Here is a 264754-nt window from a genome sequence, read left to right on the forward strand (position 1 = left end):
GGCTGCCCATCTGAGAACTTTGATAATTAGTTTTAGAATTCCATTAGTTCCCTTTATTTTTTCTAAAATTTGTAGATGATACAGATAGTGGAGTTTCTAAGTAAATGGTAAAGGTTTACATAATTATTTGGTAATGGTGTCACTGAAATGTGTGTACCTGTTACTGGAGAGGTACACTGGGATTTTTTTCAAGTCAGGAATACAAAATCAAGCAATTTTTTTCTATCATTACATCCATAGTTCTCCAGCAAGGAAAAGCCTCAATCTGTCATAAGAAGAGTTATATTTGATTATACTCACAGTCCATTTAGGGGTGTTCATAAGGGCCCTGAGGGTTGGGCTCCAGTCTAAGTTCTATCTTTATAGTTTTGCCAGCACTGGGTCATTGGCAGATAGGACGTGCATCATTGGCAATACCCCTAAAAATTATCCCACCAATGTTGTTTTGATATCATTGCCTCTTTGCTTCTGTGGCTAGATATCATGAAGAATTTTTGCTGGACTCTAACTATGGCTATATCCTTAGGTAATAGCAGAGCATCCCAAGGTTCTTTAATTTGCTATTCATTTTACAGGAGTTCCTGAAATAGTCAGGAAATCTGTTTGTAAAGCACTTCAAAATCATTGACTAACCTAAAAATATATGTGCTATCAGTACAAATACTTGCCCTTTATTAGCTGGGCCAGGGCAATTCACTGGATTTGCAAAACACTTGGGATGGCACTGACTCAGCCAGCCAATTACTAGGTAAGAGACTTTGGGCAAGTTAGTTACTTTTTCTGAGCATTAGATTCTTCAAATATGAAATGGCAATAATACTCATCTCACAGAACTGTGAGCATTTAATGAGTTACTGCACAATGGTCGATGAATAATACCTACCACTAAGTCCTTCAGGTTGGTTATCTGCTTTCATTATCACAACCATCCTATGTGATGGTCTCTTATTTTATAGAGGCTCAGTCACACAGCCGTAAGTGGCGATGTCAGGATTCAAACTTCCATTTTTCTGATACCAGCGTCCAGTTCTAATCCCTCTACAGGCTCCAGACACTTTTTCACTGATAGGTTCAAGTGCCCAACATACACCCTGTCGTAAAGCAGGCACTCAACCTTCAAAAGTTTAGTTTGCAAGTTTGATGATCGCGGGTTTGTCCTCTCGGTGCAAGGGTTCAAAATTCAGTTTTGTCCTGGCCCAGCCGGGGGCTAAATTCTCCCGTCCCTAGAGAGGAACCCAGTCCGGGTTTATTGTGAGCTTTCAGCACTGTGAGCGCAAGATCCCAGCGGGTGACGAGGGCGCCGCCACTCCCTCCGCAGCCCGCGCCACGCCCCGGGCCTCCCCCGCCCGCCCCCGCGGGGCGTCCCTAGCAACGCGCGCTCTCACTCCTTGCCCCGCCCCTTCCGCGCGGCGCGGCGCGGCGCGCGGCGGCGGAGGCGGTCTTTGCGCCTGCGCGCGGCCGCAACCGCCAGCCCGCTCTCCTCCCTTCCCCTCCCCCCTTTCCCTTCTCCTCCTCCTCCTCTGCCTCCTAGAGCGAGACAGCAATATGGAGCCTGAAGACCTGCCGTGGCCCGGGGAGCTCGAGGAGGAGGAGGAGGAGGAGGAGGCGGAGGAAGAGGCGGAGGAGCCGGAGGAGCCGGAGGAGCCGGAGGAGCCGGCGAACCTGGGCTCAGAAGAGGTGGTGATGGTGGAGGAGGTGGAGGAAGAGCAGAGGCGGGAGCTGGACCCGGACTTTAACTACGAGAGCCCTCCTCGGGAGAGTACGGACGAGGAGGACGACGAAGAGGCCGAGGCCTGGCTGCAGGCGCACCCCGCTGGGCCTCTGCCTCCGTCCCCGCTCTCGCGGCACCGCTTCTCGCAGAACCAGCAGACCGGCCGCGAGCAGGTGAGGGGGGGCTGCGGTCGGGCGGCGTGAGGCGGGCGTCTCTGGGCGCCGCGCCCTGGCCCGCTGCCCGCTGCCCGCTGCCCGCTGCGGTCGCCGTGCGGGACAGGTACTGAACACGCCTTCCAAGGCTTGTAGCGGCCGTCTCGCCTCGTGGGCCCCCAACGCTTGCCCGGGTTCTGGCGGACTGCCTCAAGTCTCCCATTCTCTCTTGTTTCCCGCTCTCGCCGGGTCCCGGGCCTTTTGAATTAGACCAGATGTTCGGAGAGTCCGTATTCCCAGCGGGTGTAGTTAACAGTGCTTTGGGGAGGAGGTGGGGCTCCTGGTGCCCGTTTGTAGGAGTGGAGAGAGTGATTCTCCTGGGACTGCCTTGTTTGGGGAGACGGTTAGGAGATTAGTATGCCTGAAGGGCAGGCCTCTCCTCGAGGGAGTAGTGTGGATTAGGACGCTACGTGATTAGTCTCCCGAGGCTCCTCGCCTGTTTTGCTTCTCCAGACCCTCCTTTGTAGCAATAAGGGGGTCCCTCGTGAATAGCAGAAGGCTTTTGCTGCAGCTCCAGTTTGGAAAACTAGAAAGCACAAGGTAATGCACAATGGAGAAAAGAGCTGATTTTAGGCTCGGCCCCTGAAGGCCATTTTGACAAGGACTACATTTAATTCATGAACTTTTCAGGGAGAAAAAAAGGTTTGCTATTCAGTTTGGATATCAAATCATCACATGTTTGTTCAGTTTCTGTTGTGTGCAGGACGGGTCGTGGGGACCAAAAGAAGCCTAGGATTTATTGCCTAGGACTGCTCCATAGACGAGGTACAAACTGCAGAGTGAACTAAGTACAGCAAAGTACAAGTGAAGAGACAGAAGAGACATATATAGATCTGTGCTGTTCAACAGTCATCACTAGCCATAGGTGGCTCTTTGTATCTTATTTATTTAAAATGAAATATTTAAAATCCAGTGCGTCTCTTGTACTAGCCACTTTTTAAGTGCTCAATAGCCACAACTTGACTAGTGGCTGCTGTGCAGATAGAGAATAGTTCCATCATCACAGAAAGTTCTGTAGGACTTTGATGCTGTAGACTGTTTTGATCGTCAAAAAGTAGTAGTTATTGTTTTGCCTGGTAAATATTCCAGTGGGCACTTAATTCATTGAGCTTTCACCATGGGCATTCAGGTGTCCTGCAGGATGCCGAGGAACCTTGGAGAACCCAAACATTTAAAAACATTTTTTTTTAAAACATTTTTAAGTTAATTTTTAAAAATTTAAATTCAGCTCATTAACGTGTATTATTAGTTTCAAAGGTCAAGGTCAGTGATTCATCAGTCTTTTTTTTTTTTTTTTTTTTAAGATTTTATTTATTTATTCCTGAGAGAGAGAGAGACAGGGAGAGAGGCAGAGACACAGGCAGAGGGAGAAGCAGGCTCCTTGCGGGGAGCCCTATGCGGGACTTGATCCCAGGACCCTAGGATCATGCCCTTAGCCAAAGGCAGATGCTCAACCACTTAGCCCCCCGGGTGTCCCTCATCAGTCTTATATAATACCCTGTCCTCATTACCTCACCCAGTTATCCATTCCCCTAACCCCCTCCCCTCCAGCAACCCTCAGTTTGTTTCTATGATTAAGAGTCTGTATGGATTGTTTCCTTTTCAGATTTCATCTTGTTTTATATTTTTCCCCTCTCCTCCCCATGATCCTGTTTTGTTTTTCTTTTCTCTTTCTCTCTCTTTTTTTTTTTTTTTTTTAAGATTTTATTTATTCATGAGAGACAGAGAAAGAGGGACAGAGACATAGGCAGAGGGAGAACCAGGCTCCCTGCAGGAAGCCCAATGTGTGGGACTCAATCCTGGGACTCCAGGATGGCGCCCTGAGCCAAAGGCTCAACTGCTGAGCCACCCAGGTGTCCCTGTTTTGTTTCTTAAATACCATATATGAGTGAGATCATACAGTTGTCTTTCTCTGATTGACTTATTTCGCCTAGCATAATACCCTCTGGTACCATCCACATGGTTGCAAATGGCAATATTTATTTTATTTTATTTTATTTTATTTTATTTTATTTTATTTTATTTTATTTTATTTTTTTATTTTATTTTATTTTATATTTTATTTTATTTTATTTTATTTTATTTTATTTTATTTTATTTTATTTTATTTTATTTTATTTTTTGTGACTGAGTAGTATTCCCTTGTGTGTGTGTGTGTATGTGTATATATGTGTGTGTATATATATATATATATATATATATACCACCTCTTCTTTATCCATTTATCTGTTGATAGACATCTGGGCTCTTTCCATAGTTTGGCTATTGTGGACATTGCTGCTACAGACATTGGGGTGTAGGTGCCCCTTCAGATCACTACATTTGTGTCTTTGGGGTCGATACCTAGTAGTGCCACCATTGGGGTGGTAAGGTAGCTCTATTTTTAACTTCTTGAGGAACCTCCATACTGCTTTCCAGAGTGGCTGCACCAGTTTGCATTCCCACCAACATTGTGAGAGGATTCCTTTTTCTCTGCATCCTCGCCAACATCTGTGTTTCCTGACTTGTTAATTTTAGCCATTTCTGACCAGTGTGAGGTGGTATCTCATTGTAGTTTTGATTTGTATTTCCTTGGTGCCAAGTGACATGGAGCATTTTTTTATGTGTCTTTTGGCCATTTGTATATCTTCTTTGGAGAAATGTCTGTTCATGTCTTCTGCCCAATTCTTGATTGGATTATTTGTTCTTTGGGGGTGGACTTTTTTTTTTTTTAAAGATTTTATTTATTTATTCATGAGAGACACAGAGAGAGAGGTGGAGACATAGGCAGAGGGAGAAGCAGGCTCCATGCAGGGAGCCTGATGTGGTGCTCAGTCCGGGGACTCCAGGATCATGCCCTGGGCTGAAGGCAGGTGCTAAACCGCTGAGCCACCCATGCGTGCCTGAGTGTGGAATTTGATAAATTCTTTATAGGTTTTGGATACTAGCCCTTTATCTGATAAGACATTTGTAAATATCTTCTCCCATTCTGTTGGTTGATTGTCTTTTGGTTCTGTCAACTGTTTCTTTGCTGGGCAAAAGCTTTTTATCTTGATGAAGTCCCAGTAGTTCATTTTTGCTTTTCTTTCTCTTGCCTTTGGAGATGTGTCTAGCAAGAAATTGCTGTGACCAGGGTCATAGCAGTTGCTGCCTGTGTTGTTCTCCTCTAGGATTTTGATGGATTCCTGCCTCACATTTAGGTCTTTCATCCATTTTGAGTTTATTTTTGTGTATGGTGTGAGGAACTGGTCCAGTTTCATTCTTCTTCATGTGGCTATTCAGTTTTCTCAACACCATTTTTTGAAGAGACTCTTTTTTCCATTGGATATTTTATCCTGCTTTGTCCCAGATTAGTTGACTATAGAGTTCAGGGTCCATTTCTAGGTTCTCTGTTCAGTTCCATTAATCTGTGTGTCTGTTTTTGTGCCAGTACCACACTCTCTTGATGATTACAGCTTTGAAATGGAGCACGAAGTCCAGAATTGTGATGCCACTAGTTTTGGTTTTCTTTTTCAACATTCCTTTGGCTCTTCCAGGTCTTTTCTCATTCTGTACAAATTTTAGGATTTGTTCCAGCTCTGTGAAAAAAGTTGATAGTATTTTGATAGAGGTTACATTGACTATATAGATTGCTCTAGGTAGCATAGACATTTTAACAATATTTGTTCTTTCAATCCATGAGCATGAATGTTTTTCCATTTTGTTGTGTCTTCCTCAATTTGTTTCTTAAGTGGTCTATAGTTTTCTGTACTCAGAAAACAACCTTACAACCAAGTCTTTTCCTGTACTCAGAAAACTATAGACTACTTTGCATCTTTTGTTACGGTTATTCCTAGGTATCCTATGGTTTGGGGTTCAGTTGTAAATGGGATTGACTCCTTAGTTTCTCTTTCATTGTTGGTATATAGAAATGCCGCCGATTTCTGTGCATTGATTTCTGTTGCAGAATTCCTGTATGAGTTCTAGCAATTTTGGGGTGAAGTCTTTTGGGTTTTTAACATAGAGTATCATGACATTTGTGAAGAGTGAGAGTTTGACTACTTTGCTGATTCGGGTACCTTTTATTTCTTTTTGTTGTCTGATAGGTGAGACTGGAACTTCCAGTTGAACAACGGTGGTGAGAATGGGCATCTCGGTCATATTTCTGACCTTAGGGGAAAAGCTCTCGAATTTTTCCCCATTGAGAATGATATTTGCTATGGCTTTTTATATGTGGCTTTTGTGATATTGAGGTATGTTGCCTCTCTCTCTACACTGTGAAGAGTTTTAATCAAGAAGGGATGCTGTACTTTGTTAAATGCTTTTTCTGCATCTATTGAGAGGATCATATGGTTCTTGTCCTTTCTTTTGTTAACATAGTGTATCCCATTGATTGATTTGTGAATGTTGAACCATCCTTGCAGCGCAGGAATAAATCCCACTTGGTCATGGCGACTAATCCTTTTAACATACTGTTGGATTCTACTGGCTAATATCTTGGTGAGAATTTTTGCATTCATGTTCATCAGGAATATTGGTCTGTAATTCTCCTTTTTTTTTTTTTTAATTCTCCTTTTTTTTTTTTTAATTTTTTTTTTTTATTTATGATAGTCACAGAGAGAGAGAGAGAGAGAGAGGCAGAGACACAGGCAGAGGGAGAAGCAGGCTCCATGCACCGGGAGCCCGATGTGGGATTCGATCCCTGGTCTCCAGGATCGCGCCCTGGGCCGAAGGCAGGCGCCAAACCGCTGTGCCACCCAGGGATCCCCTAATTCTCCTTTTTGATGGGTTCTTTGGTTTTGGGATCAAGATCAAGGTAATGCTGGCTTCATAGAGTTTGGAAGTTTTCCTTACATTTCTGTTTTTTGAAACTGCTTCAGAAGAAGAGTAGGTATTGATTCTTCTTTAAATGTTTGGTAGAATTCCCGTGGGAAACCATCAAGCCCTGGACTCTTGTTGGGAGATTTTTGATTGCTTGCTTCAATTTCGTTGCTGGTTATCCCAAATTTTTTTTTTTTTTTTTTTAAATCTCTGCCTTTCTAGTGTTCATGTAAGGAGGCAGACAAAATTCATGTGGTCACATAAATAAAAGTAAAACTTTATGTACTAACATGCTTTTTTTTTTTAAATAAAAATTTTATTTATTGTGCTAACAGTGCTTTGAAAGCATACGATAAGGAAATCTGACATTGTTAATTGAAGCTGGAGAAAGCTTCCTTGGGGAAGTTCTGATAGAGCTAAAATCTGAAGACAAATTAAGGTTAACTAGGCAAAGGGAAGAGAAAACCTCCCAGTTGAGGGAAAGGCACATGGAAAGTTGCTGTTGGAGAGAGCATGGCATTTCCAGGGAACCAAAGGCAAATATGGATGCAGGCTTTATCTCTGGAGCTTTGGAAAGTCATTGAAAATGTTTAAGGCATTTTCAGTGACAAGATTTGTGTTTCAGAAAGATCACTTTGTAGCAGAATGGGGAACAGCTTTGACAGCAGGATGGAGTAGGAAGTGGCAATAAGTCAGGGATGCTAATTAATTAGTAAGCCATTGCATCATTGCCAGGCAAAAGATGATAATACTTTGGGACAAGAAAGTATGGATGGATATAGAAAAAAGTAGACTGATTTAAGAAGTATTTAAGAGGTAAAATCATCACATTTATCACTTAATTTTACATTACTACTATACTAATAATACTAATAATATACTAATAATAGATTAGATGTGGAACATGAAGGCAAGAAGATGTCTGGGTGTTAGAATATTGAATGAATAATTGTCAAATATTGAGATATGGCCAGGTTAATGATGAGAGTGTTGGAGGGGAGGGATTGGTTGAGGTGAGCATTAAGATTATAAGATTGGTTTTGGAGATAAGGGGAGAAGTTTGTGTTGAAGATTTCAAGTTATAAGTTACCTACATACAACCATAATTAAAGCCTATCTTGTTCATGAGGTCTTCTAACTTTTATTTTGTTCTATGACTTCTTGTTTGAATAACTATTAGTATTTAAATTTGTATCTCTAAGCCTAGAAGAAGAACTTGTTAAACTACTTTAACTCTTATTAGAGCCAGTGTGAAAAATTTTATCTTAGCCTCCCCCCCCCCCCCTTGGTTAAATGATTTTATTTAAAAGACACTGTGGGAGGGCAGCCCCAGTGGCACAGAGGTTTAGCGCCGCCTGCAGCCCGGGGTGTGATCCTGGAGACCCGGGATCGAGTCCCACATCGGGCTCGCCGCATGGAGCCTGCTTCTCCCTCTGCCTGTGTCTCTGCCTTTCTCTCTCTCTCTCTCTCTGTCTCTATGAATGAATAAAATAAAATCTTTTAAAAAAAAAAAAGACACTGTGGGAAAACAGCACCATAATTTTGCCTAATTGATCTTTGGCCCTAAAATACAGCAATATAAGAGAAGGAACAATTCAATTCAAGACAAATGATCAAATAAAATTAGTTTATTATTTTTTAAAAAATTTATTTAAGTTAAATTAACATATAGTGTATTAGTTTCAGGGGTAGAATTTAGTGATTCATCAGTCTTATATAACACCCAGTACTCATTACATCATGTACCCTCCTTAATGTCCATCACCCAGTTAAGTTACTCTATCCTCCTACCCCCTTCCCTTCCAGCAACTCTGTTTCCTATGATTAAGAGTCTCTCATGGTTTGTCTCTGTATTATTCTGTTTAACAGTGATGTATGTGTAATAAAAACCTTGCTTCTTAGAGCTCATTTTTTTTCCCGCAGAAGTGTGTGGTTCGTTCGCTTTTTCTTTTCTTTTCTTTTCTTTTCTTTTCTTTTCTTTTCTTTTCTTTTCTTTTCATTTCATTTCATTTCATTTCATTTCATTTCATTTCTTTCTTTTTAGAGAAATCCGATGTTTTGATATTTTCCTGTTTACCTTGGAGAATATATGAAAGTCTAGATGATGTTTTGTATTAAAGGTAGGGTTTTTTTTTTTAAGGTAGTTTTAAGATGATATAAAGAGTATTAAGATTTTTTTCCTTTTGCTCACTGACTTTAAAATTTATTGGCATAAATTGGAAAATATTTGAAGGGGAAACTTTAACATGTGACTTGCTAGACATTTATGAACTATAAAATCTTATTTTTAAAAAGATTTATCTATTCATTAGAGAGAGAGAGTGCGCATGTGCAATTAGAGAGGAAGGGCAGAAGGAGAAGGGAGAGTTTTAAGCAGTTTCCATGCTGACTTTGGAGCCTGACTTTGGAGCCTGACTTTGGATGTTCAGACTCTCCCATCAGGATATCATTTCATGGGAGAAAAGAACAAGGCCTGAGCCCCTTCTTCACCTTTCTGCTCCCATCTCCAAATTTGTCTACAGTGTATAATTTATGTTTTTGATACATATTTTATTCTTAATGTTAATCCTTGTTTTCCTAGGATAAAAAACTATGTTACAGTTTTTCTCTTAAGGAATTGCTGGATTTTATTTGCAGATATTTTATAAATGATTATAGTTTTAAGGTTGAATTATTTTTTTAACCTGTCTTTATCAAATGTAGCATTAATATTATATCATTTTCGTACAAAGCACTGGAAAGATTTTTCTTTTTCTTTCCTGAATCAGTTGAAGTAATAAAATAATTTTTCTTGCATGTTTGAAAAATAATCACTAGTGAAACTACTTTGCCTTTAGATTCCTTTTAGGGTTTTGGTTTATACAGACTCACTTTTCTTGTTTAATTTTGGTAACTTATGATTTCTTAGAAAATTATTTAGCAAGAATTTCTTGTTGATTATAATGAAGTGCTACACAATATTCTTTTTCCTTTGCATCTGTAGTTATTTCCTTTTTTTTTCTTTTTTACAAGATTTTATTTATTTATTCATGAGAGACACAGAGAAAAAGAGAGAGAGAAGAGAGAGGCAGAGACACAGGCAGAAGGAGAAGCAGGCTCCCTGCTGGGAGCCCAAAGGGGGACTTGATTAGGGGACCCCAGGATCATGACCTGAGCCAAAGGCAGACACTCAACCGCTGAGCCACCAAGGCGCCCAGTTTTCATCTTTTACTATTTCCCTAGATTTATTTTTATTTTACTTGAATGCTTTAAATGCTTAATTGGCTTTTTAAAAAACATTTCCAACAGATTTATTGAGATTAATACATATATCATCCTTAAAGTATATAATTCAGTGATTTTCGGTATATTAATAGATATGTTCAACCAACGTTACCGTCAACTTTACAACATTTTTGTCATCTCAAAATTCCCCCCAAACCCTGTACATTTTAGTTTTATCACCCCCTTGCCCTCCAATCTTCCATTCCTCTAATCAGCTTTGAATCTACTTTTTTCTATCTTTAGATTTGCATGTTCTGGGCATTGAATATAAAAGGAATAATAGAACATGTCTTTTGTGACTAGCTTCTTTTACTTAGCACAGTGTTTTCAGGAAACATCCATGTATATAGCATGCATCAATACTTCATTCCTTTTTGTGGCTGAATAAGATTCCTTTGTATGGATATATTGTATTTATTCATTCATCAGTTGATGAATATTTGTTTTTTTTTCTACCTTTTGGCTATTATGAATAATGTTACTGTAAACATTTGTGTACAAGTTCTTGTTTGGACATGTTTTCATTTCTATTGGGTATATGTCTAGAAGTAGAATTGCTGGACATGTAGTAACTCCATGTTTAACCTTTGAGGAACTGCCAGACTGTTTCCCAAAACAGCTGCACTATTTTACATTCCTACAACCAGTGTATGAAAGTTCCAGTCTCTCTATATCTTTGTGAGCACTTATTATTATCTGAATTTTTTTTTAAGGTTTTATTTATTTGAGAGAGAGCACGAGCAGAGTGCAGGTAGGTGTGGGAAGGGCAGAGGGAGAGGGAGAATCAGACTCCCTACTGAGCAGGAATCCTGAAGTGGGGCCAATCCCAAGATCTAAAGGTCATGACCTGAGCTGAAGGCACACACTTAACCTACTGTGCCATCTAGGTACCCCATTATTAGCTGACTTTTTGATTGTAGCCATCCTGGTGGATGTGACATGATAAATATATCATTGTGGTTTTGATTTGCATTTCCCTGATGGCTTATGATATTGTGCGTCTTTTCTTGTGTTTATTGGCCATTTGCATATCTTGGGCAAAATATCCATTCAGACTCTTTGCTCATTTTTATTTTAGTCATTTGTCTATTTACTGTTGAGTAAGAATTCTTTATACAGTCTTCATATTTTCCACAATGTGAATTTAAAATTCCCGTATAAGGATCCCTGGGTGGCGCAGCGGTTTGGCGCCTGCCTTTGGCCCAGGGCACGGTCCTGGAGACCCGGGATCGAATCCCACATCGGGCTCCCGGTGCATGGAGCCTGCTTCTCCCTCTGCCTGTGCCTCTGCCTCTCTCTCTCTCTCTCTCTCTGTGACTATCATTTAAAAAAATAAATAAATAAATAAAATAAAATAAAATTCCCGTATAAGATGTCTGATTTGCAATATTTTCTCACAGTTTGTGGATTCTTTCACATTCTTTTTAAAAAATATTTTATTTATTTATTCATGAGAGACACACAGAGAGAGACAGAGGCACAGGCAGAGGGAGAAGCAGGCTCCCTGCAGGGAGCCTGATGTGGGACTCAATCCCTTGGCTCCAGGATCATGCCTTGGGCCAAAGGCTGACGCTAGTCCCCTGAGCCACCCAGGGATCCTTCTTTTCACATTCTTGATAGTGTTTTTTTAAGCACAAAAAGTTTTATTTTTGATGAAGTCTAATTTATCTTTTTGTTGTTGTTGCTTGTGGTTTTGGTATCCTATCTTAGAAACTGTTGCTGAATGTGAAGTCCTAAAGATTTGACCCCAGTGTTTTCTCTAAGAGTTTTTTAGTTTTTGCTCTTACATTTAGGGCTCTGATCAATTTTGAGTTTTTTTTTTTTAAGATTTTATTTATTCATGAGAGACACACACGGGGAGAGAGAGAGAGAGAGAGAGAGAGAGAGAGAGAGAGAGAGAAAGAGAGAGAAGCAGAGACATAGGCAGAGGGAGAAGCAGGCTCCATGCAGGGAGCCGGATGCGGGACTCGATCCCGGGTCTCCAGGATCATGCTCTGGGCTGAAGGCAGCACTAAACCACTGAGCCACCCGGGCTGCCCAATTTTGAGTTATTTTTTCATGTGGTGTTCAACCTCATTCTTTTGTATGTGGCTACTCAGTTGTCCCAGCAACATTTGTTGAGAAGGCTATTCTTTTCAATTGAATGGTCTTAGCACTCTTGTTGAAAATCAGTTGACCATTGATATATGGGTTTATTTCTGGACTCTCAGTTCTATTCTATTATTCCGTATGTCCAAATTTATACCATCCTACACTTTTTTGATTACCATTGCTTAGTAGGAAGCTTTGAAATGAGGATGTGTGAGTCTTCCAACTTTGCTCTTCTTTTTCAAGATTTTTTTGGCTATTCTAGATCCCTTGCAATTCTATATGAATTTTAGGATCAGCTTGTCCATTTCAACAAAGAAGCCAGCTGGTGTTTTGATAGAAATTACATTGAATCTGTAGATCAGTTTGAGAATATTGCCATCTTAGCAATGCTAGAGCTTCTGATCCATGAACATAGGATATCTTTCCATTTTTTAGATCTTTTGCAAATATGTTCAATACTGTTTTGTACTTTTCAGGGTATAAGTTTGATACTTTTTTTCTTAAATTATTCTAAATTTTTTTTGGTGCTGTTGTAAGTAGTTTTTTTGAATTTCATTTTGGGATTGTTCATTACAAGTGTATAAAAAGACAATTGATTTTTTTTTTTGACAATTTATTTTTGTATGTTCATCTTGTCACCTGCAATTTTGCTGAACTCGTTTATTCTAATAGATTGTTAGTGGATTTTGTAGGATTTTCTACATAAAAGACCATGTCAAATGTGGTCAAATATGGTTTCATTCTTTCCAAAGCTGAATGCTTTTTATTTATTTTTCTTGTCTAACTTCCTTGGATAGAATTTCCAGTATAGTGTTGAATAAAATTGGTGAAAATGGATATCCTTGTCTTATTCCTGATCTTAGGGGAAAGCATCCAGTTTTTTAACTGAAAGTAGGATATTACTTGTAGGTTTTTCATAGGTGCCTTTATCAGATTGATGAAATTCCTTCTATTCCCAGTTTGTGGAGTATTGTTTATCATGAAAAGGTATTAGATTTTGTTAAATTATTCTATTATTTGGTGTATTGATATTAGGATGTTAAGCCAAGCGTGCATTCTGGAGATAATTTACTTCATCATGGTGTATAAATATTTTATATGTTGTAGGACATAGGAACATATATATGTGTGTATATATATATATATATATATGCACACATATATATACACACACACAAATTTGCCTAATATTTTTTATTAGTGTGTGTGTATATATATATATACTAATTAATATTTTTAAAAAGAATATTTGCATTTATAGTCTCAAGATAATGGTCTATAGTTTTTGTGATGTTTTTTGTCTGGCTTAGTATCCAGGTAATACCGACTTCATAAAACGAGTTGAAACTGTTCCTTCTGACCTGTGGCGTAAACAGCTGCTGTGTGGACGCTTGTAGTTGGCGTCCAAGGGTGTAGGTCACCATGAGCCGGCTCCAGGATGAGTATGACCCCTATGCTGTGGAAGAGCCTAGCGACGAGGAACCCGCTTTGAGCAGTTCTGAAGATGAAGTGGATGTGCTTTTACATGGAACTCCTGACCAAAAAAGAAAACTCATCAGAGAATGTCTTACTGGAGAAAGTAAATCATCTAGTGAAGATGAATTTGAAAAAGAAATGGAAGCTGAATTAAATTCCACCCTAAAAACAATGGAGGACAAGTTATCCTCTCTGGAAACAGGGTCTTCCTCAGGAACTGGAAAAGTTGGAACAGCTCTGACAAAGTACTATGATGATATATATTTTGATTCTGATTCTGAAGATGAAGACAAAACAGCACAGGTAACCAAGAAGAAAAAGAAAAAACGACACAGGATTCCAACAAACGATGAGTTATTATATGATCCTGAAAAAGATAACAGAGATCAGGCCTGGGTTGATGCACAAAGAAGAGGCTACCATGGTTTTGGAATACAGAGACCATATTAATAACAGCAGCCTGTTCCAAATAGTGGTGCTGTCTTGAATTGCCCTGCCTGCATGACCACACTATGTCTTGATTGCCAAAGGCATGAATCATACAAAACTCAGTGTAGAGCAATGTTTGTGATGAATTGTTCTGTCAAAAAAGAGGAGGTTCTAAGATACAATATCCCAGAGAACAGGAAGAAGAGGCGAGGCCATAAAAAGATGAGGTCTAACTACGAAGACGCTGCAGAGCAGACAGAGGCACAAGCAGAAGAAATCTATCACCCGGTTATGTGCACTGAATGTTCCATGGAAGTGGCCGTCTATGACAAGGATGAAGTCTTTCATTTTTTCAATGTTTCAGCAAGTCATTCTTGAATAGTTCAGTTGGCATTTAATTGCCCAATACAGTATATAAGGCAAACATGGACAGTTATTACCCTCTTGACTATTCATATCAAGTAACATTCTGAGTGGTTATCTGAGGATGCAGTGTTTATCTTTTTGAAAGAGAATGGTTGTCAGCCTTCATCCCTCCACCCCCTTTAAAAAATTTTTCCCCAGCTCTGATGGGCCTGATAATTCATTCCCTCTTTGAGGGGCATTTGGAAACTATGGGGCTTTTCGTGTATTAAAGCTCTTTAGAGGGGATCCCGGGGTGGCGCAGGGGGATCCCAGGGTGGCGCAGCGGTTTAGCGCCTGCCTTTGGCCCAGGGCGCGATCCTGGAGACCTGGGATCGAGTCCCACGTTGGGCTCCTGGTGCATGGAGCCTGCTTCTGTCTCTGCCTCTCTCTCTCTCTCTCTGTGACTATCATAAATAAATAAAAAATACCTTTAAAAAAAAAAAAGCTCTTTAGAATTAAAATGTTCTGCAGTTATAAGTAAAACAAAACAAAACAAAACAAAAAACTGTTCCTTCTGTTTATGAAGGATTGGCATTAAGAATTTTTTGACTCTTTGGTAGACTATACCATATAAGTCTGGGCTTTTCTTTTGGGAAAATACTTTATTTTTTTTTGGGGGGGGGGATATTTTAGTTACTAATTGATTCTCTTTCCTTGCTATATGTCTTTTCTGATGGTCTATTTCTTCTATTTTTTTTTAATTTTTATTATTTTTTTAACTAAAACAGTTGACAATTTTATTTTCACATTTCGCAATACAAATGAAAATTGCCTTTTTTGTTGTTGTTTGTTTGTCCCACTACTCCCCTGCAAAAACTATTCTTTGATAGGAAGGGGAAGCAAGTCTTCCTTACGCTGTTAGAAAACACCCAGAGTCACAGCACCATGATCTTCTGGTGAAGTAGAACAAGTAATATAAAATGAATATAAAGAGCTTCCTGTCTCTACTTATCTGTCTGGTCGAGTCATTCTTGGCCAAGTGGGCACCATCATAGGATGAGCAGGAGGTCTCATCATTGGGGGCCCAGGCATCATTGGCATGTGGCCTCCCATAGGTGGCCTCATTCCAGGAGCAGGTCCCACTGGCATCATCCCAAGAGGAGGAGGGCCCATCATTGGCATCATGGGAGGGGGGAGCTGGCATCATACCAGGGCGAGGAGGACCTGGGAGACTGGGGGGAGGTGGGATCATTGCCCCTGCAGGAGGAGGAGCAGAGAATGGAGTAGGAGATAATCTTTCCTTGATGAAATGCAGCGGTTGTTTTGTCTATCAGGCTCTGAGCCTACTCTTCCATCCATTTCTGATAGTAGTCTTTCACATTCTCTTTGTGTTTCCTACCACTGCAGTGTGTCTTTCTCACAGATGGAGAGTCATGGGTGAGGTATGTGTCACAGTAGTCACAGTAAAACTTAGGCATGTTGCTCTGCAGGCCGTTGGCCACTCTGTCCTTCTTTTTTAAAATATTTTTTATTTATTTTATTTAAGAGAGAGAGTCAAAGAATGAGAGCATGAGTGGGGGCAGGGGGCAGAGGGAAAGGGAAAAGCCGTACAGGATTGATCTCAGGACCCTGGGAACATGATCTAAGCCGAAGGCAGATGCTTAACTAACAGAGCCACCCCAGATGCCCCTTTCTGTTTCTTCTTGAGTTTTCAGTAATTTGTGTTTTCATTTCTTCCAGGTTATCAACTTTAACATATGGTTTTTCACAGTATTTCCTTATAGCTATTCGTATTTTTCTTTTTTTTTTTTTTTAAGTTGCTATTCGTATTTCTATAAGATTGGTAATGAAGTTCCCTCTTTAATTTCTGATTTAAAGTAAAATGAGTACTGTCATTTTTTCTTGGCAAGTCTGGCTAAAGGATTTTTTTTTTTTAATTTTTTTTTTAAAATTTTTATTTATTTATGATAGTCACAGAGAGATAGAGAGAGAGGCAGAGACACAGGCAGAGGGAGAAGCAGGCTCCATGCACCGGGAGCCTGACGTGGGATTCGATCCTGGGTCTCCAAGATCGCGCCCTGGGCCAAAGGCAGGCGCCAAACCACTGCGCCACCCAGGGATCCCTGGCTAAAGGATTTTTAATTTTGGTGATATTTTCAAAGATCTAATCTTTAGTTTCGTTGATTTTTCACTGTTCTCTATTTCATTTATTTCTGTTTTAGTCTTATTTTCTTCCTTTTGTTTTCTTTGGGTTTAGTTTCCTTTTTTTTTAGTTTATGTTGCATGGGTAGACTTTTACTTGAGATCTTTGTTATATTTGTAATGTACACATTTGTAGCTATAAATTTCCCTGTAAGCACTGCGTTGGCTTCAATCCATAGTTTTAGTATGTAGTATTTTTGTTACCATCTCAAAATATTTGAAAATTCTTGTTGTGATTTCTTTTTTTGACCCGTCGGTTATTTAAGAGTTTGTTGCTTAATTTCCTCCCATTTGTGAATTTACCCAATTTCCTTCTGTTACTGATTTCTGCCTTTATTTTATTTGGAGAATAAACTTTTTGTATTTTGAATTATTTAAAAATTTCAAGGCTTGTTTTATGGCCTAACATATAGTCTATCCTGGAGAATGTTCCATGGATGCTAGAGAGGAATGCATATTCTGGGCTCTGGGCGGGAAATGTTCTATTTTATTTGTAGATCTAGTTTGTTTATGGGAGCATTCACATCTTATAGTTGCTTGTTAGTCTATTGGCAAGATGGCTATCCTTTTTTTAAAGTAGACTATTTGGGAGCAGTTTTGTTACAGAAAAATTAAGCAGAAAGTACAGAATTCCTATACATTACCCCTCTCCATTTTTTCTATTATTAACATCTTGCACTATTGTGGGTTTGTGACAATTAGTAAGCCAGTACTGATACATTATTAGTATTTAACATTTTATTTATTCATGAGAAACGCAGAGAGAGAGGCAGAGATACAGGCAGAAGCAGGCCCATGCAGGGAGCCCGACGTGGGACCCGATCCGGGTCTCCAGGATCACACCTTGGGCTAAAGGCGGTGCTAAACCGCTGAGCCACCCGGGCTGCCCCTGATACATTATTTTTAATTAAAGTCCATAGTTTATGTTAAGGTTCACTCTTGATACATCCTATGGATTTTGACAATGTATAATGTCATATATCCATTATTACAGTATTGTACACGTAGTTAGAATCAAACAGTATGTAGCCTTTTCAGAATGACTTCTTTCACTTATGCATTTAAGTTTCCTCCATGTCTTTTTACAGTTTGATAGCTCATTTCTCCTTTTCTCCTTGACTTTTTTTATTTATTGTGGTAAAATATACATAACATAAAATTTACCATTTTAACCATTCTTAAGTGGTATTACACATTTGTTGTGTAACCATTGCCATCATCCATCTCCAGAACTGTTTTATCCTCCCAAACTGAAATTTCAACATCTCTGCCATATCCGAGTCAAGTTCTGATGCCTGCTCTGTCCCATCAAACTGTTTTTGTCTTTTAATATGTCTTTTAATTTTTTTTCAAAGTCACATATTTACTAAGTGAATACGATATCTGAATACGAACTGAAATATCTAAGCCTGTAGTGTGAAGTTTTATATTTGCCTGGCTAGAGTGGGGTTGTGTTTACTTTTTGGTGTAGCTTTACGTGTCCTGGGCTAAAATTTCCTTTGGTGACCTTGTTTTTGTCTCCTCTGTCATCTTTGGGTTTCTCTAAGGATTTATTCTTTTTTTTTTTTTTTTTTTTTTTAGGTTTTATTTATTTATTTGAGATGGAGAGAGAGTACAAGTGGGGAAGAGTGTCAGAGGGAGAGAGAGCAGTAGACTCTCTGCTAAGCAGGGAGCCTGATGTGGGGCTCAATGCTAGGACCCTGAGATCATGACCTGAGCCACCCAGGCATCCTAGAATTTATTCTTAAATAAGGCCTGAGATGTACTTTCAGTTATATTCCCCTATTATTATTAGGAGCCCTATTGATGCAGGAAAATGTGTGTGAGGTGGGGAAGGAAGTGTTCTGTAGGCCTATTATTAGGTTTCAGGGTCCCCCCCGGCCCCCGCCCTGGACTGTGATTTTTACTGAGGTTTTCATTGTCTTTCTCTGAAGTGAGACAGGAAAGCTAAAAGGGGGCTGGAGTTGGGTATTTCTTTATGCCCTTGTTGAAGGCTAGAAGAAGCTGAAATTAATTACTTTCCTTCCCCTAGGTCTCCTAGTCTCTGGCAAAACCCAAGTGGGGTAGGCTCTGGTAAAATAGTTTTTTTGAGGGCAGGTCTTATTAAGAACAGAATGCTCTGAGTACATTTCAGAATGGGTACTTATCCCCTGCCCCTGTCAGAAGCAGGAGATTTTTCTTTGATTTTTAACTATGGGAACCTGGTACAGATCCTGGAGTAAAACTCATGGGTTTTGAATCTCAGGTTGTTCACCCTGAACCTCTAGCAAGTTGTCAGTAACAATTTAGGTTTTTCTACACTAGTACTGTTTGCCATGTGGGGGTATCTACTCCTTGGATTTGGCTCCAATAAATTGTAATTCTCCATATCGGCTTCTCTGTTTCTCCCATATTTAGGACTGTGGTTTGCCCTTCATTTCAGTTCCCTAATGGCAGTAAGAGTTGTTGGTTTTCAATTTGTTGAGCCTTGTCACTGTTGTCCTTGTTTGTTACGGAAGTGATGACTTTCTAACCCTTTGCATGCTGGGCCAGAACTCTTGTTTTTGTTATTTTTATAACAGACTTCATTGTTTAGATTCACAGAAAATTTGAGCAGAAAAATTGAGCACAGTGTAGGCATACTTTGGAGATATTGTGGATTCGGTTCCAGACCATTATAATAAAATGAATATTGCAGCAAAGCAAGTGAAAGGAACTTTTTGTTTGCTCAGTGCACATAAAAATTATGTTTACATTATACTGTAGTCTGTTATGTGTGCATTGTCTAAAACAACAATGTACATACCTTAATTACATAATTGCTAAATGCAAACCATCATCTGAGCTTTTAGCAAGTTGTAATCTTTGCTGGTAGAGAGTTTTGCCATGATGTTGATGATTGTTGACTGATCAGGGTTGTGTTTGCTGAAGGCTGATGTGGCTGTGGCAATTTCTTAAAAATGACAAAAATGAAGTTTGCCACATTAACTCTTGGTTTCATGAACAATTTCTCTGTAACATGTGACGCTATTTCATAGCATTTTACCCACAGTAGAACTTTTTTTTCTTTAGAGATTTATTTCTTTAGAGATTATTTAGAAGGGGGGGGGAATAGAGAGAAGGGGGGAGGAGCAGAGGGAAAGTGGGAGACAGAACCTCAGGTAGACTCCCTGCTGAACATGGAACCTGATGGCAGGGTTTGATCTCACGACCCTGAAATCATGACCTGGGCCAAAATCAAGAGGTGGATGCTTAGCCAACTGAGCTGCCCAGGTGCTCTTCCACAGTAGAATTTCTTTCAAAACCGAGGTCAGGGCAACCCGGGTGGCTGGCTCAGCGGTTTAGCGCCGCCTTCAGCACAGGGCGTGATCATGGAGACCTGGGATCGAGTCCCATGTCAGGCTCCCTGCATGGAGCCTGCTTCTCCCTCTACCTAAGTCTCTGCTTCTCTCTCTCTCTCTCTCTCTCTCTCTGTCTCTCATGAATAAATAAATAAAATCTTAAAAAAAAAAAAAATCCCGAGGTCAGTTCTCTCAAACCTTGCCACTGCCTCTCACACCCTTGCCATTACAAGATTATATAATATTTTTATTTTATTTTATTTTTAGGTTATGTAATATTTTAAATCCTATATTGTCATTCCAATAGTCATCACAGCATCTTCACAAAGAGTAGTTTCCATCTCAAGAAACCATTTTCTTGGGACACCTGGTAGTTTCCATCTCAAGAAACCATTTTCTTGGGACACCTGGGTGGCTGCCTTTGGCTCAGGGTGTGATCCAGGGTCCCAGGGTTGAATCCTGCATTGGGCTCCCTGTGAGGAGCCTGCTTCTCTCTCTACCTATGTATCTGCCTCTCTGTCTCTCTGTGTGTGTGTGTGTCTTTCATAAATAAATAAATAAAATCATTAAAAAAAACCCAACCATTTTCTTTGCTTGTTCATGGGAATCAACTCTTCATTAAAGTTTATCATGAGATTCTAGCAATTTGGTCATATCTTTCTTTAGGCTCTACTTCTAATTTTAGTCCTCTTACTATTTATGTCACATTTGCAGTTACTTCTTCCACTGGTATTGAACCCTGAGAATCATGCATGAGAGTTGGAATCTATTTCTTTCAAACCTTTTAATGTTGATAATTTACCTCTTCCTGTGAATCATGCCTATTCTTAATATTTAGAATGATGAATCTTTGCCAGAAGGTTTTCAATTTAATTTTCCCGGATTCATCAGAGGAATCTCTATCTATGGCAGCTATAGCTTTATGAAATGTGTTTCTTCAATAACAAGACTTGACAGTCCAAATGACTCATTGATCCATGGGCTGCAGAATGGACGTTGTATTAGTAGGCATGAAAACAACATTAATCTTGTACATCTTCATTAAAGGTCTTGGTGAGTAGGTGCAATGTCAATGAGTGGTAATATTTTGAAAGAATTTTTTTTTCCTTAGCAGTAGGTGTCAACAGTGGGCTTAAAATATTTATTAAACCCTATTGTAAAAGATACTGTTGTCCAGGCTTTTCAGTTCTACTTATAGAGTCCAAGCAGTGTAGATTTAGCATAATTCTTAAAGGCCCTAAGATTTTCAAAATGATAAATGAACATTGGTTTCAATTTAAAGTCACCGGCTGCATTAGCCCCTAACAAGAGTCAACCTGTCCTTTGAAGCTTTTTTTTTTTTTTTTTTAAAGGTTTTATTTATTCATGAGAGACAAAGAGGCAGAGACATAGGCAGAGGGAGGAGATGCAGGCTCCATGCAAGAGCCTGATGCGGGACTCCAGGATCACATCCTGAGCCAAAGGCAGCGACTCAACCGCTGAGCCACCCAGGCGTCCCTGTCCTTTGAAGCTTTGACGCCAAGTGTTGACTTCTTTCTAGCAATGAAAGTCCTAGATGCCATCTTTTTCTAACATAAGGCTGTTTTGTCTACATTGGAAATCTGTTGTTTAATGTAGCTCCCTTCCTTAATTATCTTAGCTAGGTCTTCTGGTTAACTTGCTGCAGCTTCTACATCAGAACTTGCTGCTTCACCTTACACTTTTGTTATAGGGACAACTTTTTTCCTTAATCTCATGAACCAACCTCTGCTAGTCTCAGACTTTTCTGCAGTATCCTCACCTCTCTCAACCTTCATACAATTGAACAGAGTTTGAAGGCCTTGTTCTGGATTAGGCTTTTCCTTAATTAAGGGAATGCTAGATTGTATGCTAAGAGTATGTTTAATTTTGTAAGAAACTGCCAAATTTTTCTAAAGTGACTGTACCATTTTGCATTCCCATCATCATTTAGTAATGAATAAGAGTTTCTGTTACTCAGAGTACTTCTGTACTCTGAGCAGCATTTGGTGGTGTCAGTATTTTGGATTTTGGCCATTCTACTAGGTGTGTAGTAATGATCTCATTATTTTAATTTGCAGGTCCCTAATGATAATATGATGTTGAGCATCTTCTCATGTTCTGTTTTCCAGATGTGTATTTCTTTTGGTGAAGTATCTGTAGAGATCTGTTGACCATTTTCTAATTGGGTTGTTTGTTTTTTGTTTTCAAAACAAATCACTGAGTTTTAAGGGTTGTGTATTTTGGTTAATAATCCTTTATCAGATATGTCTTTTACAGATATTTTCTTCCAGTCTGTGGCTTATCTTTTTATTCTTTTGACATTGTCTTTCACAGAACAGAGTTTTTAATTTTTTTTTTTTTAAAGATTTATTTATTTATTCATGATAGTCACAGAGAGAGGAGAGAGAGGCAGAGACACTGGCAGAGGGGGAAGCAGGCTCCATGCACGGAGCCCGACGTGGGACTCGATCCCGTGACTCTGGGATCACGCCCTGGGCCAAAGGCAGGCGCTAAACCGCTGAGCCACCCAGGGATCCTGAGTTTTTAATTTTGATGAATCCAATTTATCAATTACTTCTTTCAAGGATTTTGCCTTTGGTGTTGTACCTAAAAATTGTTCATCATACTCAAGGTCATCTAGGTTTTCTCCTGTATTATTTTCTAGGAGTTTTATAGTTTTTATAATTTCACATTTGCACTTACATCTGTGATCAATTTTGAGTTAAATTTTGTGAAGCATGTAAAATTAGTGTCTAAATTCAATTTTTTGCTTGTGGATGTTTAGTTCTAGCGTCATTTGTTAAAAAGACTGTCTTTGCTCCATTATATTGCCTTTTGTTCCTCCATCAAAGATTAGTTGACTCTATGTGGAACATTTCTGGGCTTTGTTCTGTTACAGTGATCTATTTGTTCTTTTGCCAATACTACACTGTCTTGATTGCTGTAGCTTTATAGTAATTTATGAAGTGAGGTAGTATCAGCCCTCCCACTTTGTCTTCTTTAATTTTGTGTTGGCTGTTCTGGGTCTTTTGCCTTTCCTTATAAACCTTAAATCAGTTTGTCAATACCCACAACATAATTTGCTTAGAATCTCTTGAAAGTAAATGATATATCTTTTTAAAACACAACAGAAAATTATTTTATAAACAAACACCATATTCTCTTATACTTTTAGAAGCTGCTTAAGCATTTATAGACTTTGCAAGACATATAATAACAGGACATATAATAATATATGTAATAATTATATTATTACTTGATTGTGATTGCAATTTTGTTGAATCTATACATCATGTTGGGAGGAATTGACATGTTGGCATTATTGAGTCTTCCAAACCATGAGCATGGTAATTAATACCTTTTTGATTTATTTCATCAGAGTTTTATAATTTCCATCATATAGATTTTATACCTATTTGGTTAAATGTATACATGAGTATTTTAATTTGGAGGGTGCTAATGTAAATTTCAGATTCCAGGTGTTCATTACTGGTATATAGGAAGGTGATTGATTTTTTCCTGTTTTTTAATGTTCGAGAATCATTCACAGAATATCCATCTACTTTTTTGAAATTGGAGTATTAGAGTCTATTTATTTATTTTTTTTATTTTTATTTTTTTAGAGTCTATTTATTATTGAATTGTCTATTTCTCCCTTCATTACTTTCAGTTTTTACTGGGGGCTCTGATGTTAGGTGCATAGGGAGTTTTGTATTCTGACTTTTGTCATTATGAAATGTTCCTGTTTATCTTGAGTAATTTTTTTTGTTGTTTTAATGTTTTTTAAAAAAATATTTTTCAGTTTCAATTCCACTATACTAACATTACATTAGTTCAGGTGCACAATATAGTGATTTAACAATTCTGTACATGACTAAGTGCTCATGATTAATATACTCTTAATCTCCTTCACTTATTTCACCCATTCCTTCCCACCTCCCCTCTGGTAACCATCATTTAGTTCTCTGTAGTTAAGAGTCTGTTTCTTGGTTTCTTTTTAAATTCCACATATGAGCAAATTCATATGGTTAATTGTCTTTGACTGACTTATTTCACTTAGCATTATATTCTCTAGATCCATTCATGTTACTGCATGTGGCAAGATTTCCTCCTCTTTTATGGCTGAGTAATATTCTCTTGTGTGTGTATGTGTATAAATACACTACATTTTCTTTATCCATTCATCTACCCATGGACACTTGGGCTGTTTCCATAATTTGGCTATTGTAACTAATGCTGCAATAAACATAGGGGTGCATATTATCATTTTGAATTAATGTTCTCATATTCTTTGGGTAAATACCCAGTAGTGGAATTACTGGATCATATAGTAGCTCTATTTAAAAAAATTTTTTTTAAGAGATTTTATTTATTTATTCATGAGAGACACAGAGAGAGAGAGAGAGAGGCAGATACACAGGCAGAGGGAGAAGCAGGCTTCACGCAGGGAGCCTGATGCGGGACTCGATCCCGGGTCTCCAGGATCACACCCTGGGCTGAAGGTGGCACTAAACCGCTGAGCCACCCAGGCTGCCCTCAATTTTTAATTTTTTGAGAAGGCTGCATACTGTTTTCCACAGAGACAGCACCAGTCTGCATTCCCAGTAGCAGTGCATGAGGACTTCTTTTTCTCCCACACCTTCGCCAGCATTTGTTTCTGTTTTTGATTTTAGCCATTTGACAGGTAGGAGGTGATATCTAACTGTAGGCTTTTTTGTTTTGTTTTGATTTGAGAGAGAGAGGGTGGGGAGAGCAGGAAAGACTTGTGTGTGTGCTCTCAGTGGGTGAAGGAACAGGGACAGAGGGAGAGAGAATCTTAAGCAATGCGGGCTGATCTCATGACCCTGAGATCATGACTTGAGGCAAAATCAAGAGACTCCTAATTTACTGAGCCACCCAGGTGCTCCTCATTGTAGTTTTGATTTGCATTTTTCTGATGATGAGTGATGTTGAGGAACTTTTCTTGTATCTGTTGACCATGTGATGTCTTTTTTTGGAGAAATGTCTGTTCATGTCTTCTGCTCATTTTTTAATTGGGTTATTTGGTTGTTTTTGGTGTTGTGTACTATTTGTGTGTGTGTGTGTGTGTACTCTTTTTTTAAAAATATATATTGTGTACTAACTTTTCCCATTCAGTGGGTTGTCATTTAGTTTTGTTGTTTCCTTTGCTGTGCAGAAGCTTTTTATTTTGATGTAGTGCTAAATAGTTTGTAGTTAATAGTTTGTCTTCCTTGCCTCAAGTGATATATCTAGAAGGATGTCGTTATGGCTGATGTCAGAGAAATTACTATGTGTGCTCTCTTGTAGGATTTTTATGGATTTTTGGATTTGGGTCATTAATCCATATTGAGTTTATTTTTGTATTTGGGGTAAGAAAGTGGTCCAGTTTCATTCTTTTGCATAACTCTCCAGTTTTTCCAACACTGTTTCCGTTTGTTAAAGAGACTGTCATCTTCTCATTACATATTCTTACCTCTTTTGTCAAACATTAATTGATCATATAATCAATTTATGTTATTTTAAAAAAAAAAGATTTATTTATTTATTTATTTATTTATTTATTTATTTATTTATTTATGATAGAGAGAGAGAGAGAGAGAGAGAGGCAGAAACACAGGAGGAGGGAGAAGCAGGCTCCATGCCGGGAGCCTGATGTGGGACTAGATCCCGGTAAAGATCAGGCGCCAAACCACTGAGCCACCCAGGGATCCCCTCAATTTATATTATTAATATTATTTCTGGGCGTTCTCTTTTTTTCCCTTGATCTATGTGTATTTTTTGGTGCCAGTACCATACTGTTTTGATTATTGTAGCTTTGCCAGTATATCTTGAAGTCTGGGATTCTGATACCTCCAGGTTTTCTTTTTTTCAAGTTACTTTGGTTATTAGGGGTCTTTTGTGGTTCCATACAAATTTTAGGATTATTTATTTCAGGGGATCCCTGGGTGGCTCAGCTTGATGTTTAGTGTCTGCCATTGGCCCGGGTTGTGATCCTGGAGTCCTGGGATCGAGTCCCACATCAGGCTCCCTGCATGGAGCCTGCTTCTCTCTCTGCTTGTGTCTCTGCCTCTCTCTCTCTCCATCTCTCTCTCTCTCTCTGTCTCTCATAAATAAATAAATAAAATCTTAAAAAAAAGATTATTTATTTTAGTTCTGTGAAAAATGTTGCTGGTATTTTGATAGGGATTGGATTAAATCCGTAGATTGCTTTAGGGATTATGGACATTTTAACAATATTGGTTCTTAGAATCCATGAACATGGAATATCTTTCCACTTATGTTGTCTTCAATTTATCTTTTCTTTTCTTTTCTTTTCTTTTCTTTTCTTTTCTTTTCTTTTCTTTCCTTTCCTTTCCTTTCCTTTCCTTTCCTCTTTTTCTTTTCGTTTCTTTTTTCTTTTTCTTTTTCTTCTTTTTCTTTTTCTTTCTTTCTCTCTCTTTCTCTTTCTTTCTTTTTCTTTTTCTTTCTTTTTTTTCTTTCCTTTCTTTCCTTCCTTTCCTTCCTTCCTTCCTTCCTTCCTTCCTTCCTTCCTTCCTTCCTTCCTTCCTTTCTTCCTTCCTTCCTTTCTCTCTCTCTCTCTCTCCTTCCTTCTCTTCTCTTTCTCTTTCTCTTTCTCTTTCTCTTTCTCTTTCTCTTTCTCTTTCTCTTTCTCTTTCTCTTTCTTCTTTTCGATTTTGTTTATTTGTCAGAGACACAGGCAGAGGACCAAGCAGGTTCCATGCAGGGAGCCCGATGTGGAACTCAATCCCAAAACCCCAGGATCATGCCCTGGGCCAAAGGCAAGACACTCAACTGCTGAGCCACCTAGGCGTCCCTCTTGTCTTCAATTTCTTTCATCAGTGTTTTATAATTTTCAGAGTACCAAGTCTTTTACCTTCTTGGTTAGATTTATTCTTAGGTATTTTATTATTATGTTTTAATATGTTTCATATTGATATTACTGTAGCCACTCTACCTCTTTTAGGATTGTTTGCATAGTAAATCTTTTTTATCTGTCCTTTAATTTTTTTTAAAAGATTATTTATTTATTTATTCATGAGGGACAGAGAGAGAGGCAGACACAGGGAGGGAGTCCGACCCAGGACTCAGTTCCAAGTCTCCAGGATCATGCCCTGGGCTGAAGGCGGCGCTAAACCGCTGAGCCACCCGGGCTGCCCTGTCCTTTAATTTTCAACCTGTTTGTCTTTTTGGGCCTAAAGTGTGTCCCCTATAAAGAGCATACAGTTGAATCTTTTTTTTTTTTTTTTAAGATTTTATTTATTTGTTCATGAGAGACACAGAAAGAGAGAAGCAGAGACACAGGCAGAGGGAGAAGCAGGCACCATGCTGGGAGCCTGACATGGGACTGGATCCCAGGTCTCCAGGGTCACGCCCTGGGCCGAAGGCGGCGCCAAACCACTGAGCCACCAGGGCCGCCCAAAATCTTTTTTTTTTCATGCAGTCTAGCACAACATATGCCTTTGATTGGATTATTTAGTTCATTCATAGTTAGTGTTATTGATATGTTTGGATTCATTTCCATTTAACACTTTATTTTCTATATGTCTCATGTCTCTTTTATGCCTTTAGTGCTTACATTGCCACCTTTTGTATTAAGTAGATTATTTTCTCATACCATTTTATTCTGATTTATAAAATTATAATTCTTGTTATTATTAGGGCTTAGAATACACATATTAACTTATCAGAATCTGCTTCAGATTTATTAGGAGTTAGTGCAGTGTCATATAGAGAAACTTTATGCCCATATAAATCCATCCCCTCTCCCCTTTTTAATGCTATTAATGTTAGGCACAGGTCAATATATGTTACATACTCAACAATGCATTGTTTTAGTTAAAACTTTATAAAATCTTAGGTTTTTTTGAAGAATCTGGCAGAATGGAGAATAACAATTATATATTTGTAGAGATTGTTTTATTGACCTTTTTATTTTCCCTATCTTATACTTTTCATTTCTTCCCTTTTTTTGAGGTAGTATGTGGTGTAATTTTCTTACTCCATTGTGACTCTTATTATCTCCTCTGTGCTGTCATTATCAAATATATTTCTGTTATAGACCCAACGATACAATTACATATATATTGTTTCATACAGTTGCTTTTTAAATCAATGAAAGGAAAAAAAAGAGAAGAAATATGCAGTTATATTGTCTTTTGCAATTACCTGCAAAATTGCTTTAATTGGCTTTTTGATGTTTTCCATAAATTTGAATTACTCATGGTGTCACTTGCTTTTATCCTGAAGAACTTCCTTTAGTATTTCCTAAACTGGTTTGTGATCAACAAATCTTCTGTTTAATTTATCTGGGGCTTAATTTTTTTAAGTTAATTGTAACAAAACACATATATAAAATTTACTATCTTAACCATTTTTTTAGGTTAAGTATTTGAGAGAGAGCGGGCATGAGCAGGGGGGAAGAGCAAAGGAGAAGGAGAAGCAGACTCCCTGCTGAGCAGGGAGCCCAATGGGGCTCAATCCCAGGACTCTGAGATCATGACCTGAGCTAAAAGGCAGATGCTTAACTGACTGAGCCATCCAGATGCCCTTCATCTTACCCATTTTTTTTTAAGATTTTATTTATTTATTCATGTGAGAGAGAGAGACAGACAGACAGACAGAGGCATAGGCAGAGGGAGAGGGAGAAACAGGCTTCATGCAGGACGCCCGATGCAGGATCAGTCCTGGGACTCTGGGATCACACCCTGAGCCAAAGGCAAACGCTCAACTGCTGAGCCACCCAGGCATCCCAATCTTAACTATTTTTAAGTGTGGGATTCAATAATGTTAAAACTGTGTTAACGTTGTTGTACAACCAATTTTCAGAGTTCTTTTTATCTTGCAAAACTGAAACTTTGTGCCTGTTAAACACAACTTCCCATTCTTCCTCATCCCAGCCTATGGCATCCACCATTCTGTTTCATGTTTCTTTGAATTTGATTACTTTAGGTACCTCATTTAAGTGGACTCTCACAGTGTGAGTCATTTTGTGACTGGCTTATTTCACTTAGCATTTTTTTAAAAGATTTTTATTTATTGTGAATATGCTGCTGTGAACATGGGTGTACGAATATTTCTTTAGGACCCTGCTGTTAGTTCTTTTGGGTATATACCCAGAAGTGGAATTGCTGGATCCTATGGTAATTTTTTTTTTTTTTTAATTTTTTGAGGAACTACCATGCTGTTTTCCACAGTGGCTTTACCTTTTGTATTCCATCAGCAGTGCTTAAGAATTTGAATGTCGGGGATCCCTGGGTGGCCCAGCGGTTTGGCGCCTGCCTTTGGCCCAGGGCGCGATCCTGGAGATCCGGGATCGAATCCCACATCGGGCTCCCGGTGCATGGAGCCTGCTTCTCCCTCTGCCTGTGTCTCTGCCTCTCTCTCTCTCTCTCTGTGACTATCATAAATAAATTAAAATAAAAAATAAAATTCTTTAAAAAAAGAAAGTTTAAAAAAAAAAGAATTTGAATGTCACCACATCCTTAACAGTGATTGTTTTGTTTTGTTTTAAGATTTTATTTATTTATTCACGAGAGACACAGAGAGAGAGAGTGGCAGAAACACAGGCAGAGGGAGAAGCAGGCTCCACGCAGGGAGCCTGACATGGGACTCAAACCTGGGTCTCCAGGATCATGCCCTGGGCTGAAGGTGGCACTAAACTGCTGGGCCACTGGGGCTGCCCTTGGATTTTTTTTTTTAATTTATTTATTTTTTTTTTATTTTATAGTGGCTACCCTAACGGGTGTGAGATGTTATCTCATTGTAGTTTTGATTTGCACTTCCCTAATGTTTAGTGATGTTGAGCATCTTTTCATGTGATTATTGGCTATTTGTACATTTTCTTTGGTAAAGTGTATTCAGATCCTTTGCCCATTTTTTTTTTTTTTAATTTATGATAGTCACACACACAGAGAGAGAGAGAGAGAGAGAGAGAGAGAGAGAGAGAAAGAGAGAGGCAGAGACACAGGCAGAGGGAGAAGCAGACTCCATGCACCGGGAGCCTGACGTGGGATTCGATCCCGGGTCTCCAGGATCGCGCCCTGGGCCAAAGGCAGGCGCCAAACCGCTGCACCACCCAGGGATCCCCTTTGCCCATTTTTTAATTGGGTTATTTTACTTTTTATTATTGAGTTGTAATAGTTATCATATATTCTGGCTATGACTCTTTTATCAGATATATACCTTGCAATTTTTTTCTCCCATTCTGTGGGTTGTCTTTTTACTGTGTACTATGATAGTGTCTTTTGATGCACAATTATTTTTTTTAAATTTTCACGAAGTCCAGTTTGTTTTTCTTCTGTTAACATGTACCATTGGTGTTATACCAGAAAATAACACCAATTTGGATTGCCAATCAGTGTCATGAAGCTTTTTTTCCATGTTGTCTTGTAAGAGTTATATTGTTTTAGGTCTTTCATTTAGGGTTTTGATCCATTTTTGGTTACTTTTTGTATGTGGTTTTGGGTAAACTAGTTTTCATTGTGTAAGTTTTTCACCTTTTTGGTTCCTTCCTAAATATTTGATTCTTTTTGATGCTATTTTAAGTGGAATTGTTTTTGTAATTTCTTTTCACATTGTTTACTGTGTATAGAAATGCAATTGGTATTTGTGTGTTGACTTTGTATCTAGTCTGCTACTTTGCTGAATTCACTTATTCTAACAGTTTGTGTGCGCACATATGTGTGTATAATCTTTGGAGCTTTTTTTTTCTTAAGATTTATTTAATCATGAGAGACACAGAGAGGAAGAGAGGCAGAGACATAGGCAGAGGGAGAAGCAGGCTTCCTGAGGGGAGCCTGATGTGGGACTCCATCCCAGGAACCTTGGGATCACAACCTGAGCAAAAAGGCAGACCCTCAACTACTGAGCCACCCAGGCACCGTAGTCTTTGGAGGTTTTTTTTTTTTCTTTTTAAGATTTTTTATTTATTCATGAGAGAGAGAGAGAGAGAGAGAGAGAGAGAGAGGCAGAGGCACAGGCAAAGGAAGAAGCAGGCTGCATGCAGGGAGCCCAATGTGGGACTCCATCCGGGGACTCCAGAATCACGCCCTGGGCCGAAGGCAGGCACTTAACTGCTTAGCCACCCAGGCATCCCTTTTCTTCTTTTCTTTTCTTTTCTTTTCTTTTCTTTTCTTTTCTTTTCTTTTCTCTTCTCTTCTCTTCTCTTCTCTTCTCTTCTCTTCTCTTCTCTTTTTTTCTTCTCTTTTCTTTCTTCTTTCTTCTTTTTACGATTTTTTAGTTCTTTGGAGTTTTTTAAATCTTTTTTTTTTTTTAATTTTTTATTTATTTATTTATGATAGTCACACACAGAGAGAGAGAGAGAGGCAAAGACACAGGCAGAGGGAGAAGCAGGCCCCATGCACCGGGAGCCCGACGTGGGACTCGATCCCGGGTCTCCAGGATCGGGCCCTGGACCAAAGGCAGGCGCCGAACCACTGCGCCACCCAGGGATCCCTCTTTGGAGTTTTTTTATATTGAAGATCGTATCATCTGCAACTGAGATATTTTGCAGTTTTCTTTCCAGTTTGGTTGCCTTGTATTTCCTTTTCTTGCAAAATGTTCTAGTTTGAATCTCTAGCATTATTTTGTTCCTGATCTTAGAGGAAACACTTCCAATCTTTCACTATTGAATATGCTGTTTACTGTGGCTTTTGCATATATGGTTCTTATTATGTTGAGGTAGTTTTCTTCTTTTCCTAGTTTGTTGAATGTTTTTACTATGAAAGGGTGATGACCATTGTCAAATGCTTTTTCTGTATCACTTGAGATAATCATCTTGGTTTATCCTTAATTCTGTTACTAGGAGGTATTACACTGATTTTTTATATGTCGAACCATCCTTGTGTTCTAGGTTTAAAATCTGCTTGATTATGGCATATAATTTTTTAACGTGCTGTGCATTCTGTGTGCTAGTATTAATTTTGTTGAAGATTTTTGCTTCTGTGTTCATTGAAAATATTGGTGTTAGTTTTCTGGTTTCCAGTGTCTTTGTCGTTGTCTCATATCATGGCAATGCTAGCCTCAAAATGAGTCAAGAAGTGTTCCTCTTCAGTTTTTTGGAAATGTTTTAGGAAGTTTGGTGTTCATTCTTTTTAAAATGTTTGATAAACAAATGGCAGTGAAGCCATCTGGTCTTTGGCTTTTCCCTGTTGGGAGGTTTGTGATTACTGATTTAATCTCCTTGTTTCAGGTTTGTTCAGATTTTCTCTTCTTTCATGATTCAGTATGTGTTTCCAGGAATTTATGTATTTCTTTTTTGTTTGTCCAGTTTATTTGTGTACAGTTTTTTTGTACTGTTCTCTTATAATCCTTATTTCTGGGCCATTGTTTATAATTTTTCCTTTTTTGTGTCTAGTTTTATTATTTTGAGTCTTTTTTTTTTCTTAGTCCAGCTAAGAGTTTGCTAATTTTTTTGATCTTTAAAAAAACCTTAACTTTTAGTTTCATTAATTATTTTTTTCCTCTGTTCAGTATTTTATGTGTGCTTCAGTGTTTATTATTTCTTTCCTTCTGCTTGTTTTAGGTTTAGTTTGTTGTTCCTCTAGTTCCTTGAGGTTTAAGTTAGGTTGTTGATTTGAGATCATCCTTTTGTTTAAATGTATGCCTTACAGCTGTAAATTTACAGTTGTAAATTTCCTTTAGCATTGCTTTGTTGCATCCTATAAGTTCTGGCATTTTGTGTCTTCATATTTATTTATGTCAAAGTTTTTTTTAATTTTCCCTTGTAACTTCTTGTTTGACCTATTGGTTTTTAAAAGAGTGTAGTGTTTAATTTATATATATTTGTGGAAATTTCCAGTTTTTTTTCTGTGCCGTTGATTTCTAGTTTCATTCCACTGTGGTTGAGAAAGACACTGTGTATTTCAGTCTTTTTGAGCTTGTTAAGACTCATTTTGTAGCTAACATGTTCTATTCTAAAGAATGGTCCATATATACTTGAAAAAAATGTATATTATGCTGTTTTTAGGTGGAGTGTTAATGTACATAGATATGTGTTAGGTCCAGTTGGTCTGTATTGTTGTTCAGTTCCTCTATTTCCTTATTGTTCTTTGGTATGGTGGTTTTATCCATTATTGAAAGTGAGGTATTGAAGTCTTTTAATATACTATGTTGCTCTGTGTTTCTCCTCCAAAGTCTTTAAAAATTTGCCTCATTGATTTGGGAGCTCTGAGGTTGGGTGCATAAATACTTGTAATTGTTATGTCTTCTTGGTGATTTGACCCTTTTAAGATTTTATCGTGTCCTTTGTCTCATAACAATTTTTGATTTAAAATCTGTTTTGTCTGAACTTGGTACAGCTATTCCTGTGCTCTTTTATTAGCATGGAATATCCTTTTCCATCCTTTTACTTTCAGCCTATGTGTGTCCGTAGATCTAAAGTGTTTCTCTCATGGACAGTACATATTTGGAAGACTACTAACTTTTAATATTACAAAATTAGGGAAAGACTCTTTCAAACTTTTACTTTATACCAAAGACATTTAATCTCATATGAAGAGTTCATGACACTTGCATAGTTTTGAAGCATTCATCTTAAAACTTCTTCAAGAGGGGTGCCTCCATGCTCAGTCATTTAAGGGCTTGGCTCAGATCAAGCCCTTCACTGGGCTCCCTGCACAGCGGGGAGCCTGGTTCTCCTTCTGCCTTCTATTCCCCCTTTGTGTGTTTGTTCTCTCCCTCTCCCTCTTTCCGAAACTCTGTGTCAAATAAATAAAATCTTAAAGAATCCTTCAAATACTGGGTTATATTCAGAGGCAATAGTGGGAAAGTTGATCAAATTTATGAGGATGTAATAGAAATTAGTTTTCTCAATGATGTCTAAACAGATGGGTGATAAAAATAGGAAGTTTTGGGGTGCCTGGTGACTCAGTGGTTGAGTGTCTGTCTTTTGCTCAAGTCATGATCCTGGGGTCCTGGGATCGAATTCTGCATTGGGCTTCTTGTGGGGAGCCTGCTTCTCCCTTTGCCTATATCTCTGCCTCTCTCTCTCTCTCTCTCTCTCTGTCCCTCATGAATAAATAAATAAAACCTTAAAAAAAAGGAAGTCCTGGGGAATGGATTTTTTTAATAAGAACTTTTAACATTTAGTTTTAATTTTAGGTTTTCTTTAAACTGATAAAAGTGAGAGGAGAGTTCATTTTCTCACACATTGGGTTAGTTCTCAATGTGCTAGTTTCTCAACGTATCATTAGTTTCCTACAAATATCCTAATGAATTGAACTCTCTTTTTATAAGCTGTTCTGGAACAGAACAGCTCTTTAAGGCAAGACCCCCATGCTCCACAACCTGCATTATTTCGCTGCAGTGAATAGCCATTTTGAACATTCATGTTGGCATTCTTCTTTCCTGGAGGGCACAAAGATTAACTGTGCCAGAACATTGGCTGTATTGTTACAGATTTAGGAATTTCAAATGGCCAGAACGCATTTGCAAAAACAGTTTTATTTTTTATTCTTTGTCCCTTAAAAATCGCCACTGAAGCAAGATGGGTGTGCACCATGGTACTCTACCTATAGAGAAATCCTTTTGGAAGAGTTGATATCTTAGAAATCTCTATAGTTATTGAGTAGATTTTAAATAAGCTGGTCTTAACAAAAACACATTGTTGTAAGCATTCTGTAAAAAATTTTTTTTGTATTGTTAGTGTAGTATCTGTTTTAATTCTGGAAAAAATCTGATGACCTTGAGTTTCCTTCAGAGGCTCATTCACATTTGTGGTTATTAATATTTTGTTAGCATTCATCTTCCTTGACATTCATAACTGCCTATTTTACTTTATAACTTCTTCCCTTTTTATGGACATTGTGTATTTATTTCTTTGAGGATCTGAGGTACTCATTGTAAAGTTTTTAAAAAATATAGTTTGTAATCATTTGTAGCAGGAGTGTTTTTTTGTTTTGTCTTATGGTGCACCCTTCTCTATCTGGTGTTTTTGTGGTTGTCTTTACCTTGCCCCTAGTGGCTGCTTTTTAAAAAAGAGTTCTTATATTGAAACTGTTTTTTTTTTTGTCCAGGGATATTGGAGGAAATCTCAGGAACCAGTCCCTGAACCAGTGGGTTACTTGACATAGGTCATTTTTGTTTGATTGCCTTGGATCTTTTCTATTTGCAATGTTTCAGCCTTGAGCTGCAGTCACAGCTTTTATTGCCTCCTTTCACAGGTTAAGGGAGCCCTGCTCTGATTTCACAAAAAGCCTGATGTTTGTACCCACTGCCTCCACTGGGTTGATTTTAGTCCCTATTTTTAAGGCTAATTTCTTAGATGTCTCAAAAAATAAGATTTTAAAATAACTTGCTTGTTTCTGCTTGCTTCTTTTACTGGTAGGGATATAGGAGGTTAAGGATCTGCCATGGTTTATTGGAAAATATGTTGAGTTCTAACCTTAAGACTCTAGAGTAACCTTAAGACTATTTTTTTATTTTTATTTTTTTTAAAGATTCATTGTTTCTTTTGGAGAGAACGGGAGTGGGCGCTTGCACACATGAGAGCAAGGAGGAGAGCAGGGACAATGAGAGGGAGAGAGAGAGAGAGAGAGAGAAAGAATCCTATATAGACTCCATGCAGAGCACAGAGCCTGACACTGGACTCGATCTCAAAACCCTGAGGTCATGACCTGAGCTGAAATGAAGAATCAGGTGCTTAACCTACTGAGCCACCCAGGCACCCGTTTTTTTTTTTTTTTTAAGTGAAGGTAGTAATTTGGATAGTGGTTGTGGAGTTGAAATGTTTTATATACATATATATGTATGTAGGAAAGTGCTTTATAAACAGAGAAATATAAGTTAAAGTTTAGATTTTACTTATTGTTTAGTAGCAGCGATTGTGTTACTATTGTATTTAAATCTGCTTTACAGGGCACCTCCATGGCTCAGTGGTTGAGCATCTGCCTCTGGCTCAGGAAGGGTTAAACCAAAGTCCACACTCCCCTGACCCTCCCTCCCAGATCTAACCCACTGGCTTCAACAAATCATCTTAAAAAGTCAAGCGAGGGTACCTGGGTGGCTCAGTGGTTGAGTGTCTGCCTTTGGCTCAGGTCATGGTCCCAGGGTCTCGGGATTGAGTCCCATATCAGTCTCCCTGCAGGGAGTCTGCTTCTCCTTCTGCCTGTGTCTCAGCTTCTCATGAATAAATAAATCTTAAAAAAAAAATCTGCTTTTGATTTTCAGGTTGTCCCATTGACACATCATGTATGGCAAGAGTCATCATATCAAGGCAATAGTGGAACACAGATTTCTGATACTAATGTGGTCTTTGTGGAAAAAACAGCTTGGTGGGGGTCTAGGAATGATCAGGTATGTCTTGTGTAACTGGCAAACTATTTTTCTTTTCATAAATAGCATGAGAAATTCTGATTTAGCTGTGAAGAATGGTAAGAGGTGAATTTTCCATTTTTCTATTAGATCTTTGATAGTTTTAATTATATAGAATAGCATTTCAATTTCTTTTTTGTCTCAGGACTCCTTTACATTCTTCAAAACTATTTTAAGCATCTTTTGTTTGTATGAATTATTTCTATTGATATTTAGTTTACTATAAATTAAAACATTTAAAGATATTTTTAAAATAACATATCCGGGACGCCTGGGTGGCTCAGTGGTTGCCGTGTTCCTTTAGCTCAGGGTGTGATCCTGGAGTTCTGAGATCGAGTCCCGAGTCAGGCTCCCTGCATGGAGCCTGCTTCTTCCTCTGCCTATGTCTCTGCCTCTTTCTTTCTTTCTCTCTCTCTTTCTCTTTCTCTCTGTGTTTCTCATGAATAAATGAATAAAATCTTTTTTTTAAATTTATTTTTATTTTTTTAAATTTTATGATAGTCACACAGAGAGAGAGAGAGGCAGAGACACAGGCAGAGGGAGAAGCAGGCTCCATGCACCGGGAGCCCGACGTGGATCCCAGGTCTCCAGGATCGCGCCCTGGGCCAAAGGCAGGTGCCAAACCGCTGCGCCACCCAGAGATCCCAAATGAATAAAATCTTAAAAAAAAACCCCAACAAACATGTTATATAGTAGCATAAGTAATATATTTAAAAATGAAAAATATTTTCCAAGACAGAAAAGTTAGTTGAAAAGTGGCATTGTTCTACATTTTTTCATATCTCTTTAATGTCAGGTGTAATAAAGACAACGTATTAGGGTTCTCCAGAAAAACAGAACCAGTAGGAGATTTATACATACATATACACACACACACACACACACACACACACATACAACACACACACAAAATAAGAAATTTGCTCTTGTGATAGCTGAGATTTCTAAGATCTGCAACCTGGAGACCCAGGAGAGCTGATGGTATAGTTGTAGTCTGAATCCAAAGGCCTGAAAACCAGGAGAACTGATGGTTTAAGTTCTACTCTGAATCCAAGCCTAAAGGCAGGAGAAGACCTGGATGCCAGCTTTAAGACCATCAGGCAGAGAGAGTAAATTCTGTTTTGCTCAGCCTTTTGTTCCATTCATTTGGATGAGGCTTAATCCACAGTGGAAAGGGCAATCTCCTTTACTTAGTCTGTGGATCGAATGTTAATCAAATGTTAATCTAGACACACAGACACATGGAACAATATTTTCCCAAATATGTGGCCACCTGGTGGCTCAGCCAAGTTGACACATAAAATTAACCATCACAATTAGATTCTCCTATCTGCTTCTGCATTTAGTCTTTTGGGATACATCACAATATGTGAAGAAAATCTGGACTTACATAGAAAAGGGAGCCCCATATAGATTTCCTGAAAGAGTGTCTGTGACTGCCAAGGATCTTTGGTCCACTCTTTGAGAACCATTGATCTAGAGTATACTCATAAATTTAGAAGAAATGGAAAAATTATGAGCAGATAGGAAAGAGGCTTATATGTTTGTTGGAGGAAAAATGTAGCCTCATTTATAATGGTTAAATATTTAAGGTTGATTATCTAAGATCTTGGGTATCAGTTTCTTCTGGTACCTTCAATTTCCCCTAAATTGCAGTGATTATTCATTTGATGCAAGATATGGAGAAAGGAAGTTTGCTGTCATGAAGGGAAAGGAATGAAAAGAAGCCTTGACTAGAAAATTCATAGCACTCTGGGACTCTTAAGTGAAAGGGGGATTGCAATGGACTGAATTGTGTGGCATAAGATGTGTTGAAGTCGTATTTCCCAGTACTTTAGAATATGTCCTTATTTGAAAAAGGGTGATTGCAGATATAACTTAGGTGAGATCATACTGGAGTACAGTAGGCCCTTAATCCAATATGACTGCTGTCGTTAGAGGAAAATAGGATGCGTAGAGAGAGACACACACAGGAAGAAGTCAGCCTTATCAAGACAGAGGCAGCCAAGGAATGTCTGGGGCTACCAGAGGGTGGAAGAGGTAAGGAAAGGATTCTCTTTAGAGTCTTTCGATGGTACATGGCCCCGCCAACACTTTGATCTCAGACTTCTAGCCTCCAGGACTGTGAGAAAATAAATTTCTGTTGTTTGGAACCCCCTAGTTTGTGTAACTTTGTTATGGCAGTCCTAGGAAATGATTATAGGGATATATCCCTAAATAGTTTGGTAGTCTCTGAGGATATATTTATGGTAGAGCATGGTCCAAACGTAGTTGTCTTCCTTTTTGTCCCTATCTTGTGAAATATACGCCGTGAAAAAAAAATATGCCTTGGATAGATCCTGTAGCTCTTCTTTTGCTGCCTTCATGCCTGGGTTCCTCAGCATAGCTGGAACATTATGCCACTTTCTCATTTCCCCCCTTTTTCTCCTTGTTTTTTTTTTTGGTTTTTAAAAATTATTTGTTTATTCATGAGAGACAGAGAGGCAGAGACATAGGCAGAGGGAGAAGCTGGCTCCCTGCAGGGAGCCTGATAGCAGAACTCGATCCCAAGACCCCAGGATCATGACATGAGCCAAAGGCAGATGCTCAACCACCAAGCCACCCAGGCGCCCCTTTCTTCTTGTTATTCTGTTCATTCATCTTTGTTGCTGTTTTCTGAGTTACCTCTCTTAATTCACTGAAAATATAGCTCTTGCTACACTGTTCTCAGTTTCTTTCACTTCAGCTTACATTACCCATGTAGTGCCTAAAACTCCCGGATCTTTGATCTAACCTACAGAGATCTTTTCCTCCACTTCTCCTCCTAAACTTTTACCCCTACTAGGGGTACCCATCCTGTAGTCACAGTCTAGACCATGTCACCTCCAGCAACTTGAGTACGAATGTCTCATCCCCAGCTGTTTGGTTTAATACTCTGCTCCCTGTTCATTAAATGAAATTTTTAAGAATGTTCTTCATTTCCTGCTGTTAACCTCATTGATGTATAATTTTATCACAGCAAACTTCGCTTTTCTAGGTATACAGTTTGATGAGCTTTGAGAGATATATGCAGTCATAACCAGTACCACATTTGAGATACACAAGGTTGCTGTCACTCCCCAAAAGTTCTCTTGTACCTCACTGTAATCAGTCGTCTCCCCCATCCTTAGTCCCTGGCAACTACTGATCTGATTTCTGTCCCTATAGTTTTGTCTTCAAAATTAAAATATATAAAAAACAAAAAAACAAAAAAACAAAATTAAAATATACAGGCTTTCGAATCTGGCTGCTTTTACTTAACACATGCTTTTGAGATTTATCCATATTATTATGTGACTCAGAAGTTTGTTCTTTTTAATTTTTTTATTGCTGAGTAATATTCCATACAGGTGCAAATTTTTGTAGACAAATGGCTTCATTCTCTTGGTAAATACTTAGGAATGAGATTACTGGCTGATACAGTAATTGTATAATTGTATGTTTAATGTTGTAAGAAAGTAATAAACTGTTTTCCAAAGTGGCCATGCCATTTTGTCTTCCCCCACAATATATGAGAATTCTAGTTGATTTGCATCCTTGCTGGTTCTTAGTATTGTTAGTTTTTTTGTTTTAAAAGTTTTAGCCATTCTAGGTATATTATGGGGTCTCACTGTGGTTTTAATATGCATTTTCCTAATGACTAATGATATTGTACATCTTTTTTTTTTTAAGATTTTATTTATTTATTCATGAGAGATACAGAGAGAGAGAGAGAGAGAGAGAGAGAGAGGGGCAGAGACACAGGCGGAGGGAGAAGCAGGCTCCATGCAGGGAGCCCGACGTGGGACTCGATCCCGGGTCTCCAGAATCACACCCTGTGCTGAAGGCAGCACTAAACCGCTGAGCCACCCGGGCTGCCCTGTACATCTTTTTGTGTGCTTATTTGCCACCCATGTTTCTTCTTTAATGTAGGGTCTTTTAAAATCTCTTCCCCATTTTTTTTTTTTAATTTTATTTATTCATGAGAGACACAGAGAGGCAGAAGCATGGGCAGAGGGAGAAGCAGGCCCCATGTAGGGAGCCCAATGTGGGACTTGATCCTGGAACTCCAGGATCACGCCCTGGGCCGAAGGCAGGTGCTCAACCACTGAGCCACCCAGGTGTCCCTCTTCCTCATTTTTATTTTTTATTTTTTATTTTTATTTTTTTTAAAGATTTTATTTATTTATTCATGAGAGACGGGGGAGGGGGCAGAGACACAGGCAGAGGGAGAAGCAGGCTCCATGCAGGGAGCCCGACGTGGGACTTGATCCCGGGTCTCCAGGGTCACAACCTGGGTCGAAGGCGGCGCCAAACTGCTGAGCCACCCGGGCTGCCCCACTTCCCCATTTTTAAAGGCTGATTTGTTCCATTTGTTGATTTTGGGAGTTCTTTATAAATTCTAGGTGCAAGTCCTTTACTAAATGTGTGTTTTGCAAATATTTTTTTTCCCTACTCTATAGTTTTTCTTTGAATTCTTTGTCTTTTAAAGAGCAAAAGCTTTAATTTTGATGAAATTGGTGTATAGCTTTTGTTTTTCGATGTTTTGTATTGTGTTCTGAGAAATTTTGTCCTAATCCTATGTCACAAAGATTTTTTCCTAGAAAATCTGGAAGGTTTCTCAACCTTGGCAGTTTTGACATTTTGGGTCACTTAGTTCCTCATTGTATGGGGCTGTCTTGTATGTTGTAAGGTGTTTAGCAGCATCCTTGACCTTTTCCCACTAGATTCAGTAGCACACTCTCATGTTGTAACTATGAAACATGTCTCTAAACATTGCTAAATGTCCCATGGTTGAGGGAAGAGAGGTTGTCAAAATTTAACCCAGTTTCGAACCAGTTTTTGAAGTTTTCTAGTTCTAGGTTTTACATTTCTATGATCTATTTTGAATTGGTTTTGTGTATGATATAAAGTAAGTGTCCATCTTGATTTCTTTACATTTGAATATTTGTCATTCCAACACCATTAGCTGAAGAATACTGTCTTTTTGTCTAGTGCTTCCTTGGCATCTTTATCAAAAACAGATTATATATGTGTTGGTCTATTTCTGGACTTTATTCCATTGATTTGTATGGCTTGTCATACCAATTCTGCACTCTTAATTTTTGTACTCTCTTAAAATCAGGAGTTCTCCCACTTTGCTCCTTGTTTGAAAAATGGTTTTGTTTTTGCTAGATTCTTTTAATTTCTATATAAATTTTATTTTATTGTTTTTAAAAAAATTTTATTTATTTATTCATGAGGGACACAGAGAGAGAGACACAGGCAGAGGGAGAAGCAGGCTCCATGCAGGGAGCCCAATGCGGAACTTGATCCTGGGACTCCAGGATCACGCCCTAGGCCGAAGGCAGGTGCTAAACTGCTGAGCCACCCAGGGATCCCCCAAATTTCTATATAAATTTTAGAATCAGCATGTCTATTAAAAAAGCCTGTTGGAATTTTGATTAAGATTGCCTTGAGTCTATACATCAGTTTGGAGAGAATTTACACCTTAATATTTGAGTTGTATAATCCACCAACACAACAGTTCTTGCAGTTTCATTTAAGTGTTTAGTTTTTTCATCAGTATTTTGTTGTCTTCGATTTACCAAACTTAACATGTTGTGTTACCTTTTTTTAAAAACATTGCTTTTAGGGACGCCTGGGTGGCTTGGTGGTTGGGCGCCTGCCTTTGGCTCAGGTCGTGATCGCAGGTTCCGGGATTGAGTCCCACACCGGGCTCCCTGTGAGGAGCCTGCTTCTCCCTCTGTTTTTGTCTCTGCCTCTCTTTCTCAGTCTGTCTCTCTCATGAATAAATAAATAAATCTTTAAAAAATAAATAAACATTGCTTTTATTAAGGTGTAATTAATCATACTGATGTTTTTAAAAATTTTAATTTCCTATTCACAAATATATAGAAATATAAATGATTTCTTATATTGACCTTGTAAGTCACATTTACTGATTTTGGTAATAGGTCTTTTGTAGATTTTTTTTTTTTTTTTTTTTTTGAGAGAGAGAGAGAGAGAAAGAGAGAATCCCAAGCAGGCTCCATGCCATCACAGAGCCTACAGGGCTCATTCTCACTACCCTGAGATCATGACCTGAGCTGAAATCAAGAGTTGTACACTTTACTGGCTGAGCGACCCAGATGCCCTAGGACTTTCTAAATAGACAGTTGTATCAACTATATGTTTTTTTCCTTCTTAATATATGTATTTTATATCACTGGTTAGGATCTACTTACTATTTTACTTAATCTACTTTATGTTCTGACCAAAGCAAGTTTTGCCAACATTTGTATAACTGAATACAATGAGAACTTTTCTGTCCTTATTTTAGGTGCAATATAGCATTTGACACTGTTAACCATTGCATAACTTCTTAAAATCATTTCCTTTCATGGCTTCTATTTTTTTTTTTCTACCTTTTCCTTTCCTGCTTTATCTTCCCCTGTTCAACCTCAAAATTGAAGGTTGCAAGATATGGACCTGAATAATGGCCAGATGTGGTTTTCAGAAAAAAAAAAATGGGGCATGGTATTTTAAAATTTTTGAAATGGACACACTTTAAAGTGTGTATGCAGTGCATATTTGGCCACAGGTCCCATCACTCTCTAATTCCAGGCGGTTTTACTCATTTCTGTTACTTCCCTGGCCCTGTACACATTTGAGCTTTTGATTTCTTGAAATCAAACACTTTCAAATCAACACTTTCTTGAAGTGTTGGGATGTTTTGGTTCTCATCTAGATTCAGGGGTTTAAATATATCTGTATACTTAAAAATCCCAAATTTATATCTCTAATCTTTATTTCTCCAACAGAATATATTTATATCAAAAACATTAGGGATTTGAAGGCCTTTTTTTTTTCTTTTTAAAGATTTTATTTATTTATTCATGAGAGATGCAGAGAGAGAGAGAGAGAGAGAGAGGCAGAGACAGAGGCAGAGGGAGAAGCAAGCTCCATGCAGGAAGCCCGATGTGGGACTTGATCCTGGGACTCCAGGATCATGCCCTGAGCCAAAGGCAGATGCTCAACCGCTGAGCCACCCAGGCATTCCTTGAGGGCCTTTTTATATTGATTAAAAAGGTATAACAAGTAATCGTTGTGTACTAGAAACATAGCAACAAAATCTACAGAATCTTGTGACCAGCACCAGGTGTTGTTCGTGTGTTGAATCACTTAATTGTACACCTGAAACTAATATTACACTGTGTTAAGTAACTGGGACTTAAATAAAAACTTAAAAAAAAGGAAAAAACCAAAATAAGCAGGAAGAAAAGGAATTTTTTTAAAAAGAGCTTATTTATTTATTCATGAGAGACACAGAGAGAGAGAGAGAGAGAGAGAGAGGCAGAGACACAGGAAGAGGGAAAATAGGTTCCCTGCAAGGAGCCTGACGGGGACTGGATCCCAGACCCCAGGATCATGCCCTGAGCCGAAGACAGATGCTCAACCACTGAGCCACCCAGGTGTCTCTGAAAAGGAATGTTGAATTAAGGGCGTTTTAAAATTTTATTTCATGGTGGGAAATTATAAATATGTTTACTTGGGGAGAGGAATGATGAAAGCAGGAGAATCAAATAGGGAGGCAGTCATTGAAAAGAATGGAATGAGATGGGAAGGCCTCTGATAGGTAGAGACTATTTTTAAGTTACAAGATGAGTATAGGGTTGTAGATCTGTTGACAGGAAGATAAGAAAATTCCATTGCCTGCTATTCACTTAATTGAAGTAGATGAGGTCATCAGTTGGAAACGAGGAAGGAGAATTCAGTAGTTCTGAGGAGAGAAAGTGTAGTCATTTTAGCAAGTCAATTCACCAGGAAAATATAATAGGATTTCTATGCAATGCTGAGTGTCCTTGAGGTTTAATGCCATCAATTTAAAGAAAACGACATTTGGGTTTGTGTTTTTTTACTCTGCAATGTGCAGCTGCTTGGATTTGGATAAGGAGAATGTTTAACTAGAGAACTGAGCTTTTACCAGGCAAATATGGTAGTGGGAGAAAAGGGGAGGAAAGTTAAAGATATTTGCAAGGCAGTGGTTATGAGTATGACAATGAACTCTCAGAGTGGTAAAGAGGGAAATACAGGTAAGAAAGGAATGATGACTAGTGTAAATGTAATAGGATAATTGTCCTAGTGAGGTTAAGGAATTACTGAAGTTTAGCTAGAGTAGAGTGATCTGAGGAGGCCAGAGGATGGGCAGGCAGGAGAGCCAACAGACAGCTGTCTCTGTGGAGTGAGTAATAAACTATGGGACCAGGCTCAAACCATGCTTAAGGAGTCTGAGAGATGAGTTGGGGACTAGAGGTTTTGTTATAGTGAGAGTCACACAATGACTGCAATTACCTTTGCTTTTTAAAATTTTATTTATTTATTATTATTTTTAAAACTGACCCTTTCCCTTTATCTTTTATATTTTTATTTTATTATTTATTTATTTTTAAAATTTTTTTAAAGATTTAATTTATTCATGAGAGACACAGAGAGGCAGAGACACAGGTATTGCAATAAATTTATGTTTTATATTTTGGGCTTATGTGTCTATTAAATTTAATTTTCTAGTTTTTTTAGTTTTTTATTTTATTTTTATTGACTTATAACTTACTAATTTTAATTAGTATTTTATTTTATTTTATTTTTTTTAAAGATTTTATTTATTTATGAGAGAGAGAGAGAGAGAGAGAGGCAGAGACACAGGCAGAGGGAGAAGCAGGCTCCATGCACCGGGAGCCCGACATGGGATTCGATCCCGGGTCTCCAGGATCGCGCCCTGGGCCAAAGGCAGGCGCCAAACCGCTGCGCCACCCAGGGATCCCTTAATTAGTATTTTAATAAAATGTTAAATTTGGAAGTAGGAAAAAATCGTTCCTTCCCATAGATACTTTGAGAAGCATTGCTCCGAATCTTGCCACTAATCTAAGAGTAAACACTTGAAAGAGACCATTGGATTATGTGATAATGTTACACAATGAGAAGAGCCACGAGTCCATTAGAAAGCAGTATAGCTAATTAAGAATTCAGTAGAGTGGTCATGTGTAGAGCATTTTACAACTTTAGGTTTGGAAAATGTTTTTCAGTATTATAATTCTAAAGTTTCATCAAATAAAACCAAATGTAAAAAAAAAATGTATTGCTACAGTGAAGAGAACTATTCAAGAATAACAGAAACACTAGTGATATAACACATTAAAAGATGGATAATGATGGGAAGAGGTCTAAAATGTGATTAATATTGTGAAAAACATACAGAAAGAGTAGTTTTACTTTCTCTAAACACTCATATAGGAAACTATATGCTACATGAGTGGGTGGATAGTTAAATCTAAATACTAATGTATATGGTAACTCAGTTAATGACTTAGCATATTTTCCTTCAAAATTATTGTTTTAGAGAACAGAATCTTGGCATTATCCTCCGCAAGAAATGGACTCTTCCCACACTTTGGATACAACCCAGACCAGGTTTAATATGAGAGAGGAAGGGACCGAAGTGACAGACTTCCCCTCTGTGGAGGAAGGTATACTGACCCAACCAGAAAATCAAGTAAAGAAATCCAAGAGAGATCTCTTATGTTCGCCACTGCTAGGTAATACCTCTTTATTTTTAACCAGTAGTAATAACTCATACTTGTAAAATACTTTTGGGGGACTTCAGGTCCTGCATTCTGTCTTTTTTTTTTTTTTAAGATTATTTATTTATTTGAGAGAGAAGTGTGTGTATTCATGTGTGTGAATGCTTGTGGGTGAGCAAGAATACGGAGAAGTAGAGGGAGAGGGAGAGAGAATCTGAAGCAGTGAATATGGAGCCGGATAGGAGGCTCAGTCTCTCTACTGTGACACTTAACTGACTGAACAACCCCGGTGCCCCTAAATCCTTTCTTGAGTTGAGGAGCTCTGTAGAACCATTGTCAAAGGTCTTAGCTTATTTCTGATTTTCCACACTGGCTAACTGGTCTAGTTATGTTAAATGTTCACTTGCCCCTCATTATGTCCTATTCCTCACAGAAGATAGAAAGATGATAACTTCCTCTCTAGTGGGCATACCTCCTCAGCCCTGAATTTGTGGATTTTTTTCTTGGGGTAGACTATATATTATCCTTTGACAACTTCTCTTAGCAGTGGAGACTCCATGATCCTAAAAAAAAAAACCCAAATGTTTATGCTTACTTTATTAGATTCTTAGAATTAGATAAGGCATATGTTATTCTCAGTTTTCAGACCCCAAAAGTAAGATAAAGAGGTTAAATGACTTGTTTGAGGTAGATCTTACTGGTTTCCTCTGTTCAGTATTGAACTGATTTATTAGCTCTTTACAAAAGCTAAACTTTAAGTGCCTTTCAGATTATCAAGGTAGGAGATAGAATTGTACTATTACAACTTTGGATCATATGGATGTGGAAGAATGCTTAACCAGTGTGGTAATATCAATTTTTTCATGCCTAAATGATAATTAATACTATTTTGTTCTTTGTTTTATTCAGTTTTGTTTTTTTTTTTTAATTGAAAGAAAATGAAACAACCATATATATTAGAATTAACCTTTGACAGGGGAATGAGATTTAACCATGATGTTAGCTTGTCAGAGTTTTGTAGAGGAGTATCAATAGGTGTTAATTCACAAGATTTTTTCAAACATAAGCCAAGGCTATCCAAATCAAAATACTGATGCCGATGTATTTTATGATGTGGATCATCAAAGTCCATTTTAGTTTCACATTTTAAGAAAGATGTAGACAGTGGGGCACCTGGATGGCTCAGGCCGTTGAGCTTCTGACTTTTGATTTTGGCTCCAGTTGGGGTCTCCTCAGATGTAGGATACTCAGCGGGGACACTGCTTCGGATTTTCTGCTTTGCCCTCTGCCCCTCTCCATGCTCGCATGCTCTCTCTTTAAAATAAATGAATGAATAAAACAAACAAACAAAAAAAAAACTAAAAAAAAAAAAAGTTGCCAGCACAGGATTTCGTTTGTGAGGAAATGAGTAGACAGTAGATGAAAGAGAAGACTTTGCTATGATGAGTTGTTTAAGGGGCTGTCAAGCTAAAGAGGAAGGAGCTTAACTTTCATTCATTCATTCATTCATTCATTTGTTTAACAAATATCTTAAGTGCCTATGGTATGTTTGTTGCTAGGGATATTTAGATGATGAAAGCTACTTCCACTTTTGGGAAACAGCCTAGTAAACAGGAAAATAACTGTACCTTGGGATGAGTATTATAATGGTCTAGAGCAAGGATCTGATTTTGTACTGACCATGACCTAAGAATAGTTTTTGCATTTTTAAAGGATTGTAAAAACAAAGAAGTATATGTGATGGAGACTATATGTGATCAACAAAGTGTAAAATATTTATTAATTAACCTTTTATTAAAAATGTTTGCTTATTCTTAGTCTAAAGGTTAAAATGAGAATACATAGCTTATAGGGAGGCCATTTTCAATTTGATATAAGAACGAGCTTTCTAGGGCAGCCCCGGTGGCCCAGCGGTTTAGGGCTGCTTTCAGCCCAGGGTGTGATCCTGGAGACCTGGGATCGAGTCCCACTTGGGGCTCCTTGCATGGAGCCTGCTTCTCCCTCTGCCTGTGTCTCTGCCTTTCTTTCTCTCTGTGTGTCTCTCATGAATAAATAATCTTAAAAAAAAAAGCTTTCTAATAGAATCATTCAGTAGTGGAAAGACTATATTACAAAATAGTGAGCTTTACAACACTGCAAAATGTCAAGCAAAATTCTCTAATAGAATTTCAACGTTGGGTAGGAGATTGTGTGATGTGGCTTCTAAAATGTTTTCTAGGTAAAGTTTTATAACTCCAGCTTCCCATTTACTGTAGATAAACATTTTTAATTATTAGAGGAGATCCCTGATCTGATAGCTAGAGCACATTTCATGATTGTTGTTTTGTTATGCATGAATACAGTCATTGAGGGATAAATTGGTTTCTTTGCTAGGCACTGTGGATACAGCTGTGAATAAAGTGGATGTGGAGTTGACAATCTAAGCATACAGACTAAAAATTAAAACAAGAGTATGACAGTTACTATAGGGAAGGTGTGCAGTGCAGTATTACAGATATTCTGAAATCCAGAAAGTATATTGTAGGAACGGTGTTAGATTCATAGTGAAAGAACAGTTTAGTTTTAGTAAAACATCACCTATTCAATTGAATTAATATTAGATAGAATGCTGTTGGTTTTATAGTTTATTTCTATTAAGATTTTTTGTTTTATAGTTATATAAATGGTATAAATAATGAGTTTATACCTAGTTTGTCCACATTTAGGCACATATAATAAGAATTATTTAAGTTAATGTGTAGGAATCCACAAGAATTATTTTTCCTTTAAATCAGCATTCTCAAACTCTTTGGTCACAGTACTCCTTTACATACTTTAAATGTACTAAGGACTTCAAAGAGCTTTTGTTTATGTGGGTTAATACTATTTCCCATATTAGAAATTTACAAAATATTTATTAACTCATTAAAAAATAACAACTACATGGTATGTTAATATAAGTTACATATATATAATATGTATATTTTAAAGATTTATTTATTCATGAGAGATACAGAGAGAGGGGCAGAGACACAGATAACAACTCCATGGTATGTTAACATAAGTTACATATATATAATATGTAAATTTTAAAGATTTATTTATTCATGAGAGATACAGAGAGAGAGGCAGAGACACAGGCAGAGGGAGAAGCAGGCTCCCTGAAGGGAGCCTGATGTTTGAGACTTGATCCCAGGTTCCAAGATCATGCCCTGAGCTGAAGGCAGGTGCTCAACCACTGAGCCACCAAGATTTAATTTGGCATCCCAAATTAAATATTTTAAAAAGAAAAATAGCTATTTTCCAAAACAAAAATATTTAGAAGAGTAGCATTATTTTACTTAAAAAAAAAATCTCTATAATGTTTGACCTAATAGAATACAGGTAGATTCTGATACCTGCTTCTGCATTCAATATTTTGCTATTTCATAGATGATGTAGCTTCTGGAAAATTCTACGTAAACCTTGTGAGAGAATGAGAATGAATAAGGCAAATGGCATCTTAATGTTATTTTTTTTTTTTAAGATTTTATTTATTTATTCATGAGAGACACAGAGAGGGAGAGGGGGGTCGGGCAGAGACACAGGCAGAGGGAGAAGCAGGCTGTATGCAGGGAGCCCAACGTGGAACTCGATCCCGGGACCTCAGGATCACGCCCTGGGCCGAAGGCAGGCGCTAAACCACTGAGCCACCCAGGAGGGATCCCCTTAATGTTGTTTTGAATATAATCTTGACTCTAGGCACTTCCTAAGCATGTTTTAGGGATGCCCAGGAACCTGTGGACTACATTTTGGACATTATAGTTAAGAGCATTTGCTAAGAAATTAGAGTATTTAGGTTCATTTCTCACTCTGACGTTTAAGCTATTTGAATGTGGGCAAATTAATATTTCTTAAATTTTATAATCATGTTTCCTCCCTCATCTGTAAGATGGTATAATAATACCTATCCTTCAGGGTTATCATTGAAATATTGTATGTTAAGTGCCTGAAATTTTTCAGGCTGTGAATAAATAAATGGTAGTTGCTGCTGCTGCTCCTGTTATGTTATCATTCTGATGCTTCTAGAAACTTTCAGATGGCAGCGTTATTTAGGTTCTATAAAGTATTACATAATTAAGCTAAGCAGTTAACTTTCAGCATTCCTAACATTTTTATACTTGAAACTTTGCAGTCATACAAGACAACTTTGCTTCTCCTGATTTGCCTTTGCTGACATGCTTGACACAAGATCAAGAGTTTGAGTCTGATTCCTTATTTCAACCCAGTGAACTAGAATTTGTACCTCTGAGGTAGGACAATTTATTTTTATATTTGCATGTAACCTTTCTACTCTTTTCTTATTCTAAGTTGTTTCTAATATTAATGGCTTCAGGCTAAGGTGAGGGTTTGGAGTCTCAGCACACACTCAGACGGTAACAAGGCCCTAAGTTAAGACATGATGCATATTAATATGGCATAGTAACGTATATGTAAAAATGAGGTAGGTAACTAGTTAATTTAAAAATAATTTTTAATGTATTTTAGTATTTCAGGCATAGTTTATTTTTAAATTTTTATTATTGAAGAATAGTTGACATATAATGTTATGTTAGTTTCAGGTGCACAGCATAGTGATTTGACAATTCTATTAATTTGCAGTGCTCACCATGACAAGTATGGTATGATATGCTTGAATCTAATGTGATAATGTATGTCAACCACACTCAAATAAAAACATTAAAAAAAAGCAATAGAGGTTTACAGAATAAAAACCTTTGCCTTTCTGCTATGTATTACCTTAAAATTACCTTTATGAAAAAATGTTCTGTATATAATAGACAACCAATAGATTACTGTTGTGTTTTAGGAGTAGATCATTTTTTTTAAGATTTTATTTATTTATTCACAAGAGACACAGAGAGAGAGCAAGAGAGGCAGAGACACAGGCAGAGGGAGAAGCAGCCTCCATGCAGGGAGCCTGATGTGGGACTCGATCCCGGGACTCCAGGATCATGCCCCAGGCCGAAGGCAGGTGCTAAACCCACTGAGCCACTCAGGGATCCCCTGAGTAGTAGATCATTTCTTAAGGGGTTTTCAAGAGCACAATAAATGACTAGTGAAAGAATTAGTGAAAGTTAAGTAAGTATTAAATTATGGTAGGTGGTAAACATTTTAAATAGTAAAGTCTGAATTTTTATTTAATCTTTTTTTGGGAGCAGTATGAAAATATTCCTATTTTTTGGTAATATTTTAGGAGAAGGCTGAGAAAATATCAGGGTCATAGGATGGGAGTCTTCTGTTCATCTTCTGTTCAGAAAAAATTTGCCTTGTTCAGTCACTAACCACTTTAAGGGAATTTGAAATTAGAACTTTGCTTTTTCAGCATACTTCTCAAATAATGTTGATTTCAGTGACATATCAGTTTTGTATTTTTCATGTTAGTATTTAAAAAAATGTCTTAAACATTTTATTTATTTATTTTTAACTGTATATTTTCAGGGGAATTCCTGGTAAGTCTGAAGATACTGAATGGTTTTCTCGGCCATCGGAAGTTAGTGAAGCTTTATTCCAGGCAGCCTCAGAAGTAGCTTCAGACTTAGGTAACAGTTGTATTACTGTATCTCAGCACTCACTTATAGCTAGTACAGCTGTTGAGTCTCAGCACTCTTTTTTACCTCTTGAACAAGGGACTAAAGAAGAGACCATTTCGTCTGATACAGTCGATGAACTGAAAACCCCCAAAGACTTTGATAGTTATGATGCTCTTTGTTCCTATATGACATGGAAGACACAAGAAGTTCAGGAGCCAGAAACCAGTTTAACTGATAAAGGTCAAGCTTCTGTTTCAACCTCATCTTATACAAGTGATGAATACATGACTCCTGAAGGAAGTGACAGTTTTGATGCTTCTTGTTCGTATGTGCAGTATTGGAAACAGAAAGCTTTACAGCAGTCAGAAAAATATTTAACCAGTAAGGATCATCATTCTTATTCAGATTCTTTCGACACAGTTGATAAAAATACAATTCCTAAGGGGAGTGACAATTTTAGTGCTCCTTTTGCATATATGCCGTGGAGCAAACACCAAGCTTCCCACCATCCAGAAACATGTGTGATCAGTAAGAGCCATGTTTCCTTTCCGCATGAAGTTGCTCCTCATTTTAATAACAAAATGTCACATTCTTTCTTGCATTGTCTCTTGGAAAGAAGAGGAGAGGGCATTCCCTTGACAGCTCACGGTCATTATTTTGAAAGTGTTTATGTAAGGGCTCCAGCTGAGAATGAGGTGAAAGAAGTGATGAATTCTTTGGAGGGGTATGAAAGAAATGAAGAAGGTCTGGGGAAAGAATTATCGCAAGGTTTTGAACTAAAGGAGAATAGAAGTGCTTTAGTATTTTCAGAGGTGCATCCCAGATCTTCAGAAATACAGTATTGTGAGAATATTGTAGTTCCTGGTAATTCTGTAAAAGTTTCAGAAATACATATACACTCTAGTGGACATGGTACCTCTCAGATGGAGGTTTCTGGTGTTCCTCTTCAGACTATTAAATCCACCTTGGATCAGGTATCAGAACGACTGTATTTTCAAGAGGAAGGAAACCAAAGGGCCACTTGTGTTTTTGGTGGAAAAAGTGTCGATGCTTCTGAAAATGTAGCCTTTGAGGTAGTTATTGCCTCTATTGAGCCTTCCAAGAAAGAGAATACAGTAAATGAAATCCAAACTGACATCAGTAAGTTTTTAGTAAATGACAGCCAAGAAAGGGAACCAAAAAATCCACATCTTTCCCTATTAAATTATAACAATGAAAACTCTTTCTTTGATGAGCTTAGTCATCCATGTTATCAATCTCCTCCTGGGGTGTTTGAATTAGAGGCTTCAAAATCATTGTTGCATAAAAAAGTTAATGGTGATAGCTCCCTGTATTGGCATCTTAATTTAAAATCACTCCCCAGTGCTCCTCAGGAAATGTTCATTAAGCCACTTTCTCTTATTCCAGAGTTTAAGTCATCTGCTTCTTTAAGTGAAAAATCTCACAGCCAGGCTGTTAGTCTTGGCAAAGCACAGTCAGCTTTATTTCAGTGTGATCTAGACAATGAACCATTTCTTCCCATTGGGAAGATAAAGTCTGTTCCTGCTCTTGACCTTGCAGAGAAGGTAGGATCTTCAAACATTTTTTATCCAATGAAAGTATCGACTTCAGATTCTTTGGTTTTACAAGATTTAAGAAGATTTGAAGAAGTTGCCGATTCCTCAAACTATATTTTGGGTAAGAATGTAAACTCTAGTAACATGTTGGAAGGTCCATCTGCAGTTGTGGGAAGCAGCTTTTCAGCAAACTTGGTGACATATGATGCAAAGTCACAAGGTACTTTACCAGTGACCAGTAATGCATCTTTAATTACAGTCAGTCAGGGGACTTTGCTGAAAGCTGATGCAGGCCAAGGTAAAATTCCTTGGCCTATGGGAGACAAGTCCAGTTTTACCACACATACAATTATGCAAAATGACTCCTATTTTATAGAGGGCCTGCAGGGGAAGCCTGAATCTGGCACCTATACTCTGGATGATGATACTGAATGCTGTAACCTAGATGAGAATGCTGTTGTATGCAGTACAAGAGTTGATGATCTACAAAGAGAGGTGAGACACAATGAAATGATAGTTGGGGAATGTGGTCTTTTCCAGTACTATTTCAGGAAAATGTGTTATTAACTTGTTTTTATTTTACTTTCTACTATTGCCCAGATATGTGAACAAGATGACTTGACTAGTGAATGCATTGAGCTAGCAAGTTTAAAAAATGTGCTTGATGATCTAGAGGTTTGTGACAGCTCCCTGGACTGGGAATCTGACTTACAACTGCCATCTAAGGAAGAGAGTGATTTTGAAGAGCCCGTAAGTTTTTCTGTTTGACATTTCTTGTGGGGTGGGGAAAGAATATTTTAGTTGAAAAATGGGGACGAAAGTAAAGGGCCTATTTCTATCCTCTAATACCAACATGCAACTTACAACTTAGTTTCAACTGATATCCAAGAATATACTCCATTAATTTGTTAGGGGTTTCCATAAGAGAAATATTTGTGTTTCAGAGACCATAAGAGTTAGTGAGTTCTGTGGTGTCTTGGAAAAGGCCATCCTTTGGAGCTCCCAGGCCTTTTTTTATCTGGAGACATGCTAACTCTTCCTGGTTGTGCCAGCAAGAACCTTTGGACAATGTTAAGATTAGGCTCACTGGTAGACATAGTCAATTGTACATTTTTTTTTTTACTCTGTCTTCAATTTATAAGCATTGGAATAGACCCTGGAATATTTAAATATTTTTTTTAGAAGCTCCTGAAAGATTTGACTTTTTTTTTTTAAATGTATATTTTTAAAGATTTTATTTATTTATTCATAGAAACAGAGAGAGAGGCAGAGACACAGGCAGAGGGAGAAGCAGGCACCATACAGAGAGCCTGATGTGGGACTCGATCCCAGGTCTCCAGGATCACGCCCTGGGCTGCAGGCGGTGCTAAACCGCTGTGCCACCGGGGCTGCCCGACTTTTTTTTTTTTTTTTTTTAAAGATTTTATTTATTTATTCATGAGACAGAGAAAGAGAGAGGCAGAGGGAGGAGAAACAGGCTCCATGCCAGGAGCCCGATGTGGGACTGGATCCGATGTGGGACTCCATCCAGGGACTCTGGGGTCACGCCCTGAACCAAAGGCAGACGCTCAACCGCTGAGCCACCCAGGTGTCCTGAAAGAGTTGACTTTGAAGGAATTTTGAAAATTTCAGAACCAATGTTTGCCCAGGAAGGATACTGAGAGTCTTAATATCCACACTAGTTAGTGTCCTCAAAGATAACTAACTTCCTCTCTCCCAAATGAGTGACATATCTATGTATATACACATTCCTTCCATTTATATCATTATTCTGTGTGTGTACTAGAAAACTGAGGTGTTATAAAAATTCTGTGTTAGCCTTTCTTTTATACAAGACTTCATTTTTTTGGATCCTTGGATATCTGGGCTTTAATGTTCCTTTGGTTCCATTGCTCATCCTCTTTTGTCTGATATGGTCAGCTTCTTTATAATATATCCTTATATCTTTATATTATATTAGTCATTTTATACAGCTATACAATAGATGTTGTATACTTAATGTTACTTTCCTTTTCCTGTTTCCCCATGTGTAAGTTTACTTTGTTATTGGAAAGCTGCTAGTTTCGGTTGCAGTCATTTTTAAACATTTAGGTTCAGGCAGGTGATTAGAGAAAATGAACAAAGATTTTTTTTTTTAATTTTTATTTATTTATGATAGTCACAGAGAGAGAGAGAGAGAGAGAGAGAGAGGCAGAGACACAGGCAGAGGGAGAAGCAGGCTCCATGCACCGGGAGCCCGACGTGGGATTCGATCCCGGGTCTCCAGGATCGCGCCCTGGGCCAAAGGCAGGCGCCAAACCGCTGCGCCAACCAGGGATCCCCTGAACAAAGATATTGAGATAAACTTTTCCTTTTATTTATAAAAGGAAATAAATTATTTATAATTATTTAATCATTTATAATTAAAATTATTTATAATTATTGAACATATTAAAAATCGAAATACAGAGAACTGTGAGGTTAGTTTTATTTTCTTTAATGTTCTAAAGTTGGCATTGTTTAATTCTAATTTTCATTCTCTTAACAATGGGGATGAAAATGATAGCTAACACTGTGTGCTCAAATACTATGCTAAGAGATTTATTTATATACATCAATTCATTTAGTCCTTTGGTCAATCCTATGAGATAGGATTATTGGGGGTTATTATCATCCTGATTTTACAATTGATATTTAGAGGGTTAAGGAACTTGCTTATTATTATTGAGGAAGTAGGGGAGCTAGTACTTGAAACTAACCTTATCCATGTATTTAACCATACTATACAATAAACTGCCTTCCTGTTTAACTATTCTTCAGTGAAAGCAAAGCCAGGATTTTGCATTATTTTGGCAAGAGTGAAAATTTTGAAGGGGATTGGTCAAAGTGAATTTCAATAAGAATGAGAAACAAATATGATCAATTTTAAACTTAGAGTTTCTCATTTTTTTGATAGATCACTTATGTAACTTACAACAGCTTTTTATACACATATATTTAAAGAAATGTAGATACATATTCAGTTAATAGTGATGTGCTAAGATTAACTCTGACCAGTATTCCAGGTTTTATTTGCCCCTAGCTATAGCCCTAAGTATATTTTTTCAGTGTAGGGAGGATGTTCCATGTATTATCTTTCACTCTTACCTCCATTCTGTGGTCTGCAAGTTGTAATGCCAGTATTAGGGAAACAACGAGCCAGCTATGGTAGTAATCTTCCTACACGGCTCAGCTTGCTCTTGGAGGGCTTGTTTGTTCCTTGGTTTCTTTCTTATTCTCATCTGTGTCTCAGAAGACTCATTTATACTTGTTTGCCTTACTTTGGTACCTAATCATCATTTCTCTAAATGATTATTTTGGCAGCTACTTATGTATGATGTAGCTTGGGGTTATGAAAAGAGTGTAGAGATTTGGAGTCAAAACCTTGTTCAATTATTTTTTAGCCTCATGCATTTGGCAGGTGACTTTGGAGGATTATTATACTCATCTGCATAAAGAAATAAGAATAGTAACAATCAGCCTCATGCATTGTTATATTGAGTGGGGTAGGGTATATAGTACTGCCTGGCTATTAGTTCTCTTCACTTTACTGAAACTAGACTCCTAGGCCCTCACCAGGAGTTTTCTCCTATTATTATTACTCCTGTTTTTCTCTTTCCTTTTTCCTGGTAGCAGCATATTACATTCTTTTAGCTTTTGTGTTAAAATACTGTTTTAGTACTCCTTATTTTGGCCATGTAACTAAATATTATTTAAGATTTACTTTTTCGATTTCTTTTTGTTTTGTTGGTTCTACCTCTTCCACCAAGTACCTATTTTCCTTTCAGGTTTTTTTTTTTTTAAGGTTTTATTTACTTATTAATGAAAGACACATAGAGGCAGACACATAGGCAGGGGGAGAAGCAGGCTCCATACTGGGAGCCCGATGTAGGACTCATCCAAGGACCCCAGGATCATGACCTGGGCTGAAGGCAGACACTCAACCAGAGCCATCCAGGTACCCCTCTTCTCAAGGTTTAAATGCTTTTTTCCGTGTGATGGTTATCCCATCCGTTTTTAAATCCTAATATTTCTATTGAGGTAGACCTAGACCTGAATGCTATCTTGCATAAAATTTTCCATCACCTTAGATGCAACTTGCCTATATCGAAAGAACTCAAACTTTTTTTTATGAAATCAGACTTGTAGATTTTCTTAATTCTTATAGAGAAGTTAACATTTCTTGGTGTCTTCATCATCTTTGATTCATTATTGATTAAAAACTGGGAGATAAACCAATTTTCATTTTTTCCTCCTGATTTCTCCTGTTTTCAATTAGTAATGAAGATCTGGTGATCTCTTAAATTCTTCTCATCTTTTTCACTGTATGTTTTCATTTCTTTTTTTTAAAGATTTCATTTCTTTATTAGAGAGAGCATAAGCGGTGGGGTGGAGAGGGAGAGAGAGGGAGTAGGCTCCCTTCTGAGCAGGGAGCCTGATGTGGGATTTGATCCCAGGACCCTGAGATCATGACCTGAGCCAAAGGCAGACACTTAACTGACTGAGCCACCCAGGCACCCTACATTTTCTTTTGTATTACTTGCTCTAGTATCTGTTATGTTTCAATGCTTTGATATAATGAAATTTTGTTTATTTCTATATTTTAATTCTAGTATAGTTAACAGTGTTATATTAGTTTCAGGTGTACAATATTGTCCATTTGCAATTCTATAGATTAGTCACTGCTGATGGTGGTAAGTGTACTCTTAATTCCCTTCACCTATTTTACCCAGCCCTCTGCCAACCATCAGTTTGTTCTCTGTAATTAAGAGTCTGGTTTTGTCTCTTTTTTTTCTTTGTTCATTTGTTTTGTTTCTTAAATACCACATAAGTGAAATCATATATTTGTTTCTCTTTGACTTATTTCACTTAGCATTATACCTTCCAAATCTATCCATGTTGTTGCAAGTGGCCAGATTTCATTCTTTTTTATGGCTGAGTAATATTAATGAAATTTTATTGAAGTCAAGATTGGAATAGAAACTTTTTTATTCCTACATTTGGAAGCTCTAGAGCAAAACTGATATTAAATGCACATATGTGCCTGGGGGGAGACACACACACACACACACACACACAAATACATAAGTTAATGAGCTGTACTTCAAAAAAGTCTCCTTTAGGAATGGGATAATTGAAAACTAAGAACTTTGTGCTATGTTTAGAGCAGGATTTCTCTTACTGTTATCTTTTGGGATATGATAATTCTTTGTTGTGGGGGGCTTGTTTGTGCATTTTAGGGTGCTGACCAACATCCCTGGCTTCTCACTAGATGCCAGTGGCTACCCTCCCTCTACCCCGTGCTCCAAGTTATGACAGTGAAAAATGTCTCCAGGCATTGCCAGATATTTCTTGGTCAGGGAGAGATGGATGGGGGCAAAATCTTCCACACCTGAGAACCACTGGTGTAGAGAAACCTAGACCAGGGCAGTAGAAGTAGAATATTTATTTTAATACCATCCCAACTTCTAAGACTGTTCATTACTACACAGTGAAAAAACCTTGATAAAAGAGAATGGAACCAAATTCATCCTTAGGTACATTTTTTTCTCCCCTGAGAAGTATCAAAAAGAGGGAATAATATTTTTAGGAAAATAATGAAACCTAAAAGTAGTATATTGTTTTATATGAGAGTATGATGTGAACCTGGTGAAAAGTTCTATATATTTATGAACTGACATCACCAATGATGGTTTCTAATTTCTTTTCTAATAAGTACTTGCTGGGATCTGATGAATCTTTGAGAACTTCTTTTTCAGCATTTAACCTTTACTTCACTGTCAGTTTATATTTCCCACTACTTTTGTTTAAAGAAGTTTGAGGACATAGTATTTTGGTAATTGATCATAGATCCAGTTCTTTGATGCTTTAATTTTTTTTCTAAACATTTGTGGATTTCTTGAAAATTATTCCTGTTCTCTCTTCCCTCCTTTCATCTTTACTTTTGACAACATACCTCTCCTTTAAAAAAAAAAAAAATTCTTGCACTTGTCAAGAGTAATACCAAAGTTCAAAATCTTCAATGATCATACTTTTATATGGAACAAACTTCTAGGCTTCCTATCTGTAATATTCTAATATTTTATATAGGCAGACTTCCAGACCCTAAGAATAATTTGTAGAGCCTTCCTAGAATTGACCAAGCAAGATATGACTTGTATATGAATTTAGGATGGTTGAGAAGATGATCTTAAGAAATTGGTATAACTGCTTAGTATTTTCATGAATGTGAAGGTGAAGTCTAAAATTAATCCTATTTTCTTGATTTTTTTAAATCTTTTATAGGTAGGTCATTCTAATACGGACATTAATCAGCCTTTTTCATCTATATTGCCTCCATTTATTCCTCATGTGCCAGCCAGAGAGTTGGAGTATCACTCTTCAGATCTCAGAATGTTGAGAGTATCTCCTGACACTGTGCAAAAGACTCTCAAACATTCAGCAGGTATGTAGAAAAGGAGATATTAGGTGTTCTTATGGCTAGCTTGTTAAAAATACCTTGCTAAGGCTAATTTTTTATTTTTAAACTCCTGTAATAATGTTAACTTTGGATTAAATGTATTTATAAATCCCCAGATATTTTATTAGATGAATCATTTGGTTTTTCATTGTCTTCTCTATGGCAATGTTATAACTGAATTACATGAGGAGTCTGATATTAGAGTCAGTTTATTATTTCTGTATTCCATTCTGTTACTTGAAGGGAAAAAAGAAATTAATGGAACAGAAAAGGAGAAGAGTAGATCCAAATAAGTTTGTAGAGAGGAAACTGAGAGATCAGTTCTGAGGTAGAAAACAAGATTATCTGCTGATGGAGATGTAGTGAGTGGTAAAGGAGGGTTAGGGGGTTTGAGGAGAGTAGCTTGGTGCAGGCTCAGAATTTAGGTTACTAAGTAGGAGTTGCAGCTGACCAAGAACTAGCAAAAGAATTGGCAGGTAGTTCTGAGAAGTCAGCTGAGATTGGAGATAATTTTGTAATGTTACCAGCCTTAATGGAATCTCTGGTTTTTCTCTATTAAAACTCAGGACTACAGAAAATGAGTTATAGGATTGGTCCTTGGTTGAGGGATTTGTTGAGTGGCCACATGGATATGGTGGATGGAAAGCAGTGGAAGGGAATCAGTAAGAGTTGATCACCTGTTGGTTTTAGCCTGCATAGAGAAAGAAGAGAAACCACAAGAATTATTAGTTGGAGAAAATAGAAGGGACAGAGGTTTATTTATGAAGTTGAATAGATCATGTGGATATAACTTATGGAGAGAGCTAGAGTAATGGGTAATTTTGGTCAGATTGAAGTGGTACATTTAAATGGGGATTTGTTTTAAATTTAAATTTAGATCAGTTTGAAGGGTGATTAGATCCATTGTATGGCCTTGGGATTGGATAGTAGAAATTGAATAAAGATCAATAGGGTAGAAAACAAATTGTGATTTTGAAGCTATCTTATTGGCTTAGTTAACTATGTTTAATTATCTTCTTGTTAATATGGGATTTGAGGTTAAGGGAAATCTGTGAACCCAGTCCTTGAAGTCTTCACAAAACAGGAGGAACTGGGAGTTGCAAGGAGAAAGTGATAGTGGGGGATGGTAGAGAAGCTTGTGTGTGGCCTAAACCTCAAAAAGGAGGTTTCATTTATTTTTATTTGAGAAATACGGAAAATAATGGTAAATCATTGTGAGAAGTAGTTAAATGTCACTTCCATCTCTCCTTGTTTCTAGAGAATATGTGGAAGAGGGCAGTATGTGAGACAGATTATTAAATAGCACAAAGGTTTCAAAGAGCACAGGAGAAAGGTTGAGAGGGGAGGAGTAAATCTTGGGAAGAACCAAGGTAAGAAGACAGAGCAGTAATAGAATGTGGGGGCAGGAGATTATTTGCTTTTGTCTGGACCAGGGATTTTAGTGATGAGCATAGTTGAAATCACTGTATCTAATTGTTTAAATGTATCAGAAAGAATTTTGATGTCAGAATTATTTGAGAGTCTCAGATCATGTCTGGCCTGGTCTCAGAGGTGAGAGGAGGACTACCGTAGGATTTGAGAAGGGCACCGTGTCTAAAAATGTCTTCTTGGGGGCTCTCTCTTTTAATGATTATAGCATGGCTTGATAAAGAATTCTCAAGTTGTAATCTGTATCACCCTGCTTTTGCCTTTACATCCTTTGAAATTGTCCTAAAATTCTGGATATATTCTGTTCTGGGTTTTTTTTTGTTTTTTTCTCTTTTTTCCCCACTTTACATTTCAGTTTGGCAAGTTTCTGTTGACCTACCTTAAAATTCCCTGATTCATTCTTTGGTATATCCAGCCTATTGATGAGCCCATCAAAAGCATCCTTCATTTCTGTTACACTGTTTTTTGACTTCTGTCAATTTCTTTTTGATTCTTTGAGTTTCCTTCCCTCTGCTTATATTACTTAGTCTCTTCAGACTGTTTTTTTTTGCCTTATAACATGCTTTGTAATTTTTTGTTAAACACTGGGCATGATGGGGGCACATGGGTGGCTCTGTGGTTGAGAGCCTTTGGCTCTGGATGTGATCGAGGGATCCTAGGATGAGTCCCAGCGTTGGGCTCCCTGCAGGGAGCCTGCTTCCCCCTCTGCCTGTGTCTCTGCCTCTCTCTGTGTGTCTCATGAATAAATAAATAAAACTCCTTTTTAAAAAGAACAAAACCACTGGGCATGATGTATTAGGTAAAAAGAAGTGAGGTAAATAGGCCTTTGTTGTGAGGTTTTGAGTTTACTGGCTAGAAATTAGGCTGTTTAATTGTTTGCTGTAATTGTTGTCAGACACTAAAATTTCCTTTGATGTCCTTGTTTTTTCTCTCCTGTTGTCTTTTGGTTTCTGTTGACACTCCGTTTTATTTTTTAATATTTATTATTTTTTTTATTTTAAAGATTTTATTTATTCATGAGAGTCACAGAGAGAGAGAGTCAGAGACACAGGCAGAGGGAGAAGCAGGCTCCTGCAGAAACAGGCCTGACATGGGACTTGATCCTGGGTCTCTGGGATCATGCCCTGAGCCAAAGGCAGACACTCAACCACTGAGCCACCCAGGCATCCTGACCTTCCTTTTTAAATAGGGTCTGGACCTTGCTTACATTCCATCATCTGTAATATTCTGTTATTATAGAGAAGCCTTATTGATGTAGTGATAAGGTGTGGAGGGGAGAGGTTGCATTATAATAATCTTATGATTAGGAGTCAGTCTTTAGTGAGCCTGTGTCCCTGAGCTATTGCTTTTACAAGCACTTCTTAGCATTTTTCTTTTGCCTAGGTGAAGTAGGAAGCCTGGGAGGTGGGGTTAGAGTTGTGTGTTTCCCTTCTCCCAGGTTGGTTAGATTTTGGTAAAACCCAGTTGGTTAGACTCTGGTAATAGAGTTTCCCTGAGGCCAGTCTATCTGGTCTTCTTCTAAAATGATTATCTTTCCCTGTGCCAAGAGTATGAGAGTATTTTTGTCTCATGTTCATCTTAATAGCTTTGTGGGGTCCCCAGAAGTAAAGCTCATGAAAATGTAGAGTTCTTTCTAAAGCTCGGCCTTACAAGGGCTTTTTTGTTTTTGTTTTTGTTTTTTGGCCTTAAGAGTTCTCTCTAAAGTAAGTTCATGCTTAGCCTCTAGCAGTTGGTTAATTAAAGTTTAATTTTTCCTAGGCATTCGTGATTCCAGTGTCTTCTCCGTGCAATATGTGATTCTTTATCTTCATCTCTCTCTGGTTTTCAGGATAGTTGTGAACTCACAACTTTGTGAACTCACTTCTCTGATGGATCCAGGAGTTGTTGATTTTCAGTTTGTTCAGTTCTTTTCTTCGGTAGATATGCGTGACTTCTAAGCTCTTTACATTGGACAAGAAAATTTTCTTTTTAAAAAATTGTCAAAATATCTAAGAGCAACTAAGCTAGAGCTTTGGAAGGAGAAATGTATTTAGAATGGAAATGAAGCCATCTGTCATTAGTTTTTTTAAAAAACAGTTCTATTGAAATGTAATTTTCATGTAATACATTTCACCCATTTACAGTTCACCAAGTTGTACAAACATCACTATATTCTTAATTGTATTTTTATTTGTTTTTTGAGTTGTTATTTAAAAGCTAGTTTGTTAACATACAGTGTAATATTAGTTTCAGGTGTACAGTATAGTGATTCGACATTTCCATAAAACACTTGGTGCTCATCACAGCAGGTGCCCTTCTTAATCCCCATCATCTATTTATCTTGTTCCCCCACCACTTCCCATCTGGTAACCATCCTCACTACACTCTAATTTTTGTTTTTGTTTGTTTTTAAGATTTATTTATTTATTTTAGAGAGAGAGCAGGCACAAACAGGGGGAATGGCAGAGGGAAAAAGAGAGAGAAGCACAGAGTTTGCTTGAGGATTCTCTCTCTCCCTCTGAAAAGACAGAAAATAACAAGTGTTGAGATGTGGAGAAATTAGAACCCTCATCATGCTGATGGGAATGTAATATGTTACACACTTTGGAAAACAGTTTAACAGTCCTTCAAAAATGTTAAATGCTGTTTCCATAAACCAGCAACCCACTCCTTGATATATATCAAAGAGAAATGAAAAATATACACAAAAACATGCACATGTTCATAGCAGTATTATTCATAACAGCCAAAAACTGGAAAAAATCCAAATGTCCATCAACTGATGAATGGGTAAAAAAATGTGACATATCTATACTTGGTAATAAAAAGGAATGAGTACTGATACTTGCTATAATACAGACAAATTTTGAAATCAATGACAGAAGCCACTCACAAAAGATCACATGCATGATACATACATACAAATCAACCACATGATTTGATTTATATGATAATGTCCAAAATAGGCAAATTTATAGACACCGTGGATTAGTGGTTGCCTAGATTGCCTAGGGGTGAGGGAGGTGTGGAATGAGGACTGAGTACAAACAGGTACAGGGTATGTAGGTATAAGAATGTTTTAAAATTAGAGTGTATTGGGCTCCCTGGGTGGCTCAGTCAGTAAAGTGTCCAACTCTTGATTTTGGCTCATGTCATGATCTCAGGTCCTGGGATTGAGCCCTACATCAAGCTTTTTGCTTGATTTTTTAAAATCTCCTTTTTTTGTTATTTTCTGTCTTTTCAGTTAGAGCCATTCTGGTGGGTATGGAATGGTATCTTTTGATTTTGATTTACATTTACCAATTGCTAATGATGTTGAGCATTTTTTCTTGTTTATTGGCCATTTGTATATCCTTAGATATTTACTTTTTAACTAGGTTACTGATTTTTTAAATATTGAGTTGTTAGAGTTCTTTTTATACTTTGGATGTAGGTTGTTTATCAGATATATTATTTGCAAAAATTTTCTCCCGCTCTGTGGGTTGTCTGTTCACTTACTTGATGGTATTGATTGCAGCACATAGTTTTGAATTTTGATGAAGTCCACTTTATTGGTTTTTCTTTAAGATTTTTATTTATTTGAGAAAGAGAGAGAGAGAGATCAGAAGCAGGGGGGAAGGGCAAAAGGAGAAGCAGACTCCCCGCTGAGCAGGAAGCCCCAAGCCAGACTTGATCCTAGGACTTTGGGATTATGACCTGAGCTGAAGGCAAACATTTACCCGACTGAGCCCCCCAGGTGCCTGGTTTTTCTTTTTTTTTTTTTTAAATTATATATATTCATGAAAGACATATAGAATGGGGCAGAGACACAGGTAGAGGGAGAAGCAGTCTCCTTTCGGAGACCCTGATGTGGGACTCGATCCCAGGACCCTGGGATCATGCCCTGAGCCAAAGGCAGAGGCTCAACTGCTGAGCCACCCAGGCATCCCAAAAATTAATATTTTAAGTAGTGGTAAAATATACATGACATAAAATTTACCATCTTAAACATTTTTAAAAACATAGTTCAGTGCCAAAAATACATTCACATTGTACAACTATCACTGCCATCCATCCACAAAACTTGTAAAACAATCTCTGTAACTATTAAACACTAATTCCACATACCTCCTGTTAGTTAACTCTCATTTTACTTTTTATCTCTCAATTTGACTACTTTAGGTACCTAATATAAGTGGAATTGTACAGTATTTGTCTTTTCACGACTGGCTTATTTCACTTAGAACAATCTTTTCAAGATTCATCCATATTGTAGTATGTGTCAGATTGTGCTGAATGTGTAGATATGTTTTGGGAATATTGCTATCATAATAAATATTTAGATCTGTGAAATTGGGTTGTCTTTCCTTTGAGAGAATGTCATCTTATATACTTTGATCTATAAATATGGGATGTCTTTCCATTATTTAGGTTTTCTTTATTTCTTTCAACAAGATTTTGTAGTTTTCAGTGTACAAGTCTTGCACTTCTTTGTTAAATTAATTGAGTCATTTAATCCTTTTGTTGAAAAAGAGATTGTTTTCTTTCTTTTTTTTTTTTTTAAAGATTTTATTTATTTATTCATGACAGACACACAGAGAGGGAGAGAGAGAGACAGAGACACAGGCAGAGGGAGAAGCAGGCTCCATGCAGGGAGCCCGATGTTGGACTTGATCCTGGGTCTCCAGGATCTGGCCCTGGGCTGAAGGCAGCGCTAAACTGCTGAGCCACCCGGGCTGCCCGAGATTGTTTTCTTAATTTCACTTTTGCAATGTTCATTGCTAGTGTATGGAAATATAGTTGAATTTTGTATGTTAGTTTTATAGCTGCAATCTTGCTGTACTATTTGTTTATTATCTCTAATATTTTTTTTGTGTGGATTGCTTAAAACTTTTTTATACAAGACCATGTCATCTGCAAATAGAATTTTCTGTCTTTCCAACATGGATGCCTTTTATGTACTTCAATTCCCCAACTGCCCTGACTAGAACCTTCAGTACGATGTTGCATAGAAGTGGCAAGGTTGGACATTCTTGTCTTCTTGCCCTGGTCTTTGTAGAAATGTATAAAGTCTTTTATCATTAAGCATGATGTTAGCTGTGGGATTTTTGTAAATGCTGTTTATCAGGTTGAGGAAGTTCCATTTGTAGTTTTTAGAGCATGTTTATCAAGTTATCCTGTAAGGGTGTTAGATTTTGTTAAATATTTTTTCTGCTTCTTTTATGATGATCATATGGTTTTTGTCTTATATTCTAATAATATATATAGGATTATTAATTAATTTTCTTTGTTGAACCAACCTTGCATTCTTGGGTACATATGCCGTTTGGTTATGGGCATACAATCCTTTTGTATGTTGTTGGATTTGTTTTGTCGGTAATTTCTTGAGGTCTTTTGTGTTTATATTCATAGTAGGTATTGGTGCGTGGATTTGTTGTGATTTTTGCTATTATTAGGTTTTGGTACAAGGATAATGCTAATGTCATAAGTTGAGATGAGAAGCATTGTCTCTTCTAGTTTTTAAGAGTTTGAAAAGGATTAGTTTTTATTGAATGAAACTCACTGTAAAGCTGCCTAGCATAGTCTTTGTAGAAGTTTTAAAATTACTAATTTCATGTCTCTACTTGCTGGAAGTCTATTTAGATTTTATATTTTTTTCATGAATCAGTTTTCGTAATTTTTTGTCCTTTGTGGAATTTATCCATTCCAGCGAGGTTATCTAATTTGTTGGCATATAGTTGTTCATGGTATTCCCATGTAATCCTTTTTATTTTGGAAGATTGTTAGTAATATCCCTTCTTTCATCCTGATTTTGACAATTTGAGTTTTTCTATTTCTCTTTTTCTTGGTGAGTCTAGCTAAATTTTGTCAATTATGTTCATATTTTCAAAGAAATAAATTTTGGTTTTTCTACTTTTTCTGATCTTTTCCCCAACTTTTTAGATCTCTGTTTCAGGGGATCCCTGGGTGGCTCAGCAGTTTAGCACCTCCCTTCGGCCCAGGGCGTGATCCTGGAATCCCAGGATTGAGTCCTGCGTCGGGCTCCCAGCATGGAGCCTGCTTCTCCCTCTGCCTGTGTCTCTGCCTCTCTTCCTCTCTCTTTCTCTCTCTCTCTCTCTCTCTCTCTATCATAAATAAATTTAAAAAAAATCTTTAAAAAAATAAATAAATCTCTGTTTCATTTCCAGTTTAGTCTTTATTTTTTTCCTTTCACATTTCAGCTTTAGTTTGTGATTTTTATGGTTTCTTACTGTGAAAGAATAGGTTATTGATTTGAGACTTTTTAAAAAAGATCTTTCATCTATTTATTTGAGAAAGAGAGAGTGCACATGCACATGAGCAGCGGGGAAGGGCAGAGGGAGAGAGAGAAGCAGACTTCCTGCTGAGTGAGTTGCCTGATTCAGGGCTGGATCCCATGACCTGGAGACCACAACCTGAGCTGAAAGCAGATGCTTAACTGACTGAGCACCTGGACGCCCTAAGACTTTGTTTTTGACATAGTGCTTAGAAATTTATGTTAGTGACATGCTCATAGTTTTGGTTTATTGTGTTTTTTACTTAATTCACCTAAAACACTTTAATTTCCATTGCAATTTGTTTTCATTGGCCCCTTGGTTATTTGGGAGTGTCTTGTTTAATTTCCACATATTTGTGAATTTCTTTTTGTTATTAATAGCTCATTTGATTCCATTTTTGTTGGACAGCACATACTTTGTATGATTTTAGGTTATCTAAATTTTATTGAGGCTCACTCTCATGTCTTAGTGTATAGTTTATTCTGTAGAATGTATGGTTTACTCTAGAGAAGAATGCACATTCTGCTATTGTTAGGTGTGTGTTCTATACATGTCTCTTAGTTCTAATGGGTTTATAGGGTTCAAGTCTTCTGATAGGGTTCAAGTCCTGTATCCTTGTTGATCTTCTGCCTAGTTTTCTGTTTTTGAAAGTAAGCTATTGAAATCTCCAGCAGTTATTGTTTAATTGTCTGTTTTATCATTTTTTGGGTCATATTTGCTTCCTATATCTTGAGACCATGATATTAAGTGCATTTATATTTATAATTGTTATATATTCCTGATGAATTGACTTTGTTGTTATAAATAGTCTCTCTTTAATTCTAGTAACAGTTTTTTTTGTTTGTTTGTTTTAAGGTCATTTTCTCTTCAGAATAGTCATTTCAGTTATGCTTGCTGCTTTATGGCATGTTTTTCATCTTTTTACTTTCAACCTATTTGTATTTCTGAACCTAAAGTGTATCTCTTGTACACACCTTATAATTGGATCTTACTGATCTTTTTTTTTTTTTATGATAGTCACAGAGAGAGAGAGAGAGAGAGAGAGAGAGAGAGAGGCAGAGACACAGGCAGAGGGAGAAGCAGGCTCCATGCACTGGGAGCCCGACGTGGGATTCGATCCCGGGTCTCCAGGATCACGCCCTGGGCCAAAGGCAGGCGCTAAACCACTGCGCCACCCAGGGATCCCTGATCTTTTTTTTTAAATCCAGACTGACAATCTTTGCCTTTTGATTTAATTGTTTAATCAGTTCATGTTCAATGCCATTATTGATTAAGATTGGATATATATTTGCTGGGTTTCTTTTTGTTTTCCATGTTTCATGTCTTTTTATTATGTTCCTATCTTACTGCTTTTTATTGGACTTCGTGAATATTTCTAGTGTCACATTTTATTTGTTATTTTTAAAGATTTTATTTATTTGAGGGAGAGAGAGAACAAGCGCATACACACAGAGGGAGAGGGAGAAGCAGACTCCTTGTTGAGCAGGGAGCCTGATGTGGGGCTCCATCTCAGGACTCTAGGATCATGATCTGAGCCAAAGGCAGATGCTTAATTGATTGAATCACCCAGGTGCCCCAAGTATCACATTTTAATTTCTTTAATGATTTTCTAGCTAGTTTTTTTAGGATATATTCTAGTGGTTGGTTTAGGGCTTACAAAATTTATCTTTTAGAATATATACCTTATTTATACTAACTTAATTGTAGTATGATACAGAGACGTTACTCCTATATAGCTCTATTCTCTATTTTTTGTGTGTGCTGTTATTGCTATACATATTACACCTATATGTGTTACAAACACACAAGAATACATTGTTACATTATTATACTTATTTATATAATTTTATGTATGTTTAAGGAACTGAGAAGAGAGGTAGTATTTATAGAACTTATATTAATCCTTCTAATTTATCATTTTTAATTCTCTTCATTTGTTCCTGAATTTGTTACCATCCAGTGTCTTTTCCTTACTTCACGCCAGCTTTGCTTCTACCTGCCTCTTTTTGATGTCATTGTCAAATATGTTACATTTCTATGTTATAGCCCCCTTAACATAGTTATATACATATCACTTTGTGTAAAATTGCTTTTAAAATCAGTTAAGAAAGGAAAAGAAATATGGAAATATGCTTTTTGTAATTACCTATATAATTATCTTTACTAGCACTGTCTTGTTTTGTAAATTCAAATTACTCTCTGGTATCACTTGCTTTCAGCCTGAAGAATTCCTTTAATATTTCTTGTATATGATGATTCTGCTACCAACAGATTCTCTCAGAATATTTTTATTTCATCCTTTTGAAAGATAGTTTTGTTGGGTTTAGAATTCTTGGTTGATAATATTTTTGTTTGAGCCTCTGAGTATGTCTTCCCACAGTCTTCTGGCCTTTATTGTTTCTGATGAGAAGTCAGCTGTTACTCTTATTACAATTCCCTTCTATGTGATTGGTTTTCTCTTGCTGCTTTCAAGATATTCAGTCTTTCAACATTTTGATTATGATGTATTGGTGTGGATCTCTGTATTTATGCTGCACAGAGTTCATTGAGCTTCTCAGATGTGTAGATTATTTTTCCATTTATTTGAGTCTTTTCCCACTTCTTTCGTCAGTGTCTTATAGTTTGCAGTGTACAGATCTTTCACACCCTTGTTTAAATTTATTCCTAGGGTTTTTTTTTTCTTTTAAATATAATTGTAAATGGGATTGCATTCTTAACTTCTCTAATAGTTCTTTATTAGTGTATAAAAGCATATAACTGATTTTTGTATGTTAATTTTGTATCCTGCAACTTTACTGCATTTGTTTACTAGTTCTAACAGTTTTTTGGTAGAGTCTTTAGGGGTTTCCATATGTAATATCATGTTATGTGTAAATAGAGATAGTTTTACTTCTTCCTTTACTATTTGGATGCCCCTCCCCCCTTTTCTTGCCTAATTGTTCTGGCTAGGATTCCCAATACTATGTTGAATAAAAGTGGTGAGAGTGGGATATTGTTCTTGATCTTAGAGGAAAAACTTTCAGCTTTTCACTGTTGTTAGCTGTGGGGCCTTATATATGGCCTTTGTAATGTTGAGGCATGTTCCCTCTACACCCCCTATATTGAGAGTTTTTATCATGAATGGATGTTGAATTTTGTCAGTTGCTTTTTCTGCATCCATTAAGCTGATCACATGATTTTTATCCTTCATTTTGTTAATATTGGTGTATCATATTGATTGGTGATTTGCAGATATTGAGCCATCCTTGCATTCCTGGAATAACACCCATTTAATCATGGTAGAATCATGATTCTTTTAATGTATTGTTGAATTTGGTCTGCTAGTATTTTGTTGAGGATTTTTCATCTATGTTTATTGGAGTAATGGCCTGTAATTTTACTTTTTTGTAATTCTCTTGTCTGGTTTTGGTATCAGAGTAATGCTGGCTTTGTAAAATGAGTTTGGAAGTGTTTCTTTTTATTTTTTGGAAGAATTTGAGAAATTTTGGTATTGATTATTTGACACTTCCATGGAACTCACCAGAGAAGCCATCTGGTTCTGGAGTTTTTCTGTTGGGACACTTTCGATTATGGATTCTAATTTTAGTATTTGTACTGCTGAAGCAAGCACTTGATTATGGATTCAAACTCCTTACTAGTAATTGGTCTACTGAGGTTTCCTGCTTTTTCATGATTCAGTCTTGGTAGACAATATGTTTCTTCTAGGCTGTAAAATTTTTTGCTGTAAAATTATTTGTAGAAAGTCTTTCATGATCTTTTGTATTTCTGTGATATCAGTTGTAATATTTCCTTTTTCATTTTCGTATTTTATTATTTGAGTCCTCTGTTTTTTGTTTTTTTTTTGGGGGGGGGGGACAGAGGTGGTAGTGATTTTAGTTAAAGGTCTGTCAGTTTGGGGATCCTTGGGTGACTCAGTGGTTTAGCACCTGCCTTTGGCCCAGGGCATGATCCTGGAGTCCTGGGATCAAGTCCCATGTCAGGCTCCCTGCATGGAGCCTGCTTCTCCCTCTGCCTGTGTCTCTGCCTCTCTCTCTCTGTGTCTCTCATGAATAAATAAATAAAATCTTTAAAAAAAATAAAAAAGGTCTGTCATTTCTTTATCTTTTAGAAGAACCAGACCTTTGTTTTATTGATGAATATTTTTTCTATTGTCCTTTTAGTCTACTTCATCTATTATCTGCTCTGGTCTTTGTTTCCTTCCTTCCACTGGCTCTGGGCTTTGTTCTTTTTCTGGTTCCTTAAGATGTAAAGATTGGCTATTTATTGAGATTTTCTTATTTCTTGATATAGGCATTTGTCCTATGAACTTCCTTCTTAGAACTGCCATAACTGCACTCCATAAGTTTTGGTATATTATATTTATATTCTCATTTGTTTCAAAATTTTTTTATTTCTCTTTTTGCTTTATTTCTTCAGTCTTTTTTTTCTCAGAAAACTTTCTATAACTTCTATTCCCTTACAAGTTACTTTGCAGATTACATTCATCCCTTCTCTTTTATTTTCCTTAAAGAGTTAATACTTGGTTCTGTACTTCCTTATCTGATAATTCACTCAATCCATTTAATTCTGTATTTAGTTGCTTTATTGAAGTTCACCATTGGGTTTAGAACAGCAGTCACTAATAATTTAGTAAAAAGAGTTCAGAATTTGGAGTTAGAATTAAAAGGTTAAAGTATGTGTGTTTGTCACTTACTGTAGAACTCTGGAGAAGTTATATATCTTTTCCACTCAAAATGTGGTCTGTGGGCTAAAAATATGAGACATCACTTAGGAGTTTGTTAGAAATGCAAATTTCTTATCCAACCCTAGACATATTAAATCAGAATCTGTAAGTTAACAAGATCTCCATATTGAGAAGCAACATTATATCTTCAACTTTGAAACTTAATTTCTTTATATGTAAAGTGCAGACAGTCCCCCATTTAGGATGCTTTGACTTAGGATTTTTATCTTTATGATATGCATTCAGTAGAAACCATACTCCAAATTGCGCATTTTGATATTTTCTTAGGCTAGCCATATGTGGTATGATATTCTTTTGTGATGTTGGGCAGCAGCAGAGCCACAGCTCCCAGTCAGTCACATGATTATAAGGGTAAAACCCTAATAGGCTTACAACCATCCTGTACCCATATAACCATGCTGTTTTTCACTTTTCATACAGTATTCAATATACAAGATATTCAACATTATATTATAAAATAGGTTTTGTGTTGGGTAATTTTGCCCAAATTAGGCCAATGTAAATGTTCTGAGCATGTGTAAGTTAGACTCGGCTAAGCTGTGATGTTTGGTATGTTAGATTATTGTATGTATTTTTGACTTAATATGTTTTCATCTTATGATGGCTTTATTGGGATGTAACCCTATTTTAAGTTGAGGAATATCTGTATAGATAAAATTTGTATATATCAACCATCTTGCCATCATCTGACATACCATGTGTTTTACCAATTTATTTTTTATCTACTTCCTGCTATTAGAATGTAAGCTTTGTCTGTTTATTGCCTTATTTCTATATCTAGAACTGTGACTGGCACATAGTAAACATTAATTTTTTTAAATGAACAAATGGAAAAATGCATATTTTGTCAAATCTTGTCATTTTAATTTTAGTCTTTTACTTTCAACTGCCATTTAGAACTAGAAGTACTATTTTAGACAATACAGAAATTTCTGTTGTACAGAAAGTTCTAATAGTGTTACTTACGGTATTGCATTCCATTTGCACACGTCTTCAGTTCTACAGTTCTGATGTAATCAATTAGCAGCTCCCTGTGCCATTTAGAATTTAGTTCAAAATCCTTGATGTAATCTTTAGACCTTTTATAGTTTCATATAGTTAAAAAATATATATATCTTTCTCAGGGTACATTCCTTAGAAGAATCATTTAAACCCACTGCATATATAGCATCCATCTGGGCCATATTGCATTGCCCTCGTAGGACTTGAGGAAAAGCGGAACCCATGAAAATAAGTTGATGATTATTTGCTATGCCATGGAATAAAGTATTTTGTATCTGATTCAGGAATTGTATGTCTTTTACTAACATACATGACACAATAACAAGTTAATTTGTTAGACTATAACTAGGGTGAAATTGAAGCCCAGTCTGGATAGCATTTTCCCATTATGTTAAAAATTCTTTAAAAATCCAAATTTAAGATCAATATAATATCATATCAAATGGATATGCTATTTTTAAACATTACTCTATTGTTGAGTATTGAAATTATGTCTGCATTAGTTTGCTGTTGTAAATGGCTTTGTAATTAATATCTTTGTAAATATTTGTCTCCTTTGATGACTCTTTTCTTAGGATTCCTTACTAGAAGTATAAAGGTCAAAGAAAAGAAAGCTTGTTATATTTTTTTATGCATAAGATAAGTATTTCTTAATTAAACATATATTAGTACTAATAAATTTCTTTTTTTAGGAGATACTTCTAAAGGAGGCATAGCTGAAATTACTCAATCCAGCTTGAAACCAGGTATCACTACTACTCCTAGAGAATCAGATACTGGATCTCTATTATCCTTGTTCCCTGAGGACTTTCCTCCATTGGCTTTAAGATCCCCTCAAGAGATTACTATTGGTCAACATTCTGATACACTCCACCAACAGGAATTGGTAGGAAGTCATAAAACTGAAGAGACTCCAAAAGTTTCAACTGTTCCTAAACTAGATGACCAGAACACTGGAATATCAACAGTACCTTCTAGTTCCTACTCACAAAGAGGGAAGCCCAGTATTTTACACCAACAGTCCTTGCCAGACAGTTATCTAGCTGAAGAGGCTCTTAAAGTTGCAGCTGTTCCGGAACCTACTGACCATAAGACTAGCATACCTATAGTCCTTCCAGGTTCCTACTCACTTGGAGAGAAGAAGCATTGTATTTCCTACCCTCAGACCTTTCCAGAGAGTCATCTAACTGAAGAGGCTGTAAGAGTTTCGGCTTTTTCTGGTCTTACTGACCAGAAGACTGACATACCTACAGTCCTTCCAAGTTCCTATTCTCTCAGAGAAAAGCACAATATCTTTTATCAACAGGCCTTGCCAGACAGTCATCTAACTGAAGAGGCTGTTAGAGTTTCAGCTGTTCCTGGTCCTGCTGACCAGAAGACTCGCATACCTATAGTCCTTCCAGGTTCCTACTCATTTGGAGAGAAGCCCAGTTTCTTTTACCAACAGGCCTTGCCAGTCAGTCATCTAACTGAAGAGGCTTTAAGAGTTTCAGTTGTTCCTGGTCCTGCTGATCAGAAGACTCGCATACCTATAGTCCTTCCAGGTTCCTACTCACTTGGAGAGAAGCACAAAATCTTCTGCCAACAGGCCTTGCCAAACAGCCATCTAACTAAAGAGACTCTAAAAGTTTCAGCTGTTCCTGGTCCTGTTGAACAGAAGAGTGTAATACCTATAGTCCTTCCAGGTTCCTACTTACTTGGAGAGAAACATAATATTTTCCACCCTCCGACATTGCCAGAGAGTCATCTAACTGAAGAGGCTGTAAGAGTTTCGGCAGCTGTTCCTGGTTCTGTTGACCAAAAGACTGGCATACCTACAGTCCTTCCAGGTTCCTTTTCACTTGGAGAGAAGGCCAGTATCTTTCACCAACAGGCCTTGCCAGAGAATCATCTAACTAAAGAGGCTCTAAGAGTTTCAGCTGTTCCTGGTCCTATTGACCAGAAGACTGGCATACCTACTGTCCTTCCAGGTTCCTACTCACTTGGAGAGAACCGTAATATATTCCAACCTCAGACTTTGCCAGACGGTCATCTAACTGGAGAGGCTGTAAAAGTTTCAACTGTTCCTGGTCCTGTTGATCAGAAGACTGGCATACCTGCAGTCCTTCCAGGTTCCTACTCACTTGGAGAGAAACGTAATATTTTCCACCCTCAGACTTTGCCAGGCATTCATCTAACTGAAGAGGCTCAAAGAGTTTTGACAGTTCCTGGTCCTGCTGACGAGAAGACTGGCATACCTACAGGCCTTGCAGGTTCCTACTCACTTGGAGAGAAGCATCATATTTTCCACTCTAAGAATTTGCCAGACAGTCCTCTAACAGAAGAGGCTATAAGAGTTTCTGCTTTTCCTGGTCCTGTTGACCAGAAGACTGACATACCTACAGGCTTTCCAGGTTCTTACTCACTTGAAGAGAAGCGTAACATTGTCCACCCTGAGACTTTGTCAGACAGTCATTTAACTGAAGGGATTCAAAGAGTTTTGGCTGTTCCTGGTCCTGTTGATCAGAAGACTGGCAGACCTACAATCCTTCCAGGTTCCTACTCACTTGGAGAGAGGCGTAGTATTTTCCACCCTGAGAATTTGCGAGACAGTCATTTAACTGAAGAGGCTCTAAGAGTTTCAGGTGTTCCTAGTCCTGCTGACCAGAAGACTGACATACCTGCAGGCCTTCCACGTTCCTACTCACTTGGAGAGAAGCATAATATTTTCTACCCTCAGACCTTGTCACAGAGTCATCTAATTGAAGAGGCTATAAGAGTTTCTGCTTTTCCTGGTCCTGCTGATGAGAAGACTGGCATACCTACAGGCCTTGCAGGTTCCTCCTCACTTGGAGAGAAGTATAATATTGTCCACCCTGAGACTTTGCCAGACAGTCATTTAACTGAAGGGACTCAAAGAGTTTTGGCTGTTCCTGGTCCTGTTGACCAGAAGACTGGCATACCTACTGTCCTTCCAGGTTCCTACTCACTTGGAGAGAAGCGTAATATTTTCCACCCTGAGAATTTGCCAGACAGTCATTTAACTGAAGAGGCTCTAAGAGTTTCGGCTGTTCCTAGTCCTGCTGACCAGAAGACTGACATACCTACAGTCCTTCCAGGTTCCTACTCACTTGGAGAGAAACGTAATATTTTCCACCCTGAGAATTTGCCAGACAGTCATTTAACTGAAGAGGCTCTAAGAGTTTCGGCTGTTCCTAGTCCTGCTGACCAGAAGACTGACATACCTACAGTCCTTCCAGGTTCCTACTCACTTGGAGAGAAGCGTAATATTTTCCACCCTGAGAATTTGCCAGAGAGTCATCTAACTGAAGAGGCTCTAAAAGTTTTGGCTGTTCCTGGTCTTGCTGACCAGAAGACTGGCATACCTACTGTCCTTCCAGGTTCCTACTCACTTGGAGAGAAGCATCATATTTTCCACTCTAAGAATTTGCCAGACAGTCCTCTAACAGAAGAGGCTATAAGAGTTTCTGCTTTTCCTGGTCCTGTTGACCAGAAGACTGACATACCTACAGGCTTTCCAGGTTCTTACTCACTTGAAGAGAAGCGTAATATTGTCTACCCTGAGATTTTGCTGGACAGTCTTCTGACTGAAGAGGCTGTTAGAGTTTTGGCTGTTCCTGGTCCTGACGACCAGAAGACTGACGTACCTACAGGCCTTCCAGGTTCCTACTCACTTGGAGAGAAGTATAATATTGTCCACCCTGAGACTTTGCCAGACAATCATCTAATAGAAGAGGCTGTAAGAGTTTCAGCTGTTCCTGGTCCTGTTGACCAGAAGACTGGCATACCTACAGGCCTTCCAGGTTCCTACTCACTTGGAGAGAAGCATAGCATTTTCCACCCTGAGATTTTGCCAGATAATCATCTAACTGAAGAGGCTGTTAGAGTTTTGACAGTTCCTGGTCCTCCTGACCAGAAGACTGACAGACCTACAGGCCATCCAGGTTCCTACTCACCTAGAGAGAAGCATAATATTTTCTACCCTCAGACCTTGCCAGAGAGTCCTCGAACAGAAGAGGCTCTAAGAGTTTCAGCTGTTCCTGGTCCTGTTGACCAGAAGACTGGCAGACCTACAGTCCTTCCAGGTTCCTACTCACCTGGAGAGAAGCATCATATTTTGCACCCTGAGATTTTGCCAGACAGTCATCTAACAGAAGAGTCTCTGAAAATTTCAACTGTTCCTGTACCTACTGACCAGAGGACTGAGAAAATAATAGTACCCTCTGCTTCCCTTTCACAAAGAGAGAAGCATGTTATTTTCTCTCAACAACAGTTGTCAGACGGTGATCTAACTGCACAGGTTCTGAAAGCTTCAGTTGCTTCTGGACCAGCGGATCAAAACATTGGACTACCTACATTATCTTCAAGTTCCTACTCACTTGGAGAAAAGCACTGTTACCAACAGGCCTTGCTAGATAGTCATTTAATTGAACAGGCTCAGAAAGTTGCAGCTGTTCCTAGACCAGCTGATCAGAAGACTAGGATACCTTTGGCATCCTCTACTTCTTACTTACAGGGAGAGAGACCCCATATTTTCTGTCAACAGACATTGCCAGAAAGTGATCTAACTGAACAGGCCCTGAAATATTCTGCTCCTGGATCTGCTGAGCAGAAGACTGGAATACCAACGTTAACCTCTACTTCTTATTCACATAGAGAGAAGTCCAGTATATCCCACCAACAGAAGTTGCCAGATAGTCCTCTAGCTGATCAGGCTCAGAAAGTTCCAGCTGTTCCTGGACCAGCTGAAAAAAAGAGTGGGTCACTATCAGAAGCTTCTAATTTCTCCTCACGTAGAGAGAAGCACAGTATTTTCTACCAACAGGAGTTTCTAGGCAGTTCTCTAATTGAACCGGCTCAGAAAGTTTCACCTGTTCCTGGTCCTACTGACCAAAAGCCTGAGATATCAACAGTAACCTCTACTTACTCCCATGTAGAAAAGCCCTTTATTTTCTACCCACAGGGCTTACCAGACAGTCCTCTTCCTGAGGAAGCTCTAAAAGTTACAGCTGTTTCTGAACCAGCTGACCAGCAGACTGGCACACCAGTAGTTCCCTCTTCTTCCTACTCACTTGGAGAGAAACCCAGTATTTTCTACCCACAGGGCTTGACAGACGTTTATCTCACTAAAGAGGCTCTGAAAGTTTCAGCCATATCTGGATCAGCTGACTGGAAGATTGGAATACCAACAGTATCCTCTGCTTCCTACTCAAATAGAGAGAAGCCCGTTATTTTCTACCCACAGGGCTTGACAGATAGTCAGCTACCTCAGGAGGCTCTGAACGTTTCAGCCATTCCTGGACCAGCTGACCAGAAGACTGGGTTACCGTCAGAACCTTCTAGTTCCTACTCACTTAGAGAGAAGCCCATCATTTTCTACCCACAGGACTTGACAAATAGTCAGGTACCTCAGGCAGCTCTGAAAGTTTCAGCCATTCCTGGACCAGCTGACCAAAAAACTGGGTTACCATTAGAAGATTCTAGTTCCTACTCACCTAGAGAGAAGCCCATTATTTTCTACCCACAGGGCTTGACAGACAGTCAGCTACCTCAGGCAGCTCTGAAACTTTCAGCTATTCCTGGACCAGCTGACCAGAAGACTAGGTTACCATCGGAACCTTCTAGTTCCTACTCATTTAGAGAGAAGCCCATTATTTTCTACCCACAGGGCTTGACAGATAATCAGTTACCTCAGGAGGCTCTGAAAGTTTCAGCCATTCCTGAACCAGCTGACCAGAAGACTGAGTTCCCATCAGAACCTTCTACTTCCTACTCACCTAGAGAGAAGCCCAGTATTTTCTACCCACAGGACTTGACAGACAGTCATCTACCTCAGAAGGCTCTGAAAGTTTCAGCCATTCCTGGACCAGCTGACCAGAAGACTGAGTTACCATCAGAACTTTCTAGTTCCTACTCACCTGGAGAGAAGCCCATAATTTTCTACCCACAGGGCTTGACAGACAGTCATCTACCTCAGGAGGCTCTGAAAGTTTCAGCCATTCCTGGACCAGCTGACCAGAAGACTGAGTTACCATCAGAACCTTCTACTTCCTACTCACCTAGAGAGAAGCCCAGTATTTTCTACCCACAGGGCTTGACAGATAGTCAGCTACCTCAGGAGCCTCTGAACATTTCAGCTGTTCCTGGACCAGCTGACCAGAAGACTGAGTTACCATCAGAATCTTCTAGTTCCTACTCACCTGGAGAGAAGCCCATTATTTTCTACTCACAGGGCTTGATAGATGGCCACGTACCTCAGGTGGCTCTGAAAGTTTCAGCTACTCCTGGACTAGCTGACCAGAAGACTGGGTTGCCATCAGAACCTTCTAATTCCTATTCACCTAGAGAGAAGCCCATTATTTTCTACCCACAGGGCTTGACAGACAGTCAGCTACCTCAGGAGCCTCTGAACATTTCAGCTCTTCCTGGACCAGCTGATCAGAAGACTGGGTTACCATCAGAATCTTCTAGTTCCTACTCACCTGGAGAGAAGCCCATTATTTTCTACTCACAGGGCTTGATAGATGGCCACGTACCTCAGGTGGCTCTGAAAGTTTCAGCTACTCCTGGACTAGCTGACCAGAAGACTGGGTTGCCATCAGAACCTTCTAATTCCTATTCACCTAGAGAGAAGCCCATTATTTTCTACCCACAGGGCTTGACAGAGAGTCAGCTACCTCAGGAGGCTCTGAAAGTTTCAGCTATTCTTGGACCAGGTGATCAGAAAACTGGGTTACCATCAGAACCTTCTAGTTCCTACTCACACAGAGAGAAGTCTAATATTTTGTACGCACAGGAGTTCCCAGGCAGTCATCTAACTGAAGAGGCTCTGAAAGTTTCAGCTTTTTCTGGAATAGGTGATCAGAAGACTGGGATACCCACGGTACTTTCAAGTTCCTACTCTCTTGGAGGGAAGCCCATTATTTTCTACCAGCAGGCCTTATCAGATAGACATCTCACTGATGAGGCTCTGAATGTTTCAGCTTCTTCTGGACCAGCTGACCAGGAGACTGGGATACCAACAGTATCTTCTGTTTCTTACTCTCATAGAGAGAGGCCCAGTATTTTGTACCAACAGCCCTTCTCAGACAATCAGTTGGCTATACCAGCTCTGAAAGTTTCAGCTGTTTCTGGGTCAGATGATCAGAAGACCAGAAAACCAACAATTACTTCTGCTTCTTACTCAGAGAGAGAGAAGCCAATCATTTATCATCAAGAGTTGCCAGATCTTACTCAAGAGTCTTTAAATGTTTTCAGGATTCCTGGACTAGGTGACCAGAGGACTGGAATAACAGCAGTAACCTCTACTACTTATTCACATAGAGAGAAGCCTGTCATTTCTTATCAGCAGGAGTTGCCAGCTCCTAACAAAGGTGCTTTAAAAGTTTTAGGGGCTCCTGGGTCAGCTGACCAGCAGTCTGGGATACGATTTAAACCCTCTACTTCCTATTCACATAGAGAGAGCCCCATCTTTTCTTACCTGGAGTCTCCAGATATTACTGAAGAAACTCTGAAAGTTTCAGCTGTTTCTGGACCAGGTGACCAGAAGACTGGGATACATATAATTCCCTCTAGTTCCTACTCATATAGAGAGAAGGACAGTATTTTTTACCAGGAGGAGCTGCCAGATGTTACTGAAGCAGCTTTAAAAGTTTTTGCTCTTCCTGAACCTGCTGACCAGAAGACTGAGATACCAACAGGACCTTCTAGCTCTTACTCACATGAAGAGAAACTGAAGATTTCACCTGTGATTTTACCAGATGACCAGGAGACTGAATTACTAACAGCTCCCCTTAGTTTCTACTCACAAAGAGAAAAGCCCAAAATTTCAACTGTGATTGGATCAGATAACCAGAAGACTCCATTACTGACAGTTCTTCATAATTCCTATTCTCAGAAAGTAAAGCCCGGTATTTTCTTTCAACATCAGCTGTCCGATAAACATCAAAGTGAGAATATTTTGAAGATTTCAGCTGTCTCTGAACCAATTGATGTGAATTCTGGGATACCAATATCTCTTTTTAGTTCCTATTCCCACAGAGAGAAATCTAATAATTTCTACCCACAGGAATTGCCAGACAAACATCTAGGGGAAGGTGCACTGAAGGTTTCAACAATTCCTCTACCAGCCGACCAGAAAAGTCTGTTACCAACTCCTCCTAGTTCCTTTTCACACAGAGAGCAACCAGATATTTTCTGTCAACAGGATTTTCCAGATAGACACCTAACACAGGATGCTCTGATGTTCTCGAGTGGTGTTGGGCAAGTTGATCAGATTACTGGGTTATCCACAGTTACCCCTGGTACTTATTCATATAGTGAGAAGCAGAAGCTAGTTTCAGACCATGTTCAAATGCTAATAGATAATTTACATTCTTCTAACTCCAGTGTTACTTCAAACAGTATGCCTTTAAATTCCCAGGCTGATGGTAGAGTAATAATAAGTAAGCCAGAATCTTCAAGTTTTGAAGATGTTAGGTCTGAGGAAATTCAAGATAGAAGCAGTGGTTCCAAAACTCTTAAAGAGATTCGGACCCTTTTAATGGAGGCAGAAAATATAGCACTGAAACGATGTAATTTTCCTGCTCCCCTTGTCCCCTTCAGAGATGTTAGTGATATTTCATTTATACAATCTAAGAAGGTGGTTTGCTTCAAAGAACCTCTCACAGCTGATGAGTATAATGGTGATTTGCCTCAGAGACAGCCATTTATAGAGGAAAGCCCAAGCAACAAGTGCATACAGAAGGATATTAGCACACAGACAAATCTAAAATGCCAGAGAGGCATTGAGAATTGGGAGTTTATTAGTTCAACTACAGTTAGAAGTCCTCTACAGGAAGCAGAAAGCAAAGCCAGAGTGACCGTAGATGAAACCCTTCGGCAATATAGAGCAGCCAAATCTGTAATGAGATCTGAACCTGAAGGGTATAGTGGAACCATTGGGAATAAAATTGTTATACCTATGATGACTATCATTAAAAGTGATTCAAGTAGTGATGCCAGTTCCTGCTCATGGGACAGTAATTCACTGGAGTCAGTTTCTGATGTTCTTCTAAACTTCTTCCCATATTCTTCACCCAAGACAAGCCTAACAGATAGTAGAGAAGAGGGTGTGTCAGAGAGTGATGATGGTGGTGGTAGCAGTGTAGATTCACTGGCTGCACATGTCAGAAACCTTCTGAAATGTGAATCCTCATTGAATCATGCTAAACAAATACTCAGAAATGCAGAGGAAGAGGAATGTCGAGTACGAGCACGAGGTAGGAGCTGGTATTTTGTTATAAAGGTCAAGCTTATAAACATTATAGTTTAATAATCTGTTTAAAGTTAAGTGGAGTCTAAATTTATTTTCTTGTAGGACTATTAGAATGATTACATTTTCGACCATAATCCAGAATAAGTCCATTTAACCAATAATATAACTAAGTCACAGTATTAATAGTACTAATCTGAGTTTAGGTCTTTAGGTAGATTCTGAAGCCTGAAGGAGAATAAGGAGATAGCTTGGTTTTCCAGATTCCTAAAGTTTCTCGTGTTTCCTTAATCCTCCTATTATATATAGTATTCTTTTTTTCTTTTTTTAAGATTTTATTTATTCATGAGAGACACACAGAGAGAGGCAGAGACATAGGCAGAGGGAGAAGCAGGCTCTCTGTGAGTAGCCTGATGCAGGACTCCATCCTAGGACCCCAGGATCACACCCTGAGCCAAAGGCAGATACTCAACCATTGAGCCACTCAGGTGTCCTAGTGCTCTATTTTGGAGGCAGAAAAAAAAATGAAAATAATTTGCTCTGCTCTAAATCACACTGTATCATAAAACTATATATATGTCTCCCTTTTAATTTTTAAATTGTTTTCCCTTCTTAAAAAAATATTATTTATTTATTTATTTATTTATTTATTTATTTATTTATTTATTCATGAGAGACACACACAGAGAGGCAGAGGCACAGGCAGATGGAGAAGCAGGCCCCATGCCAGAAGCCTGACGCAGGACTCGATCCCGGGTCTCCAGAATCACACCCCGGGCCGAAGGCGGCGCTAAACTGCTGAGCCACCCAGGCTGCCCTGTCTCCCGTTTTCTGATAAAATTCTTAGAGCATATTTCATTAGAAAAAACAAGTAAACTTGAGTTAGAGCTTTGAAAGAGGACATTTACTAATCCCACTAATCTCTAATACTAGAATACCATTAAAAAAGAAAAAAAGATTTAGGGTAAAATGGGGAATGTATTTTAGAGAGCAACTTATAAACAGTTCAGGCCTACCTGATTTGTTAATAAGTTTTTCCTTGAGATTAACTACCTATGCCATTCCTTTTATTACTTGCATATTCTGATTCCAGAAAATTCCAAGTTTTATTGATTATGGTTAAGTATCAGCTCCCATGGAAGTGACAGCAACTGTAGTAGACACTAATAGGGGAGGAAAAGGGACCATCCTGATTGGAAGGAAGATAAAAATAATTGAAAATCATAATTAAAGTGGCCTTCTTGGAGAAATATCTGTAAAACCTGGTTTTTAAAAATCACATGTTTCAGTGAAGTGATTGCTCTTAAGAACTTATAATAGTTATATAATTGAGAGCACATACTATTTGCTAAGTGTTGTGGTAGGCATTTAGCTGGCTATACTGATGGTTTTCTGTGCTCTTATAATCACTGAAAATTATTTTTACAGTGCATTATCTTAAGTGTTTTATGTTTTCTTTTCAGCCTGGAATCTGAAATTTAATCTGGCTCATGAGTGTGGGTACTCCATTTCAGAATTAAATGAAGATGACAGGAGAAAAGTAGAAGAGATCAAAGCAAAATTGTTCAGTCATGAGAGAACAACTGACTTGTCCAAGGTATCAAAGAAAGCTAGAAATGAAGAGAAAAAATGTGGAAGAAAAGGCACTGGAGTTTGTTTCTCTTACTTGGGCATTGTTGATACCAGCTGAGTCATTGTTATAACGTCTTTGGATAGAGTGTTAAGAGTCTAATTTCTTAAAAGTTAATGTTTAAGGGCTAGATTCAGTAGGTTTTAATAAATTCCAAACTCATCTATTGAAAAGAATTTATCTCCTTAGGAAAATAAGAATAGATTTGCTTTGTATTAGTATTTTCTCTTCATGGTGATAACTTGAGGTACAGATGAAGTCCAGCCTTTTTCAGATTATCTACTTAAGAGCACAAAGTTTTGATAGCTTGTTTATTTATTTATTTTTTAAAAATTTTTATTTATGATAGTCATATATAGATAGAGAGAGAGAGAGAGGCAGAGACACAGGTAGAGGGAGAAGCAGGCTCCATGCACCGGGAGCCCGACGTAGGACTCGATCCCGGGTCTCCAGGATTGCACCCTGGGCCAAAGGCAGGCGCTAAACCGCTGCGCCACCCAGGGATTCCGATAGCTTGTGTTTAAATGATTTTAATAGTACTTACTTTCCTTCAGTTGTGACCTATTTCATGCATAGTAAAGAATGTATATGAAACATACATAAAGAATAAGGAAAATAAAAATACTTCCTGCATATTGGCCAACTAGCTTGATAAATGGGATGTTCCCAGGTACCGTAGAAGTCCTGTGTGTCCTCTCGCCAGACATTTTTTTCTTGACTTCTTGTTCTGACATGTATTGATTTTCTCTTGTTGTTCAGTATAGTTTGGAATTCTTTAATAGATGGAATCAACATGGTATATATTCTGAGAATTGCATTTTTTACAGACACTTGGGTTTTTGAGATTTTTCTGTGTAGATGTATGTAGTTTTGGTTTATTCATTTTAGTGTTGAAAGTATTCTAGTGTAAGAATATATCATGGTTTGTCCATTCTCTTGTGGATAGGGCATTTGGTCTGTTTTATGAATAGTAATAGGGTACAGTAATACTCTATCTTACAAGGTTTTGGTATGTGTTTTATGAGATAGTGCTTAGTGGAATGTGTGATATCTAGTTCTCAATTTTCAGCTATTATTCCTCTCAACACTATAAAATTTAATAATGCATAGACTTTATGGCCTAATTGGCAGTTTTTCAGAAAAATTTTTGTCAGTGATACAGCATAAATATTGGTTTATCTTTTTTGGAAAAGTTTTTTAAAAGTATGAATTAATTTATGTGTATGTTTGAGACCATCACCACCATCCCATTTCCAGAAATTCTTTTCATCTTGCAAGACTGAAGCTTTGTACTTATTAAATAATTTCTCTTCCTTCCACCCTTTCCCTAGCCCCTGGCAACCACCATTCTTTCTGTCTTTGTGATTTTAATTAATTCCTCATATAGGTGGAATCATACAGTATTATGACATTTGATGTAAATGACATTATGTCATTTAGCCTGATGAACTTCAAGGTTCCTCTATGTTGTACCTTATGTCAGAATTTCCTTAAAGTGAATCTCTTAGAGATAAGTATATAGTTGGATAATGGTTTTTTAGCCATTCTGTCAATCTCTGATGTATTGTTTGAGTTTGGTCCATTTATATTTAAAGTGATTACTGATAGGTGAGACCCACTTCTGTCATTTTACTATTTGTTTTCTATGTCAGGGAACTGATTTTTATGTTCAGGTACAACTCCAAACCATAAGATTATTTACCTTACTCCCCTTTGGCCCACAGAAGTGCAGAGGACAACAAATTACATTTTGTAGGCTCCTAACAACACCCTCTTACCCTCTTGTTGGCATAAAACTACTCAGATCATTTTGATTCCTCCCAGCCTATGATAACAAAATCCACTTTGCACGTACAGATTGATATGCTTACCAGGATACTATCTTCTCTCTTTTCCCTTTTTTGTTCAGTAACTTCTGAATTCAGGAAAAGTTTGAAGTCAGTAATTTATATTATTGTGGTATATGAACCAATATCTCTGACATTTATAAAGAAAACCATAAAACAAACTTTTTTTTTAAAAAAGATTTTATTTATTTATTCATAGAGACATAGAGAGAGAGGCAGAGGGAGAAGCAGGCTCCATGCAGGGAACCTGATGTGGGACTCAATCCCGGGTCTCCAGGATCGCACCCTGGGCTGCAGGCGGCGCCAAACCACTGCACCACTGGGGCTGCCCCCATAAAACAAACTTAAGAGTAAAAATAAAACAATCTAAACTAAAAAAGTAGTAAGAAAGAAATTATAAACTCAAATGTATCAATTAATATACTAGAAAACAGGAAAATAATAGAATTGAACATTAACACTTGGAGTTGAATCTTGGAAAAATTCCAAGTCAATAGGCAGTCTCTAGATTACAAGAAAATAATTCAGTGTTCTAAATGAAAACAAGTATGCTAAGCATACCATTGAGAAATTTTGAAATCATAAGAGTATATAACGTATACCTCTTTTTTATTAGGTGTAAAATTTTCATGAATTGGCTGATTTTCTAGGAAAATGTCAATAAATCTTAAATAGATTAGATATCAAGATAGAATATCCTTGTCTCTCACAGATTTATCTTCCAAGAAAAGTAGCTGACCTGTTACGTGATGTTATAGAGTATTTCCTAGGTATAATGTTGGTAGTGTGGTTATATGACAGGTGAGTGTCCCTGTTCTTAGGGGATGCAGTGGTGAACTATTTAGAATTGAAGTGTCATATACCAATGTTTGTAGAGAGGCATAAAACTGATAGGGAGAACGTTCAATTGTTGAATCGTGGCAGAAGGAATTCCAGTGTTTATTTTAACATTGTACCAACTTTTTAAAAAGAGACTATTTTTTAGAGTTGTTTAAAATTCACAGCAAAATTGAGAGGAAGATACAGAGATTTCCCATAGACCTCCTCCCCCCAAAACATGCACTTCCATTGCCATTATCAACATCCCCCACCAGAGTAGTACATCTGTTAAAATTGATGAACCTGCATTGACATATCATAATAACCCAAAGTCCATAGTTACATTAGGGATCACCCCAGGAGTTATATATTTTATGGATTTGGACAAATAATGTAATCACATGTATCCATTGCTGTATCATATAGAATATTTTCACCACCCTAATGTTCCTCTGTACTCTGATCTGTTCAATTCTGCCACCTTCTCATTTCCACTGGAACCACTGATCTTTCTGCTGTCTCTACACATGTTGTGTAGTTGGACTAAAACAGTATTTAGCCTTTTCACATTGGCTTCTCTGGATTGTTAATATGTGTTTAGGTTTCATCCATGGATTTCCGTAACTTGATAGCTCATTTCTTTTTAACACTGAATAATATTCCATTGTCTTGATGTGCCACACAGTTTATTTCACCTACTAAGGAACATCTTGGTTGCTTCCAAGTTTTGGCAATTATGAATAAAGCTATTTCCTTACGCAATTTTTTTTGTGTGGAAATCAGACTTTACAGGTTTTTTTGGTTATCAGGGAGTGCAAATGTTAGATTATATGGTAAGAGTATATTTAATTTTGTCAGAAACCATCAAGCTGTTTATAACTTTGTGTGTGGAGCTCTACTTCAATTTAAAAAAAAAAATCACAGACACACACATTTACATAGGGAGAAAAAAAAAAGAAACCACCAAAATTGTCTCAGAAAGTGGCTGTACCATTTTTTTATTTCTCCCAACAGTGAATAAGAGTTCTCGTTGCTCCACATCTTTGTCAGCATTTGGTATTGTCAGTATTCTGGATTTTGGCCATTGTCATAGGTGTGGAGTAGAGTCTTGTTTTATTATTTTTTATTTATAGATTTTATTCATTTGAGAGAGAGAATGCATGAGTAGGGGGAGGGATAAAAGGAAAGGGAGAGGGACAAAGAGACTCTTGCTGAGTAGGACACACAACTGACTGAGCCACCCGGGTGCCCAGAAGTTTTGTTTTAATTTGCATTTCCCTGATGACATTTGATGTAAAACATCCTTTCATTTGCTTATTTTCCAACTGTGTGTTTTCTTTGGTGAATTGTCTTAATATCTTTGGCCCATTTTTAAATTGGGTTGATTTCTTATTTATTCTTTAGAATTCTTTGTATATTTTAGATAATAGTCCTTTATCAGATGTGTCTTCTGCAAACATTCTCTTCCAGTCTGTGGCTTGTCTTTTCATTCTTGACATTGTTTTTCATAGGACAAAAGTTTTATTAATTACAATGAATTCAGCTTTTTTAAAAAAAATAAATTAATTTTTATTGGTGTTCAATTTACCAACATACAGAAAAACACCCAGTGCTCATCCCATCAAGTGTCCCCCTCAGTGCCCGTCACCGATTCCCCCCCCACCCTCCGCCCGAATTCAGCTTATTAATTATTCTTTCAAGGATTGTACCTTTGATGTTATATCTAAAAAGTCATCACTGTATCCGTGGTCATCAAGGTTTCTTCTTTGTTATGTTCTAGGTTTTGTGTTTACCTTTAGGTCTATGCTCCAGTTTGAGTTAATTTTTGTGAGAAGTTTTTAATTGGTGTCTAGATTCATATTTTTTTTTTTTTTTTTTTTGCATGTGGATACTCGGTTCCAACACCATTTGTAGAAAGGACTGTCTTTGCTCCATGCCTTTGTCCTCTTGTCAAAGATCAGTTGACTGTATTTATATGATCTGTTTCTGGGCTTTTTTCTGTTCTTTGGTATATTTGTCTATTCTTTGACCAGTACGACACTGTCTTAATTACTGTAGCTTTATTTTCAGTCTTGATGTTGGATAGTGTCAGTCCTCTAACTTTGTCCTTCTTCTTTAGTATAGCGTTGGGTATTTTGAATCTCTTGTTTTTCCAGATAAACTTTAGAAATAGTATATCAATATCTATAAAATAACTTTCTGGGATTATGATTAGGATTGCAATGAATCTATAGGTCAAGTTAAGGGGAACAATGTCAGCTTGGTAGGTCTTGACAATATTGAGTCTTTTTATCCATAAACATGGAATATCTCTCCATTTATTTAATACTTTGACTTCTTTCATCAGGATTTTACAGTTTTCTTCATAGAGAGCTTGTAGATATTTTGCTAGGTTTATATGTAAGCATTTCATTTTTTGGGCTGCTAATGTAAATGGTATTGAATTTTTTTTTTTATTTCAATCTCCACTTGTTCATTGTTGGTATATAGGAAAACAATTGACTTTTGTATATTAACCTGTATCCTGCCATTTGCAATCATTGCTTATTAGTTCCAGGACTTTGTTGATTCTTACAGATTTTCTACATGGATGATCATGTCATCAAGAAATAAAGACAGTTTTATTTCTTCCTTCCCAATCTGTATACCTTTTATTTTCTTTACGTGTTTTATGGCATTAACTAGGAATTCCATTTTGATGTTGAAAGTGTTGAGATGGGATATCATTAACTTGTTCTGGTCTTTGTGGGAAGCTTCTAGTTTCTTACCATGAAGTATGAAGTAAGCTGAAGGTTTTCTGCCAATATTCTTTATTACGTTGAAGAAGTTTCCTTCTATTCCTAGTTTACTGATGAATAAGTGTTGGATTTTGTCATATTCTTTTTCTGCATCTATTGATATAATGGTCATTTTTCTTTTTTTTAGCTTGTTGATGTGATCATGTTTTTTTAAAAAAAGATTTTATTTATTTAATCATTAGAGACACACAGAAAGAGAGAGACATAGGCGGAGGGAGGAGCAGACTCCTGGCAGGGAGCCTGTCGTGGTACTTGATGCTGGGTCTCCAGGAACAAGCCCTGAGCCAAAGGCAGATGCTTAATCACTGAGCCACCCAGGCATCCCTGATGTGATCATATTAATTGATTTTTGAATGATAAATCCACTTGGTCATGATATACAATTGTTTTTATACTTTGTTGTATTTGATATGATAATATTTTATTGAGGATTTTTGCATCTATATTCATGAGAGATGCTGGTCTGGGTTTTGTTTTTGTTTCTTGTAATATCTTTGTCTGGTTGTGGTATTAGGGTAATGCTGGCCTCAGAATGAATTAGGAAGTGTTTCTTCTGCTTCTGTCTCTGAAAGAGATTATAAGGAGTTAGTGTAATTTTTTCTTTAAATGTTTGGTAGAATTCATCACTGAACCCAGCTGGGCCTAGGATTTTCTCTTTTGAAAGATTACTATTCAGTTTCTTTAATAAATAGATGTCTATTCAGAATGTCTTTTTCTTTTTGTGTGTTTTGGCATATTGTATCTTTCAAGAAATTGGTCCATTCTATCTAGGTTATCAGATTTGTGGGAATATGGTTGTTCATAGTATTTCTTTATTATCCGTTTAATGTCCATAGGATTTGTAGTGATGTTACCTGTTTCCTTTTTGATACTAGTAATTCGTATCTTCTCTCTTTTTTTCTTTCTAGGAAGAGGCTTGATGATTTTTATTAGTCTTTTTTTGTTCATTTTTCAGTTGATTTTTCTGTTTACAATTTAATTGATTTCTGTGTTATATCTTACTCTTTTTCAGTTTGTTTTGGACCTAACTTGCTCTTCTTTTTCTAGTTACCTAATATAGAAACTTGGGTTACTGATTTTAGATATTTCTTCTTTTCTATTATATACATTTAATGCTAAAAATTTTATTTTATGCCATGTTTTCCCTGCATTCCACAAGTTTTTGCAAGTTGTGTTTTCATGGGATGCCTGGGTGGCTCAGTGGTTGAATGGCTGCCTTCAGCTCAGGGCGTGATCCCGGGTCCTGGTATTGAGTCCTGCTTTGGGCTGCCCACAAGGAACCTGTTTCTCCCTCTGCCTATGTCTCTGCCTCTCTCTCTATGTCTCTTATGAATAAGTAAATAAAATCTTTAAAAAAATTATGTTTTCATTTTAGGTTAATATGTTTTAAAACTTTTCTTGAGATTTATTTATTCTTTGATTCATGCTTTATTTAGAAGTATGTTGTTTAATCTCCACATATTTAGGGATTTCCCTGTTACCGTTCTTGCTTTGATTTCTGGTTTAATTCCATTGTGGTCTAAGAGCAGACATTATGTGATTTTTATTCTTTTAAATTTGTTAAGGTATGTTTGATGATTAAGAAATGTGACCTGTCTTGGTGAGTGTTCCATGTGAGCCTAAGAATTGAGTATTTTGTTGTTTTTGGTTGAAGTAGTCTATAGACATCTATTATATCCAGTTGATTCATGGTGTTGTTAAACTGTGTTTACTAATTTACTGCATGATGTATCTGTTTATTTCTGATAGAGGATATTGACGTCTCCACCTATAATAATGGATCAATCTATTTCTCTTTTTAGTTATGTCAGTTTTTGCCTCATGTAGTTTAGTACTGTTATTAGGCATATATTCATTATGAATTGTTATGTCTTATCATGTCCTTCTTTATCCCTGATAACTTTCTTTGCTTTGAAGTCTGTTCTGTTTGAAATTAATACAGTATTCCTACTTTGATTAATTTTATAATGGTATATTTCTCTCCATCCGTTTACATTTAATCTGTGTCTTTACATTTAAAGTGGCTTTCTTGGGGTGCCTGGGTGGCTAAGTCAGCTAAGTGTCTGACTCTTAATATCAGTTCAGGTCATGATATTAGAGTTGTGAGATTGAGCTTCATGTGGGTGTGGAGCCTGTTTAAGATCCTCTCTCCCTGTCTCCCTCTGACCCTCTCCCCATCTTTCCTTTCCTCTCTTAAAAATTTAAATAAAGTGTCTTACTTGTAGACAATATCTAGCTAGATCTTGCTTTTTGATACACTCTCACAGTCTTGACAGTCTTTGTCTTTTAATTAGTGTGTTTAGATCATTGATTTTCAAAGTGATTATTGATATATTTGGGAGTAATATCTACTATATTCACTACTGTTTTTTATTTGTTGCTCTTGTTCTTTATTTCAGTTTTTGTCACCGAGTCTTTTTCTGCCTTTTGTGGATTATTTACTGTTTTCTTTTTTGGTTTTTTTTTTATTTACACATTTGTTAGAGACAGAGCACAAACAGGGGGAGAAGTAGAGGGAGAGGGAGAAGCAGACTCCCTGCTGAGCAGGCTGCCCAGTGTGGGGCTAGATCCCAGCACCTGGAGATTATGACCTAAGCTGAAGGCAGATGCTCAACCATCTGAGCCTCCCAGGTGCCCTTGCCTTTTGTGTTTTAATTAAGTATTTTATATCATTATATTTGCTCTCATTTCTTAGCATATCAGTTAGACTTTAAAAAAATTTTTTTAAACTATTTTTTAGTGGTTGCCCTAGAATTTGTAGAACATTTAGAACTAATCCAAATTTATTTTCAAATAACACTATACCACTTCAGGTAATGTGAGTACCTTCTAATATCCTTGAACAGTACAGCAGTGAGGGGAACCAGCTCCCCACACAGTTGAAATTCTGCATGTAACTTTTGATTCCCTCAAGGCTACTAATAGCCTACTGGTGGTCAGAAGCCTTAATAATAACATAGTCAGTTAACACGTTTTGTACATTATGTGTATTATATACTATATTTTTATTTAAAAAACTCCTCTGGAGAAAAGAAATGTTACCACCATAAGGAAGGGAAAATACATTTACAGTACTGTATTTATCCAAAAAATCACGTATAAGTGGATCCATGCTGTTCATACCTCTGTTGTTCAAGGGTCAACTGTAATCCTGATTTCTTCCTCCCATCTCTTGTATCATTGCTGTCATTCATACACATAAACCCACGCGTACACAAGCAATAGTTTGAACAATCTGTTAGATTAAGAATAAGAAAAAAGTGTTTTTTGTGTTTTTTTCTTTTAATTGTCACTTATTCCTTCTTACCTTTGTGTAGATCTGAGTTTCTGGCCACATTTTTCTTTTCTGTAAAATACTTCTGTTAACATCTGATGTGTGGCAGGTCTTACTGGCAACAAATTCCCTTGATTTTTGTTTGGGAAAGCCTTCATTTCTCCTTCTGTTACAAAGATAATTTCGTAGGGTATAGAATTCCAAGTTTGTCCTTTTTTTCCCCTCAATACTTAAAAAATTTCATTCTGTTCTCTTTTTATTTGCATAGTTTCTGAGGAGAAGGGTGTAATTCATTGTTCCTCTGTAGATAAGGCAGTTTTACCCTGTAGCTTTTTCCCACTCTGGAAAGTGAAAACCCCAGGGTCATTTTGATTGAAGATGCAGTTTCAGTACATCACACAAAGCAAGTTAGGTCACAATATTTATTACTTATAGATCCCAGAAGCGGTGGTGGTGAGTGGGTGGGTCTGGGTTGGGGCAAGGGGCAAGGGGCAAGGCAGTCCTCTCTCCAAGGTCATGAGCAAGTAGGAGATAGAGAACAGGGTAGCAAACACCTATTAAGGTGGTTGAGGCAGAGATCACTAACTTTTCATAGGCTTAACTCTAAGTAGTTGTTTTAAAAGATGCTTGAAGGTAATAACAAAGTGCAGACTTCTGGTGGAGAATCCTAAACTCAGGTCCTTATCTAACTGTCCAGACTCTGGGTGTGAGCAGGGTTATCATACTGTAAAATGCCTAGGCAGCAACTCAAAATAGCTTTTTCCTCATCACAATTGAACCTGTGATGCCTAAGCATTAATCTTTAGGGAAAACCATGGGCACTGTCTAGATGGCAGAGATGTTAAAAGCCACTGGCAGGGTTTTGGTCACCTAGCTCATGAAACATTTGAGCAAAGCAAAAATGCCAGTCGATAGTATAATTAGACAAATGGTAGTTTAAAATCCTGTCTGTAACCATCCCTCCCTTTGTCGGGGTCCAGCCAAGAAAATAAATCAAAGCCATGGATAAGGTTAAGGTAAGTATTTGATTAAAAACTTGGGTAAGGGGATCCCTGGGTGGCGCAGCGGTTTGGCGCCGGCCTTTGGCCCAGGGCGCAATCCTGGAGACCCCGGATCGAATCCCACATCAGGCTCCCGGTGCATGGAGCCTGCCTTCTCCCTCTGCCTGTGTCTCTGCCCCTCTCTCTCTCTCTCTCTCTGTGACTATCATAAATAAATAAAAATTAAAAAAAAAAAAAAAGTAAAAAAAAAAAAAAAAACTTGGGTAAGATTATGAAATACTTGTACCTATTAAGCCATCTTTTGTAAATTTGTCTAAATTTGTTCAGAATTATTTATATATACAGCAGGTGATGTACTTTACAGTGTATATATACCTCCTTCCTCGCCCAATAAGGAATCTAAAGCTAAATGCTTATCCCAAACATTTTGCACTAAAGCATCATGTTGTATTAAGTCTAGGCTTTGGAGTAGCAGCCCTGTATACTTGCCAGGGTGGCTGACAGGTTAGTGTTTGCCTTAATAATTTGTTGTTGTGTGCTTATGTGGTAGTGTTCCCATGAGGGATAGTAGCAGACCAGTTTTTGACATAATGAAGATGAATTTTGAATGCTTTTGATGTGAGAGGACAAAGAGATGGATTGAGGATCCTGTTATGAGGGTTGTCCTAGGGGGACTAAAGTACCATGATAGGAACAGACAGAACTCCCCGGGGACCAACAAGGAGGCAAATGTGTTTGAGGGAAGAAGTGCACATATGGAGAGCCGTGGATGTGTGATGGTCCCAGGGCACTAAACTCAGAGTGAACACTGTTTTATTGTGGAAGCCAGGGTAAATTGGGAGTTACTACTGGGTGACTAGGCTGCAACGCCTGAGACTGGGGGGTTTGTGTTCTTGGTGTGACACATATGTTATATTCATTCTTGTGGTGTTGGTGCCTGTGCAGACATAGGGAATTACAAAGAGTGCGTGGAATCTCCTGCCAGGTGCCTTGTACTGTACTGCAAAGTGTCCTGCGTGGGACCAGTTGAGCACCATAGAAAGGGGTCAGGCAAACTGCAGAGATGTGTGGGATGCCTTTTGTTGGTCTAATGAGGGCAAAGGTCAATAAATTAGCCATCTAGGCTACTAGGGAAAAAACCTTTGTTGAGTTCAGTAACGTGCCTAGCAATTATAGTGGCTCAAAAAATGAGCCCTGGTTTCTGCCCGTGGGATAGTCACTTTTGGAGGGCTTGAGTGGAAGGATTGTGGAAACCTGAGTGGTGGCAGTGGGAAAGGGTTTCCTTAGGGTGGTACAGGGAGATGACTCTACAGCTGTGGTCCTGTGAGAGTGTTTCAGGGGAGGTGCTCTGGTGGTAGCATCCACAGCCAGAGAGGGGTTCTTCCAGCCGAAATTAAATTTACTAGGCCCTAGTAAGCAGCATAGTATGGACCAATTTAATGAGTGTGGTAAGGAAAGCAACTAAGTAAAGTGCTTAAAGGAACCTCCATAAGTGTATGAGACTTGACAGATACCTTGGCCTTTCAAAGCTCAAAAGTGCAATGGAAACCAGCATGGCAGTCATAGAATTGCCTCACACTCAAGCAGCAAGTATTGTAGTAAGCAAAGGGGGCCTTGAGGTGAACACATATTTTCAGTTGTCATCTCTACTATTGTGGAAGGTTGTAGAGGTAGCAATTGGGATGAAGTTTTGTCCCTTGCCATCATGTGCTGGGGTTGTCATCTCCAGTGTTATTGCAATAGAGAGAGCCATCCCAGAGGAGGGTAGTTCTTCCAGGTAACCACCCAGGAGAGGAACAGAGGAGCCCCAGAGTCTAACAGGGTCAAATTGATTTGAAATACTCTGATTAAGATTTGCTTGCATCATTGTAAGCATCTATTGGTATCACAATTCTTAGTAAACTTGGGAGGTTCTTGGGGAAATGTACCTCACAAATGACTGGGTAGGGCTCTCCTCTGAGGCATAGGAGGTCTCTGTTCATAAACAGTAAAGGTTGGAGGCACATGTGTAGCCTTGGTATAGAGAAAATTTAGTTATATATATGCTTCTAACAGTTTAATATTTGGCCCTGTATTACTAGAGATGGGTCTGAAATGCATAAGCCTATCATCCCAGTTAGGGTTGAAATTAGGGCAGTGTTACAGCTGGTGGCCTGTAAGCATTTGTGCCGTTGGTTCCATTTAAGATAGTAGACTTGAATCATCTAGCTAGTTTCCACACCTTAGTGGCATTTCAGATGCAGCCACTCTAGGGCCAACTTTAGCTCACCTTCTTATCATCCTGGGTACAGTTGCGAGCAAGTGCTGTTCACTTCTAGCAACTTTCTAGTGTTGGGTCTCTGGGGTCAAGGAGAAGCCTTGTGACCCACATGGCACAAGAGGCAGAGAGTAAAGCCAATAGTATGAAACATCTACATTTTATAGTTTTGTCCTTCTGATTGCCTCATAAGAAGATTTATTATGGGGCCATTGTGTAATAGCAGCTCATTGGTGGCCTTCTCCAAAGTGGAGTAGGGGCAAGTGTTATGATCATATCACCATGATGTCATCCAGTATTGCTGTTGTCAACCACCCAGAATGCCTCTTCCCTACTTTTGAGTGGGTCCAGGCACAATTACTTCCACTTCCTGTGGGGTAGGTATGGTTAGGAGAAATGATCTATCCACTGAAATCACTATTTCAATTGGAATTTACATTATCAAATGGGTAAGTGTGGCCTAGCAGCAGAATAGAACACATAGTCCGTGTTCTTCTAATGGGCCAGGACTAGACAGTGACCAGGGGAGATAACTTCTGTCCTCAGGTCACAAGGCAATACTGGAAGATAAGATGATTGACATTTTAAATCTGTAATGTTGGGGAAAATGTAAATAGTATTGTTCTGTAAGTAAAAGCATCAGATTGCCTCATGATAATAACTATAAGCAGCATGGCCAGATAAGCCTAGTTGGTATGAGAAGAGTGGTGTCCCTATGTCCTAGAGTTTAAAATGTTTTAAAGTGCCCCTAGTAGCAAAGAAGCCCATTTGTTGCCTTGTAACTTCAGGAGCAAGAACTTTAAATAGACCTTTGTGGTGTTGAATAATCTAGAGGTCTGTAACTGGTCAAGCGTATCTGCCTTGGAGTTAGACTCTAGTGTGGTAGAGTTTGTGCTGAAACATGGGTAACCTTATTTGTGACTGGTGCCAGGGCATTGCCTCTCCAAATTTTGGGCATCCCAAATGGGATATTCTTAAATGTGAAAATCACCCTGTTGCCATTGGTCTGACGAAACTGATGGCCTGGTAGCAACTGCCCATTAGTCAGTGAAAATATGAACAAGAGGCTTGTCTGGGTAGCTGCACTCTCTACAGCCATTTGTGCTCCCACAAGCTCAGCAAACCAGCCAACCTTCACTTGACATCTTTGATAAGCATGGCACTGTCAAGGTGATAAATTACCACTCTCCCAATACGCTCCACTGCATGAGTGATGGCGCTGCCACCCATGAAGAATACAGAATCCCTTTCTCATTCTCTCAGCTCTTCCCAGGTCACCAGAGGTTTAGGCAGTGTGAGCACTGTCAACAGTTCCTCGAGGTCCATTGACAATGGGTTGAGGATCCAGGAAGCCACATCCTCCAGTAATGTGGAAAGATCTGCCGTGTCAGTTTAGCCCATTCTAGAAGCTACCATGTCCATTTTATCAAAGGGCATTGTGGTCATGCTGAGCCATTATTGGGTGCCATCCCTTATGCATGGTGTAATAGGAATGTGGGTACACAGGAGAACAGAGATTGTTCCTGTTGAGTTGCCTCTGTAACAAAACCCAATAAGCAGTCAGAATTTGATGTTCTAAGGGTTGTGACAGACAGCTATGAAGGGCAGCCATCTGGTCTAGAAGCCAAGAGGCAATTAGGAAGAGTATTTATAGTCTATAGACTCCAGGATGCATAGTACACGGTGGCCAGTGCTTCAACCTGGAGGGAAGAGCCAGAGGAAGCCATGGGTAGGGCTTGATGAGTTGACTTTTGTGTAAGGCTTCTCTCTGTTAAAATGTAGAGAATTTGTGTGTAACTGCATAAACGGTGCTAAGTATGGAATAAGTGTAGTATGTGTACCCCTAAAATGTGAAGAGAGCTAAGAAATGTTAGGCTTGCCATAGTATGGTAGGGGGCTGAATAGTCAACAATTGATGTTTAACCAAGCAAGTGGAATTTTGGCCTTCAGAGGACCAATTAATGTCAAGAAATTTAACAGTTGTAGCTGTACCTTGAATTTTATGTGGTGCAATAGACCAACCACTGATGTAGGTAGGTTACCAGCTGTGTTAGGGCCTTGTGCACCATATTCTCTGAGGAATCTAGGATTGGATTGTCATCAATAAAGTGCCAGACAGTGTAAGGGGACTCTGTAAGGGCATTCGTGTCTTGCTGGCAAAGATTATATATAATGGCTGGGCTGTTAAGATAGCTCATAGGCAATGGGTAAAGGTGTAAGTTCCCTGTGGCTGGGATTTCTCAGTGATTGATGCTAAATAAGACATATTAGCTAGATGCTTCTATTATGAGTTAGGGCTGGCCCTCTAAGCTCAATACTCTAATCACTGACACAGGCTCCTAGAACCTGATAGCCTATACCTCCAGTCCCTGTTTGGGGAAAAGAGGCAGAACCCTTCCTTCCTGGTTAGCTCACCTTGGCTCAATGCTAGAAATTTGCATATGATTATAGTGAATCACATCCAGACCTGACACCCAGTGGAGTCTATTTAGAGACTAATGGGAAACTTACCACCTCAGACTAGGGCCTCCTGGTCAGTCTCAGCACGAAAGTCTGACTTTTTATAGCACCGACAGTTGTTGTTTTTTTTTAAAGATTTTATTTATTCATGAGAGACAACAGAGAGAGAGAGGCACAGACACAGGCAGAGGGATAAGCAGGCTCCATTCCATGCAGGGAGCCTGACGTGGGACTTGATCCTGGGTCTCCAGGACCACACCCTAAGCTGAAGGCGGCGCTAAACCGCTGAGCCCCTGGGCTGCCCAGGGTTTAGTTATTTATATATGTCTGTTATGACCATTTGGTCTGTAATATTGTTCAGATACACTGTTTACTGAATTTTCTGTCTGGATATTCTATCCATTAATGAAAGTAGAGTATTAAAATTTGTTACTTTTTTTATTGCTGTGTGTTTCTCCCTTTGGTTCTTATATTTTTGGGTGCTCTGATGTTGGATATATATACATAATTTTTATTTCTTCTGGATGTATTGACTCATTAGCTAGCATTATTTAATGACCTTCTTTGTCTCTTATGACCATTTTTTTTTTAATTTTAAAGATTTTATTTATTTATTCATGACAGAGAGAGAGAGCGAAAGAGAGACAGGCAGAGGGAGAAGCAGGCTCTGTGCAGAGAGCCTGACGTGGGACTCAATCCCAAGTCTCCAGGATCACAGCCTGGGCTGAATGAAGGTGGCGCTAAACCACTGGGCCACCGGGGCTGCCCTCTCTTATGACAATTTTTACAATTTTTTACTTAAACTCTATTTTGTCTGATATCAGTTTTGCCACTTTTGTGCTCTTTTGGTTACCATTTGCATAGAGTATCTTTCTGTATCCTTTCACTTTCAGCCTAGATGTGTTCTTAAAATTAAAGTAAATCTGTTGTAGACAGCATGTACTTGGATCTACTTTTTTATCCATTCAGCCATCCTGTGTCTTTTGATTGGGGAGTTTAATCTAGTTACATTTTAAGTAATTATTAATAGAGAAGGACTTAGTCTTGTCATTTTGTTAATTGTTTTCTGTCTTATAGTTCTTTTGTCCTTTTTTTCTTCTCTGGTTGTCATCCTTTATGATTTGTAAATTTTTTACAGGGATGGGCTTCAGTTGCTTTATTTCTTTTTTTTTTTCCCCGTTATCTTCTATAGGTTATTTCTTTGTGGTTACCATGACGTTTACACATAACATCTGTAGTTACAGCATAGACAACAAAAACAGAAAGAGATGACTGTGACTATATCAGATTAAAAGCTTCTGCACAGCAAAATACCCCAATAGGGTGAAAAGGCAAACTATGGAATGGGCGAAAATATTTACAAACCTCATATCTGATGAGGGGGTTAATAATCAAAATACTTAAGGAACTCCTACTCTATAATAGCAAAACTAAACAACCTGATTTTTAAAAAATGGACAAAGGCCTTGAATAGACAATTCACCAAAGAAGATAGACAGCTGTCCACAAGTACATGAAAACTTGTTCAGCATCACTAATCATCAGGGAAATGCAGATGAGAACCACAATGAAATATTACCTTACGCATCAGGTTGGCTACTATCAAAAAAAATCTAAAGATAACAATCTTTATTTTTTTGGAGGATGTGAAGAAATTGGAATACTTGTACTTTGTTGGAGAGGATGTAAAATGGTGCAGCCACTATAGAAAACAGAATGGAGGTTCCTCAGAAATTTAAAAGTAGAATTATTATATGATCGAGCAAACCTGTGTCTGTGTATATATCCAAAAGAGTTGAAATCAGGATCTTGAAGAGGTGTCTACACTCTTATATTCATTGTAGCATTAGTCACAATAGTTAAGGAAACAACCTCTATGTTTATTGATGGATGAGTGGATGAAGGAAATATGGTATATACATACAATGGGATATTTTTCAGTCTTAAGAAAGAAATCTTGCCATGTGCAACAATATGGTTGAATGTGGAGGACATCATGGAAGTGAAATAAACTAGTCACAGAAGGACTTACATAAGATTTCTAAAATAGTTAAACCAATGGAAAGAGTAGAATGGTAATTGCCAGGGTGGAGGAATGGAGAATTGCTGTTCAACTGGTATATCATTTCAGTTATGCAAAATGAGCAAGTTCTAGAGATCTAGTTCACAACATGGTACCTATAGTTAACAATACTCTATTGCACGCTTAAAAGGGGGATGTACTTTTGTCAGGAGGGCAGATCTCATATTAACCGTTCTTACCACAATAAAAAATATATATATTTTTTGAAAATCTTGTGTGAGAAATATAGATGCAAAATGTTTAAAATAAATATTAATATAGTATTATCATTTTTTAAAATAACATATAATGAGCAAATAAGACTTGATTTAGCAAAGCAGTTTTAAGTAACTTATAAATATATTTTTTACATTAGTAGGAAAACCACAGCTATTTTAGTAAGGCTCCAAATGGGTACTTGGGAATAAAAATTAAAAACGAAAATCTGTTCCCAATTTAAAATACTTACTTAAATTAGAATAAAGAAGAACAATGCCTCAATATGACAACAAATATGTATTTGAAATTAGCACTCAGTATAATCAATGGTCAAATACATTTTTATGCATATAAAACATTTGTGAGTGATGTTAGCAAAAATGGCGGACTGAGGAACTCTAGGGCTCCATTCCCACGTAAAAAAGTCTAATAGGCTACCAAAATCTGGCAGAATCACTTTTGCAAAACTCTGGAATGTAGTCAAAACTTCAGAAGTAAACCAGGAATGATTACTGAAGTAAAAGAGGTATTTCACTTCACGAGGAGAGTGCTGTGACATTTTAAACTGCCCACCTACCGGCAGTTTATGGTAGATGGTAGCTTTGAAGGTGACAGACCACACTCCTGGTGTAGGTTAGTATTTATAAAAGACGAGTACAAACCTTTTTCTTAACAAATTACTGCAGAGTGTTTTAACCTATCTAGCAGCTCCCAGAAGGACCTAAGAGCTTTCCCAGGGCTGAGGCAGCTTCCCTGCCAGTGTTTATTGAAGACATTTAGTGGCCCAAGTATCAGCTATAGCAGCCTAGGCCTAGGGATAATCAGGATAAATAGAACACTGAAAAGCTTGGGAAGAAAGCAGTTGAGAAAGGGGACAACTTGGGGGTAAAAGGACTTTCAAAGGCTCTTTCTTATGTTGGGAAGTTGAGAAGATGATGTGTGTGCTCAGGGCTGGACTCATGCTCAGAAAGGCCTGAGAAGACTCTGAACTTGCGCTTTTGGCTAACCTTTCAGGCATTCTGTTGCACAAGTGAAAAGTGCAGTGTGAAGCAGTATTGTAAATAACCTGGCTAAGTATTGAAGAAGTACCCTAACTTGGAAAAAATCAGAAAAACTAGTAGAGGTTTTTTTCTCCTCCCTCCTTTCCTTCCTTTTTTACCTTTTTCTCCTTTTCCCTTTCCTTTCCGACTCCAACTGTTAAGGAAACTCAAAACAGTAGCTGATTATTAAGCTAAGAACACATAGACTTCAGTGCCACACACAGAAAAGAATACAAACCTTTTACAAGAGTATCCCAACACACAACAATCTACAACAAGCAACAATAGTCATGTCTATTTTTAACCATATATGAAGTACTTAAAGTTGCATTCTCAGGGAGAAAAGTAATTAATAAAAACTGTGCCAGAGGAAGCCCAGGAATTATACTTAATTAGAAAAAGATTTTAAATCAACCATCTTGAATATGCTCAAGAAGCTAAAGAAAGCCAGGAATGAAGAACTAAAGAAAACCCAAAAAGATGTTTCATCAAATAGAGACATCAAAAAGGGGGATAGAGGGATCCCTGGGTGGCGCAGCGGTTTGGCGCCTGCCTTTGGCCCAGGGCGCGATCCTGGAGACCCGGGATCGAATCCCACATCGGGCTCCCGGTGCATGGAGCCTGCTTCTCCCTCTGCCTGTGTCTCTGCCTCTCTCTCTATCTCTCTGTGACTATCATAAATAAATAAAAAATTAAAAAAAAAGGGGGGGGGGGATAGAAAGCCACTTGAAGGTTTCAGTAGCAGATTTGAGTAGGCAGACCAAAGAATCCGTAAACTTGAAGATCAGTCGAGATTATAAAGTCTGAGGCCAAAAAAGAGAAAAAAAATGAAGAATAATTAATAAAGCTGTGAGATACCATCAAGCATACCAACATATGTAATAATGAAAATACCAGGAGGAGAGAGAAAAGAGAAAGGGGCAGAGGTAATACTTGATGAAGAAGCTGTTGAAAACTCCCCAGATTTGATGGAAATCCTATATCTATACATCTAAAAAGTTTAGTGAACTCCAAGCAGGATCAAATGAAATACTTCTTCACAAAGATTCATTATAGTCAAATTGTCAAAAAACAAAGACAAGACCTTTTAAGCAGCAGTAGAGAAGTATATCATCACTTCTAAGGGATCTTCAATAAGATTAATAATTAACTTCTCTTTAGAATCTATGGAGGCCTATAGGGAGTGGAGTGATATATTAAAAAAAAAACAAAAACAGGGATCCCTGGGTGGCGCAGCGGTTTGGCGCCTGCCTTTGGCCCAGGGCACGATCCTGGAGACCCGGGATCGAATCCCGCGTCAGGCTCCCTGCGAGGAGCCTGCTTCTCCCTCTGCCTGTGTCTCTGCCTCTTTCTCTCTCTCTGTGTGACTATCATGAATAAATAAATAAAATCTTTAAAAAACAAAAACAAAAAACCAAAACTGCCAACCAAGAATTCTGCATCTGGCTAAACTATCTTTCAAAATGGGCAAGGCTTTAAGACTAGATAAACATTCACTTAGGGAATTTGTCATGTAAGAAATGCTCCAGGAAGTCATTCAGGTGAGATGAAAGGATACTGGATAGCAACTAAAAGCCATATGAAGAAATAAGGATAGTGATACCACTACAAACCTACTTGGGTAGCTATATTTTAAGAAAATGGAAAATAAGTCTTGGCAAGGATATGGAAAAATTGGAACCCTTGTACATTGCTGAAGGGAACGAAAAATAGTGCAGCCCCTTGAAAAACAGCTTTGTGGTTCCTCAAATAAACAGGATAGCTGATAATAATAATAATAATAATAATAAGTTTCAGTAATTCTACTACTGGGTATGTACCCAAAATAATTGGAAACATGTTCATGCAAAAATATTCTTATAAAAAATATTTTAAAATTCTGTTTTACACATACATGCACAGTATTGTTGCATAGGCTTACTATTGTATATTTAGGTTGTTTTGAATGTAAATGCAGTTATCTCAGTAGGTGTAATAAGGTTGATTTTATTTTATTTTTTTATAAGATTGATTTTATTTTATTTTTATTTTTTTTTATAAGATTGATTTTAAATGTGTAACAAGATCGTCAAGTTTTCCAGAAAATATTTAAAAATAACATTTAGTATATGTGTTGTTTTGAATACAAGTAGAAATTTTTAAGTATTTTTAAAAAATTTTTGTTTTTGTGGTCTTAAAACATAAAACTATGAACAACTTATAAAATTACTCCTCTTAAATAATTCTGTTGTAATTTATGAATTTTTCTAAAATTTTATACTCAACCTTTTAGTAACCCTTATGTATTTTTTAAAACATTTCTTTCTGTAAGTTTGATTTTCAAAGAAGTTTTGCATGAAGTAATAATCCATGTTTCATTTCTTTGTATGGAGTAGATTTTTGCTTTTAGTGCTAGGTGACTTTGTGTCTGCATGCATGCATATCTGTGTATCTATTTTGTGTGACAGGGAAGAAATTTATTTTCTGGTTTGTGACATTGAGGTCTGTGACTTCTGATATTAAGCTGAGCAATGAGAATAATATAAGCTGATAAGCTCAAACAGATCTTATAAGTAAAAATTTTAATTAAGAAATTATTTCTGAAAATTAATAAAGGGCATGTATCAGCTGAACAGTACTTTTTTTCAGTACTTTTATATAAGTAAACTATAAATGGTATAAGTAAAGTAAATTATAAATAGTATAAGTAAACTATAAATGGTATAAGTAAACTATAAAAGTATCAGTAAATACTTTTATATAAGTGAACTATAAGGTTCACCCATTTTTATAATTCAGTGTTTTATACTTCATTTACAGAAATATATAATAACCTGAATTTAGAACATTTTTATCATCCTCTCACCTCCCCTTAGTTCTCCTAACCTCAGGCATAAACTAATCTGTCTCTATTGCCTTGCCTATTCTGGATATCTGATATAAATGGAATCATATGTGAACTTTTATGAGTGCCTTTTTTGTATTCAGTATAATGTTTTTAAGACTCATCCATGTTGTGTAGTAGCATGAATGAGTAGTTATTACTTTTTATTGCCAAATAATATTCTTTATATAGATATATATTATTTATCCATTCACCAGTTGATAGACCTTTGCTTCTTTCCACTTTTTTGCTTTTATGAATAATGCTGCCACCAACATAAGTGTACAAGTTTTCGAGTGGTCATGTTTTTATATCTCTTGGGTACATGCCTAAGTGTGGAACTTCTGGGACAATGTTTAGCATTTTAAGGCGCCACTGAACAGTTTTCCAATGTAACTACACCATTTTATAATCCCATTAGCAGTGTATGAGGGTTCCAATTTCTCCACATTCTTTCCAAGTTGTGTTTTCTTTTTGATTATAGTAGTTCTGTTGGATGTAAAGTAGCATTGTGGTTTTTATTTTCTAATGATTAATAATGTTGAACATCTCTTTATGTGCTTGTCATTTGTTTATCTTTGTAAAAATGTTTCTATCCCAATCCTTTGCCCATTTTGTTTTAATTAATTTATTTTTTATTTGTTTTATTTTATTACTTAAATTCCAGTTAGTTAGCATACAGTATTAATACCAGTTTCAGCATACAATATAGTGATTCAGCACTTTCATACCAACAGCCAGTACTCCTCACAAGTGCACTTTTTTCCCCTTCCTTTGCCCATTTTAAAATTGTCTTTTTAAAGAGGTTAAGAGTTCTTTATTAATTCTGAATATTAGTCTTTTTAACAGATACAGTGTTTGCAAATATTTTCTTCCATTCAGTGTGCTGTCCTTTCACTTTCTTGATGGTGACCTTTGAAGCACAAGTTTTTTATTTTGATAAAATCCGATATACACTTTTTCTTTATTGCTTATGCTTTTGGTTATCATAGTAAGAAATTGTGGCATAACTCAGAAATACAAAGATTTCTCTTTTTGAAGTTAGTTTTAGTTCTTATATGTAGGTTTGTGATCCCTTTTGAGGCAAAATAAAATTTATCTTTGAAAATTCTGGTAAAATATACATAAAATATACTAAATTATTTTTAAGTATGCAATTCAATTGTGTTAACAATATTCACACTGTTGTATGACTAACCTCTGGAACTTTTCTTATAAAACTGAAACTACATCCATTAAACCATAACTTATTTTCCATTTCTCTCCAACCCTTGGCAACCACAATGCTAATTTCTTTCTCCATGAATCTGACTCCTTCAGGTATCTCATAAAAGTGTGATTAAACAATATTTGTTTCTGATTGACTTATTTCACTTAGCATTATTGTCCTCAAGATGCATCCATGTAGCATGTGTCAATTTCTTTCTCTTTTAAGGCTAAATAATATTCTTTGTATGTATGTACCACATTTTGTTTATCCATTCATCCATCAATGGACCCTTGAGTTGCTTCCTCTTTTTGATTGGTTATAAATAGTGCTGCTGTGAACATAAGTATACAAATATCTCGAGACCCTGCTTTTTAATTTTTTGGGCTATAGACCCAGAAGTGGAATTACTAGATCATATGGTCATTCTCTTTTTAAATTTTTGTACAGTGGCCATACCATTTTTCCACAGCAGCTACACAATTTTACATTCCCTCCAACAGTGCACAAGGATTCTAATTTTGCCGCACATCCTCTCCAACCCGTTATTTTCTGGTGTGTGTGTGTGTGTTTTTTTTTTTAGTAATAGTCATCTTACAGATGTAAAGTGGTATCTCATTGTGCTTTTGACTTGGATCTCCCTGATGATTAGTGATGTTAAGCATCTTTTCATGTACTTGTTGGCCATTTGTACATCTTTGGAGCAATGTCTGTTTAAGATGTTTGCCCATTTTTGAATTCTTTAGGGATTTTGTTTTGTTTTGTTTTGAGTTGTAAGAGTTCTTTATATATTCCAGATATTAACTCCTTATCAGATATATGATTTGCAAATATTTTATACCATTCTGTAGGTTGTCATTTTACTCTGTTGATTGTATACTTTGATGGACAGAAGTTTTAAATTTAGTATGTATTTGTGTGTTTTATGTAATTTACGTATTACATATAATGATACATTTTTATCTTTATGTATTTATTATATATATATAATTGTATATGTACACAATTGTATATATTATACAATTTTATATACTAGTGCTGCCTAGAGATAATTTTTATGTATAGAATGCAAATTCATTCTTTTTACACATGGAAAAATCAGTTGTCCTAGCACTGTTTATTGAAAAGACTATTCTTTTCCTACAGATTTTGTCTCCTTTGTTGAAGATCAAATCACCATAAATGTTATTTATATGAACTATCAGTTCCCTTGATCTACATGTTTATCCTGTGCCAGTACTACCCTGTTTTAATTACTCTAGCTGTTGTATGTTTTGACATCAGAAAGTGAATCCTCCAACTTTGTTCATCCTTTTCAGTGTTGGTTTGGCTACTATGGATCCCTTGAATTTCTACATGAATTTTAGGATATGTTTGTCAAATTTTCGCCAAAAAAAAAAGGCAGCTGGGATTTTGATAGGAATTATTTTGAACCGATAGATAAATATGAGAAATACTGCCATTTCAACAGTATTGTCTTCAATCCATTGAGTTAGTTTTCCATTTGTTTTGATTGTCCATAATGTTTTTTCAACAATGTTTTCTAGTGTGCTAGTTTTGTATTTATTTTGGTAAATATACTCTATGTATTTTATTTTTTGTGCTATTATAAATAGAATTGTTTTCTTGAGTTTCATTTTTGGATTGTTCACTTTATGTTGAAATACAGTTGATTTTTGTATATTGAGCTGCGTCCTTCAACTTTTCCAAGCTTGTTTCTAAGTCCTAGGTGGTTTTGTGTGGTTTCCTTGGAATTTTCTGTATAAAAATCATGTCATCTACAAAGAGAGACAATTTTACTTCTTCCTTTCCAATTTGGGTTTCTTTAATTTCTTTCCTGATTGCCCTGGCTAGGGCCTCCAGTATGATGTTGAATACAGTAAGAAGAATGGACATACTGTCTTGTTCTTGTCCTAGGGGAAAAGCATCTAGTCTTTCACTATTTAGTATCATCTAACGATATTAATTCTTCCAATCCATGAATATGGAATATCTTTTCATTGTATGTCATCTTCAATTTCTTTCAGTGTTTGTTATAGTTTTCAGAGCTAGGTCTTAAACCTCTGTGGTTAATTTTAGTCCTAGGAATTTTATTATTTTTGGTGCAATTGTAAATAGGATTATTTTCTTAATATATTTTTCTGCTACCTCATTTATTAGCATATAAAAATGCAACCGATTTCCATATATTAATCTTGTGTCCATTTACTTAACTGAATTCATTTGTCAGTTCTGGTAGTTTTTTGGTGGAGTCTTTAGTATTTTCGATATATACTATTAGGTCATCTGCAAGTAGTGCAGGTTTTACTTTTTCCTTATCAATTGGATGCCTTTTATTTCTTTTTCTTGTCTGATTTCTATAGCTAGGACTTCTGTACTATGTTGAATTAAACTGGTGAGAGTGGATATCCTTACCTTGTTCCTGACCTAGGGGAAAAACTCTCAGTTTTTCACCATTAAGTATGATGTTAGCTCTGGGATTTTTATATATAGTCTTGATTATTTTGAGGTATTTTGCCCTAGAGCTACTTTGTTGAGAGTTTTTATCATGAATGGACGTTGTACTTTATCATATGCTTTTTGTGCATTTATTGAGAGATCATATTGGTTTTATTCTTTTTCTTGTTAATGTGATACTACAAACAATGAATGGGTCAACCAAGAAATCAAAGAATAAATCAGAGAATACAGGAAGACAAATGAAAACACAATCTTTGGGATACAGCAAAAACAGTTCTCAGAGGGAAGATTATAGCAATACAGGCCTACTTCAAAAAGCAAGAAAAATCTCAAATAAATAACCTAACCTTATGCCTAAAGGATCTGGAAAAAGAACAAAGTCTGGAGCCAGTGGAATGAAAGAAATAACAATTCGAGCAGAAGTAAATGAAATAAAAACTAAAAAAACAATAGACCTGATCAATGAAACCAGGATCTGGTTCTTTGAAAAGATTGATAAAATTTATAAACCTTTAATGAGACTTATCAAAAAAAGAAGACTCAAGTAAATAAAATCAGAAACGGAGGAGAAATAACTGATACCACAGAAATATAAAGGATTATAAGAATATTATTAAAGACTATATGCCAATAAATTGGACAACCTATAGAAGTGGATAAATTCCTTAGAAACATACCACCTTCCAAAACTGAATCAGAAAAAATACCCAGAAACCTTGAACAGACCAATTAGTAGCAATGAAATTGAATCAGTCATAAACTCCCAACAAACAGAAGTCCAGGACCAGATGACTTCACAGGTAAATGCTACCAAGCATTTAAGGAAGAGTTAATACCTATTCTCAAACTATTCCAAAAAATAGAAGAGGAAGGAAACTTCCAGATTCATTTTGTGATGCCAGCATCACACCCTGATACCAAAATCGTATAAAGACATTACAGAAAAGAATACAGTAAGCCAGTATCTCTGATGAACATAGATGCGGAAATCTTCAACAAGATATTCGAATTCAATCTAACAATGCATTTTAAAAAGTCATTCACATGATCAAGTGGGATTTATTCCTAGAATGGGAGGGTGGTTCAGTATTTGCAAATAAATTGACATGATACATCACATTAAAATGCAAAAGGATAAAAACCATGTGATCATCTCAGTAGATGCAGAAGAATCATTGTAGTTTAATTTGCATTTCCTTAATGTTAATCGTGTTGAACGTGTTATTATGCCCCCTATGTCCCATCTCTGTTCTATTCAGTGAAATGTTGGATTTTTGCTCATTTTTCTAATTGGGTTGTCTTTTTTTTTTTTTTAAGCTGTTAAGGTTTGTGACATCTTTATGTATGTTAGATACAAATCTTTTATTGGATATGAGATTTGCAAAGTTTTCTTCCAGCTTAGAGCTGGGACAGAGAGGGGCATGTCATTGCTGCTGAATGGCAAAGCCCAGTCTCTGTGTGGTCTCCGCTGATACCACAGAAAGGGATATAGCTCATTACCATCCATCTAGGGTAAAAATAGGTCCTGGGGTCCTGTTGGCTATCTCTGATACCTTGGCTTGGATGTTGGGGTGTCTTGTAATCATTTAGCAAGGGTAGAGGTTTAGGCTCCACATTTGGCCTTTGCTGATATGAAAAAAGCTGGGTTTTTTTTCTGTGTTGTTTGGCTGTAATAGAGCAGTTTTGGTCTAAAAGTTTTCTGTCTTGCTAGACTTCACTTTTACTATTTTTTTTAGCTAATGAGTGTGAGTTTTTGTTAGAGCCTTTGCCTATGCCCTTTTTTCCTGTATTACTGGCTTCTTTAGCTCCTAAATCTGGAATATATGAGATAAAAAGAAAACCCAGGATTTCACTACCATGTCATTCCTCAGGTCCCAAAATCCATAGCCAGCCTGCCTTCTCTGCATCTTTCAGATGATTCTTAAATTTGTTTTATATATAATATCTAGGACTTTTAATTATACTTACAAGATGAATAGGAGGAAGTACAACTACTACTCCATTATGTCAAAAGTGACAGCATAATTTTAGTTTTTTTTTTATTTGAAATCAAATGTGGCTGTTATCAAATAGGATGCCAAGTATTAACTTTATAGGTAAAACACAGAAATCTCAAAGAGATTTTATATTTATGGTAGCTTTAGGTTCTGATCCAACACTCCAGGAAGAAGTACTCATTCTTTTTCCTATTCTTAGGAATATTCCTTTCCTTATTCTTACTGGTAAAACATTAGGTGATAGGCCAAGCTTCTATAACAAAGAGACCTCAAAATACAATGGCTCAAATAAGATAGAATTTTCTTTTTCTTTTTTTTTTTTTTTTTTAAGATTTTATTTATTAATGAGAGAGAGAGAGGCAGAGACACAGGCAGAGGGAGAAGCAGGCTCCATGCAGGGAGCCCGACGCGGGATTCGATCCCGGGACTCCAGGATCATGCCCTGGGCCGAAGGCAGACGCTAAACCTCTGAGCCACCCAGGGATCCCTTATTTTTCTTTTATATGATAGTCTAGGATAGGAAAAGGAGCTCTGTTCCTTGAAGTTATCCAAAGACCCAAGCAGGCTTGGCAGCTAAGCCATTTTTCCACATGGCTTCTGAGATTGTTCTAGATATTACCATTTTCAGCTGGCAAAAGTAATGGCGATGGTAATGATGGTGGTAATAGGGGAACATGGAGGTCAAGAATTTGATTTTCTAAGGACAGGAAGCAGAAGTTACACTTACTGCTTTTGCTTATATCTCATTGGCCCAAACCTAGTCATACTTATACTTAGGTACAAAGGAATCTGGAAAGCTCTCCAGCTTTGTGGCCATGTGAGCAGCAAAGGTTAGGGTAAGGGACCTCTGTTACTAAAAGAAAAAAGGTAAGAATACTAAGGGCAATAGTGGTCTTTATTTTTGTTACTTTAGTGAAACAGTTTTAGAAGAAATTAACTATATGGTCTTAGTTATCATGAGCCATTTTATCCTATAGTTAACTGTCTTTTTTTTTTTTTTTTTTTAACTGTCTTTTTTTGTTGTTGTGTTCTTACCTGTTTTATTGTAAAAAATGAACAGGACCTTTGTGGTTAAATCTTAGCCTGGATTATATAACTGGTTTTTATATAACTATTTGGACTACTTCAAGTAAGAATTTGTTTATATCTTCTAGGGTTTACAGAGTCCACGGGGAATAGGATGCAAGCCAGAAGCTGTATGTAGTCACATTATTATTGAGAGCCATGAAAAAGGATGTTTCAGGACTCTAACTGCCGAACAACCACAATTGGATAGTCACCCTTGTGCTTTCAGATCTGCTGACCCCTCAGACATGATCAGAGGACAACGGAGTCCATCATCATGGAGAACCAGACACATCGACCTTTCCAAATCACTAGACCAGTGTAACCCCCATTTCAAAATTTGGAATTCCTTGCAGTTACGAAGTCATTCCCCATTTCAAAACTTTGCAGCTGATGACTTCAGAATTAGCCAGGGTCTTCGAATGCCATTCCATGAAAAGATAGACCCTTGGCTGTCAGAATTAGTAGAACCTGCTTCTGTGCCACTTGAAGAAATGGATTGTCATTCTTCACAAATGCTGCCCCCTGAACCCATGAAAAAGTTTACTACTTCCATCACTTTTTCATCTCACCGACATTCTAAATGCTTTTCAGATTCCTCTGTTCTTAAGGTTGGTGTTACTGAAGGTAGCCAGTGTACTGGAGCATCTGTGGGGGTATTTAATTCTCATTTCACTGAAGAGCAAAATCCTCCCAGAGATCTAGAACAGAGAACCTCTTCCCCTTCGTCATTTAAAATTGTTAGTCATTCACCAGATAAAGCTGTGACTATTTTAGCAGAAAGTAGCAGGCAAAGCCAAAAGTTATCTGTTGAACATTCTCAGCAAGAAGAAAAATTCTTAGAAAGATCAGATTTTAAAAGCAGTGACTCTGAGCCCAGTACCAGTACAAAGTGTAGCAATGTCAAGGAAGTTCATTTTTCTGATAACCATACCTTCATTAGCATGAGCAGACCAAGTTCCACACTAGGAGTAAAAGAGAAGAATGTAACTATAACTCCAGATCTTTCTTCGCACATTATTCTTGAACAACGACAGCTTTTTGAACAAAGCAAAGCCCCACATGCAGATCACCATGTGAGAAAACACCATTCTCCCCCTCCTCAACATCAGGATTACGTAGCTCCAAACCTTCCTTGTCGCATTTTTCTTGAAAAACAAGAACTCTTTGAACAAAGCAAAGCCCCACATTTAGATCATCAGATGAGAGAAAACCACTCTCCCTTTCAAGGTCAGGATTATATAGCTTCAGACCTTCCTTCTTCCATTTTTCTTGAACAACGTCAGCTCTTTGAACAGAGCAAAGCCCCAGATGTAGATCACATGGGAAAATACCATTCCCCTATTCCTCAAGTTCAGGATTATGTAGTAGAAAAGAATAATCAACATAAATTTAAATCATACATTTCTAATATGATAAATGTTGAAGCCAAGTTTGATAATGTGATCTCCCAATCAGCCCCAAGTCAGTGTACATTAGTAACCTCTACATCTGCATCTACTCCACCCTCAAATAGAAAAGCACTTTCTTGTTTTCGTATAACTCTTTATCCCAAGACTCCTTCCAAGTTGGATAGTGGAACCTTAGATAAAAGATTTCACACATTGGATCCGGCTTCTAAAACAAGGATGAATAGTGAGTTTAACTCTGACCTACAAACTATATCTTCAAGATCATTGGAACCAACCTCCAAATTATTGGCCAGTAAACCTATAGCACAGAATCAAGAATCTTTAGGTTTTGTAGGACCTAAATCTTCACCGGACTTCCAAGTTGTACAGTCTCCTCTTCCAGATAGTAATGATATTTCTCAGGACTTGAAAAGCATACTTTTTCAGAATAGCCAGATAGTAACCTCAAGGCAAACACAAGTGAACATTTCAGATTTGGAAGGATATTCCAGTCCAGAAGGGACTCCGGTATCTGCAGATCGGTGAGTCTCATTGTGATGACAAGCAAGCTGATGGAATTTGTGATAAAGGGTTTTAAATACTTAAGCAAATGTAAGTTCTTGGGAAAGGTAGTATGATTTTTCTTAGGGGAGGTTGTATCTGACTAGTCTTCTAGAAGTCTTTTAAGGCATAAATTCCTAAATAAGAGAGAACATCTGAAAGTAATATATCTTTTTTTTAATATTTCATTTTATTTATTTTTTAAAGATTTATTTATTTATGATAGAGAGAGAGAGAGGCAGAGACACAGGCAGAGGGAGAAGCAGACTCCATGCCAGGAGCCCGACGTGGGACTCGATCCCGGGACTCCAGGATCGCGCCCTGGGCCAAAGGCAGGCGCAAAACCACTGAGCCACCCAGGGATCCCCTTATTTATCATTTTAAAAGGCTTTTGACAAGACTTGGCATTAATTATTTCAGAACATCAAATTACTTTGGGAAGAGTCTTTGATCATCCCATGGTACAATTTACTGATTATTTATTGTATTGGAAATATGCTGAAGACCAGGCTTTGGGATGTGTGCATATATGCTCACTCTCTTGCTTATTTGTGCATGCTTCCTCTCTCCCGTCTCTTTCAGTTTCCATTTCATGATTCAAATATTTAGTATTTACAATGAAAGAAAGGTAACTTTCCAACAGAGCATCTTGGCAGATATCACTTTAGCCAAGTTATCAAGGCTAATATCATTGGTAATGCTATCAATATAATGCGCTGTCTGATGTGATGCCCCACTTTGCATGTGTTCTAAGAAAGGAAACCTAGGTCGGAACTAAATACATTAGAGCTATATTATTCAACCTAATTTTAAGACTGTCATAAATTCAGCTTTACATTTTGAATCCTTTAAAATACAGATAAACAGAATTACCCTCTCTGTTTCATGTTCCACCTTCTACTTGAGAAGGCATCATATCATAGTGAAGAGCCCTGGGCTTGGAAAGAGGGAAGGGAAAAATGTTTATTCAGTATCCACATGTGGTAGTCATGGCAATGAGGGACTTATACATGTTATCTCATTTAATGCTCATGATAACCCTATGAGGTAGGTCGTGGTATTCCTGTCTACCTCTGGGAAACTGAGACACTGATACTGCTTCTTTTGCCAGCAGACAGTATTGCCTCATATGATGCTGTGCTGTGTTTGTTTTGTTTTGTTTTTTTAAGATTTATTTATTTATCTTATTAAAGGTAGGGAGGGGCAGAGGGAGAGGGGGAGAGAGAGAATCTTAAGCAGATTCCCTGCTGAGCATGGAGCCTGATGGGGGCTCAGTCTCACAACCCTGAGATCACAACCTGAGCTAAAACAAGAGTCATATGCTCAACCACCTGAGCCAGTCAGGTGTCCCACACATAATACTGTTTGTAAGCAACAGAATGGGCAGTCTAGTTCAGTCTGTTTAAAGCAAGAACTTGTTCACCACATGGTAACGTCTCCCCGAATCTTGAACCCTGCTTTCAGCTCCTCTGTCAGCTCTCCTCTTGGACAGGTCATTTAATATCTTTGGTGCCTGTATGCAGGTGATGATGGAAGGAAAAGGCTTAAAAACTGAAAGGCCCTTATAGTTCTTAAAGTTAGTGATTTAGAATATGGGCCTAAAAAACAGGGTCAGTCTCTACTTTCACCATTATAATACTGAATTAGAGTTGAATTCCCTGAATTAGAAGAAAATAATAGATGACTATAAATATGAACTAATAATAATGCCGTTTGTCTAGAATGTACTAAATGCCATCTGTTATAGTAGATGCAGATATCATTTTATACTTAATATAATCACTATTTTAAAATCCTAATCCTAATATTTTAAAATTAGATGTTTTGCCCAACATTGCATGCCTATTATTAAATGTTAGAGGTGGCATTTGAATCTAGGTTTGTCCAACTCCAGAGTCCATAGTAATTCAGATGGTGCCTGGGCGGCACAGTCGGTTAAGCATCTGCCTTTGGCTCAGGTCATGATCCTGGAGTCCTAGGATCGAGCTCCACATTGGGTTCCCCCCTTAGTGGGGAGTCTGCTTCTCCCTTTGATCCTCCCCCACTGATGCTTTCTCTCATTGTCTCTCAAATTAATAAAATCTTTTTTTTAATAAATAAAATCTTTAAAAATATATAGTAGTTCAAACTATACAATATACATATATACACTAATCTGTATACATGTGTTTATGTATATATGTGAATAAAATATGTAAATATGTATTAAGTATTTTTAAACTTTTGTTTTGAAATTATATTTACAGAGGTGCTACAAAAATAGTAGGAAGACTTCTTGTATTAACTATTTATTGCTGTGTAACATATTACTCTGAAATGTAGTAGCTTAATAAATATTTTTTTTTGTTTTATTTTATTTTTTTATTTTTATTTATTTATGATAGTCACAGAGAGAGAGAGAGAGAGAGGCAGAGACATAGGCAGAGGGAGAAGCAGGCTCCATGCACCGGGAACCTGATGTGGGATTCGATCCTGGGTCTCCAGGATCGCGCCCTGGGCCAAAGACAAGCGCCAAACCGCTGCGCCACCCAGGGATCCCAGCTTAATAAATATTATCCCAATGTTAATATGGGTTTTGTGAGTCAGAAATCTAGGTGAGGCTTAGCCAGGTGCTTTCATTTCAGCTCAGGATCTCTTTCAAGGTTGCAAACAAGGTTATTGCCTGTAGCTGTAGTCCCATCTCAAGGCTTGATTGAAAGGATGTGCTTCCAAGCTTGTTCACATGGCTATTGGCCAGAGACATCATTCCCTTCCTTCCATAAGGCAGCTTAAATATGCAACCAAATGCCCCTCTAAGTGAGCATGAGAGAAGAAGGAAGGATGCCCAAGAGAAATGTCATAGTCTTTGTAACGTCACTTTCTAAGTGAACCTCACTACTTCTGCACCTTTGTCTTCGATGGAAATGAATCACTATTTCCAGCCCACACTTAAGGGTTAGGGGATAATACAGGGGTGTGAATACCAGGAATCAGAGATCATTGGGAAAAATATCTTAGAGATTGCCAATATGTCCTTTACCAAAGCTTCCTCTATGTTAATTAACATCTTAACTGTAAAACATTTACCGAAAACTAAGAAATTATCCTTAATATAAAATTATAACTAAAATATAGACTGATTTGGATTTCACCTGATTCTTTCCAGAAATGAACCTTTTTTACTTCAGATCCAACCCAAGATACCACCTTGCGTTTTAATCGTCACGTCTACTTTATTTCCTTCGATCTGTGGCCATCCTTGTTTTTTATGACCTTGACACTTTGAAAAGTTACTTTGGAGAAAGTTTTTATTTAGTTTTGCCTGATGTCTCAGGAGTATATTGAGGTTATGCATTTTCAGTGCATTTCATTAGGGAGCACATTAAGTTGATATGCATTACTGGTGATGTTAACCTTGGTTACTTGACTGCAGTGGTGTCTACTAAGATATTGCACTGTACAGTTATTGTTTTTCCTATGTAAATACTAGATATTCGAGAGAGAAACTGGTAGACTAAGTAAACATCCTGTTTCTGCTTAAACTTTCATCATTAATTTTATCATTCATCACTGGATCTTGCCTGTAGCAATTATTACTCTGGTATTCTAATGGAGTTTTTATATTTCTTTCATGTCTATTATAAAGTGGAATTTTTCTGTAAGCAAGAGCTATTTATTACTCCTCCCCCATTTAATTATTCCTTTAGTTATTCATGTACATCAGTATGGATTCAGGAAAATTTATTTCATTCTTTGGATTATAATCTAATACTACTCAAATGATTCGAGTTTTAGCTATTGAAAGCACTTTCCATGTTGGCTTCTGTACCCTGCCCCAGGCCCCACTCCCAATCAACCATTTCTCCCAAGAACCCTTGTTTCCTGTTTGCCTCCCTCCCTTCCTTCCTTTATCTTTCCTTTCTCTTTTCTTTCTTGAAAAAAAGGATTTTTTCTAGCTTTTTTGAGATATAATTGACATAAAACATTGTGTAAGTTGTTTTGCAGCATGTTGATTTGATACACTTATATATTGCAAAGTCATTACTACCATAACATTAGCTAATACCTCTGCCCTGTCACATAATTACCTTTACTTTTTGTGGTGAAAACTTTTTGTAGTTTAAGATCTTTTTAAACAACTCTCAAGTGTATGGTGTATATTATTGTTAGCTATCATTACAATGTTGTACTTAGATCCCCAGAACATGTTCATCTTCTAGTTGGGAGTTTGCACCCTTTGACCACAATCTCCCCATTTCTCTCACCCTCCAATTCCTGATAACTACCCTTCTATTCTGTTTCCATGAGTTTGGCTGTTTTAGATTCCACATATATATCATACAGTTTTTGTCTTTCTCTCTCTTTTTTCACTTAGCATAGTGCCCTTAAGATACATCTGTGTTGTTGCAAATGACAGGATTTCCTTCTTTGTAATGGCTGAATAATATAATAGAAGGACACTTAAGTTGTTTCCATATCTTGGCTGTTGTGTATAATAACATGGGAGTGTAAATCTCTCTTCAATGTCCTGTTTTCATTTCCTTTGAATATATACCCACAAATGAGATTTCTGGCTCATATGGTAGTTCTATTTTTAAGTTGGTTTTTTTTTTTTTTTACATTAAAAAAAATTTAAATTCCATTTGCCAACATAAAGTATAACACCCAGTGCTCATCCCACAAGTGCCCTCCACAGTGCCTGTCACCAGTCCCGTCCCCCCCCCCCCCCCCAACCCTTTAAGTTTTTGAAGAATCTTACTGTTTGCCATAGTGGCTATATCAGTTTACATTCCCACCAGCCAGTAGTGCACAAGGGTTACCTTACCTCTGTATACTCACTAACATTTATCTCTTGTCTTTTGATAATGACCATTCTAACAAGTGTCAGGTGATAGCTCATGGTTTTCATAGAGCTAGAGGTTTGCATGCCCGTTGTTTAATTGGATTATTCATTTTGGGGGTGTTAACTTGTTTGTTTCTTTGTTACTGAATTGTATGCGTTCTTTATATATTTTGGATTTTAATCCCTTATCAGATAAATGGTTTGAAAATATTTTCTCCCATTCTGTAGTTTCCCTTTTTACTTTGTTGTCTATTTTGATATACAGAGCTAGAGGTTTACACCTTTTCATGTACCTGTTGGCCATTTGTATGCCTTCTTTGGAAAAATACCTGTTCAGTTCCTCTGCCCAATTTTATTTTTTAACCTTTTATGTGAATTCCAGTTAATGTACAGTATCAGTTTCAGGTGTACAAAATAGTAATTCAGCACCTCCGTGCAATACCCAGTGCTCATCACAACAAGTGCACTCCCCAATCCCCCTAACCCACCCAACCTGTTACCTCCACCCACCTTTGCTTTGGCAACCATCAGTTCTCTATAGTTAAGAATCTGTTTCTTGGTTTGCCTCTCTCTCATTTTTTCCCCTTTGCTCTTTTGTTTTTTTCTTAAATTCCACATGAGTGAGATCATATGTTGTCTTTCTCTAATTTATGTATAATACTGTCTAGCCATCTCTAACCATCCATGTTATTGCACATGTCAAAATTTCATTCTTTTTTATAGCTGAGTAATATTATATATACCACATTTTCTTTATCCATTCATCAATTGATGGACCCTTGAGCTATTTCCATAATTTGGCTATTGTAGATAATGGTGTTGTAAGCATCAGGGTGCATGTATCCCTTTAATTAGTGTTTTTATATTTTGGGGGTAAATGCCCCAGTAGCACAATCGCTGAATGGTAGGGTGGTTTTATTTTTCACTTTTTAAGGAACTTTCATATGGTTTTCCACAGAGGCTGCACCAGTTTGCATGCTCACCAACGGTGCAAGAGGGTTCTCCTTTCTCCACATGGTCGACAACAGATGTTGTCTCTTGTGTTGTTGACTTTAGCCATTTTGATGGATGTGAGGTGATCTCTCATTTAGTTTTGACTTGCATTTCCCTGATCTGTGATGTTGAGCATCTTGTCATATGTCTGTTGGCCACCGATATGTCTTCTTTGGGAAAATGTCTGTTCATATCTTCAGCCCATTGTTTAATTGGATTATTCATTTTGGGGATGTTAACTTGTTTGTTTCTTTGTTATTGAATTGTATGCATTCTTTATATATTTTGGATTTTAATCCCTTATCAGATAAATGGTTTGAAAATATTTTCTCCCATTCTGTAGTTTCCCTTTTTACTTTGTTGTCTATTTTGATATACAGAAGATTTTTGGTTGACGTTGTCCCTCATACTGAGTTTTCCTTTTGTTTTTTGTGCATTCGGTGTCACATTAAAAGTCATTACCAGTACTCCTGAGTAGCTCGGTTAAGCGTCTGCCTTCGACTCGGTCATGGGTCCTGGGATTGAGCCCCTCAGCAGGCTCCCTGCTTAGCAGAGAGCCTGCTTCTCCCTCTCCCCTAGCTTGTGCTCAGACTACCCCCACTCTGTCAAATAAATCAATAGAATCTTGAAAAAAAAAAAGTCATTGCCAAGATCAGTGTCAAAGAGTTTTTCCCATATATTTTTCTCTATGAATTTTCAGGTTTTATGCTTAACTCTTTAATCTCTTTCAAGTTAATTTTTGTGAGTGGTATAAGATAGGAGTCCAGTTTCATTTTTCTACACATGGTTATTCAGTTTTTCCGGGACCATTTATTGAAGAGACTATCTTTTCCCTCGTTGAGTATTCTTGGATCCTTTGTCAATTATTAGTTTGACTATATGTGCAGGTATTTATTTCCCTGCTCTCTGTTCTGTTCATTTGTCTGTGTTTCTGATTTAATGCTACTATCATACTGTTTTTGATTACTACAACTTTGTAGTGTAGTTTAAAATCAGGAAGTGTGATGCTTCCAGTTTTGTTCTTTCCTAGAATTGCTTTGGCTCTTTGAGGTCTTTTATGACTCCATACAAATTTTAGGATTTTTTTCCTCTTTGTGTGAAAAATGCCAGTGAGTGTTGATAGGGATTGCACTGACTCTATAGATGGCTTTGGGCAGTGGACATTTTAACAGTATTAATTCCTCTGGTGCATGAACATAGTCATCATTAAATTTATACCTAGGTATTTATTTTTGATACTAGTTTAAATTTATATTCTCCCTTTTTTTTTCAGATATATTGTTGATAGAAACACTAATCATTGGTGGAGTATTTAAGATTTTCCATCTATAAGATTATATCACTTTTAAACAGTGTTACTTCTCTGATTTGGATGCCTTTTACAATTTTTTTTTTCTTTCCTGATTGTTCTGGCTGAGACTTCTAGTACTATGTTAAGTAAGAATAGTAAGAGTGGGCACTTTTATCTTATTCTTGATATTAAAGGGAAAGCTTTTAACCAGTCACCCTTGAGGATGATATAAGCTGAGGATTTGTTATATATGACATTTATTTTATTGAGTTATGTTTCTTCTCTACCCAATTTGTTGATAGTTTTTATCATGAATGGATGTTGTGTTTTGTCAAATGCTTTTTGTTGATTTTTATCTTTCATTCTGTTAATGTGGCATATAATATTTTTTGATTTCCATATGTCGAACTGTCCTTGTCTCCCAGGGATAAATACTGATTGGTCATAGTGTAGGATTCTTTAAATGTGCTATTGAATTTGATTTGCTAATATTTTGTTGAGAATTGTTGTGTCTGTATTCAGGGAAGATGGTCTGTAGTTTTCTATCAAAGTCTTTATCTGGTTTTGGATCAGGGTAATGCTTATCTTGTAAAATGAATTTGAAAGTGTTCCTTCCTCTTCAATTTTTGGTTGAGTTTCAGAATTTGTGTTATTTCTTCTTTAAATGTTTGATAGAGGGACGCCTGGGTGGCTCAGCAGTTGAGCATATGCCTTTGGCTCAGGGCATGATCCTGGAGTTCCAGGTTCGAGTCTCACATCATGCTCCCTGCATGGAGACTGCTTCTCCCTCTGCCTGTGTCTCTGCCTCTCTCACTCTCTCTCTCTCACTGTGTGTCATGAATAAATAAATAAAATCTTAAAAAAAAATAAATGTTTGGTAGAATTCACCAGTAAAACCTTCTGGTCCTGGACTTTTTTTTGTTTGGAGGTTTTTGATTACTAATTCAGTCTCCTCTTATTATTGGTCTGTTCATATTTTCTGTTTCTTCATGATTCAGTCTTGGTAAGTTGTATATTCTAGGAATTTATATTTTTTTCCCTAGGTTCTCCAGTTTGTTGGCATATAATTGTTCATAATAGCCTCATGATCCTGTGTGTTTCTATGGTATCAGCTGTAATGTTTTCTACTTTCATTTTTTATTTTATTCATTTTTGTCTTTTTTTTTTTTTTCTTTTTTAGTGTGGCTAAAGACTTCTCAATTTTGCTTATCTTTTAAAAACACAGCTCTTAGGGGTGCCTAGGTGGCTCAGTCAGTGAAGTGACTGCTTTTGGCTCAGGTCATGAGCCAAAATCCTGAGATCAGGATTCTTGGGTCAAGCCCCACATCAGGCTCCCTGCTCAGCAATGAGTCTGCTTCTCCCTCTTCCTCTCCCTGTATGATTTCTCTCACCCTTTCTCTCTCTCAAATAAGTAAATAAAATCTTAAAACAAACAAACCCAGCTCTTAGTTTCATTGATATTTTCTGTTGTTTTTCTAAACTCTATTTCATAGATTTCTTCTCCTGTCTTTGTTACTACCTTCCTTCTGCAAAGTATGGGCTAGTTTTTCCCATGAGTTATATTTATTTGAGATCTTTCTTTTTTCTTTTCTTTTTCTTCTTTTTTTTTAAGATTTATTTATTCATTCATTCATTCATTCATTCATTCATTCATTCATGAGAGACACAGAGTGAGAGAGAGGCAGAGACACAGGCAGAGGGAGAAGCAGGCTCCATGCAGGGAGCCTGACATGGGACTTGATGCCAGGTCTCCAGGAACAGGCTCTGGGCTGAAGGTGGCACTAAACCGCTGAGCCAACTGGGCTGCTCTTCTCTTCTCTTCTCTTCTCTTCTCTTCTCTTCTCTTCTCTTCTCTTCTCTTCTCCTCTCCTCTCCTCTCCTCTCCTCTCCTCTCCTCTCCCCTCCCTTCCTCCCTTCCTCCCTTCCTCCCTTCCTCCCTTCCTCCCTTCCTTTCCCTTCCTTTCCCTTCCTTTCCCTTCCTTTCCCTTTCCCTTTCTTTCTTTCTAGCATGCATGAGCAGGAGGGAGGGGCAGAGGGAGAGGGGGAGAGAGAATTTTAAGCCTGACATAGAGCTTGATCTCACAACCCTGAGATCATGACCTGAGCTGAAATCAAGAGTCAGACATTTAACTGACTGAGTCACCCAGAGGCCCCAAGACCTTTCTTTTTTCTTAATATAGGCATTCATCACCATAAACCTCCCTTTTGAACTGCGTTTCTTCATCCCTTTGAGTTTTGTGTGTTGTGTTTCCATTTTCATTTGTTTCAAGATTTTTTGGGTTTCTCTTCTGATTTTTTTTTTTTTTTTTTGTGACATACTGGTTGTTCAGGATTTTATTGTTGAGTTTCCACATATTTGTAAAATTTCTTGCTTTCCTCCTGATACTGATTTCTAGTTCCATATTATTTTGGTAGGAAAAGGTACTTAGTATGATTTCAGTCTTCCTAAATTTGCTAAGACTTGTTTTGTGGCCTAGCATATGACCTATCCTGGAAAATGTTCTGTGTATGCTTGATAAGAATGTGTGTTCAGGAGCTGTTGGAAGGAATATTCTATAAAGGTCTGTTAAGTCCATTTGGTCTAAATTATAATTCAAGTCCAACATTTATTTCCTTGTTGATTTTCCTATCTAGATGATCTAGTCATTGTTGAATTGGGGCATTTAAAAACATAAAAATGTAGAGAGTAAAATGGTAATGTTTTTGTATGTGATCAAGGTTGTTATTATATAAAATAGATTGTTATATCTATAAGAAGTTTTATGTAAGCCTTATGGTAACCACAGGGCAAAAACATATAGTAGACTCATGAAAGATAGAAGGGAATTAGAACATAATCTTAGGAAAATCAATACTTCACAAAAGAAGGCAGCAAGAGAAGAAGAAAGGAACAAGGAAAGTACAAAAATAGCCAGAAAAAAAACAATGAGATGGCATTATTAACTTCTTACCTATCAATAATTACTCTAAATGTAAATGGATTGAATTTTCCAATGAAAAAAGATAGAGTTACTGGATGAGTAAAAAACCTGACCCAACTATGTGCTACCTACAAGAGAGACTCATTATCTTAAAGACACACAGGTTCAAAGTGAAGAAATGGAAAAAGATACTCCATGCAGGTGGTGACCAAAAGAGAGCAGGAGTAGCTATACTTTTATCAGACAAAATAGACATTAAACCAAAAGCAGTAACAAGAGATAAGGAAGGCCATTATATAATAATAATGGGGATGGTTCATCAAAATGATACAACAGTTATAAATATATACACACCCTTAAGCACCTAAGTGTATTAAGCATTACTAAACATATCTGAAAGAAGAAATAGATAACAATACAATAATAGCAAGAGACTTCAGTATGCTACTTTGACCAATGGAGAATAGTATGTAGGAACAAAGGTATAAAACACCAGATTAGCTTATTGTTACTAGGGTGTCACTGCTTCTAGCAGTTAATCAAGCTAAGAATTAATATGTATGTATATTAATTCATGCATATACCTACTATCAATGTGTGTGTATGTGTTTGTACATAGCTAGATGTGGTTTAAAAAATACTTACACAAGTCAATATTGATACCTTCAACTAATCTAGAACCATAAGGTTGATTCAAGCCTCTTACCCTTATTTTTTTTAACTTCTTTCTTCAGTGGTGATAAACCACAATATATTTACCCTAGTATATAAATTAGTTTCAGAGTTCCTAACCTGTATCCAGGTGAAAAACAAATCCTCCCAACTTGCGTACTGTGTTTATGTATACTTTCCTTTTGAATTTAGCATTATAGTATCCAATCAAAACACTGCTGACATTTATTACTTAGATCATGTTCTTTTCTTCTATACCCTTCAGTGTGAGTATGTGATTCATTTATAATACAGTTTCATTTGTGCTATCCTGCATTCCACCTTTTCCCTTACATAGTGGTTAATTTTTAAAAGTTTACATAGTGTAAAACTTGCTTTTTGTGATGTACAATTCTATCATTTATGATAAACCCACCATCACAGTTCCATAAAAAGTATTTCCGTCAATCCCAAAATTTCTGCCTGTCATCTATTTATGGACAAACCCCTTCCTTGACACCTGGTAATTCCTGGTTTGTTCTTTTCCTCTAGTTTTGCCTTTCCTGAGTGTCATATAAATGTAATAATGTGTAATAGCCTTTGGGTTTAGTTTCTTTTACTTTGTAAAGCACATTTAAGCTTCATCCATCTTTTTCATGAAGCAGATTTAAAAAAATTTTTTTTTAATTTTTATTTATTTATGATAGTCACACAGAGAGAGAGAGAGAGAGGCAGAGACATAGGCAGAGGGAGAAGCAGGCTCCATGCACCGGGAGCCCGACGTGGGATTCGATCCCGGGTCTCCAGGATCGCACCCTGGACCAAAGGCAGGCGCCAAACCGCTGCGCCACCCAGGGATCCCCATGAAGCAGATTTTTAACTTTTTATTGCTTTATTAAAAGAATGATATTTTATTATTCTTTTATATTACATTTCTGTAGTACAGATTACCATTGTTTATCCATTCATTCATTCTTTTGGTGATTACAGTTAGAGCTATAAACATTTGTGTGCCAGTTTTTGTTTCTATAGAATAAATACTCAGAGGAGTGGGATTGCTGAGTCATATGCTGTATGTGTGTGCTTAATCTTGTGAGAACTGTTTATCTGCATTCTCACCATCAATGATATATGTTCCAGTTACTCTGCATCTTTGACAGCATATGATATTGTCCATATATTTAGGCATTTTTATAGGTGTACAGTAATATTTCAGCATGACCGACCTTCCTTCCTTCCTTCCTTCCTTCCTTCCTTCCTTCCTTCCTTCCTTTTTTAAGATTTCATTTATGACAGCGAGAGAGCACAAGCAAGGGGAGTCGCAGAGGGAGAAGGAGCCCAATGTGGGGCTGAGTCCTGGGACCCTGGGATCATGACCTGAGCCCAAGACAGATGCTCAACCAGCTGAGCCATCCAGGCTTCCCATGGTTTTCATTTGTATTTCCCTAATGGCTTTTCTTCATTCATGTGGTTATTTACCATCCTCTTTGGTTAAATGATTTTTTAATATTTTCTTATTATTGAGTTCTGAGAGTTCTTAATGTTTTAGATATAAGTGCTTTGCTGGATATGTTAGTGGCAAATATCTTTTTGTAGTATGTCACTTATCTTTTTCATCAACTCTGTGGATCTTTCAGAGAACAAAGGTCTTTAATTTCAATGAAGCCCAGTTTACTGATTTTTTTTTTTATGGCTCATGCAGTAGGGTTGACGGTCCTTTTCTTTCAGTATTTTAAAAATATTCTGCTTCCTTCTAAATTCCATGGTTTCTGACAAGAAATCTATAGTTTTGGAGTCATTATTCCCCTGTAAGTTAGAAGAAGTGTGTCATTTTTTTCATATTGCTTTAATTTTTCTTTTGTTTTGCTGTGAATCAATTGGTTATGATGTTTCTAGGCATGGATTTCTTTGGTATATTGTGTTTGGAGTTTGCTGAGCCTTCTAAGAGTTTATATCTTTATATCATATTTAGGGAGTTTTAGTCCCTATTTCTTCCAAATATTTTTTCTGTATCTCATTCTTTCTCTTCTCCCTCTATATCTCTGATGACAGAAATGTTAGACCTTTTGGTATTATAAGTCCCTGAAGCTCTTAATTTTTTTTCAATCTGTTTTTCCCCTCTGTTGTTCAGATTAAATAATTTCTATTGATCTGTCTTGGAGTTCACGAAGTCTTTCCTCTGACATTTCCATTCTGCTATTGAGCTTATCCAATGAGTATTTATTTCAGTTACATCATTTTTAGTTTTAAAATCTCTGCCTTTTCTCCTCTATATCTTCTGGCTTTTTTGCTAAGACTTTGTCTTTCTATTTGCTTCAAGGGTATCCATTCTTACTGTAGGATTTTGTAATAGCTTCCTTAAAGGTTTTTGTCAGATAATTCTAACATTTCTTTCATCTCAGCATTGGTGTCTGTTGATTTTCTTTTCCCATATGAGTTTAGATTATTCTGGTTCTTCATATGTGGAGTAATTTGGGGTTGTATTTCGTAATATTATGAGGTAACTAGTCTCATTTAAATCCTATAGAAATTTTTGATATTTTTGTTTTAGCAAGTAATCAACTCATTCACATTCAGGTCACAAATTCTAACCAGCCTTCTGTGGATTATAGTTCCATGTGAGTTCAGTTTTCAAAGCTTTTTTTTTTTTTTTTTAAATTTTTTTCTTATTTTATTTATTTATGATAGGCACACAGTGAGAGAGAGAGAGAGAGGCAGAGACACAGGCAGAGGGAGAAGCAGGCTCCATGAACCGGGAGCCCGACGTGGGATTCAATCCCGGGTCTCCAGGATCGCGCCCTGGGCCAAAGGCAGGCGCTAAACCACTGCGCCACCCAGGGATCCCTTCAAAGCTTTTGCACTGCTATTCAGATCTGACCTGCATGTGTGTGTACCTAGTAGACAGTCTGAGACTTGGGTAGTCTCAGACTGTCTATCTCATATTTCTATCAGTCATCTATCAGTCATCTGATAGTCATCTATCAGTCAGTCTATCTCATATTTCTGTGTTCAAAGTGTAAGTATGCTATTTAGGTTCAGATCCACACACACAAATGGCTCAGGGATAGGCCCAGGAGTTTACAAACATATGTTAAGGAATTGCTTTTCTCTCTACAATTTTTCCTTGAGCTCCCCTTTCCTGAGTGAGGACAGAAAGCAGGAGCTTAATTTACTTTTCTGTGTACTTCCTATGACTACTTTCTGTCAGTTGCAGGTGGCTTGGTACAGAGGGGACCAAATCTCCTCTGTCGGAAGAGGAAAGTTTTCCTCCCTCAGAATTTGAAGCTCTTCCTATGGTCCCTGTAACTGCTGAACTATTGTCACCATGAGATTACTTGAGTGCTTGAGATTCCTAGATGAGAGCCCAGGAAAAAGATTTTTGTACTATTTCTACCCTCCCTCTTCAGGCCTGAATAGAGGGCTTTGGAGGTTTTTCTGTCTGTACTAATGCCTGCCTCCATGTTTCAAGCTATTTTGAGTTCAAACCAGTGGATGACAAAGGAAACAATGATAAATTCATCACCATTTTAATAGTGGTGATGTTGATCATCTTCACCAATTTGCCTACTCCCGTTATTTTTCAGTCCTCTGATAGCTGCTCTGTGTAGACTGTCTAGATTTTATGTATTCAGATGGGAGAGACTGGGTCAGTTAAGATTATCCAGCAGTAGAATCAAATGTACCACTTTTTATTCCCATCAAAGTTTTTTTTTTCCCCATCAAAGTTTATACAGTTTCAAATTATTCCACATCTTTGCCAACACTGATGTTTCCAGTTGTTTTTAATTTTAGCCATTCTAAATGTGGATGTGAAATGGTATGTTACTGGGTTTTAACTTGTATTTCCCTGATGACTCATGATGCTGACCATCTTTTCTGTGCTGCTTAGATATTTGAATGTCTTTATGAAACGTCTGTTCCCTTTTGTTTATTGTTTGTCTTATTATAAAAGTTTTTTACGTATTTCAGATACACATTATCTGTGTCTTGCACATACTTTCTCACAGTCTGTGGTTTGATTTTTGTTTTCTTACTGGTACCCTTTGAAGAAGACAAAGTGTTACTTTTTACAAAAATTGTTAGTTTTTCATTTAAGGTTAGTACTTTTCATGTCTTGCCTAAGAAAATGTTGCCTAACCTAATGTGGTGAACATTTTCTCTTATATTTTCATCTAGAAATATAGTTTTAACTTTGTTTTAATTCTGTAATTTATGCATTTGAGAATCATTTTCTTAGATAGTCAAGCACCATTTTTGAGATTTTGATTATTTCCTTACTGAATTTAATTGGTAAGTTTGTCAAAACTCAGTTGGCCTCTAACATGTGGGTTTATTTGTTCCTTTAATCTGTTTATCCATTTTCATACAAATACCATGATGTCTTATTTTTTTTATAGCCATGATGTCTTCATTATTATAGCTTGATAGTAAGTCTTGAAATCAGGTTATGTCCTCCAACCTTGTTTTTATTTTCAACATTGTTTTGCTATTTTAAGCCCTTTGAATTTCAGTATAAATTTTAGAATAAGCTTCCTGTTTTCTTTGTTAAATCTTCTTGGGATTTTGTTTGGATTACGTTGAATCTATAGATGATTTTGCAAATGATTGATATCTTAATAATACTGAGTTTTCATATACATGAACATTTTTTCCACTTATAGTACACTTTCAGTAATAAGTAACTATCAAAGTATAGGTCTTGCACATGTTTTGTTAAATTTATTCCTAAATATTTTGTGGTTTTGATACTGTTGTATTTCAAAATTTTTGTGTTCTAGTTATTTGTTGCTTGTATATGGAAATATTGTTGTCAAGCCAATTGAGAAATGTCAACAAGTTAATTTTCATTTTAATTTCTTACTTATTGGGTCAAAGCTTCCTATGGGTAAGAGTAAATGGATTGGGCTTATAGTGGCTAGGAAGTAAAACTAGGAAAAGGATTTTGTGTGTGGGAGGTTTAAACTTTCTGTTGGTGCCAAAAAAAGGTACTCACATTAAGACTTTCTTACCTGTCCAGATGTAGGGCCAAAGGCAATGCTTAAAAAGAAGTCATTAGTGAAACATCAAAAATGGAGTCAGACTTTATTACAGTACATGTTGTAGAGATTACCCTAGTCATCCTTAATTTATATATTGTCCTTTGTTGCTAGATACAGTTTACCTTATATTTTATGTAGGATTTTTACATCTGTTTCATGGGGGATATTCACTTATACAACTTTCTTTTCTTGTAATATCTTTGTCTGATTTTGGTATGAGCATTGGGCTGACCTCAGAAATATATTGGAGTTTGTGTAAGGTTGATTTCCTTTTTTAGATATTTGGCAGAATTTACCAGTGAAGCCATTGTGGCCTGGAGTTCTTAGTACAGATTCAGTTTCTTTAATAGGTATGACTATGCAGATTTTCTTTTTCTTTGGTGTCAGCTTTGAAAGTGTTTTTCAGTAAATTTTTTTTAACTTGTCAGAATTTGTTGACATGAGTTATTTTCATAATATACTCTTATCCTTTCAGTTTCTGAATCTCTATTGATAATAGCTCTTTTATGTCTCGTATTAGTAATTTTTTAATTTTACTTGATTGCTTTTTCTAGGGATTAAACAATTCGGGTTTTGTTGATCCTCTAGAGTGTATTTCCTGTTTTAAGGTTTCTGCTTATGTTTACTTTTTTCCCTTTTGTTTTGAGTTTTAACTTTATGGTCTTTTTCTACATTTCTGACAATAAATACTTAATTTTCTCAATTTCATTATTATTTAGCCTTTTCTGACATACACAGATTTTTATGTAGTTTCTTATTATTACTTTTGTTCTAAATATTTTCTCCTTTCTGTTACCATTTGTTTTTCCTTGGGCTATGTAGAAATGATTCTATCTAGATAATCCTATTGTGGTCATTGAGATTATATTCTAAATGATTTCAGTATATTTAAATTTCTTGAAATTGCATCATGTTATGGTAGATTTTTATTTTGATCAATGTACAGTTGATAGTAGTACATATTCTGCAGTTCCTGAATGTGACATTCTGTATATGTCAATTTGGTCCAACTGATTGACTGGTATGTTGAAATCTTCATTTTTACTGAATTTTTGTGTGCCTGTTTAATCAGTATCTGAAAGTATTATGTTAATATCTCTTATTTTCCTTAACCATTTGGGAGTAAGTTGCTGATATGCTGCCCCATCACTGTATCATTTCCTATAAAAAGTTTTCCTATATAATTCCAATAAAGCCATGAAAATTAGGAAATTAATATCAGTGCTGCATTACAGACACTATTTAGAATTTTTGGTTGTGCCATTTAAGATTTTTATAAGAGGAGGCAGTTCAAAAATCTCATGTTGCATTTGATTGTCATGATGCTTAATTTCCTTTGGTCTGGAACATTTCTTCACTCTTTCCTTGACTTTCTTGACTTTTTGAAGATTACAGATCATTTACTTTGTAGAATGTTTTTCAATTTGGGTTTCTTGCTTGTCTCTCCTGATTAGGTTTCGGTTAGGAATATCATCGAGGTGACCTTGAATTCTCATTATATCTTAGCAGATGTTGCACAATTTTCATTTGTCCCACTACTGACAATTATCACATTAAGTATTTCATAAAGTTATGACTACTAGGTTCCTTCAGTAGAAATTTACTCTTTTTCTTCTTATAATTATGTATTTCGTGGGAAGAAGTACTTTGAAATTATGTATCTCATTCCTTTGCAGATTTTTAGTTTGTTTATTATATCCATACAGAATCTTGCTTTCTTATTTCATTTAATGGGTCTATTACTTTTTTTCACTTTTTTATTTAAAAATACTCCCAACAGATTACCAAAAATAGTTTGTAGAGTGCCATGTACCCATCACTTGTCTTCTCCAATGGTAATATCTTACGTAACTTTAGTACATTATCAAAACGAGGAAACTGTCATTTATACAATATGAATAACTAGACTACAGGCCTTCATTAGATTTCACCAGTTTTTGCATGCAGTTCAGTTTTTTTTGAATGTATTGGTCTATAATTCTATGAAATTTAATAATAACACAGATTCACATTCCTACCATAATCGAGATACAGAGGCATTCTGTCATCACAAAGGAATTCCTTGTATCTGTTCCTTTTTACTCACACTCCTGCTCCTTGCCTTCTTTAACCCCTAGAAACCAGTGATCTGTTTCTCTACTGTATGATTTTATCATTTTGAGAATGTTCTATAAATGGAATCATGTAGCATGTAACCTTTGGGATTAACTCTTTTTACTCAGCCTAATGACCTGAAGATACATTGGAGTTCTTGTATGTATCCATAGTTCTTTCTTTTTATTGCTAAGTAGTATTCCAGTGTTTGAATATATCACAGTTATCCTGTAGAAGGACATTTGGGTTGTTGCTAATTTTTGCTATTACTAATATAGCTGCTGATAACATTCATTTACTTATTTTTACATTCACATAAGTTTTATTTTTCTAGGACAATGATTTTCAAACGATTGATTTTGTTTTGTTTTGTTTTTTTCTTTTTAAAGATTTTATTTGTTTATTCATGAGACAGAGAGAGAGAGAGGCAGAGACACAGGCAGAGGGAGAAACAGGCTCGATGCAGGGAGCCCAACATGGGACTGGATCCCAGGTCTCCAGGATCAGGCCCTGGGCCGAAGGTGGTGCTAAACCGCTGAGCCACCCAGGCTGCCCAAACGGGTGATTTTGGCCCCAGGATGACATTTGGCTATAACAGATGATAGACATTTTTGGTTGTCACAACTAGCAAAGAATTTTCTATTGGCATCAGAACTGCTGATGAATATCCTGGAATACACAGTACTACACACAAAGAAGTATTTGGTTCAAAATGTCAGTAGTGCCAAGGTTGAGAATCTCTACTCTAGGATAATTGCCCTGATTGTTGGGTTGTATAGTAAATATGTGTATATTTTATAAGAAACTGCCAAACTTTTTCACAGTGGTTGTATCATTTTACATTTCTACTAGCAAAGTATGAGGGGTCCAGTTTCTCTACATCCTTATCAACATATGATATTCTAAATATTTTTTATTTTAGCTGTTTAAGTATAAAGGGGTGTTCTTTATCATTCTAATTTGCATTTCCCTAAATAGCTAATAATGATGAATACTTTTTCATGTGCTGTATATTTTCTTTGATAAAGTATGTGTTCAAGTTGGTTTTCCAGTTTTTTGGAAGATTTTATTTATTTGAGAGCGAAAGAGCAAGAGAGCAAGTGTGTGTGTGTGCATGCACATGAGCAGATGAAGGGGCAAAGGAAGAGGGAGAAGCAGACTCTGCTGAGCAGGGAAGCCCAACCAAGGCTCCATCCCAGGACCCCAGGATCACAACCTGAGTCAAAGATAGAAACCTAAGTGACAGAGCCACCCAGGCGCCCCTCAAGTTGTTTTGCCATTTTCTAATTGCACTGTTTATTTTAACTGTTGAATATAGAGTTTTTATCTCTTCTGGATGCATGTTTTTTTGTTGGATATGAGTGTAAATATTTTACATCTTAAAAAATCATTTTCTTATTGTGTTCAGTGTTACTATTGTAATTTGTTTTCATTCTGAAAATGCCACTGATTTGATGGCCAGTGACAGCCCTTTCAAGCTGTCTTCTGCATCCATTTTACATGTCTCAATTATTTTTTGAATGTGTCTTTGCTTTCTGGCATAAGAAGATATTTCAGACCCTTGTAGTTTTCCATCCTCTGGAATTGGCCGTTTCTCCAAGGAGCTTGATTTCTTCAAGGAGATATTTTGAAGCCAAGATTTGAACAGGATGTATACACATTGCTTTTGGGTTGCTCCCAGGCATTTTAGTGGCAGTGTGTAGACACACAAACATACACACACACACAAATACATTTACATTTATTTCTTCGGTATATATTAAAAAGCACAAGCTCACACCAATATTTGCAGTTCTCATTGTATTTCATTTTACTTTTTTCCTCTTTCTGTTTTTGTAATTCCTATATCCAATAGTGAGAACCCTTACTTCCAATATGTTTTATGTATTTATTTATTTATTTGATCAATCTCCCATTGTATAACTAATATCCATCTCTCTTGCCATCCTCTCCCCAGCCAGGATTCTGACTTACCACTTAGATTCTGACTCTCCATTCAGGCTACCTTTCTGTGTGGGTGTGCTTCTCCCCTAGCTTGGGCTTTGACACTCCACGCTAGACTACCCCTCAACATGGATGACCTCCTTGCAACTTGTTCTCTGACTTACCGCCTCCAACACCTATCAGAATGCTTATCCGATTCATATAGGCTCGCTCTTACCTACTTGAGGCTCTTACTTTTCTGGACTGCCTTTCAAATGGGCATCTTCCTCATCCTACTTAGGCTTTTAATTTTTTACAATGGTCCTCTGTGCTTGGATGCCTTTATCCTGTTCAGGATCTGACTCAAGATGATAGGCTACCCTATGTAGATACACCCTCCTTTCCCTGGCTCTGCCATTTCAAGTCAGCCTGCCTTCCCTTACCCTGCTTGATCTCTGACTCACCAAATTGGGCCACCTTTAGTCCTTGGATGCCACCCTCCTCAGGAGAATCTGACTTCCCAGTCCAGGCTGCCTCTCTATGGAGGGGCATACCTCCATATGTTTTCTACACTCTAGTCCAGATCTTCCACTCTTTGTCAGGCTGCCCCACTCTAGAGACACCTTCCTCATTCTGCTTGGTATCAATCCACATGCCAAGCTGGACCTTCCTTTCCATTGAAACCTTCCTTATCCTGATCAAGCTCTGGTATTTTATATATGGCCACACCTCCACAGATTCTCTCCTTGCCCTGATTGGATTATGATATCCTGTGTTAGGCTACTCTTTCTTGGGCACTCTCCTCACTCATGAGACTCTTACCTTACTCTGGGGTACTGTTACCTTACCCTGTATAGGTGCCTACCTTATTCTCTCCATCCAAGGCAAAAATAAAAAGACAGGAGGAGGGAAAGGAGAAATGATGCTTTTTTTAAAATTAGCATTTCCTTGGTATATCTTTTTCAATCCTTTTACTTTCAGTGTATCACCTTATGCTAGAGTGTATCTCTTTTGAATAGCATATGATTTGGTTTTATTTATTTTTATCCTGTTAATATTTGCATTTTAATTCAGATATTTAGATCATTGATATTTAGTATAATTATTGAGATGATTGTTTTAAGGTTTTCCATTTTGCATTTATTTCTATTTGTTTTCCCTGTCCTTTATTATTTTAATTGATTATTTTTATTTCATACTATTTCCTTTGTTGGATTTTTTTATTATACATACTTGTATTATTCTTTTAATGATTATCCCAGAGGTTATACTTCCTTGACTTACAATTCATTTTAAATTGATATTCTTTCTACTTTATGAGCAATGAAGACTTATTTATTTATTATTTTTTATGTAGGGAGAGAGAATGTGCCTGAACCCAGGTGGAGAAGATAGAGGGAGAGGGAGAGAGAGAATCTTAAGCAGGCTCCTTTGCTCAGCATGGACCCCAATTCAGGGCTTGATCTCACAACCCTAAGATCATGACCTAAGCTGAAATCAAGAGTTGGCCACTCAACTGACTGAGCCACAGGTGTCCCAAACAATGAAGACTCTTAGAATAGTTTAGCTCCGGGATCCCTGGGTGGCGCAGCGGTTTGGCGCCTGCCTTTGGCCCAGGGCACGATCCTGAAGACCCAGGATCGAATCCCACGTCGGGCTCCCAGTGCATGGAGCCTGCTTCTCTCCCTCTGCCTATGTCTCTGCCTCTCTCTCTCTCTCTCTGTGACTATCATAAATAAATAAAAATTAAAAAAATAAATAAATAAAATTAGAATAGTTTAGCTCCATTTGCCTGCTCCTGCTTTTGTGAATGTATTTATTTTCTACCTTTTTATAAATCGCCACAAGACATTGTTGTTGCCTATTTATTTCATTTCATATAAAATATAGAATATACAAGTATATATAAAAAGGTGTTTGTGTATGTGTGTATATGTATGTGTGTATATTATACACACTCCTTGAATGTATATTATACTCCTTGAATGTATATTATACACACATACATATACACACAGACACAGATTTTAGGTGCCTTCATTCTTTCCTATAGTTCTGTACTATGTTAGATTGTTTTATTTGAGCCTAAAAAAATTATTAGTATTTCCTGAGGTCTGCTGGGATTTGTTCTTTTTTTTTTTCCTGCATTGATTGCAAAAAGTAGATTCTCATTTTTATTGAAATACCCTTTGTTTTTATCTGTTATCTCCCATATTTTGATCTCTTAATATATTCACAATCATTTTCAAGTCCTTTCTGCACTAATTCCAATATCTGAATCCTCTGTAAAACAATTTTCTTGTCTGTTTTTTCTCTCAACTTTTACTTTTTTCTGCTTGACAAATTTTGTAATTTTTGATTATGTACCGGATATTGTAAATTTAAAAAAATCATAGGAACTGAGGATGGTGTTATTTTCCAACCAGAGGATTTGCCCTTTCCTCAGTTAATCATATGAAGTAGCTGATCACTTCAGTCATGTCAGGAATAGTAGGTCAGCAATAGAGTGGAGCTGTAGTGAACTAATTAAACTTCTGATTTTTTCTGACTTGTGGCCTCCGTGGATTTTTGCTTTAAGCTTGACAGATCTTGGATTCTTCAATAAATAAATACAGTAAGATATTCAGTTTAGTCTTTCAGATATTTGAGTTCAGCTCTTTCAGCTCTCAGCTCTTGCAGCTTTAGAATAATTTAAAATTTTTTTAAAAAGGGGAAAAAAGTATCAGAAAAAAAAAGTATGGCAAATGTTAGAGGAGCCCAAGTATGTATTCACTATAGTTATACTTTCTTTTTTTTTTTTTTTTTTTTTAATTTTTTATTTATTTATGATAGTCACAGAGAGAGAGAGAGAGAGGCAGAGACACAGGCGGAGGGAGAAGCAGGCTCCATGCGCCGGGAGCCTGATGTGGGATTCGATCCCGGGTCTCCAGGATCGCGCCCTGGGCCAAAGGCAGGCGCCAAACCGCTGCGCCACCCAGGGATCCCCTAGTTATACTTTCTTAATGGAAATTTGTTGCATAAGGACTCAAATATTACAAGTGATTTCACTTTTCCTGGCTCAGCCCGCTTCTTGGGGATGGCACTACTGGGTTTTTTTTATTGTGAGTCTGGAGTGTATCCTCTGCTTTAAAAGTTTTCTCCCTCAGGCAGTAGTTATTTAGCTTCCTGCCTTTTTTTTTCTTTTTTTTCTTTTTTTTGCTTTCTCCCTTATTGAGATTCAAAATTTGGTAAATGTCTTGAGGAGGAGACCTGAGGTTTGTTATGGGCCCTCTGTCTAATGGGACTTGATTTGTTATCAGTGCCATGAATTGTGAAGGAGATTTCACTCTGCTTTTCTGACTCAGTTCTTCATTCTCCCATACTGTCCTGATACTAAGAAAATGTCCTGTGGGGAGAATTGGCTTGGCATTCTGCTAGATTTCACTCCATCAGGTCAGCCCATGAGTTCATCAAAAGCTCTGGTGATTTCTCTTTCCCAGAGGTGTATGTCTGCCTACACTCAGTCCCTGACCATAATCTCCAAAATCCCCCTCTCTAGCATATTAGATGATACTGTTTCTTCATTGCTTCCATAGCTCTGTAATTTCTTTTAACTCTGATTTTTATAATTTAATGTTATTTGCTTGTTGCAGCAGGAATGATGATGACCTATGGTGACATACTACCTCCTACTTGGAAGTGGAAGTCCTATTGAGATTACCTTTAATTTTAAAGATTACTAGCTTCCTACTTAGAGTTCTTACATTTTTTATTACATTTACTATTAGGTATTTGATGTTTGTGATCATATTATAAATGGCATATTTTTTGCCAAAAAAGGTAGTGGATTTTTAAAAATTTTTATATCATATCTGGCAAGTTTCCTAAAAACTTATTTATATTCTAATGAGCTATGTTTAGATTGTTTTGGATTTTCTTTGTACTTAATTATATCAAATATGAACAGGACAATATTTCTACCTTTCTACCTCTTGTTTCTTTTTCCTGACTGCTAAATACCATTTAAGACCTTAACTAAAGTTGAACAGAAATGGTAAGAATTGGCATGCTTATTTTGTTACTAATCTCACAGTGAACATTTTCTGTGTTTCAGTATAAATAAGATGGATGGTCACTGTAAAGTTTTTTGTGGTTTCCCATTGCTGTGAGTTTTCATCTACGTAATTACTGAGTTTTATCAAATGCTTTATTTGACTATGCTTACATAGTCATATATGTTTTCTCCTTTATTTTATTGGTATAGTGAATCATATTGATTGACTTTTGAGTGTTAACTCACCTTGCATTCCAGGAGTAAACCATCTTGGTAGGAATTCACATACATACAACATTTCGTTTTGGATTTTGTTTAGGATTCTTGCTTTCATATTCATAAAGGAGATTGGTCTATCTTCTTTTCTCCAAATTGTCTTTTTTAGTTAGTTAATAGTAGGCAGAGGGTAGAAATTCAAAAGTTCTTCTGTTTTACGATATAACTATTACTCTAAAATAATGTTACTCTATTTAAAAAATAACCTGTTATTGTATTTTATTTTTATTTATTTTATTTATTTGAGAGAGAGTAAGAGTGTGTGAGCAGGGGGAGGGGCAGATGGAGAGAGAGAGAGAGAGAGAGAGAGAATCCCAAGCAAAGTTCAAGCCTATGACCCTGAGATCATGACCTGAGCCCAAATTGAGTCACATGCTTAAATAACTGAGCCATCCAGATACCTCAGTAACTTCTTATTTTTTAGTAATTTTAGATCTACAGAAAAGATACAAAAATAATAGAGTTCCCTATACCCATCTCCCTGCTTGTCCTATTAACATCTACATTACCATAGTGTACATTTGTCAAAATTAAGAAGCCAACATTTGCATGTTACTATTAATTACACTCCAGATTTTATTTATGTTTCACATTTTTTCCACCAATAGCCTTTTTTTTGTTCCAAGACCCAATATATATCACCATTCCCTTTAGTTAGCTGTCAGGTCTCTTTAATATCCTCTTATCAGTGATAGTTAATTCCTCATTCCTTCCTTGTTTTTCATGATTTTGACAGTTTTGAGGAATATTGGTCAGATATTCTGTTGAATGCCCATCAGTCTGGGTTTGACTGATGTTTTTCTCGTGACTGACTGGAATTATGGGTTTTGGCAAAGAATATCATAAAAAGGAAATCCCCACCTCTTTATATCATAGCAGAGATTATGTGACATCCACATGACAACATTGGTGATGTGAACCTTCATCACTTGAATAATATAGTGTTTGCTATGTTTCTCCACTGTAACGTTACTATTTATCCCTCTTTATTTCCCTGTTCTTTGGAATCTAGTTACAAAGTCCAGCCCATACTCAAGGGAAAAGGGATTAATCTTCACCTCCTTGAATGGGGAGTTATCACATATTTTTTGGAATTATTTTGTAAACAAGATTTGTCTCCTCTCATTTTTTATTTATTCAATCATTTATTCTGTCTTACTATTGTCTGAAATCTTAATATATATGATTATAGTCTTACAAACCTCTGGTTCTTCCCACTGACAACTTTTTGAGGCAAGTCTTCATTTCTTATTTACTTTGGTACACTCTATGCATTTAGCATAGTCCCTTAATTTATAGTAGGCTTCTAGTAGTTTCTCAAGAATGATTATATTTTTTACTTCAACTGAAAAGTACCATTTTCTCAGCAAAATTATATACTAACATTCTGAATTGAAATTTAAAGTAGATTTTAGGGATCCCTGGGTGGCGCAACAGTTTAGCGCCTGCCTTTGGCCCAGGGCGCGATCCTGGAGACCCGAGATCGAATCCCACATCCGGCTCCCGGTGCATGGAGCCTGCTTCTCCCTCTGCCTATGTCTCTGCCTCTCTCTCTCTCTCTCTCTGTGTGTGACTACCATAAATAAATAAAAAAATAATAATAAATGAATTGCTGTATTTTAAAAAAAATAAATAAAGTAGATTTTAAAATGAATAAACTCCTGCATGATTGCAGTATAAGTATTTAAGATAGCAAAGGGTACTGCAGAAATAACCATTGGAGTTTGATGTATCTCCACAAAATATTCCTTGAAGCTACCTTTGGAAAGAGATTACAGTATTTGATAAGCCATGGATATGACCTGTTGTGTCTTTTTTCTCTTTTGTTCAGATCATCAGAGGGGATTAAGGCCCCATTTTCTGCCTTCCCTGGAAAATTGTCATCTGATGCAGTCACTCAGATAACAACAGAAAGTCCAGGAAAAACCATGTTTTCATCTGAGATTTTTATTAATGCCAAAGATCGTGGACTTGCAATTTCAGAGCCCAGTACCCAGAAGCTGGGCAAAGGTCCTGTCAAGTTTGCCTCATCATCTTCAGTCCAGCAGATTACTCATCCTCATGGCACAGATGGTGAGAGAATGTGATTACATTTTAGATCATATTACCAACTTTTATATGTAATGATCTCAGAAAATTGTGAGGAGGTCTTTCTAGTCAGAAAACCTAATTTTAATTTTAAACATTAGGATCCACATGATTCTATCCATGTTTTTATTTACATAGCTAAGAAAGGAATGTGATCATGTTTTTGATTTAATTTCTAGTGGAGTTAACAATTTATGTGGAACTCATGCTTGTGTTTGACCTATTTTTATCTTATAATACTTAATGAATTAGTTCTTGAAAACTTAAAAACTATGGAGGTCTGGTTTTAGGTGGGCAGGTGAATTATTGTCATCTTGTATTATATTAAATGTTACATATTGTAAGAAATAGATGCAAAAATATGTAATTGTGCAAACATGATACCAGTCTGTTTCTTGCTTATAAAACCATGACCAAGGACCCAGGCAGACTGAAGCTCTCCTGTCTTTAAAACACAGAATCCACAATTACTTCCGATTCACCATCACAGTCAACTAGAAGGGACAAAAAAAAGTATAGAGAAGCACATGTGCTAGGCCTAGAAGTGGTTCAGATCACTTTCTCTTAGCTAGGAAATGGTTTAGCTGTGATTTTAAGAATAAAGAAGTAGATTTTTATGAATAACTAGCAGTCTCTACCCTAAGATCTACATTTAGAGTGTTCCTATGCTATTGTGACAGTTGTATTTCAATTGTGCTTATACTATGTAACATTCAAAATAGAGCATATGATTTTCTTTTTCAGAACAGTAACAGGAAAATTAATAATTAAGTTCCCATTCCTTCCTCAAATGAGAGTGGGAATTTTAAATTACTAATTTTAAAGAACTTAATAGTTTGCACAAGTCTACTTAAAATATTATTTTCAGTTTTCCTTCTTATGCAAAAAAAAAGGTTATCTGTCTTTAGGTAAAGACGGGATATACCTACATATATAAAGAAAATTTCTTGGTTCAGCGTTTAACTTTGACTGAATTTAATTAGTTTATTTATTTATCCTTTTTTTTTTTAAGATTTTATTTATTTATTCATGAGAGACACAGAGAGAAAGAGGCAGAGACACAGGCAGAGAGAGAAGTAGACTCCATGCAGAGAACCCGATGTGGGACTCGATCCTGGGACTCCAGGACCACACCCTGGACCGAAGGCAGTCGCTAAACCGCTGAGCCACCCAGGCATCCCCTGAATGAATTTAATTTAAATGAATACATTTGTATGTTAAGATGGTTATAATTCTTATACATTTTTATGGTGAAATTAAAAAACCCAAATCTAAAGTTCACAAGTATCACAAAGAACATCTTTATATGTCAGTTACCTAGTGCCATACTGATACTTGCAATACTTGATACTCGTGGACTTTGAGGTGGACTATAAAACCACCTCAAAAATCTCAGTGCTTTGTGAAAACAGACATTTGCCTTTTTTCACTCAGGGGTTTTGTTGGTCATTTGGAGTTTGGCTGTTTTATATGGCTTGTTCTGATGCCACCCAGATGTCCCAAAATATTATTATTATTTTTTTAAGATTTTATTTATTTATTCATGAGAGACACAGAGAGAAAGAGGCAGAGACGTAGGCAGAGGGAGAAGCAGGCTCCATGCAGAGAGCCCGATGTGGGACTTGACCCCGGACTCCAGGATCACGCCCTGAGCCAAAGGCAGCTGCTCAACCACTGAGCCACCCAGGTGTACCCCAAAATATTATTTTTAATACTGTATTAAAAAGTAAAATTTTGTGATTTTTTTTTTGTATGAAAACATTTTAACTTACAAAGAATAGTAAGTTAAACACATGACTGTTCAATACTCAGAATTAACAAATTCAGACTAATATACTATATGTATATATTTGGTTCTATTTTCAAAGTTTTATAAATTTTTCAAAAGTTTATAAATTTTATAGTTGTTTTCTTTGTCTAGTCTTCTTTTTTTCCTTTCCCAAGAGTATTATTTGCTGTGTAGTCACTTCTTCCCCCATAGGAGTCAGTCCAAAGTAACTTTAGTATTGCATCTAAACATAAAGTTGTAAAGAATTTTGAAAAGCCATTTATCTGTTTCAGATTTCTCTATTTCTATATGTCAGCCATTCTTGCTCTGTCGGTCCATTGTAATTCTCAATTATTATTATTATTTTTTGCAGTGGTAAATTTAGTGGTAAATCTAACCAATACTATCAAGCTTAATATACAACTGGTAGAGGAAGAAAATTAATAAATCAATATTCTAACAATGACTACTATATGACCAAAAAGAACTGAAGGCTGCACCCTATTTTTTTTTTTTTGGCTGCACCCTATTTTTTTTGTTGTTTAAAATTTCCCCTTTTATACACTTACTACTTTGAAACAGACATTTTAGAAAATATTTTAGCAGCTAGTATTTTTTAAAACAAACTATAAATGATACATTATTTTCACTCTCTAGTCAGAATTTACCTGAGGTGTCGCAGCAGGGGAAAATGGATATGCTATAAACAGGAAAATCTTTATTCACTGAATTCTTTATAATTGAAAATTTAACTCTGCTTTAAATTTTCAACATTATGAGAAGGGTTAAATACATTTAATCTATAGTAAAGCCATATAAAATGTAAAGACAGGAAATAAAATGAATGTTTTGTTATAAATGCAAAGTAGAAACACTGAATTCCGTACTATACATAGCATATGTAGACAGCTATGTAAACACATAAGCCAGAGGGAAAGGACACATAGGAAATATATTAAAATATTAATAATAGTTATCTTCGAGTGGTAAGACTTTATCTTTTTTACTTTTATGTATTTCTTTTTTTTAATATTGAGGATAATTAGCATGTCTACATAATTGAGTATCTTAACTTCTAAGTATGATATACCCATTTTTCTTTTTTTTTTTTTAATTTTACTCATCAACATTTTGCAGTTTTCAGTAAAGAAATCTTTCCTTACATGTTCTCATTAGGTATTTGATAATATTTTTTATTTGTTTCATGACATTGTAAACGGTATCTTTTCCTATGTGGTTTTTGCTGGTGTGTAGAAATATATATTAGCATGGAATAGATTGCTAAAAAACTCACCTCAGTGAGGCCTACCCTACCATCTGTTTAAATGGCATCCTGCCCCGATTTCTCCAGTAGTTTTACTAATACCCCTCAGCATATTCTAATTGTCTTTTTCATATAATTTGTGACTTATTAAAATACTAATTTATTCATTTAATATGTTAGTTGTTTCCTGTATACCTCCTTCCTCTAGAATGCTAGCTCTTCTTAAAGGCAGGGATATTTTTCTATTTTAGTTCACTGATCTATCCCAAGAATCTTTTTTTCTTTATTTCGAAGTTTATTTATTTACTTTATTTATTTATTTAAGTAATCTCCACATTTCCAATAGCTCGAACTTACAACGCCAAGATCAATTTACATGTTCTTCTAATTCAACCAGCCAGGCACCCTGATATATTCCAAGAATTTTGCACATTGCTTGGCACATGAAAGGCACTCAATATTTATTTAGTGAATTAATAAATGTTTTATTATTAATTGTTCTGATTTTTATCTCCTTAGCCCAGCCTTCACTGTTGCCGTATAAACCTCCTGGTAGTACACAGATGTACTATGTTCCACAATTAAGACAAATTCCTCCATCTTTGGATTCCAAATCAGACACTACCGTTGAGAGCTCACACTCAGGTACTCTGCATAAATTATTCAGAATTTTATTTTTTGAAATTGTATTTGTGAATTGGCTGGTTGATTCTAGAAGGACATAATAAAAGCTCAGTGATATTTAATCCTTCAGTAAAGTATGGATCCACTCATGCCTCAGTCTCTGGTTCAGAAAAGTGAGTTTTTTGGCAAGATGTATTATGTATATGTAAACATTTAATAAGTATTTAATGAAGAAAATTATATGGATAATGGTTTAGATTAGTGGACTCCATTTTAGACAAAGGTTTCCAGGTTTTTTCTGTTCACAGTGCCCATGGAGTTTTTCCTCCTCATTATGTAGAATACATAAAAACACAAGAAGTGTTTTTTCAAACAGCTGTAAGTTATTAAGATATAAATACTTATTGTTTTGATCTAACAACTTAATGCTTTTAGTTTTGGGTTTTGAAAGAAAACATCTTACTTTGTTCATAAGTAACCATAGTTACTTACTAATGAGATCTGTCCAGGTGTTAAAGCACTTCTCAAACTCTGAGATGAAATTTTACACAACCACAGTTATTTGCAGCTTTTACTATAGAAACTGTCAAAAATCTAGCTTTGCAAAGATACAGAAGCTTTGAATGTGGCATTATCTCATATTGAAACTTTAAACTACTTTGAGCTAGTAGCTTGTATACTGTATAATAGATACCAATTATCACTGTTGTTTCCTTAGAATTTTTAAATACCCCACAGCACCCTATGAGATCACCACAGGAGAAGTGCAGATTTAGAAAATGATATAGCACCCCATACAGGAACTCAATAAATATTTCCTGTGGGGATTTTAAGATAAGAATACTGAGTTGGTATGGTGTCAGGTTTTGATTGTTGGGATAACATTTTGAGTGGTCCACAAGAGACAACTTGGTTCAGTTTAGATATGAATTTATTTTTCATTATTTGTCAATAGACATCTTTATATGTGTAGAAATTGCACACAAACAACAAATTTTACCTAGTTTTAGGCAGATTTTTTTTTTAACTTTAAGAGGACCAGACAAGTATCTAATGGTAATAACTAAGAGTGCCTGGTATAACTGCTTCTAATTCCCCACTAGGATGCTACTGGGAAAAAAAAAAAAAAAAGAACCATAAAAATGCTCAATTCTAGAATTAATTATTAAGTCTATAACCAGGAACTAAAATAAATATCCACTATGTGCAAGGCTATGATTTTAAAAACAAATTAATGGGGATTTATTATTTAACCCCATTTATTAATGGGGTTGCAAAAGTAGTTCAGTATTTACAAATGAATCAGTGAAATGCAGCACATTAAGAAAACAACAGAACGATGTGATCATTTTCAATAGATGTAGAGAAAACATTTGATAATGTACAACATCCATTCATGTTAAAAACAAAGTCGGTTTAGAGGGAATATACCTCAACATAATAAAGGACATTAAAAAACCCACAGCTAAGATCATCCTAAATGGGGAAAAGCTTTTCCTCTGGGGTCAGAAACAAGATAGGGATGTCCCACTCTCACCAATTTAATTCAGCATAGTACTGGAAGTCCTAGCCACAGCAATCAGACAACTAAAAGACATAAAAACCATCCAAATTGGCAAAGAAGCAAAACTTTCACTAAAACAATAAGATACCTTGGAATCAACCTAACCAAAGAGTTGAAAGACTTGTACTCTGAAAAATATAAAACACCAGTGAAAGAAATTGAAGATGACACAAAGAAATGGAAAGCTGTTCCATTCTCATGGATTGGAAGAATAAATATTATTAAAATGTCTATACTACCCAAAGCTGAAAACTTATATGGAACCACAAAAAAAACCAAAATAGCCAAAGCAACCTTGCAAAAGAAAAAGTTAGACACATCACAATTCCAGACTTCAAGTTATATTACAAAGCTATAATAATCAAAACAGTATGGTATTGGCACAAAAATAGCCACAGAAATCAATGGAACAGAATAGAAAACCCAGAAATGAACCCTTAATTACGTGGTCACTTAATCTTTGACAAAGCAGGAAAGAATATCCAATGAGAGAAAGACAATCTTTTCAATAAATGATGTTGGGTACACTGGGCAACAACATGCAAAAGAACGAAACTGAACACTTTCTTAAACCATATACAAAAATAAATTCAAAATAGGTTAAAGACCTAAATGAGACATAAAAACCTAGAAATCCTAAAAGGGAACATAGACAGTAATTTTTTTCACATCAGCCATACCACCTTTCTGTATATGTGTTTTGAAGCAAGGGAAGCAAAATAAAAGATAAGTTATTAGGACTATATCAAAATAAAAAACTTCTGCACAGGGAAGGAATCAAATCACCAAAACTAAAAGGCGACCTATGGAACAGAAGAAGATATTTGCAAATGACATATCTGATAAAGGGTTAGTATCAGAAATATATAAAGAACTCATAAAACTCAACACTCAAAAAATGAATAGTCCCAATTAAATTGCGCAAAAGACATGAATAGACATTTTTTCAAAGAAGTAAATGCAGGTGGCCAACAGACATATGAAAAGATGCTCAACATCACTGATCATCAGGGAAATACAAATCAAAACTGTAATGAGAGATCACGCTTTGTCAGAATAGCTAAAATCAACAACACAAGAAAAACCTACTCTGTGTTTAGCTTAGTGGTTGGTCCTTGGGTTACAACTGTGAATTAGAGATATGTGTGCTTTCTGGAAGCTTATGGTCTAATGGAGTAAAAGACAGATAAACAGGCAATTACAGTACATGCTGTGATGAGGGAAGTAAAAAAGGGTATGGGGGCATATAGGAGAGATACTTAATCTGGAACAGAGGGTACCAGTGAAGGCTCCTTGAAGGAATGAAATGGCAAAGAGATAGGATATGGTATAGGTGGAATTAAAGCCAAGGAACTGTGGGTTTTCTGACCCTGGATTGAAGGAAAAACACACATTTGGGAAACATAAAATTGAGCATAGCTTGAGATGACATGAACAGGCATTTTTTTCCCAAGGAGGCATACAAATGGCCAACAGACCTATGAAAAAATGCTCCACATTACTCGGCATCAGGGAAATACAAATCAAAACCACAATGAGATACCACCTCACACCTGTCAGAATAGCTAAAATTAGCAACTCAGAAAACAACAGATGTTGGTGAAGATGTAGAGAAAGGGGAGCACTTTGGTGGGAATGCAAACTGGTGCAGCCACTTTGGTAAGCTGAATGGAGCCTCATCAAAAAGTTAAAAATACTGAAGGTCACAGATCATCCAAGAACCCCAGAGGCAGAATTCCAAGACACCTGTTAGATTCTGAGGTTCCGTATAGCAGAGACAGCTTTTGGGAAATAAATGAGAGTTTAAATAAAGGAAACAAGTATACTGGTAAAAAATACAACTGCCCTGTGATCCAGCATTCACACTACTCAGTATTTACCCAAAGAATACAAAAATACTAACTTAAAGGGTTTCATGCACCCAGGTATTTATAGCAGCAGTATCTACAATAGCCAAATTAGGGAAACAGCCCAAGTGTCCATCAATTGATGAACAGGTAAAGAAGAGGTGATATAGAGATGCCTGGGTGCGTAGTCATGATCTTGGGGTCCTGGGATGAAGCCCCATGCTGGGCTCCCTGCTCAGCAAGGAGTCTGCTCCTCCCTCTCCCTCTGCCCTTCTCCCCACTTGTGCTCTCTCAAATAAATAAAATCTTTTTTAAAAAGAAAAGAACTGATACACACACACATAATGGAACATTACTTAGCCATAAAAAGGAATGAAATCTTGCCATTTGCAACAACATGGATGGAGCTAGAGAGTATTATGCTAAGCAAAATAAGTGAGAAAGACAAATAAACTTCAAAAAATAAAATAAAAACACACTTAATGGGGCAGCCTGGGTGGCTCAGTGGTTTAGTGCTGCCTTCAGCCCAGGGCGTGATCCTGGAGACCCAGGATCGAGTCCCACGTCAGGCTCCCTGCATGGAGCCTGCTTCTCCCTCTGCCTGTGCTTCTGGCTCTCTCTCTGTGTCTCTCACGAATAAACAAATAAAATCTTAAAACACACACACACACACACACACACACACACACACACACTTAATGGAAAAAAACATATACACAAACATTTAATGGCTACCAGATAGAAAACAATTAAGAAAACTTTAATCACTCTTTCACTCTCAGCCCCCAGTAGGAAAAAGTGATCACTCTTTAACTTTCAATCCCTGATTCAGAAGACAGAAAGAATGTGTGTACCAGTAAAATAACTGATCAGATATCTCAATACTTTTTGAGGCCTCCAGTGTCCTGCTACATGTCTGTGTCCCTAAGTCTTTCATCTGGCTGAAGACATTAATTTTGAGAAGAATTGGACAGTGATGGGAGGTGAAAATAATTCAGGGATTGTACATTGCATCCTGAGAAATATTGTCCCTGTAAATAGAGTACATCAATGTATTGATGAATATATCGATAAGACAGAGATCCAGATATATATATATTTATTTATTTATATTTGTATATATTTTTCCACACTTTAGATTGTAGTTTTCATGTTCTCTGAGTGGGGGAGTTGACAATAGGAAAATCCTCTCTTAAACTAGTAGAGCTACTCTAGATGAAAGCCTAGGAATTGTTCTAATAGCTGTTGTCAATTAATATGTCATGCATCTGTAGATAATGAGAAGGATCCAGTTAGTGTTTGGGGCCAAGAGCAAGTCATATACCACTGGTTGCAAATATTTGGACCAAATAGATTTTTCCTCAACTGAGAATGAATAAACATTTGAATTAATGAAATCTGTAAAATATAAACAAGGCAAAGGTAACAGCCCCCCAGAAAGAGATGGGTTAGAAATTTACGTATTATGCCTAGTAACATTCTTAAGTAGAACAAGATCCTATGTATATTAGACAGTAATTTCTGAGATGTCTTTTTTTGGTAAGTCATTTTATACCTCATACCAGTACTCATTATAGACATTCAAATATTTACACATTAATAATCACTGTATAGTTGCAAAAAGCAATGGGGAGAAAACTAGCTGGGATCTTTTAAAGAAAGTAGGGTTACGGCAGAGAAAATGGTGTAGTAAAGACCTAAGAATTCACCCCTTGATAGAAGCAACAAAAACAATTGGCAAAACTTCAGAAAATGTATCCAAAACTCTGGAGATTAACCAAAGGTTTATAGCAGCCCAATGAACATTTATTCAAGAGAAGTGGCTGAATCTTGCTAAGAACAATAAGCTTTGTGGCATTTAACTTCCACTAGTCCCATCTCTATTATCAGCTCAGTAATAACCTTGAAAAATATCAGCCTGCTTTCCCAGGACTGGAGGGAGTAAAACAGGGCCACACTTGTTTCAAACTTCATTCCCCCCAAATTGTCAGTATTTGATCTGTCTGGTAGTTCCCTGGAAGATGCCATTCAAGAAACTTGTCTTTATTTAATCTCACTCAGAGCTGTCCAGTGTTAAAAGTCTGTGGGTGAGTGTGTGTGTGTGTGTGTGTGTAGTTGTGTGTAGGTGAACATGGGGTGTTTTTCAAGAACATTTACAGGCAAGTGTTTTAATGTTATAATGCTGAAATGATAGATAACAATTGAGGCAAACAATAGACTAACCCAAAGCTTAAAGGTAAATCCACGGAAGATGTCCATAGATGTATTGAAAAACTTTGACCTATTCCTGGGACTCCAGAAGACTGTTTACATGCATATAGGCCTATGTTATTCTCAGGAAAGACCCGAAAAGGCCACACCCTTTATCTCTGGTTGTGCTTGAGTCTCTGTGCAAGAAGAAAAGGAAGGCTAAGGCAGAGTTGACAACTGCCTGGCTGAAAGTTGAAGGCATGCCCTGATATGCAGGCAAAGCCCCTTTGTAAATCTTCCAGATTTACTTGTTTTAGGTGTTTAAGGAAATCTTTGTTTAGGCATTAACTGACCACTAAACTACTTGAATTAGAAACTTCAGTAGATTTTACAGAATACATTCAAAGAAGTTACTTTAAAAAAAAAAAAACAACATAAAGCAAGAACAGCAAACTTTGAGGAGTGGATAGAATCTGATTTCTGAGATTACCATATCTTGTTATTTAGGATGCTAACTTTTCAACAAAAAATTACAAGCTACAAAATTAAAAACCAAAGAATGTGGTTCATACACAAGAAAATGGCAGTTTAGGAATTGTCTCTGGGGAATTCTAGATGTTGGACTCACTACACAAAGACTTAATTAGCTATTTTAAATAATATTCAAAGAACTGAATGAAACCATATCTAAAGAACTAAAGAAGGGTACCTGAGTGGTTCAGTTGGTTAAGGGCCCGACTCTTGATTTTGGCTCAAGTTGTGTTCTCAGGGTCATGAGATCAAGCCCAGTATAGGTCTCTGCATTGGGTGTGGAGCCTGCTTAAGATTCTGTCTCTCCTTCTCCCTCTCCCTTTGCCCCCTACCCCAGCTCCTGTGCTTGCTCACGTGCTCACTCTCTCAAAAAATAGTAAAAATAACTGAAATATGAGAATGGTGTCTTAACAAAATAGAGAATATCAATGAAAAAAGTATCTTAACCAAATAGAGAGTATCAATGAAAATAGAGTCTTAACCAAATAGAGAATATCAATGAAAAGTTAATTACAAAAAGACATCCAAATAGAAATTCGGGAGTTGGAAAGCACAATAAATAGAATTTAAAATTCACTAGGAAAGCTCAGGATCAGATTTGAGCAGGCAGAAGAATCTGAACTTGAAGATATGCCAATTGACATTATTCAGTATGAAAAACACAAAAGAACAGAATTTCAAAATCCCATGGGATACCATCAGGAGTACTGTTTTACACAGGATGGGAATTTAGGAGAGACAATGAGACTGAAAAAATATTTGGAGAAGTAATGACCAAAAACTTCCCAAATGTATGGTTACTATTAATCTATAGATCTGATAAGCTGAAGGAAACCGAAACAGGATAAACTTAAAGAGATCCATAATTAGACACATCATAATTAAACTGTTAAAAGACAAAGATAATGTTGAAACCAGCAAGAGAGAAGTAATTCATTTTGGGAAAGGGTTTCTCAATAAGATTAATCGCTGATATCTCATCAGAAACTTTGGAGGCCAAAGACATTGCAATGATGTATTCAAAGAGCTGAAAGAAAAATTATCAACCAATATGTCTGTATCTAGCAGAACTACCCTTCAAAAATGAAGGAGAAAATAAGACATTCTCAGATAGTTTATTGCTAGCAAACTGACCCATGGGAAATACTAAAGGGATTCTTCAGGATGAAATGAGTGGACACTACCAGTAACTTGAATCCATGTTAAAAAAAAAAAACAGCACTGGTAAAGATAACTACACAGGTAAATATTAAAACAAACAAACAGCGTAAATGTGTCTTTGTAATTCTATTTTCTTTCATTCGACTTTAAAGACAAATAGGTAAAAACAGTAATAAATCTCTTGTACAAAAATGTATAAAGATAGAACTTGTGAAAATAATAGCATAAAGAGGGGAGGAGACAGGTTTTTGTATACTGTTGAAATTGGTATTAATTCAAATAGACTGTTAATTTATATTAAAATGTGAATGGTAATATCCAAACAACTACTAAGAAAATAACTTAAAAATATATAGTAAAAGACTCACCATAGGAATTAAAATGCTCTACTAGTAAATATTTATTTAACACAATATTATTTAATACAGTAATATTTATTTAATAAATATTTATTTAATACTAATACTTATTAGTAGAGGAATCAAAGAACAAAGAAGACAGTACTAGAGAAGTACAAAGACAGAAGAGCTAAATCCTACATTACGTGTTACTATATTAAATGTAAATGAGTTATGCTCCCATTAAAAAGGCAGATTGACAAGGTAGATAAAACGACATGGTCCAACTGTATGCTTTCTACAAAAAAAAATTTCTTTAGTTTCAAAGACAAGCTGATGAGCGTTAAAGGATCTAAAAGGATATGCCATGTAAACAGTAACCAAAGAGGACTCGAATGTCTGTTATTAGACACAATAGACTTTAAGATTTATTAGTAAAGATGAAGGTCATTTTGTAATGATAAAAGTGTCAATTGATGAGGAAAATAATTATAAATATATATGCACCTAACAACAGCGTCCTGAATACATAAAGAAAACTGACAAATATTTTTAAATGACACTATTAAAGAGAGAATTACACAATTCAAACCAGTAGTAAAGGTCACGTATTATATAATACAATTTATATGAAATGTCCAGAACAAGCAAATCCATATAGACAAAAAGTAGATCACTGATTGCCAGCAGCTGTTGGGGAGGAGGAAATGGAGAGTGATTGCTTATATGTGTATAGAGTTTCTTTTTGTGGGTGACAAGAATGTCCTGGAATTAAATAGCAGTGGTGGTTATAAATATACTAAAAAGTACTCATTTGTACACTTGTTAAATTGGTGGATTTTATGTTATTTGAATTATATTTCAATTTTTAAGAAGGGAGGAACCAGGGACCTTCCAGGAGGATGGCAGAGTAGGAGACTTCTACTCACCTCATCCCACGGATACACCAGATAATACATCAGTGTTAATAATCCAGGAAATAACCCAAAGACAGAGCAGACTCTCACAGCTAATCATAGAAGAAGCCACATGAAAAATGTTAGGAATGACAAAGACTCAGCCAAGAGCTAAGCTTACCCATAAGACTGACTGTGGGAGGAAGGGACACCACAAGCCTGGAGAAGGGAGAGGAGCAGACCCCACACCAGGCACCAGGCATGGGGGACCCACACGGGGAAGATAGATCCCCATAACATTTGGCTTAAAACTTCTTGGGTTTTTATAATCACTGTGGCTTAACACAAGGAATTTTAAAAATAATCAGGCTCTAATCTGGGATAGCCAGAGGGCAATAGAAAACTCAGTTCCCGCTTTTAAAGGAACAGCACAACAGCCCTTCTGAGATACAGTATAGAAGCAGTAGGGGGGGAAAAAAAAGAAGCAGCAGCAGTAGGGGGAAATGCCTGGAGGTTTTGTTAATCTCAGGTGTGCAGTAGGAACAAGGATCTGTAGATTTCTCCAAGAACAAAAGAGCCAGTGCCATTTTTCTTCCTCACCCCCAATCCTAGATACATGCATGTTTGCTGGAGGAAGCACACTCTTCGCCTAGCTTTGTTAATAAGATGCCCCACTCTCATATACCCCTGTGGGTTTGTGCCATCCAAACTGCTCTCGGCAGTTCTCCAAAAGGCTCCGGGTCTTCTCCCACAAGCATACCAGCACATACCAGCTTTGCTAACAGTGTGCCCTGCCCCCACATTCGGATTTGCTCCTTCTGACCCACATTGGCAAGAATCCATCCAAAGTGTCCCCAGAAGCAAGACATTGTGCAAGTAGCCCCAACAGTGACCAGGACCACTCCAAGGTGACCTGAGTAGAGATGAAGATAAATACAAGAGTTCAGCTGTGGCCTGGGAGCAGACATCTGGCCATGCTCCCCAACAAAAGCCTCTCAGAAAACACAGGGAAAGCACCATGCAACTACAGCTCTAACAAACCTCTAGTCTTAACCAGCTCAACCACAAGGTAGCCCCAGACTGACCCACTACAGGCAGAGAGACTCATTGTAGCTGACTGGACTAAAGGCAAACGTGGCTTAACCACAGTAGTAGGACACATGCAGGAGATACCCCTGAAGCACCCAGTTTCCGGTGAATAGGGACATTGCATTGCATGGTACTACAGGACCTCTTCTTCATAAGGCCACTACTTTGAAGCGCAGGAGATGTAGCTGACTTTTCTAACACAGAGAAACACAGAAAAAATGAGAATGAGGACTATGTCCCAAATCAAAGAATAGGATAAAATCACAGCAAGAGGGGATCCCTGGGTGGCTTAGCGGTTTAACGCCTGCCTTTGGCCCAGGGCACGATCCTGGAGTCCCGGGATCGAGTACCGGGTCAGGCTCCCGGCGTGGAGCCTGCTTCTCCCTCCTCCTGTGTCTCTGCCTCTCTATGTCTATCATAAACAAATAAATAAATCTTAAGAAAAAAATCACAGCAAGAGAGCTAAACAAAATGGAGATAAGCAGTATGCATGATAGAAAATGTAAAGTAATGGTAATAAAGATATTCTCTGGACTTGAGAAAAGAGTGGCAGATCTCAATGAGATCCTCAACAAAGAAAATATAAAAAGGAATCAATCATTGATGAAGAACTCAATAACTGAAATTTAAAATACACCAGAGAGAATACATAGTAGACTAGAGAACACAGAAGAATTGATCAGTGAGCTAGAAGACAGAGTAATAGAAAGCAATCAAGCTGAACAGGATATAGGAAAAAAAGGCAACGAGAATAGGCTAGGGGAATCTAGTGATGTTATTAAGCATAATAACATTCACATTACATTATAGGGCTCCCAGAGGGAGGAGAAGGGGAGCAGAAAATTTATTCAAAGAATTAATGGCTGAAAACTTCTCGAATCTGGGGAAGAAAACAAAAATCCGGATCCTAAATGTAAGAAATAAACAACAAAATATGTATTTATTGGGGAAATTATATAATACAAAAACTTATGGACCCAAGGACATATTTGTTAAGCAATATGACAGCAAAGAGACATTTTCACAAATGCACAGGAACTTGAAAACATACTCTACCTTCATACTTTCTGTTTAATTAAGTTTAAAATTTTAATTCCAGTGTAACAAATACTACAGATTTAAGAAGACTGAAATATACCAAGTGTATTTTCTAACTATGATGATAAAAAAACTAAAGATCAACAATAAACCTGGAAAATCTACAATGTAAATATTTAATATGTAAATATTAACACACTACTGCACAAGCAGTGAGCCAAATAAATCAAATGGCAAATCAAAGTATGTCTCAAAACAAAAGAAAAAGACAATATTCCAAAACCTAAGGGATGTTGCAAAAGCAGATGTTAGAGTGAAATTTTGCCATAAATGTATTAAGGGAAAAAGTTCAAATAACATTACACCTCAAGAAACTGGAAAAAGAAAAAATGTAGCTGCAATTTAGTAAAGGAAGGAAAGAACAAAGAAAAATAAGAAATAAGTAAAATAGAGACCAGAGTAAACAATAGCATAACATTCAAAGTAATGACCAGATTTTAAAAAGAAAAGCCAAACAACAAAATTGACAAGCTTTAACTATATCAACTCAGCAAAGAAAGACTCAAAAACCAAGATAAGAAATGGAAGAGAAAACGATACAGCAGATAACCACAGAAATACAGTTTGAAAACAGATTATTATAAACAGTTATATACTAACAAATCAGATAACTTAGAAAACAAAACCAGGTAGTTCCTAAAAATCCACAAATTACCAAGATTGCATCATGAATCTTGAATCCAAGAAGTAGGAAATTTCTTAGACTAATAACAAGAATGAAAGTTACATTAGGAATAAAAAAAATCTCCCCTCACAGAAAAGCCCAACCTGGTTTCATTGGTGAATTCTGCCAAACTTTTTAAAAAAAATAATTAATGACAATCTTCGTCAAAATCTTTTAAAAATGTAGTAGAGGGAACACATTCAAAGTCATTCCATGAAGCCAGTACTACCCTAATACCAAAGCAGGATAAAAACAATCTAAGAACAAAAAATTCTAGTTTGTCCATTTAAGTAGTCCTGCTCCAGCTTTCTTTTGACATCCATTTGCTTGGTAAAGTTTTCTCCAGCCCCTTACTTTCATTCAGCAGCTGTCTTTAGGTCTAAAATGAGTCTCTTTGTAGGTAACCGTCATACTTACTTGAAAAATTAATTTGAAGATTCACCCAGCTGAAGAGGTGGGTTAAAATGAAGTGTTCCAGAAAGAGTAATGAAGCAGTGCTAAAGGTGACCAGTGGTGAACTTTGAATCCAGTTTAACAGAACATTCGTCTAAATAGAAATTGTAGTTACAAGGTGAACAAAAATGTCAGAAGTTAATTTTAGGATGAAAAGCATGAAAACAAAAGCCAATTTACTTGTATTCTCTGTGTTTAATAGAAAAGACAAAGAGGATTTATTTTATTCAGGGTTTGGTAATCAAATAGGTTGTTAAAGTTCTTATAAAACTAATATGTTATCAAAAGCACAGGAAACAAAAGAAAAATTGGAATTTATGAAAAGTTAAAACTTACATATCAAAAAAACTATCAACAGACTAAAAAGATAATTCACAGAATTATAACAAAATGCAAATCATATCTGATAAGGGATTAATATTCAGAATGTATGAAGAACTCTTACAACTCAACAAGAGTCTAATTTTAAAATGGGCACAGGATCTGAATAGACATTTTTCCAAGAAAGATACACAAATGGCCAAAAAGAACATTAAAAGGTGCTATACGTCATTAGTCATGAAGGAAATGCAAATTGAAACCACAGTGAGATACCACTCCATATCCATTAGGATGGCTGTTATAAAACAGAAAATAACAAGGGTTGGTATAGGTATGGAGAAATTGCAACCCTTGTGTATTACTGGAGGGAATTTAAAAGGATGTAGCTACTACAGAGAGCCAGCATAGTGGTTACTGAAAAAAATTAAACATACAGGGGTATCTGGACTCAGTCAGTTAAGCATTGGACTCTTGATTTCAGCTCAGGTCATGAGATCAAGTGTCGCGTTGGGCTCGGTGCTGGGCATGGAGCCTGCTTAAGATTCTCTCCCTCTCCCTCTGTACCTCTGCACCCTTCCACTGTACACACACTCTCTCTTAAAAAAAAAAAAAAAGTTAAACATAGAATTACTATATGATCTAACATATACCCAAAAGAATTAAAAGCGAGGATTTGAACAGATATTTGTATGCTCATGTTCGTAGCAACATTATTTACAATAGTGAAAAAGCAAATAGAACTCAGTGTCTATCAGCTGATGAATAAATACATAAAATGTGATACATATATGCAGTGGAATATTATTCAGCCTTAAAAAGTGAAATTTGGCACATGCTACATTGCTGATGAACCCTGAAGATTTTGTGCTAAGTGAAATAAGCTGGTCACAAAGGGACAAATATTCTAAGATTTCACTTGTATGAGGTACCTAGAGTAGTCAAATTCATAGAGACAAAGTAAAACAGTGGTTACCAAGGGTTGAGGGGAGGAGGAAAAGGGAGTTATGTGTAATAGGTAGTTTCGGTTTGTGAAAATGTGTGAATTCTGGAGATACATGATATGATGGTTGCATATCAGTGTGAATGTACTTAAAGCCACTGAACTGTATACTTAAAAATGGCTAGAAGGGGAAATTATATGTATATTTTACCACAATAAAAAAAATGCTACCAGAAAAACCCTAATAGAATTTTAAAACTTGGTAACTATTTTGCAAAATAAAAGTGCAAGTGTTGTGGACACCTGGCTGGCTCAGTTGGTAAAGCATACAACTCTTGATCTTGGGGTTGTGGGTTCAAGTTCCATGTTGAATGTAGAGATTACTTAAAAATAAAATCTTTAAAAAAAAAAAAGTTCAAGAGTTGTATGCAGTCTGTATACTCAATGAACATATTATCATTATGGAATTTGAAATGGGTGATGGGAAACCTCTGTTCTCAAAGTTTACTATCTTCATTTGCCTTTTATAATAGTTTAAGCATCTTATCTTGATTCCCTGAGAATTATTCTAGAGTTAAAGTGTCTTTTTGTTACAACATGGCCTCTAAACACAAGCCAGGTACTTCATGAGGTGCTCAGAAGTAGGCACAGTGATTTGTTGCAAGCCAAAAGGAAAAAGTGCACTCTGGTGGATTAGTTGATCTGACAGGATGTCAATTTCAACATGGTCCCTTCTTAAGGAACCTTCCAGGGTAATTTCAACCCTATATGTTTTTTCATCTTATATACTGACTTTAAACTCTAGATTCCATTTAAAATTTATCTTGAATTGAATGGAAAAAAAAAACAGATATGAAACTATCTACATTGCAATCACAGTATATATTCATTCCAAAGCATCTAAAACCAAGGTTTGGTTGTTTGGGTTTTTTTCGTAAGGTGACAAAAGCTTTCAGTTCATGGTCATTTTTTCTTCAGCCAAGAAGGACGAAAGCTTTTACTGTGTTCCTGGCAGATACTATACTAGATGTTACATTTACAGAAATAAACAAGGTCCTAAAGATTATGGAGTATGTGGAATGTTGTTGCAGATAATAAATAAATAGACCACAAATAAGTACATAATTACAAATGATAAGTGTTAAGAAAATAAAGCAGTACGGAATGAGAATAATAAGAGTACCCATTTTTTTTAGGAGCTCCAAAAGGCCTTTCTAAGAAATAACTTTAGAGATGAGGTCTATAGGATAGAGATGGGCTAGGTAGCAAAGATTAGAGGATGACAGAATGGGCAAAGCTCCTGAAACAGGAAAGAGCTTGATACATTTCACAGATGAGAATGCAATGTGATTAGAGCACAATGGTGGTCTGATACTGTTAGATCCAAGATCATGCAGTGTTTTTGTAAACCATACTAAAACATTTGAATTTTATTCTTGTAGGCAACTGTGGTTTCCTTTACATTTGTAAAATGTATCTTCCAGCTAGATGGAGAACCACTTCATAGCTGGGAAGGCAGGGAGCCAAGATGGGAACTCTAGAAGTAGAAGCAAGGACACTAGTTAGTTAATAAGCTATTGACTGTAAACAGAGGTGTACACAATTAAGGTTGTATGCAAGAGTGCCACATAGAAGGTGGCAATATTAACATTTTATAAACATATACTGTTTTTTATGAAAATACGCAGGTGAGCATGAAGGTTCCGGATATCCAGTTAGAATTCTAGATCAATGTTAGCCCTCTTCTTGCCCCAAACAAAAATCTATACTTATACATTCTGCAGCTGCATGTGGCTACACTGTCTTTCAGTTGCCTTTCAGCTCCACTGACTTGATTCTCTTGTTCATCCACCCCTGCTCTCAGGGGTTTATTGTTTGACACCTGACTACGAACCTGACACAGTCACCTGTCTTGGAGAACAAAGGGTGGTGGTGAAGAGTTTGAATGTGTTTGCTGCTGGTGGTGTGTGTTCTTTGGTATCGAAGTATTTGTGAGGAATGATCCCCATGTATATTTGTTATGTTGTACCGTAATATATAATATCGGGGTTTTTTTTTTTAATTAAGAAGGGGACATATTTTTTCTTTTTTCTTCAAAAGATACTGTAAGAGATAGCTATGTCCTGAATGCTAGAATCCAGAACTCAAAAGAAAGGTCAGCTAAAGAAACATATATGTTGGCCATTATGTAGATAGTGTTCCATCTATTGGTTCACCCAGGAAGAGAAAGGGGTTCTGACTCCTTGAAGAACTCTAGCATTTGGCAGTTTGGTAGAAGAAGGGTGTTAAGGATTTGCCAGAGAGATGGGGAGTGAATAAGAAAAAGTGATGTCACAGAAGCTGAGAAAAAGCCCAATTTAATCTATCTATGCATATGACCCAGCAGGCTTAGTAGGATCCTTGCAATCTGTCCTTAAAAATCCTTCATGACTTACTTATATTTGCACTATATTGATGAGACTAATATGCAGATCTATTGCTGTATATATTTTAGGCGCTCAGAAATGTTCTTTACTTCTTTTATATGGCATGGATAAACTTCTCTTACCAGTGGACATAGGAATATTGAAATGTATTTTTTTTTTTTTTTATGATAGTCACAGAGAGAGAGAGAGAGGCAGAGACACAGGCAGAGGGAGAAGCGGGCTCCATGCACCGGGAGCCCGATGTGGGATTCGATCCCGGGTCTCCAGGATCGCACCCTGGGCCAAAGGCAGGCGCCAAACCGCTGCGCCACTCAGGGATCCCCTTGAAATGTATTTTAAAAGAAAATAAAATTACTTTCAAATCTTGTAGTTCTTTATCACGTAAGACTTTCAATGTTTTGTATCTTGTATTGTCAGATAATCTTCCTAAAACATAGCTGATTATATTTTCCCTTTACTAAAAAATTTTAATGATGTTGCATTTCATATACGATAAAATTTGTACTCTTTAACTTGGGATTCCATGGTCTGCTGAATTTTGTCCCAAATAGTTATTTTTTAATATTACCTACTGCTTTCTTTAATGTATTCTATGATCGGCCTGACTGCAAAGTGACCACTATTCTTATATACTCTTTGCTTCCCTGCCTCCTTGTCTTTGCTCAGTGCTTCACTGGTACCTAAAATGTCTTTCTTCTTTCCTTGGCATATTTCAGAAAGCCTGCTTATTTTCCACATGACAGTCTATATTTTCCTCTCTGAACTAGAAATTGTCTCTCTTCTGAACTGATACTCTCCTTGATCTATCCTCTGTCACTTGCTTCTCTACTATGTACTGTTGCAGTTTATTGTACATGTCTGACAGCCTAAACCTGACTGACATCGCCTCCTGATTACACTATGACACTCCTATTGCAGTACCTTTAATAGAAGTGGTTTAAGAGGTAAACTTTTTGTCTTTCTTCAACTTCACGTCTATATTTGTGTTAATTGGACTACTTTCCCACCCTTCCGCAGGATCCAATGATGCTATTGCTCCAGACTTCCCAGCAGAAGTGCTAGGCACAAGGGATGATGACCTCACAGTCCCTGCTAACATTAAACATAAAGAGGGGATCTACAGTAAGAGGGTGGTGCCTAAGGCATCCTTGTTAGTAGGGCGAAAAACCCCTCAGAAAGATAATGCAGGTAACTGAATTGGCTTTGTATATTTTGTGACCTTTTTCCTTTGACCCAAATGAGAATATTGTCCAGCCTTTATCTTTTTTCTGGTGTTAGACAAACTTTTTTCTGTTAGCTGTTTTATTGGTTATCAACAAGAAGGTAAAATATTTACAAAATCTTTTAAAACACTTCACAGATTTTTTTTTTTTAAGGATTTTATTTATTTATTTGACAGAGAAAGCCACAGAGCACAAGGAGAGGGAACAGCAGCAGAGAGAACAATAGAGGGAGAGAGAGAAGCAGGCTCCCCGCCAAGCAGGGAGCCTGATCCGAGGTTTGATCCCAGGACCCTGGGACTACAATCCTGGCCAAAGGCAGATGCTTAACTAAGCCACCCATGCACCCAACAGATTTCTTGAAACTATAAACTTTATTTTCACTATGGGAAGTAAAATATACTGCAACTTTTGAAGTGAAATAATATCCAATCAGGAATGTTTTAGAAACTGAAATTCATAGAAAATCTTGATTAAATTTGCTTCATGAATTCATCTGATGGTGCAAACTACTGTTTTCATATATTGGATTCTGCAGGAACATATATGGCTCACATGGTGTTTTAAATTTTCTTAACATTTTGCTGCCAACATTTAAAAATAAGATTTTGGACTTCCTTGAAAAATCAGAATATCTGGTTGCACTCAGCTTGCATTCCTCCATGGCAGTAACCACCTGCCCCTGTCACATGGTTGATCTGTGCAGAGAGGATGTACATTCTTGTGTTTGCTTCAAGTTCCCACACTTCTCAGCCATTCTGCTTCATTCATCTACCTTATCTGTCCGGTCACTGTGGGTATTTGAGTTTTCAACCTTATCCCCAGATAGAGGCCCTACTGCTTAATAAAAGCTTTTAATCTTTAGAGACCCACTTGACTTTTTTCCTCAGCATCCCTGCATTGTACTTCTTTAGTTGGTACATGGTTGCATTTATTAAATAGAGACTCCAGTGGCCACTGAAAATTCTACATGTATAACTGCCTGTGTTGCTTTATTCCATTAAGGGTTTTTATTCCTATGCATAGCTATTAGCTAAATAGGTGCTGCTGATCCTAGGGCAGTTTTTAAACATGGATAATTCTGTGTTCTAGTTTGGGCACATATTGTTGATTTAATGCATGCAATAAGGCAAAAAAATTCAGAAACGTCCTTGAGATTGATAAAGTCTAAATTCAGCATAAGGGTTGCTACTAAAATGACAAAATGGCATCTGACACTTTATACAGGAAATTGTATCTGTAATGCTTTATTTCTTAAGCTCTCTGGTTGACACACTATGTTATATCTTTAGTAATCTCTACTGCTTTTCTGATTTCTTTGTTGAAAAGTATTCATATTAAGCAATGAGATGAATCTCTTGAACCCATTGTAAAAAGATATGACCATTATTAACTGTTATCCTAGTTGTTTTATTGGTGATTTTTAATATATTTAGTTACATTATTTTACACTTGAATTTTCTCATATAATAAGAAAAAAAAAGAGCTGATTTTAAAATACCAGTAAAGGGCTCCTGGGTAGCTCAGTCAGTGAAGTGTCTGACTTTGGCTTGGGTCATGATCGTAGGGTCCTGGGATAGAGCTTGGCATTGGATTCCTTGCTCAGCTGGGAGCCTGCTTCTCACTCTCGCTCTGGCTACCACTCCCTCTACTTGTGCTCTCTCTCTCTGTCAAATAAATAAAATCTTAAAAAAAAAAAAAACCAATGAGATAGATAAATCTCTAGCAAGTATGACCAAGAAAAATAGAAAGTAGAAAGTGTTAGGCAATTTTAAAAGGACATAATTTCAGGAGGTTTTTAAAAATCATAAGACTATTATATATAAAATCTATGTGGTACAGATGCTTTCCTAGGATTATATGAAATATCAAATTGGCTCAATAAATGACAAAAACTTTGAATAAACCGTAGAACTCAAAGGAATTGTTCAAATCCACTTTTGCCCTTTGAAAAAGATAACTGATTTTTTTGAAACTATTGTGTCAAGCCAGTAAAGAACAAATTTCATTTAAAATGACATTTTATTTAAACCATCATTGTACCCAGAAAAATGTGAAAAGCTTTCCAATTCATGTTGTAAACCCACCATAACTGTCACAGCTTAAAAGCTGTGGTGGGGCCTAAAAAATGCTTTCTTTCCTTAACATAAAAAGAAGTTTGGGGGTTTGTCTGGACCATGTTTTTTGAGGTAAAGGTTAGTTGCCTATTGTGTAGGTTGTCTTCTCCTTCTCTGTGGAATTACATGATGCCATTATTCCAGATGCCCAAGTTCAGGTTTCCATCACTGAAGATGAGAACCTCTCAGACAAAAACCAGAAAAAGGAAATCTACACTAAAAAGACAGTGACTAAGGCTGCCCAACCTGAAGAAGAATCTTTGCAGAAAGCCTCTAAAGGTAACTTAACTGGACTATCTGTGTATTATTTTTTTTCTGGCTTTCTAAAATGAGTATAAACAGAAAAGTATTCTCTGTTCTTTACTATCTTTAACCTTTGTCTTGCTCATATGAGAAATAGAATATAGTTGTAATTTTATTGCTATGGATTGGCAGGTAAAATTAACATGTTTAAAGCTCTTTAAGACATTTCTGGAGAACTTTGTGATTATGATACACAAGTTAATCTCATTGCCAGAAATTCACATAATAGACTTTCCTGATTAAAAAAAAAAAAAAAAAAAACTTTACTGATAAAATTTACTTCTTAAGTACCTATGTAGTTAACTTCAATGGGATTATGCTGATTAAAAATGCCTATAATAGCATGTTAAAGTTAGGATTTGTTTTGGCTCTGAGAGATGAAAACAAAAACAAAATAACATTGGCTTAAAGAAGACAGGAAATTATTTCTCTTTTTGTAAAAATCCAGATGTGGACTCTAGCGTATCAAGGAACAAAGCTCTTTCTCTCCTGTTGCTCTAACATTTTTAGCCTCCATTCTTATGCAGTCGCCATCAGGCCTGTATTCCAGCCAACAGAAAGGAAGACTGGGAAAGAAAAAAGTATATTCCAAAAGTTACGTGTACCATTCCCCTTCCACTGTATTGGACAGTCTTAGTCACACGTCAACACCAACCTGTGATATAATCTCTATTCTGGTAACCATATGCCTAATGAAGTCAAGGTTCTTTCTTTCTTTTTTTTTTTTTTTATACAGAAAAAATACAGAATCTTCATTTTTCACATGTGAAAGAAAGAATCTGTTCATTCTGACAACTTTAACAGGCTTGGCCACCCAGTGTGTTATACACACTCTTTGGAAGGGTATTGGAGTGAAGTGGTCACTTTCCCCCATCAGACCCCGGCTTCATTTTCCACAAGGATGCCTTATTCAGAACAGCTTGTGGGGTGGCTGCAATTGAATCTCACCTCCAGACTATGAAACCAGCATTGTTAGCACAAGTTTTATGGCTTCTTTCATTTCAGAATGTCATGTTTACTGAAGTGAAACTTTTGAAGTAGGAAGGCCAAAGTACTGCCTGCTCAGTAAAACAAAACAAAACAAAACGAAAACCACTCTGTAGTGCTCTAGATTGCAGGCAGGCAGTCAGTAGTAAGATAAGTGTCAGTAGCCTGTTCCTGACAGATTATACAGCAGCTGTGGCTCAGAGATTTCTCTCCGTGCAAGATTTTTTTTTAAGAATTTATTTATTTTTTTCAAATCATCTCTATACCCAGTGTGCTGCTGGGACTTGCAACCCTGAGATCAAGAGTCACATGCTCTACTGACTGAGCCAGCCAGGCACTCTGCCCTATAAGGTTCAAAATATTGAAAGTTCAAAGTTTGGCAGCTAGTTGGTTTTGATAGTTTGCTATGATCTAGGGGTATTTGGGCACTTCTTTGAGAATCAGCCTTTAGCTAGGGTTATGCTTCAGCTGTCTTGAAAAGAAGTCCCTGTCTCCCTCTCATACAAAGTCCAGGAATAGGAATACAACCCAGGATAATTTTTATACATCTCTTGGTAAGTGCTTACCTCAAAAGGAGGCTTCCCAACTAGAAATTTATGGCAAAGAACCCCAAGGCTCCAGAGCATCTCAGCACACATTCAGCCTTTAATCATCTCAGGGGGCAAATAATCCAGAGTGCTATAGTAGGTAGAATGGGAAGATGAGGACGTATACCAACTACTCAAAATCTGTAATCTTAAACTCTCTAATTGACTCAAGGAACAGGTTCACTGGTTCAATGTCTTCATGGATAACTCTTTGAATGAAAGTAAGACAAGGCATTTGCCAGTCCTATGACATAAGAGTAGCAGTCTTCTCGTCAAAACGAGAGTTTGTGAAGTTCTCCATAGACAGGTCCAAGGGGTGCATATTCTAGAATTAAGTAAACTGGTAGCATCATAGTAGTAACCATACATACTGAAAATATTTGGATATTTAAGGTGGGATTGGGTTTCTACTTCTCAGCTAATGCTTACCTCTTACTTTCTCCAGTTGAGCCTTAAGTAATATTTTAAGAGCCAGGATAAACTTGCTTTGTTTTTCTCTCCCCAAATAAGCATTATCAAAATTTCTTTTATCCAGCAGCCAACCAATTAAAATCTTCCAAAGCCCATTGTTTTTTTTTAATTCTTCATTTCTGTTTGATACCAGTTCCTTTTCAGAACTTCTTCTAAGGGATGATGGCTAAGGCTGCTCTTTGGGGTATTATTCAGTGATCTAGGGACACTGGTTGCCTACCATTACCTCTGCTTCAGATTCTGAACCAATTAATGGCTGGAAACAAGATTTTGTGCTCATGAAGGGAGGCATTTGAAGGACACAAGATCTCCTCGATCTGTCCACTCTATTGTCAGGGTTTTATTTTAGAAGCTAGAATAAGGGATTTCAGAGGACAGCTGGTAGTCTCTGACACAATTGTAAATAGAAACATTTTGGAGTATAATTAGCCACTTCTCTTTTTTTGTGTATTGCTTTTTTTCACAAGTTATGTTGTATTCTGGGCAACACTTCAAAATTTTACCCCCCTTTTTGCTGTTACTAAATGAGTGTTCTAGAAACAGACTATGTTAATCTCATAATCAGAAAGTTTTCATTACCCTTAAGAATAAATTCTGAACTCTTTTAGCACAGTCTTTCCAAATAATAAAATCAGCTCCCAAACAACTTTTTAGGCACCTCTTCCTTATATATTCTTTACTCAAATAAACCATATATTTGCTCTGTTTCTTCGATGTTCAGTTGCTTTCCTGACTTTCTTGTTTTCATATATAGTTATCTTTGCCTAAATTGCCTTTCTCTTTGTCTCACTGTGTATCCCAGCTTAGCTAACTTCTAACATCCAGATCAGTTGTTTCTTTACCCTAGAGTTCTTTTCATGATCCTCCTAACCAGAAGTAGTTTCTCCCTTTTTGAGTACATACATTTCCATCATCTGTCTTTCTCTTATGCTGTAATTCTTTTATTTTCTATACCATCGTTATCTTCAATACCAGTTACAGTGCCTTCTTACATATTAGATGCTTGAGAAGTTTTTAAAAATATTTTTTGTCAACCTTCTATCTGGATATTGTGTTAATTTACCCCTCTTAGGTTCCAGCGATGCTGCTGCTGCAGAGCACTCAGCTCGACTACAAGACATAAAGCTTGAAAGTCTGCCAGACACTAAAGCCATTAAACAGAAAGAGGAGATCCTTAATAAGAGGACATTTCCTAAGGAAGCCTGGAAAGAAGATAAGGAATCCTTGCAGATAGATATTGCAGGTAATGGGATTGGGGTGTAAGGGGAAGGAGAGAAGAGTTTGAGGGGGATTGGGGTGTCAGGGGGAAGGGAAGAAGAGTATGAGGGGGGAGTGACAGAGAATAAGAGAGAGACAGGCCTGTGTGTGTGTTTCCATTTTATTTATTTAAAGATTTATTTATTTGAGAGAGAGAATGGGAGCAGGGGGAGGGGCAGAGGGAGAAGGAGAGAGAATCCTCAAGCAGATTCCCTGCTGAGAATGGAGTCCAATGTGGGATTCAATTTAAGGACTGAGATCCTTAAATGCTGAGATCATGACCTGAGCTGAAATCTAGAGTCAGGTGCTCAACTGACTGAGCCACACAGGCACCCCTCATTTTATTCTGATATAACATTGCAACATTGCCTCACAAATTTAGAGTTTCACTCCTCCTCTTCTCCTAATTCTTCTTCTTCTTCTTCTCCTTCTCCTTCTTCTTCTGTATCACTTCATTATGTAAAATAATTGTTACTTCTGGGGAAAGGTATTATAAATTTAGAAATAGGATTACAAATAAATACTTCAGGGCAGCTCCCGTGGCTCAGCAGTTTAGCGCTGCCTTCAACCCAGGGCGTGATCCTGGAGACCTGGGATCCGGTCCCACGTCAGGATCCCTGTATGGAGCCTTCTCCCTCTACCTGTGTCTTTGCCTCTCTCTCTCTCTCCTTTCTGTGTATTCTCATGAATAAATAAAATCTTAAAAAAAAATAAATACTTCAGGCTGGCAGTAATAGAAGTATCATGTTTCAGTACTGAAACAGGGGAAAACCTAAAATTTGAAGGCATTCCAGAAGACTGTAGTAAAGACAGAAAGAGCCACAATACAAACATTTTAAAAATTATAGTAAAAGAGTCGAGATTAGATCTGTTTATGTTTACCCATGGCCCCCTATTTCTAACATGAAAGAACATATAGAACATAAGTCATTACTACCTACCTGTCAAACTTTACCTCTTAGAGGAAGATAAAATATACCCAGATAAGGAAAGAAAGGAGTCAAGGCGTTAATCTATCCATATTGTATTTTGAAAATAGTCCAGATGCAGTTACTCACATCAAGATTAATAGATAAGATAACATATAAATGATTTTCCACAGGGTGCCAAGACTACACAGTGGGGAAAGTAGAGTCTCTTCAACAAATTGTGTTAGAAAACTGGATATCCACATGCAAAGGAATGAAGTCGAACCCTTACTTTTTATCATATATAAAACTTAACTCAAAAATGGATCAAAGATCCAAATATAAGAGCTAAGTCTAAAACTCTTAGAAGGAAACAAGGGAAAAGTTTCATGACATTGGATTTGGCAAGGATTTCGTGGATATGACACCAAAAGCATAGGCAACAAAAGCAAAAATAAATAAATTATATTACTCAGAATTAAAAACTGCATTAAAGGGTCAGCCCCGGTGGCCCAGTGGTTTAGCACCGTCTTCGGCCTAGGGTGTGATCCTGGAGACCCGGGATCAATCCTGCATCGGGCTCCCTGCATGGAGCCTGCTTCTCCCTCTGCCTGTGTCTCTGCCTCGCTCTCTCTCTGTCATGAATAAATAAATAAAATCTAAAAAAAAAAAAAAACTGCATTAAAGGACACAACAGGGTGAAAAGATAATGATAATTGGTTAATATCCAGACCATATATGGAACTTCCATAATTCAGCAGCAAAGAAACCCAGTTTAAAAATGGGCAAAGGAAAAGAAAAAAAATGGGCAAAGGACTTGAATAGACAGTTCTCCTAAGAAGATATATGAATAGCCAACAAGCATAGGAAAAGATGCTTGAAATCACTAATCATCAGAGAAAGGCAAATCACAAACCATAATGGGATATCACTTCACACTAATTGGGATATGAACAAAAAGAATAGAAAGTAACAATTGTCCCAATGATGCAGAGAAACTGGAACCCTTGTGCACTGTTGGTATGAATATAAAATGTTGTAGCCATTATGGAAAATAGTATCAAGATTCCTCAAAGAATTACAAATAGAATTATCACGATTCAGCAATCCCAGTTCTGGGTATATATCCAAAATAATTCAAGGCAGTATCTTAGATCTCCATTCTCATGTTCATCACAGCATTATTTACACTTAATCCAATTCCGGAAACAGCCCATATGTCCATCAACAGATGAATGGTTAAAGAAAATGTGGTACATACATCCAAAGAATATTATGTAACCTTGAAAATGAAGACAATCCTGTCACATGCTGCAATATAGATAAACTCAAGGACATTGTGCTAAGTGAAATAAGCCAACACAAAAGGACAATACTGTATATCTCACTTATATGAAGTACCTAAAGTAGTTAGAATTATAGAAATGTAGAAAATTATTTGCCCATGGTTGGTAGAGAGGAGGCAGGAAGAATTGGTGTTTAGTTGATATGGAGTGTTAATATTGCAATATGAAGATGTTCTAGAGATCTGTTGCACAACAATGAGAATATACTTAACACTACGAACTATATACTTAAAAATGATTAAGATGGTAAATGTTTTATATATATTTTTTACCACAATAAAAGAAATGTATAAGATGGAAAAACAGAATTACAACTCTGCAGTGGGTAGTGTAGGAGACATAACTTGGAAAAGAAAAGTAGAACTATAATCTGTAAAAGCATATTCTAGAAGACACGAAATTTTTTCCTACATATTATACACTATAAATAATTATAGAAAATGTGAAATGTCTTAAAGTTTAGATAATAGGGCAGCCCTGGTGGCCCAGCGGTTTAGCACCGTCTTCAGCCGGGGTGTGATCCTGGAGACCCGGGATCGAATCCCAGGTCAGGCTCCCTGCATGGAGCCTGCTTCTCCCTCTGCCTGTGTCTCTGCCTCTCTCTCTCTCTCTCTCCCCCTGTGTCTGTCATGAATAAATAATAAATAATCTTTTTTTAAAAAGTTTAGATAATAAGAGGTAAGAAGATTTAAGGGATCAGAGAACAAATTGAAGGAAAAGAATTGTAAAAAGAAAAAGGAGGGGCAGCCCAGGTGTCTCAGCGGTTTAGCGCCACCTTTGGTCCAGGACCTGATCCTGGAGACCCGGGATGGAGTTCCCAAGTCGGGCTCCCTGCATGGAGCCTGCTTCTTCCTCTGCCTGTGTCTCTGCCTCTCTCTTTCTCTCTGTGTCTCTCATGAATAAATAAATAAAATCTTAAAAAAAAAAAAAAGAAAAGAAAAGAAAAAGGAGATGGAGGCTATTAGAAAAAATAATTTGGGGATCCCTGGGTGACTCCGGTTTAGTGCCTACCTTTGGCCCAGGGTGAGATCCTGGAGACCCGGGATCAAGTCCCACATCAGGCTCCCTACATGGAGCCTGCTTCTCCCTCTGCCTGTGTCTCTGCCTCTCTCTTTCTCTCTGTGTCTTTCATGAATGAATATATAAATAAAATCTTTAAAAAATAATAATAATTTGACGAATGACTGGAAATCTAGCACAATGATATCTGTTAGTGTCTCCAAAGAAGATAACAAAAATAATAAGATATACAAAGAAAACTGAACCTACAATTTAAAAGGACAAACTTAGGGATGCCAGAGTGTCTCAGCAGTTAAGCATCTGCCTTTGGCTCAGGACATGATCCCAGAGTCCTGGGATCAAGTCCCACATCGGGCTCCCCACGGGGAGTCTGCTTCTCCCTCTGCCTGTGTTTTGACGCTCTCTCTGTGTCTCTCATGAATAAAAAAATCTTTTAAAAAATAAAAATTTTAAAAATAATAAAAGGATATACCTAGTCCTAGAGAAAATTTATATGGTAATAATCAACACCAAGACATATGTTGGTAATAGTAGTGAACGTCAAAGAAAAAGGGTACATTGTACAGGCATCCACACAGAAAAAGCAAGGCAAAAAGACAAAAAGAAAAATCAGCAAGTAGACAGGCAGAAGAAAGGCAGGCTGAAAGATGTATAAGTGAACTATTTTCATCTTTAAAAATAAATCAAGAAATACATGGTAAGTTACAGCATATAAGATTATAAAAGTTATTTCTAAAACTATAAAACATCTAAAATATTTAGAAAAATGGAGTAACAAGAGAGTAAAGGAAGGAGAAAAGAAAAAAATACATTTGTAAAAGAAGAAAAAATACCATAAAATAGAGAATGGAGAGCATGTAAGACTACATAAACATTGGAGTGCCTGGGTGGCTCAGTCGGTTGGTTAAATCTCCAACCTTTGATCTCAGCTGAATTCTTGATCTCACAGTTCTGAGTTTAAGCGCCACATTGGATTCTGCTCTGGGGATGGAGCCTATTAGAAGAAAACAAAACAAAAAGTATATATATTTATGGGATAAATTCATCTATTAAAATAATCTCAGATTAGGTTAAAAAACAGACTTGGTTCCATGCTATATAGCAAACACATTAAAAACAAAATGACAGAATGGTTGAAAATGAAAGGAAAACTTATAGACATCTCAAAAAGAAATTTGGAAACATGATATTAATATAGACAACACCCAAAGTGTTGGAATCAAGGAGGAATATTTTTAAACTGATTTGCAATCCATAATGAGGCTACACTACATATATCTTTAACCATGAAATAGCATAAAAATATGTATAAAATGAAAAGGTCCTTAAGAAGGGAGAGGGAACTTTGCTTGGGGGTAGAGGAATTCGGATCAGACCATAAACTAACAAAACTCTAGAGAATTTTCAAGGAGAAATGGACAATACAGAGTAAGAGAGAGGTTGAATACACATGCTATGTCATGAGAAATCATAGAAATGAAATTTTTTATAAAAAGCATAGTTTATAATATCTGGGAATAATGCAAATTATGGGGTTCATCTAATAGATATGTATAAATGTATGTATGTATAAATGTATGCTTTAAAAAATATATTTTTTTAAGATTTTATTTATTCACAAGAGACACAGAGAGAGAGGAAGAGACATAGGCAGAGGAAGAAGCAGGGTCCAAGCAGGGAGCCCGATGTGGGATTCGATCCTGGATCCCAGGGTCACGCCCTGAACGAAAGGCAGATGCTCAACCTTTGAGCCACTCAGGCATCCCAAAAAAATCTTTAAATAAAACTTCTGAAATGCCTATGGAACATTCTTTAAGAGCTTTACTGATATATAGTGCACATACTATACAATTCACTTATTTCAAGTGTACAATTCAATGGTTTTTACCCTATTCATAGGTATATACAACCAACCATCAACGCTTTTGATTTTAGAATGTTTTCATCACCTCAAGTACACACCCTGTAACCTTAGCTATCACCTTTCTACCCCCTCATTAATCCCCACTGACCTACTTTGTCTCTATACATTTCTCTTTCTGGACCTTAAATAATTAATTACATGGAATCATAAAATGTGGACTTTTGTGACTGGCTTCTATTAACTCAGCATGATGTTTTCAGGTTCATATAAGTTTTAACGTGTATCAATACTTTATTCATTTTAATGGCTGAATAATATTCCATTGTATGTATATGCTACATTTTGTCTATCCATTTGCCCATTAATGGACATTTGGGTGGTTTTTACCTTTTGGCTATTATGAATAATGCTTCTATATAAATATTCATATACAAGTTTTTATGTGGACATATGTTTTCATTTGTATATACCTAGGAGTTGAATTGCTGGGTTATGTGATAACTTTAAATTTCATCATTTAAAGAACTCTCAGACTGTTTGCCAAGGTGCTGCATTATTTTACATTTCCCACTAGCAGTGTATGAGAATTCTAGTTTCTTAACAACCTTGATAACATTTCTTATTGTCTGACTTTTTAAAAATTTCTTTTTACTTTTAAGAAAAAAAAATTTTATTTGAGAGAGAGAGAGCACCTGAGCACATGGGGAGGGGGGGCAGAGGGATAGGGAGAGAGAATCTCAGGCTGAGTGTGGAGCCAGACTCAAGACCTCATCCCATGTCCCTGAGATCGAGACCTGAGCTGAAACCAAGAGTTGAATGCTTACCCAACTGTGCCACCCAGGGGCCTCCTGACTTTTTGATTGTACCTGTTCTAGTGGGTACCAACTGGTATATCATTTTGCTATTGATTTGTATTTCCTTCATGACTAATGATGTTGAACATCTTTTGCTTATTGGTCAGTTATACATCTTCCTTTGAGAAATATCTATTCAGAACCTATTCAGATTTTAATTTGTGTTATTTCTCTTTTTATTGAGTTCTAAGTGTTATTTGTATAAAAAGATACAATTTTCTGTCAAAGTTGATTTTCAAACGTGTGGGTTGTCTTTTCACTTTCTTAATGATATCCTTTAAAGTGGAAAAGTTTTTAATTTTAATGAAGTCTATCTCTTTTTTTTTCTTTTGTTGCTCATGTTCTTGGTGTCATGCCTAACATCTTTTGCCGAATCCAGGGTCATGAAGATTTATCCCTGTGTTTTCTTCTAAAAGCTTTATAGTTTTAGTTGTACTTTTAGGTCTTTGATCCATTTTGAGTTAATTTTTGTATATGGTGCAGGGTAAGGGTCTAATTTAATTCTTTCCCATGTGGTTATCCAGTTGTTTCAGCACCATTTATTAAAAAGAATTCTTTCTTCATTAAATGGGCTTGGCACCCTTACAAAAATCAGTTGACCAAAGATGAATGATTTATTTCTGGGCTCTCAATTCTGTTCCATTGATCTATATGTCTATCCCTATGTCAGTGCCACACAATCTTGATAAAAAGCTTTGTAGTAAGATTTGAAATTAGGAAGTATGAGTCTTCCAACTTTGTCTTATTTTTCAGAATTATGTTGGCTATTTTGTTCCTTTAAAATTCCGTAAGAATTTTGGAAGCGGCTTGGCAGTTTCTACAGAGGTATCAACTAGGATTCTGGTAGGGATTGTGTTGAATCTGTGATCATTTTGAGAATTGTTGCCTTTTAAACAATGTTAAGTCTTCCAGTCCATAAACATGGATGTTTTCCATTTATATAGATCCTTAATTTCTTTCCATAATGTTTCATAGTTTTCAGAATAGAAGTTTTTCGTACTCCTTTTGTTAAGTTTCTTCCTAAGTAATTTTGTTTGATGCTGTTGTGAATGGAATGGTTTTCTTAATTTGTTTTTTTGTTAACTGCAGGTGTATAACAATATAATTGACTTATAAATATTTACCTCTTATCCTGCAACCATGGTAAACTCATTTTAATAGTTCTCATATAAATGTTTTATGTAGGGGAAGCCTAGGTAGCTCAGCGGTTTAGCGCCACCTTCAGCCCAGGGCGTGATCCTGAAGACCCAAGATCAAGTCCCATGTCAAGCTCCCTGCATGGGAGAATCTCTGCCTGTGTCTGTCTGTCTCTCTCCCTCCCTCTCTCTCTCTCTTTTTCTCTCTCTCTCTGTGTCTCCCATGAATAAATAAATAAAATCTTAATAAATAAATGTTTTATGTATTCTTTAGGGCTTTCTAGATACAAGATCTTGTCACCTGCAAATGTAGTTTTACTTCTTCCTCTGCAGTCTGCATGCCTTTCTTTTTTTTTTTTTTTTTTTTTTTAGATTACCTTGGCTAGCACCTCCAGTACCATGTTGAATAGCAGTGGCAAGAGTGGACATTCTAGTATGTTCCTGTATAGGGAACAGACATTCTGTCTTTAAACATGAGTATGGTTTTAGCTGTGGGTTTTTCATAGATGCCCTTTATCAAATTGAGAACGTTCCCCTCTATTCTTCGTTTGTTGAGTATTTTTATCAAGAAAGAGATCAGGGCGGAGAGGGTTGGATTTTGTTAAATGTCTTTTCTGTGTCTTTTGAGATAAAGTGAGTTTTGTGTTTTATTCTTTTGATTGATTTCTGGATATTGAACCAACCTTGTATTTGTGGGATAAATCTCACGTGACAAGTGTATAATATTTTTTATATGTTGCTAGATTTTAGTTTGCTGGTGTTTTGTTGAGGCTTTTTGTGTTCAAATTCATGAGAGATATCAGTCTGTAGTTTTCTTGTGATGTCTTTGTTGGGTTTTATTATAATGGTAACACTGGCCTCATAAAATGAATTGGGAAATGTTCCCTTTATGTTTTGGAAAAACTCGTGAAAAATTAGTTTTAATTCTTTTAATGTTTGGTAGAATTCAAGGGTGAAACTGTCTGAGCCTGGACTTCCCTTTGTAGGTAAGAAAATTACTACAGTAATTTCAATTTGGTTTCATTTTTTTTTTTCCTTTTTTATTATCTATTTCATTAGTTTCCACTCTGATTTTCATTATTTCCTTCCATTTGCTTTAGTTTTAGTTTGCTTTTTTTCTAATGCTTAAGGTAGAAGCTTAGAGTTTTTTTTACTTGAGATCTTTCTGCTTTCTTGTTATAGGCATTTTACAACCATCCTCTTAAGATTTAGCTGTATCTGGGACACCTGGGTGGCTCAGTGGTTGAGCGCCTGCCTTCCGCCCAAGGGCGTGATCCTGGAGTCCTGGGTTTGAGTCCCACATCAGGCTCCCTGCATAGAGCCTGCTTCTCTCTGTGTGTGTCTCTCATGAACAAATAAATATTAAAAAAAAAAAAAAAAAAAAAAGATTTAGCTGTATCTGGGGTGCCTGGGTGGCTCAGTCAATTAAGTGTCTGACTCTTGGTTTCTTCTCAGATCAATGATCTAGGGGTCATGGGATTGAGCCCTGCAGATTGGACTCCTCGCTAAATAGGTAGTCTGTTCTCTACCCCCACCCACACTCACCCCCGTGCACGCATGTGTCCTCTCAGTAAACAAATTAATAAATCTTAAAAAAAAAAGAAAAAGATTTAGCTGTAATCTCTTAAGTCCATTATCATTTATTTAAAGGATTTTCTGATTTTTCCTATATTTTCTTCTTCTTTAACCCAGAGGTTATTTTGGAAAGTTTTGTTCCCAAATCTTATTCTCCTATTGATTTCAAATTCCATTCTCTTACCGTTGGAGAACATACTTTGTATTATTCCTATCCTTTTAAATTTATTGAGGTTTGTTTTATGGCCTAGCAAGTGGTCTGTCCTGGCAATATTCCATAGGCATTTTAGAGGAATGTGCATTTTGCTGTTGTTAGATAGAATGTTCTATGGGTGAGTATTAGATCTAATTGGTTTATAGGGTTGTTCCAGTCTTCTATTCCTTGTTACTCTTCTGTCTAGTTGTTTTGTCCATTATTGAAAATGGAGTATGAAAAATGGAGCATTGTGGTCTCCAACTTTTTTTGTTGAATTGTCTTTCTCCTTTCTGTCAGTTTTTACTTCCTGTATTTCAGCGCCCAGTTATCAGGTAGATATGTTTATAATCCTTACATTTCCTCATGGATGATCTATTTCATTATGAAATATCCCTCTTTATCTCTAATAAAATTTTTATTTTAAAATATCTTTTAAAATATTTTTAAAATATTTTTCTGATATTCTGATATTAGTATAGCCATTTCAGCTTTTTCATGGTTGCTATTTGTATGATATGTTTTCCATCCTTACATTTTCAATCTGTTTGTATCTTTATATCTAAAATATGTCTCTTGTGATAGCTTATAGTTGGATCATGTTTTTGTTTAAAAACCTGTAACAATTTATGCCTTTTTATTGAATTGTTTAATCCATTCACATTTGTTATTATTGAAATAGTTGGATTTACATCTGCCATTTTACTTTTTGTTTTCTATATATCTATTCCTGGCAAGATGGTGGATTAGCTATCTTGAAAAACTCCTTTGAAAATAATTAGAATGCTAGATAAAAATATCAAAACTATCTTCTAACACTTAACAGAGTTGACATGACAGTTAAGCATATTCAGATCCCAAAGATAGAATGAAAGCAGGAACCCACCCTAGAGATAATTAAGCATTAAAGCAGACTGTCACCCTAAGGGTTTCAGCTGAATTCTGTAGATCTGGGGGCGGGGTAGGGGGGCTAATGTCTACATGAAGTTGGGAGCAAAATAAGAACTTAGGGCACACCCATAATGAAAAAGTCCTGCCTGAGTTTCCAGTAGGCTGCAATCTAAGTAAAAGAATAATTAAGAAATAAACACATCTGTGCAAAAGAGTAAAGCAAGGAAACTTATCTGTCTCCATCTTGGTAATGAGTTCAGGGAAAGAAGACAGTGGCAAAATCCTGAAATTTGTAACTGCATATCAACTCTCATACAGGTTTATAGTTGTGAATTTTGCATTGGTACAGTTTATTGGTGCATTGAACTACATGTGTATCTGAAAATACTTCAGCCTAGAATTTTATTTAAAATGGCCCTAGCTTTGTAGTGCCAACTCATACGCCAGGCTGAAGCAGATGCACATCTCTCTAGTGAAATTTCAACTAACACCTCAAAATATTCCCCCAAATACAAAACTCATAGGGACCATGAGTAAAAAAGCAGAAAGAATAAAATAAAAATGAAATGCAGAAATGAGACCCACAAAGACGTATGTTCAGGACTCCTTGGAAAAACAACTAACTCTATGATTGGAGCAGGAAATATAAAAGATGAGCCTGTAGCATCTTATAGTATGGAAAGTGAGGAGATCTCCTTATAGTGATGGAAGTATGTCAATGGGACACAAGAAATAAATAAACAGCTCCCAGTGACCAAAGTTGCAGCAATTTGAGAAATATAGTGGTATTGAATTATAACCAAAGTTTGAATATCCATGAGTCCATATTGATATAAATAAATGATTGAATGAATAAATAAATAAATGGGAGCAAATAGTTCTTCTGTGCAGAATTCCAGATGTATGAGTATGTTTGGAGAGTGTAGACACTCTCACCCTTAAGGGGCAGAGCATAATTCCTTTCTCTTTAAGAATGGATTGCTCATAGAAACTTCATTCCAAAAAGTTTAGCATAGGAAGGGAAAAGAGAGTAAGTTTATAGTGAAGAACCCTGACAAACATGACCTCAGCCACGTAGTCAAAGTCAACACCAAAGTCAACATGATAAGTCATGCTGATAGTGTGTACCCTTAATTTGCAATGAAAATGGCACCTTAAAGTCTTCCTCCCTAAAACCCATAACACGAGTTTAGTCTTGAAAAAAACATCAAAAACCCAAATAAACAACATTCTACAAAATATCTGATCAGTACTTCTCAAAACTGTCAGGACCATGAAAAACAAGGAAAATCTGAGGTAGTCTCACAGACCAGAATAACCTAAGGAGATACGATAACTAAATGTAATGCAGTATTCCTAGATGGGATTCTGTAACAGAAAAAGAATATTAGGTATAAACTAAGGAAATCAGAGTGTAGACTTTGGTTAATAATAATGCATCTTGGGCAGCCCTGGTGGCGCAGCAGTTTAGCACCGCCTGCAGCCCAGGGCATGATCCTGGGGACCTCGGATCGAGTCCCACATCGGGCTCTCTGTATGGTGCCTGCTTCTCCCTCTGCCTGTGTCTCTGCCTCTCTCTCTCTCTCTCTGTCTCTATGAATAAGTAAAATCTTTAAAAATAATAACGCATCTTTATTGGTTCCTTAAATGTAATAAATGTACTATATTGATGTAAGGTGTTAATAATAGAAGAAACTGGGTATGAAATATAGGAAAATATTTGTACTATCTTCAGTTTTTCTAAGTCTAAACTATTCTAAATCAAAAGGTTTACTTAAAAAAAAACCTCATGTATCTATACTGATATTAAGTCAGATAAGATTCACTGATTAGGTAAGAAAAGGGGAGGCTCCTCTTTATAGTTAGAAAATCTCCATACTATAACCCTTATAGTAATAACAGATTTAAGCAGGAATCATCAGTGAATGATAAATCTAGTGAGTGAAATGTAAGGGGGAAAAGTTTATTTATACAGTTTATTTATATCTATTACTCCTATAGAATTGTTCAAAATGCATAACTTTAATCACAGTAAAACAACAGAAACTCAAATTGAAGGACATTCTACAAATAACTGGCCTGTCTTTTTCAAAAATGTAGGTGTCATGAAGGACAAAAGCTAAAGAACTATTCTAGATTAAAGAATACTAAAAAAGACATGGCAGCTAAATGTAGTCATCCTAGATTGGACTCTAGCCCAGGGGAAGAATGACTATAAAGGACAGTTTGGGGCAAATTTCTGAAATTTGAACATAAACTTCACATTAATATATTAGTGTTAAATTTGATAATTATACCATGTTATAGAATAAGAATACCTTTCTTACTTTTTTTTAAGTTTTATTTATTCATGAGAGACACAGAGAGAGAGAGAGAGGCAGAGACATAGGCAGAGAGAGAAGTAGGCTCCATGCAAGGAGGCTGATGCAGGGCTCAATCCAGGCATCCCAGGATCACACTCTGAGCTAAAGGCAAACGCCCAACCACTGAGCCACCTAGACATCCCAGAGAATACCTCTTTCCCGGGTATACATATTATAGTATCCCAGGGTGAAAAGACATGATGTTTACAACTTATTCCCTGGTGGTTCAGATAAAATATTAATAATATATAAATGTATATTTATGGTTGTGAATTAGCAATTGATGAATCTAAGAGAAATATATGCAAGTTCATTATACTGTTTTTGCAGCTTTTTGGTAGGATTGGAATTTATTTATTTTTATTTATTTTTTTTATTTTTTACAAAATAAAGTTCTTCTTTACCAGAATGAGTCTGAAAAAGATGTTGGAAATGGTGTAGGATTTAGCCATACAAGATATTAAAATGAACTATACAATCATAATAGTTTAAAAGGATGCTGTTGGAGCAAGAGACTGAGATTGGGTCCATCAATGGAAATAAATACAATGAGAATCTACTCTATGCCATTTCACATCAGTTTGGAATAGATGGATAATTCAACAAATAATTTAGAGATGCTTAGCATTTGGGGATGTGGAAGTACAGACTTAAGTTGTAGCCCTACCTTACTCCTCTTACCAAAATTCATATATTTCAGAGATTTAAGTGTGTAAAAGAGAGCATGAGATCATAAAAGTTCTAGGTGAAGGTATGGATTATTATTACTTAATAAGGTGAGGTGACAAAATCTAAAAGTCATAAAGGCAAAGATTTGATAAATTGGTCTACATTTTTAAATTTAAGTTTCTGCATGGTAGAAAAATACCATATGCAAAATCAATTTATAAATGGAAAGTAGGAAAACAATCTTAGACTGATATTGAGAAAAGGGATCACTTCTCGGCCTTTTGGCTAACATCAAGTGTGATATTGAGAAAAGGGGGCTAGTTTTCTTAATATACAAAGAATTTTTTTAAGTCAAAGACAGTCTAAATAAAAATAATCAAAGAACATGAGAAGGAATTTTATGGTAAAATAAATACAAATAGCCATTAAAGATATGAAATAATACTTATTAGCCTTTTTAATAATTGAAGAAATACACTAAATGACAGATTTTTTAAAGCCCTTTAGAATAGCACAGATGAATAAATTTGATGCTGATAAAGAGTTCTGTTGGCGTATGGGGAAATGCACAGACATTTTCATAATACTATTAGAAGTGCAAATTTATGGCAAATTTTTTGAGGAGGAGGGCAGTTTGGCAATATTTAACTGTTGTGACTTTATTAAATTAACATTTGTTAAGTAGAGCTCTGGGATGTCCAGTGGCTCAACAAAAGAGCACATGGAAATTGAAATAGAGAAGTTTATTACTCACGAGTCCTAGAGGAGGTACATGGCATGCTTTGAGGGGCCACACAGGAAGGTCAAGGCAAGATGCAGGCAGTGAGAATGGTAGGACCTGGGGTATGCGATGCCTTTATTGGAGTCTACAGGTGGAGTAGTTTGGGGTTCCCAGACTAAGGTTGGACTGGTCAATTCAAAATCAGAAATAACGGTATTTTAATAAGCTGGGCAGGGTTTTTACCCTAAGGAGGGATGCACATGGGAAAGGACCTGGAAGGTGGGGGAAACTGTTTATCACAAGAACTTTTGGGAAATCATAGAAGGAACTAAATTTACTTATGACCCTACAGGTTTGTTCTCTAGGGCATGCATGCAAGGGAGGGACTAGCATTAGTTTAAAGCCCCTGCAGGCCATTGCCCACAGAAAATGGATGCTGAAGCAGAAATATTATATAGGACCACTTTATCTAAACTCTCAACACTTACTAAAACTGAAATAAATGTTCCCTTTCCCCAGCATTTCCACTTGCAGGAGTTCTACACATAAAGTTGTATCAAACATACAAAATCACACACACATACACGAGGATACTCACTACAGCATTTTTCAGGGGAATAAACAATTGGAAACAACCTAAACATCTAGTTAAATTATGGTATGTCAAATCAGTTAATATAAAATACTTGCATATACATAAAATATTTTTTTCATTGAACAAATATTGTGTATTACTTTTTAAAATAAATTTATTTTTTATTGGTGTTCAATTTGCCAACATACAGAATAACACCCAGTGCTCATCCCATCAAGTGCCCCCCTCATTGCCTGTCACCCGTTCTCCCCCACCCCCTGCCCTCCTCCCCTTCCACCACCCCTAGTTCATTTTCCAGAGTTAGGAGTCTTTATGTTCTGTCTCCCTTTCTGATATTTCCTACCCATTTCTTCTCCCTTCCCTTCTATTCCCTTTCACTATTATTTATATTCCCCAAATGAATGAGAACATATAATGTTTGTCCTTCTCCGATTGACTTATTTCACTCAGCATAATACCCTCCAGTTCCATCCACGTTGAAGCAAATGGTGGGAATATTGTGTATTACTTGGCAGCATTTTATCTAAATGGATATACAGAACCGGCCAGTGGAAAGTAGGCCTGAGAGCCCTTTTTCACCTTAAATTCTTTGCATTATTTCAATATTTTACAATGAATATGTTTAATTTTTAAAAAGTAGTAAATCATTTTTAATATACTTTGGTATATTTGGAGAGAATTTTGTAAATCCTGTGTATTAAACTAACACATTATCAGAAGTAGATAATGATTTGACCTTTACTCTTTGTTTTGTTTTGTTTTGTTTTTTACTTTTACTCTTAAAGAAGTGCCGTGAGGGGTGCCTGGGTGTTTCAGTCAGTTAAGCATCTGACTCTTGATCTCAACTCGGGTCTTGATCGCAGGGTTGTGAATCACACGAGTTTAAGCGTGGCGTGGAGCTTGACCAAAAGAAAAAAAAATAACTGCCATGTGATAGGATTATCTACTTTCATTGTTCACTGAGCCCATTATACTCCATGCACTCAGCTTGCTTATTTTCTACTCTTTACTATATATTTTACTTCCATCCCAAGTCAATGGGACTGTGTTGATTAAAAATACTGATGTTGGAAAACAAATATATTTTACAGTCATGTTATCTGTTTCCTCATTCTTTTACTTTTACTTTTTTCTTAAAGATTTACTTATTTATTACTTGAGAGAGAGAGTAAGAGTATGAACATGAGCTGGGGGGAGGGACAAATGGAGAGGGAGAATCTCAAGCCGAGTCCATGCTGAGTACAAGCCCACTGCTGGGCTGGACCTTACAACCTTAGATCACTACCTGAGCTGAAATAAAAAGTTGATCACTTAACCAACTGAGCCACCCAAACACCCCATACTTTTGCTTTATTTTTTAATATATTGTAGCTAACCCTTTGAAATTTTCTTTTATCCAATTGCTGTAGTATCCTTCCAGAAATACAGCCATAATCATGTAACTCCTCTGCTCAATATGGTATGGTGACTCTTAATTTCCAGTAGTAAGTAAATTTAAAGTCCTTAGCCTAGTGTTCCAAGCCCCATGTAATGTGTCCCCAAATATCCACCTACCATTCATTCTTTCTTCCTGGATCTACCTATTGGCCATTTTTATGTCTGTTCAAGTTCTTAGCCCGGTTTTTCAGTTGGGTTATTATTTTACTCTTAAGTTATATGAATTCTTTATATATTCTGGGCATTAACCTCTTATCATATATATAGTATGCACATATTTTCTCTCATTCCATACATTGCCTTTTCACTTTGTTGTTTCCTTTGCTGTGTAGAAGCTTTTTAATTTGAGGTAGTCCCACTTGTTTTTGTTGCCTGTGTTTTTGGGATCATATCCATGAAATCATTCCCAAGAGCAGTGTCATACAGCTTTTTCCCCATGAAATCATTCCCAAGATCAGTGTCATACAGCTTTTTCCCCTTCATTTTCTTCTAGGAGTTTTATAGTTTCAGGCCTTACATTTAAGTCTATAATCCATTGTGAGTTGATTTTGTGTAAAGTGAGAGTCTATTTTATTCTTTTGCATGTGGATATCTAGTTTTCTAACATCATTTGTTCAAAAGCCTGTTCTTTCCCCTCTGGGTATTCTGAGCACTCTTGTTGAAGATCAGTTAACCATATATGGGTGGATACATTTCTAGGCTTCCTGTTCAGTTGGTTCCAAGTAACCTTTCCTACCTTATTTTACCTACTGCCTTTACTTTGTAAATTGTATAGTCACCCAAACTGAATGTTTACACTCAATTTTTTGCCTAATGCTTTTCCATCCTTATGCCTATGCTCATGCTACTTGATGAAACGAGGGGAAAGGCCAGCATGATTGGAATATAATTATCGAGGAGGACAGTGAGGTACATGTATATCTTATTAAGGAATTTTGGTTTTGTTCTAAGAGTAAGAGAAAGTTGTTAAATAGAAAATGATAGGTCAATTTACATTTTTAAAGATTATTATTTGAAGAACAGATCAGAAGAGGATAGGAATGGATGCCTTTTTCCCCTTTTTTCTTGCCTAATTACTCTGGCCAGCACTTCCAGTAGTATATTGAATAAAAGTGGCAAGAATAGGCATCCTTGTCTTGTTCCTGATCTTGAAGGAAAAGCTTAAGGTTTTTACCATTGAGTGTGATGTCAGCAATGGTCTTGTCATATATGACCTGCATTATATTGAGGTACATTCCTTTATATTTTATTGAGAGTTTTTGTGATGAATGATTGTTGAATTTTCTCAAATACCTTTCCTGCATCTGTTGAGATAATTTATGGTTTTTATCCTTCATTTTGTTAATTTGATGTATCACATTGATTTGTGGATGTTGAACCATCCTTAAATCCCTGGAATAAATCCCACTTGATCATGATGTATAATCCTTTTTATATATTGTTGAATTTGGTTTGCTAATATTTTGTTGAAGATTTTTGCTCCTATGTTCATTAGGGATATTGGCTTGTAATTTTCTTTTCTTGTAGTGTCCTTGTCTGAGGTCAGGGCAATGCTGGCCTCATAAAATGAGTTTGGAAATGTTCCCTCCTCTTATAGTTTTTGGAGGACTTTGAGGAGATTTTGTATTGATTCTTCAAATGTTTGGTAGAATTTACCTATGAAGGAAGCCATATTGTCCTGGATTTTGGTTTTTTGGGAGGTTTGAGAGTCTTTTTATATTTTAGATATAAAAGCAGATCCATGTATCTTACTGTAGTCTAGGCAAATTGTCTTAGGGGTTCTCAGTATTTAATGAACATTCTGGTTGCCAGTAATCTGTAGTGTGGGCAAAAAGGATCCCATAGTCAAAAGTGTTACTTTGTTGCACATTTATGTCTTTGTTTTTACTCCACAGATGTGTATATTAGTGTGTACAGTCAGGGTTTATAATTGAAAGATGTTCTTACATCTAAAAATACCTGTCTTGATATAGAATAATGACTTTCAAAAACTGAAGATGGTAAATTTTATGTTAGATGTATTTTACCACAATAAGAAAAATTGGAAAAATGTGAAGATGGATCAGAGAAAGGAATTTTAAAAGCCTCTAAGACATATTAGAGGTTTATTTAAATCCTACCTGTTTAATTACTAATGATGAAAATGAAGTCTCAGGTTTCTTAACTGAAAATAAGATTAACAATACCTATCTCTTAGTTTTATCAACAAGACAGAATTAAAAGGAAAAAAGAGATATAGCATTTATTATAACGCTCCACATGTAGCAGACAGTGAATACATAGCAGTTGCTGTTATAATCCAGAGAACTAAAGTACCTTCCTAAGGTCAAACAGCCAGCCTCTGGCAGAACCTAACCTAGAATCCAAGTCTTTTTACCCTTAGTCCCTTGAAGTTTTATTGTGCCAATCTGGCCCATAGGCACATGGCTAGCTAGAATCCTTTGTGCAGTCAGGGTATTTTCTGAAACCTTACATAAAACTGCCCTTTCCTTAGGTATCTGTATCTCGAGAATTAAGTGTGAATACCATTTCTAAAGGGAACGCAAATATTTTGAAAGTCTTTAAAAATCTTTTTTTTTTCTCCTTTTCAGAGTCCAGATGTCATTCAGAATTTGAAAATACTACCCATTCTGTCTTCAGGTCAGCCAAGTTTTACTTTCATCATCCCGTGCACCTACCAAGTGATCAAGATTTTTGCCATGAATCCTTAGGGAGGAGTGTTTTCATGAGGCATTCTCTGAAGGATTTCTTTCAGCATCATCCAGACAAACAGAGAGAACACACCAGTCTTCCTTCCCCTCGTCAAAATGTGGAAAAGACAAAGACAGATTATACCAGAATAGAGAGCCTCAGTATCAATGTAAACTTGGAAAACGATGTGATGCATACTGCTAAAAGTCGGGCTAAAGATAATCCAAAGAGTGACAAACAACTTAATGATCAAAAAAGGGATCATAAGGTCACCCCAGAGCCAACAGCTCAGCACACAGTGAGTTTGAATGAACTCTGGAACAGGTATCAGGAGCGACAGAGGCAACAGAGGCCTCCCCAGTTTGGTGATAGGAAAGAACTTTCCTTGGTGGATCGACTGGATCGTTTGGCTAAACTTCTTCAGAATCCCATCACATATTCTCTCCGGACCTCTGAAAGCACACAAGACGATAGCAGAGGAGAAAGAGATGTTAAGGAATGGAGTGGTAGACAGCAACAGCAGAAAAACAAGCTTCAGAAAAAGAAGCGGTATAAAAGCCTAGAGAAATTTCATAAAAACGCAGGAGAGCTTAAAAAAAGTAAGATGCTTTCTACTCATCAAGCTGGAAAATCCAATCAGATTAAAATTGAACAGATTAAGTTTGATAAGTATATCCTGAGAAAACAGCCAGATTTTCACTACAGAAACAACACTTCTTCAGATTCTAGACCCTCAGAGGAAAGTGAGCTGCTCACAGATACTGCCACCAACCTCCTTTCCACCACCACTTCTCCTGTGGAATCAGATATATTGACCCAAACAGATAGAGAGGTGACCTTGCAGGAGAGGAGCAGCTCCATCTCCACCATTGACACTGCCCGACTGATCCAAGCTTTTGGCCATGAGAGAGTTTGTCTGTCACCCAGGCAAATTAAGTTATACAGCAGCATCACTGACCATCAGAGGAGATACCTTGAGAGGCGGAGCAAGAAGAACAAGAAAGCATTGAATATGAATCATCCCCAAATGACTTCTGAGCACACCAGAAGGAAACACATCCAGGTACATGGCTACAAATTCCATCTGGCAATGTGACTGCCTTTTTCATGGACTTTTTAGTTAAGCTTTGCACACAGTTGAAAAAAAAAAAGCCAATTGCCCTTTCCTCGCTATCACATTTCTTACCAACTGGAAAAGAGTGAGAAAGTGTAGTACAGTGCTATTGTGAGTTGTCATTCTTTTCAACACTCAGTTATGAATTACCCTTTGAATGGTAATTGAATGAAGGGCTTTGCCGCTAAATGCTTCAGAATCTGCAAAGTGTACCCCTGGCACAGGGGAGCTTCCATTTTAGGATGACCTCCATTCTAAACAATAGTGCCTGGCTTTTTTTGTTTGGGGCTTTATGGTTTATTCCGTTCCTCCCTGTCTTTCAAGAAACTTTTAGGTGTTTAAAAAAAATGCACAGATACACACACACACACACACATATATATATAAGTAATACAATAATGATTTTTTTGAGTAAATGAAGAATTAGAATGACAGAAAATTAAACTAAATCCAGGGAGGGATGAGCTACAACATGATCTTTAAAAATAAATAAATGAAGGATTGTGAGTGATAAGAAGACAAGGTGAAGCCAGAGGGGAGATCAATATACCTGTGGATACGGTTGCTAGAAGTGAGTCATGAATTTTGCAGTTTTCTAGCAGTTGGTGATGCTAAAATTTTGTGATCAATTACACAAGTCTGTAATATAAAAACACACTAAATTTTCAAAAGCATTATAGGTATTTCTGATACTAAGACCTAAGAGAAATTTCTCCTGTCCTCGTAAAGAAGGTACCACAGTGTATGTAACACACATCAACAGCATCCTTAAAAGAGATTCAGTAACAACACCCATAAGGTTAATAGGACCTTAGGTTAGGGAGTTTGGTAAAGGCAGATTTTAGGGGGTCAGCAAGTATGGACTATTACTTTAACCCAAGAATAAAATTGAGGGTATCTAGAGGAGTGCTCTCCAAAGAGGGATGCTTGAGAAATGGGATCATTGAGTATAGAAAGATATTGAAAGAAAAATATTAGACTTGTTTTTATTTTTCTCAACCTTTTAAAATTTATATTTTTTTAAAAAATTATATTTCTGTGTATGTTTTATAAGTAGTATAGTCATAATTTTTTAACTTATAAATACTTTAATAGTTTGTGCTTAAAAATACTTTATCAGTAGAACTGCATGATAAAAAAAACTTAGAGAACACTTGTGTAGAGGAAAGGAGGCACAAGACCTTCAGGCAATTTGCCATAAATATTTCTCATAATTGAGGTTTTGGTAGGTATTAAATGATAGTGATTACATGTAGAAATAGTACGGTATGACTCTTTTTAAGGTAGGTGAAGAATTAAGGATGAAACAGATGAAGGCTTTTTGTTCTATAGAGGAGATAAGGACAAAAGATCTTGGTAGAGGGTTTTATTGTGTGTGGTGAAACACACTTTACATAAAGTTTACAATTTTAACCATTTTAAAGTGTACGATTCCATGGCACTGAGTGTACTCACAGTGTTTTATATCATCACCACTATTTGGTTTGTGTACTTTTTCATCACTCCAGCAGTCACCCTCTGTTGCCTATTCTGTGTATTTCATATAAATGGGATCATACAATAGATGACCTTTTTTTTTTTTAAGATTCTATTTATTTACTCATTAGAGACGAAGAGGCAGAGACCTAGGCTAGGCAGAGGGAGAAGCAGGCTCCCTGTGGGGAGCCTGATGTGGGATTCAATCCAAGGAGCCCAGGATCACGACCTGAGCCAAGGGCAGACACTCAACCACTGAGCCACCCAGATGCCCCATATGTCAGACTTCTATCACTTGAGCATATTTTTGAGATTCATACACATCCTATCTTGTATCAGTACTTTATTGCTTTTTTTCTGAATGATATTTCATTGTGTGTATATACTACATTTTTTTTATCCATTCATCTGTTCATGGACATTTAGGTTTCCATCTTTTGGCACTGTATAAAGCAGTAATGAACATTTATATATAAGTTTCTATTTAAACAGCTATGTACAGTTCTTTTGGGCTATATACTCAGGAATGGAAATACTAGGTCATATCGTAATTCTGTGTTTAGTTTATTGGGTAATTACCAAACTCTTTTCCAGAGAGGATATACCATTTTCTGCTACCATCAGCAATGTCTGAAGGTTCCGATTTCTCCACATTTGCCAGCACTTTTTATTTACCTTGTTTTGTGGGGATTTTTTTTTTTTTTTTTTTTTTTTTTGCCATACTAGTAGTTGTGAAGTGATATCTCATACTAATTGTCATTTTGATTGTGGGTTTGATTTGCCTTTCACTTTCCTAATTACTAATGACATTAAGCATCTTTTCATGCACTTGTTGGCCATATGTATATGTTCTTTGGAGAAATGTCTATTCAGGTCTTTGCCCACTGGTAATTGTTTATCTCTTTGTTTTTGTATTGCAAGAATTCTTTATATATTCTATATATATAATTTGCAAATATTTGCTCCCACTCTCTGGGTTATCTTTTCACTCACTTGTTACTGTCCTTTGATGCACAACAGTTTACTTTTGATGAAGTCTTATTTTTGCTTTTGTTGCTTATGCTTTTGTTGTCATACCTAAGAAACCATTGCCAAATTCAAAGTCTTGAAGACTTATCTCTGTATTTTCTTTTAAGTATTTTATACTTGTTGGCTCTTTCAATTGCATATTTGATTTTTTTGGGCTAATTTTTGTGTGTGATAATGAGGTATGGATCAAATATCATTCTTTTCCCCATAGATAGCCAGTTGTCTAGCACCAGTAGTTAAAGAGACTATTCTTTCCCCATTGTATGGTCTTGGCACTCTTGTCAAAAATCAGCTGATGATAGATTTGAAGGTTTATTTCTGGGCCCTCAATTGTATTCCTTTGATCTATATACTTATCTCTATTCCATTGCTGCACTGCTTTTGATTACTGTAGCTTTGTAGTAAGTTTTTAAATTGAGAAATGTGAGTTTCCAGTTTCGTTCTTTTTCAAGACTGCTTGGCTATACAGCCTCCTTGTATTTTCTTTTTTTTTTTTTTTTTTTTTTTTTTAAGATTTTATTTATTCATGAGAGACAGAGAGAGAGAGAGAGAGACAGACAAAGGCAGAGGGAGAAGCAGGCTCCATGCATGGAGCCTGACATGGGACTTGATCCTGCGTCTCCAGGATCAGGCCCTGGGCTGAAGGCGGCGCTAAACCGCTGAGCCACCCGCTGCCCGCCTCCTTGTATTTTCATGTGAATTTTAGGATCAGCTTTTCTTTCCATTTCAAGGTCATGGGGATTTTGATATTAATTGCATTAATCTAGATTGGTTTGGAGTTTATTGCCATCTTAATATTAAGTCTTCTCATCTGTGAATTCGGTATCTATTTCAATTTATTTATATTTTTAATTTCTTCCAGCAATTTTTTTGTAGTTTTCAATGTATGAGTCTCTCACTCTCTTGGTTAAATTTTTTATCTGATTTTCTTGTTCTCTTTTTTTAGTCTTAATTTTGGTAAAATACATATTATAAAATTTATCATCTTATCCATTTTTAAGTGTGCAGCTTAGTGGTACTAGGTACATTCACATCATTGTGCAAACATCACCATTCTCCATCTCCAGAACTCTTTTCATCTTGTGAAGCTCTGTACCCAAACAACTCCTCATTCTGCCTTATGCTCAACCCTGGCAGCTACCATTCTAGTTTCTATCTCTATGAGTTTGACTACTCTAGTTACCTCATATAAGCAGAATCGGACATTGTTCTTTAGTAATAGGCTGATTTCATTTAGCAAAACATCCTCAAGCTTCATCCATATGGTAGCATGTAACAGGATTTTATTTTTTTAAGAGTGAATGATGTTCCATTGTATGTGTATAGCACATTTTGCTTATCCATTCATCTGTCTGTAGGCACTTGGTTACTCCATCTTTTGACTGTTGTGAATAATGTTGCTGTGGATATGGGTGTGCAAATATCTATTCAAGAGCCTGTTTTCAGTTGTGGGGGGTATATTGCCAGAAGTAGAATGGCTGAATCATATGATAATTCTGTTTTTAATTATTTGAAGAGCTGCCATACTATTTTTCCCAGCAGCGACACCATTTTACAATCCCACCAACAGTGCATAAGGGTTCTGGTTTCTCCACATCTTTGCCAACACTTGTTTCGTTTTTTATAGTAGTCAATCTAATGGGTGTGAAGTGGTATGTCATTGTGTTTTGATTTGCAGTTCCCTAATGATTAGTGATGTTGAACATCTTTATGTGTTCATTAGTTATTTGTATATCATCTCTGGACACATATCTTTTCAGGTCCTTTGCCTGTTTTTTAATCAAGTTTGTTGTTGAGTTGTAGGATTTCTTTACGTATTCTGGATATTAACCTCTTAAACCTCATTTGCAATTTTATTTCTATTCTGTGGGTTGCCTTTTCACTCCATTGATAATTGGTTTTGGATGCACAGGCATTTTTAATTTAGGATAATCCAATTTGTCAGTTTTTGCTTTTGGTGTCATATCCAGAAAATCATTGCCAAATACAATGTCATTAAGGTTATCTCCTGTTTTCTTCTAAGAGTTTTATGGTTTTAGGTCTTTTGTTTAGATTTTTAATGCATTTTGAGGTAATTTTTTGTACATGGCGCAAAGTAAGACTTCAACTCATTCTTCTGCATGTGTATATCTAGATGTCCCAGCACCATTTGTTGAAAAAAAGACAGTCTTTCACCCATTGAATGGTCTTGGCATCCTTATCCAAAATCATTTGACCATATGTGTGATGGGTTTATTTCTGGACTCTCTATTCTATTTTGTTGGTCCTTATGTCTTTCTTTATGCCATACCACACTGTTTTTTGTTTATTGTATTTTTATAATAAATTTTGAAATCAAAAAGTGTAGGACCTCCAACTTTTTTTTCTTTTTCAAGACTATTTTGGCTATTCAGAGTCCCTTGAAATTCCATATAAATTTTAGTAAGTTTTTCTTTTTGATGCAATTTTAAGTATAATTGTTTTCTTAATTTCATGTTTGCATTATTTATTGCTAGTGTATAGATACATAATTGATTTTTGCATGTTGTTTTTATACTCTGACTTTGCTGAATTCATTTGTTAACAGTTTTCTTGTGGATTCTTTTTCTTTTTTAAGATTTTATTTATTCATTCAAGAGAGACACACACACAGAGAGAGAGAGAGAGAGAGAGAGAGAGAGAGAGGCAGAGACACAGGCAGAGGGAGAAGCAGGCTCCATGCAGGGAACCCGACATGGGACTCCATCCTGGGTCTCCAGGATCATGCCCTGGGCTGAAGGCAGCACTAAACCATTGAGCCACCCGTCTGCCCCTCTTGTGGATTCTTTAGGATTTTCTACGTATAGGATCATGTCATCTATGACTTGAGATAGTCTTAATTCCTCCTTTTCAACTTATGTGCCTGTTATTTATTTTGCTTGCCTAATTGATCTGGCTAGAATTTCCAGACTAACAGTGTCAAATAAAAGTGGCAAAAGTGGACATCATTGTCTTGTTCATGATCTTAGAAGGAAAGCATTTAGTCTTTCATCTTTGAGAATGATGTTAGCTTTGGGTTTTCATATGCCTTTTATCATGTTAAAGAAGTTTCCTTTTTTTCTTTTTTGATGAGTATTTTACCATAAAAACATTGTGGTTTTCGCCAGATGCATCAGCATCTACTGGGATGATCACCTGAGTCTTTTCTTTTTTCCTTTTATTCTGTTAATATGGTGTATATTGATAGTCACATTGAACCAACCTTGCATTCCTAGGATAAATCCTTAACTATTCCTTTGTCTTAATATATAATTCTTGTCATATGCTGCTGGATTCATTTTGCTAGAATTTTGAAGAGGACTTTTGCATCTCTATTTCTAAGGGATATAGTTCTATAGTTTTTTTGAGATACCTTTGTCTGCCTTTGTTATCAGGGTAATACTTCATAGAATGAGTTAGGACACTGTCTCTCATCTTCTGTTTTATGGATGAGTTTGAGAAGAATTGGTGTTAATGATTGAAACTTTCTTTAAATGTTTGGTAGAATTCATCAGTGAAGCCACTAGTCACGTGGTTTTCTTTGGGGGAACATTTATTGCTGATTCTTTGTTTTAGGTCTACTCAGATTTTGTTTCTTCTTAAGTCAGTTTGTATAGTTGGTATGTTTATAAGAATTTATCCTTCTCTTTTTTTTAGTTAATATTTTATTTATCTCCACTGTAATCTTTATGATTTACTTCCACTTGCTTTGGGTTTAGTTTGCTTTTTTTTTTTCTAATTCTTTACAGTTTAAAGTTCAATTACTGATTTGAAATTATTATTCTGTGTAAGTGATGAATCACTAAATCCTACACCTGAAACTAATATTAAACTATATGTTAACTAACTGGAATTTAAATAAAAACTTGGAAGAAAAAATTATATGTATTTTTTTAGTATATAGGTGTTTACAACTATGAATTTCCTCTGAGCACTGCTTTTGCGGATATAAATTTTTTTCCCAAAAAAAAAATAAATAAATAAATAAATTTTTTTCCCCTAAATTCTGCCTTCACTGCATTCCAATGTTTTGGTATGTTTTGTTTTCTTTTTCATTCATCTCAAAGCTTTTTCTAATTTCCCTTGCAATTTCTTTTTTGACCATTAATAGTTTGACTGTTTGAATTACCACATTTTTGTTTATTTTCTAAGTTTCTTTCTGTTATTGATTTCTAGTTTCAGTCCACTGTGGTCAAAGAATAAACTTTGTTTTATTTTGGTCCTTTTAAATTTATTATGACTTGTTTTATAGTCTAGCATGTGATTCTCGTGGAGAATTTTCAGATGCCCTTGAGAGGATTGTGCTTTTTGTTGGAGTGTTCTGGCATGTCTACTAGGTCTAGTTGGTTTATAGCATTATCAAGTCCTCTGTTTCCATACTGGTCTTTTATCTAGTTATTCTATCATATTGAAAGTGATGTGTTGAAGTCTGCAACTATTAATGAGGAACTATTTCTCCATTCAAGTTCTGTTCATTTTTGCTTCATATATTTTGAAGTTCTATTATAGGTATATGTTCATAATTGTTATATCTTCTTCATGGGTTGACCCTCTTATCAATAAATAATCCCCTTTATCTCTTGTAATGAGTTTTAACACAAAGTCTCTTTTTGTCTGATATTAGTAGAGCCACTCAAGCTTTCTTCTTATTTCTATTATTTGCATGGGATATCTTTCCCATTCTTTTACTTTCAAACACTATGTCTTTGGATCCAAAGTGAGTCTTTTTCAAAATGGAGATGGTAATGTGGGACAGCAAGGGGATGACAGTTTGGGTGGTACATCTTCTCCTGGGTTGATTGAGGACCCTGTCCTTCTCTGGTGGGTGCTATGGAGGGGGCCAGAGCTGAATGATTTCATTCCATTAATAACATCTGGTAAAAATGGTATGGCACCAATAACATTCTCAATGCAGGCTGTCACATACTGACATTTGCCAGGATGGGTTTGTAATAAAGACAAAATGGACTTTGTGATAAAGACCAGGATTGGGGGTCAGCCTTTCCTGAGTGTGGATTTCTTTCTCACCCAAAGGTCCTGATTGTATTTTTATACAATACAGGTTCCAGAAGTAATAGCCTGGAATTGTAGGATATTACCAGAATAACACATATATCTGACCCCTTCTGATGAAAGGAACTCAGGTGGCAGCAATACAAATCCTATTCTTAAGAATATGATACTGAATCTAACTGAAATGGGCTCAGGCATCAATCCCACCACATGTCTTTGTGTCATTTTAAATTATAGCTGAGCCTTGAACAGCATGGATGTGAACAATATAGCTGTGAAATATCCACGTATATAACATGATTTTCTGCTACCTTCAGGTGTCAGCATCCTTTTATCCTGTGTTGTTCAAGGGTCACCTGTATAAGAAAACAGCCTCAATGCAGGTGTCTGTATGATCTTACTACGTTTGCCTTAGTTGGGGCACCTGAGTGACTCAGTCAGCTGAGCAACTCTTGATTTTGGCTCACATGATCTCAGGATCATGTGAGGTCGAGCCCTGTGTCAGGCTCTGCACTCAGTGGAGAGTTTGAATTCTCTCTCTCCCTCTGAACAAATAAAACAAATAAATCTTTAAAACAATATAAATAAATTCTAAAACAAATAAATCTTTAAAAATCCCCTCCCTCCCTTCTAAAACAAATAAATCTTTAAAAATCTTTGCCTTAGCTTTTAAAATGAATGAATGAATGAGTGAATGAATGAATGAAGTCTTTTTTAGACAACATGTAGGTGGATCATGTTTTTTTTTAATCCATTTTGCCATCTCAACCTTTTAACTGGAGAGTTTAATATACTTACATTTAAAGTAATTACTAATAGAAAAGGACTGGCAATTTTGCCATTTGTTAATGTCCTACTTAAATGTTTTCCTTTTTAGTTCCTCTATTACTGCCTTCCTTTGTATTTAACAGATTTCCTATAATGAACCATTTTGATTCCTGTCTCATTTTTTAGTTATTTTCTTAGTGCTTACCTTGGGAATTACAATTAACATCTTACATGTATAACAACCTAATATCATATAATATCAATATGATACCTAATATCATATGATACCAAGTTTCAGTAATATACAAAAACTCCTACTTCTGTATCACTCTGCCTCTTACCCTTTTATTTATCTTTTAAGATTTTATTTATTTGAGAGCACACAAGCAGGGGGAGGGGCAAAAAGAGGAGAAAGACTCCCCACTGAGCAGGGAGCCTGATGTGGGGCTCAGTCCCAGGACCCCAGGATCATGACCTGAGCCAAAGGTAGACACTTAACCAACTGAGCCACCCATGTGCCCCTGCCTCTGATCCTTTTAATTGTTATAGTCACAGATAATATCTTTAGACTTTCTGTACCCATTAACATAGATTGTTTTTTTGGTTTTGTGGTTTGTTTTTGGGTTTTTTTGTGTTTTTTAGCATTTGTGCATGTGAGTGGGAGGGGGGCAGAGGGAGGGAGAGAGAGAATACCAGGCAAACTCCACTCCCAGCATGGAGCCTGAAATGGGGCTCAGTCTCATGACCTGAGCCAAAATCAAGAGTTGGACACTTAATGAACCCAGACACCCCTACGTATTTATCTTTGAAATCTCATCGGAAAAGAAAGGGGAGTTATAAACCAGAAATATTATATTACTGACTTTTATATGTATCTATGTATTTGTGTTTACCACTTTTATTTCTTCATATAGCATCATATGGTTTTATTGCTTCACATGGCTTCATGTATTGCCTCTTTTTCTTTCATTTCAGCCTGAAGGAGTACTTTTAGCAGTTCTTATAGGACAAGTCTTCCAGTAATGAATTCTTTCAACTTTGTTTATCAGGGAATGTCTTTTTTTTTTTTTTTTTTTTTTTAATCAGGGAATGTCTTAATTTCACCTTCATTCTTGAAAGATAGTTTTGCCAGATACAGATTTCTTTTTTCAGTTTTTCACATCACTTTAAATGTCATCCTATTGCCTGTTGGCCTCCATCATTTCTTATGAGAAACTGGCAGTTAAATTATGGTCCTTCTGTATTGCAAGTTTCTTCATTCTTACTGCTTCAAGATTCTTTATCTTTGACTGTTAAGAGTTTATTATGTGTCTTGGTGGGGAGTTTGTTCTACTAGGAGTTCACTGAACTTCTTCAGTTTTAGATTCATATTTTTTTTTATCAAATTTGGGAAATTTCCAACCATTATTTCCTCAGATATTCTTTCTGACTCTTCCTGTCTTTTCTCCTTTTGACACTCCCACCCTGCATATGTTGGTAAGCTTGATGGCACCTGTTCACTTTTCTTTTTCTGTTTTCATTCTGTCCCTTAGACTGGATAATTTCATTTATGCTGTCTTCAAGTTCACAGATTCATCCGTCTGTTCAAATAATGCTGTTGAATTGCTCTGGTGAATTTTTTGTTTCAGTTATTTTACTTTTCCGATTCGTAATTTCTACTTTCTCCTTTTTATTTTTCTTTATTGATGATCTCTATTTAGTGAGACATCATTCCTCTTTTTTATTTGTCCATGGTTTCCTTTAGCTCTTCAAGTATATTTAGGACAGTTGATTTAAAGTCTTCATACAGTTAAAAAAAAAAAAGCATATAGTAAGTCCAATGTCTCTGCTTCCTGACAGGCAGTTTCTGTTTTTGTTTTGTTTTGTTTTTTTCTTGTAAGTGTCCCATACTTTCTTGTTTGTTTGGATACCTTGTAATTTTTTGTTGAAAACTTGCCATTTTGAATATCATGATATGGTAACTCTGGGAATCAGATTGTCTTCCTCTTTCCCTAGGGCTTGTTGTTACTGTTTGTTGTGGGTTAAAATTGTCGGTATGTTTAATGATTTTTCTGAACTATGTTTTTACAGACTGTAGTTTTGGTCTCTGGTGTGTCTTTTTTTTTTTTTTTTTTTTAGCTCATTAGTCAACTAATTGACAGATTGGGGCAGCCCCGGTGGCTCAGCAGTTTAGCGCCGCCTTCAGTCCAGGGCATGATCCTGGAGACCAGGATCGAGTCCCACGTCAGGCTTCCTGCATGGAGCCTGCTTCTCCCTCTGCCTGTCTCTCTGTCTCTCTCTCTCTCTCTCATGAATAAATAAAATAAAATCTTTAATTGTTTGACAGATTGCCTTAAGTATCTAGAACCAAGAGAAAGCCAAAAAGAAAGAAGGGAAGGGAAAGGGGAAGGGGAAAGGAAAAAATTCTGCAATTTTTTGTAGATTATCTGTGTATTAGGGACTCCAGTGCTTGGTGAGGCCATTTACAACTCTGCCTTAGCCAAATTGTAGCTTGCACTGAACCTACAGATCAGCTAGTTGTGAAACTTTATGGTCTTCTCAGGTCTTCTCTGTACATGCATTCATGCACTTGCTAGTTTCCCCGGGGTACATGAGAGATTTTCAAAACCCCATTTCCCCAAAATTCTCACTGCTTTTTTCCCTATCAGTGTGCCTAATAGTTAGTTATTTCTATATGCAGTAATACTGTTTTCATTTAGTTTTCAGTGTTTTCAAAGAAATTGGATCCTTTAAAATGACCTTAAAGGGTTCCAAGTTTAGTGAAACAAAGACAGGCTCCTTGTGTCAGTCCTTTAGGGAATACTCAAATTATCCAAAGAAACAATTCCTTAGGAACAACATACTTTGTGCTTCCTTTAGAAGCATGTACCTGCACTATGAATACAGGCTACTGTCTTCAATGCCGTGACTGGGAAGGGTACTTTAAAAGCCACAGTGCTCCCCTATCTTGATTAGGTGGCCTTGCTTCTACTTAAGTTTTCACTTAGTTGCCATAAACCTTTGACTATCTTCTGGAATTCTGATTAGGTTGATTTTTTTAAGCAGTTCTTGCCAGTTTCTTTGTGTGTGTGTGTGTGTGTGTGTGTGTGTGTTTCTAGGGAAGGGACAGGTCCCTGGAAGTCCTTATTCTACTGACATCCCTACAAGATTGTTTTGTACTCTTCCCACAACAGCTACTGTTCCTATTTCCTGGGTCTGCACTGTAACAGACACTTTTATAAAACTCTTCAATCTTTTTCCTGGTGGAGTTTATAGAGAAATAGCCAGCAAGAAGGTACAGACTCCCCCAGTTTCTGTAGCCTCCAGGGGCTTCACACTCTTGCCACACTCTTAGGTCTCTACCTAATCCATCTTTCTTAATGTTGTCCAGCTGTATCTTCTCCAGATAATCTGGTGCTCATGTCTCTTATCTCCCTGAAGGCAACAATTTCTCCTTAGATTTTGGACCAAGATTGACTTGTGACCTCAACTTTCTGATGGCTTCAAGAAAAGTCATCAACTTAAAGTTGATCTATTTTTGGTGGTGGTGGTATAAGGAGGGAAGGGCTGCTTTATCCAACTCTTTATTTAGATTCCTAAGTGAAAACTAGATATATATCTAATAGATTTAAATTGTGGTATTTTTATTAGTAGTATTTTCTAGGTATTCTATAATTGTAGCTTTGGACTTCCTGTTTGACCCCAGAAGAAAGCTTAGGGGATATATTTTTTTTAATTTCTTTAAAGATGGATTTATTGCCACTACATATAAACTTAAAGTTTTGTGATCAGAGATTGTGCTCAGTTCTTTTCCCATTTTAAGGATATATAGAGATTTTCTTCATGGCTCAATGCACAGACAAGTACTCCAACGGTGTTATAAAGGAAGTGGAGTCTCCTTATTATGACATTCCAATTATATCTAGCCATTCACTTTTATTAGTTATATTCTTCCCAAATATTGGTTTCCTTGGTCTGTTAATGACTTGAAAGAGTGTACTTAGGGGCACCTGGCTGGCTCATTGAGCAGCATGTAACTCTTGATCTTGAGGTCATGAGATCAAGCCCCACATTGGGAGTAGAGCTTACTTAAAAAAAAGGTACAGTGTTGTCATGCACAAGAGTTGGATAGACACATAAGCTTAAAGTATTGATGGTAAACAAGTGGAAGATGGCAATGAACATTTTTAAAAAGAGTATATTTGAAGGTTGATTTATCTTTGTGGTAATTTAAAGTTTATATGTTTATGTCTGGCACATAAACATTCATGACACTTTTTATTCACTGTGATACCATAAATCATAAAAAGCAAGTTTTATTTTCCATTTTTAATGTTTTGTCTTTGATTCCACTTCATCCAGTGCAATTTTTTTTTTAAGATTTTATTAATTCATTCATGAGAGACAGAGAGAGAGAGAGAGAGAGAGAGGCAGAGGGAGAAGCAGGCTCCATGCAAGGAGCCCGATGTGGGACTTGATCCCAGGTCTCCAGGATCAGGCCCTGGGCTGAAGGCGGCACTAAACCACTGAGCCACCTGAGCTGCCCATGCAATTCTTAAAACTTACATTTGCAGTTTCTTTTTGCCTCTCCTTTGAGCCTTTCTGGGTCACTTTGCTCAAGTAGCATCTAGTTGAATTTAACTTTTTCCTCCACTGAATTTGAGCATTTTTCTTTTTGGATAAATTTATTCTACGATACGACTGTAAGATTATAACAAATATGATTGGTTTAAATTTTATTATTTTTATTACTTTTTCCTTTCTGGGTCACTTTGCTCAAGTGTAAGTAGCATCTAGTTTATTTTTTTTATTTTTTTATTTATTTATTTATTTTTTTTAAGTAGCATCTAGTTTAATTTAACTTTTTCCTCCACTGAATTTGAGCATTTTTCTTTTTGGATAAATTTATTCTACGTAACTGTAAGATTATAACAAATATGTTTGGTCTAAATTTTATTATTTTTATTACTTTTTCCTGTTCTCATGTTTATTAAGTGTTTATTATACAAAGTTCCATTTCAGACTGAGGCAAGTGAACTTTTTAATGTGGTAAAAACACACACACACACACATGACGGGGGGCCTGGGTGGCTCAGTTGGTTAAGCATCTGCCTTTCACTTAGATTGTGATTCCATGATCCTGGGATTGAGCCCTGCAGGAGGATCTGTGCTCAGTGGGGAGTCTGCTTATCCCCATGCCCCTACCTCTGCTCATGCGCTCGCTCTCTCTCTCTCTCTCTCTCTGTCTCAAAGAAATAAAAATTTTTTTTTAAGATTTTATTTATTTATTCATGATAGAGAGAGAAGCAGAGACATAGGCAGAGAAGCAGGCTCTCTGGAGGAGCCCGATATGAGACCCTGGGATCAGGCCCTGAGTCAAAGGCAGACGCTCAACCCCTGAGCCACCCAGGCGTCCCAAAATAAAATCTTTTCAAAATATATTTTAAAAAACACATTACAAAAAATTCTAAACCATTTTTAAATGTAAAATTCAGCAATGTTAAATATATTCACATTGTCATGAATCAGACAAGTTCTTCAGAACTTTTTCATATTATAATACAGAAAATCTGTACCCATTAAACAACTCCCTCTTTCCCTCTCTCCTGAGCCCCTGGTTCTACTTGATTTTAGATAATTTCATATAAGTGGAATCAGAGTCTTTTAGTAACAGGCTTATTTTACTTAGTATAATCTTCAAGGTTCATCTATATTGTACCACGTGACAGGATTTTCTTTTTAAAGCTGAATAATGTTCCATTGTATGTATATACCACATTTTGTTTATGTTTCATCCCTTAGTGTACATTTGGGTTGCTTCCACCTCTTGGTTATTGTGAATAATGCTGCTGTGAACATGGTTAAACAAATATATTTTCAAGACTTTGTTTTCAGTGGAATGGCTGGATCATATGGTAATTCTATTTTTAATTTTTTGAGGAACCACCATACTTTTCCACAGCAGCTACGCCATTTTATTGTCCCACCAACTGTTCACAAGAGTTTCAGTTTCTCCATATCCTTGCCATTGCCTTTTCCTGGTTGTTGCTGCTGCTGCAGCCATCCTACTGGGTATGCAGTGTCATGGTGTTTTTGATTTGCATTTCTGATTATTAGTAATGTTGGGCATCTTTTCATATGCTTGTTGGCCATTTGTACATCATTGTTGAAGAAATGTCTATTCAAGTCCTTTGCTCATCCTTGGTCATTTATTTTTTAGTCATTGAGCTGTAGTTCTTTATATATTCTAGATATTAACCTCTTATCAGATATATAAGTTTTTCTTCCTTTTCACTCTGTTGATTGTGTCCTTTGATGCGCAGATGTAATATTGATGTAATCCTTGTTCTCTATTTTTACTTTTGTTGTTTGTAACTTTGGCTGACATATCCAAGAAATCATTACCAAGTCCAGGGCCATGCAACTTTTCCCCTATGTGTTCTTCTAAGAGTTTTATGGCTTTAGGTCTTATGTTTACGCCTTTCATCCATTTTTAGTTAATTTTTTAGATGGTGTAAAGTAAGGCTCAGCTTCATTCTTGGGAAGTGGATATCTAGTTTTTTCAGCACTATTTGTTAAAGATAAATTTCCCCTTTGAGTAGTCTTGGCATCTTTTCAAGGGTCAAAGATCCTTTGGTAATAGATCATTTGACCATAAACCTGAGGATTTCTTTCTAGGCTCTCTATTCTAGTCCATTGATGTATTTGTCTGTTTTTTATCCCAGTACTCACAGTTATATTACCATACTGTACTATAATATGTTTTGAAATCAAGAAGTGTAAGTCCTTCAGCTTTGTTCTTTTTCAAAATTGTTTTGGTTCTTCAGGGTATTTTATCATTTTTAATGGTTTCCTACTGTTTCCAGTCTTCTTTTGTTCATTGCTATATGATTTTCTTTGAATTGAATTTTTTTAATTAGTTTTAGAGGTAGAATTTAGTGATTTATCAGTTGCATATAACACCTAGTACTCCTTATATCAAGTACCTCCTTAATGCCCAGCACCTAATTATCCTTCCTTCCCTACCTCTCTTCCGGCAACCCTGTTTGTTTCCAAGAGTTCAACATCTATTGAATTGTTTCTGGTAATTTAGCAGCCATTAAATAATCTCATCAAATACTATGCTTAAATCACTTTCTCATTACCCTCAGATATAAAATAGTATCTATTGACTCCATCATATGAAAAATTAAGAAACTGATGTATTTGTCCTGTTTCTTCCCACCCACTAAGGCACACACATACTTACCTTCAGCCTACCAGTATTTTGTGAATTTTGTCTCATTTCATTATGGTAATATTACTACTATGTTGACTAGCTTTATTTTCAAGAATTATAACCTATTCCATATTATAAGCAAAATCACTATTTTATATTAATTATATTTTTGAATACAGGCCAGTAGATAAAAACCTTTTCATATAACTATGGGTCTATTTAAATAATTCTGTTGTTTGGCTATTTTTTAAACAGTTGTTCAGGAATGAGCATCTCTTCAGTTCTTACAATTTGGGACTATCTTTCTCTTTACATAAAAACAACTTGGTTAGATATAAAACTTTTGGGTAATCCTTAATTCAAAATTCTTTCAATTTTACTCCCCTTTCTTGAGCATAAGCACTTAATGTTTCTGTGTCAGAGGCAACCCCGATATATTTTTCCCTATGAGCTTATGGATTTCATTCCTGGATTCTTACCATTTTTTTAATGTAAGTTATTTTCCTATAGTATGTCTCAGTATTGGTCAATCTCTATCAATTTTTTTAAATAAAAGTAACGTACTATGCAATTTACTCTTTCAAATGTATAATTCAGTGGTTTTTAGTATATTTAGAGAAGGTTATACAACCGTCACTACTAAATCCAGAACATATTTGTCACACCACAAAGAAATCCTATGTCTGTTTCTCAGCCTCTCCTACCTCTCCCCACTCAACAGCCCTTAATCTACTTGGTGTCTCTACGGATTTACCTTGTCAGTACATTTCATATCAATGAATCATGTGATATGTGGCCTTTTGTGTCTGGCTTCTTTCACTAAACATAATATTTTCAAGATTCCTCCATTTTATTTGCATGAATCAATACTCATAGCTTCTTACAGGTGAATAATATTCCATTTACATATACAGTGTTTTGTTTATTCATGAGTTGATGGACATTGGATTGTTTCTGTTTTATGACCAGTATAAAAAATGCTGTAAACATTAATATACAGGTTTTTGTGTGGACATATTTTTTCAATATTCTTAGGTATATACCTAGTAATAGAATTGCTGGACCATATGGTAGCTCCCTGTTTAACCTTTTTTTTTTTTTTTATAATTTTTTATTTATTTATGATAGTCACAGAGAGAGAGAGAGGCAGAGAGAGAGAGAGAGAGAGGCAGAGACACAGGCAGAGGGAGAAGCAGGCTCCATGCACCGGGAGCCCGATGTGGGATTCGATCCCAGGTCTCCAGGATCGCGCCCTGGGCCAAAGGCAGGCACTAAACTGCTGCGCCACCCAGGGATCCCCCTGTTTAACCTTTTTGAGTGACTGTACCAGTTTACATTCCCACCAGGATCATATTCTAAGAGTCTATTTCTTGGTTTGCCCTTCTCTCTTTTTTTCTTTTTGCTCATTTGTTTAGTTTCTTAAATTCCACACATGAGTGAGATCATATGGTATTTGTCTTTCTCTGACTGACTTATTTCACTTAGCATAATACTCTCTAGCTCCTTCCATGTCATTGCAAATGGCAAGATGTCATTCTTTTTTTTATGATTTAGTAATATTCTATTGTATATATCACATCTTTTTTTTAATTTTAAGATTTAATTTATTCATGAGAGAGACAGAGACAGAGACACAAGTAGAGGGAGAAGCAGGCTCCATGCAGGGAGCCCAACGTGGGACTCGATCCTGGGTCTCCAGGATCCGGCCCTGGGCCAAAGGTGGCGCTAAACCGCTGAGCCACCTGGGCTGCCCTATCACATCTTTATCCATTCTTCAGTCAGTGGACAATTGAGCTGTTCCCATAATTTGGCTATTGTAGATAGTACTGCTATAAACATTGGGGTGCATGTATCCCTTTGAATTAGTGTTTTTATATTTTGGGGGATAAATACCCAGTAGTGCAATTAAAATTAAAATCTTCCAGTAGTTCTATTTTAACTTTTTGAGGAGCCTCCATACTGATTTCCACAGTGGCTGTATCAGTTTGCATTCCCACCAGCAGTACAAGAGAGTTCCCCTTTCTCTGTATCCTCGACAACACCCATTATTTCTTGTGTTGTTTTTAGGCATTCTGAAAGGTGTGAGGTGATCTCTCACTGCAGTTTTAATTTTCATTTCCCTGATGATCAGTGATGTCGAGCATCTTTTCATGGGTCTGTTGGCCATCCACATATTTTCTTTGGAAATATGTCTATTCATGTTTCTGTTTTGCATTTTAGGAGACTTTTTTTTTTTAAGGTTTAATTTATTCATGAGACAGAGAGAGAGAGAGAGAGAGGCAGAGACATAGGCAGAGAGAGAAGCAGGCTCCATGAGGGAGCCCAATGCAGGACTTGATCCCAGGACCCCAGGATTAGGGCCAAAGGGAGGCGCTCAACCACCAAGCCCCCCAGGTGTCCCTAGGAGACTTTCTCAATCTGTGATCTACTCCACTGGCTAAGTTTTCTTTATTTTTAATAAAACTTCTGTTTTCTATTGCAGTGGTATAATGCTATTATTTTTGTCCTCAGTTTTCTTCTTTAGTAACTGCCCTTGTTTCTCCAACACTGAGGAGATACTCATTAGTTTTTTGATGAATTGTGTTAATTTTGTTAACTGCCTTTTAATCTCCTCTCATTTTAGTTTGTCTTGGATCTATTTCATTAGGTTCATGTTCTTTTTATTTTTCTCTAGAATGAGAGTATAAATTATTGGCTGAAATGGGTAAACTTCCTTACAAAATAAATTCTTTTTTTCCTTTCATATGTATTTGTCTTTTGTTTTCAGATTACTTGTCTTTGTCTCTGAACAGTTCTGTGGAAACCATTTTATTTGCCCACAAGGAATGTGGTTGAATTCTCTATCCTGTTTTATTACCTGTTGCAAGATACTGCTTTGACCCTCATCCCAGGACATAAACTGAAAGGCTAATTGTGTATTTCTTCTATTTCTTTTTGCCCATCAGAGTTTAGGAAAAGCAGGGAGATAGTAGATAATTCTAAGACCGCCCAGCTACAGTAGATGACATTTTTCTTTGCCATTGTTATAAAAGTCAGAAGCTGGTGGCCACCTTACCAAGTGTGGAAGTAGGGAAGGTATCTAATTCTTTGGGACATGCCCTTGGAGTTTTGTTGCTATACTATTTAAGGGTAAGCTGGTGACTGCTTTCATGGCATTGTCATGGCAATGGCAATGATATGGATATGTTCTTATTTTTTTCTGGCAAATGTTAGTAATGCACCTAAGATATTTAGAGTAAAGAGACTATTTTCCAGACCTTTTTCTGACTTCTTTGCCAAAAGAGGGTATATAGTAAATCATTCTGGCTCTGGCAGAAGGTGCTATTTTTTTTCACTAAGAGCATGTCTCCAGTTGGGATATTTTTCTTCTCCTGAGCTACTAATTGCCTCAGTCTCTTCTCTGAGATGTCAGTGCAGTATTTTTAATTTAATTGACTCTCCTTTTACCCTTCTGCATGATCCTTTGTGTAGGAAAATTCCTTAAATTTGGTTCCAGTTTTTTCTCCAATGTTTCTGGAATTTTTGTGGTATGAGTTGAGCTTCTCCCTAGATTCTGAATATTCTTTTCACTTTTTTTTTTTTTTTCACATCTTTCAGTTACGGAAGAAGAGGTTCATTAAGCCTGTGTGCTATCATATTTTTCTAAAATCCATTCATGTATTTTCTCAGTATTTCTCTGTCTCTCTTGTATTCATGTCTTCCTTTTTCCATAGGCTCCTTCCTCTCAACTAGAACCATGCTTATGTTTCTTCATCAGACTGTTGAGGACTTGCCTGTCAGGATAGTTTCTGTTGATGCTCCTACCACTTTACATCTTTCTCTTTATCACCAAATATTTTGTCAAATATTTCTTTTGAGTATAAAGGTAAAAAAAACTTACTAAATATAAAGTGTTCAGATAATATAAGGACCTTGGAAATCACCCATAATTCTCATCATCCTGAAATAGTCATGGTTAATGTTTTCACAAATGAGTTTCCAGCTGTATATTTTATGATTCACACACCTACTGCTGATCTTGGATAATGTAGCTAAATACCAAAAGAAGAGGCCTCCATGAGGGAATAAAACAAGAGCTTTATTAGTGTTTAATTATATGTAAACCAGTATTTCTTCCATTTTTATAGTTTTTACAGTCATGCTCATATATGGAGAGAAACAGTCAAAAAATGAAATCATACTATGTATATTGTTTTGAAACTCTACACTTAATGTAGACATTTTTTGTTTATTTTAATTATTTTATTTAATACAGATATGTAGCCATTTTTAGTGGCTTTATGGGTTCCATTACACAAGTATAGTACTTATCTCATCAGTTCCCTAATGGCAGATCTTTAAATTCTTTTGATGAATTTTTCTTTATCATAGTCTGCACTTTGATGAGTGGTCCTGTTACATCTTTATGAATTTTTCTATTTCTTCTAGATACATTTCTGAACATGGAATTTCTGGGAATTGAAAGTGTTTAATCCGCACTGCTAAAGCACCCTCCTTAAATGTTGAATCAATTATTTGTTCATCAGTATTGAATAATTTTAACTTGGTCAATACCTACCTGTAGCAGGCATGTTAGTATTTGCCATCAGGGCAGAAGTACAGTGTCTACTCTTGTTCACATTTCCTTAACCACACCTGCTGAGCTTTCATTTTCTTTCTGTGTTTATTTTTTTTAAAGATTTATTTGTTTATTTATAATAGAGAGAGAGAGAGAGAGGCAGAGACACAGGAGGAGGGAGAAGCAGGCTCCATGCTGGGAGCCTGACATGGGGCTCGATCCCGGGACTCCAGGATCATGCCCTGGGCCAAAGGCAGGCGCCAAACCGCTGAGTGACCCAGGGATCCCCTCTTTCTGTATTTATTGACCATTAATATTTCTTCTTTTATGAACCGCCAATCTTGTCTTTAGCCCAGGTTTCCTTAGTTGTGCTAATGCTTTTTTTTTTTTACCCTAAACGTGTCCCTGGGACATTTTTAAACTCTGTACATATGAAGGTTTACAAATCAACATAAGGGGATAAAGGCAGCTGCCGTGCTCCCCCACCCTCCCTGTGCCTCTCCACTGTGTCTGTGTGGTACAGTTCCTGTTTCCCTCTCACTACTGTGTCTTTGCAGGCTGTCTACTCCTCTATTCTTTCTTTCTGCCTTTGTGCACCCACTCTTTGTACACTTGTGGTCTCCCAACCCCACCCCATTCTGTCTCTTGTCCTACTGTCTCTTGCTGTGTGTGTCTCATTTCTCTGGTTACTCCCCTCCTCCACCCTTTCATGTTCCTGCCATGTTTGTCACTGTGGGCACACAGGATCTCCCTCTCTCCTCTCTTTTTTCTTTCTCCCTCCTTTCCCCTTCTATTTTTCTCAGTATTTGGTTGTGTGCTAAGGTCCGAGAAGAGGGGTAATTTACTACTGTCTCTACGAAAAATGAAAATCAAGTTTATCATCATTTATGGAGAAAAAGCTGAAGATGAATTATTTCTGGTTTTGACCTCTTACTACCTCCAATGGCCCCATGGTACCAGCAGTTGGGCAAATGAACACCATAAACTGCCAAAGAGGCTTCCACAAGAGAATAAAATGAGAGCTTTAGTAATATTTAGTAAATGTTTACCAGTAATTCTTAGATTTTTATAAAACAGACTGATTTTATATCAGTCTCCCCATCACACTCCTGTATGGAAAGAAACAACAGTCAAAAGCAGTATCTTGGAACCAAAAAGATCAGTGTCATTATATATTAAAAGATAAAAAGCAAGATATAAACCATATATGTAATATATACATGTATGTATATGACTGGAACAAATATTAACAAATTATCTTAAAATTATGGAATTAGAAATTTTTTCCTTTATAATGTGTCTTTTGATTTTTTTTTTCCAAGAAGCATGTTTTATTTGACATTAATAAAAAAAGTGAGGTAAGCCAGACTGATCAAGCACAGAATGTTAGTTATGAGCTGGAAAGGGAGGTTCTCAAGCTTTTCATTGTGTTCTAGTTTCTGCCTTAAATACCTATTTGTACCTCCAATCTAGTCATAATAAATCCTCCTAGAAGCAGAGGGAAAGAGTAGGATTAGAAAAGTATTACACACTGTTATTATGCCAAGATAAAATTTTTAAATTTTTAACTTTAGGTGCTGAGGGTTGAGTTAAATGTGTACTCCTAGATTCATGGCCTCTTTTTAAAAATATATCCCACATTGCATCCTCACTCATCTTTTTCCATAGGCAACTGGTCTTGTCATGCAAATATCTTTTGGCTTACAAGAGTTCTATCAAAATGTGTATTGTTTGTGTGCGTGTGTTTTCAACTTATATAAAAGGTATACAATTTTTTTTATTTTCAGTAAGCATTGTGTTTTTAACATCTATCTAAATTGCTCTACATATATCAAATTAGGTTTCTGGTAGTCGCATAATACAGCATTGGTGCATCTACCAGTTCACTGACTTACTTTCCCTATAATAGGCACCTGGGTTTTTGTCAGCTCCCGTTGCCACAAATAATGGGAGGGCACACCCTTGTCCATACCCCCCATTGGATCTGTGTGAAACTGTTATTGGCATATATACCCAGAAGTGGAATTCTTGGATCATAAGCTATATAAGTTTCCTACATTAGTAGCAAATTGCTTTCCAGTCCATATCCTAACTGCAACACATGGAAATTCCTCTATTTCCACTTTCTGCCAGTAACTTCTAGTTTGGCCGGAAGATTGGAAATACAAACTTCTATTCCAAGAGGGTTTTTTTATTTGTTTTTTGAGAGAGAGAGTGCACACTTGTGCCTGAGCAAAGGTAGGGGGATGGAGGGGACCAGACAGGGAGAAAGAATCTTAAGTAGACTCCCTACCCCAGTGCGGAGCCCCATGTGGGGCTCATCTCATGACCCTGAGATCATGACCTGAGCCAAAATCAAGAGTCAGACACTTAACTGACTGAGCCCACAAGGTGCCTCCTTTTTTTTTCCTTTTTCTTTTTAATTAAATGTTACTTATCTTGAGAATCTACCCTATCCCTATTAATGTTAAAAGGAGGGAAGAGGGATGCCTGGGTGGCTCAGTGGTTAAGCATCTGCCTTCAGCTCAGTGCGTGATCCTGGAGTCCCTGGATCGAGTCTCACATCAGGCTCCCTGCATGGAGCCTGCTTCTCCCTCTGCCCGTGTCTCTGCCTCTCTCTGTGTGTCTCTTATGAATAAATAAAATCTTTTTAAAAAAGTAAAAGGAGGGGAAAGTCTTTTAGAGACTTCCAAAATTATTGCTGTGCTTTCAACAAGAATGTATTCATTTTTCCATCATCCAGTTGCAGTTGTAATATAGAATGTGACAAGTGCAAGAGTAATTTTTTCAGATTTTGACATGTAACAGATAAATTTTGCTAGCAACATAATAAGCTTGATGTAAAATATATATTTAAATAAATAAATAAATAAAATAAAATATATATTTTTTTTCTAAGACATAGCATCCACACTTGTTCTAAATGCTCATGGAATATTCACAAAAATTAATTGTACTTAAGCAAAATGTTGATAAATCCCCAAAGTAGATGTATGCCTAAGTTTATATTTTCTAACCACAATGCAATAAGGTTGGAATTTAGCAACTATAATTTTTATCATTAAATAGATAAAATTTTTAAAACCTCATTCTAAACTTTTGGATTATAGGACTAAAAATTGAAAATAGACTTTTTTTCATTAAAGATAGTAAAGGTACATATCCAAAACTTAAGGGATGTGGCTAAATCTGTATTTAGAGAGAAATGTATAGCCTTAAATAAATGGTATATTTTAACAAGTTCAATTAGGTAATAATTAAATCTTCTAGGGTAGCCCAGGTGGCTCAGCGGTTTAGCACCGCCTTCAGCCCAGGGCGTGAACCTGGAGACCCAGGATCAAGTCCCACGTCAGGCTCCCTGCATGGAGCCTGCTTCTCCCTCTGCCTGTGTCTCTGCCTCTCTCTCTCTCTCGTCTCATGAATAAACAAATAAAATCTTTTAAAAATTTTAAAAAATAAATCTTCTAGTCTGAAAGAAGATTAACAAAAGAAAACTCGTCTGAGGATCTGTTATGCAGACACAGTGCCATTTTAATGTTCTGAGGAGGATTTTTCATAGTTCTCATCTACCAAACTTGCAGGAAAAAAATCTAGTTCTGATTCTATAATGATGAATAATAGACAGTTATCACCTAAGTGCCTGCTTTTTTAAGTTTTAATTTCATCTCTAGGAATTAAATATATATCAAAACTTTGTGTTTTAGACAGTTTGTGATTGTGTCACGCTTTATTGGTTAGTAAATTTTATTATTGAAACTACAGTTGACATGTGATCTAAAAACTCTTCACAAGAAAAGGCTGTCCTTGGTGCCATAGACTATAGTTCTTGTTTTGATCTGTCTTATCAATGTGTATCTCTGGTCCTAAACTTCAGTGGTTATAAATGAACTAGCATGAACCCATTCCTCTGAAAGAAAAGTGTCTCCGAGCAGGCATCTGACTGGCAAAATGTCAGCAATAACAAATTTCCTACATGAAGAATAGCTGTATGAGGTCATGTAAGAAAACATGGCCTTTCTCCTACATTGGATATATTTTTCTAAGCTCAATTTCTACCCAAAAATAATTTTTTGATTGAAAAGTTTTTGGGAGGATGGAGCCTATCTGAAGGTATCTTTGATCAGTAAATGTGGGAATTGAGTCTCACCTAGATTTTAATTAAACTAAAAATACTTAAGAAGCCTGATATATCTCTGAGATGGTAGGAATTATTTTCTTTTCCTGTTGTGGAATAAGGTATCCAAAGGTGAGTTTGCTATCATAATAATAGAAATTAAAACAGAAGTGGCCAGCCAGCCAGCTAGCATGTGTCTTCTTCCAAGACTCTGCAACAGAAAGTTTGAAACCATGGTGGCTGCTAATGTCAGTTGCTCTGAAGTCACTTAAATCTTTTGTGTAAGCCTCATTGCAGAGGACTGAGTAAGCTGATTGACACCCAGGCCCTAAGGGATGATGAGATCATCTGAGGAGATAGCTGAGACTTGGTTTACCAACGGCATCCTTAATGAATTCAGCAAAACTGATGTCCTGTCCCTTGGTGGGTCATCAGCACAGATTGTCAGAGTTGTACCAAGAACATGCAGTGTCCACATTTTTGTTGGGATTGTTCATGCTTTATTATATGAAAATGACACTGTTGGTCCCCTTCCATTGTTCTTATATCTGATTTAGAAACAGCAGATGTAGGACCAGAGAACATAAGCTTTTTTCTCCAAATAAGTCTTCATAATCTACATTATTTCAGTTTGGAAAATAAATAAACACATTTTTACAGCTTTTTTGAGGTTTTTCACATACCATAAAATTCACCTACTTAAAATGTACAGTTTGGTGGGTTTTAGTATTCACAGAGTTGTGCAACCATCACCACAATCTAATTTTAAAACATTTTCAACACCCTCTAAAAACACCCAGTACACATTAGCAAAGTCCCTCTGCATTTTTCCCAACCTCTCACAGCTGCCCCAGCCCCTGGCTGTGGTAACTAAGTAACTAATCTATTTTCTGTTTCTGTAGATTTGCTAATCCTGGACATTTCATATACCTGGAATCATACCATATGTAACCTTTTGTGACTGACTTCTTTCACTTAACGTTTTTCAAAGTTCATCTATATTGTAGCAGTGTATTCATTCTTTTTTATTGCCAAATAATATTCCATTGTATGAATATTCCATTACATATTTTATTTATTCACTCACCAGTAAATGGATATTTGGATCTCTTCTCCTTGGCTGTTATTAACAAGGCTGCTGTGAATACTCCTTTACAAAGTTTTTGTGTGGATGTATGTCCTTATTTCTTCTGGGCATATGCCTGGGAGCAGATATATGCTGGGGCATAAGCAGTCTACATTTAACCATTTGAGGATCTGCCCTGTTCTTATCCAAAATATCACAATTTTGCATTCCCACCAGCAGTATGTGAGGGTTCCAACTTCTCCACATCCTTGAAAACACTTGTCCTTTGGATTTTCACCATCCTAGAGTTCTAACTAAATATATTTTATTGAGAGAGAACTTATTTTTAGACTTGTTCTATTTTTTAAATGTTTGACTTTATATAGGCAGGAATTAATCTGAAAGAGATTTGTACTAGAAACAAACACACCAAGCTCCTCATTGAATCCAATCAGTGGTGCATAGCATGACTGGTTGTATCCTCTATGTTCAGGAGAGTTGGGCTTGGAAGGGACTGTCATTTCTGCTGCATCTGTGCCATGAGGCACCCTAGCCTCTGCTTGCAGAGAGTTCCACCCTCCCTCATTGTGCATGGGCAGCTTGTTTATGTGTCTAAGGCTCCATTATCAAAGGTCTTAATTTCTGGAGATCCAAAATCTCCAATTATTGTACTCCCTTGCTCTGTTCCCAGCCTTGCTTTCAAAAGGCACAAGAAGGGCAGCCCAGGTGGCTCAGGGTTTAGCGCCGCCTGCAGCCCAGGATGTGATCCTGGAGACCTGGGATCGAGTCCCACGTCGGGCTCCCTGCATGGAGCCTGCTTCTCCCTCTGCCTGTGTCTCTGCCTCTCTCTCTCTCTCTCTGTCTCTCTGTGTGTGTGTGTCTCATGAATAAATAAAATCTAAAAAAAAAAGCACAAGAAGTAGGGCTAATCTTCCTCTTGGGTTCCCATTTCCTTCCTGGAAGTATTTCCTCTCAGGTCTTCACTGTGAACCATTTTTCACAGGACATGCTTTCCACTCCCCTTTCCTATAAATTGGCAGCTTCCCTGGTTCTATTGTTTGCTGATATCCTATTTTTAAACATGTCTCCTTGAACTAAGCATGTTGTGCTTCAGATGGTGAGAGCATGGGGCAGCCTGGGTGGCTCAGCTGTTTAGCGCCGCCTTCAGCCCAGGGCGTGATCCTGGAGACCCAGGATCAAGTCCCAGGTCAGGTTCCCTGCATGGAGCCTGCTTCTCCCTCTGCCTGTGTCTCTGCCTCTCTGTCTTTCTTTGTCTCTCTCGTGAATAAATAAATAAAATCTTAAAAAAAAAAAAAAAAAGATGGTGAGAGCATGTTGACAGAGCAGATTTATCACCTTCCTTTCTGTGGGTAGGACATTTCTTAAGCCTTATATATGCTTTACTTCTGTTGAGCTCACCAAAGCCATGAAACCTCTATAGCTGCACTCTTTTCTGTATGCTTTTGTTTTATTTTCACTTCTTAAACTGGAATACAGGGCAACCCCTGTGGCTCAGCGGTTTAGCGCCGCCTGCAGCCCAGGGTGTGATCCTGGAGACCCTGGATCGAGTCCCACATCAGGCTCCCTGCATGGAGCCTGCTTCTCCCTCTGCCTATGTCTCTGCCTCTCTCTCTCTCTCCTCTCTGTGTATTCTCATGAATAAATAAATAAAATATTTTTTAAAAATTTAAATAAAAAAATTAAAATTAACTGGAATGTAATCACATGGTACAAAATTTTCAACATATAAAAGAATATTTTATTGTCTCCTTCCCAGTCCTAGTCCTAGGTACCTAGCTCTCCTTTCCAGAGCTGCTCAGTGTTACTCATTCTAGTTCTTGCATATCTTCACAGAGATTTTTTTTAAAGTTTTATTGAAGTATAATTTATATACCATAGAATTCATCTTTTTTTTTTTTTTTTTTTTTTTTTTTTAGAAAGAGAGCAGAGTGTAGGGGCAGAGGGAGAAATTCTCAAGTAGGCTCACCACCTTGAGATCATGACCTGAGCCAAAGTCAAGAGTCAGACACTTAACCGACTGCGCCAAAAAAGGGGCTGAGCCCATTTTTAAATTACATATGTGGAGGGCAGCCCAGATGGCTCAGCAGTTTAGCGCCACCTTCAGCCCAGGGCCTGTTCCTGGAGTCCCAGGATGGAGTCCCATGTCAGGTTCCTGCATGGAGCCTGCTTCTTCCTCTGCCTGTGTCTCTGCCTCTCTCTCTCTCTCGTTCTCTCTGTCTCATGAATAAATAAAATATTTTTTAAAAAATTACATATGTGGAATGTCTCACATTTATTTAGATCTTTAATTTCTCCCACCAATGTTTTATAGTTTTCACTGTGCAAGCCTTGCACTTCTGTTGTTAAATTTATTCCTAAATATTTCAATTTTTTTGATGCTATTGTGAATGGAATTGTTTCCTTAATTTTATTTTGTGATTGTTTATTGCTAAAATACAGATACACAACTGATTTTGGGTGGCTCAGTCAAGCATCTTATTCTTGATTTTTGGCTTGGATCGTGACCTCAGAATCCTGAGATCTAGCCCCTAGTCAGGCTCCATGCTCAGCAAGGATTCTGTTTCTCCCTCTGTGGGAGCACTCACGCTTGCTCTGAAATAATAAATAAAATCTTTTTTAAAAATCCAATTAATGTTTTATCTATTTAATTTTATATCCCCAATCTGGCTAAATTTACTAGTTCTAATACTTCTTTATGAATTCCTTAGTATTTTCTATGGACAGGATCATGTCATTTACAAATTAAAAGTTGTACTTCTAAAAAAAAAGTTCTTTCCAATCTGGGTTCTATTCTTTTCACAGGTGTTTTATCCATAAAAAAGCAAATAGCTGCATATGTTTTCTACCTTTTTCTCACAAACCTGGCAGCTCTGCTTTTTATACTTAACAATCTCTCCTGAAAGTCAGTCCTTTCAGTACCTAATGTCCTTTCTTCTCTTACAGCTGCAAAGAAGGGATAGTATATTGCCTGTCAGGCTTATCTTTCACACCACTCTTCCTTATACTCATACATCTTGGGTTTTTTTAACATCACAGTAGGCTCAGAGTTTTATGTTAGTTTTTTACAGTTTATAATCTAAATCACTGGTTCTTTCTAACAATTCTGTACTTTCAGAAATGAAGGTGCTCCCTTTTTGAGCTGAGAAACCTGCTACAGAGAATGCAGTGCTTGCTCAAGTAGAGCCAGCTAGTAAAGGGAAGATCTGAGACTGGCGTAGGTCTTGAGACTCCAAACACAAAGCTGCTTCTACTGTGTCAGAGTTGCTGTTCCTCCTGCCTAGTGTGTGGGGCTTTACAATTATCCCGTGTTTGATTTGGCATCATTCCTGTTTATTATTTTGGATCTTGACAAAGATCCTAAATGACTTAGGCCCTCCCAGATATGCATCATAGGAGAAACCTGCTTCTCATACCTCCAAGACACTGATATATAAAATTTTAAGAAGGAATAGAGCAAACCCAGTAACTGGACACGACAGGCACTTAGTAAATACTTGCTGTCAAATGTACACTAAAGGCCTCTCTCTCTATGTTGATAATAATATTTGGGTAAGAGTGGTTCAACCCATTATGGTTCTACCAGTTTATTTTATCATTTAACCCACGTAACTCATCTTCCCCTCAGAGATATCACAAGAAGTTTTGTCATTTTATTCAAATCTAGTTGCACTCAACTACACATTCTTTTGGCTTAACCAGTTAGTGACGATATCTACTAGAAAAATAACCAAAAAAACAAAAAAAAAGAAACAGGCTAACCTGGCAGTGATCGTTCTGCCTACCTTCCTGAGCAGTAGCTGAAATGTGCTAATCTTTTCTTTGACCTCCAAATGCTTGCAAATTATTAGATTGATGATCCATTCTAGAATTTTATATGTCATTATTGTTAAACCTACCAGTTTGCAATGCTTATCTTTTTGAAAATTAAAACATTTCTTGTCTCCAGACATCTAAAATCGCTCCTCTGTTTCAAATTTTTAAAAGAAACTTGCAGTTTCCTGAGAGACCTGGAATATAGTTTATCTAGTTCAGGGAGCAATCATTCTGCTTCCTTTCCTGACTTAGCCGTGAATTCACTTTTACCAAACTTGCTTAAGTAGATAAGTACACCTGGCATTTATGAAAAATATAGGTACTCAGACCCCTCCCCTAGAGACTCTAACTCACTGTTCTAAGTTAGGACCCATCCCTCAGCAGATTGTTGTGATAAGTTTAAGAGACTGTTTTCTACTACATTTTGATTATCTTTTTGTCATTCACTAACATTCCACCATCTTCAACCCATGAAGTTGCCCCTCTTTGCTCTGAACATAATTATAAAGGCGTCTTGGGTTCTTTAATAATTTTTGAAATACTTCAGTCATTTGGGACTTCTCATGGGGCCTTGCAGCTCTTTGTATTTACCCATGTAGAAGTATCTGAGTCTGATCTTACTGGAGGGCGCCCTCTGCAGCCAGCACCCACCCTCTTTAGTCATTCCTAGCCCTCTTTATCTCTCATCAAAATTTTAGAATTAAAAAAAAAAAAAAAAACTTTAGCATTTCATTCTGAAGACACACCAGGCTAATCTTTGACTAGGATCCTCAGATTTTTTTCAAGTCCTGTGAACATACCCAGTCTTGATGCCTTACCTTTTTACAGCAGCTCAGGCCTGTATCCAACCACAGCAGCATTCACTTCCCCGTTACAAATTGTGCAATAGCATGTTCTCATTGTCAGAAGCTTTCTGGCAACTTGATATCAACAACTGGAATTGAATTAGAAGGGGCTCTTGGTGGCTTGTATGTTTTCCTATGCTGTGGTTAACTATGCCAGTGATTTAAGGTAATAACAGGGTCTCTTGTTTTTACAGGTGGCAGACCATGTGATTTCTTCTGACTCTGTTTCATCTTCTACCAGTAGTTTCTGGAGCTCAAGCTCTACCCTTTGCAACATGCAAAATGTACAAATGTTAAACAAAGCCGTACAAGCAGGTAAATTACCTGAATTTAACCATTTCCATTGAAATACAAATAGATTTTAAACACATGTTAAGATACTCAGTCTCACAATAAAATGAAGATTAAAACTATACTCAAAAAAAAAAAAAACTATACTCAAATGCCGTTTTTCACCTATCAGACTGGCAAAAATCTATTTCATAGTAAGTTTGAGGGCACAACTGAAAAGAAGTAGATACTCATACATTCAGGTTGGGAACACAACCCCTATGACAGGCAATTTGGCACTTTCTATCAAGATAACTTTGACCTGGCACTTTTACTTTTGAAACTTAACCCATAGATATATTGTGCATATGTGCAAAATGACAAGTGTACAGAATTAACCATTGAAGTATTTATTAGAGCAGAGAATTTAATTCAACTTAGATATCCATCAATAGCCAAATGCTTAAATTATCGTGCATCCATATAATGAAACATAGGGTGAGGAAGCACTCTCTGCTAATATGACAAGATCTCCAACATTGATAACTAAAAAGAAAAAGCAAAGTACTTTAAAAATAAAGTATGCTAAAAAAAAAAAAAAGTACGCTTAAATGTGTGCAAAAATTTCTCTGAAACTATGGGGTTACAAACTGAGTGAATGGAGAACAGAAGTGGGAAAGAGGCTTTTCCCTTATGTTTTTCTATATCCTTTGATTTTATATAACAAAAATAACCTTCTCCCTTGATTTTTCCCCCTAAGTCTTGTCTTTATATGTCAACCTCATCCTTACCTGGATGCCTGTCAGTAGGACTATAAGCATTAAATATCTCACCTGTAATCAGAACTGAAATCCTCTACCCACTGAATCCATGTTAGTTGTTTTTTCCCCTCTAATATCTAACCTGACTTGGAAATAAAAAACCTTTTTCTGTCTTCTTCCCCCTTCTCCCCGTTGGTCCCCCTCCCCTTCCCTCTATCTCTCTCCCTCACATCTCTCCACACCATCCAGAGGAGGCAGGAGCCTGCATTTTTGAAGGCTTAGAAAGTTTCCATTTACTAAATCGAATACACATCCCCTCTAAATCTCAAGGCCGCTCCCAGGATATCTGTGGATCTTTCTCCTCAGGTAACTTGGAGATCGTGAACGGTGTCAAAAAACACACTCGTGATGTTGGGATGACTTTCCCAACTCCAAGTTCTAGCGAGGCTAGGATAGAAGAGGACAGTGACATGACTTCTTGGTCAGAAGAAAAAATAGAAGAGAAAAGACTTCTCACCAATTATCTTGGGGACAAAAAGTTAAGGAAGAACAAACACAGTTGCTGTGAAGGTCAGTTTCTTTCTTCCTTTTTTTTTTTTTTTTTTTTTTTAAGATTTTTATTTATTCATGAAAGACACAGAGAGAAACGGGCAGACAGAGGCAGAGGGAGAACCAGGCTCCGTTCAGGGAGTCCAATGTGGGACTCAATTCCAGGATCATGCCCTGAGTCAAAGGCAAATGCTCAACCGCTGAGCCACCCAGGCATCCCTGAAGGTCAGTTTCTAATTCCAGTTTTGTAGCAAAGAACTAGTGAATTTCAAGTCTCTCACAATGCTAAAATTCTTTATTTCTAAGTGACTCTCTCTTGACCCCATCTCCTCCAGCACCACCTTGGCAAATTTTCAAAGTATCTAGCACTCCAATTACAGTCATACTTGCAGTTAAGCAAACTCCAGGACATCATGCTGGCCTCTGATAGCTGCATCCCCTCAAGAGCCTATATTACACACATGTCTTTGATGAGAAGAATGAAAAATCCTTTTTCTTTCTTAAAAATAATTCCCATAGGAGTATCATGGTTTGTTCCTGTGGAAAACGTGAAGTCTGAACCTAAGAAGGAAAACCTACCCAAGCTTCATGGCCCTGGTGTCTGCTGGTTTGCACCAATAACCAACACCAAACCGTGGAGGGAACCTCTACGGGAACAGAACTGGCAGGGACAGCACGTGGATGGCCACAGGCCACTAGCAGGCCCAGACAGAGAGCGACTGAGGCCATTTGTGAGAGCAACCCTACAGGTACAGTGACATTGAGTTATTTCTAGCCATATATTTAAGGGGATCAGAAAGGGAGATGCAGAGATGTTAAATTTGTGACTTGGCCTTCTGAAGAACAGTCACATAACACTCATTTCTTGCACTTCCACAGTTCATCTCTTCCCATTGTCATCATTAATCAAAGGCCGCTTGCCTGTTAACCATTGTAAATTGTTTTTTGCCCTCAGTACCTGGGGACAAGGCAAGAGGAGGGAGAATGTTGTGATGCTGGGTTTGTAGATATCTGCATGTAGAGTGCTCTGGAGGTTTGATATTTGTGTCAGTCTATGTGTGTTCCTTCATTTAAGTAATTCCTATTTCTGCTTAGCACAGGATTTAAAAGGCACAAAATCCCTTCTTTATATGTACCTTGGCAGCTGAAAGGAATGTCATTTAATAATGTATTTGTTTGAAGGGAAATTTAAAATAGCACATGGACTGAGCTCTAGCCCATCAACATTTGGAAGAATTGTAATTGCCACAGTCTTAGTTCTTAGCTTATTCCAAAGGCATTCTTTGGTTCCTCTGGCTTTCCTACTGGAACTCTCCCCTACAGAGAGTTGTTAGATTATTCTTCAACTCCAGAAATTTTCTGCACTTTAGAAACAGGCTCCTCAAACCACTTTTGGTCAGGCACTGTTTTCTAGGCCCTTGGAAAACAAGCTGCATCATTAACATGAGGCTGGGGGGCCTTTTCTCTCTTCAGGAATCCCTTCACCTTCACAGACCTGACTTCATCTCCCGCTCTGGGGAACGGATAAAGCGTCTGAAGCTGATAGTCCAGGAGAGGAAGCTGCAGAACATGTTGGAAAGTGAGCGAGAGGCACTGTTCAATGTTTCAAGAGAATGGCAGGGCTACCGGGACCCCACGCACCTGCTCCCGAAGAGAGGTACCCTCCGGCTCTTCGCTTTCTTACTGACTTCACACCAGGGAGCACTGCTCAGTGCCCGGCCAGTGACAGAGACAGAAAGGGACTGTTTGCTTGCTGAGATCCCACTTTCCTTATGTAGCAGAACCTACCCTGTGTAGCTCTCAGCACTTTCGTGATGCATATAAAGCCAAGTCCTCTTGCCCTTGCGTCTTAGAGATCAGAGTGTGCAGTGAGAATGATGCTTTTATAAACTAGCCATGTGTCTGTGAGCAAATTAGTTCCAAAAGTATGTTTTTTTCTTCAAAGATGGGGCTGATTCCAGGCTTGCCTGTCTCATAGGGTGGTGATAATTAATAATAATAATAATAATAATAATAATAATAATAAAAATAAAAGTAACCCTTATGTGTTTTGCCCAGGCACTGTTCTTGTGTAATGCTTGTAACACCTCTCTGGAGTAGATGCTTTTAATATCCCTATTTTACAGATGAGAAAACAGACAACAAGAGCTTAAGTCCCTTGCCCAAGATTATTCACCTGATAAGCTGGGATTTAAACCCTCCAGACTGTACTCCTAACATTTTGCTAGGTGTAAGATCGCCATGAAATAATATATGAATGCTGTGAAAACTGTGAAATGCTACCTAGTGCTTTCATCACAGCCCTACCTGCAAACCAGCCAGTGTTTCTTTTCACACTGTTTAGTCTGTGCCACAGCATGTTGTGTCTTCAAGAGCCTGCTGTCAGCAGTCCCCACAGTCTAACCTTGGCCTTGACCTTGGTCATTGCTCACTGCCCAGTACTGTCTGCTCAAGGTAGAGGCATCAAGTTCTAGCAGCGCCTTCTGACAGCTCAACACCCTTCCGTATTAACCCACTATCCACTGAAAATCCCTTCTTCTCATGCTTAGGTTTCCTGGATGCCCGAAAGAGCAGGCCTATTGGGAAGAAGGAAATGATTCAGAGGTCTAAACGGTAAGGCCAAAAGAATAAGAGTAATTATAAAAGTATAAATAAAGCCACCAAGTGATCAGAAGCTGGCTTGGGACGCCCTGGGTGGCTCAGTGGTTGAGTGTCTACCTTCAGCTCAGGATGTGATCCTGGAGTCCCAGGATCAAGTTCCACACTGGGCCCCTTGCATGGAGCCCACTTCTATCTCTGACTTGCTCTGTGTCTTTCATGAATAAATAAATAAAAGCTTTAAAAAAAAAAAAAAAAGGAAGCAGCTCTGGCTTGCCTCCAGAATAAAGACATTATGCTCAAGTTAAAACATTAAGAGAAAATTAGTTGTGAAAGAAGTTTCTCATAACACTAAAAAAGGAAAGAAAAATAGCAGATTGCAATATAGATGAGTCAGATATAAAAGATGCAAAGAATTCCCGCTAATTTGTATGCTTTTGTCAGGCTTGTTTTTGTTAGAAACCTAAATATAAATAAAGATACCTAAAATATAAGATATGAATATTTTGAAATAAGATGTTTATTTGGGGTATTACCCTTTATCCACGCAATCCCATTTCTAGGAATTTATGCAATAGAGTGAAATAATAGAATACTAAGGCATATTAAATTAGGCTTTAAAAAAAGTCAAGTTTCAGAAGCATGTGTACACTGCTACCACATGCAGTATTTATAAAGTATTTGTGCCTAAATAGATGCATATACATTTATATGCATTGAATATTTCTGGAAGGATATCCAAAAAAACTGGTAATAGTGGTTGCCTTTTGGAAAAAGGACTGAGTGACTAACCTACAGAGGTAGGACAAAGACTAATTTTTTGCCTTTTTATACTTACTGAATTTTGTGCCATTGCATGCTTTAGCAGTTAATTAATTAGCGATATGCATATATCGATTATGAGAATGCCATGGATTTAATTGACATATAACATTGTGTAAGTCTAAGATACGTGATGTGATGACTTGATTCATGTATATATTGCAGTATGTTTACAACACTAGTTAACACATCCTTTAACTCACATAATTACCATTTTGTTGATGGTAGTAGCATTCTTACTGTTATGGTGAGAACATTAAAGATCTACTCCCATAGCAGCTTTCTTTTTTTTATTATTTTTATTTTTTTATTGGAGTTCAATTTGCCAGCATATAGCATAACACCCAGTGCTCATCCCAAGTGCCCCCCTCATTGCCCATCACCCAGTTACCCCAACCCCCCACACACTTCCCTTTCCACTACCCCTTTCCCAGAGTTAGGTGTCTCTCATGTTTTGTCACCCTCACTGATATTTTCACTCATTTTCTCTCCTTTCCCCTTTATTCCCTTTCACTATTTTTTATATTCCCCAAATGAATGAGACCAGATAATGTTTGTCCTCCGATTGACTTACTTCACTCAGCATAATACCCTCCAGTTCCATCCACGTCGAAGCAAATAGTGGGTATTTGTCGTTTCTAATGGCTGAGTAATATTCCATTGTATACATAGACCACAGCTTCTTTATCCATTCATCTTTCAATGGACACGGAAGCTCCTTCCACAGTTTGGCTATTGTGGACATTGCTGCTATAAACATCGGGGTGCAGGTGTCCCGGCATTTCACTGCATCTGTATCTTTGGGGTAAATCCCCAGCAGTGCAATTGCTGGGTCATAGGGCAGATCTATTTTTAACTCTTTAAGGAACCTCCACACAGTTTTCCAGAGTGGTTGTGCCAGTTCACATTCCCACCAACAGTGCAAGAGGGTTCCCCTTTCTCCACATCCTCTCCAACATTTGTGGTTTCCTGCCTTGTTAATTTTCCCCATTCTCACTGGTGTGAGGTGGTATCTCATTGTGGTTTTGATTTGTATTTCCCTGATGGCAAGTGATGTGGAGCATTTTCTCATGTGCTTTTTGGCCATGTCTATGTCTTCCTCTGTGAAATTTCTGTTCATGTCTTTTGCCCATTTCATGATTGGATTGTTTGTTTCTTTGTTGTTGAGTTTAATAAGTTCTTTATAGATCTTGGATACTAGCCCTTTATCTAATAGCAGCTTTCAAGTATATAATGCAGTATTGTTAACTAGAGTCACCATGCTGGACCTTAGATTCCCCAGAACTTTTTTCCTCTTACAACTGGAATTTTGTACCCTTTGACTAACATCTCCTCATCCCCCAATGCCCCAGCCTCTGGCAACCACCAATTCTAGTGTCTATTTCAGTGAGTTTGATGTGGGTTTTTGTGTTTGTTTGTTTGTTTAAGATTTTAAGAGAGATAGAGAAAGACCATGGACAGGGGGTTGCAGAGGGAGAGGGAGAAGCAGGTTCCTCGCTGAGCAGGGAGCCCAATGCTCAGGGTCCTGGGATCACAACCCAAGCTGAAGGCAGACACTTAACAGACTGGGCCACCCAGGTTTGATGAGCCCCAAGTTTGATGTTTTTAGATTCCATGTGTAAATGAGATCATACAATTTTGCCTTTCTCCATCTGACTTATTTCATAGCATAACGTCCTCAAGGTCCATTCACGTTGCAAATGGAAAGATTTCCTTCTTTTTTATGACTGAATAATAATATAATAATACATTTGCTTTATCCATTCATCTGTTGATGGACCCTTAGGTTGCTTATGATGGTTCTATTTTTAATTGTTTGAGGAGCCTCCACTGTTTCCTGCAGTGGCTACACCAATTCACATTCCCCACCAGCAGTGCACAAGGGTTCCCTTTCTTCACATCCTGGCAGACACCTGTTAGCTCTTGCTTCTTTAATAATGACCATTCTAACAGGTGTGAGGTGATATCACATGTGGTTTTCATCAACAGTGACATTTAAGAATGTCTGTTCCTGGAGGTCCCTGGGTGGCTCAGCGGTTTAGTGCCTGCCTTTGGCCCGGGGCATGGTCCTAGAGTCCCAGGATCGAGTCCCACGTCGGGCACCCGGCATGGGGCCTCCTTCTCCCTCTGCCTGTGTCTCTGCCTCTGTCTCTCTCTCTCTCTCTCTCTCTCTCTCTCTCTCTGTGTGTGTGTGTGTGTGTGTGTGTGTCTCTCATGAATAAATAATAAAATAAAATCTTTAAAAAAAAAAGTCTGTTCCTCTTTACTCTTGTTCCTGACCTTTGCCCTAGTGTTGTCAGTTACTGATTGCCTCCACCATATCCGAAACAGACCTGCCACACATCCAGCTGGAAGCTGGGGAGCAGGCGCCTCTAGCCGTGTTATCCCCCCCCATACCACCCCCACACACACACACACACACACACAGAGCCAACTAACACATTCTGAGCACTCAGTGTGATTGCTCTGGAACTTGCTCTCACTGCCTTGATGCAGGCTGGCCTCCACTTTCAGAGAATGCTCTTCTCCCTGCTTCTGTTCTTTCTTGTTTCTCATTTAGTTCCCACAGAGCCTCTACATCATTTTAAATGATACTCTTCAAATTATAGAAAACTTTGGAAAATATAGAGAAATATAAAGAAGAAAATAAATGTTACTGATCATCCTTCCATCTGAACTGACTGACACTAGTCCTGTTTCTGGCAGGAGTGGGGATTTTGCAGAGACCTGTATTCACACACTTATTTTTTCTCAAATTGCTGATGATAGTGTATATATAGGTTTGTAGCCTGCTTTATTTTGCTCAACATTGTATTGTGAACATTTTCCCATATGATTAAAAATTCTTTGAAATATCTTTTTTATGCTTTGTAATAATTCCATTATATTCCATAATCTGTTTCACTCTTCTTTTGTTGGAAATTTAGATCATTTCCAATTAGAGTATATTTATCAAATGCATGTTTAATCATGTTTCTCCCTACTTAAAATCAGTGGCACCCAGCCTTTGATAGGACAGAGGCCAGGGTTTTCACATGGCTGCAAGACCCTACACAGCCCACCTCACCTTCACCTCTTCTGCTTCCCACCTGCTTCCCTGCACACCTCTCTGAGGCCTTGACTCTTTCTAATACTCCCTTCTCCTCTCATCCCCTCTCAGCTCCTCTCTTTAAGACCCACCTTTCATTTCTTGGAAATCTATGTAGCATTTTGTACCTAGGGCCATGATTGTGCTTTTCTTATTATTTTCTGTGTGTTTAAAAATATACTAATTAGGGATCCCTGGGTGGCGCAGCAGTTTGGCGCCTGCCTTTGGCCCAGGGCGCGATCCTGGAGACCCGGGATCGAATCCCACGTCGGGCTCCCGGTGCATGGAGCCTGCTCCTCCCTCTGCCTCTCTCTTTCTCTCTCTCTCTCTCTCTGTGTGTGTGTGACTATTAAATAAATAAAAATTTAAAAAAATATATACTAATTAACACATCTGTATTCTTATACTGAAACTGTACATTTTTGCATATAGAGTGAGAAGCTGTTATCTCCACTCATTTATTCCACACCTTTCTCAGAAGTAACCACTATAAGCTGGATTTCTTGATGTTTTTGTTCATCTGTCTGCCCTCCCAGATCATGAGCACCCATGGGCCAGTGTTCTTTGTTTCCAACTGTCTAACAGGAAATAGGCCCACCCCAGGGTTCTGGGGCCTGTCTCTGAGGGCCCAATGCCCTGAGAGCAGCATACCTCAGGGAGATGGGGGAGAAGAGATCATGTCCCTCTGTGGTTAGGTAATCTCATTGCTTTTTGTTTTCCTTTTGGCACCATTCCTAAGAATTTATGAGCAGCTTCCAGAAGTGCAGAGAAAGAGAGAAGAGGAGAAGAGGAGATTGGAATATAAGTCATACCGGCTGCGAGCTCAGCTATTCAAGAAGGTCAGTCAATCCTGGAGCAGGATCCATTAGCTTTATCAGGGGAAAGAGAAATTGAGAGAAACACATATGACCTGTTGAATTAACCATTACATATCTGGGGAGTAAACTTAAGCTTGTGATCCGTTGTACCACTGCTAAAATTTGGAAGGCACCTGTCTAAATCTAGAAATCTTAAAAGGTAAATCTTAAAAAGGCACCTTCCAGGTATATATTTGGAATGAAACCAAATCCCATACTTAGGAGTTATGGTAGAATGTCCTAATCTATCAGAATTGTTGTGTGTTCATTCTCTACCCCCAAATGATAGTTTTATACCCCTTATTGGTTAGTCAGATAACCTCTAGAGGTTGTAAAATAAACCGGAAAATGTCTAAGTATAGTATAAAGTTGGCAGCTTGGGGAGTCAGAGCCTCAAAGCCGCCACCATTTCCTGCCCATGGGCCCAGTGGAATCAGTAATGCTGCAAGTCCCAGACCCTCGGAGGCCAGGAGACTTGCTATCAAAATATTCCTTGAAAAGCCAGGCAGGCTGCCATGCCTGAAGGCCCATATCCTTCACTGTTTTCATTTCCTTCCCAACCCCTTCACTTCACCACCAGAGGACTCTGAAAGTCAGAATCCAAAAGACGAGTTTATACCAGACCGATGTGGGATTGGAGGACTGCTTCTGGAACACACCCGGAGCTGGGCTGGGCCGGGCCGGGCCCTTCGAGGAAGGGGTCCCCCGGCACCACATGGCCTGTCCAGTGTGTCAGCATCACAGGCCAGGCCTTTTATTGTGCTTGTATGTTTGAACTGATGGATGGATGAGTCTATCCGGATATTAAATCTGTACAGAAGGACTGTACAGAAATAATACATACTGACTATATAGGTCATCTTTCCTAAACACCTCAAGAAGAATTTTTTGCATGATTACCATAGTTGCTATAGCTGGGGAAGATAAGATTTGGGTAGAACCCCACTGGTCTCAGCTACATATCTGGGGTGAGAAGCGGCTGTCTGCTTCTGATGGCAAAAGTATCTAATTTTTTCCTGTCTTTCTTTTCTTCCACAGAAAGTGACCAATCAACTCTTGGGGAGAAAAGTTCCCTGGAACTGATATAAGATTATTTTCCTCAGAATCTTGGAATTATATTTTATCAACCTGAAGAAGCACAATCCTTACTTTTATGAGTCTGGTTTAATAAAACTTAACTCGTTGTCCATGTGTAATTTAGAAATAGTAACCTGAAGAGTCTGAGACCGATTCGTGATTAAGATTATTAATGGTTTGGTAGCAGTACTTTCTCCACAGTGGCTCTGCCCACAGGAATATTTGTCACAATGATATCATTTCTGAACTCTGGCCACAAATAAGTCCCTTTTTGTATGTGTTTTTATAGTTTTAGAAAATAAATAACTTTTGATTGATTCATAGTACAGCAAGCAGCGAAGGATCATTTCTTTACCATCTAGAAATATGCAGAGAGCTATGCAATGTCTCTCCTGAGGTGTATGGGGAACCTCAACCTAAAAGCATCAGTCAAGGGATATGGGCTATGGGAATGAAATGTAGCGTTTCTTTACAAACATGGCAGGACGTGATGATAGCTGTCATGGTCTTTGTTGGAGATGGTGTCTGGGTAGAGTAGCTGTTGGGCATGTGCAGATGCTCTCAGCGGACCAGGCACCTTGGGTCAAGAGCCTCCTCTTAGCTTCATTCCAGCTTCCCAGAGGCCTCTACCCTCTAGTGAATTTCCCTCCAGCCACCCTCTTTTCAGGATTGAAGCCTCAGAGCATTTATCATCAGACATGGAACCAACATTTATAACTTGGATAACCACTTTGGGAAACCATGAGTTAATAAACGTAATAATGTACATAAAGCATTTAATTAATTCTGTAACCTGGAGTGACAGCTAAAGCCCAGAGTTTAGAGAGGGAAGGTGCTAATCGGCCTCATTCTAAAAGAATGAGAGAAGCCCCAGCAGGGCAGTAAGGGACCAACTGCCTCCCGAGAAGGCTTCCGCAGAGGCCAAGTTAAAGAGCAGACCCTGCCACCAAGCACAGCTCAGGTGGTGCCACCAAACTCCCTTCCTACCAGAAGGAAGCAATGAAGAAGGCTCAGAGAAAAGAACCTTCAGTGTGTGAAGTTTGATGTAGGAAAAATGTTAGGGTTTGAAGCCGACAGCCAAGAAAGAATTCTTGAGACGTCTTTGGTACAAAAAAGTAGTTTTAGTACAGCACAGGACCATGAGGATTATACTTTCAAGTTGGGAAGGGGTTAGGGACAGTATAAGTCTCTAAGGAATTTTGGAAGCAAGGTTTCCAGGACCTTGGGGGGCTAGCTATTTTGGGAAAAAGTCATTTATTACCATCTATTAAAACCTGAGCCATGAGGCCCTTCGGATGTGTCGGTGGGTCATATGCTTGGGGGATGATTGCCAGGATAAAGGAAGTTTCCAAAGGATTTTTTTTTTAATTTTTATTTATTTATGATAGTCACACACACAGAGAGAGAGAGAGAGAGGCAGAGACACAGGCAGAGGGAGAAGCAGGCTCCATGCACCGGGAGCCTGACGTGGGATTCGATCCCGGGTCTCCAGGATCGCGCCCTGGGCCAAAGGCAGGTACCAAACCGCTGTGCCACCCAGGGATCCCCCAAAGGACTTTTATATGTTAAAGTAGACTTACAGGATCCTGGGGGTCAGGCTAAGATTTCCTGTTGCCCTTAGCAAAGTATGAACATCGATGCAGCTGAGTTCCTAGAGGAATGTCGCTCTCCTTGTTTCAAGGACTTGTCAGTGGGCTGTAGATAGTAAGGAAATTTAAGAATTTTTCTTCTGCCTGTTTCCCACATCAGAGTTTACCCTAGTTCTTTCCTTTTGTGCTAGGCAAGATAATTTAAGCACTCTGGGCCAGCTAATTTATAAAATGGAAGGGTTAATAACCCCTAAACCCCCTTTCAGCCCTCAAATGCTATGACTGTTTTACATCTTGTCGGAAGTTATTATTCAGAATATAAACAAAGTGATAGTTGTCTGGAAACCTAGATCTACACAGAAACCAGAGCGAGTTGGAGCCTGCTTAGAAATGATGAGGGTGATTCTCTTCAGGCCCTGGGCTCTGTCATCCAGACTCCCCAGAACATTTAGGTTCAGGGCCTGGGAAGCCACAGACAGCAGCTGTGGCTCCTTACTTTCTGCCACCACCCCCACCACCAGCCCCAGAACACACCTGCTTGGGAATGCTACTGCTGATGCCCTGCTAAGAACCTGTTGGCCTCTCCAGTAGGTTCCACAGACTTCCTTTCACATTATAAGGGGAGTTCCCAGGCCATCCGGCCCTGCTTGGGCAGGGAGCAAAAATCGAAGCCCTGTGTGGGGGAGGTAGGCTGAGAGTCTCCCAACTGCAGTTTTTCTTGGCAGAGTGCTGCCAGCAGATCCCAAGCACTGGCCTCCCAGAATCTGCTCTGCCCCCCAGAGCTCAGGGTGGCCCCCGCCCAAATCACCCACCTCAGTCCATGCCCAGCACCAGGCAGAAGCCAGAGTCTGTACCTTGTGCCGTCACACCTTGGCCATGCTCTGCTCCTACCTTCCACCAGCCTCCACACCAGGACCTTGCTCTGAATGTGCTTTTGTCCCATGCCTGGCAGGATGTTGGGCCTCTTGTTTTGTTTTTTTCTTACATGAGTACAAGAAGGGTAGGCCCAGGCTGAACCATTGCCTCGGGAGACCTGTCATGGGGATTCATTCTTGAATTGCTTCTTCCTAGATCCAGTTCACACCTAACCTAAGAATCCACTTGCCCTGCTTTTTCCTGGAGGTTAGGCTCCAGCCTCCCAGCCACTTTTCTTCTCTGAGGGCACCTTTTGTTACTACCCTCCTCCAGCAAACCTGGAGGCTTCCAGTGACCATCAGTACATGCAGTGTGGGTGACAGAGTGTATGAAGAAGGCAGAGTGTTTTGTCTGTAAATCACAATGCATTTCATGTCCCAAATGATTGTTCTGGCCCATTAGAGAGTTGGGCCAAGCTGATTTGTTACCATGGTCTTCATCTTTACCTGTTGGGGAGCATGGGATATTTTAACCTACTGTGTTAGTTTTATTTTTACTGGCAGTGACCCCTCACTTATAGCCCTTTCCCAATTTCTCATAAAGACTTCTGAATCCTGGTGGGAGGTGGTACTGAGTGGATCTGAATAGGATCAAAAGTTAAAAACCAACATTATTGGCCTCTAGGGGGCACTCTTGGCTCATCCCGACAAGTCCCCCATTGGCAGCTCCCCATGATGAAGTCCCTGATGTAAGAAAACTTAACTACCACCGCCAAGGCTGGGTCATCTTCCAAATATGGCTGGGCTACAGGTTAAGGGTATTAATAGTCACAAGGTACATAGATGTGGCTTTTCATTTTGGTCCATAGCCCTAGCCCTATCTGCTCCGCCTACATCTTTCAGAGAGCTGTAGCTGGCCAGAAAATACTCAGTAACCCAAGCCAACCCCCTCCTTAAACAGTGGGATAAATTACCCTTCTCTGCCTCCCTGTGTGTGTGGTGTGTTTCTCACTCTGTCCCTGGACTTGCTTCCTTTGATGCTTTGATGCTGGCACCTTTATTCTGGGTGGTCTTACTATTGCCATGCATGGGGCTTGGGGTCCCACGTGTCTCCAAAGGTGGCATGGCCAGATTCACGTATTCCTAGGATCCCTGGCCCATTCTCATCTCAGTGTTCACCCAGCCTCACCTGTTACTCCCCACACAAGATAGCTTAACAGTAGAATCTAAGAACCTCAACAAGCCATGAGGCAGATGGGGCTGGACCAAGAATGCCCACTTAGCTTCATGTAAAAGACAGGCACCAGTAAAATCCCTAAGATTTTATTTTTTTTAAAAGTAATCTCTAAAGATGCCTGGGTGGCTCAGTGGTTGAGCATCTGCCTTCGGCTCAGAGCGTGATCTCAGGGTCCTGGTATCGAGTCCCACATTGGGCTCCCTGCAGGGAGCCTGCTTACGTCTCTCCCTCTGTGTGTGTGTCTCTCGTGAATAAATAAAATTTTTAAAAATAATAATAAAGTAACCTTTACACCAAACATGGGGCTCAAACTCATTACCCCAAGATCAAGAGTTGCATGCTCTGCTGATTCAGCCAGTCAGGCACCCCTCCCTGATCCGTTTGTTTTGCCAGGCCTAACACAGTGTGAAGCATGTGTTTGACTCAATAAGAGTTTGTTAGATGGCGCACAGAGGGTCCCCAGTCCAGATTGGAGGCTAGAGGCTCTGGGAAAAACTTCAGGGAGATCTAATTGATAGGTTACCTGAAGCATATTAATATCATGGTTCTCTATTTAAACTAATCTGAGAGAATTTGGAACTGAGTAAAGTGTCAACTATATAGAAATCTAAACAAGATAATTCCAAGGAAAAAAAAACAAACCAAATTTCCACATAAATAAGTAGGGCAGCCCGGGTGGCTCAGCGGTTTAGCGCCACCTTCAGCTCAGGGCCTGATCCTGGAGACCTAGGATCGAGTCCCACATCGGGCTCCCTGTATGGAGTCTGCTTCTCCCTCTGCCTGTGTCTCTGCCTCTCTCTCAATCCGTGTCTCTCGTGAATAAATAAATAAAATCTTTTTTAAAAAGTAATCATAGTTTTACTATGTAATTTAGCTTACAACAAATACAGTATATTAATGTTCCCTGACTAACGGTCTAACCTCACTAGGAAGCAGGGAAGTGGGAAGGGTGTATATGCATGGTGTAGACATGGCCTCAACTCCCAGTAACTAATCCACAGACAAGTTTAAAACTGAGCAATAGAAAAGAAGCCACACAAGTCCATTAAAGACATGGAAGTGAGTGAGACCCAAAACCATAAAAACCCTAGAAGAGAGCACAGGCAATAATTTCTTTGACATCAGCCATAGCAACATTTTTCTAGATACATCTCCTGAGGGAAAGGAAACAAAAGCAAACTTTTGGAACTATATCAAAATTAAAAGCTTCTGCACAATGAATCAAGCAACAAAACAAAAATATGGGAGAAGAGATTAGCAAATGACATCCCACAAGGGGTTAGTATCCAGAATATATAAAGAACTTATACAATTCAATTCTAAAACCAAAAATAATCCAATTAAAAATGGATGGGAACACCCAGGTGGCTCAGCGGTTGAGCATCTGCCTTCTGCTCAGGGCGTGATCCTGGAATCCCAGGATCGAGTCCCACATTGGGCTCGCTGCATGGGGCCTGCTTCTCCCTCTGCCTGTGTCTCTGCCTCTCTCTGTGTCTCTCATGAATAAATAAAATCTTTAAAAAAAAAAAAAAAAGAAACAAGTGTTGGCAAGAATGTGGAGAAAAAGGAACCCTTGTGCACTGTTGGGAATGGAAACTGGTACAGCCACTCTACAAAACAATATGGATGATCCTCAAAAAATTAAAAGTAGAATTACCATATGATCCAGTAATTACACTACTAGGTATGTGCCCAAAGAATATGAAAACACTAATTTGAAAAGATAATATGCACCCCTATGTTTATTGCAGCATTATTTACAGTAGCCAAGATACGGAAGCAGCCCAAATGTCCATTGATGAATCAATGGATAAAGGAGAGGTGGTATACACACACAGTGGAATATTAGCCATAAAAAAAAGAATGAAATTCTGTCATTTGCAACAACATGGATAGATCTAAAGGATATAATGCTAAGCAGAATAAGAGAAAAATACCATATGATTTCACTCATACGTGGAATTTAAGAAACAAAACAAGGAAACAGAAAAAAAGAGACAAACCAAGAACCAGTCTCCTAACTAGAGAACAAACAGACCGTTACCAGAAGGGAGGTAGGTAGGGGGATGAGGGAAATAGGTGATGGGGATTAAGGAGGGCACTTGCGATGAGCACCAGGTGATGTATGCAAGTGTTGAATCACTATATTGTACACCTGAAACTAATATAACACTGTATGTTAATTATCCTGGAATTAATTTTTTTTAATTGTGAAGACATGGAAGTGAGTATGCACAGGGAAGTATAAGGTTGCTCTTACACATCACAAATCCATAGAACTCCGTCTGACTCTTTAAAATAGATTGGTACATATGTGATTTTGAGAGAAAAAAACTAAAGACTTAAATGTGAAGGGCAGAGGGATCTCTGAGTGGCTCAGCGGTTTAGCGCCTGCCTTTGGCCCAAGGTGTGATCCTGGAGTCCCGGGATCAAGTCCCACATCGGGCTCCCTGCATGGAGCCTGCTGCTCCCTCTGCCTGTGTCTCTGCCTTTCTCTCTCTGTGACTCTCAGGAATAAATAAATAAATCTTTAAATAAATAAATGTGAAGGGCAAAACAAAAAAGTTAGAATATAGGAAAGTATCTCTAAGAACTTAAGGAAAAATGTCTTAAGGAACAAAGTGCAAACCATAAAGAAAAAGATTGATAAATTCAATTAATGAAATATAAAAATTCTGTTTATTAGAAGACACCATAGGGGCACCTGGGTGGCTCAGTCAAGCATCTACCTCTTGATTTCAGCTCAGGTTATCATCTCAGGCTTTTTAGCTTGAGCCCTATGTCGGGCTCTACTCTGGGCTGGAGTCTGCTTAAGATTTTCCCTCTCCTTCTGCCCTTCCTCACCCCATAAATAAACAAACAAACAAACAAATACACCATTAAGACAGTGAAAATACAAGGCACAGAAGAGAAGTGTAGCACATGTAACCAACAAAGGATTTGTATCCAAAATATATCAAGAGCTCCTATGAGTCATTGAAAAAAAAAAAAGACAATCTATAGAAAGATGGACTAAATAAAAGCACGAGCAAGGCAGTTTGACAAAAGAACACACTGGCCTGTGCAAATACAATAAATTGCTTAATTTTATTATGAATTGGAAATGTACATTATTAGCAGAATGCTCCATGCCGGCCTCATGTGTGTGCCTGCATGTCCCAAATCTGGTCCTCAGAAAATAATTGCGTATCCTCTGTCCCAGCAAACTCTGGGAGTGCAGGCCTACCCCAGGGTCTTAGCCAGGCTAGGCCCCACACTCACCTTCTGGATTTCTTGGCGGTGAGTCAGTCCCCTGAAGCCCTCTACCTACAGGGAATGCACGTCAACGTATCCAAGTGGTGAAGGCCTGCCTAGATCCGTGAAGCATCTGCACCTACATTGTAATCCCTTTCTGAAATGGCCCTTGCCCTATAGTAAAACAAATTATCATAGGTCAACCCAGTCTGGTGTGTTTTTCTGTAGAGCCTGGAAGAAAAGGCAGAGAGGAAAGAACCTGGTCCATATCTCCTCCTTCTGGACTTCTGAAGACAAAGATGGCAGCCTGTGGACCCAACTCGAGTTTAGAATTCTGGATAGTGGGGAGCACCTGGCTGGCTCAGTTGGTAGAGCATCTGATTCTCGAACTCAGGATTGTGATTTTGAGCCCCACATTGGGTGTAGAGATTTTAAACAAATATGAAAACTTAGAATTCTGGGTAGCATCCACAGTAGGGCTTACAAACTAGGACTTCCAGTGAAATTTAATTCTGAATGAAAAAAAAATGATTTAGTATAAGTGCTGTATTTGAAACATACTAAAAAATTACCCACTGTTTATATGAAATTCAAATTTACTGCAGTGTGTGGTCCTATTTTTTATCTAGCAAATGGAGTCCACAGGGACTAGGGTCACCGTAAGCTGATGCTGGGAAAATGGGAAAGGGGAGGGATGAAACCAAGAAAGTCCCCACTTAATATCAGAGGAGAGCAACCTAAGGGTGCTGAATGCCGTGGAGGAATTTTTTTGATTCCTCATCTCAAGTCATCCAGAGAGACTTTGGAAAGCCAGCTTTGAAGAGGGTAAATCTACTGAAGGGCACCAGGAGATAACTTGGAAGAGAAGTGGAGGGCAGCCAGCCTTCCCATCTGGGGTGACCCCATCAGTACAACAAAGCAAAACCTGCTAGTATAAATACAATTTTTAATTAAGGATGCAATGAAAATAGATAAAAATCCAAAAAGATAAAAGTTTAAAAACAGTGATTGAGAGTGAGAGAAAAAAAAAAGAATTAGACACAGAAGGATAACTATCATATGGTCCATTTACATGAGGTACCTAGAATGGACAAATCAGAGGCAGAAAGTAGCATAGAGGTTACCAGGGGCTGGAGGAGGAGGAACAGAGAGCTGGTGTTTGGTGGGTCCAGAAACTGTCTGGAATAGTGAGAGTGGATGGTGGCAATGCTTACATGACAAAGCAAATGTACCTAATGCTACTGATCGTACAATTTAAAATGTTTAAAATGTTAAAATTCTATGTTAGATATACTTTTCACAATAAAAAAAAAAAAGAATATCCTGAAAGGAATTACAATTTACAAGAAATAAAAATCACAAACAAACATCAAGATATTTGTAAAAGGTATAGCTTGAAATTGAAAAGCCCAAATTAAAATATTTAAAATGTCAACAGAAGGGGTAACTGGGTGGCTCAGTGAGTTAATCATCTTCCTTGGGCTCGGGCCATGATCCCAGGGGTCCCGGAATCAAGCTTCACATTGGGCTTCCTGCTCAGCAGGGAGTCTGCTTCTCCCTATCCCTCTGGTGCTCTCTCACTCTCAAATAAACCTTTTTTTTTTTTTTTAATGTCAACATAAGAAAAATTTTATAGGCATGATTTCTTTAAGAAGAAATAAAATAGTTTTTTAAATATGGAATGAAGCCAGGAGTTTATAAATTAAGGTAGCATATGTATAACAAACTTTTTAGAAGGGGGAAAATAAAAATGGTCAGGAAGCCTAAGAGCAGATAAATTAAGCTAAGACAATTCAATAAACAAACTACATACTATCAACAGTGAGGACAAAATACATTTTAAATCATTTGAAAGGAAAACAAGGTAGCAGTCAGAATAAAGGAATGCTGTGTAGGGGAGCAGCCGGAGAAAAGGGGTGGCCTGGGTGACCTCCCAGGTAGGAATCTGTGTGGCAGGCCGCAGCTTTGTCCTGTCCATCCTCCTCCCATCTGCCCCTCACCGGGCAGGTGTGTGCTGCAGGTCAGCTTCCTATGACCACTCTGGAGTCCCTCATATCCAACTGGGTCCCCTGTTCAAAGAACCCCAGGTTACCCAACAGCTTCAGGGATCCAGGCTATTCATGCCTTCAGTGGTTGAGGGAAAGGGACCCTCCCCATGTTGCTACCCAACACCCCCACCTCTTCTCCTTCCCATCTCAGAATGCACCATGCAGAGAGCTCAGCTCGCACCCACCATCCTGCCTAACCTGGCTCCCTCGAGCCCCCAAGCTTCTGGTAAGATCAGGGCTCTGGCCCAGCCCCCCGACAGGGTGCTCCACCCTCCTGTTCCCTAGACCCACACACCGTGAGTGGGCACTTCCCCACCTCACTGGGCATCTGCTCAAGTAGCTGGTGCCCCTCTGGTTCATGCCCCAGTGAATTAAAATGCCCCCAGAAAGGAGATGTTGGCTGGAGGGAGGAACTTTAGCTTCTGCTCCCCACCATGGGCCGGCCTTCTGGCTGTAGCTCTTGGTGACTAGGCCCGCAGGGCAGTGCTCCTGTTTAATTTCTACTAATGCTCAAGGTGGTTGCCATCCTGTCCATTCGGCTGCTAGCTTTAAAACTCCGGTGTGCTGCCAGTCACAGGTCCATATTTTCTGTGTAGCTGTTCCTAAAATAAACCACATAGAATAAGACTCAGATTTAGCAAAATCGACACAAGGATCTCCCTGGTCTACAGAGCTGAGCATTTTCACACTGATCTTGCTCAGAAGACAACCACCTGGTTTATAATGCAAGCAAAATGTATTCGTGAACCTCCCTGATAATGTCTCCCAATTAAAAATTCACTATGTCCCCACTGTAGCTTAAATGTTTTTTTTTTCCTGAATGTTCTTTTTTTTAAGATTTTATCTATTTATTCATGAGAGATACAGAGAGAGGCAGAGACACAGGCAGAGGGAGAGGCAGGCTCCCCACTGTGGGACTCGATCTCAGGACCCCAGGATCATGACCTGAGCCAAAGGCAGACGCTTAATCACTGAGCCACCCAGGCGTCCCCTCCTGAATGTTTTTTTTAAGACTTTATTTATTTCTTTATTTCTTTATTCATGAGAGACACACAGAAAGAGAGAGAGAGAGAGAAAGGCAGAGACACAGGCAGAGGGAGAAGCAGGCTCCATGCAGGCAGCCCGACGTGGGACTCGATCCCGGGTCTCCAGGATCATGCCTTGGGCAGCGCTAAACCGCTGAGCCAGCCAGGCTGCCCCCTGAATGGTTTTAAAAACAAATCAACTCTGGTCAAAAAGTAACAACCCGAATGTCCATCAACACGTGAATGAATGAGCAAAATGTGTGTGTGTGTATATAAAGTATATAATACACCATATTACTCAGTCTTTAAAAGGTAATTAAATTCTGATAGATGCTACGTTATGGATGAACCTTAAAAACATGATGATAAGTGAAATAAGCCACACACAAGAGGGCAAATAGAGTATGACCACTTGAACAGGATACCTAGAGTAAGCAAATTCAGAGACAGAAAGTGGACTAGTGTGTGCCAGGGACTGGGAGGAGGGGTGGAGGGAGAATTATTGCCTAATGGGTACAGAGTTTCTCTTTGGGGTAATTAGAAAGTTCTGGAGGTAGTTAGTGATGATAGTTGCACAACATTTTGAATGTAGTTAATGCTACTGAACTCTACATTTTAAAATCGTCAAAATGGTAGATTTTATGTAATGTATACTTTGTCACGATATTAAAACTATAAGGAGGAGGGGGGGGCAGGTAGGGGAAGAGAGGGGGAACACAGGCCAGCAGATCTTCCTGCAGGTACCTCGATGCAGGCACATGCGTGTGTGCCAGGCAGGAGAGCCATGTGCTGGCAGGCAAAACCAAGAACAAATTTACCCTAGTTTGACCAGTACGCTGTTACATAAAAGGAAACTCTGATGTTCTTAAAATTTTACCAAGTTCAGAATAAAAATCTCATCTTTCAAATTGAACAAATTACTTATTAGCTGAAGAAAGGTAAAGGGAAGCTTGGAGTCAGCATTCTAGAGTTTTTTACGGCTAGGGCCAAATCACTGACCTCTAAAATTATCTTGGACTACACTCTGTCCTTTCTACCTTTTGGAAAACTATCAATCCCCTACACTTGCCCAAAGGCTTGTCACAAGTCCTAGATCTGCACTTTGCCTTTCCCTGCACACCACTGCCTCACCTCTGTCCTCACTTTCTCCTCCGGTCCCACCCCCTTCTCTCTCACACACACAGCCAGCCATCTGCCTCTGCCAGAGTCCCAGGCCCGTAGGCACTGACTGGGACTTTTAAATTCCTCAGGAAAACATCAACCATCAGCTCTTGTTCCACAGCAGAAGGGTACGTGGTGTCCTCAAGGCTTCTCTGCCAGGTGGCTTGGGGCTGCAGGGGGCCCCTTGCCCATCCTTTGCTCCATTGGGGGCAGACTCATGGCCAGCTGTGACTCCCATAACAATCTCTCATCATCTCTGCTGTCTCCAACCTTTTGTATCTTCCTTTGGGTTTTAGAGCCATCTAAGCTCTTCCTTTTTTATTACATTCACAATGTTGTGCAGCCACCACCTATGTGGAGACTTGGAACATTTCCATGGCCCCCAAAGAAAACTTGCAGCCATCACTCCCCGTTTCCCTTTCCCCCAACCCTAGGTGACCCTCTAAACTGTCTTGAGCACCTCCTTTGGAATTTCTACATTTGAGTCTCAGATCTTATTTCTTAGCTATCATACCTGGTCCTGAAGTTCCAATTTAACTTCCCATTATCCTTAACCCCCTATCTTGACCTAAATACCCTCCTTCCAACATATCCACCTGTATGTCTTTGGGTCCCTTACCTGAACCCTGCAGAAAAACACTGCTTAAAACTCTGCTGATTGAGGGACGTCTGGGTCCTGGCTCAGCGGTTGAGTGTCAGCCTTTGGCTCAGGTTGTGATCCTGGGGTCCTGAGATTGAGTCCCACGTCGGGCTCCCTCATGGAGCCTGCTTCTCCCTCTGCCTGTGTCTCTGACTCTCTGTGCGTCTCTCATAAATAAATAAATAAATAAATAAATAAATAAATAAATAAATAAATACTTTAAAAGATAACAACAACGACAACTCCACTGACCAAGCGTGGATTCAGCCTGGGGAAGATGAGCAAACAAGTAATATTCTATATTACTATTAATATTCCAGACAGGCCTGGCCTCTGTCTCTGGGTGCTAGAGCACCCTCTGTGGATCAGACAATGAGGGACAGTGCAGTTCCCTGACTTACTCTGCCCGAGGTGGAGCCAGAGTCTCCTGGGAGGCTGGCTGCAACATGGCATTTAAAAGAAAACTGTCTAGGACTAACACTAACATGCTAATACCAATCTCGTGTGCCTAATAAGCTTTGTGTTCACAATTACTTTTAACAGGCTTCCAGGAATTGTGCTTCTGCTGATCTGGGGACCACACTTTGAGTAGCAGGGATGAATAGCAATAACTGCTCGAGTAAGAGTAGGATGAACTGCTTCCCCCTGCTCAGAAGTTATCTTTCCAACCCAATTACCCTGGCCACTAAGCTGAAAATTAGAGGAACACATTTTAACAAAGCACTTTTCAAACAAGGAGGAAGGGTGGGAGGGGGCAGAAGAAGAGTGTTTCCAGGCAGAGGAAAGCATGTGTGGAGGCCTGAAACAGAAAGATAGCTTTGGTTTATTGAAAGAATTAGAAGAAGGGTGCCTGGGTGGCTCAGCGGTTGAGCATCTGCCTTTGGCTCAGGTCGTGACCCCAGGGTCCTGGGATCGAGTCCCACATCGGGCTCCCTGCAGGGAGCCTGCTTCTCCCTCTGCCTCTCTCTGTGTCTCTCATGAATAAATAAAGTCGAAAGAAAAAAAGAAAGGAAGGAAGGAAGGAAGGAAGGAAGGAAGGAAGGAAGGAAGGAAGGAAGAAAGAGAAAGAAAGAAAGAAAGAGAAAGAGAAGAAAGAAAGAAAGAAAGAAAGAAAGAAAGAAAGAAAGAAAGAAAGAAAAAAGAAAGAAAGAAAGAAAGAAAGAAAGAAAGAAAGAAAGAAAGAAAGAAAGAAAGAAAGAAAAGAAAAGAAAGAAAAAGAAAGAAAGAAAGAAAGAAAATTCTAGCTCAGGGTGGTTGGATAGTGAGTGCAGGGAATTGGAACAAGTGATGGACAAGCTCCACCTGGAACTAAATTGGTTCCAAATTTTCAGGAGTAGAAGACCTGCCTCCTCTGGGAAGCCTTCCACCAACCATGGGGCGGGTGCTCTTCTGATATTCTTTGTCCAGCACTGCCACCATCCCCACACTTATGACAACATATCCCCACTTGCTCCCTCCTTGGTGTCTCAGCCCCCTCTGGCCTATAAAACCCGGGAGGACATGGACCGTATCTATGTGGGATCAGCAAAACCAATTAATTGTCACTTAGGAAAACTTTCAAAGCATTGGTACCACTGTGGGCCTCCCCCATCTCCAGCACCAGCTGGCGCCCATCTGGGAGTTCCTCTGGCCAGGCCATCCGGCTGGGCCAGGGGGAGCTGGTGGGAACAGCAGTAGAGGCTGGTGCCCCCCTCTTCCTACCTCTCAGAGAGCCTGGGCCCAAGGCCCCGGCATCACTAGAAGCTGGAACTGTGAGGAAACAGAAGCTTGATTTAGAATAGGGGGTGGAGGGATCCCTGGGTGGCTCAGCTCAGCGGTTTAGCTCCTGCCTTCATGCCCAGGGCATGATCCTGGAGTCCTGGGATCGAGTCCCACGCCGGGCTCCCTGCATGAAACCTGCTTCTCTCTCTGCCTATGTCTCTGCCTCTCTCTGCCTCTGTCTCTCATGAATAAATAAATAAAATCTTAAAAAAAAAAAAAAAAGAACAGGGGGTGGAGGTGGGGCACGGTGTAACAGGAGGTTTAGACGTTCCAGGCTTCTGAGAAGCATGCAGGGAGGGTGCAAAGGGTGCAGGCCTGGGGAGGTAGAATGCCTGGTGGCAGAGGGACTGTGGGTGACCCGAGACTAGGGAGCAAAGAGACCCAGTGGAGGGCGACGCAGGTGAGGCCCAGGGTCTTAGGTAACAAACATGCATGTAGTCATCCCATGCATTTGATGACAGGTCCCCATTTAGGTGAGATGTGCCTGTAACAATGCCAGTTGGCAGGTTCCGGCCTGGTTTGCGGCCTGACTGACCCTTCGAAGGAGATAAGCTATGAGCAGGCCTACGGCCAGGATGGGGGAGGGCCCTAAACACCGCTGTGTCACAACACCCAGACCGAAAGGGTGCCTAGACTTCCCGAGTCATCAAGGGACTCCCTGGATCCTGGGACCCAGCCTCTGGGCGGGGGGACCCTGTGCTGGTGATGAGCTAACTGGACCAGGTACACAGCTGTACCTCCAGGACTCGCCGCTGTATCAGAGGCTTGGGGACAGGGGGTCAGGCCTGAGGCTTTTGTAAGTATCCGGAGTTCTGAGCACTTGGGGACCAGCGGCAGGGTCCCAGTGTGGCAGGCCTGAGGAACTCACCAACCCCATTTCCTCTTCCCCATACACATCCCCAGCCTCCCTTCAGGCTTGTGCGGGCCACGTGACCCACGTGACAGGGCTTGGCTTGGCGGGGGGGGGGGGGGGGGGGGGGGGGGGGGGCGGGGGGGCTGTACCACTTCTAGCTCTAGCCCCTGTAAATCCCACTCCGTCCTCCCTTCCAGCAGAGATGCGGGGGCAAAGCAGGCTGAGGGCATTGTGGCCCCCGTGCTTCTCCCAGAATTCTTCTCGCTCTCTTTCTCGGCCCCCTTTGCTCTGTGCTTCAGCTCCTCTTCCTGAAGAAGCTGGGCCCATTTCGCTTCCTGAGACTGGGATGTCAGCAGACATGACACCCGAGAAGCTTGAAAAAGCATTGGTTGGTTTCTGCTTCACTCTCGGCTCCTCTGCAATGACCCTAAACCTGCCACTGAGCTTGTACGCTGGGAAACGAGTGGCCCTGCCACCCAGTGGCCCTGTCACCCCAGCCAGTCCTACAATGATGTGTGCATTGTGCCCTCTGAGACCCAAAGGGCTGCCAGCCAAGCCCAGCCGAAATTGCTGACCACCGATGCATGAACTAAAGAAATGCTTATTGGTGTGTTGTTTTTGTTTTTTTAAGATTTTACTTATTTATTCATGAGACAGAGAGAGAGAGAGAGAGAGAGAGAGAGAGGCAGAGACACAGGCAGAGGGAGAAGCAGGCTCCATGCAGGGAGCCTGACGTGGGACTCGATCCTGGGCCTGGGCCAAAGGCAGGCGCTAAACTGCTGAGCCACCCGGGCTGCCCGGTGTGTGTTTAATGCAGCCTTCTCGTGGCACTGGATAAATGAAACCGTGACCATCCCAAAAGACAAAAAGGAGTAGAGCCATCCTGCCACCCCCCAGTTCCCACGGAAGGAGCAGTAGGCTCTCACTGTGCTGTCGCACTGACTCTCGGGGCCTTGCTTGCTGCCAGGGCAGAGCCAGCCCTCCCCGGACTAAGGCACAAGGAACCGGATCAAGGCCCCCCCGCCTGCCCCTGTGCCTGCGAGGCCTGAGCAGAGGGCAAGGGGTAGACAAACACACACGAAGGAATAGCAAATAGCCTCCAGTTCAGGGAGGAGAAGAACTGGCCCGTCTTCTGGAAGCCCATGCGCTGGTAGAGGGCCACGGCCGAGCGCTGCAGCATGGTGGTGTGGAGGACCACTTGGCTGTAGCCCTGGTCACGGGCGAACTGCAGGACCGTCCTGACCAGGGCTTTGGCCACCCCCTGACCTCGGCACTCAGAGGCCACGCACAGGTGGAACAGCTGCAACTGCTCCCTCCGCAGGGGGCTCTCCGCAGCGGGCAGCACGCCCACCATGCCCAGCACCTGCCCGTCGGCCTCGGCCACCCAGAAGCAGGAGCCGGGCTCACTCAGGTAGGACTTGGTGATGTCAGACAGGTCTGAGCGCAAACACAGGACTTTAAACTGGATCCAGGGGTATTTGGAGAAGAATCTCAGGGCAGTGAGGAGGGCGAGGCTGGTGACAGAGACAAGGAGCCAGGAGCCAGAGGCCAGGAAGAGGGCGAGGGGCACCCCAAGCAAGAGCGCCAGGGTTCGGGGCAGCTTCAGGATGTGGCGGAAGGTGGTGGGGGCGTGCTCCTCCATTCCCTTGGAGAACAAGTCCAGGACCCGTGGGCGGTCCCTCTCCTGGTACTTGCGGATGTGATAAGGAGCCATGGAAGACGGTGGTGCCGGAGTCTCCAAGCCCAGGAGGGTGAGTGAGCTGGGTGTCCTCCCGCACCACCCCGCAGCCCTGGGAAGAGAAAGGAAGGCCCGTGAGTGCCCATCTCTGCCACCGCCCACGGGTCCGGGAGACCCTGCTCGAGGGCATTTCTTTTTGCTTCTGCCCTAGAGGATGTAGGTAACAGCCACTGGGAGAATGTGTGGGGTCAGAATGATTTGCATATGATCCTGTCTCCATCCCTTCTTAGCTGTGTGGCCTTGGCATGTCACCTAACTTCTCTGAACCTGTTTCTTCATCTGTAGAACAGGATAAAATAAAAAGCTGCCTTCCGGGATTGTTTTGAGGATTTAATAAAATAATACATACAAAGCTCTGGTATATAAAACACCCTCCTCTCCACCCTCCGTCCCTTTTACTGGCTCACTTAGCTTCGTGGTACGATGGAGCGGCACCATGCAGCAGCCAGACCATGTGTCCCCCCGCCTGCCCATCCCTCTCTAGGTACCATGCATGGCAGGAATCCTGTGTTCCCAAGTAAAAGTTTCAACAAAGACTCCTTCTCCCACCCTTTTGAAAAAGATTTGATTTTATTTGAGAGAGAGAGTGAGCACGAGTGGGGATGAGGGACAGAGGATGTCGGGGCTGGAAGCAGATTCTCAGCTGAGCAGGGAGCCCGACTTGGGGCTCCACCCCAGAACCCTGAGATCATGACCTGAGCCGAAGACAGACGCTTAACCAACCAAGCCACCCGGGCGCCCCCAGGCTCCTTCCCCCTCAACTGCAAATTTTGGGGCTGCCGAGGTGGTATAAGAGTCAAACATCAGACCTGCTACCCAGAAGAGGGTCTGGGGTTCCAGGCCTCTCTCAAGACACTGTACTTCAACCCGAGCCCTCTCACCTGCTACCGCAACAGCCTTGAATGTCCAGAGCAGTGTCAGGATGGCCTCTGCCCTCAGCCTCTGACTGGCATCCAGGATCGACTGCCCGGGCTTGCTCCACCACCAGGAACCAGGCCTTCCCCGATGGCCACCTCATTGGTTGGCTTCTGCACATTTGATAATCATAAACCCCAGGATCCTAAGGCTGCGCCTGGGCCATGAGGGAGCAGGAAGTCCATTTTCCTCACTTCTATGATTGCTCGGGAATTCGCCTGGAGGAGGAAGCAGGATCTGGAAGGTCTCAGGAGATTTTGCCCTTGCAGATGGCCTACACTCTTCCTCCTGTGGTGGTTCGCGCCTGGAGCATCTCCCAGTTGGCACCTGGACGCTCTGGTGTCCACCCGCATCTCCTTCACACAGCCTCTAGGAGCCTGGAGATTGCAAGCCTCACCTTGTGCTGTCATCATGGGCCAGAGTCCAGACTCCTGGCTCAGCGCGCAAGGTACTCTCCCTGCCCAGGCTCTACTCTCTTTCCTTCTTTCCCTCCCTACTCTCCCTGCCCAGAGAGAAACACCATCTGCAGTTCCCTGCCCTCATCTCACTAGGCCCTTCCTTCCTTCCCTCCTTCCTTCCTTCCTCCCTCCCTTCCTTCCTTCCTTCCTTCCTCCTTCCTTCCTTCTTTCCTTCCTTCCCTTCCTCCTCTTCCTTCCTTCCTTCCTTCCTTCCTTCCTTCCTTCCTTCCTTCCTTCCTTCCCTTCCCTTCCTCCCCTTCCTTCCTTCCTTCCTTCCTTCCTTCCTTCCTTCCTTCCTTCCCTTCCCTTCCCTTCCTCCCCTTCCTCCCCTCCCTTCCTTCCTTCCCTCCTTCTCTTTCCTTCCTTCCCTCCTTCCTTCTTTTCCTTCCTTCCCTCCTTCCTCCCTTCCTTCCTTCCCTTCTTTCCCTTCCTTCCTCCCCTCCTTTCCTTCCTTCCTTCTCTTTCCTTCCTTCCCTCCTTCCTCCTTTCCTTCCTTTCCTTCCCTTTCCTTCCTTCCTTCCTTCCTTCCTTCCTTCCTTCCTTCCTTCCTTTCCTTCCTTCCTTCCTTCCTTCCTTCCTTTCCTTCCTTTCCTTCCTTCCTTCCTTCCTTCCTTCCTTCCTTCCTTCCTTCCTTCCTTCCCTTCCTCCCCTCCCTTCCTTCCTTCCCTCCTTCTCTTTCCCTCCTTCCCTCCCTTCTTTTCTTTCCTTCCCTCCTTCCCTCCTTCCTTCTTTTCCTTCCTTCCTTCCTTCCTCCTTTCCTTTCCTTTCCTTTCCTTTCCTTTCCTTTCCTTTCCTTTCCTTTCCTTACCTTACCTTACCTTTCCTTTCCTTTCCTTCCTTCCTTCTTTCCTTCCTTCCTTTCCTTCCCTTCCTTCCTTTCTTTCCTTCCTTCCTTCCTTCCTTCCTTCCTTCCTTCCTTCCTTCCTTCCTTCTATTCTTTCCCTTCCTTCCTCCCTCCCCTCCTTTCCTTCCTTCCTTCCTTCTCTTTTTTTTAATGTTTTTATTTTTTATTTATTTTTTTTCTTTATAAATAAATTAATTTTTATTGGTGTTCAATTTACCAACATACAGAAAAACACCCAGTGCTCATCCCGTCAAGTGTCCCCCTCAGTGCCCGTCACCCATTCCCCCCCACCCTCCGCCCTCCTCCCCTTCCACCACCCCTAGTTCATTTCCCAGAGTTAGGAGTCTTTATGTTCTGTCTCCCTTCCTGATATTTCCCACACATTTCTTCTCCCTTCCCTTATATTCCCTTTCACTATTATTTATATTCCCCAAATGAATGAGAACATACACTGTTTGTCCTTCTCCGATTGACTTACTTCACTCAGCATAATACCCTCCAGTTCCATCCACGTTGAAGCAAATGGTGGGTATTTGTCGTTTCTAAAGGCTGAGTAATATTCCATTGTATACATAGACCACAGCTTCTTTATCCATTCATCTTTCGATGGACACCGAGGCTCCTTCCACAGTTTGGCTATTGTGGCCATTGCTGCTAGAAACATTGGGGTGCAGGTGTCTCGGCGTTTCATTGCATCTGAATCTTTGGGGTAAATCCCCAGCAGTGCAATTGCTGGGTCGTAGGGCAGGTCTATTTTTAACTCTTTGAGGAACCTCCACACAGTTTTCCAGAGTGGCTGCACCAGTTCACATTCCCACCAACAGTGCAAGAGGGTTCCCTTTCCTCCGCATCCTCTCCAACATTTGTGGTTTCCTGCCTTGTTAATTTTCCCCATTCTCACTGGTGTGAGGTGGTATCTCATTGTGGTTTTGATTTGTATTTCCCTGATGGCAAGTGATGCAGAGCATTTCCTCATGTGCATGTTGGCCATGTCCATGTCTTCCTCTGTGAGATTTCTCTTCATGTCTTTTGCCCATTTCATGATTGGATTGTTTGTTTCTTTGGTGTTGAGTTTAATGAGTTCTTTATAGATTTTGGAAACTAGCCCTTTATCTGATATGTCATTTGCAAATATCTTCTCCCATTCTGCAGGTTGTCTTTTAGTTTTGTTGACTGTATCCCTTGCTGTGCAAAAGCTTCTTATCTTGATGAAGTCCCAATAGTTCATTTTTGCTTTTGTTTCTTTTGCCTTCGTGGATGTATCTTGCAAGAAATTACTGTGGCCAAGTTCAAAAAGGGTGTTGCCTGTGTTCTCCTCTAGGATTTTGATGGAATCTTGTCTCACATTTAGATCTCTCATCCATTTTGATTTTATCTTTGTGTATGGTGAAAGAGAGTGGTCCAGTTTCATTCTTCTGCATGTGGATGTCCAATTTTCCCAACACCATTTATTGAAGAGACTGTCTTTCTTCCAGTGGATAGTCTTTCCTCCTTTATCGAATATTAGTTGACCATACAGTTCAGGGTCCACTTCTGGATTCTCTATTCTGTTCCATTGATCTATGTGTCTGTTTTTGTGCCAGTACCACACTGTCTTGATGACCACAGCTTTGTAGTACAACCTGAAATCTGGCATTGTGATGCCCCCAGATATGGTTTTCTTTTTTAAAATTCCCCTGGCTATTCGGGGTCTTTTCTGATTCCTCACAAATCTTAAAATAATTTGTTCTAACTCTCTGAAGAAAGTCCATGGTATTTTGATAGGGATTGCATTAAACGTGTAAATTGCCTTGGGTAGCATTGACATTTTCACAATATTAATTCTGCCAACCCATGAGCATGGGATATTTTTCCATCTCTTTGTGTCTTCCTCAGTTTCTTTCAGAAGTGTTCTATAGTTTTTAGGGTATAGATCCTTTACCTCTTTGGTTAGGTTTATTCCTAGGTATCTTATGCTTTTGGGTGCAACTGTAAATGGGATTGATTCCTTAATTTCTCTTTCTTCAGTCTCATTGTTAGTGTATAGAAATGCCATTGATTTCTGGGCATCGATTTTGTATCCTGCCATGCTAACAAATTGCTGTATGAGTTCTAGCAATCTTGGGATGGATGGAGTCTTTTGGGTTTTCTATGTAGAGTATCATGTCATCAGCGAAGAGGGAGAGTTTGACTTCTTCTTTGCCAATTTGAATGCCTTTAATGTCTTTTTGTTGTCTGATTGCTGAGGCGAGGACTTCCAGTACAATGTTGAATAGCAGTGGTGAGAGTGGACATCCCTGTCTTGTTCCTGATCTTAGGGGAAAGGCTCCCAGTGCTTCCCCATTGAGAATGATATTTGCTGTGGGCTTTTCGTAGATGGCTTTTAAGATGTTGAGGAAAGTTCCCTCTATCCCAACACTCTGAAGTGTTTTGATCAGGAATGGATGCTGTATTTTGTCAAATGCTTTCTCTGCATCTAATGAGAGGATCATATGGTTCTTGGTTTTTCTCTTGCTGATATGATGAATCACATTGATTGTTTTATGAGTGTTGAACCAGCCTTGTGTCCCAGGGATAAATCCTACTTGGTCATGGTGAATAATTTTCTTAATGTGTTGTTGGATCCTATTGGCTAGTATCTTGTTGAGAATTTTTGCATCCATGTTCATCAGGGATATTGGTCTGTAATTCTCCTTTTTGGTGGGGTCTTTGTCTGGTTTTGGAATTAAGGTGATGCTGGCCTCATAGAACGAATTTGGAAGTACTCCATCTCTTTCTATCTTTCCAAACAGCTTTAGTAGAATAGGTATGGTTTCTTCTTTAAACATTTGATAGAATTCCCCTGGGAAGCCATCTGGCCCTGGACTCTTGTGTCTTGGGAGGTTTTTGATGACTGCTTCAATTTCCTCCCTGGTTATTGGCCTGTTCAGGTTTTCTATTGCTTCCTGCTCCAGTTTTGGTAGTTTGTGGCTTTCCAGGAATGCGTCCATTTCTTCTAGATTGCCTAATTTATTGGCATAGAGCTGTTCATAATATGTTTTTAAGATCATTTGTATTTCCTTGGTGTTGGTAGTGATCTCTCCTTTCTCATTCATGATTTTATTAATTTGAGTCTTCTCTCTCTTCTTTTTGATAAGGTTGGCTAATGGTTTATCTATCTTATTAATTCTTTCAAAGAACCAACTCCTGTTTCTGTTGATCTGACCACAGTTCTTTTGGTCTCGATTTCATTTAGTTCTGCTCGAATTTTAATTAACTCTCTTCTTCTGCTGGGCGAGGGGTCCATTTGCTGCTTTTTCTCTAGCTCCTTTATGTGTAAGGTGAGCTTTTGTATTTGAGTTCTTTCCAGTTTTTGAATGGATGCTTCTATTGCGATGTATTTCCCCCTCAGGACTGCTTTTGCTGCATCCCAAAGATTTTGAACGGTTGTATCTTCATTCTCATTAGTTTCCATGAATCTTTTCAATTCTCCCTTAATTTCCTGGTTGACCTTTTCATCTTTTAGCAGGATGGTCCTTAACCTCCACGTGTTTGTGGTCCTTCCAAACTTCTTGTTGTGATTAAGTTCTAATTTCAAGGCATTATGGTCTGAGAATATACAGGGGACTATCCCGATCTTTTGGTATCGGTTCAGACCCGATTTGTGACCCAGTATGTGGTCTATTTTGGAGAAAGTTCCATGTGCACTTGAGAAGAATGTGTATTCAGTTGAGTTTGGATGTAAAGTTCTGTAGATATCTGTGAAATCCATCTGGTCCAGTGTATCATTTAAAGCTCTTGTTTCTTTGGAGATGTTGTGCTTAGAAGACCTTGATAGAAGCGCGAACTCTTCTCACTGTAGCATTTCAGCTGTTCTCTCTTTAAATCTCAGGCCGAATTCATAGATTTTCAAGATGATTTGAAGGTTATCTAGGTAATTTGGTGGGGACAGGTGATTTGGGGACCCTACTCTTCTGCCATCTTGCCCCTCCTTCCTCCCTTCCTTCCTTCTCTTTCCTTCCTTCCCTCCTTTCCTCCTTCCTTCTTTTCCTTCCTTCCCTCCTTCCTCCTTTCCTTCCTTTCCTTTCCTTTCCTTTCCTTTCCTTTCCTTTCCTTTCCTTTCCTTTCCTTCTTTCCTTTTCCTTCCTTCCTTCCTTCCTTCCTTCCTTCCTTCCTTCCTTCCCTCCTTCTCTTTCCTTCCTTCCTTTCCTTCCCTTCCTTCCTTTCCCTCCTCCCCTCCTTTTCTTCCTTCCTTCCTTCCTTCCTTCCTTCCTTCCTCCCTTCCTTCCTTCCTTCCTTCTTTCCCTCCTATTTCTTCTCCCCTCCCCTGCCATCCCCTCCTTTCCCTTCCTTCTTTTCTTGGTACTCTTGTGCAGGATTCAAGTACTAAGTGCCTGGCGACCTCTTCACCTATAAGCAACGCTGCCATGCAGCTAATGGGCACAGCCTGGGGTGCACCTGCTGTGCGTTCTGCTCCTTAGTCATGGTCTGTGCCTTAGCAGCTGTGAAATTTTTTGCACTGAGATCAACTAAAGCAGGGGACAACAAAACAGAAAAATGCCTTCTCTGGGACACATATATGCTGTCGAGGGGGCTGCTTCCCCCAACTCCAAGACTCCGGTGCGCCTCTCCGTTCGCCCCTCACCCCGACGCACGGTGAAGCCCCCCAGCTCCTGAAGCCAGGGTCACAGCGCTCCTCAAGCATATGCAAGCATGGGACGCTCCTGTGGGCCACGTGGGCAGGCGGCCCGGAGCAGAGGGCCCAGCACACCCAGGACGTCGGCGCTGGGAGGCCCTCGGACCTCCTGCCACCGGGCGCCGGGAGCCCCGCGCCGCCTCTCACACCCGCGGGGCGGGGCTGTGAGGCTGCGAGAGCCGAGGCGTGAAGACCTTGAGGCGGCGGGACAAAGTCAAGGTTTTCAGGAAAAGTTGGCCAACACGGCCAAGGAGGGAGGGACAGGGAGGTGAGGGCGCCTAGGGCCTGGACGCGAGGGGCCTGTCCTCCCAGGTATGGAGTTTGGACTCTACTCCAAAATCGACGGGAGGCCATCCATACGCTTTTCCCCGGGGAGTAATGTAAGCAGGGGTGTGTGTACTTGTGTATGTGCATGTGTGCGTGCCTGAGTGTTGCTCTGGCTACATCTGGAGAGTTGAATGGGAGGAGACAGTCGTGGAAGCACATATTCCCCACCCCACAGGCTAAGTACAGATATGCAGGTTGCTCTCTGTCCAAGAGCACCTGGCCCGGAAGGGCTAGTCCCAACACAAATAGGGCCCTCTTCCACTCGCCAAATCTGAGTCCTACCACAGAGCTGAGTCTGGCCAAAGAAAAGGGACCCGTTTCTTATTTGCTCAAAAGCATCACTGCCCACTGGGCTGTGTATCTAATGGGCTGCGACTGTGTGAAAGGGGTACCTTGTTCTATGTCCACTAAGGAGCCACATGGGCCAGCAGAGGCCCTACAAGAGTCAGTGGTGGCTTGGACCCAAGTGAGGGGACCCAGATGGTGAGAAGCAGCCCACTTGTAGGTGCATTTTGGGGGCTGAAATGGCAGGAGTTTGTAATGACCCAAATGGCAATAAGGACAAGGAAGTGGTCAGGGATGACAACCACATTTCTAGAAGAAATAGAGGTGCTGGAGAGAGGCTGACTTGGAGAGAAAGATCATGACTGCCCCTAGTGGTACCATCTTGAGGCCTTCTGGTCAGAACCCATAGGCTGGCGGCTGGGGTCTGGGCCCAGTGAATGGAGACTGCTGATGTGCCAGGTCTTTGGCACTCAACAAGGCCACAGGGGTAGAGTTTAACATGAAATCTGAGGGGTGAGCCATGATTTTGTACATTTTAACATTTCAGTGTTAAGCAAAATTTGAACGAGGAATCAAAAGGGAGGGACAGAGGACTCCAAAGTACAGTGGAGTTTTCCTAGCGAGTCTAATATTAACCAGTCAAAAACCTAATAGTCAAAGTGAAGGGCCAGAGTTCTGTGGTCCCCAGGCCTGTACTCTCTCTGTACTCTCACTGGGCTCCTGTGACCTCCTCAAAACTCAGTGGCCTTCGTTTCCATTCAGGCTTTTCATCCTTCCTCACAGCCATAAATAATGAAGATTTATTGACATGGGGTGGGGGTGGGGTCAAAATATAGCTCCAAGAAATAAAAGACTATAAAACAGTAGGTTTTAACTCATTTTGGCAGGGTGGACACCTGGGTAGCTCAGTCAGTGAAGCATCTGCCTTTGACTCAGGTCATGATCCCAGGGGCCTGGGATCGAGTCCTGCCTCAGGCCCCCTGCTTTGCTGGGAGATGCTTCTCCCTCTGCCTCCGCCTGCAGCTCCCCCTGCTTGTGCTCTCTGTCAAATAAATGAAGTCTTACAAAAAAAAACCCTTATTTTTTGGAAAAATATAACTCAAAACTACCAGACACAGCATGCAGAGAGAAACATCTGAGTGATGTACTAGAGGCTGGCAGCAGCTGTCTCCAGGTGGGGGACTTATGGGTCATTCTCTGTGTAAACCATGAAGCCTGGAGTGTGCTGAGGCTCCAGTCTCCTGCCTTCAGATGGTGAAACGGAGGCTTGGGAATCTACCTGGCTCTGCCTTAGCCGGACCTGAGAATCTAAAGGCACCTAGTTAAGATCATGAACTCCTAAAGGTAAGGCAGATGTGTTTATTCTATTATTTCATGTTTTAATTAACTGTTGTAGTGTGTACAATTCAGTGGCTTCAGCTCACTCACGATGCTGTGCAGCTGCCGCCTCTACCTGGTTCCAAAGCATGTCCACACCCCAGAAGAAACCCCCTGGCCTCCATGTAGTCACTCTCTCTTCCTCCTCTCACCAGACCCCAGCAACAGCTAACTGGCTTTCTGTATATGTCATTTAAATGGAATCATGTGATATGCAAACTTTTGTGTTGAGCTTTTCACTTTGTTATTGTTGGTTTTTAAAGATTTTATTACTTTATTCACGAGAGACACAGAGAGAGAGATAAAGGCAGAGACACAGGCAGAGGGAGAAGCAGGCTCCATGCAGGGAGCCCAACATGGGACTGAATCCCAGGTCTCCAGGATCATGCCCTGGGCTGAAGGCGGCGCTAAACTGCTGAGCCACCAGGGCTGCCCTCACTTTGTTTTCAAGGCTCACACACGTAGCATGTGTCAATAGGTCATTGCTTTTGATGGCCGCATAATATTCCATGGTAGGGATATCCCACGTTGTTTATTCATTCCCACCTTTTGACTATTGTGAATTGTGCTGTTATGAACATTGGTGTACAGGTTTTGGGTTGAGCACCTGTTTTCAGTTCTATTGGGTATACACATAGGAGTGGAATTTCTGGGTCAGATGGTGATTTTATGTTTAACATTTTAAGGAACTGCCATACTGTTGTCCAAAGTGGCTACACTGTTTTACTTTCCCCACCAGCAATGAGTCCTATTTTTTTTTAAAACTATCTGCCTCAGCACTGGTGCCACTGCATAAAGAGAAGAGATCGTTGCTGTTTACTGAGAAATGAGATGCCTGGCACTGTGAGGAAGCTATTTTCCTGTGCTCTACAATTTGATATTCCTGACAACCTAAGTACTAAAGACAATAATGTCCCCATTTTACAAATAGGAAACCAAGGCCAGAAAAGCTGAGATCTCCTATCCAGGGCCTCAGAGACTCACCATTGTTCCAAAGGCTGTGGATTTAAGAGGAACATGTCACTAAACTCCACGCTTCTATCTCTGAAAAACATTCCCCACTGCATTACTGCAGCCCAGAAATGTGCCAGTGAGATGGACAGGAAGTGGCATTGCATTTGGAAGTCTCAGGGAGAAGAGACAATCAACTCAGCTTCGTTTAACTTAGTTCCCAGAATCTCCCCTAACTTCTTGTCAGGGCTCCCAGTAACCTGATGCCAGGCCAATGCCCTAAACTTCTACTGACAACTTACCATTTAAAGAAGATGAATGGAAGAAAATCATGGCAAATCCTTTCAAGGGAAGAAGACAGTGAATGGGTCATCCTTGGTAAGGTGTTCGGAAATCCTAGGACAATGATTCTAGCTCTACAGAAGTGTTCTGTAACTTTTCAACTAATTGAGAAAATGAGAGGGTATCAGGCCCCAACACTCAATTAGGGTAACTTAAGCAGATTTTATGCAGATGATCAAAGGGGCTAATTCTGAAGGTGTGGTGGGTTGAGAGGGACCGAGAATGGTGCAAGAACCAGGTGTGTTATTTCTCAGAGGTGGGAGAGGTGACAGGCACCTGACCCAGGTATTGAAAGGTTCAGGGACAAAGCCAGCTCATGTGAGCTTGTAGGGAGGAGTCAGGAGAATGTGCTGCCTCTCTTCCCCTCTCCAGACTCCTGCAGGCCTCTCCCTGGCCAAACCCAAGCAGAAGCCAAAGAGAAGAGTCCTCTTGCTGCCATATAGGTCAGCCTCCAGACAGGGAGGCGGGGAGATAGTTGAAGGGTGATTTGGAGGAGAGTGTGGGAGGTCAGTGGCACTAAGGACTATGGAAAGGTCAATACAGGCAAATTTGACAAATACAAATTGCTCATTCTGAGACCAACCAAACTAGGTTGTGCTTTCCTGGATATTGTGATGTGAGTTCAGGGTAGCTGCTGTCAGCAAACCAGCAGCAAGGATGGGGGTGCAGAATGGCACCTTCCTGCTCTGGAAAGTCTAATGAGTTCAACTCCCCCCCTCCCCCCATAATTCCACTTCAGAGAAGCTATCCTAAAGAAAGGGAAACATGTACAAAGATTTATTTGCAAAAGTGAAACATTGAAGGCAACATAAATGTGTAAAAATAGGAGAATAAGTACGTATGTGACATTTTACACGTCAATAAAAAGAATGTGAGTGATGGCACGGGAGGGGTAGTATGCTGGAGATGTTAGGAACACAGGGCCAGACTTGTAGCCTGGGGTAGCTGAAACACTGCATCAGGGGAAGAGATGCCTCTGAATGGGCAGGTCTGGGCGAGGCACCACCTTAAGCAGCTGATCAAACTCTGTATCAGCAGTAACGGGCCAGCCCTCATGTGCCTCCTGATGACACACAATGGCAAGGACACAAAACTTACCTACTCTTACTCCCAAAAATATTTAAGCTGACTTAAATCATCAATAAATCCAAATAGTGTGGGAGTCTGAAAGACATCAAGGGTGCTCCTCAAAAAATGTCATTATTTTTAAGAGGTTTACTTTAAAGGATATGAGGTATGATAACTAAACACTGTATAGGCTGAAGTGCCAGGTCTACTTCCAAATCAGTCAGCAAAAGTATGTGTACACCTGAGTACAGACAGGAGAGCCAGAGGCAAGAGCAAACTAGTTTAGGAAAATGTTAACACATAGTGAATTCACATGAAAGGTATGTGGACTTTTATTGTACTGTTAATTGTCTAGGTTTGAAATTTTTTGAAATAGACTTCAGAGACTAGATCTAGTTCCTTGCTAGTAAAAATCTCTTGGGATTGTAGTAAGGACTAAATGAGGTAATGTGTATAAAATGTTAAGCACACTACCTGCAAGAAATGTACTTATGTGCTTTATTATTTATGATCATGATAGAAATCACTAAGTATTTCCACCTCCATGCTTTCTGGCACGTGGCAGGATCACACTTCTGTCCTTTGTGAGGTTGGCAGGACCACGTGACTAGCTTTGGAGATAAAGTTCTTGAGTCACTGCCCTGTGTGTTTACTGCTTCATGCGGGCTATGCAGACTATGCATGACACAAACTTTTGTCCTGTGAAACCAGTGAGCCTTAGGGACTTTAATTGAAGACTAATCTAACCCAGAAGTCCACAAAGTATGGACCTCAGGTCAAATCCTGCCCACTACTTCTTTCTGTCAATTGAATTTCACCGAAACACAGGTATACGCATCATTTATGACTTGTGGATGCCTCTGCACTATGACAGCAAGAGTTGAGCTTATGGCCTGGAAAGCTGGAAATATTTACTATCTGGCCCTTCATAGAAAAGTTTGCTGACCCCTGACCAAGGCTGTCTTAACTGCTGCAATCAAAATAGAAGATAGGGGATCCCTGGGTGGCGCAGCGGTTTGGCGCCTGCCTTTGGCCCAGGGCGCGATCCTGGAGACCCGGGATCGAATCCCACGTCGGGCTCCCGGTGCATGGAGCCTGCTTCTCCCTCCGCCTGTGTCTCTGCCTCTCTCTCTCTCTCTGTATGACTATCATAAATAAATAAAAAAAATTAAAAAAAAAAAAAAACCCAAAATAGAAGATAAAGTAGGAAAAGAAAACCCAAACCATTTCTAAAACATGGCTTTTAGCTGTATGACCCTGAGCAAGTTACTTATTTGTGTAATTTTTTAGTTGCCTTGTGTGTAAAACAGTGGTAATACTAGTATTTACCTCATAAGGTTATGACAAATAAATTCTTGTATGTAAAACCCTTGGAACTGGGAGGCTTAGAAGGGAATTGCTGGAACAGCCAGAAGTAAGGGCAGGGATATGAGCTGATGAATATAAAATCACTGAGGCAAGAACCTAGGAAACACCCAATTATTCCAATTTTATAAAGATGAAATATATTTGAATAGAAACAGATCGGAAGACGAGAACACATAATAGCAACAGTGGCTATCTTTTAAAATATTAAGAGAGAAGATTAGGCGTGGCTTTTTTTCCCTTTGTTGTACCATTGTGTTTTCTACGATTGAACATATATACATTTTATAATCAAGAAAGAAAACTCCACTTTTTAAAAAGAAATGCTGACAATATCTAATATTTCTGTCATTTCACAAAACATCTTTTGTTGACATTCTACAAATGATGCCATCCAATAACGTTCCAATACTTTCTTCTTGTGAAGATAGTTTATATATCTGTAAAAATAGAAGACAAATCATATTAATATATTAGCATTATACATTATATATTAATATATTAATTATATATTATAATTATATATCATATAATACATAATATATAGAATATATTATATAAAAGTATATAATAATCACATGATATATTAATTATATATTAATATATTAATTATACATAATATATTAGCATATTAATATATTCATGTACTACTCATTTTCATTATACAAACATGTATGAGTTAAATTATTTTTTATTTAACTACTGGGATAATGGTATGAAATCACAAGTCACGAACATGATTAAAATATGCCAAAGTAGATGGCAATTCATCATTTATGTCAAAAGTTCCCTTTAAATTGCAGTTATGGTTATAACCCTCTAAACACAGAAACCAAATTGTACCAATTTTAAAAGTGTACATCTAGACATTAAAGATCAAGCCTATACAGTGCATTTGGAGTGTAAAATACAGAATGCATTTATCCTTAGAGAATGCTTTCATCAACTTTTTTTTTTTTTTTTAGGATTTTATTTTAGGATTTTATTTGAGAGAGAGCAAGTGAGAGAGTACAAGCAGGGGGAACAGCAGAAGGAGAGGGAAAAGCAGACTCCTCACTGAGCAGGGAGCCAGATGTGGGGCTAGATCCCAGGACCCTGGGATTATGACCTAAGCCGAAGGCAAACGCTCAGTTGAGCCACCCAGGTGCCCCTTATCAACTAAATTTCTAACTATATTTTAAATAAACCTCCATCTCCTAATTCTTAGCTTCTATAATTATTTTTCAAGTAATTCTTAATTATATTAACCTTTCTTAAAAGTTAAAAAAAAAAAGCACTGGTGATCAGTAAGCAAACAGAATCAGTATTATTCATCTAGCACACTTTTTCTAAAAATAGATTTACAAACCTTTTTGACTTCTGTAATATTTGTTATGTCAGGAAGGTTTTTCAGAGAAACTTGATGACCTTCTACCTGAGATATTAGGTCTTCTTGATTTATCTGTTTTTCTCCCTCTTCAATGTAAACAATTAGAACTGAAGTGTCTTTTGCTGAGATACCAAATTTTTTTAAAGCTTCTGAAATCTAAGGGAAAAAAAAAGACAAAAAATCAGTAGTTTCTGTGTCTGAGATATCTCCCCATCGGCCTCCTCCCTCTCTGGTCAGGTTCTTATTCTACATATCCTAATGGTTCTCTCCACCTACAGTGTTTCTGTTCAACAGCTCTTCCACCAGCTGCCAGCTCTGCCTCTAGACCACTCTGCTCACAGCTGCACCTCCTTCCTACGCAGTCAAGCCCACTTCTTGGCATGGCACACAAACATGCACTCCCTCTAGTCCCTGGTGACCCTCCAGTCATGCATGCCTACCTTCTAGCCAGCCTGGACCGTGTGTGGGGGGGTCCCATCCTTTCATACTTTTTTCTTGTTCTCAAACTTTATCCTCTGCCAGGAGGAGTCCCCTCATCCTTCGCTGTCCAGTGCACACGGCACTCCTCGCTGCACCCTCTTACATGGGTTGCTTCTTTGTTGTTTCCCTAGGTTTGAATGATTATTCCCACTATACTATTTATCTTAGAGCATTTGGATTTCTGTCTTGTTTCCTGGCCTTCCTCAGGAGCGTATTTGTTTCTCTCTGGAACTGTAGCCAAAAGAGGAACAAGTCCAACTGATGTTTATTCAATTGATGATATTAGAATCTGGTTGTGTTAATAGTAGCAGTAATACTAAAGTTTCATCAGCAAAACTTCAGGTATTTTTTATGTGCCATAGATGGGCTGTCTTCAGCTCAGTAACTGGTTACTATCAGTATCTCAACCCTTGAACTCTGTGCTCCAGGTATGTGAGTGACATGGTAAGGGCTGTTCCAGGTAACTGGCAAGCTTCTGGCTATGGAAAAGACATGGATTCTATCCTCAAGAAGTTTATAGAGAGAGTAAAAGATGTGCACGATAACACACAAATATCCATGCTTACTGTTTTACCATTTAAATGTCTGTATTATTTAGAGGGATCTTCCTGACCCTATTATATGGTAAGAAAGACAGATAAAACTATCCTCATTTAATGTAGCTAAGCTTTTGTTTACTCAAATGTGAGAAGACTGCAAAGCTTATTCGTCTAGCAGGAGGCAGTGCTAAATCTCAACTCTGTCCAGAACTCTCTTAACGATTATTTTGGTTTGTTACCAACAAAAGGCTTATAGGAGTTAAGCCTCCAACCCAACACTAGGGAACACCCATTATCATGACAAAGTTAACAGAAATAAAATGAAATACATATTAATTACATTGTTATTTGGGGAAAGGTTGAAAATAATTTCAGTTGATAGAGTTCTTGTCTTCATTTTTCCTAGTTTGTAGAGATGAACTGCTTTGTTTGCTGCAACAAGTATCTGAAATGGATCGACAATCTACCAAAGAGAACAAAAAGAATTACACATGGAGAATCTGAAGCATCCTGGAGATACATGTCTTATCTTTTGGTAACTCCAATGTCAGCCTGTTTTAGTCATCACAATTTCTATGGACTATGTTTTCAAAATTACTGGGTGTTCAGAAAAATCATAGAATTTTAAAGCTGCAAGACAAATAGTAAAAAAAAGTTTTAAATAACATTTATTGAGGACTAATATCATGGAAAAAAGCCATATTCTAAATATTTTACGTGTATTATTTTAATTCTTAAAACTATCCTATGAAATCAGTATTATTATCCATGTGCAGTAGATGAGGAAACCAAAGCAAAGACTGTATGGGCTTAAATCCTAGCTCTGTCATTTATCACCAAGGGGACTTGGGCAAATTGCTTAATTTCATCTGTTAGATGCAGATAGTCATAGTAGTTACTTCACAGGGTTGTTGTGAAAATTGAATGAGTTGGTATAGAGAAGGCACTTAGAACAATGGCAGGAACAGAGTAATAAGCATTCTCTAAAGGTCAGCCATCACTTGCTCAAAGTCCTAAGTAGCAGAGCTGGGATTAAATCCTGCTGCCATGGTTCCCCAGTGTGTGCTCCTAACCACAATGCATGTCTCTTGTGAAGAGATCTTTTTTTTTCTTTTTTCTTTTTTAAACTAACATCTTTTTAAATTTTTTATTTACTTTTAAAATTCAATTTTGTTTACATATACTGCATTATTAGTTTCAGGGGTAGAATTTAGTGATTCATCAGTTGCATATAACACCCAGTGCTCATTACATCAAGTGCCCTCCTTAATGCCCAGCACCCATCTAGCCCATTCCCTACCCACCTCCCTCCAGCAACCTTCAGTTTGTGTCCTAGAGTTCAGCATCTCTTATGGATTGGCTCCCTATGTTCATCCTATTTTTTTTTTGTTGTTGTTCATCCTATTTTATTTTTCCTTCCCTTCCCCTATGTTCATGCTTTGTTTTTTAAATTACATGTATGAATGAAATCATATGGTATTTGTCTTTGACAGAATTGTTTCACTTAACATAATACCCTCTAGTTCCACCCACATTGCTACAAATGGCAAGAAAGATTTCATTCTTTTTGATGGTTGAGTAATATTCCACTGTGTATATACCACATCTCCCTTATCTGTGTATGGACATCTCATCTCTTTCCACATTTTGACTGCTGCTATAAACATTGGAGTGCAGGTGCCCCTTTGAATCCTGTCCAGAAATTTTTCTAGTTCAGATGAGAAGATGAAGATCCAAGCATTGTTGTTACACCAGAGCCAGACCACAACCTTTCATATCTCCAGGAAGGTCCTGGCACTTTGGCTTCTACTGAATGTTAAATTCAAGGCTGGCCTAGTCTGACTCCACAACTTGGACAAGAGACTTTACCCAAAGATGACAATTTTAGGCTAACCTATAACATCATGAAAAATTAACATATTCTTAAATGCCTCATTATAGTTCCTCTATTCTCACTTGTACTTACCACCTTAGGGTTTATTAATGAACCATCAATAGCACCTTCCATGGCCTTTTTTCTCAAATCTCCAGCATTTTTTACATCTTTAAATAATAGAAGGGTCACCCTGCATTCAGGAAATAGGTCCAGCTGATGTGTTAACTGCATTTCATAGACAGGCAGGATTCTATTTGCGTAAAACCAAAAAGACCAAAAGACTTCATTTGTTTAAAAGTTAACATTATAATTCTCTATAAAATATCCTTGCTAACAAATAAAAATTATTTTAATAATGACAAAACTATTAAACTAGAAGAATCCATCCCCAAAGCATATCTGGCATCCTCATGAGATGTTGTCTTCCTACCCCGCTGAGTTGTTTCTAGCTTCCTTTTCCATTCCTCAGAAAGAATCAAGGCTGTACAGATCTCCTGCTTGTACAGACAGGATCTGATGCATGGCTGAGGGGCAACTTCTCTAACAGACAAGTAGGCAGGAATTTTTTAGAACATAGGTTACTTATGGTATTAATGAAACCTCACTCCAGCTTAGCCTTTTTAGCTTTCTGGTCTTACCATTTTATGTATATTTTAAGCAGAACCTAGACACAAATATTAAGAAAATGATTTTATTGAAGAAAGGATGACACTTGATTCAAAGATACTCATTTTACACATGACATTTAAGCAGAGAGGGTATAATTACTAAAAAATCAGTACTAGCCCTTTCTTAGATTAATAAGGACAAAGACCTAAAGAAACAGATGACAAGAACTTGACTAACTAGAAAGACAACCATATTCTTGAAAAACTAAGTATTGCAAAAATCTGACTTTTAAAACAATTTCAGTCTTAGATATTTTGGTGAGGATTTATAATGATAAATTTATTTTATCCTTTTACTTGGTAGGCTCCATTTCTAGGACTGTTTTCCAGGAATAATTTAAAAACCTGAAAATTTATGTAATTAGATGTCCTTCTCATCATCTTAATAGCAAAAAATTGAAAACAAACTACCTAGCTGGGCAGCCCAGGTGGCTCAGCAGCTCAGCCCCACCTTTGGCCCAGGGCGTGATCCTGGAAACCCCGGACTGAGACCCATGTCAGGCTCCCTGCATGGAGCCTGCTTCTCCCTCTGCTTGCGTCTCTGCCTCTCTTTCTTTCTTTTTTTTTTTTCATAAAACTTTATTTATAATATATACTTATACAGTTGACCTTTGAACAACATGTTCTTGAACAATGCAGGTCAAGACTTTTTTTTTTTTTAATTTTTTTTTAATTATGATAGTCACAGAGAGAGAGAGAGGCAGAGACACAGGCAGAGGGAGAGGCAGGCTCCATGCACCGGGAGCCCCGACGTGGGATTCGATCCCCGGTCTCCAGGATCGCGCCCTGGGCCAAAGGCAGGCGCTAAACCGCGGCGCCACCCAGGGATCCCTCTTTCTTTGTGTCTCTCATGAATAAATAAATAAAATCTTAAAAACAAAAAACAAAACAAAACAAAAACTACCTAGCTAATAACGGGATTTGTCGTGACTAGACAACCATTAAAAACTGATCTTGAGAGCAGCCCAGGTGGCTCAGCGGTTTAGCGCTGCCTTCAGTCCAGGGTGTGATCCTGGAGAACCGGGATGGAGTCCTATGTCAGGCTCCCTGCATGGGGCCTGCTTCTCCCTCTGTCTGTGTCTGTGTCTCTCATGAATGAATGAATGAATGAATGAATGAATAAATAAATAAATAAATAAATAAATAAATAAATAAATCTTAAAAAAAAAAAAAAAAGCTGGTCTTGAAGAGCAGTTAAGGATGTGTGAAAACAGCAATAAAGAACATAGAGTAGGGACGCCTGGGTGGCTCAGCGGTTGGGCGCCTGCCTTCGGCTCAGGTCCCTGATCCCAGGATCGGGTCCTGCATCCGCTCCTGGCGGGGGAGCCTGCTTCTCCCTCTGCTTGTGTCTCTCATGAATGAATGAATGAATGAATGAATGAATGAATGAATAAATAAATCTTTTTTTTTTTAAAGGACATTGAGTAAAAACATCTGAGTGAAAAACAAAACATAAAATGTAGCATAAATAGTGGGCTTCTCCAAAGTGTTTAAAAATTACTGAAAGGAAACTACACCAAAGAGTTATCTCTGACTTGGGAGAATTACATGACTTTTTATTAGGAAAAAACCAGTATATGTGAATAATGTCCTGGCACACGGTAATTCAATCTTTATTGGCATGGTCATGTCCAGCAGGGAAAAAAAAAAAAAAAAAAAAAAAGAAGATCCCGAAACATAAAACGAATATATTCCCAATTACACAAAAAAAGATGCACACGGAAATCAAAAACATGAAACAGACCAAATTATGGCCATCTCGGGTGGTAGGATTATTAGTAATTTTTATCTTCTTAATAAAAAATGTGGGGAAAAAATATGGCTTCTGAATTCTCTACAGTGACCACACAATATAGGAATACGTATAATCACGGAAAACACCTCTTCGCCGTTTATGGGTTTACACTAAGGAAGAAAGGACCCCTAGCAAAAGTCAAAATATAACTCGGAATCACCGCTGGGCACCTGCCTGTCGCTCCACCCCAACAGCTAACCCAGAGCGCCGAGGACTCGACCTCTTAGGTACCCGCCGCGCCCCGCCCCGCCCCGCCCGCTTCCCGCCGATACCCAGCGCGTCCAGCCGCGCTGCAGCCGCGCTCTCCCACAGCGGGGCGCCCCCCGGCCCACGCGCCCGCGGCAGGAGCAGCGAGCCTCTCTCTCCACAGAAACCACAGCGGGTCCTTCCGCCGCTCGAGTTCTAAAGCCCTCAGACCCTCCGTCGGGGAAGCCTCTCCCTCCTCCGCTCGCAGGCGCATGCGTCCCGCGCCCGCGCCGCGGCCTCCCCAGTTTCAAGGCTCTGCCCTCCGACAGGCAGAACTCCGACTCCTTCCTCTTTCCCTTCAGCCCGCCGCGAAGAGTCCATTTACCTGCGTGCCCCGGGCCCAGGTCCCTCTTAGTAGCGCTCCTCGGTCCCTTCGGGACGTCAGCGAGGGGGGCGGCCGTCCCCGCCGAGCGGCGTCCCCGCCCCTAGCCCCTCCGGCCGGGCCCGCCGGGACCCACAGCGCGCGCGCCCCGGGTCCGTCCGGAAGACCTTCCCCTCGGAAACAGCTCTCGCTTTCCGGAAGCCGGGCCCGTCCTTCACTTCCGGCGACGGGGACGATTGGGTGCCGAGACTGGACGCTGAGGTCTCCTTGTCTCCCACGTCGGTTTCCTCCTAGGCAAAGGGCAGCGTTGGCCCGGATGACGTCTCGCTACGGTCCTCTTCGGGGCCGGCGGGACTGGTTCCCTTCTTGCACTCGGTGCGGTCATTTGGGGACGACCTCCTCGACTGGACCGCGATTTGCCTCCAGGACTCAAGAGATAGGGGACAGGACGCTGATGAAAGCAGTCTCGCCCTGCATCTAGCAGGCTCAGAAATCCGTCGTCCCTAAGTGTATCAGCCTCCAGGAGAGGACGTAATCCCCTAAATCGGCTGGAAAGAATTATTTTCCATGTTATGGCCGGGGCTCATCCTGGTCAATATTTTTCTTTACACGGGAAAACAGGTAATTTACACAGGTAAATAACAAATATAAGTTGTTGGGTGAATATGTGGTATGGAGAAAAGCAAGGAAAGGGAGGAATGCCTGGCCCTGGGGATTACTATTTCAAATAGGATGGTTAAGATCTCACCTGAAAGGGCCCTTAGAACAGTAACTGGAGGAGGTCTGGAAGCAAGCTGTGTATCTGGGAGAACAGCCTTGAAGGCAGCAAAGAGTTCACAGGCTCTGAGACACCCAAGGCCTTCGCCTATTCAAGGGATAGCAAAGAGAACCGTGGGCTCGAACACAGTAGGAATATATAAGTGAAAAAGATACTCTGACCAAAGACTGGTATCCATCTACACTATATAAAGAATGCCTGTTCTGTATGTTGGCAAATTGAACACCAATAAAAAACAAATTTATTATTAAAAAAATAAAAAAATAAAAGCAAAAAAAAATGAATGCCTGTAACTCAGTAAAAACAATCTAATTAAGAATGGGTATCAAAAAAATGGGTGTCACATTTGAACACTTTACAAAAGATAAATGAATCAAGCCAATAAACACGAGATGTTTGACATCATAGCATAAGTGCAAATTTAAAAGGCAATGAGCTGCTAACTACACACCCACATAACTAAACTTTTAAAAACTAGTAGTATAAGTGTTGTCAAACACAACTGGTATTGCTGGCCTGAATTATTAAAAATAGTATAACTATAGAAAAGTGTAGCAATTTCTTTAAAAATCAAACGTGTTTTTACTCAGCAATTTCATTCCTTGGCATTTATCCAGGAGAAATGAAAACATGCACAAAAGCCTGTTCGTGAATGTTCACAGCAAGCTTTCTCTTAATAGAAAAAAAATGGGAAACAACCAATGCCCAACAACTGTCAATGGATAAACAAATTGTAGTAAATTCATACAAGGAAATACTACTCAGTAACAAAAAGTAATGTTATTGATACTTGCAACTGCATTTGCAACATGAATGAATCTAAAAACATAGCAAAAAAAAAGTGCAAGAACTAGAATTTAATATATTACTGTATGATCCCTTTTCTACAAAACTCTAGGAATTAAAATTTTATTTTAGAGGGACTGGAAAGCAAAAGAGTGGTTGTTGGAAATGGAGTGGGAGACAAGTACTGGAAAGGACCCCAAGCAAATCTTTGTCATGAAGCCAGCGTTCTAGATCTTGATGTGGTGTTAATTACAAAAGGAGTGTGACTTTGTCAAAATTCATGCACTTTAACTATGCACTTTAAAAGTATATTTTAGGGATCCCTGGGTGGCGCAGCGGTTTGGCGCCTGTCTTTGGCCCGGGGCGCAATCCTGGAGACCCAGGATCGAATCCCACGTCGGGCTCCCGGTGTATGGAGCCTGCTTCTCCCTCCGCCTGTGTCTCTGCCTCTCTCTCTCTCCCTCTGTGACTATCATAAATTAAAAAAAAAAAAAATTTTTTTAAAGTATATTTTATAGACTATAAATTATGCATCAATAAAGTTAATTAAAAATAGACTTTTTTTTTTTAAAGTGGCTCAGTTTTTAGCAGCTTATTTGTAACCCCGCAAAGCTGGAAACAACTGAAATGTTCATCAAGTGAATGGATATACAAATTGTATATACATACAATGGACTACAAGTTGGCAATAAAAGGAACCAACTATTGTGGCATACAGTAACATGGATGAATCTCAAAATAATCATCCTGACAGTACATATTTTATGATTCTGCTTATATAAAGCAGATCAGTGATTGCTTAGGTAGGGGGCCTCAGGTGGAAAAGGGAATTCCAAAACAACACAAGGAAACTTTGGGGGTAATAGATATGTTCTGTCTTAATTGTGGCAGTGGCTTCATGATTATATACATGTCAAGTATCAAACTGTATATTTAAAAACACAGTCTAGGGGATCCCTGGGTGGCTCAGTGGTTTGGCGCCTGCCTTTGGCCCAGGGCGCGGTCCTGGAGTCCTGGGATCAAGTCTCGTGTCGGGCTCCCGATGTGGAGCCTGATCCTCCCTCTGCCTGTGTCCCTGCCTCTCTCTCTCTGTCTATCATGAATGAATGAATGAATGAATGAATAAATAAATCTTTTTTAAAAATAATAAAAAAAACACAGTGTATCATGTCAATTATATCTCAAACTTCTATTTATTTATTTTTTTGGAGATGGAGGTGGGGAGGGGTAGGAGAGGGAGAGAGAATCTTAAGCAGGCTCCATGCCCAGCATTGAGCTTAACACACAGGGCTCGATCTCATGACCCTGAAATCATGACCTGATCCAAAAATCAAGTCAGATCTTAACTGCCTGAGCCATGAGGAGGCCCCTCACCTCAGACTTTTAAAAATCACAAGATAGTAATTTATCTGTATTTAAATAGGTACAATTAAAAAATTGACAATACTAAGTGCAAGTAAGGATGTGAGTGACTGGAACTCCTATAACCCAACTGATGGGGATGTCAAATAGTACAGCCATTTTGGAAAAACTTGGCAGTTTCTTATAAAATTACACCTCATAGCAGTCTCACTCCAAGGCAAATAAACACACATGTTCACATGAAAACCTGTATACAAATGTTAATAGCAACTTTGTTCAAAAGTCAAAAAGTGGAATTCTATCAACCTGTAGATGGATAAACAAATTGTGGTACATCCATACAATAGAATACTAACTCAGCATCAAAAAGAGAATTGACTATGGATCCCCCTCAGTGACATAGATGGATCTCAAAAGCATATGCCAAATGAAAGAAGTCACATCTAAAAGGCTATATATACTGTATAACTAAACACACATGACATTCTATAAAAGGCAATAATATAGACCAAAACCAATCAGTGGCTGCCAGGGTCTGAGGGTAATAGGAGCAGTTAGTTACAAAATGACACGAGGGAAGTTTTGGGGGGTGATGGCAAGGTTCTCAGTTGTAGTAGTTACAAAACTGCATTTGTCAAAACTCACAGAACTGTACACTAAAAAAGGATGATTTTTACTGTTCTTAAAAAGTCATCTCAGAGGTAAAGAGTTGCAGAGGAAGAGATAAAATTAGTTCAAAAGATTTGATTTGGTAAAGTGTTAAATGAGAAATTTTAGCAAACTTGTTCTACTCTGCAATATTATATACTTGCATAAATATTATAAACTTGCAAAAATATGCATAACTGTTACTATCTGAAAAGTGAGTCTAACTTTGGAAGTATTATCTGAACAATTGGGTCAGGGACAACACCAAAACTCAAACTGTTTCCAAGTCATGTGAAGATAACCCCCAGAATAAATGCCTACCTACAAGTCTATAGCCTATACTTCTTGATAAATTGTGAACTTGAATATAATTGACATTTCTGTATTCCTAAAGGTTTAAGTATTTGTAGGATCTCAATGTCAAGTCAGTGGAAGAGCTCTGGTATTTCCCACTCTTGTATACATGATTGAACAATTAAAACCTAGGACTGCTGGGGGAACTAGGTGGCTCAGTGGTTGAGCATCTTTTGGCTCAGGTCGTGATCCCAGAGTCCTGGGATCAAGTCCTGCATCAGGCTCCCCTCAGGGAACCTGCTTCTCTCTCTGCCGGTGTCTTGGTCTCTCTCTCTGTGTCTCTCATGAATAAATAAAATCTTAAAAATAAAAATTAAACCATGACTGCCAAATTTATTAACAGATG

The 264754-nt window shown here is 38.1% G+C and overlaps 3 protein-coding genes and 2 pseudogenes across 4 annotated transcripts; 2 read left to right on the top strand and 3 right to left on the bottom strand.

Moving 5' to 3' along the window:
• The first annotated feature begins 1450 nt into the window (after positions 1-1450).
• ALMS1 (ALMS1 centrosome and basal body associated protein) lies at positions 1451-224785 on the top strand. Its single transcript, XM_072766940.1, has 25 exons — positions 1451-1884; positions 35997-36122; positions 45517-45712; positions 49851-49968; positions 51158-51630; positions 53182-53300; positions 53406-53555; positions 59109-59268; positions 73404-73745; positions 73887-81971; positions 83428-83561; positions 111053-112896; positions 138790-139031; positions 142598-142723; positions 159238-159408; positions 161702-161836; positions 164978-165148; positions 183326-184488; positions 214632-214752; positions 215835-216038; positions 216537-216766; positions 217491-217674; positions 218567-218630; positions 223265-223364; positions 224421-224785. Exons 1-25 carry the CDS (start codon positions 1546-1548, stop codon positions 224463-224465), a joined length of 15042 nt encoding a protein of 5013 aa, XP_072623041.1. The 5' UTR covers positions 1451-1545; the 3' UTR covers positions 224466-224785.
• Positions 13465-14340, top strand: LOC112916737 (E2F-associated phosphoprotein pseudogene; annotated as a pseudogene).
• Positions 163217-164816, bottom strand: LOC112916843 (aurora kinase A-like; annotated as a pseudogene).
• A 14691-nt stretch (positions 224786-239476) lies between the features above and the next one.
• On the bottom strand, positions 239477-242198 carry NAT8 (N-acetyltransferase 8 (putative)). Its single transcript, XM_025994679.2, has 2 exons — positions 241481-242198; positions 239477-240651 (listed from the first exon to the last, which is right to left on the bottom strand). Exons 1-2 carry the CDS (start codon positions 241633-241635, stop codon positions 239871-239873), a joined length of 936 nt encoding a protein of 311 aa, XP_025850464.2. The 5' UTR covers positions 241636-242198; the 3' UTR covers positions 239477-239870.
• Positions 242199-253290: 11092 nt separating this feature from the next.
• On the bottom strand, positions 253291-260625 carry TPRKB (TP53RK binding protein). 2 transcript variants are annotated; one of them, XM_025994536.2, is made up of 5 exons: positions 260484-260625; positions 257540-257699; positions 255914-256036; positions 254534-254710; positions 253291-253625 (listed from the first exon to the last, which is right to left on the bottom strand). In XM_025994536.2, exons 2-5 carry the CDS (start codon positions 257678-257680, stop codon positions 253539-253541), a joined length of 528 nt encoding a protein of 175 aa, XP_025850321.1. In that variant the 5' UTR covers positions 257681-257699; positions 260484-260625; the 3' UTR covers positions 253291-253538. The 2 variants fall into 2 exon arrangements, with proteins under 2 accessions (XP_025850321.1, XP_072623042.1); XM_072766941.1 differs by having other exon boundaries at positions 257540-257639; positions 260484-260623.
• Positions 260626-264754: the final 4129 nt, after the last annotated feature.

The sequence above is a fragment of the Vulpes vulpes genome, chromosome 8 (genome assembly GCF_048418805.1).
Source record: "Vulpes vulpes isolate BD-2025 chromosome 8, VulVul3, whole genome shotgun sequence".
NCBI lineage: Eukaryota > Metazoa > Chordata > Mammalia > Carnivora > Canidae > Vulpes > Vulpes vulpes.

Coding starts and splice junctions, on each gene's coding strand:
- ALMS1 (XM_072766940.1), top strand. CDS start 1,546: ATGGAGCCTGAAGACCTGCCGTGGCCCGGGGAGCTCGAGGAGGAGGAG. Junction 53,556..59,108: donor AGAGTGATTTTGAAGAGCCC/GTAAGTTTTTCT, acceptor AATCTTTTATAG/GTAGGTCATTCTAATACGGA. Junction 184,489..214,631: donor CCAGAAGGAAACACATCCAG/GTACATGGCTAC, acceptor TTGTTTTTACAG/GTGGCAGACCATGTGATTTC.
- NAT8 (XM_025994679.2), bottom strand. CDS start 241,635: ATGTGCAGAAGCCAACCAATGAGGTGGCCATCGGGGAAGGCCTGGTTC. Junction 240,652..241,480: donor CAAGGCTGTTGCGGTAGCAG/GTGAGAGGGCTC, acceptor TTCTCTTCCCAG/GGCTGCGGGGTGGTGCGGGA.
- TPRKB (XM_025994536.2), bottom strand. CDS start 257,680: ATGCAGTTAACACATCAGCTGGACCTATTTCCTGAATGCAGGGTGACC. Junction 254,711..255,913: donor ACCTTTCCCCAAATAACAAT/GTAATTAATATG, acceptor TTTTTCCCTTAG/ATTTCAGAAGCTTTAAAAAA. Junction 253,626..254,533: donor ATATTACAGAAGTCAAAAAG/GTTTGTAAATCT, acceptor CTATTTTTACAG/ATATATAAACTATCTTCACA.